This window comes from Malaclemys terrapin, chromosome 4 (genome assembly GCF_027887155.1).
Source record: "Malaclemys terrapin pileata isolate rMalTer1 chromosome 4, rMalTer1.hap1, whole genome shotgun sequence".
Classification (NCBI taxonomy): Eukaryota; Metazoa; Chordata; order Testudines; family Emydidae; genus Malaclemys; species Malaclemys terrapin.
Genome location: NC_071508.1, coordinates 110,639,699 through 110,892,001, shown reverse-complemented (window position 1 = coordinate 110,892,001; position 252,303 = coordinate 110,639,699). Strand labels below are relative to the sequence as shown.

At 50.4% G+C, this 252,303-nt stretch overlaps 5 protein-coding genes across 13 annotated transcripts; 3 read left to right on the top strand and 2 right to left on the bottom strand.

Annotated features, from left to right (window-relative positions):
• Positions 1-4,830: 4,830 nt before the first annotated feature.
• FCF1 (FCF1 rRNA-processing protein) lies at positions 4,831-12,935 on the bottom strand. The gene is made up of 8 exons (XM_054025018.1): positions 12,883-12,935; positions 12,534-12,601; positions 11,992-12,063; positions 11,437-11,585; positions 10,780-10,852; positions 8,222-8,309; positions 7,380-7,474; positions 4,831-5,901 (listed from the first exon to the last, which is right to left on the bottom strand). Exons 1-8 carry the CDS (start codon positions 12,883-12,885, stop codon positions 5,853-5,855), a joined length of 597 nt encoding a protein of 198 aa, XP_053880993.1. The 5' UTR covers positions 12,886-12,935; the 3' UTR covers positions 4,831-5,852.
• Positions 12,936-12,964: 29 nt separating this feature from the next.
• On the top strand, positions 12,965-40,017 carry AREL1 (apoptosis resistant E3 ubiquitin protein ligase 1). 7 transcript variants are annotated; one of them, XM_054025013.1, is made up of 21 exons: positions 14,497-15,492; positions 15,606-15,766; positions 19,666-19,924; positions 21,027-21,086; positions 21,742-21,968; positions 22,671-22,908; positions 23,951-24,120; positions 24,204-24,384; positions 25,217-25,464; positions 27,879-27,956; positions 28,480-28,621; positions 29,070-29,191; positions 31,185-31,260; positions 32,093-32,202; positions 32,862-33,041; positions 33,208-33,333; positions 33,560-33,689; positions 33,770-33,828; positions 34,800-34,889; positions 36,299-36,474; positions 36,787-40,017. In XM_054025013.1, the coding sequence occupies exons 4-21, from the start codon at positions 21,071-21,073 to the stop codon at positions 36,887-36,889; spliced, it is 2,472 nt and encodes an 823-aa protein (XP_053880988.1). In that variant the 5' UTR covers positions 14,497-15,492; positions 15,606-15,766; positions 19,666-19,924; positions 21,027-21,070; the 3' UTR covers positions 36,890-40,017. The 7 variants fall into 7 exon arrangements, with proteins under 7 accessions (XP_053880991.1, XP_053880985.1, XP_053880990.1 ...); XM_054025016.1 differs by lacking the exons at positions 14,497-15,492; positions 15,606-15,766 and adding an exon at positions 12,965-13,069 and having other exon boundaries at positions 21,742-21,938; XM_054025010.1 differs by lacking the exons at positions 14,497-15,492; positions 15,606-15,766 and adding an exon at positions 12,965-13,069.
• A 35,001-nt stretch (positions 40,018-75,018) lies between these two features.
• Positions 75,019-192,866, top strand: LTBP2 (latent transforming growth factor beta binding protein 2). Of its 2 annotated transcripts, XM_054024876.1 has the most exons (36): positions 75,019-75,977; positions 89,757-89,827; positions 99,817-100,060; positions 126,121-126,299; positions 127,825-127,995; positions 129,945-130,145; positions 131,459-131,724; positions 133,458-133,560; positions 150,130-150,204; positions 156,285-156,407; positions 157,343-157,507; positions 158,631-158,825; positions 159,541-159,560; positions 161,017-161,056; positions 161,745-161,834; positions 163,377-163,502; positions 163,992-164,120; positions 164,982-165,101; positions 165,798-165,917; positions 166,197-166,319; positions 166,621-166,746; positions 167,383-167,508; positions 173,815-173,937; positions 174,256-174,381; positions 174,688-174,810; positions 175,203-175,334; positions 176,989-177,114; positions 177,869-178,012; positions 178,529-178,720; positions 178,851-178,934; positions 184,870-184,998; positions 186,406-186,546; positions 187,008-187,175; positions 187,976-188,263; positions 188,529-188,678; positions 191,782-192,866. In XM_054024876.1, the coding sequence occupies exons 1-36, from the start codon at positions 75,454-75,456 to the stop codon at positions 191,952-191,954; spliced, it is 5,436 nt and encodes a 1,811-aa protein (XP_053880851.1). In that variant the 5' UTR covers positions 75,019-75,453; the 3' UTR covers positions 191,955-192,866. The 2 variants fall into 2 exon arrangements, with proteins under 2 accessions (XP_053880851.1, XP_053880853.1); XM_054024878.1 differs by lacking the exon at positions 164,982-165,101.
• A 483-nt stretch (positions 192,867-193,349) lies between these two features.
• On the bottom strand, positions 193,350-205,333 carry NPC2 (NPC intracellular cholesterol transporter 2). Its single transcript, XM_054024881.1, has 4 exons — positions 205,167-205,333; positions 195,429-195,536; positions 194,923-195,095; positions 193,350-194,172 (listed from the first exon to the last, which is right to left on the bottom strand). Exons 1-4 carry the CDS (start codon positions 205,243-205,245, stop codon positions 194,086-194,088), a joined length of 447 nt encoding a protein of 148 aa, XP_053880856.1. The 5' UTR covers positions 205,246-205,333; the 3' UTR covers positions 193,350-194,085.
• An 8,994-nt stretch (positions 205,334-214,327) lies between these two features.
• On the top strand, positions 214,328-216,955 carry ISCA2 (iron-sulfur cluster assembly 2). 2 transcript variants are annotated; one of them, XM_054024880.1, is made up of 4 exons: positions 214,328-214,478; positions 215,374-215,542; positions 216,052-216,167; positions 216,397-216,955. In XM_054024880.1, exons 1-4 carry the CDS (start codon positions 214,417-214,419, stop codon positions 216,569-216,571), a joined length of 522 nt encoding a protein of 173 aa, XP_053880855.1. In that variant the 5' UTR covers positions 214,328-214,416; the 3' UTR covers positions 216,572-216,955. The 2 variants fall into 2 exon arrangements, with proteins under 2 accessions (XP_053880855.1, XP_053880854.1); XM_054024879.1 differs by having other exon boundaries at positions 215,371-215,542.
• The last annotated feature ends 35,348 nt before the right edge of the window (positions 216,956-252,303 follow it).

Sequence of the window (252,303 nt, the reverse complement as noted above, 5' to 3'; positions counted from 1 at the left end):
GCAGACGGGCGTGGGGCAGGGCTAGCTGGAGGCAGGAGGTGCGGGGGTGGCTGGAGACGGGGGTGTGGGGCTGGCTGAAGGCAGGGCAGGGGCTGACTCAAGCTTCTGAAAACCAGGAAATTAAGATTTAAGATACACGCCCATGCAACCTTACCTCTGGCCCATCCCTGGAGCTGGCACCTCATATCACAGTCACAGCTCTCCCAAGCTGCTCTAAGGGCACATCTTCACTACCAACATTAGAGCACTGCCATGGCAGTGCTTTAACATGGCTTGTGTAGTCGCAGCATAGCACTGGGAGAGCTCTCTCCCAGCGGTATAAAAAACCGACCTCCACAAGGGGAATAGCTCCCAGCACTGGTGCACTGTCTACATTGGCACTTTACAGCACTGAAATTTGCAGCGCTCAGGGGTGTGTTTTTTCACACCCCTGAGCGAGAAAGTTGCAGCGCTGTAAAGTGCCAGTGTAGACAAGCCCTAACTAAAGGCATGGCTACACTTGCGAGTTAGAGTGCATTAAAGCAGCCCCAGGTGCCCTAACTCCTGACGTGTCCACACTGGCAGGGCACATAGAGTGCTCGGACTCTGCGGCTGGAGCGCTCCTGGTAATCCACCTCTACGAGAAGCATAACACTTGCTGCGCCCTGGCTGGAGCGCTGCGGCGCCAGTGTGGATACCCTGGTCTATTAATGCGCTCTGATCGGCCTCCAGAAGTGTCCCACAATGCCTGTTCTAGCCACTCTGGTCATCACTTTGAACTCTACTGCCCTGCCCTCAGGTGACCAACCGTCAGACCCGTCCTTTAAATTCTCTGGGAATTTTGAAATTCCCCTTCCTGTTTGCTCAGCAAGGCGTGGAGTGCTTGGGGAAGAACAAACAGCAGAGGAGGTACCCGGTAAGTGGCTTTTATTTTGGGAAGGAAGTTGTTCGGTGCAGGTTCTTGGGGCGAGGAGGGTTAGGGTTGCATGCATGCCTAGATGCGGAATAGGGCGTTGATGTGCTCTCACATTGCGGTAATTGGCCTCAGTGATCTCTTCAAAGGTCTCATGCAGAAGCTGGGCAATTCATTTGCACAGGTTCCTTGGCAGAACTACTGTGCACCTTGTCCCAGTAAGGCTAACATGTCCGCACCAATGTATCATGACAGGCGGGGGGACCATTGCTGCACATAGGCAAGCTGCATATGGGCCAGGGTGGAAGCCGCATTGTAGTAGAAGACCCTCCCTTGCTTCCCAGGTCATCCTCAGCAGCGCGATATCTTCCAGGACGAACTCATCCTGTAGAAAATGTGGGGATAGCGTTCAATATAGGGGCCTCCTGCAGCTGTTGGTTCTCCCCAAGGCACAGAACCCCAGAGGACAGTACGGCCGTGAAACAATCAGTCCCCCTTGCCCCTGTGCTTGCTTACCATTTTGGGGCTCCTGTGGGTTATGTGCGCTTGCTTTGGGATGAACAATTTCTGCTATTGTGTACACTGTACTTGTCTTTAAATATGGCTGAATCATTGCTCTATCTAGTGTGAACAATGCTGCCTCTGTTAAGTGTTGCATTTGGGCTTTACAAATGCAACCTTGAGATCCCAGCTGTCCTTGTTATCAATGGCCGAAAGACTCCAAAGAATCAGGAAGCGTCCGTGAAGAAGCAAAGAGGACATGCTGCATGAAGTCATGCAACAGTCCCTTAATGAAAATCAAAAAGTGCACGAGTGGGAGAGTGAAAGGTGGGAGAGTGAAAGGAGGGTCCGCCAGCAGAATTCGGATCTCTGGCACCAAAGCACGGAGTGGCTGCTAAACATCATGGAGCGCCAAGCGGACTCGATACAGGAGCTTGTAGCAATGCAGGTGGACCACTTCCATGCTCGCCCCCCCTCCCCCGCAGCCCTTGTCCCAAAACTCTTTCCCTTGTGCCCCTATGTCACTGCCAATGCACTTTCCCCAACATCCAGGTTCTTAATGCCACCAGCTGCCTCCAACACCTGTAGCTTCACCACCCCAGCCCTGCAAACTACAACCCTTACCCATTGCACTCAATCCCCATCACCATGCATTTTAGCCAGCCTGAAGTGCAGCACTCATTGCATGGCACTCCAGACAGGAAGGCTCAGCATGATAACAGGACATACGCAAATCTGTGATTGTCCCATTCCCCACCCCCTTCCCACACAGCACAGATGTGTCATGCTCTTTCTGTTTCCCAAGCAGTGGTGTTTCTTTTCAATAAAATAATTTTTTGGCTTTGAAAACATTCTTTATTATTGCATTAAGTAAAAGATACCGTAGCCCAGGAAAGCAACGGGCACTGCAAGTCACTGCATCATATGTAGCAAACACAGATTCCTACTAACATTGGAACCACTGTGTAGATAAATCTCTGATAATTTTCATGACTTTACATTGTGCCTCTTCATATAACCTTGTAGTGGGTCTACCCATGTGATACCTCTGTTTGATGAGCCTTGGTATATGGAAACTTTGTATCAAAACCTCATGTAGAAACTTTGCATTGCCCTTGGTATAATGTTATAGCCCCTAAGGATAGAATAAGAGAGAAGAAAAATGTCTTTTTGCTAGCAGTAGAACAAGATCTCCCCCCCCCCCCCTTAATCAATTGCCCTGTTGAATGAATGAGGTGTGGATAAGCAAGGCATGGAAGGCAGCACCTCCAGACAGCCTCAACCCTTGGAGAGGGGCTGGGAGCCAGACCCAAGGACAATAAAACATGTCAAGTGGGCTCATTAGAGACAAGCAGACATACTGACGGCCTCGGGGGTTAGAAGCAAGCACCTTCTTTTTGGAAACAACCTCTTTGCAGCATTGGGACAACACCCAGAAGAAAGCAGCACAAAGGATCAATGGACACAGACACAGATTTTGAATCTGGTTCAGATTTGCATGAAAGGGAAGCTACTATAAATGTGAGGTGTCTTGCAGAGGACCCCGGGTCTCGTCTTGTCAACATGGGAGCATCGATCTGGATCCGCAGAAGCCCGGCTCCACCCCTCCCCCATCTAACTCACCTGGCCAGTGAAGTTGATGGGAGCAACTAATTCGTAACAACAAGACGAAGTGTGTTTGTGTGTATGTATGTGAGTGCATGAGTGTAATATAAATCATATGCATATGATAGTGTTAATGAATACAGGTATTACTAATAAATGTAGCATTTTGCCTTATTCCCCCTGAAAAGATCCTGTGCAGTACTTTAAGTACAACAACTGCACTTCACTACCGTGCAGGGCACCAAACATTACTAGTGGCTTTCAGCCTCTGTCATAACTATAAAGGGAAGGGTAACAGCTGTCCTATGTACAGTACTATAAAATCCCTCCTGGCCAGAGACTCCAAAATCCTTTTCCCTGTAAAGGGTTAAGAAGCTCAGGTAACCTGGCTGGCATCTGACTCAAAGGACCAATAAGGGGACAAGATACTTTCAAATCTGGGGGGGGGGGGGTGTGTGTGTTTGTGAAGGCTTTTGTTTGTGCTCTTTGTTTGGGAGTTCGTTCGCTCTTGGGACTGAGAGGGACCAGACATCAATCCAGGTTCTCCCCATCTTTCTAAACAAGTCTCATATTTCAAACTTGTAAGTAAAAAGCCAGGCAAGGCGTCTTAGTTTTACTTTGTTTTTCTCAACTTGTAAATGTACCTTTTACTAGAGTGTTTCTTTGTTTGCTGTACTTTGAACCTAAAACTAGAGGGGAGTCCTCTGAGCTCTTTAAGTTTGATTACCCTGTAAAGTTATTTTCCATACTGATTTTACAGAGATGATTTTTACCTTTTTCTTTAATTAAAAGCCTTCTTTTTAAGAACCTGATTGATTTTTCCTTGTTTTTAGATCCAAGGGGTTTGGATCTGTATTCACCAGGGAATTGGTGAAAGGTTTCTCAAGGCTACCCAGGGAAGGGAATTAGTTTTTGAGAATGGTGGCAGCGGACCAGAACTAAGCTGGTAGTTAAGCTTAGAAGTCTTCATGCAGGCCCCCCCACTTGTACCCTAAAGTTCAAAGTGGGGATACAGCCTTGACATGGTGGCATAGCGGTGGGATTAATTTTAAACCCAAAAGCCAGTAAGGTTTTTTTTTCCTTCTAGCTACTTGGAAAGAAGAGCTGAAGGTAGATGCATATCTTATCTCTCCTGGTCCGAAGGCAGAGGTGTTAAGTTTTTTTAACAAGAGCCTTTGTTAAGAGAAGGGTTCAATTAATGAGCAAACGACTGGTAAAAGGAACTTACAAGCTGAATTGTTTTTTTTTCTTTTTACATCCTCGGGAGTAGCTAGTTAGAAAGTCTCTGTTAACTCAGCAGCAGCCTGAGCTAAGTGCATCCCAGTTTCAGTCAACTGCAGAGGGGTGTGACCCAGCACAAGAAAACAGGAAAATGACTACCAAAGAAGTAGCTAACAAAATAGAACTAGCCAGACTAGAAGCAGAAGAATCTTTCAACCTTCCCTTCACAAATGTTATGGAGCAGGGGTCTCAAAAGTCCTGGCCCACAGGCCATCTGCAGCCCGAGAACCTCCCCACTGCTGCCTGCAGAGGAAAGACGCATGCAGACATGCTGCCAGCAATGTCTGCTTCCTGCGCTGCCCCCCTCAGCTCCCATTGGGTGGGGGAGAGGGACAGAGATACCATCACTAGTTGCCAGGTAGAGTCAGCCATGGAAGCAGCATCATTAGTTGCTGGGCAGAGTCAGCATCACTTTTTTCCACAATGAATATAAACAAGTAAAAATACCTAGAAGAGGTGCCTTGTGACCAGCTAAGAATATGTTGTGAAATAGTGCCTGCATCAAGCAGGAAGTGGGCAGACACACATGAAGACATGCAGAGTTTCAGGAATGCATGTAAGACACTATCATGTTTAATTCATTATGCTGACAATATAATAATTGAAGAAAAGCCAACTAATTCCAAATAAGGACTGAACACCTTTATTATTGCCCGTTTAGTAGAGATACTGAAGTTTGCCTACGGTGCTCTCATCAACCGTCATGCTTGCCAGTTTTTCTTTCAGCAAGGACCACAGGAAGTTGATTGCAAGTGAGTTTTTTAAGTTAGTTTATCCTCATGCTTGACAGTCACATCTAAACAAAGCATCTTCTTCATTTGAAGCTTGATGGGAGATTTGGCCTCAGTAACATTGGCCCCCATGTTCTCATGTGGAGGAGAGAGAACTTTGTCAGTTTTGTTCAGACCTAGAACACAAAGAATCTACTTAGTCAGGGATTTGGAAGGCGGGATGGTGGTGTTCTATATAGGTCCCCACAACCCAGCTTCGTATGTTGATTTTTTTCAGAGCCTCTATGGCCACATGAGGTATATCCACTGCCATGGCCTCATAATTTTGCTGATTCTCCACCATTCAGATAATGAAATTCAAAGTGTGGGGCAGACTTCAGCTGTGCCAGAGAAATGCATGTCCTGCTGCAGGCAACAGTTTTTCAAACTGATCTGCAACTCCAGTTTCTAGGAACTTGTATTTCCATTCTGTTCCATTGCTGGATCCTTCCTTGACACTTTCTCTAAATACCCAACCTGCAGAATGAGGAGGAAGCTAGGCAGATGCACTCCTTGGGTCCTAGTACTCCCTCCCACGCATGCTGATTTAACCAATGGGTTTAGGCAGAGCAAGGGTGAATAAAGGTAGACAGATCCAAAACGGCTTTTCATTAGAAGACCAAAGCTGCAAAGCCAAGGCCTCAGAAATCAGTCCAGTGTCATCGGCAACCTTGGGAGCAACCCCAGCAGAGGGAGGGAAGTGTGTGTGTGTGTGTTGGAATAGAAACAGAGGAGCACTCTAACTGGGTTTAGAATCCTGATGCTTGGTAGTGGTATGTGCTGGGAACATCTGTAGCAGGGGGTTAGAATCGAGGGGCTCCATAATCATCTGGCATCCTCTCAATGTTATACCTGAAGGCAACAAAGAAAAAATCGTGAGTATAGAACATCCTGCTTGGAAAGCAGTCTCCTCCAGTAACTGCCCTGCCACCTTCCCCTTCAGCAGGCAGCAAATGTGGAGAGGAGCCTAATCCATTCAGGACCACAACAAGCAGCTCCATGGCATTTTGACCTGCAGCTTGAATACCCAGGGAGGGCAAAGATTGGCAGTAGTGGAATTGCAAAGAGCCTTGGAGATGTCCCCACCAGTGTTCCAGCATTACAAAGCTCTTCAAGACCTATCTATTGGGGCACAGGCACCCCAGAAAACTTATCACTGCCGTGGGAGGAAAACAGCTTCAGACCAAGTTCTTACATAATAAGTAACGTTAATCCTTTCAGCCCTGTGACAGAGCAGCATGGAGAGCAGAGCACTTCAAAGAGCTGCTATATTAGTCACCCAAGCTGCATTCAAGGACACAAAAGTATGACAGCAGGAGACGCTTTGTGAGAGAAATATACAAAGCTACATTCCAGTTATGGATCAATTAAGACTCTTTGTGAAATCGCCTCAGCCAACCTTGACATACTACTCCCCTCTCACATATCACCAGACTCCTCCTCTCTTCGCATAATCTCACCACTATTAGTACAAAAACTTTCTCTCTGCTTCCCTTAGCATCTGGAATAGCCTCTCCCTCCCTCCCCACCATTTCAAATCCGACCTTGTTTTCTCTCCCCCCTCTATTTAACAGCTGGTAGGAAAGATACAACTGTTGTATTTCATGCAGAAGATAATATTAAAATATTGAAGGTGCCCTACAAAGGTAAATAAAGGACTCTTTCTTTAGGTTCTTATAAACACTTTAGGAAGGCTGGGATTGTTGCAAATCCTTGCAAATTTAGATTATGTTAAAGCAGATTACAGCTCCTGCAAAGTTTAAAGTAACTTTAGATTAAGCAAGCAGCCCCAAACACCAAATGCTTGGAAAAATTCACTATTTCAAAGTCACTAAATGAATTTCTTTCAAAGTTGTCTTGTTTTACATCAGAAACTAGGTTAGCCACTTATTTGCGTACACTAAATTTGTGACTGGGACATGAAAAAACCCTACTCCTCAAGAAACTTCTGAGTGCATTTTGCTGATACTTCAGAATTAAAAAATAAATAAATAAATAAAACAAACAAACCACTTCTCGGCTGAGATCAGACAATGAAAACTGACCCCAAGGAAATTATTTTTCCAAATTATGAGCAACTGATTGAAATTGTTTGTAATGGAAATGGCATTCCAAACTTAGACTACTAGGTACTCCTGTTACAACTGTGTACGGTCTTTTCTTCACATAAGCGGACATACCACTTCCATTTATAAAGACTCAAAGACAGTTACAGGCACTATAGAAAACCCCAAGTTAGATAGAAAGACCAAACATGTTTGGGAATAAACTGCTAACAGACAGCAATTCTGTCAAAGTCAGTGTTGTGTCCTGCTAGAGAGGTCTCCCACCTGTGGTTGGAAATGTACATGATAGGGACTCCAGGAATCTTCCGGATTCTCCGCTTAAGGTCTCTGTCCACCGTAGCCACTATGTAACACTTATGCTGCAAGAAACAGAGACATGTCAGACTCTAACAACGACCCAGCCCAGTGGAGAAAAGGCCAAACAAATGCTTCTGTTCGCTTAGTCATAACACTGTGGGGCACCAATTCTAAAAGAATTGGACATTACTAGGATAAGATGCTATACTTATTCATACAGAGCCCTACTACAGATTAGCTGTGCTCTTCTGTTCATCATAGTGTCCAGGTGACTTACAGGTGGGAGGCAGTGTTGCCTAGTGGATAGAGTGCTGGACTGGAACTCAAGTACCTGAGTTCTATTTCTGGCTCTGATCAGGCCTGCTGGGTGACCTTGGGCAAGACCCTTTACCTCTCTGTCCTTTAGTTTCCCCATCTGTAAAATGGGGACAGTGATATTGACCTCCTTTGTAAAATGCTTTGAGATCTACTGAAAAAAACCACTATCCAGGAGATCGGTATTATCATCTTTATTGCTACTAAAGCTACTGGCCTGCCAGCTGGAGTATTCAGGAAGGAATTTCCCATCCCATACGTATTCCTTCAGATAGAATTGCACAATGAGGTGCATAATGGGGATGTTAGATCTTCCTTTGAAGCAAGTAATTAACATTGATACATTGGAGATTGGATACTGGACTAGAGGAACTTTGACTGGCTCCCACAGTTTCTCAGCAGGTCTCAGATTTTATAGGTCATTAGTGCCTACAGGAGTTCAGCAAGTTTTCATGCCAACAGTGCAGAAAAGGAACCCTTGGAATGGGAGGTACCTGAGTGACCCTCTGCACCAAGCAGTCATCTGCATAGGTCCCTTTGTGTGTGCAAGGCAGGCGTTCAAATCGTGGGTCTTTGGCTATCCTGTAGGGTCATAAAAGATGTCATTAGGAAGAGTACCGAGGACACCTGACCTATAGAGGCATCTTCAGACAATTCCAGAGTGAGGAAGTAGAAACAGCCCCTCTTCTATTCTGGGCAATTTCCAAATCTCAAGACCTCAGACTGGGGGTTAAAATCTCTTCAGGCCAAATTCAAATGAGGAGCAAAGAAGGTCAAAAAGCACAAGTTGGATTAACAAATATTGTGGCTAATTATCGTTTATGTATTACTTAGTATTTATTGCAGTAGCACCCAGAGACCACAATCAAGATCAGGGTTCTGTGCAAAACAGAAAACAGTAATTTGGACAATTCCCCTACAGAACCTCAATATCATGTCCAGGTGGCAAGAACAAGCCTCAAACATAGCCAATGCCTTCTTGTGACAGAAACAACAGTCCAGCCTCCTGGTTTTGACCTTACAAGCCATCTTTGGGTAAAGCTCAAATCAATTTAGATGTGCTGCTAGTGACTATAACTGGGGTCTTTGCGACTCCCCCTTTTACCACTGTGGTCAGTTAGAAGATGTAGGCCACATATTTGCAGGTTGCATCCATGGCAAGGACTGCCTGGTTCTATCATGGACTTGCATAATGCCCTTCCCTCAGCTACTGAATGATTAAGACATTTAGACTAACGCGCCTGACTTGATTGTCTATGTAGATGGAATCGCTGCATAGATATCGGGGGCAGGGATCGTATTTCCCTTTAGTACCTTATCTCAAAGTGCTTTACAAGCTATATGCAGAAATAACTTCACCCACCATTAAAACAGAGCCCTCTTGGGGGTGGAACATTGCAGCTCTTTACTAGCTGCAGTGCAATACTATACAATAGGTCAAGAATGGAAGTGAATAATTATGGCTGATTGACAAAGCAGAGGAAAATTAGTTATCGGACTTGAACTAATGTTCTATAGACAATGGAACTATGAATCTAATTGCAGGCCAGTACTCTGACTCTAGGATTACCAGTTCACGTTATAATGCTGCTATAGGACTGAGATAGAACTCAGCTGATAAATCCCTGAAAACATGAACTAATCTTGAGGACAAAAAAACCAGCCAACCAACCAAACAAACAAACAAAAAAACTACCCCTCCTCCTTTGGAGGAAGGTTTCTCTCCTACTTATTCTCGGTTGCAGAGAAATGTTCTTTTGGAAGTTTGCTGCAATTTAAAAGTATAAAAAAATATGTGTCACAAGATAAGAGATTTGGAGATTGAGTGAATTCTGTTAAGATTTCTTTTTCAAAACTTGTTCCAGACCCAGACCTTAATGCAGGCAGGTGCTTTTGATATGGTGGAAGAAATATTAATTAGTTATAAGAACTGGAATGTTTTCAAAATCCAGTGCAGTATGGATGTTGTAGTGGAAAGTCACCAACATTTCTTTTTTGCTGTGCTGATGTACAAAGCTCTGGAAACATATCACTCTGGAGAAGTTTCTCAATGATCATGCTAGCAAATACTACAAGTTTACAGAAGTATGAAAATGGATTTTTTAACATAAAATGCAAGAAGTATGAATGAATGCCTCATTGTGAGTGTGATCATTTAAATTGACATAAGTCAGGGAATTCAGAATTACAGTTGGAACATCAAGGATCCAGCTGGTGCAGGCTGAGGCCAGAGTCCTCTTTTCTCCTGTCAGGATGAAGACCAGTTTCTTTGTATCACCTCCTGATATTAAAAGGGATCAAGTTGATTTAAGAGCTCTCACTGAAGAACACAGTGCAGCCTGCAAGACTGCTATGGGTGATCTCACAAGACTTTATAAACAACTTTTGTCCTCAGTGTAGGGACTCCTAAATACTCTCTTCTCAACAGGTTACCCACTGCAGAAAGAACAAGCACAAAGGAAGAACAGAATGCCAGTGGCAGAGATCTCTTTATAAACATGGCTGATTTGGATAAAGATTTTTTTTTAAATATGGCTTGCAATCGTGGTAAAGGAGATTTTATCATCCTCCTCCAGAATATCCATGTGGTCTTGAGCAGCAGAACTGTCCAGGATGATGGACAAATTGGTGTATACAGAGTCAAATGTTTTTCTCATGGTGGATTCCTCCAATTTCATTCAAACTGAATTGCTGCCTCCATCGTGCAGACCTTCTGTGAATGATCTATGTTAATGACTTTGCTGAGTGTTTTGGCCAGTCTTGCTCACAATGACTGTAGATAAACTGGAGCTATGACTTGCACTATAATGACTACACATTTTTTAAATAAAATACATTGTGCAGGAATTGATAGGCCAAGAAGATAAGCTCTTGCAAGACTTTCCACCCTAGCCCAAGCTTTGGGAACAGAACTTTCTACTTCCCAATGCCTATTTAAAATTCAACCATACTGGTTGTGATTGTGTATATCACTTAATCTAGTCAGCGAAGTGTCTGAAGCAGCCAAGTAGACAGATGGACTAAGAAATAGAGTTGAGTGTCCTGCACCTACCTTAGTGCCACACGGTACTTCTGCCCTAGCTTCTCAATTTCAGCCATCACGCAATCTGTGATACAGGGGATACCTGCATGAACAGAATATTATTAATATTATTTATTACCTCTATAGTGTCAAAAGTGTATTAGTTCTTACCTTACAGTACTTAGCTATGACAATATGCTCTACAGAAAATACTAAGATAAACTATCAAGATCTCTACCCTGAATTGCTTACAGTTTAATTAAACATACAAAAAACTCATGGGGGGGAGGGAGGAATGAAATGCAAAGCAACCGAGCAGCTAGCTGGCCATCTCTTGTTAAGTCTGTGGATCTTTTGGATGAATTTGGGGTTTAAAATTTTTGTTTTTAATTTTTTTATTTTGTCAAGATTAGTATTTAAGACTCATCTGATTATTAATTGCAAAGAGTTCTAAGGTTAATGCAGATCAAGAATCCCAGGCTCACTGTTCAATATTAAGCTAATTTGGCCCCTGTACTCAGCCAGCAGCATAAATCCTTTTAACTGGTCTTTTGTTGCTGTAAGTTAGTGCTATGTGGCCTGCAAAGTGTTTGTGGCAGAGTGAGGGATTGTTGCAGGCAAGAGCAGACCTCACCGCACCAGGGCACCATGCTGTTTCAGGAAAAACTAACAGGAACAGACACTCACACTTGGCATAGAGACAGTCCATCATTGACTGCACCAGGTCCAGCTTGGCTTTAATGGAGAAGTTGATGAAGTTTGTATCAACCAGAATATAATAGGGTGGGCCCAACTGTGTGTTATACTGGAAGAACAAACAGGAAGGGTGCTGAGGGCTGTCAGGAAAGAAACAATTCAAATCAGTTACTTTAAACTGACACCACCAATGTATCAAATCCTATGACCTGGACAGATCTGCTAGGAAACATGCCCAGTCAGGAGCAGTTCTGAGATAATGCCTGGAGAGAAAGATGGTGGCAATTACCAAACAGCCCACCTCCACCTCTCTTCCTTCTGAGAGTCCAATCCCCACTTCCCACAGTATACACATCAAGAAATTCAGGCCAAGGAGGAACAAGTTCCTACAATCTTTAGAAGACTCCTCTAAGTGAAAGAGACAGGGAAAATATTCTTGCAACTGCCCAGTGCTGCATCTCCTCTACTCCCCCAAGTGCAAGGCAAGGCAGAGGGCATCTCCACTCTCCCAGATGTAAGGCAGAGTGCAGCTCCTTTGGTACTTACACCTCTCTTTCCTTGATTGCACTGGGATCATCCTTCTTTTTCACATTGGATTTTGCACGCTCCGTCTGTTTGCTAAAGCAACAAAAAATAAATTATGTTTTTGTGTGACACTCACAAGTATGTTAGTATGGAGTGGGGGGGGGGGGACGATGACGGACGGACGGGGACAACAACGGATATAATACTAGAAGAAAAATGTCTTAATGGTGTAAAAATCAAGGGGAAAAAGGAACAGCTAAGAATGATACAAGGGAGTAAAATTAGGAAGTTTGGACTGAAATTATGAAAATTTAGATTAGCTCCCAGGAAGACTCCTTGACAGTGAAATGGATAAAGGTGGGAAAACATCTTCTAAAGCAGGAAGGGAAAGCAATCGCTGGGGATCCTGAAAATGGGACAAGACACTGGAGAACAGTCAACCCAGACTCATCCCGCATTGGCCTTCAAAGATTGACTGGGGGAACCTAAGTTTCTCTGAAGCTAAATCTCCAGTACTATGAATTGGTCCCTGACCCCCCACACCCCATCGCTGGGAGGCTCACATGCGCTGGTCTCGGAGGTTGATCATGCGCTTCACGGTGGCGTATTTCCTGGCTTTCTTTTGTTTCCCCTGGAAGGAAACATTGTTAGAGGCGAGGAGGAAAAACAGACACCCCCCAAACCTGCCTCCCCGGCATTCGCTCCCCAAACCCATCTCCCCCCAGCGCCCCCCCGGCAGCGCATCCTCTCCACATAGCCACCCCCGCAGCATTCCCCTACCGCGCCGCTCACGTACAGAAACCCTGTGACTCGGAAAATCAGGCGCGGGCCACCCCCACGCGGAGGCAGCCAAGCCCCACAGCCCCCATCCGCGTGCTCGGGAGCAGCGCGCCGCCGCCGATCGCTACTCACCATCCTGCTCCTCGCCCGGCTCCGACTCAGGCCCCCACTTCCGGCGCTCGCCTCGCTCGTCACCTCTGACCTGCCCGTGAGGAACTATCACTTCCGGCCACCGGCTCGGAGGCGGGGGCAGCGGGAGCCCGCGCTGGCCTCGGGCACGCCCAGGCCCTAGACCCGGAATCGCTGCCTATAGGCTCCGGTAACTGTCTCTCTTCAGGCCTGTGAGCCGGGGGCTGAGCCCGCGTCCGAGGAGCCCCTGGGGGGAGGGGGCTCGTCCTTGGGAACCTCCCCGACCCGCCTGTACGGGGAGAGACCGGCCCCGGGCCTCGAGTCAGGGCGGCTTAGGCGGGCCTGGGGCCTGCGAGACGCAGCGGGCCTCGGAGGGGGTGGGGTTCTGCGCGCGCCTGGAGAGGCAGTGCCCGGGAGCCCAGTTACAGAGCCGTGGCAGCGGACAGGGAAGGGAGCCACGGCCAGTGGGCCTCGCTCCCGGGGAGCCCCGGTACGGGGCAGCAGAGGAGTCCGGCCAGAGCGGCATGGTGGGCTTGACAGCGGGTGCCGAAGTGCGAGGACATGGAGTCCTGCACCCGCTGAGGGATGGGGATACAGCAAGTATCTACCCAGCATATTTACAGTCTGATTCCCCAATACGTGAAGCCTCTGTCCAGGAAGGGGTTTCCCACCGTGGCTGAGACTTGATCCCCTGCCTATTTCCTTTTAGTGTTTGTTCCTGACTCCCTAGCGGGTTTGCGGGTCTGCTATCCCGCAGGTGGGGTTATTGGGTCAGGTGTTTAGCATTATGCACAGATACTCCCCTCCGTCTTTGGATTAGAAGTCATTTCTGATCATTCGAGGAAGTGTGTCTACAGTGGAGCAGGAAATAATTTGGATCTATTCTGTATTACATGGGAAACTTGGTTCTTCCCTTGTGTTTCTTTGGTTCCTTATTACTAAGGCTACGTTTATGTCATTGAAGTCAGGGAATCATCTAGAGACCTCAGTGACATTCGCTGTTTCAGCCCCAGGGGCTGTGGGACTGGAGCTGGCAGCCAGTGGGGCCCTCTCAGGGTTCCAGCAACAGGCAACAGCCTCGCGCAGGACACCTTGGCTGAGTGGCTGGGGGTGCCCTGTTTTCTCTTTGGGAAATATGGGCACCCTGCAGCTTCCAGCTGCTGTGGGCAGAGGGGAAACCCTGCAGCTACCAGCCACCATGGTGGCGGGGGAAGGCATGGAGCTGCAGCAGCAAAAGTCATAGTCAGGTCACGGCTTCCATGAATTTTTGTTTATTGTCCATGACCTGTCTGTGACTTTTACTAAAAATAACCATGACAAAAGCTTAGCCTTACTTATTACCTCTCGCTTCTGGTTTCCCTTCTGTGGTCTCTGATTTTACATTTGAAGAAGTCTGTATGCATTTTGCTCACCTCATTGTGGTGAAGTATTTGTTGGTGAGAAGGTTCGGTGTATCTGTCCTTAGTGATTGCTATACTGTAAAGTTTTTTTTTAAGTGATTTACATTATTATTTGGGCTTAGGTGAAATTGATTATTTAATTGTTCTGGAGGTTAGATCTTTTGTTGAGATTTGGCTGTGCTGCTGTACCTGCAGTCATTGTCAGGTTTCTGTTTTTTCTTCTCTAGTGCTTTGTAGTGGGCAAAAATTTTGTGGCCTTGGTTGAGGTGTACCCAGAACTTGTCTTTATTGTGTGTTGATTAACAAAAGGTATCTCTAGTTCTGTCCTTCAGCTGTCTGTTCCTGTGGATGCATAATATTTATTTGCAGAACTGTAAGGTTTCTGTTGTGGTTTTGTCCTCTTCAATGAAAGTTGCAGATACAGATGGGCCCCGGAATTCACTTCTCTATAGTAAAATGTTTTGGATTATGTTATCAAATACTTTTAACAAGACTCTAAGTGTATGTATGTGTGGGTGGGTGGGTATTCTATAGCTTGCAGTCTCTATCAAAATTTGCTAGCGGTTTTGAAAGGGAAGCACACTCCCATTTCCCTTCTCCCTTTCTCTTTCCTCCCACCTCATTGCAAAATGGAGAGTGGTTATATATCCCCTCTCATATGGAGCTGTTTTGTTTGGCTGTCTCTTGTAGGTAAAGTTCTAGGGTCTGAAGAACTCGTTTAGTGTTGATTCTGCAGGATCCTGACTCTGGTCCAGTCCCTCATATAAGAGAATACCATACTTCCTGATCGTGGCCATTGCCTGACAAATGCATGGAACTTCACTGGGGCTGCCTGCAGAGAGTGATGACTAGTGGGTTGGCACATTCCCTTTTCTGGCCATAGGTCTTTTCCGAAACTTCTTAGTGCCAGGCCACAAACTGGCTCATATGTCCCTGATGCCTTGTGAAAGGAACAGGGAATTAAGGCTTGCTGTGGTGTCTCTTCTTCATGCACATCCTGGGATTGCTGTGAGCTTGGAGGCGGAGCTAATGGTGCCTTTCAGATGCAACCTAATTCTACCTGATTTGATCGTGAAGCATGATGAAGACAAGCATCAGCACAGGCAGAATTACAGCTGAGCCACTTCCCCCCCAAAGTACTTTCCTCAGCAGAAGTGTAATTGAGGGCTAGTGGTGTGGAAGAGAATCAAAGACTGGAAGGATATTGGGCTTGGTAAGGAAACGGGGGAAGAGGTAGTTGAGAGAGGTCAACATGTGAGCAATTTTACCAAAATTAATTGTTGGATGAAGAGATGCATTCTCTAGTGCTTTGCTTGTGCTGTTTAGATGGTCTGAGTGACGCTGCTTTGGGAAGAGCTGGAGGGGTGAACACGAGTGGTGAGTGGCTGTTCCCTATGAGCAGTGGCGGAGGCTTATTTTTATTTGGAAAGTGAATTTTGTGTTATACAGTGAATGAAGAAGGCTGACCTGCTGTATCTGTGGAGGAGGTGAGGAGCAAATGTGTACTGACATTGATTTAAGATCTACTTGGGAATAGAAAAAATGGGGAATCTTAGATTTTTGGTATTGATCTGGGATCTCTTGTGTGTGTTTTCTTTTTTGCAAAGCCAGCATTTCACCTGGACTTTGTTTAAACTTTCCGAGGGCATGGTCCAATCCTGGAGAGAGAGTGACAGATCTGTTTGTGTTGATCTTGACCATCAATGTGGCTTTCTGTCCTTGCTGCTTGATATTGGAACCTGCCCATTGCCCTTGAGCTGACTCTTCTGACTTTCAGCATCATATTTTAAAATTAAGTGCATATGTGCAATTGCACTGATACCCTTGCGCGCATTTGATTTACGTGAGAAAATACTGGATATTCTCACTCTAAGGAGAATCATTTTCTTGTGCATGATCGGAGAAGTACTGATCATTGTCAGTGGGTATTTGTCTATGTGGCTAGATATGCCACGTAAGGTGTTCGGTTTACAAAGTTGCTGAGGTGTTCTCTCAGCTTGGTTTTTATAATTTGTGGCAATACTCTCGTGCAGAAATTATTTGTAATCCATATTTCCTGAAAGCTGTTGGAATTTGGGGGGGGATGAGGAAACCAATATAAATATCTATCAGTGTAGCAACAAAATATCAAAAGGAGGAAAAGCTGATGTGCTCTAGGGCCTCACCAAGTCTGTTTTATATAGAGTGACCAGATGCCCCGATTTTATAGGGACAGTCCCGATATTTGGGGCTTTTTCTTATATAGGCACCTATTACCCCCCCACCCCCATCCCGATTTTTCACACTTTCTATCTAGTCACTCTAGTTTTATATAACGTGTGCCCTCTAATGGCTCTGCAACTTCAGTTACATTAATGTACCAGTGCTGGCTAGTATTTCCCTTATAGCCGCAATTACACTTGTGCACAGCTTTCAGAGCTTTGCTGCATACTCTGCTGTCTCCACCGCAGTTCTCTCTGTGGTGCCATGCACTCTATCCTGGCTCTGCAGGTAGTTTGGGAGGCAAATCTGGATTGAGTCTTCCAAATTCAAATTCTTCCTGCAAGTGGCAGGAGGCCATCACTTGCTGTGTCCTTGGATCAAGCACGTAAGGCCTGTAGGACAGCTGGGTATTTTCTCTGCCCAGTAATGAGCTTGACTCTGTACTGGTATATTTCACAAAAAAGTTAGTTCCCCACCTTGTTAGCTGGTAGCTTTTGGCACTGCTCGATGTTCATCTAAAATAACTTGTTCCACTTGTGAATAAATTACATATCTGGGTATTAGCTAACCGTGGCAAGAAGCTTACCCCACAGTACCCTGGCTGAGTAAGTATCTTTGGGGTTGGTTCTAATGTACATGCTAGAGGGAAGCTGGCTGTGAATGTGGCAGCTCCTTTTGTCTCTGCTGGCCACCTGACCTGGCGCCTTGCCTACCATTTCATGTAGCGGTAATGAAATAAGGAACTTGCTGGGCTGATTAAGGGAGACAGCTTGTCAGACAAAGGGAATTAATTATGAAATTCTGTAACCAAGACCAAATGGCCCATTTTCATATTGGCATCAAGCTCCTTGCTCATTCTGGAGGTTTCAGGCACCAAACTTAGAACAGAGAGTAACTTTCAGCATGACTTGGGGAAGGGAAGGAGTTATGGGCTGAAACTGGGGTAGCTTGTGCATATGGGCCCAGAATGTCAGTTTTGTACTGGTTTCAGAGTGGTAGCCGTGTTAGTCTGTATCAGCAAAAACAACAAGGAGTCCTTGTGGCACCTTAAAGACTAACACATTTATTTGGGCATAAGCTTTCGTGAGCTAAAGCCCACTTCATCGGATGCATGCAGTGGAAAATACAGTAGGAAGATTTTATATATATATATATAGAGAGAGAGAGAGAGAGAGAGAGAGAGAGATCCTCAATATATGTTCCACTCTGTATGCATCCGAAGAAGTGGGCAGTAGCCCACGAAAGCTTATGCTCTAATAAATTTGTTAGTCTCTAAGGTGCCACAAGGACTCCTGTTCTTTTTCCCTTTGATACAGTTTCAAAACCATTTATGCTGGTGGGTGGGCAAAACCTTGTAACAAACTAGCACAATTGGAGCAGAGTTTGAAGCCAGGCATGGAGGCCAAATGAATGAGCATCAAGGAGTCCAGGTTTGGAGTGATGTCACTAGTACATACGTGAAAGGTTTGGGGTCAGAGCCATGAGTCAGTTGCCCAGCCCATATCACAGGGCATTAGCTAGATTAACAGCTCCTGCCTTGCTGTATTAAGAATAGAGAATTCAAAGGCCTGAAGCTGTGTAGGGAAGAAATTGACAACTCTTGGCCTTAAGGACTACAACTCTGTTCTGTCAGCCAGAGAGGGAAGGATAAAATAGCAGAGTGGGTGGGATTTTCCCTGAGATGACACAGCAAGAGACTGGGGTTTTCTCCAGCACATGTAAAGAACTCTGTACAGATTTGCCCATCTGTTTGCATATGTAGGTGAAGAGCTTTGTGCCCTGAAGGCAGCAGGCTCTGTACTGTGGAGTTGTGGGTAAGAGGTCATGGAGAGGCAGCAGGCACCCTGAAATAGATGGTTTGGAAGGGATGGGTTAAAGGTGGTAGGCACCCTGAAGTGGAGGGTGGGTAAGTGGGGTGTGAAGAGGAGCAGGTATCTTAGCATGGAAGGTAAGGAGAACACCACTATCAGACAGCTCGCTGATGTGATCTGTTTTGGGAGAACTGCTGTAGTGTGCTGTCATTCCTAATTTATTCTGGTCTCCTTTTTGCACTCTGCATTTTGAAAGAACAGGTCTGAGCTAGGGAGGTGCATGGCCCCCTGGGACATTTCCCATTCTCTGTGTCAGGAATCCCCAAACTGTGGATGGAGCACATCACCCAGAGGGTGTTGAGGGGGCGGGGAGGGAGTGCCACTCAGCCCTGCTCCGCTCACAGCTCTGCTCCGGCCCCGCCCCCTGCTGCGGACCTGGCTCCCAGCCCCAACCTCGGCCCTGCCCCCAGCTTCAGCCCCTTCCCCCGCTCCCGCCCAAGATGCAGCCCTGTCCCTGGCTGAGGCCCTGGGCCCCAGACCCACCCCCAACCCCTTTATTACCCCAGTCTGCATCCCCTCCCCCCACCAGCCACAACCCCACTCCCAACCCCAGTTCTAGGGTGGAGGTGGAGGTGAGGTAAGGAGGGGAGTGAAGCTGAAAAGTTTGGGGACCACTGCTCTATGGGTTACACAGATCCTATCTGTTATGGGGTTTGTCTCCAGACTGAGATATTTGCTGCTTTGCAACTCAAAGAGTTTTAGCAGGGTGGACAGTGCTTAAAATGAATTGTCTTGTGAGGCCATCTGCTGTTCAGATCTGGGACACCTGTAATGTGGCAGCAGCAGAGACATTTTCCCCATCTGTTTTGGGGCTCAGATTCCTTGTAAGACATATTGCTATTGTCTAAAAATGTCCCTGCAGCTGAATAGCCTTCACCTGGGATTCGTGCAGTCATATTTTGCTGGACATAATGCTTTTATTAGCTTTATCCCCACTCCACTTTCTCTGAGAGGCTCAAGTGGTGTTCAGTCCATAAAATTTACCTGGCTGCCCTGCTGAACCCCTCAGCCTGTTGAAATCTGTCTGGGCTGGCAAAGTTTTGTTCCATCTTGGACCTGCAGGGTTTCAGGGGCGTTGGTGTTGACTGAATGGCCCTGGATATCTAGGCTGCAAAGTGATATGAGACCAGGGTACACTCAGAGTACTGGGACATGGAGAATCCTAGCACTTCACTCATGTGGTGGTGGTGGTTTACAGCAGCTATGCTTGTGGCAATGACATGGAGTCAGGTTTTTTTTAAATCCCCTTCTAGGATGCTCTTTTCATCTATGGATAGGTGTAACTGATTTTTCTTCTTCTTGTCCCTTCCCAGGCAGGGAGGCTAGCAAGCAACTGGCGGCTGCAGAGTGCAGATATCCTCTTCCCAGAGTTGGGGGATAAGTTGCTGTACTTGAGTCCCTTTCCTCCAGTTGTGAATCTAAGATGTGAGTTCCAGGATCCTCTTTTTCCACAATGCTCTGCTGCTTGGTCCCTTCCTGCTGACCCTTGCCCCACCTGTGGTGCCAAGAGGAAGGATGTGGAGGAATGAGTGCCCCCCTGTTGGCTTTTAGAACATGGGCACTTTTGTAAAGGTATGTGACTGCCATTGGCTGGAGAGTTGGGAGGATTCACAGGGCTGGAAGGTGATAGCCATCAGATAGGGAAATGTCTGGCCTAAGCTTTCTACATGTTGGTGACTTTTGCTGGTGCTGTTGTGAAACTGATAAGTAACTTCACCTCATGCATAGACTAGCTGAATGCACATTGTAATTCCTCACCTAATGGCTGGCAAGCTACATTATATGCACTAGTGTGTGTGAAACTGTTATTTTCACCCCCAGCTGTTAGGCTAAGTACTAGCTTCTGGAGCACAGTGGTTCCTGCTCTGCTGCATGATGTGTCAGCCTCAGGGTCCCCGAGCCACCGGCAATCTCCTTGCAATAATTGAGAGTGCATGGTGTTTCCACTTTGCTGAAGTGAGAAGGAAGATATAGGTGCACTTCCCTATCCCATTGTCCCCCTGTGTTCAGCCTCAGAAGGGCCAAATGTATTTCAACCCTATGCTAGAGGGCTCGTTTGGGGGTGGGGGGGTGGCAGAGGGAAAGAGGTTTATGCTCCATGACCCATTTATGCCGTAGTTTTTCTGCTGAGGCTGCCAACCTGAGGGCTAGTTGCTACCAGCTATGGTGGTGGTTTTGTGTTGTGCCCACATAACCTCTGGGAATGGAACTCAGATCCATGCAAACTCACTTCACAGAGCCATCAGACTGATAGGTACTACTGTCAGTCATTAGTGTTGGAATTGGTGACCCCAAGGTGAGTGTCCCTATTGCCCAGTCCCCGAAGCCCACTTGCCACTCCCAACACAGTCTCTGAAGCTCATACTGCATTTTCTTTATTTCAGATATATCAGGTTCAGAACAGGAATCTGTGATGTAATCGTTCTTTACAGTAAACTGGGTTGATTGGATGTTCCATAGCCTTTTTGGTATCATGCATTAGCGATCTCTTTAAGAAGACTGATTTTTCTCAGTTCCCACAGAAGCATATAATGTGTGTGGGGGGAGGAAGAGATGGGGAGTCCTGCTGGCCCCTCAGAATTATGGGGCACTGGGTATTTGTTGATGGGAGCTGTAAGCTGTGTGGATTTGAGAAGGAGTCACTGAACTAAACGTGGTGTGCTTTGTCTTCTAGATGCAGCTGTGATCCTCAGCTGTGTGTCTCACCGAAGGGACCCGATGTTTTACATTATTGGTAAGTGGAGAGGCAGCCCTAATGTCTGTGTATCTTGCTGTAGGAACCTGAGGGTTTCCCTAAGTCTTCTACTGTCTTGAATGCTTTCACATTGGTTTAGGGTCTATCTAACAAACAGGAATTTTTCTTGCCACGTTGCCCTCCTCTTCAACCCCAAGCAGACTCATCCCATTGACCTCATTCCTGGCTCATCCCTCCCCTTTACCTTTATGGACTAGTGTGGGTTTGTTTCCTCCATGATGTATGCTTGTCCAGTTTTAAATACTACAAGTGGTAGTTGTCCCATTGTTTCCTTTGATGGAATCTCAGTAGTTTTATGTAGGCATTTATAGAAAACCCCTTGCAAATGTATCTAGATTCTCCTGTGCCATACTTCAGACTCTGGACAGCTACAACCATCTCCACTCAATAGTCCACTCCACTTCATAGTCATACATAGAGTCTAAAACCTAGCAACCTTTATGGTAATCTAGTGTGACCTTCTGAATAACACAGGCCACAGAAATTCCCACAGTAATTTCTGCATCCAGCCCATAACTTCTGGTTGAATTAGAGCATATCCTGTAGAAAGACATCCAATCTCAGTGGAGGTGGGATCTCAGTGCCTTGCTGGGCCATGCTGCCATAACCATCCTGTATTCTTTCCCTGCTGCAGGTGGGATCACAGTATCTGTTGTAGCCTTCTTCTTCACCATTAAGTTCCTCTTTGAGCTTGCCGCACGTGTAGTCAGCTTCCTCCAGCATGAGGACCGGGAGCGCCGAGGGGAGCGAACTATTTATGACTACGTGCGAGGCAACTATTTGGACCCGCGCTCCTGCAAAGTCTCCTGGGATTGGAAGGACCCCTATGAGGTGGGCCACAGCATGGCCTTCCGAGTGCATGTAAGGGAATGTTTCTGTCTCCACACAGATTGGGGGTTAGGAGCAGAGTTTTATCTCTAGGAGAAGAAGGCGAAATTTCTTCACTGTTTGGAGGGTGTGGGACAGGGTGAGGTCCTCTCCTGTTTGTCTATTAGGCCATTTTCATGGTTGAGCTGAATACAGTGTTTGTGTCTAACAAACTCCTTTCATGCGGTTGCGTGTCATTGGCACAGACTAGGTCAACTGCTGGGGTGAGTGTCTCCTATGCACCTTCCTTTATGGTGAATTGGTGGGGGGCACTACATAGTTCTCTCTGGGGACATGTGGACAAGACCTAGTGGCCTTCCTGTAAGGATGTGGCTTTCCCTGCTCTACTTGTGGGCTTGGATTCTGTTGATCCTGCTCTAGATGCACACTAACAATTCAGGGATCAATTGCCCAGAAACTTGTTCTTCTCAAGTCACCTTTTTGAACCCCAGTACAATAAGGAACAAGGGAAGTGGGGGTGGAGTCCAGAGCTCAGAGGTACTCACTGTCCCCTCTCTCTCTAGGAGAACGGTGCCCATACCATGGGTCTGTGGGGCCTTGTCCTACATTTGCTGTCCCCTCACTCCCTTGCTGAGGCATGGCTCCATCCTGCCCCTCTGTTGCAAGGTGGCTGGTTTCTCTCTGTCCCTGCACCCCATATCTCTGCTGACCTGGGCTTCTCCATTCCCCATGCAGTTATTCTATAAGAATGGGCAGCCCTTCCCCGCTCATCGGCCTGTGGGGCTGCGAGTTCAAATCTGCCATGTGGAGCTAGCAATGGATATTCCTGTGACCCAGGAAGTCCTTCAGGAGCCCAATTCCAATGTGGTGAAAGTGGCCTTCACTGTGCGCAGGGCTGGGCGATATGAGATTACCATAAAGCTCGGCGGCTTGAATGTGGCCTACAGCCCCTACTACAAAGTGTTTCAGCCAGGTAAGGTCTAGGTGAATCGGTAGTGAGCCTGAGTGGATATAGAGGTGTCCGAGACACCAAGGTATACATGTTGGTAGCTGAGAGAGATATGTGGGGAGGGTTTACCCCCTCTGCATTCTGTTCTTCACACATGCCACCCCAAGTAGTAGAGACTCTTGCAAGCTTATGAGCAGCAAACATAGGAAAATAGAAGCTGGAGTAGGCTGCTAGTGCCTCTCAGCCTACATAGCCATTCGCACCATACCATCCCTTGTGGGTAACTTCATCCTGGCCTAGCTAAATTGTCAGAGAATGCCTTTATGCACAAAGATTGAGAATTATAATTTATATCTTAGGTAATGTCACTACAAGTGCTATTTTGATTTGACTCTAATCCTCTTAGATCTTAACTTTGCTTCATTGATTTCCTGCAGCAATGAATTCCACATATTAATTATACATTACTTGAAAAAGCTTCCTTTTTCCTTATAATTAATTTTTTTCTGTTTGATTCCAATCAGCATATTTGGTACCCTCTGTGCACGTACAATAAAAAATACATCCGTTAAATAATTTTACAAATAGACACGATACCAGTTAAGTTGCCCCCTTTATTGCCTCCAAAAAAAGAGGATGCCCAAAACTTACTCAATACCCTTCTGGCTAAAGCTTGCATTACTAGCTGAGTCTTACAGATCAACTGATTTGTACTTTATTGGACCAGCTGTGGGAATGAGTTCCAGAGTTGAGGGCTAAAGTGCTAGCATGATTGGAGTGGAGGACACACTTTTAAATAAAAACAACAAGGAGTCCGGTGGCACCTTAAAGACTAACAGATTTGAGAGTTAACCCTGTTCAGCGTATTGGGCCTCTATCCCCTGGCAAGCTCTTTCCTCCCCATTCCATGCATTTCAGTGCTTAGTGGCTTGGTTCTCTAGCTGCAGAGGTGGGGAATATATTAAGAATTCATCCATTCTTTACAGGGCATTGTGCTCCTATCTTGTTAGCTCTCTGCTGCTGTACTCAGGGCTGTCTCTGATTCTAAATTCTCTCTTTGTTTCAGGGATGGTGGTTCCCTCCAAGACCAAAATTGTCTGTCACTTCTCCACTCTGGTGCTGACGTGCAGGCAGCAGCACACCTTGCAGATTGTCCCCAGAGATGAGTATGATAATCCCACCAGCAATTCTGTATCCCTGATAGATGAGCACAACTACAGCCTTTCCATCCATGAGGTGAGTTGGACTCCATCCCTCTCTCTCTCGTACTGAGCTAGAGAGTGTTGTCCTCTCCACCAATGTTCTCTCTCTCTGTCTAGCTGGGTCCCCAAGAGGAAGAGATCTCTGGCGTTTTGTTTGAGAAGTCAGTGGTGTCCAATCGGCAGACTTGCCAAGTGTTCTTGCGACTCACCCTGCACCGTAGAGGCTGTTTCCATGCTTGCATCTCCTACCAAACCCAGCCTATTAGCAATGGCGATTTTGACATTATTGTCCTAAGTGGTGAGTTAAAAGATGCTAGGTGATCCCAGACCAATTGCACCTCCTACTGGATGCCATATGTTCTAGTCAAGTAGAGCTGTTTTTTTATTTAAATGTGGCTTCCTTCCATGCCAGCCATACTCAGTTGCACTGGTAATGTCCATTAATTTAAAATAGGTGAATTTGGTGCTGGCAAAGAAAGCTAGATGGAGAAAATACTAGAGGCAGACATTCCCTATCCCCACAACAGGTATAAACCAGGAGCTGCCTCCTTCCCTGCCTCAGAGGGGAATTTTTTAGAGATTGAGCAGCTGACCGTGGCCTACTCATTCCTTTGCATCTCACAGGTTAACAGTAGGGGGCCAATTTTGGAGGTGCTTTGAGATCTACAGCTGAAGAGTACTATATAAAAGATAGGTGGTATTCCTAATTGTTTTGTGATGTGGTTCTCTGTCCCACAAGGAGTGAAGCTACCAATTTATTTCACACAAGCTACTGAATCACTGTCATATGCTTATGGCTTTTGGTCACTACAGGCAGGAGTCAGGTTAGAACTGGTGCCCTAGAAGTGAAAGGTTCTGTATTCCTTCTCTCTCTCTCTTTCTCCCCTCCTCCAAGCCAGCCTGTCTCCCAGGCCTATGGACAGGCCCAACATACTGATGCCCTGGAGATGAAAAGCTTCATATCCCATTCTTGAGCCTCTTTCATTATTGACTCACTTTACCAGGTTCCCTCTTAGCGGGTTAGACTTTTTGCTTAGTGCTGTTCTGTGGACTCTGAGCTTCATGTGAGATGCTGAACTTTGTTTCTTGGCTGTATCAAGCTTTACATGTGTTCCATCTGTGTCCTTTAGAAAATGAAATGAACATTGTAGAGCGCAATGTGTCCACATCAGGGGTCAGTATCTACTTTGAGGCCTATCTTTACAACTCTACTAGCTATGCCAACACACAGTGGCACCTCCCGCCCACGCATCTGACCTCCTCCCAGCGCCGTCCTTCTACTGCAACTGAGGATGAGGATGAAGACTCTCCATCTGACAGCCAGACTCCTGAGAAAGTGAAGAAACCTAAAAAAGTGTATTGCTACGTGTCACCCAAGGTAAAGCCCACATGGTTGCTGCTCTTTAGTTTTGATTCAAATGTTCTGGCATTTCAGAGATTGCCTTGCCAATCACTTTGGGCTCTGCTTCTAGACACGTCAGACTTGGCTGGTAAAGTTTGTCTAAACTAAGTGTTTGTTTAAACTTATTTCAGTTTCCTTTCCTCTGGTTTTTTCCTCCCTCCCCTAAAGGATTCCAAGATGTTAAATTTAAAGCCAGGGAACAAATGTAGTGGGAGCCTGATAGAGTGAAGATGTCTGCCACAGAACAGATGGAGACCTGTTAGGTGTGCTCGCCAAGGCAGACAATCTTTTCATTAAAGATGGGAAACAGGAGTATAAGCTACATGTTAATGACATTCATAGCTGAAACCAAATTGGGAGGAGCTGCAAACACTAGTCTAGTGAGGGCAGAGAGATACAAAGGGACCTAGAAAGGTTAGGAACATGGTGGGGAAATATAATAAGGTTCAGCTTTGGAAAATGCAGCTGCAACATCTGGGGAAAATGATCCCCAACCTAGCTAATCAATGGGAGCGAGAAACCTGGAAAGCAGGAACAGCTGAGGGAGACTAAGAGAGGGAGTGGGCAGAAAATTTAGAGTTTACAATTCAGTGTCAGTTAAAAAGACTGCTGCACTTTTAGCATTGCATATGTAGAAGCATCATATCACAGAGAAGGGGCATGTAACAGTCTCTCTCTGTCTGATCCAAAACCCACTGAAGTCAATGGGAGTCTTTTCTTTGACGTCAGTGGGCTTTGAATTAGCTCCCATATGGGTCTGGTGAGATCAAGTGTCTTCAGTGTCGAGTACTTATAGATCATGATCAGGAGGAGGAAAATCAGATTAAAAACAATAAAACTGATCAGGGGGCTAGGAAGACTGACTTAGAAAAAAGATTAGAAAAGTACAATCTGTTTAATAACAACTAAACTGAAGGGATTAAAATTTAAAAACCTAGAACAGAGAATGGTTATTTAGTGTGATACCTTGGGGTATAACTAGGAGAAATGGCAGGAAATTAAGAAAGGGACAATGTAGATTTTGCCATTGTAACCAGATCAATATTTACAGCAACCATTGAGCCTCCACTCCCCACCAAAACCCCTTTCCTAAGGAAAGTGCCTAGGGAAGCCAGAAGAGCAGAAAATTCCATTAGAGACCTCACTTTGCAAATCCATTAACTTAAGAGAGGTTCAAGTAATACAGTAATAGGTACCCATGTAAAACCCTAACCTAGGAAAAATCTTCCTGACACAGAGAGAGAGAGAGATGAGGCTGTGAAACAGTCACCAAACAGAAGAGGGGACGCTACATTGCTTGGTATATTTAAACCTAGATTGGATGCAGTATTAGAAAATGTAGAACTGGGAATGATGTCTGAGGGGGAGGGGGAATGACCCAGTAGTCTTCTTACTCTGATTCAGGGAGATAATTTTGGACTTTCATCAAGCTTCACTGTTAAATTTCCTGATATTGGAGATCGTTCTGAATGCCTTCTGTTGTAGCTACTGCTTGGGTTGGAAGAGAGACCCCTTGGGCACCTGTCTAATCTATGCATTTCTTATGCACCCATAACTGTAGTGTTTGGGAACCATATACATAAATGTAGAGCATCATTCCTGTCCAACAGACCCATGCTGTCCAGCCCAGCAGTTCCTTACATAGGGCTGTTCTGACTTGCTCAACTCCAGGAAAATTGCTGCTGACCATTCCCCAGCCATCCTTGCTGAAGGAGGCCTGTGCAGAAGGGAGTCTTGTATTGTGCCCTAAAGGAGCTAAAATTGGGGCTTAGCCTGCTCTCCAGTGAGAGGGAGTTCCGCAGCTGAGATCTTCTGCCAGAAATGCTCTGCATGGTGAAGAGAGCAAACTGGCCTGGTCAGCCCCAGATTAAACAATTGCAAGATTATTTTTATTTGTTTGAACTTGATGTTCGTGAAATTGAAGGAGTAACTGCAATAATTTGGCCAGTCCAGGATAACTTTCCTCAAGACTTCCCAGCTCTGTCAATGCATTGCAGTACTGTCCTGTAGCATCCCTTGCTATTTGAATCCTGGCTTCCACCCTAAATTCCCGTACACCAACTATCTTTTTAAAAGCTAAGGTGTGTGCCATTGGCCTGTTAATGCATGCCCTGGTTTACTGCTATATTTATGTCACATCCGTGTGTCCTGGGCACTTCAGGCAAGTGTAACAATTAAGTCCTTTTGCCAAGTTGCTTACAATCATTCTTCTCTCCCATGTCACTGCATAGCGGAGGTTTGAAGGGCATGCATATTGTCACAGGAGAGGTTTCGGAAGGAGACTTTCCCTGTGGGTTTGTTAATCCTGTGTCTTGAGTCTAGAATACTTCAGAAAAGAGCTTTAGTAGAAATGTGGCTGCTAATGATTTCTCTCCCCTATGGCTCCCCAGCAATTCTCAGTGAAGGAATTCTACTTGAAGATCATTCCTTGGCGCCTCTTCACCTTCAGAGTGTGTCCTGGCACCAAGGTGGGTGTGTCTCCATCCAGTTATTGTTGCCGTTCCCACCCTATCACCCCTTGTTGCTGAATAATGATCTGCCTGTTAGATCTGCTGTTGGGTTAGTGGGGTTATTTCCACTGAACAGCAGCTAGATACATGAAATCCAGGAACTCTCAAAACATCTTTCCTACCAGAGTACTGGAAATGTGTGCAAGCAGGGCCAGCCATGTCTCTTCTCCTCACCCTAACATCAGGATCCTAGAGATCATTCTCAATCCTCTACCACACTTCTCCTAATTGCTTTACTGGAGGAGGAAGAAGGCATCTAGTTTTGGTCCCCATGAAGCCCATACTGTTTGAAGTGGGCTTTTAAAAGCAAAATTCCAGCTGGAATCCAGACGCTAGAGGCAGTGTGCCTGTTAATTGGTTCTGTGTGGGTGTGCAGATGGGAAGATGTGTGTGCAGAAAGTGCTCTTAGTATGTGTACCACATACGCTGTGCCCTCTGCTGCACAGTGGTTTGACCCCGTCCTGCGTCTCTTTGCTGCTAGTTTTCTTACCATGGGCCTGATCCTGTGCACAAGCTGCTGACACTGGTGGTAGATGATGGGATCCAGCCCCCTGTGGAGCTCAGCTGCAAGGAGAGGAACATCTTGGCAGCCACTTTCATTCGTTCTCTGCATAAAAACATAGGTAAAAGAGGCTGGTGGGATAGATACTATGATTGGGGGATTCAGGTTGCTGCATCCCCAGGTTGCATGCATCACTGGGTGGCAGGCAGGGAGTTAGCACTTGAGGTCATTTAGTCCACTCTACTTAGAGTTATATAACTCTTCTAGGCATTGTAGAGTAGTCCTCTGTCTCCCCTTCTGCTTCCGATAACACTTCCAGTGAATGGATTTCATTGTCCCTGGCTTCTCATGCTCAGCAGGCTTTTCTGTCATTCCTCTGAAGGCATTTCTATGAGTGGCTGAATGTCTGAGACTAAACCACATACTGTTCCCTGGGAGTTCTGCTGTCCCTGCCTTCCATGGCAGATCACTCTGACTATAGAGCAGTCCTATGCAAATAGGGATGGGGACCCCATCCTGACACATGAGGTGTTGGCAGCTCAGATGCAATCATAAGATCACTGTTTCAGGAGGCTCAGAGACCTTTCAGGACAAAGTGAACTTCTTCCAACGGGAGCTGCGTCAAGTGCATATGAAGAGACCTCACTCGAAGGTTACACTGAAGGTCAGCCGCCACGGCCTGCTGGAATCTGTGAGTGAGCTCGTGACAGTTCGCATCTGGGTGGACAATAGGCTGTTCCCACTTGTGCCCAGGACCCATCCCTGCGCCAGTTACTATCTAGTGAAATCCAAGTTGACACCAACTGGGGGAACAATCACAACATTTGAGCTTCTAGCTCCAGGGCATAAACGGATCACCAGCTTTGGGAAGGGAAGCAACATTTTTTTTCTCATTTGATAGTATTACATAATTAGATATATGTTGAAAGCCTTGCACCTTCTTCTTAAGCCTCTGGCATCAGTCACTGATAGTTGCTAGGACTTAGGGGCAGTTGATCTCTCCTGGTATGGCAGTAGCAATGTCTAGGCTAAAGGGGCAGTTGATTTGTGTGTGGTAGAAAGAGCCCTGACTACTGTCAAGACAAGCTGTATTGTGACAAGCACTGCCTTCGTCCAGTGTGCTTTGTTCGGGTTTGGTAACTGTTCCTGCTTGTGGAAAGCTGTGTACCTGCCCCTTAAACTGTAAGAGCCAGTGATGCTCTGAGCCGGGAGGAGGCCCTGGCCTGGCACTGTTATTCCCTTGCACAGTTCTTTAGAAAAATATAAGAAAATCCTGACAGTTGTCCTATATCAGATGCTTACTATTCCTTGAAAAATGGGAACCCACCCTAGATATTCTGAGAATTACTGTCATGTCAGTTAGGGTAGACCAAGCCGAAGAATGCGGAACTATGGCAATAACAGCTCCAGAGCACTGACTCACTCTGTTTGCAAAGTGTTCTGCAGAGCATTAGCAGTGAGACTTGACTCAGATTGACCTGTTGTAGTCCTTAAATGACCTTCTAAATTAGATGCAATCAGTTGCCATGACTTGTTATGCCATGTGTGTTTTGGGACAGAATTGTGACAGAAATGGAAAAGACCAGGTGTGGGAGAGGGAGGACTAGTTGAGAGTCTCTTTGATATGGTTGAAAGCGACAGAGTCCTGTGGCACCTTATAGACTAACAGACATATTGGAGCATAAGCTTTCATGGGTGAATACCCACTTCGTCAGATGAATTGGATATGGTTGGTAAATTTAGATTTGGGAATATTTTCTGCAGATAGGACAGGCTGTACATCATATGCACTGAGGCTTCGGGTATTGGTTCATTATCCAAACCATTTTTAAATCCTACAAGCATTTTCAGAGACTCCCTCTGTATACTGTTATCTTGGAAATTGCTGCAGAGCCATTAGCTGTAGCATTGCAGGCAGATAAGACCAAAGAAATTCAATGTGGGGGTGAGAAATGTAAACATTTGATGTATGAGGACAACACACATGGCAAATGCAACCAGAGAGATAAGCACTAATCAGGGGCTAGCATGATGCTCCAATTTATTTAATGATCAACTAAGTCTGTGCTCACACGGTTGCATTCAGGGCTCTCTAGGGTACAGGTTTTGCTTTAATTGGGATCAGGAATATGGGCCTACATATTTCCAGTCACTAGAAAGATTTTGTTAAAGTAAGTCATGCTGTAACAGGTAAATGTAAACCAGCGACTTTTCCTTGGGCTTCTTTCTTCTACATGCTCTCTGAGGGGCTATTTTCTAAACTGGACAGATGGGCCAGAGAGAACTGAGACTTCTTTACAAATGTTGCTCCTAGCTACAGACACTTTAATAAACTCTATTGAGTTGCTGCCTCTGGGTAGGGAGGGGAGGGGGCAGTTTTGGGGGAAGTGCTGTGAATGGGCAGTGCTTAGGCTGTTGCTATTGAGCAAACTTTGTCTTGGTCTTGAGACCAGGAGCTGTCAGATGTGGGGAACTTTTCTCTTAAATTCTGTAATGGAGAACACACCTATGGTTGAGGCTGAAGGGAAAGTGACCCCCCCAAGATTAGTTCCTGGCTCCCCACCCTGTATTCAGATTACTAGACTGGGCCCCTCCCATTCTGCTTTATTTAAGTCCTCCATGCATGGATGCTGAGCCCTGGGCAGTGGCCGCCGCTGCTAATGCTTTTCCTTTCATTCTCTCAGTCTCTGAAAGCAACACGGAATTTTTCCATTTCCGACTGGAGCAAAAACTTTGAAGTAATTTTCCAGGATGAGGAAGGTAAGTGAACTTGCTCCAGCAGAAACTTTTATGGGCTTTAGGAGAATGTGCCAGGAGCATACCGGGAGTCACTTATTGGTGTGGAATTCTGGCTGCCTTGCAACATATCCATCTGTGTCTAGATCCTTTTATAGCCTCTGTGGTCTAGATCCTTCTGTGGCCTCCATCCCTGTAGTTCTGAACAAACATTAATGAATTTAGCCTCCCAACCCTCTGTGAGGTAGGGAATTATTCTAATCCACATTTTACAGATGGAGATATGAGGCACAGAGATTAAGTGACTTACCCAAGGCCACACATTTGAGTGTGTGGCAGAGTTGGTAACAGAACACATTATTCTTGAGTCCCTGTTCAGTGCCTTCATTACAAGATCATCCCTTAGAGTTTGTAGCTGGGCTTCCCATTGTGTCACTTGTAAATAGTGGCTGGTTTGATATTGGCCACCTGTGTGGAGAAAGGGATGTGAACGTGGTGGATCAAGAGGTTTCACTAGTCATTTGTGTATTAAAATGTGTGAAAATTAATCTCCTGCATTTCATGCTCACTTCATGGATGTGAAACCACAGGTCTGAGTGAATGGAAAATCATTCAGCAACAGGAGTCTGATATGAGCAGTTATAGGAAAATTAAGTGAACAGCCATCTCTGTACTTCTTTTCCTGTGATCCCATTCCCAGAGGCAATGCTCTGCCCATCACAGTGACTTAGAGATAAAGATGCTCTAGCCAGAGAGATTATTTTGTTTTCCTGGCAGCTCTGGGTGGGAAGAAGAAATGGAAGAGAGTTGGATGTGGCCCAGAGCTGACCGGTTTTGGACTTGTTTTATCTTGTAGCTCTGGACTGGGGAGGGCCCCGCAGAGAGTGGTTTGAGCTGATCTGTAAGGCTTTATTTGACACCACCAATCAACTCTTTACCCGCTTCAGTGACAACAACCAGGCACTGGTGAGTCCTTACCTTCCTACTTCGGTGGACAGAACTTGACATGTAAGCATACCGTCAGCTAAACAGCAAACATATCAAAACAGCCTCCTTGCCTGCCTGCTTTCCCCGGCTGCTGGCATGCCTGCCCCAAAATCCTCCTAAATTCTCTCCAAATTCTTGCTTGGATGTCCCAACATGTTGCAGAGTTAAGAGCATTGGCTCATAAGCCAGCAAGTTACACCACTAACAGGGAGCTCTAGTCTTCCAGGAACCGGGGTTGGCACTACCTAAGAAGGCCTTATTGGTCACAGGATGCAGTCTGTCTGCCTATTAGAATCCCTTCCTCTTGTCATGGATGTGGCATGCATGTGGCTCATGTTGTGTCCCTGCTGGTTTTTAATCTCTGTTGCTGTGCTCTCCGAGGGTCACTCCTGAGACCCACAAGTGCTTTACCTTAAGCACTGGGCCAAATGAAGGAGGTCAGTCTAGAAATATGATCGTAATGGTCCCTTCTGGCCTTAAAAGCTATGAATCTATGTTCAGATTTAGGGTGCAGTTTAAAGGCTGTGAGGGCATCTTCCTGGATGCAGTGTGCAATGTGAATGCCAGGTGGGGTCATTGCTATCACTTGTGTTAACCGTGGCTGGTACTGTAGTAATTCTGATCCCTCTCGTTTGCAGGTGCATCCCAACCCTGGCCGGCCCCCACATTTACGGCTGAAGGTGTATGAGTTTGCAGGCCGCCTGGTAGGGAAGTGTCTCTATGAGTCATCTCTGGGAGGAGCTTACAAGCAGCTGGTGCGAGCTCGTTTCACCAGATCCTTTCTGGCTCAGATCATAGGACTGCGAATGCATTACAAGGTAAGGCCACACTGCCCTCTGTGCTGAGACCAGGCTGAAGTGAAACTGAACGTGATCTTGCTCCCAGCAGACCCAGAATTCCTGCTCAACCATGTATGTTAAATCCCTCCCCCCTCTCTCTTTCTCCATCTCCACCCCCTGTACCTCATCTACCTTTCTTCCTCAGTATTTTGAAACAGATGACCCAGAATTCTATAAATCCAAGGTTTGTTTCATATTGAACAATGATGTGAGTGAGATGGAGCTCGTCTTCGCTGAGGAGAAATACAACAAATTGGGGCAGCTGGAGAAGGTGAGAAGTGATGGGTGAGGGTGGGACAGTCTCCACTCCTTTCATCTGTAGTGGGAGAGGTTGGGAATTGTGTGGGATGTCCCTGCAGCAGTGGCCACAGAAGCAGAGTATCAGTAAAGTAGGAGTAGGGAGAGTTTCTTCAGGCAGGGGTTCATGCTAAAGGGATGATACTGCTCATCCTCACACATTCTTTACGCTGACATCCTCGTGTGGCTTCTTGTTTCAGGTGGTTGAGCTGGTAACTGGAGGGGCTCAGGTCCTAGTAACCAATGAAAATAAAATCTTCTACCTGAATCTGCTTGCCCAATACAGACTGGCCAATCAGGTTAGAGAAGAGGTGGATCACTTCCTGAAAGGTGAGGTACTGTGTGCTCCCTGCTTGGCTCTAACTCCCTGTTCTGGAGGCACTGCCACTTACTCTCTTCTCATCTTTCAGGTCTCAATGAGCTGGTTCCTGAAAACCTCCTAGCTATTTTTGATGAGAATGAGCTTGAGGTAGGTCCTGCTGATCCTGATCCTGCCTGCCCACTCACCCTCCTTTTCAGATGAAAGTAGAGCTGGCTGGGGATGGAAAGACTCAACACTTGCAAAGTGTGTCTTCCCAAAACCTTTCCCCCTTCCCTCCATTGTGAGCATGTGTATCTGAGGGAGAAGGCACTGAGTGTCGTTTGGGGGAATCCTCCTTCTCTCACGTATGTGCTGGCTTCAGGGATAATAATGTATCATTATTGTTTATAGTCCTAATCAATGGGTATTTGAGTCATGGGTTCAGATGCTCTTAATGTCCCCTGGGGTAGTAGGAAGGCTAGCCAGACTGAATGCCGCTTAGGGCAGGTGAGATGATCTTTAGAGGACAGGGCCAGTTCCTTTAGGCCACCCTTCTACCATAATATTGAGCCCAGGGCAAGACAAAGAGGCACTGATCAATTTCTCTGCTCTCCATTTAACATCTACGCCTAGATTCCTTGGTGCACACATCCAAGTTCCAGCTCTGAGACTCACCGCTCTGCATAATCTGTCTAATACTTCGCTTTGTACAGTGGTCATTTGGGAATCCAAACATGAGATCTTGTTTTGTGGGAAGCTGTTACCCTAGTCAATTTAGGGTACTACAAGGGGGCGCTCTCAGTAGGTGACAAGATTTTAGAATAGCAATGGGGTGCATAGGACTCTTAGTCCCCTCCTCTCAGTGTTTCCCCTATTTCCTGGTTTTGCAGCTGTTTTTTTCCCTTCCCTTAGCCTATCTTACATCCAACGGGAGAAGTTGGTACTTCATGAGATACCATCCTATCTCTTGATTGAGATCATGAGGTCTTATTAGATTTGCTTATGTCCTGAGCCCAGGACTCTGAGCATCCTGCATGCCTCTTAAGGGCACAAAGCTGACTATTGTAACCGGAATAATGGCTGGCTTCATGGGTACTTTGTGCTACTGCTTTTGTAACTGCAGGTCTTTTTCCTTTCAGCTGCTGATGTGTGGTACTGGAGACATCAGTGTCTGTGATTTTAAGGCTCATGCTGTGCTGGTGGGAGGATCCTGGCACTTCCGAGAAAAGGCAAGTGGGAAGCTTTCTTCCTCCTCCACTGAAATAGGTTGACTGTCTTCTGTGTCACTTGGGCTTCATATGGAGACTACCTGCTGAAAGCAGGAGAAGCTTCCAGAAAGAAAAACTGGAAAGAACTTGGAGAAGAGCAGAGTAGAAAAGCAAGACCTGGGCCTGGTGATATAGACACAGGAGAGCAGACTTTGCATTTGGAAAGGGAGATTACAAAGAGGACAGAAGCCACTGAGGGCAGAATAGGGATGACTGGACTGCAGCTGCAGCAGGGGAAAGTTCAGTATTTGTACTGAGAAAAGAAAAGGCAACAGTAAGAGCATTTCAGCATTGGGCCAAGGCAAGTGTTGGGAATCTCATCAGTGAAGATGTTCAGGATGATATGCCTATTTATCAGGGATGATTTGAGGATTTTTCAGTCCATGTCATTGTGAGATAGAAGGTTGGCAGCCAGTAGAGATTCCTGAGCAAGTGACCCTGGACTTATTCCAGGAGCATATCCCACCCTGATGAGGGGGGCACATGAGACAGTCTAGAGAAGTGATTGGAACTGCCAAAGTGTCCAAGGGCTGGTCCACACTAACCCCCCAGTTCGAATTAAGATACGCAACTTCAGCTATGTGAATAACGTAGCTGAAGTCGAAGTATCTTAGTTCGAACTACAAGGTACTTACCGCGGGTCCACACATGGCAGGCAGGCTCCCCCGTCAACTCCACCTACTCCTCTCGCGGAGCAGGGGTACTGGTGTCGACAGCAAGCACTTCCGGGATCGATTTATCGCGTCTAGACAAGACGCGATAAATCGATCCCAGAAGATCGGTTGCTTACCGCTGAACCCGGAGGTAAGTATAGACGTATAGAGGGAAACAAATTACATGAGTGACAGACGCTAGAACTGTTCCCCCTTCCAACCTGCCAAGGCACCAGAGGATGTGGGAGAGGAAAATATTAGCCTAATGCAGGAAGCAGATACGGATTTTTATCTTAAACCTTAATTAGCTTTCCCATTCAGCATTTCCAATCAGGGCTTTGGAGCTGTGCTCCGGCTCCGCTCCAGGCAAAAACCTGCAGCTCCACTGCTCTGGAGCTGCTCCGCGCTCCAGCTCCAGGCTCTGCTCCAAAGCCCTGTTTCCAATAGAGAGGAGCACCTGTGCTGTGGGAGATGGATGAGACATTCCTAGTGTAATAGAGGTGGGTGGTGGCAACAAGGGGTAAAGGTGGCTGGTGAGAATTGACTATGCAATTGTTCCTTTTCTGGTTTGCCCTCATAATAGGGGTGGCTGTGGCAGTTGGTAGAGCTACTTTCTTGCAAGACATTTTGCCTGCTCTTCTTTTTCTGATAACCTGCCATTGTACTTGTGTGACCCTGCTTCCCTGACCTGGCTCTGCCATTACTGGTCCCTCTCAGGTCATGAGGTGGTTTTGGACCGTGGTTTCCAGTTTCACGCAGGAGGAACTGGCCCGGCTGTTGCAGTTCACAACTGGTTCCTCTCAGCTGCCTCCGGGAGGGTTTGCTGCACTCTGTCCATCTTTCCAGATCATCGCAGCTCCAACCCATAGTACTTTGCCGACAGCCCACACCTGGTGAGTGCCTTGGCCATTGAACTCCCTGCAGCATGCATGTGGGATTAGACTATGTGCTTCTGGGTGGTGAGTACTTCATCTAGTGGCATGCCTTGTGGTGAGCTGCCAACACTGCATGCCAGGTGTGTGGGCCCCTCTGAACTGTGAGCTGCTGGTAGTAAGCATGTGGTTGGCAACCTGTATATAATGGGTGACAGCATGTGGTGGACACCATGTCATCCCACCCGAGGGCAGTGAGCAGCTGGAGGTGTCTGTGGTGGACATTCCCCCACTGCACGAGTGGTGCGTATTAATTAATTTTTTTTTTTTCAGTTTTAACCAGCTGTGCCTCCCTACTTATGACTCCTATGAAGAAGTGCACAAGATGCTGCAGCTGGCCATCAGCGAAGGATGTGAGGGCTTTGGCATGCTGTGATTCCCTTCCCCATCCCAGCTTCCTGGCTCTTCAGGGCAAGGCGTAGCTCCAGTCCACTGCTCATTCTTCCCTTCACAGAGCAATGGAGATAGAGCACAGACTCTGTGCAAAGAGGAATGTCGTGGTCTTTCCGTGTCAAGAGTACATCACCAAGAGCATGCCTCATGCCATCCTCTCACTCCCATCTCAGTTCAGAGTGGTACGGCAAAAGAACTGTGGTACTTTTGTCAGGGTAGTATGGCACTGGGATTTCCCAGGACTCGGTGCATCTGTCCCTCTGGGAGGAGAGAGAGCCTGTGAGCAGGAGTTGGTGTGGCACAGGAGGAGGTCTATGTAGCAGCCAGTACTGTAGCTGTTTTGGGCAAGGACCAGCTTGAAGCTCTGTTGGAGATCTGGCATGTGGGAAGCCGTAACACCTTTCCATGCTTTGGCCCAAGTCCTTCTGCTGATGCTCCCCTATAGCTTATGTAACTCCCCCTGTATTGCATGTCTCTGAAGGGCACAGGCTTGTTTTCCCATTCAGTACCTGACCCATTAGGGCTTCCAGTTCTCTTCCTTTCACTTGCACTGGAAGCTGCCGTTTCTTGCCCTTGCTGGAGAGGAGGGAGAGCAGCATCTGCTAGAGAGAGCAACCCAAAGGAACACACTCTTGTTAGAGCACAAGGACCGGCCCTGGCAGTGACACTGTACTACTTCCGCCAAGGGCTGGCAGAAGGAGCGTCCTTCTGTACTGACAGTGGCTGGTACAGGCCTCTGCTACTAAGCTGGAAGAGGAGATTCTCCTCCAGTGAATGTTTCTGATAGTGGTCCTAAAGTTGCACAGGAAGCTGTCCCACACCCCTTGCCTTCCTTTCCCTTCCTCAGGAGAGGGGATGGGTATGAGTGTGTGAGCCCTCAACGCTGAGCACAAATGCCTCTCCAACATTCACCTTCATGGCATGTATGTAGTAAGTGATAGGCCAGCAGGCAGCTACTACAGTGTGCATTGGGCTTCTGTTTGTACAGAATTACAGTTGGGGTGATGGTATTGGACAGAACCCAGTACCTCAGCCCCTGACATTCCACAGGGTCTTGGCTTCTACCTCTATCACATGGCAGCAGGAGGTACTGCCTGAAGTATGCTGGAAGAAGAGGAGAGTGTTTCCCAAAGGGGTGTTGGTGCTTGGAGAGCAGCTGGCCTTCTCTCTTCCCAATCCTCTGCTGTTCTCTTCCTGAAAACTGTTCCTTGCTGTTTCTTCTAGTGTTGCAGGCTTTCCAGTACACAGGGTACTAAACTGGATCATCTCCCAAACAGACACTGAGTAGCCCACGAGGTGGCATGTTGCACTAACCATTGTCCAGATTACAGTTTGGAAGACAGTATGAGCAGCAAATTTATAACTACCAGGTTCTGTTACCTCTGACTGTCTGCTCAGCTCCTCCCATCCCAGCGAAGTAAAGGGGTGAGGAGTCAAGGATCCAAGCTGGCAAACTTTCCAGTTTCAACAGTGAGGCCAAAATCTGAACAGATCATTGCACTCCCAATTTGCCCCTAAAGTGCATCTCTTCAGATCAAGAGTGGACACACATTGGTGAGTGGTTGGTGTGTGAGAAGAACCTGTGCTGAATGCAGTCACTGGAACGAGGAAGATTCAGGATCCTGGGTTGGGATTTCAATCTAGCATCTCTCCTAAGAGCTAATTTTAGAAAAATAGATAAAATAAAAAATGGTGCCATCACCCTCAGTCCCTTCATTCTGCTGTAGCTGCCCTGAACTGGGCAGGACTTGTGAGGTATGGCTTTTAAGATGGCTCTTCACTTTTCCAATACAACTTACTAAATAAATTAGGAATCTTGGGAAACATTATAGAAAAATGTCTTTTTTTTATCAAAGCAGTGTCTTAATCGTTCTTAGGGAGAGTTTGCATCACATCTCTACAGAAATATAAGCCATTGTGATGCCCAAACCAGCTGGAACACCAAGCATTGTCATGGCTCATCGGGATTTCTCAGTCTTGTGGATTAATTCCCTCTTGGGCACTGAAGTGCTGGGAGACAGCCTGCTAAATAGCTGGTGCAGCTCCTCCCTGACTGATCACTTTAGCAGTGGCTACTTTGTCCCTTTTTTAAAACAGGCTCCCTTTTTGTAAGGTTCTGACCCCCTCTGGGGTTCCAACTTATTTGCACTCGGGATGGCTTCTATGGTCAGTGCAGTTGGGGCTCTTGTATGTTCACCCATTCACTGCTGTCCCTAGGGACCAAAAGAAGGTGGCAGTGTTGCTCCGCCCAACTCCTGTTGGTTGGGGAGGTGCAGCGTGGTGCTGTTCCCTCATTGCAGTCTTATGTCTTGTTCTTTGGCCTGGCAAGGGCCTTTCGAACCTTGTGGTTATAGGCTGATTCTGCCGATGACATCTTCCTCAGGAATCCTCTCCCTCCTTCTCTAGAGCTGGACTGTTTCCACATTGAGGAACTGAGTGGCTGAACACCGAGTAGCTTCATCTGCTTGAAACAGCTCCCTAATCCTCACTGCGGTACAGCCAGCGCCCCTCGCCTCTCTGCAGTTATACAGATGCCAAGGATTTTCTTTCAACACAAGTGCAGTCAGAACTGTGGTGGATGCTGTTAGTTCTTATTTGATAACCTTTCTTTATTGTTTCCATAAGCTGTTACCTGGTCCCATTTCCCCTAGGGCTCCACCACTTCAGTGGTAGAGCATCTTTGTCCTTAAATCTCTTCCTTCCTCTTCCCAACACACCCACCTTATATGCTGCCCTTACAATAACTCCAGTCTGGGGGCAAGGTACGGAATGCACTGTGGTCACCTGTACTGTATTTTTTTCTGCTGCAGAGGCTCCTTATTTTAGTTGGTCCCTTAAATATTCCCACCTAATTGAGGCGCTTCAGTAGAAAGTTTTTGGTGCATGGTACTATCTCAGACAGATTCCTCACTCTGGAGCTGCCGTGGACCTCACAGGGCCTGGCCTCTGCCTGTATCTGAGAGTCATGTTGCATGTTTTAGAAACCAGGGACTAAGAGAGAGAGGCCAGGCCCCAGTTCTAGCTGGCAAGTTCCAAGTGGAGTTCAGCAGGTTCTGGAAGCCCATGGATTTTGTAAATAGTTTGTATAATAAATAAAATATTTTAAAAATGCGGTCGTCTTGGTTTGGAGTTGTTCCTGAGAGCACAGATGTGACCTAAACTGATTAGCTTTAATGGTAAAGAGTCCTCTTCAGATCTTCTAGTTTCTCACCAAGTCTGTTCCCAGGATTGGGCAGGGCTTCTCACCCATCCCACTGGTTTCTGGTAGGACTGACTAAATCAAGGACCTGGAAATTGAACTAAATTCTGCAGCAAGACTAGCTGGCTTCTGTGGTGCTTCAGGGCAGCAGGCTGGAAATTCTGCAGCAACTTCTGGTAAATCCAGAAATGAGATTTTTAGTAAACTTACTATACAAATGAATAATAGGGTCAGTTTCTGAGTTAATTTTTATATAAATGCCTTTCATTATATTCTGTGCTGCTGGTATTTACATTGAATTTGCTTAGCTGCATTGTAGAAGTTGTCAGGGGAGAAGCTGGAGGTTTTGGTTGGAAGGGTGGACAGTTGGAGTTTATGGCACCTGGGAAGTTGTGGTAGTTTTGGAATGTGGGCTATACACTTGGCATCTGGAGGTTTCTTCTAAATGATCAACTAAATAGTTAACAGTAGACAAAATGTTTACTATTAGGCCTCAGGGTCAACATTCCTTTACCATGAATCTAAGAGTTGTTTTCAGGCTGTCTGCAGGCTAAGATTAACAGCACTATATTTGTCATTATGTTCGTGTTTGGAAGATTTTTCTTGTCAACTATAAGATCTAGAAACATAACTTTAAAAATGAAAAGATTATGGAGGGAATGGATTCTGTGGCAACTGCCTTGTTAGCTTCTGACATCAGTATTGCTGGATGTAATGCTGTCAAAGTGTATTTTGGAATTAGCCCAAAGGCTTTGGTTGAGTTCTTCCCCCTTCTCTTGTAGGTATAGTTCTTATGGTTTGTATATGTCCCACTATGTGCTGGCAGGTATCCTAATGTGTAATGAAATCGGCATTCCCTTCTCTGACTTTGGCCAATATTTGCCTTTTAAGCTGTGAGTGAGTGCTGGCTGCTGGATAGAGTGTGAGCAGAAGGTGTGGATCCCAGAGTCCCAGCTGTAGTATTGCACTACAGAGTTCCATCTGGCAGCCTTCAACAGGAGCAAGCTCTCATTTTGTCTGGTGAAGAGAAGTCTGAGCTCAGTTACTACAGTGATGGGTGCCATGAAGAACCTAGAGAGACTGAGAGTCATAGTATCCACTTAAAGTGGATGAATCTGGGCTCATGGTTTTCGATCAGGGCTCTCAAAGGTGGTGGGTAAAAAGCTCAGATACCCCCTGTGGAATGATCAAAATTATTTCCAGCTGTGACTTATTCCTGTTCCAGACAAGCACATCAGCAAGCCACATGCACCATAACTAGTGTGACTATGGGAAAGGATCAAGGTGGAGGCAAGAGCTTTTTGAAAAACTACCTGTTTGGCTGGACATGAAGGAAAGGGAGCAGCAGTCTGAATTAGTTTAGCATGAAGTAGGTTCTAAAGTTTCTGCCCCTCTTTGCAGCAGGTGGGGTGATGTCATCTGGCCATCTCCATTGTCTTGTTCACCAATTCCTTCTGATGTCATGGAGATGGAATGGTGCCAGTGACCTATAGCCAGGTCTGCAATCTCAGTTCATCCCAGCATCTGTGAGTTTGCCTTGACCTGGGACGGGGCCAGGAGAAGTTCTAGCTATGCATGCATCTCACAAGTTCTGCATGCACTAGCCTGAGGCACAAAGAACACAGGCAGCTGCACAAAGGGAAATACTGCAGGCTCCCTGACTGTCCACACACACAGCCCCTTGGCCTGGTATACTAAAGGGTGAATGTGCTGCTTGGGAACTGCATTGTCTGCAGCATTCTCTCCCCTTCTAAGTTTTGTGTGCAGCGCTACAAACACAAAGCACTCACGAGGCATCAGGAGTTTTTTTCAGCAGTACTAAGGGAGGTGCTGTTTTCGGGGATTCTCACTACATAAAAGGTTGTTACAAGGAGGAGGTCGAAAAATTATTCTCCTTAATTTCTGAGGATAGGACAAGAAGCAATGGGCTTAAATTGCAGCAAGGGCGGTTTAGGTTGGACATTAGGAAAAATTTCCTAACTGTTAGGGTGGTTAAGCACTGGAATAAATTACCCAGGGAGGTTGTGGAATCTCCATTGAAGATTTTTAAAAGCAGGTTAGACAAACACCTGTGAGCAGACATGCCAAACCTGCGGAAAAAATGCAGAAATTGGGCTTCTTTTTGGCTTAATTGGCTTGAGTTGCTGGTTGGCTAGTTTTTGGCTTGTAGCTTTTTTTTTTTTTTTATAAATCGGCTTCTGGGGGGGGCGGTCAAGCAAGGGCAAGGGGGGGAAAGAGGGGTGCACAGCAGGCCCACCACAGTCCCAGACTGCACGCTGGGGTGATCTAGTCACATAGAGTGTTGGGGTTCTTCAGGATTGGCTTGTTTTGGCCTTGTTTTAAAATGGGATTAGCTTGATTTTTAGCTTATTGTGAAAGTCGGGGTGCTTATTTACCACGTGAAAGTTGGCAGCTGTGCCCGTCAGGGATGGTCTAGATCAGGGATCCGCAACCTTTGGCACGCGGCTCGCCAGGGTAAGCACCCTGGTGGGCCGGTTTGTTTACCTGCCGCATCCGCAGGTTCGGCCGATCACGGCTCCCACTGGCCACGGTTCGCCGTCCCAGGCCAATGGGGGCTGCTGGAAGCAGCGCGAGCTGAGGGATGCGCTGGCCGCCGCTTCCCGCCACCCCCATTGGCCTGGGACGGTGAACTGTGGCCAGTGGGAGCCGCGATCGGCCGAACCTGCGGATGCAGCAGGTAAACAAATTGGCCCGGCCCGCCAGAGTGCTTACCCTGGTGAGCCACGTGCCAAAGGTTGCCGATCCCTGGCTTAGATAATACTTAGTCCCGCCATGAGTGCAGGGGACTGGACTAGATGACTTCTCGAGGTCCCTTCCAGTCCTACAATTCTATTATTTTCTAATTTTTATAATATATTAAGACAAGTTTCAATCAATCTGGCAGGCAGCAGTCCCACCTCCAAATGATGCTGTTTGTATCTTCTCTGCTTTACTTCCATCTCACTTCTCTGTGACATTGTGCCAGAAAGAAAGGGGAGAGCCTCTGCTCTTACGTTTCCTGAGTATGTGATTATGGGGTCTGTAGAAGGAAACCCCCTAGACTAGAAAGCAGAGTCTGCTCAATTTGCCATGGAATCCACCCTTTGCTGCAGAATTCTGTGCCAGAATCTGAGTTTTCGATTAGGAACTTTTAATTTTTTTAATGTATCTCCTTCCCCTCTTCCATAGGTTCTGGGCCCTAATGTGCTGTGCAGTTACATGGGAAGCCATTAACTCTGCTCTGAAGAGTTTACAATCTTATTGTAAGCGGGAGGGGTCACCATACTGATTGTGTTACTCATTTTAGACCTAACTGATTACAAATCTCCATTTAAAAAAATGTCGCTGAAACTGGTCTTGGAATTTTCCAGGTGCTGGACCCTCTAGGAACTTTGCTATACAGTATGCCATTGCCTGAGTCTTGGGGTACAGCACACCAGATCCAAACTCAAGGGAGAAAGCTTTGGCAGCCTTTTGCTTCTTTTGTAAGGTGTCAAACAATCTGAACAAAGAAATCTGAGTCCTTGAACTCAATGAGAGATTGAGAAGCTAAAATTGGCCTAATGTTGCTCAGGAGAGTTTTCTCAGATGTGAATGGAGGCCAGGGCGAGATGAAGGCAGTTCTTTGAAGGAGAATCTCTGACTGTATTTTTGGTGGCCACCACCTGACTTCTCTCTCCCTCCCCACTCTGGAGACAACTCTTCAAATAATGGTGCAGCAGTTCACTGAATTTCAGGTTCTGTCATACTAACATTTTTTATTTTTCGAGACCTCAAAACTTATTTATTTATTTATTTATTTTGACTGGTCTTAAAGATCTTGTGGACCAAATAGCTGCCGGTGGGGTCACCCTGTGCTCCCCTGACTGAATTGTGATGCTGCGGCAGTGGGTCATGCTATTTGTCACAATGATGGAAAAATACACAGAAGAGCTATAGAAACTCCTACAGTCACTTTGAGGAAATGCTACTCCTGGGGGAATTTTGCTCCACTGCGTGTGCGCAGACTTAATTGGTTCTCCACAGAAAAAGGACTTTCTGACAGGGAAGCAAAGGGAAGCTGCAAGAGCAGTCATGTACTACTCCCTAGCTGCGCAGGTACATTGTTTCAGGCAGCTGGTGGAGAGAGAAATCACCACAGGGCTGGGGACACCCCAGCCAGTGGCTCCTACCCTGAGCCGAGATCAGCTGCTAGTCCTGGCTGGGCTGGAGGCAGGAGAGGACGGGACTTCCTCTTCCCCTGCAAGGAGTGGCTGGGGCTGTCTCAAACCCACCCCCAGAAACCTCCCACAGCTGCAGGAAGCTCAGTATCCTCCCACCATCCCCCCACAGCTGAGGGGGGGAGGTCACTGTAGGGGGAGCTGCTCCCCCATCCGCCCAAACCCCATGCAGCTGGACCTCCCATACCCAGACATCCCCGCCAAGCCTCACCCCGTACATCCAGGACCACCCTAGCCCTCCATACCCAAACCCCACCCCACTGAACCTCAACCCCTGCATCTGGAGCCCCCCTATACCCAGACCCCCTACCTCAAGACCTCCACCCCTGCACTCAGACCACCCCTCACTGAGCTCCCTGTACTCAAACCCCCACTCTGATGAGCCCAATCCCCTGCACCACCCTGAGCCTCCACATCCAGACCCCCATATCACTGACCCCCATCTAGCTGCACCCAGACGCCCACCCTACCAAGCCCCACTCTCCCAGAACCCAGATCCCCCTGCTGGCAGATTAGCCACCGGGCCAATGGGGCCCATGCCCACGCGCCCCTGGAAAAATGGGTGCCCTGGTGCCCCAACCCGCTCCGCCTGTCCATCCAGTGCTCCTGCTGGGGAGCAGGGTCAGGGTGCGGAGGCTTCCCACGCACGCTCAAATTCCTGCTGGGGAACAGGGTCGAGGCATGGGGGCTTCCCCCGCTCCCCAGCAGGAGCGCTGGGTGGGCAGAGCCAGGCAAGCGCCCTGATCCCATTCCTCGGCAGAAGTGACTGCAGGCGGAAGGGACAGGGAGCCCTCTCTTGCTCAGGCCCAGGACCCCACAAATCCCTAATCCGCCTCTGGTACCCATCTGTAGCTTGCTTTAGTCTTAAGAGTGTAAGCACTTTGGGAGCAGGGACCATCTTCTTATTCTGTTTGTAGAGCGTCTAGCCCAATGGGGTCCCGGTCCATGACTAGGTCTCAGAGGCTTTATTGTCTGTTGGAGAGATAAGGTGTAATACAAACCTCAGTTAAGCAAACTTTGGAAAATCTGGCAAATCCTTGCCATTAGACTTTGAATTTTTATTCTCTCGGCTCTCTGTCCTATCTTTTCTAAAAAACAAAACAAACAAACAAAAAAACCTTGATGCCTGGGTAAGTCTTGAATAGTAGTACACCTCTACCCCGATATAACGCGACCCGATATAAGGCGTGTTCGCATACAAGGCGGTAAAGCTCTGACACGCTGTTTTGAGCAGCGTGTTAAGGGTGCCGGGCCAGGCCGGAGCCGAGGGGTTGGATAAGGGGCAGAGGGTCTCCGGGGTGGTCAGGGGCTCCATCCCAGGGTCTGGGAGGCAGGAGCTGTGGGGGGGCACTTTTGGGGGGCCCGCAATCCCATAGTGGGCCCTGGGGATTAGTGGGGGGCCGCAAGCAGTCCACTCTGCTTCCCTCACCCCGGCCCCAGCCATGTCGCTCAAGGGAGGGGGCTTGACGGAAGGGATCCCCCCCGCACTCATCTGCAGCTGGAAGCAGAGTGACGCAGCCCCAGCCCGCTCCACTGCCAGCTCCCAGTTGCGATGCTCCGCTTCCCGCCGCAGGTGAGTGCGGGGAGGTTGGGGAAAGGATGGCCCCCCGTACTCGCCAGCTGCGGGAAGCGGAGCAGCCCGACCCCAGCCAGCTCCCAGCCGCCGTGTTCCGCTTCCCTACGCAGGTGAGTGCAGGACCTTTCCCCAGCCTGCTCCTCCCTCCCCCCCCCCCCCCCCCCCAGCAACATGGCTAGGCCAGGGTAAAGAAAGTGGAGCAGGCTGGGGCTGCGTCGCTCCACTTCCTGCCGCAGGTGAGTGCGGGAGGGGGAGGGGGATCCTTTCCCCAATCTTCCCGCACTCGCCGGCGGCGGGAAGTGGAGCGCTGCGGCAGGGAGGTGGTGGAGTGGAGCGCGCTGGGGCCGGGCTGCTCTGCTTCCCGCCGCTGCTGGTGAGTGCCTGTCAGGGGGTGGGGGGGTGTGGATAGGGGTCGGAGCAGACAGGGAGCAGGGGGGTTGGGTAGGGGTGGGGTCCTGGGGGTGATTAGGGATGGGGGTCTCTGGAGGGGGCAGTCAGGGAACAAGCAACAGGGAGGGTCAAAGCAAGTTTGATATAACGCGGTCTCACCTATAACACGGTGAGATTTTTTGTCTCCCGAGGACCGCGTTATATTTGGGTAGAGGTGTAATTCATAATTTTGGGGCTATTAGTTACTACAGGTCATAATATTATTAATATGCAAGAGCTGAGTTGAAGATGATTTTAAAGCTTAGAGGACAGGGACAATGAGGGATTCTCCTACTAATGATTCAGCCTCTTCTAAAGTGACGGCATGTCCCTCTCTGGCTCCTACGCATAGGGGTAGTCGGGGCTCCGCATCACATGCTGCCCCTGCCGCAAGCACCGCCCCCACAGTTCCCGTTGGCCAGGAACCGCAGCCAATGGGAGCTGCAGGGGTGGCATCTGTGGATGGGGCAGCATGCAGCAGAGCCGCCTGGCTGTGCCTCCACGTAGGAGCTGGAGTGGGGACATGCCACTGCTTCTGGGAGCCACTTGAGGTAAGTGCTGCCCGAAGCCTGCACCCCTGATCCCCCCTCCCCTGCCCCAGTCCTGATCCCCACCTCTGAACCCCTCGGTCCCAGCCCGGAGCATCATCCTACACCCTAAACCCCGCATCCCCAGCCCCACCCCCAGATGGAGCCCCCCTCCCTGCCCCAGCCCGGAGCCACCTCTTGCACCCTGAACTCTTCATTTCTGGTCCCACCCCGGAGCCTGCACCCACAACCAGAGCCCTCACCCCCTCCGGAGCCCCAACCCAAATTTCTGTGAGCATTCATGGCCTGCCATACAGTTTCCATACCCAGATGTGGCCCTCTGGCCAAAAAGTTTGCTCACCCCTGCCCTAAAGGATCATAGCATGTCATTTCGCATCTCAAGGAGACATGCCCATTGCAGCAGCTTGACCACCAGGGGGCCACCTGTGCTTGACTTCAGCTGGTGTAGTTCATTCATTTGGAACAAGAAGGATTGGATATTGGCTGTTTCCCTTTTAATTGAGTTCTTGATTTGGCAGACAGTCATGCTCCGTTTCTTACGCCCAACCTAGAGAAGCGTGACTCTAGCAGAAGTATACTCTGTTCCAGCACAGTCCCCTTTTACGTAAACCCCTCCGTTTCTAGCTGAACAAATTTAAAATGCATCAAAAGGAAATTATCTTTGCACAATCTACAGTTAACCTGTGGAACGTTTTGCCCCATTTTGTTGAGGGAAAATAGCTTTAGTAATGATTTAAAAAAATGTACAATGTTATGTAAATAAATAGTATCCACAGTCATTCTAACCAGATTAAAACGATCCCTCATGCTTCAAGGCACAAGCTGGGCACTAGTTTGGGGAGGAAGAAGGAGGAATTTAGGGATAATGGTAGGATGACAAATAGGAATGAGGATATGGAGGTAGATATTACCACATCCGAGGTAGAAGCCAAGCTTGAACAGCTTAATGGGAAGAAATCAGGGGGCCCAGATCATCATCCAAGAATATTAAAGGAACTGGTACATGAAATTGCAAGCCCATTAGCAAGAATTTTTAATGAATCTGTAAACTCAGGGGTTGTACCGTATGACTGGAGAATTGCTAACATAGTTCCTATCTTTAAGAAAGGAAAAAAAAGTGATCCGGGCAACTACAGACCTGTCAGTTTGACATCTGTAGTATGCAAGGTCTTGGAAAAAATTTTGAAGGAAAAAGTAGTCAAGGATATTGAGGTCAATGGTAATTGGGACAAAATACAACATGGTTTTACACAAGGAAGATCATGCCAAACCAACCTGATCTCCTTTGAAAAGGTAACAGATTTTTTTAGACAAAGGAAATGCAGTGGATCTAATTTACCTCGATTTCAGTAAGGCATTTGATACGGTTCCACATGGGGAATTATTAGCTAAATTGGAAAAGATGGGGATCAATATGAAAATTGAAAGGTGGATAAGGAACTGGTTAAAGGGGAGACTACAACGGTTCATACTGAAAGGTGAATTGACAGGCTGGAGGGAGGTTACTAGTGGAGTTCCTTAGGGATCAGTTTTGGGACCAATCTTATTTAATCTTTTTATTACTGATCTTGGCACAAAAAGTGGGAATGTACTAATAAAGTTTGCAGATGAGACAAAGCTGGGAGGTATTGCCAATGCAGAGAAGGACCGGGATATCATACAGGAAGATCTGGATGACCTTGTAAACTGGAGTAATAGAAATAGGATGAAATTTAATAGTAAAAAGTGCAAGGTCATGCATTTAGGGATTAATAACAAGAACTATTGTTATAAGCTGAGGAGGCATCAGTTGGAAGTAACAGAGGAGGAGAAGGACCTCGGAGTATTGGTTGATCACAGGATGATTATGGGCCACCAATGTGATATGGCAGTGAAAAAAGCTAATGCGGTCTTGGGATGCATCAGGCAAGGTATTTCCAGTAGAGATAAGGAGGTGTTAATACCGTTATACAAGGCACTGGTGAGACCTCATCTGGAATACTGTGTGAAGTTCTGGTCTCCCATGTTTAAGAAGGATGAATTCAAACTGGAACAGGTTCAGAGAAGGGCTACTAGGATGATCCGAGGAATGGAAAACCTGTCTTATGAAAGGAGACTCAAAGAGCTTGGCTTGTTTAGCCTCACCAAAAGAAGGCTGAGGGGAGATAAGATTGCTCTCTCTAAATATATCAGAGGAATAAATACCAGGGAGGGAGAGGAAATATTTAAGTTCAGTACCAATGTGGACACAAGAACAAATGGATATAAACTGGCTATCAGGAAGTTTAGACTTGAAATTAGACGAAGGTTTCTAATCAAAGGAGTGAAGTTCTGGAACAGCTTTCCAAGGGGAGTAGTGGGGGCAAAAGACATATCTGGCTTCAAGACTAAGCTTGATAAGTTTATGGAGGGGATGGTATAATGGGATAGCCTAATTTTGGCAATTAATTCGTCTTTGACTACTAGTGGTAAATATGCCCAATGGCCTGTGAGGGGATGTTAGATGGGGTGGGATCTGAGTTACTACAGAGAATTCTTTCCTGGGTGTCTGGCTGGTGAGTCTTGCCCACATGCTGATCGCCGTATTTGGGTCGGGAAGGAATTTTCCTCCAGGGCAGATTGGCAGAAGCCCTGGGGGGTTTTCGCCTTCCTCTGCAGTGTGGGGCACGGGTCACTTGCTGGAAGATTCTCTGCACCTTGAAGTCTTTAAACCATGATTTGAGGACTTCAATGGCTCAGACACAGGTTTGTTACAGGAGTGGGTGGGTGAGATTCTGTGGCCTGCATTGTGCAGGAGGTCAGACTAGATGACCATAATGGTCCCTTCTGACCTTAAAGTCTATGATTCTATGATTTCATCCAATCAGCCAGGAAAGCTCAACTGTTCAGGTGCATAGGAGGTGAAATATTCCACCAACAGGAAACCGTGTCAGCCTTTTAGAAGACAATAAGGACTGAAGGCATTTGGTTTTGGAGCCACAGCAGAGGCCATTTGAGCAATGCAGGTCAAGGAATTGGAGGGAGCCAAGCATAGGCAGCTGGGGACCAGAGGATGCCTCCTCACCATAGTCAAAGTTGGACCTGATCCCATTCTGCCCTGCTGCCAACCAGAGAGCTGTTGTTCTGAAGCAGCTAGTATACCAACTCTATCGGTGTCTAACCCTTCCTGCCCTCGTATGCTATGGCTTCCTCAAATACAAAAGGTGTGACCTATCTGATCCAGCACATTTACTGTAGGTAACTTCAGTGTTCCCAAGCTTTGGAAAAAGATAGTGCCCCGGCTTCCAAAGTATGTGTGTCTGCGTTGGCCTCAATATTCCTGAGCCCTTTCTATTTGTCCTCTTCCTGGGCTGAGACGGAACAGTTGTGATTTAAGTGAGAAGTGACAGATTTTCAGTGGAGCTGCATACCAGGAATATTAGTGAGGTGTAAATCACTTGGTGCTGTCACAGGCCCAGGACTCTGACCTTGATAGATCTAGTCTTAGACAATCTAAAGAACAGAGGGAGAGACACCAGCTCAGACAGCTAACACCAGCAAGTGGGAGGTGACAGGTTAGAGTGGGAACAGTAATTTTGGACCCAGGATCTCCTCATAGAACCAGGGGGCAACAGTGTGCAGGCAGGAAGGAGTTTGGTTGTTCGATTTTCAGTTGTGTGTTTCTCTTATTATCGCCCTTGCTGAGACTCTGTGGTGCATTCTCAACTCTGGTCATTTTATAAGGATTATAGCAAACATGGGGGCTTCTAAAATGGGTAACAAGAACAGGTAGGGGCCTGGAAAGATTTTCATCTGAGATGAGGTTGTCTCTTCTCTAAATAGCAACAAAGAGGCAGGGTTAGGATAGAAGTATGCAAAATAGTGAACAGTACAAAGAAGGTAAATCTGTCTGTGATACAAGATCAAGGGCACAATAAATGAGACAGGCAGCAAGTTTAAACTTGATCCAAGGAAAATACCCTTTTCCACAATGAGCCTGTAGCAATGAGTTCCACAGTCTAACAGCACTGTGGCCAAGAGCTTAGCAGGATTAAAAAGTTGTGACGTTTACATGGATAATGGCAACAGCTACAGTTACATTAAATAGGATTCAACACAAACCCCAACAAAACAAAACAAAAAAAGCCCTCCTGCTTCACAGCATAGGCCAGCCTTTCTGATGGATGGATGAAACTTCCTCTGCCATTTTCTTTCACCTTCTACTGAAATACCTTAGACTAAAGTCATAGGGCTCAACAGAGGTGTGTCCGGGTGAAATGTAATGAATGGCCTATGCTATACAGGAGGTTAGATCTGATAATCTAATGGTCCCTTCTGGCCTTAAAATCTCTGAAGCATCTGATACTGGCTACTGTCAGATAGAGGATATTAGGCTAGAGGACTATTGGGCTGGTCTGGTATAGGAATTCCAGTGTTCTTAGGTAGAAAGAAGAAAGCCAAATCTGACCACCTTATGCTTTGGTCCCATCAGATCTCTCATGCTAATCAGGGTTGGACCAGTTTAACACTGTGTTAAGAAACAACTAGGTGCTTCAGGAAGTGGTCCTGGTGACTCAGTAAGGGGCACTCTCCTCTCTGAGAAAGTAATGACCCCAATACCCCAGTGCTATGGTAAGGGGAGCTGTGCTGAAAGATGTGTGGGCAACACAATAGCAGGCACTCTCCCCTCTGACCTAGTGTCCCAGGATGGTGCCCAGTGTGCTGCTGGAGGCGCTGGCTTTTGAATGAGTGACTAAATGTAGATCCTGACTGTGGTCATTCAGGAATCCTTGGCACATTTCCAAAGTGTCTAGGTATCAAGCTCAGAGTCTTGGCCAAATTTGGGCAGTTTCATTCTGTCCCCCCTGCAGTTTCTACTGGACATAGTGTTTGCCTTCACAACCTGCCTTTTGTGCAGTGTTGCTATGTGCTGCGAAACAGCTGCCACACCGCACCCCAGAAGAGGCTGTATTTCAGTGGTGAGTGAATAATCCCTGTATGTATGGTTTGTAAAGTGCTTTGCAATCCTTTGGGATGAAAGGCACATGGAAGGGTAAGAGTTTATCATTCTAAAAGTGCCTTGCCATCTGTGTCCCACTCTGGGGAGGGGTTGCTGCAGTTAGGGTCGGCAGACATCCTCCCCCATTGAGCTGCAGGATATGCAGTATAGAAATGTCTCAGGCTTGGAAAGGTAAGGAGACTCCCTCTCTAAATTTCCTCCTTGATATACCCCATGGGGAGCCCCTCATCATTTTCTTCTGTTTCTTCACCATTTTCACTTTCTTTGTTGTCTGTGTCCCATACTCCACAGTGATTTTCCAAGGGGGCCCCTGGAGCACGGGTTCACAGCTCACTGGTTACTGCTGCCCAAAACACCTGCTCCCTCTCCTTTCTTCTCCCACACTATTCATCTGCATCCTTCTCCCCTCAACTAGTGTTCCTCACTTTTCCTTCACCCTTCTCTCTCTCCTGCCAGTGTGGCTGCACAGAGGGCAGAATTTTTTACCTTAGGCTGTGGTGGGGATGGAGCTGGGTCTGGCATGGCAGAGTGCAAAGTGCTAACTGTGGCTGCTCGGAGGTTGTCTATTGCTTGGCTTTCTCTGTTCTCCAGGGTGCTGGACAGAGTGTGCTCCTTCTCCAGCTCTTCCTGGCTGCCTTTCCCCTTTCCAATCAGTCATGGTAATTCACCCTGGCACTGTTTGGCAGGGACTCTGTCTTGGCATCATGAACAGCCAGGGTCAGCTGTCAGCCTCGGAGCCATGAGTCTAATTCAATACAACAGATGTAGGTATTTTTTCCAAATTCCCTCTGGGCCACAGGATTAAAGTCTCTGTTCTCAGCCGGGGTCCCTAGTGCAGTCACTTCCCTCGGTGTTACACAACACCCCATTAGGGAGGAACAGCACAAACAGATCCGTAGGGGCCCCTCCCCCAACCTGGGAAAGCCAGGGGGCCAGATTTCCAAAGGCTGAGGAACAGATTGTGTTAGTCCCAGGGGCTCTGGAATGGTTCTGCCTCATCCTTCCCCCCCCCATGAAAGGTCTCTGCAGCACCCTACTGCCTCCATTCTAGCCAGGGAGGAGGCAGGATGTGGATGACGAGGTGTGTGAAAATACTGGAGCCGTATTTCCCATGACCTGTCTAGCTGTGCATAAACCTGAACCTCACACAGTTGGTGTGTGAGTGGCCAAGGTCCAGTGTGCCCACCTGATCGCATCCCTGGGCCAGGGCACCCACCTGCCTGCATGCTCATTGATCAGGAGGCTTCTGTATGTTTGTGTACAGCGAGTGATACTTGTGATATCTCAGTAGGAGCCCCAGTCAGGGAAGGAGTGGGGTGTAGCAAGCAGCACTGAAAGGTGGATTGATTTCCAGAAGCCTCCAGTGCAAACAGGAGGGAGATTGGGTATTGAAATAATCCATCACACAAACAAAATAACATGCTTGATAGAGATCAGAGGGGACATGCCCTAACAAGCTGTTCCCCAGAGCTGGGCTGCAGGACTGAGGAGACTTTGGTCTCTTTCTGCTGGCTGGGAGGATGAAGCTGGAGCTTGCTGAAAGCTGTGGAGGCTGCATCCTAGGACATGTCTTTGTCCAGCTGCAGGCTGAGTGCGAAGTGAGTTGCTGCTTCATCTGATTCTGAAACTGTTGGGAGCAGGAGTAAGCGCACAGCTTGTCTGAACATGAGACACTAGCCTCACTGATGGACACAGGGAAGTATTCAGTGCATTTCCATGTGCACACCGGGAATAAAGATTTAGGAGGATCGATGTCCACTCAGTCCTGTCCCATGCCTGAGGTGCTGCTGTGTTCAGCTCTGTGAGAGCCCTCCCCACCAGCTGAAGCTCCTTGCACTGATTATAGTACTTGCTTTAATGACAGAAGACCATAAATGAAGAGGCAGCTAAGTAAGTACCCAGCATGCCAATTTGGAGGTCTACAGGGCTGAAAAGGCTGGAGCTGGTTCAGGTGAGCTGAGGAAGGAGCAGATTTTTGGCTATGTGACAGGCAAAGGAGCTGATGGTCCTTCATGTTGGGAAGTTCCTTGAGGAACTGTCCTCAGACCAGAAGGACCAGGCCCCATGAGGGGAGAGATTTACCCCTGGCTGCCTCTGTTTGTTCAGAACCTGGATGGAGGGCTTAAACAGCATGTTAATTCACTATCTTGTCCAGCTGCAGAGCGTTAGTCACTCAGAGTGAACCTCCAGGCCAGTGCAGATAGTCAGGGGCCAGCCCCAGCTACCTCTGTGCTCTCTGGGTGTCCTGCACAGTTCAGAAAGGAGTCGCACGGTCTGGAGACCCTCCTGATTTAGGCAGAGCCTAACAGGACAGGCACAGTTTCCTTTCCCATTTCCATTAAAGTGGTTTATGGCAGGTTCTCTCCATCTGCCTTGGCCTGAGGGAGATTTGCAGCCCCCTCACTGTGGCAATCGCCCCAGCTGTGGGTGGGGAAGGCTGATGGGAAGGCTGTTTGAGAAAGAAGTGCTTGAACTTGTAATAAAGAGAGATCCTGACCCAGTGGTGCCTCTGGCTCCGATGCCTACAGAAGGGGGGTCCTTGTGGTACCATCTGTCCACTATGTCTTGGCCTGTGGGGGGTCTCATCCCCACTCATCCCTTCCTCCCCCTCTCCAAGGACTATTTATTCCTCTCTCCTGAGCTTGGGCTGAGACTGTGGAAGGGATCCAGCTGGTGGAGAGCCTGCCCCAGCTATGCAGCCTAAGTAAGAAAAGGGCACCAGAACTACAAGGAGGCCCCCCAATGAAGAGAGGAGCCACAGCACTTGTGTTCCCAGTGACAGCAAAAGGGCCAACAGGGCCCTGTAGCCTAAGAACCTGGGGCAGGTGCTCTCCACCACCACAGGAAAGGTCCTAACAGGCTCATTGAAAGACAGCTGCTGGGTTTGGCCCCCATCAGGTGCCATGCTCAGAATGGTTGTCTCTGGGAAGCGGCGTCATCTCCTTACTTATGATATTTATGATCTGAAGCAATTTTGGAGTCTGGGGGGAGACAGGAGTTTGGCCCACTGGTGAAGAAGTTTCAGCTCAGTGAGGATGTTTGGGGTGAGGGGGGCAGGTTGGACAGCTGGGCTGTGTATCACCCGCCAGGCCCCGCCAGCTGCTTTGGAATCAGAACTCAAACCACGAGGAGACTGGGTTAGAATTCCAGACTTTTCCTTCACCTAATTTGTTAGCGGTTTCAGATATGGATGTTGTGGCTGGGACACAAAGACCTGGCTAGCATGCAAGGTGCTGATCCAGTTGACCTTGTTCAAACCTCCTCCTCTGCAGGCCTGTCTGGATGTGAGCAGTGAGAAGGCCTCTAAGAGGGAACTCTGGATATTCAGGATATGCCAGTCATAATGGACTCAATTTATCACCATGTAAGGGCAGTGGTATGATTTAGATGTGTGAGATGGATATGTCCCTGCATGCTGGTGCAACACAATGATGTAACACAGCAGCAGCTTGGCCCCAACTCAGATCAGGGCCTCCTTGAGCTAGGTGCTATACAAATGTGTAGCAAGAGACACTCCCTGCCCCAAAGAGCTTACCGTCTAAATATACTTTCTTACCTTCCCTGTTTGTTTCATCCCCATTTTACAGATGGGGAGGTGAGGCACAGTGAGATTAAGTGATTTATCCAAGGTCACAGCCAGTCTGTAGCAGAGCCAGGAACAGAGCTCTAGGGTGCTAGAACTTCCTGATACAAGTAATTGGGGTCTTAGTCCTTTAGTTGGATGGTAGTGTGCAGATAAGGAAAGACTGTCATACAAGCATGTCCAATGGCCACTTCAGAGCAGAGTCCCTAGATGTTAAATGCTGCCTGTGGTTCAGACCTCTAGTATCATGTAGTGAGTTGGCCCAGCCTTTGAAGGACTTTGTCTCATTTGCCTGGCTTGGAGGTAGGGGAAGCAGTTGTTGTGATGTTCTGAGTATGAATGTAATTGTTGTGTCTTAATCCCCCCAGGAAGGTGTTTGCATTCAGGTGTGAGTGTGTGTGTTTGTAAGTGAAGTGTGTTTCATGCCCAAGGTATCCTGGATTTACAAGCAGTGACAGTGAATGATAAGCATGAGGTGCTATTCAAACCCCACACCCAGCACATTTTTTAGCCAGTTTCTAGAGAGAGCAGGACTGAAGCAGGGTAACCCAGGAGCATTGTTGTCTTGCAGCAACATGAGTAAACCCCACCTCTGCTAATACATGCCACTAAGCTTGAGCTAGGATGCTGGGTTTGTGAAGCCCTTTTTGCTCGCTGGGTGGAATGGGCTAGTGACCATTAGGGTTCTTGTTAGTGTTTCCTGTCAGCATCTGGCCCTGGACCCGTCCTTTATTGCTATTTGTATTATCATAGTGCCTAAAAGCCTTAGTCAAGGTCCAGAACCCTATTGTGCTAGGCACTGTGGCAGGTTCAGGTTAGTGGGGAAAGTTCTGCCTTTGAAAGGAGCTGCAGTGATTAATGACCAGGAAATAATGCCACCAGCAATGGAGATGCCCTGCAAATGCTCCCACATCTGGGAGGAGGGACAGTGGCCCTGGCTGTTGTGAGTGTCCTGCTTGCTTGGGATCCTCATGGGTTTTCACAAGCTCGAGGGAATGGGGCATCCCAGGTTTTCAGCCTGACAGAGGTGAGAGACAAATGCAGGCGCTTAGCACATCCATGGCTGCATCTCATAAATCAGATTTAAAATGCCAGAACCTGATCTGGGAAGGACTCGGCAGGGAGATGATATGTCTGTGTCATCGGCTCTTCAGAGATAATTAGAACCAGAGAAACATCAGGAAGTGAAATGGCACAGAGAAACTGTGGGCCTGCCTGGGAGAGTGCAATGTCTCTGAGCTGCCACTGGGGACAGTGGGGGTCCACAGTGTTCATGGGAGACTGCGGTGTTTGGTTTTTGAGGGGACTGGGAGGATTGCTTCTGTTGAATCTCCGAGGCAACTGAGCCTAAAGGAATAATGTCCTTATGCCCAGTGAAGGCCCCTCCCTCCACATGGACCTTTGGCTCCTTCCAGCAGGAAACAATAAAAACACTAAGGGCTCAGTTGCTCCATTCCTATGCTCAGCCAAGCAGGTGTGGGAAACTCCCCCTATTCTGGACTTGCCCTCTGACCTCAGTCATCTGCATAAGTAAAGCAACATACCTGGGCATTAGTGATAGCATTCACTGGAGACGCGACTGAGGTGTTTTAGTTGAGCATGGGTAGGGGTACTCAGGCCTGGAGTAACTGGCGTGTGGGTAAGACTAAGGTGAGTTAGCAGGTCTGTGTGTGCAGGCCTAGAATAGGCCAGGGTGTGGCAGGTCAGGATTGAGGGGCACTGGACTGGTAGGGCTGTGTGGGGTAGCGTGCACAGATCCTGTCAGCAATCCAGCAGTGCAGTTAGTCCCTGAGCCTCAAGACCGGCAAACTCCTTTTCTCCCTCCATCTCTTCCTCTGCCTCTGTGTGTTTAGTGTTCCCAGCTTTCCATGCTCTACAGGGGAGTCCCAGTAAAAGCCCTGATGTGGCTGGAGTGAGCCTGGAATGCAAAGAGTTAAATTCCTAAATGTGGCTCCAGTTCCTTGCAGACCAGAATGTCTGCCTGAGGGTTCCTGACTGAGTGGCTTGAGATGTTGGCTTCCCAGGTTGCTGCTACTTGTTGTTAGGGTCAAGTTATGGTGTGTGTGCACGTGAAAGGGAGCTTTGGTGCGTGCACATTGTGCTGGACTCTATTGTACTGAACATGGCCTCCCCTTTCTCAGCTGCAGCATGAGACAGGGCCTCGCTGGGAGAAGAGCTGCTCCCAGGGCCACCCAGAGAAGTGCGTGTAGAAAAGAAACCTCACAAAAGCTCCCAGCCTGGGAGCCCTGCATTCCTCTGCCAGCCTCTCAGAGGTGGATTGTTTCCAGCAATCTCCCTGGCAGGCAGGCAGCTTCCCAATACAATGAGTTTCCAAGAGGTTAAAGCTGCTCTGTCCTCAGAGAAGGGACCTGTCCCCCTGCTCCTTCCATTGTCTTGTCAGTGCTCCCCCTCCACTTTTGTATTCCTCTCCATGGCTCAAGGACAGAATGCCCTGAGGCCCCTCCTCCCAGGGAACAGGACTGCAAAAATGTGGAAATGGGCATTTTTAGCTCAAACAGCAACAGTTTGGTGGAAGAACCAATGCTGCATGTAAATCAAGGCAATGAGATGGACAAGACCATTTAGGTCGTTACTCCATACCTAGGGGACAGGGCAAAATGGTGCCCTGCAATATATATACTAGTGCTTTTAAATGGCTCAAGGGAGGAGATGATTCCAAAATCTAATAGCTCTCATCAGCAGAGTTTTCTGGTATTTGCCTTTTCTTCATTTGCTGTTGGATCCAATCACACCCCTTCCCTCTGGGTGTTCACACCTTCCATGGGTTAGCAGGCTCCTACCTGAGGCATTGCTTAATGAGGACATACTGAGAGCATTCTTCAACCATTCTCCTAAATAAATCTAGCCCATCTGCTAATTGTTTTGCTGACCTTTCTGGGTGCCCAGAATTGTGCGTTAGGTCATGTCTCACCACTGGGTCATGGAGTTGCCCTCTGCATAGCTGAGGGACCACCTTGACAGTCTGTTTATCTGTATGTTTCCCAGCAGATGCCTGAATAGTTAAAGTCCCTCTTGTCTGTAATATCCTTGCACTCCTCTATAGATGGTGCAGAAATTGCTCTCTCTCTCCCCCTGTAGTGCTGGGGCTTTACCCACTGCCTTTATTATTTGTTCTTTATCTTGTAGTTCACTGCTACCCTTCTCAGTAGTAGTGTATGGGATTCATATAGTATGTTCCCTTGGACCAAATGTAGGCCTGGTGAAAATGCAACTTCACTGACTGAAGCTAGAGTGGGCACTGAGGGGAGCCACAGTGAGGCACTGTCATCCCAAAATTCTACAAGCACAAGGGGCAAGAGTCATGCTGGCCACCTCCTGGGGAAGGCAGAGGCTGGAGCCAGTGGGAAGCACTTTCTTTATTTACAAAATCTAAATGGTGGCATCACTTCCCTCAGTGGTTCCCCCAATCCTGTAATGATACTCATTGGACACCAGCCCCATCTTGCTGTTGTCCCTTGGTCTTATGAAGTGTGATGTCACCATGCTGTCATTCCAGCCAGGTCACTAATGGCACCAGAGGCACTCTCAGCACTTAGCTCAGATCTCCTAGGTCAAATTGAACCAGATCAGTCCCAACATAAGGGCCACAACCCTCAATGAAGTCCAGTACAGATGCATCCATTTACAGCAGGGCTGAGCTTGGCCAGTAAGGATTCTCTGGCCTATATTTTTCTCCTTGGAAAGGAGTTAATTCTGGAGTCATAATAGGGACAGAGTCTCTAGCGTCTTCCTTCGGAGGCTCTCAAAACACTTTCAACCATTACTGCATTCAGCTCCCTGCCTGCTCTCAGGTCCATTGGGGTGCAGGAGCCTGTTACAGTGGGGGCTTGCCCCCCTTTCTTCCTGAAGTCTGTGAGTGGGGGTAGCCTGCTCCATGAACATTAAGCAATTTGTAAGGTATCAGAAATCTCTGGCAGAGGGTAGTCGCGTGGGAATGAAACCTGTCTGACTTGGAAGGACACTGACAGCTGTATCCCAGCCTTCCTGGCTGCAGGCTCACCAGGCTTTGTTCGAGCAGCTTGTCCTCTGACACTGGCCCCAGGAGAGGACAATAGGTGATGGAATGACCTCCTCTTCAGCTTCAGCTGCAGGGACTGCCCTGCCCTTTGGCCTTGACTCTAGAAGGAGAGAGGTATGAAAGGAACTGGAGTGTCTGGCACCAACTCCCTGGAGCTCACTGTCCAGCCACTGCCCTCCCTGCTCCCCATCCTGCAGCTGGGACAATTCCAGGCTGCTGCAGATGGCCTCAGACACAGAGGGAGCTAATGAAAGTCAAAGGATCACTTGGAGGGGGGCTGGCAGCTGGAGCAGGGGTCTCCGGGGGTGAGTCCCAGCTCTGCACAAAAGGGTTTGGTGAGTGTGGACAGCTTCATGAATGGAATGTGACCAGGGGAGGGTGGAGAGAGAATATCTCTGCACAGTCCCCACTGCCTGGCATGGTCTGATGCCTGCAGTCTGGTCGGAGCATAGGATCAAGGCAAAGCCTGGGTGCAAGGGAGACTGCTAGGGGAGCATACGGGTGTGATAGCTTTGCATTGGTTGTGCCCTCTCCACCACTGTGGAGAAAGGCCAGTGGAACTGTGCATTCAGGGATGCACCAGCATGGCAGGATGAGCGCTATGCTTCAGGGGTCAGAGGGCATATCCATGCCTGCAAAGGATTCTGGCCTCCTCCCAGGGAGCTGCATGGGTTTCCAGGCAGGCAGGACCCTCTGTGCTGTGGGCATTGGTCGGGGTAACATTTTCTCCTTCAAAGAGCAGCCACATTCCAGCCCTGGCCCAGGGATGTGTCTAGTAAAGTTAGCTGCATGACGCCTCGGGAAAATATTGCTATTGACAGTGGGTAACTTATTGCTAATTTTGCATCTGATCTGTGTTCCCAGGGATTGTCTGAGTGGAATTGTTAGCTCTTTGGGACCAGGACTGGGTCTCTGCCTGCATTCTGGGGACTTCTACATTGGCTGATTATTACTAATTGCAGTATATAAATATTGAAGTAGTGGCCAATGTGCTGGAGGGCTGTACAGACACTTAGGAAAAAATGCTCCTCGCCCCCAGAAAAATTAGTCTTAGGCCTCAATCCTGCAAACCAGCACATGTCTAATTTGGAGCCTCTGAGTTCCATTGAAGTCAATGATTTGAGGACCCTTTGAAGACACCCCCTGGGAGCCCTCCTCCCTATCCTGGTAAGAACACTGTTCTCAGAGACCCTGAGCATTTTGCTCCCGAAGTTGGTGCCCCAGTGGCCATGATGACAGGTGGCTTCATGAGATATGTGGGGGCATTTTGTCATGGGGGCATCCGCTTTGTGGTCTAACTAATGCATCTCACCTGGCTTGGGTTGGAAGGATAAAAGGGGGTGTCATGAAATGAGTCTGATAGGATGGCTGGCAGAGACTTCCTAATCGCATGCTCCCCATGTGAGCATCTCTCATTCGATGGCCAGAGCTGATGCTGGTGGAGCTCTGCGGAGTGTGAGAGTGTTGGAGTGCTGTTCTAAGCCAGCTGGAGCACTGCGTTAATCAGACCTGCTCAAAAGACGTCTTAAAGCTACAGTGCTGCAAATAGCCTTAATGGAGTTAGGCCCTTAGGTAACGTGGTGGTGGAGCTGAATTGGTTGGTTTTAGACAATAACCCTAGTTTAGGTGTTTTTGTTTTTGGGTTTTGGGTTTTTTTTTTTAGTTTTTTTATTGTGGCCGTCTCCACAGCTGGAACCCTACAACCTGGTGGTGGGGAGAGATGTTTCACTGTCTAATCATTCTCACCTTTGGAAGGGTTTTCCTTCACTCTTGCCTTGCCCCATGCTTCAGGGTAAGGCTAACGCAGTCTGCTTCTTCTGCCCCTCCCCCCTATTCCTCTTCTGTAGCCGCTGGTGGCAGCTCTCCTATCTCTCTAATGCCTTTCCTGCATTCCCAGCCCCAGGAGAGGCTCAGAAATCTCCGCCCGGTTAAGTGGTACAGTGCGAGAGTCCTCAGCTTTGGGAAGGACACACTTGACCTTTCTCCCCTCCGAGATATGCTTTCCCTGGGGAGGAAGTTTTGATTCAGCCCTTGAACAAAGCCCTGCCTGTAGGGAGCAGGGGGCCTGACCCTGCCTCGGAGAATGATGGATGGGAGGGTGGGGGGATCAGCTTCACCCTCAGTGAGAGTGAAGAGACAAAAGGCCCAGTGACCAGTAAGCACAGAGGATCCAGCTCAATTTATCAAGTAGCACAAAGCCACCTCCCCTCCCCCATTGGCAAGAATAAGCCGCCTAGGATCAGTCAGATTGTGCCTCTGCCCAAGGGAGAAGCGAACTTGCTGGATAGGAGCAGATCAGAATGATGCCCTGAAGTTCCCTTCTTTTCTTTGTATCTGAAACCCAGTTCCCTTTTTTTAGGGTTATCTCCTGTTCCACCCACGCCGTCTGAACCAATATTAACTTCTCCCCAGATTCTCCAGGCCCCATGGAAGATCCTGTGCTATGTCTAGTCCAGTTCACTGCACCTGTAGCAAACTTGGCCCAACCATATCCATTAAGCAAACACATACCTGCCCAGTGTAACGTGAGCTCAACATCTTAATTTCTCCTAAGCAACTAGCAGGAAGGCAAGTGGGACCCATGTGCACACTAGCACAATTGTTCTCCTCTGTAACACACCTCTCCTTTACTATAGGTTGTGTTATGGTAGTGCCTAGAGGTGCCAGTGCAGACACCGGGGAGGAGAAAAGAAGTGCTGTTATTGCCATCCTGTAAATGGGGACCTGAGGCACAGAGGGGAGGTGTTTGAACCCAGGTGTCCAGTGCCTTACCAGGAGGCCACCCTCCATCACCATGGGATCTAGGTGCCAGAGGTGCTATTTAGAAAGTAGCAGCTCAGCTTGGCCCAGGCTCTCTGTTGCACCTCTGACTTTGGCATTCCCTTACATGGAACTGCTCTTGCTCATTGGTTTCCGCAGGGAAGCTCCTCCACAGGCCATTCTGTGCTTATTTGTGTAGTGCTGACAGTGCTTAGTGCTACGCAGTGTACATAATGCAGAAGCCGGTTCCTGCCTTGAAGCTGTCTGAACCTAAAGGAGAGACCTAGAAGACAGGACCTGCTGGGAGACCTACAGCGTGGAGTGACTCAGGCTTATTTTTCATTATTTGTTTCATTAAAGTGTAAAGCTCTTTTCCTGTAGGAATGATGGCAGAAGTGGGTTTCTGGTAAGGGTTTGCATGAGAGAGAAGGTGCACCTTTTTCTATTGCTGCAGGTTGCTGAGTTCTGGGCTTGTTGAAGCTTTTTTATGGCCCAGGACCTTTAGGTCTCAGCTACTCCAACACCTTCCTTCAGAGGATCTCAAAGCACCTTACAAACAAGTTAATCCTCCCAACTCTCCAGTGAGGTAGTTTGGAATTATTGGTAAGCTGAAGCCCAGAGGTGGTAGTGATGTACTTAGTATTGCACAGTGCCGATGGCAGAGCTGGAGCTAGAACCCAGATCTCCACAAGATGCACTTAAAAACAAGGCTAAATATGCATCTCTGGAGCATCTCAAAGTAAATATAGTGGGACCCATTTATAGTCAGCTGGGTTATAGAGAAATGGGGAGGCAATTCCAGATAATTTAATAAGGATAAGGCTAATCCCCTGGTATGGCAGCCTGGTGTGTACAGTGCTGCAGTCTACAGGCATTATCTTCACTTCCTGACTGAGCAGAAAAGGGAGAGGATGAGGAGAAATCAGGATGAGGTGGGGTGGGGTGGGGGATGGATAGGGAGTGACTTCTGATGTGTGCAGTAACTGCTGCTGGCAGGGAGTAGACAGGAGCCAGGCTGGCATTGCTATAGCTGGGAATGAAGAGCTGTATCATCACTGCACTTGCCATGTTCTCAGATCTGGTATGAAGGGCATGTGTGCCCTGTTACAGTGCCACTCTGCTTATAGTAACCCCGTGTATGGGGAGGGTGAACAAGTATGTTACTGGTGCACACATTGGGTCTAGCCAAAGGCACTAGGGGAAGGGCACAAATCAGTAGCCTGTAGATACGCAGCATGTTGTGGGTCCTGGCTATATTTTACTCCAGCAACTAGTGGGTCTTTGAGTTTTTCATGTATATGGTAATTAAAACATCAGCTATCAGCTGTGTTTCTATAGCTAGAAATGCCTGGGAAGAGAGGAAATCCAGTAGTGTTACAACTAGTGTTCTAGCTTGCACCTGTGTCTGATTAGCATGGGTGTGACTGCACATGTTGTGACTTCTGAGATGCTACTGAAAGGGGAGAGGCTGTGCTGCTGGAGAGGGCTTCAGGATGCCATACTGTGTCTTGCTCTCAAATCTCATGAGACGTTTCAACACTGAATTAAAGTTTCGTGTTTGAGAAGGAAACGGACAGGTGCCTTGCAATCCTGCAATAACGAGGATAAGTAGATGCAATTCCTAGCAGAGCCAACAGCCCTTAGCTCCAGCTTGACACTGTCTCTGGTAATAGGTTACTGGGAGCCAGAGCCTAGACCATGGCTCTTTGGAGGTTGAGCGCTGCATGTAAATGATCAGGCAGACCGGGCCCATCTCCCTAGACACACCCCGCACAGCTGATTTGTTTACAATCCTCACCCATTTCGTTTCCCACAGTTGTTTTGCTACGAGTGCTGCTGCTGAATCAGCTCTTCTGGAAGTGGCTTCTCCTATCAGTGACTGCTGCTGGAGCTGGGGGACCCCACTTCGCTGAAAGAGGCTCATTGACGGGCTGTAGCGGGATTGGTGTCAGGAAGTGACTTGGACAGGCCATCTTGGCTCTGGGGGTTCCCTGAGTGTGAAGCCTAGCCCAGCCTGCTGTGGCGTGTAAGAAGGGCACTGACCATCCTTCCAGCCCTGCTGCTTCTTCCACTACAGAACTGAGACTAATTAGCTGCCATGTCCAGACTGTTTGAAAACATTGTGATAAATTTCCAAACATCTGTTTTACAAACCAGATGTGCGAGCCCTGTCTGTAAATTCTCTTCTGAAGAACAGGTGTGCAGTAATAACTTTAGCAGGAGCCCCAAAGCCAGCAGGGTCATCAAACTGCATATGAGTTTGGGCTGGTGCCTTCCCAATCATGCAGCATAGGAAAGATTTGCTGGGAGTGTTAAGCATGTTAGGTGTTTGCATGCCAATAACAGTTAAGATCAACACAGATTTGGTTTGTAGGAAGGTTGAGGATCAGAATGAGCAGGACAGAAAAATCCACAGCCCCAAAGCACCCTGCTCTAATTTGGGGTCAGAGCACCTCCTGAAGGCTCTTTGTCCTGATTGCTAGGGCAGCACAGTGATGTCCATAGGTGCTTTTGGTTGGGAGGGCCCTATCACTCTCATGGATGGAGCACAGAGCTAGATTTGGCCAGCATCCTCGGTGGTAAGTGGTATTCTATATGGGCGTGATTCTGACACCTCCAGTGGCTGTGAGGTTTGGGAAGAGATCCCATGTCTCAGATCTGCTCCCTGTTGTTTCTCGCCAGCTCTGAATCGCCATCAACTCCAACTCTGCTGCTGCAAGAAGATGTATGCTAAAGTGAGTCAATTTATTCCCATGTCCCCAACCCCTGGCAGGCCCTGTCCTGGAAATCTGGGAACTGGGATGTGGAGGAGGAAAATGCCTGAGCTTATGTCTTCTGTGGGGAACTGTACCTTTAAGAGGCATGGGCAAGGGCTAGTTGGAACCCGTTTTATTATTATGCACAGTCTCATGTTACACAATGCTGATCAGTTGGAACTCAGACACTGAATGAAGTGGACCTCCATCAGATTCCTTGCCTTGGCATGCTCTCCTGCTGGGGCTGGATCCCCAAGGTCTGCACTGTTCTGGGGAGGAGCAGAGTCCAGCCCCAGGGAGAGAGTGAGATGTAGAATATGGATTGGCAGATGAGCTCCTGGGAAGGCAATGCAACACAATGGTGTATGTGTGTATAAGTACTAGTGCCCACTGTTGACAGGATTGACAGCCATGCTCCAGTGTCATCAAGTGACAGGTGGGAAGTGCTTGTGTTGCTAACCAGCTCCTGTTTGACACACACGAGCTCGGATGCAAGGAACAAAACAAGGGAGACCTAACTGTAGACCAAAACTGCAGCCCCAGGGTACCGGAGAGGAGAAAGCATGCTTCCCAGACCATCTCCCACAATGCCCCCAGATCCTGCACTTTTGGGTGGATTTAAACTCCTGATACCCATTGGGTGACAAATGTAGCCAGCCAGGCACTGGCAGTGATGCTTCTACATTCCACAGCCACTTCCGTAACCAGAAAGGAGAGAGCTGAGCTAGTGGTGGGAGGCGAGGACTGACTGAGAATAATAGGGCGGTTTGCAACCATGCCCCTGGAGCCCTTACATGCTGCATGGTAAGTCTTGAAGCGTGCACTACACCATTATCATTTAGGAAAGCAGATGTGGAGGAATTAAGAAATGTAGGGTCATTTCAATTGCCTCTAGTCCTCCCCACGGAGGAGATGAAAGGAACATTAAATTGGGGCTGGGGAGGGACTGAGCCAAAGTGACAATACTGTACCCCCACCCACTGGAAGCCCCTAGATGTGACCTCCACACAGTTGGGGCTTTGCTGTGCTGCTCTCGTTCCTTCTGATCAACCCAAGACAAACTGCCTTTTGGTGCCATTACATGGAGTCAGTGCTTTGATCTCCCTAGGCTGTGTCCCTGGCTTCTGCGAGTGCCCTTCCCCCAGGCTGAGACAGGACAGAAGCTGCCCCACTCATTCAAGTGTAGCAATAGCTATCTGGGGATTAACCTAGTTCAGGCTGCATTGGAGTCCAGTGCTTTGGCTTTGCACTGATGTGCATTAGCAGGGATATCCCCAGTTGTGTCGTGATAGCTCCCCGCACCTCCCTGTGCTCTGCTATCTCTGGGGTTTGCCCCACTACGCAATCCATGGCCTTAGAGTAGGGTACGTTGCGGGGCGGGGGGTTACAAGAAAGGTGGGGAGGGAATGTCCCCTATCCTCACAGCAAGTGCTGCCCTCTTGACTGTTAGCCCTAGTTCTGGCACCACTCCCTACTGTGCTGGGCTCGCCAGTCTCTCGGGAATTCACACAGTCACCTGGGCTATTAGCATTGCTTGTGTGCACTTGGCTGTGGAAAGCTGCCTAGTCAGCTGGACAGAAAAAGAGTGGGAAGAGGGAGGAAGAAAGGAAAGAAAACTGTGAAAGGGATGGACTGTGAGTGTCCGAGCCCAGGACAGGGCCGGGGTAATGACCAGAAAACATTCTAGGCCACTAGGTGCAATTCAGAGCTGTGGTATGAATATCCCTGATTCCACCTCATATCCCTATTGTCAGGTTATTCAGTCATCTGAACCAGGGTGAGGGGTGGGGAGGCGGCTCTCATCTACATGGGAAATGAGTGCTGCCTCTCTGCAGCTTCTAGCCCTTCACAGCATCTGGTGACCAGACCCTGTTCAGAAGTGCAAAGTGGCTTTGCACCTCACATAGCAGCTGCCCAGGTTTGCCATGTAACCTGCCATTTCTAGGTCCTTCATGCTAAGTCTAGAGTTAACTGTGCATGAAGATTAATCCATGGATAAACCATAACAGTCACTGGACCTTGTTTCAGGCCCTGCAGGAGTGTGATACGCACACAAGTATATAAAAGGGCAACAGCAGAACCCCTTCGCTGCTAGCAAGAGAGTCCTTTTGCATTACTGTGATATCGCTGGGGAGCTGGATCTGCAGCCTGTGAAGTCACAGCTGGGAAACTGGAAACCCAGCCTGGTGCCTCCACCTTTTATCCTATGGGACTGTAATATGCAAATGAACTACAAACTCCCTAGTTGCATGGTGACTCACTTCCTTACCTCTGATGTCACAAATCCACCAGCCAATAGCAATGTTGTTTGCTCATCCCCAGTATTAATTTATTAACGAGCTCTTAGTGGTGACTCAAAATCACTCTGCCATTAATTGTCAGCTGAGATACTGGTCTGACCTTTCATGCTGCTGGTTCAGCTCCCAAATTGGCAGGAGATCAGCTAGGATTCTGTAGTGGGGGTGACTGATACTCCCAGGCTGGCGGAGTGTACAAACAAACTAAAACACCTGGTTAGAATCAACCTGCTGAAAATCCACATTGTCAACATCCAGCTTCTCTTTTAACCTGAACTGCCACGGTGGTGACTTAAGCGATTCCCAATCTAAACCAAAATTGGTGGACAGCCAGGCTAAGTGTTTTACTTTAAGGGAACTGGAAAGCTGTCACTCCTTGTTTGGTAGAAGAGAAAAGGAATGAAACAGCTTTAATCTGAAGCTTGAGTCCAAAAAGTGGTGAATGGTGGTTTTGTTCTTGTTTTTAATAAAACTTAAGATGGTACTGAAGAAATTCAGTGGGTTTTTTAGAAAAGTTTAATATAGTGGAACAGAAGAAGACTTTCCACCTGGGCCCTGACATTCCTCCTGTTTCTTCTCTGTCACTGATACTTGTCCATCTTGCTTGAAGTCCTTGAGTCTGTTCTCTTCTGGGTGTTCTTGTTGCCTTGGAGAGCTGTGCCTCAAAAAACAGATGGGGAAGATCAAAGGGGCCAGGCTTCCACTAATACAAGCTGTCTGGGTTGCAGTATATCCTAAAGTTGGTTTCCTGTTCTCAGGCCTCTTGAGAGTTAAGGCTCATTTCCCCCTCCCTTCCCTCCACCCGTGCAATGAATATTGATGCTTCAAATGTCCTCTTGAGGCAGCCATCAGAATTAACACCCTACTGAGATGCAGGAAAAACAAACTCTTTCTGTCCTTTTCATGGTCCTCCTACAGGCAGCACAGAGACAGAGATGTGCTGCTGTTTGTTCTTCGTCATTTCTATATACATACCCTGCTAGAAAATGGGGAGCACACCCCTCTCTTGGAGCTATTGTTTCAGGCATCTTCTCTCTATACTGCATTGGTTACATTTGAGTCACATTCCAGCTGCTGGTGGGAATAGTCAGTGATGGAGAAAAGAGGCTTGAAATAACCATCAGTGTGATCATTAAACAGGGAACCTGCTGGATTTCAAATGGCAGGCTCACCAGCGACTTTCACTAGCCATATCACATGGCAAACTCCTATCTGACTTGCTCTCCACTCTTGTCCCTAGAGGTCTCTCATCTGCTCCTGCTGCCCAGGTTTCTCCCTCTATTATATAGATATGTTTATGTATATTTCCTTGTGTTCTAACCTCCTTCACTGTGTGTGGCCTGAGCCAATGTTAATGTGAACACACATGTTTAGACAACAGTATCCCCAAAGTGCCTGGCCATGGGACACCCAAATGGTTGGCCTATGCCTCCTTCCTTCCTCCCTCTTGGAGCTGGTCCTGTTTAAGTGAAAGCAGAAGGAAGGCTGAAGCCAACAAACCCAGCTCATGACTAGGAGCTGCTGGACAGCTTTTCTCCTCTGTTTCCTGACAGCAGCCCATCACTGACGCATATGGCTAGTCTGCCTGCTGAGCCCTTCCCCAGGCTGGAGTGTGCTCTGGGGCTCCCAGAGAGCTGGCTAGCTCTCTTTGTGTGGAGCTATTCCCCTATTGCTTAGTAGTTGCCCACCTGCCCAGTGGGAATGTCGTGTTTCTAGTGGAACAGTATCCCAGAACACGCTGAGCTGTGTGTTTCATGGCAAAATCAAGGGGCTGGAGTTCTATCCTTGGAGGCTTTTCTGGATGCTTTATTGAGTCCTGAAGCTGTTTCTGCTGCTTGGTGATGTCCTCTCTGCAGGGTCCTGTCCAAATGACTCTTGGGCTTTCTTCATTTTGTACTTTTGTCTGCTTGCCGTGGCCCTGGCCGACTCCCCTGAGGTTGCATCTCCTGTCTCTGTGTGAGACATCTCTTCTCTGAATGGGCCCATAACATTTTGAATGTCTCTAATGGTGTATGATACCTACCGCACACTAAAGAAAGCTGAGGGTGAAGGTCTGAGTGTCTCCATTTTCAGAGGGATAAAACCTCATGAGATGTGTCATAAGGTTGATTCCACTCCCCACCAACAGTGCCAGCGTGGGGTGGGGTTCCACCAGAGGAAGTGCAGGTTGTGACTCAAGGCCCCCGTAGGCTTTCTCCGGCCCTGTACATAGTAAAACATTCCCTTTTTCCTCTCAGCAGCCAGCTCCCGAATCTGTGGAATGCATTCCATCTGCAGCGTGTTACGGATGTGCTCAGCAGTGGAGTAACAAGCACATGTGGGTTCTGAACCTTTCTGCAGAGAATGAAAAGGAGCTAATTAATCTAAGGAACATCGTGCCAGGAGCCACATCTGGGGGCCAACTGTCCCTGGGAGTGTGAATCCCAGGTGCTGTATAGCTTTAGAGTCAAAATACAGGGGTGATGCAGTCACAAAGGGCAAGAATGCAGTGACACTGAAATACATAAACCCTGTATGTCTGAGTCCAGGGCCAAAGGGACCCTGGCCTCCATCATCTCTGCCTTGAAGAGCCTCTCTTCCCATTGGTCTGAGGGCTAAAAGGGAATTGATTGTTCATGCTAATCCCTCCAGGGAAAATTGAAGTTCAGGATTGGACCTTGCCCTCCTCAGCTGGGAGGTGAATCCAGCCTCCATGTTCTTCCTGTCTTGAGTTCCCTAACACTTCATGCACCCACATCACTCTATTCTAGCAATGGGCTTAACTTTGCCCCTTGAGCAACCCCCTCTCCTGTGGGAAAAGGAGAACTGCAGCACCAGCACAACTACACTCTGCTTCATCTGTCCCCTATGCTGGTCTGAAGAACGCACTTATCCAGTGGTGTCTCCATGGTCAGTCTCATCCTCTGCTTCTTGGCAGCACATCAGCTGGGACTTGGAAAGCATGTGATTTGGTGGAGTGACCACCTAGGTCAGCCTCTGAGCTTGTTCTTTCTTTAGACATGGTCCCTCTGGGTCTAGGAGCTTTTGATTTCTGCAGCTAAGCTGAACTGATGCCAAGCACTACTACCTAAGTGTTTGTCTACATGGGAAATTAAGACAAATAACTAAAGGTGTGAATTTAAAGTGCAAAAGTGAATTAAACTGAAATGAACTAAGGCTGCTTTACATCTGTATGAGAGCATCCACACAGGGGTTTAATGTGTTTTATCTAACACACAAAATTCAGATCTTTAGTTAATTGGGCTTAGCTTCCTAGAAAAGCCCTCTGTTCCCAGCAGCAAATGGCCCAGTCGCCAGAGATCAACTGTCAAATTCAGGGTTGTTGGCTTGCTTTCTCATCATCGCTCCACTGCTAATCTCGGCAAGGGTGTGATCTTGTGGGTGCATCACCCTGAACTGTCCAAGCTCTGCTGTCTGGGGAGTTCCTGAGAACTGAGCTCTTTCGTGTTTGTCTGTGAGCAGTGCTTTGAAATCCAACTCCTGTTGCAATTCCCCACTGACTCTGTACTTCCCCATTTCTAACAGACAGGATGAGTATGAAATGAGTCACTGCAGCCAGAGAAGTGCCAATGCCTAGAGGGCAGCACATGGAGCCCTGCGCTGAATGTTAGCCTGCAGCATGGGCTGAAACAACACTGCCTTTCGACCTGCACCTACCAACTGGCGCGGCTCTAATCAAAGCTTCCAGTGTTTGCATAGCACCTGTGCTGGAGATTTGTAGAGAGGAAGAGCTTGCCTAAGCAAAATGGCAATAACAGGCCAGGGGGCCCAGCCTCATGCTCCCAAGTACCCCCACCACTAGCCCAGGGTGCCCACAAGCAACCCTGCAGTAACACACAGCTTTGTGTCCCACGCTCATGAACAACTCTAAATCAGAAATGGGGGTGCATGGTTCCAGAGCATCCCTACAATAACAAGCTAGTGTTTGCCTGTTTAACGATGGAAAGAGTTTAATGTCCAAGTGCTGAGGGGTTATTGTAAACAGGGAGTAAAAATGATTTTAAAAGTTATGCAAGCTCCCTGGGCCTGGCTCCACAGGAGCCTGAGGTGGAGGTAGAGGCGGAGCAGCCTGTGTGAGGTGTTGGAGGGATGGGACCATTAATTGCTTTGGTTGTTTTATACTTCTCTCTTTTACCTTGTCAGAAAGGAAACCGATCCCCTCACCCTCCTTAACTCTCCCTGACCCATTGGTGGCTCTGGGCTGGTGCTGGCACCCAAAGAGGTTTAATCAGATGGATAAAGAGCAAATTTATTCTGTGATCCAAATAGGAGCAGCAGCAGCAGCACCTCCTGTGCTCATGCCCGAACATGGCAGGAGCTAGAAGAATGTCTGCAGTTGTTTCAGCAGAACCTCGTTTTCAGCAAAGCCTTGGGCTCTGGCTCCTTGTTTTCCAAGCCTTGTTTATGGCACTGATAATTCTTTAGTGTCAGGTTTAGACACTAAGCATTTTTTCCACTGCTGCATAAGAAAGTAATTAGGTGAAGATGGAGAGGACGTTCTCCCTTAGAACAAAGAAACCAGCAATGGCTTTTATCAGGCTGTGCTCTCTGGATCCAATAGCTACATACAGGCTATCACAAACTGCTTCCTGGACAGAGACTCGGCCTCAGCTACAGAGAGGGAAGGGTTGATTGCGCATTGGAAAATCCCAAAGCACCCCTTGGATTTTCTCAACAAACGGCTTAATTGATAAACCAGCAACCGCCACCAGGGTCAAATGCCAGTCCAGCCAGGTCCCTTCAGTCCTCTCAGACTTGGGTAGACACAGGTAAGTGCTGTAACTTCAGCTGCAACAGTATATCTCTTAGTCTCTCTCCCTGATAGTTTGGGCCAAAAAGAAAAGAGAAGCTCCTATGGACTCCAGCTTAGCCCATGTGTTTCCACTGCCAGCTCAATAACCCTATAGTGGCTGGATGACAATCTAACATCCTGCACAGAGCACTCTGGTTTTCTCTGGCCTAGCTTTAAGATGAGATTTGAAGAGAGGATGTGACTCAAGGGCCTGTAGGGAGGGGGTAGGTGGGTAGAGAGAGAGCTGGTTTTCCTCCCTTCTTTGCCTGGTCCATCCTCCCTTGCCCACACCATAGAGAGCAGCAGGGAAGGGGCAGGAAGGAGACTAAGTGCAGGAAAGTGGTGGCAGCAGAACAGGTGGCTAGGAAGGCAGTGTGGGAGTCTGAGAGCAGAAAGGTAAAGTGGAGTCAGGAGAGTTCTGAAAACGAGGAGCAGGCATTAGAATTGGCTGTAGAGCTGGGTGGGCAGCGAGGGTGGGTGATGGAGGGTCTGCAGGGGCTGTGTGTGGGGGTAACCTGGCCCCACTTCCTGGCCTGAGGGAGCTAGTAATTAGCTTTTCCGGCATAGGAGGAGATGGATGTTCAAGGACTAGGATGACTTTGAAGCTTCTGGGCATAGGCACAAAGTTCTGGCCCTGACCGGCGCTCAGAGAGAGCAAAGAGAGGGGGAGGGCAGTGCTTAAAGTGTGGGGGGGGGGTGTATGTGTGGGGGGTGTCCATTATTCTCTACAGCAATGAAAGTGACATACCATCTGCCTTCTCCAGCCCCCGCCCCATCAATTTTGCCCCCACATCTGTTTCCCCCAGCACCACCTCTGCTCCTGGTGCAGCTCCAGCGGTTCGTCATACCCCTTTCCCCTGCCAGCGAGGGCTGCAGCAGAGTTGGGTTCTGTAGGAGGGAGAGGGGAGAAGCAGAGGATCCGTCCCTGTTGCTCACTCTAGGGGAGTAGGGAGCACGGCTGCCCTGAGCTATGGGCACTTGGGCAGCGCTGGAATGTGGCCCTGCAGAGACCAGGCTCAGCTGTAGAAATGTCACTTGTTGGGTTTGCTACCTCTTCAGACTTGGCTCACCTAAGCCTGCAGTGGCCCTTAGTGCCGGGGTTGAGACAACCACTGGCAGGGAGAACAGAGCGCTTACATTGAAACCAGGGAAGGAGACAGCTGGGACCTCTGCTTCCATCAGGAGGTGCCCAGGAGAGTAACTGGTCGTACTGAGAGCTGCCCCAATGTCCTGGAAGGTGCGGGCAGCACGAGAAGCAGGTGGGAGAAGTTCCCTCCTCACCTGTACAGAGCAGAGCCCCTGCTGCCAGTCTGTCCGGAAGCAGTTGGAGCTGGGTGAGGTGAGAGGCAGCCCCCTGCTGCTGAGACACTGAGGGAAGGAGGGTGCAGAGAGGACAGGAGTGGGCGAATGAAAGGAGCCAGTTGAGGTGAGCTGTTGTAGGGGGAGAGGGCCTTGCATTGGTAAGGCTGGTGATGGAAAGGGGAAGGGTTTGAATGCAGCTCCCCTGGATCTGCCAGTTGTGCAGAGGTCGCAGACCTGCCCAGGCCATCAGAAGAAGGTGGATGTTCAGGGCAGGGCGAGGCAGACTCTGGCATGAGCTGGCAGGAGCTAGTCCTGGGGTCCAGTGGGGTAGTTTTTCCCACTGGTGAGTCAGGTAGGAACAAAGTGGATATACAGGTGCTCAGGTGACCTGCTGGGATTTGTTCAGATACTGATCACCCTGGAGCTGCAGTGAGGTCTGCCCCAGATATTCTAACTGGCAAACACCCCCAGCAGGGCCCGCCCAGCGGCACATACCAAACAAGACCCCTCTCCTCATGGGCACATGCCACTCTCCTCCCTGCTCTCCTTGTGTGCTGAGATACGACGAGATCCCAGTATGCATTTAATAAGCTTGTGCTCGCAAGTGAGGAGAGAAGTCAGATCACCGCTAATACTGTGTGCTGCTGGAGCCTCTTCCACCACTGGATTGCCAGGTGAGGGAGTTCAGCTTCAGACCCTCCTGGGAGGAAAGTCTGTCCTTGTCTCAGTTGAGAGATGACCACAGTGAGCAGAGGAGCGGGGAGGTGACCTGGCGAGGACGCAGTCAGTTGGTAGAGCTGAGATCAGGACCCTTGGCTCTGTTTTCCTGCTAGATCAGTCCCATCTCTTGGGACTAGAGGTGGTCTTTTCAATCACTGCCTAATTGAAAACATCAGCTGCTCACGTTTGAGGCAGACAAGGAGGAGGCTAGTGCTGCTCTTCTCCATCCTGCTTGGTACTTTCCCTGGCCTTATCTCCTGGTAGAAAGGCTGGTCTCGTAGCTGAAGGACCTAGAGCTTTGGCTAGGCCTTTTCTGGCGTGGCACCACGGATGTGAAGAGATTAATACAATGAAGCACAGAGCTGGGACTTGGGGGATCTAGCTAAGAGGCTGGTCCACTGTCTGACCTCGAGCAAGGCAAACTTCCCCTCTCTGGGCTTCAGGTTCGCCCTCTGGGAAACAGGACTAACAGCCCTCCTGCCTTCCCCAAGTATGCGGGCTAAATGTGTTTGGGTTCAATCAGAAGATCCTAGTCCCTGTGGGATAGGGGTGAAGGGCCCTGGCCCGAGGGATATTCTGTCTCCGGGGATCCCCTATGTCCCCCTGCCTGCCACCTTCGCTGAACGCTTACAGCTGTTGTGAAATTCTAACACTTCTTGTGAGCTGGGGAAGCTGAGCCACAGGCTTGTTCAACAGCAGGGAGGCTGAACATAAGCTCTTTGAGCAGGCGGTGGAAGGGCCTCCCTCCCGGTCGCTCATGGGTTAATGTTTCTCTGTTGTAGTTTGTTTCCCTTTGCCAAAGTGGGTGTTGCTGGAATGTCTCCTCTGGTAAGGAGGGGGTCGAGCTGTGTCCTCTGCAGAGGGGCGATGTCAGCATCAAAAAGACACAAAAGGGGGAGGTTTCCAAAAATAAAACCCTCCATCCCCTCCAGACTCTGCCAGTGCCAGAGGCAGGCGAGAAGGTGCTTGGAGCTGTCTGCAGAGAGCGCAGGCTCTGACAGCCAGGGGAGAGGAGAGATTGGGAGTTCTCCTTTCAGGGGTAGGAGGGACGGCTGCAGCCGCTCTATGCAGCCCACGCTGTTGGGTTTGCTGTGTTACCTTCGCCCCAGGCTCTCCAGCTCCTGCAGGCAGCAGGTACTGATTAAGTGCCGCCCCCCCCCCCCCCCGTTCCCCCAGCACATGGCAAAGTGAAGGATTTGGAAGGCTATTTCAGGGGACTCGCTCAAGGAACTTTGCCTAGTCTCTTCCCACAAACTCCCGTTGGATACTTGGCTTCATGGGGCTGTCAGCCACACGCTGAGTGCTCTCTGCTCCCTTCAGGACTGGCCTTTCCTCTCGGGCAGGCAGCATGAGGGGCTCCTGGGGCAGTTTTCTCCCTCTCACTTTAGCTCTTTTCCTGGGGCTTGGGGATTCTCAGAGAGACTTTGCTGGAAGATTTGATCCGAGTTCTTCATTCCGAACCGAAGCTGGGAGCAGGGACACAACTCGGCTAAGGCTGCGGAACCAGGGCAATAACTTGGGACCCACGGGCAAGGTGTACAGCCTGTTCCGAGTGCACAGCCCTCCTTCTGCCTCGGAGCACCTCCCAGCAGCCTCTCATGTGGATCGCCCAGCCTGGATGAGGAGCTCGACAGGAGGGGACAACAGGGAGCAGCCGTCTATTCCTCCAGATCACAAACTACCTGCTCCCCAGAGTGCCCGAGGCCAAGCCAGCAACCTGAGGGCAGCTGCAGACTCTCCAGATGGGACCCTCCTTCAGACCCCTGTGCAGAGGCAGAGGACGGACTCCGCACGCCAGCAGCAAAGAAACGGGCTCAAAGCTCGGACAGTGCCCAGGGCAAAGGTGCAGAATGCCAGAGGCCGACTCACAGGGTAAGTGCAGCCAAAGGGGTCTCGCTGCAGGACCAGGTGCCTAACGTGACTCCTATTGCACCCACTAAGAGGTCTGAGCTGGGAGCAAAAGAGCCAGGTCCCCCATCTTCAGGGGACCTCAGTAAGTGGGGACTCCAGCCCCAAAGCTCCGGCCACAGGAGGGACCTCTGGTGTTGGTCCCATATCCACCCGCTCTTTGCTCATTAACCAACCATCTGTGCCAACTGGCACTGCACCTATGCCGTCCCTAGGAGGCAGAGCTCGATAGTCTCTCTCTCCATAGGTCACTTACCCACTTTCTGTCCCATGTGCAGTAATAAGGGCCAGTCTGTGCTCAGCTTCAGCTGTGCTGACCCTCACCTGCCCCTGGCACACAGCCCAGGGCCCAAAGCAGCTTAGGAGTCAGCTCAGTTACTTGCTGTAACTATGTGTGTATGTCCCCCACGTGCAGGAGGCACAGAGAGCGTGTGTGAGAGCACGCGCGTGATGTGTTGTCTGCAGCATTTCTCCTGGGTGTGTTGCCTTGGAACGTGCTGGTTGTGCTGCCCTTCTTGCGTGGGTTTGCGGCACGGCAGGGTTGCTTTGGGTCACACAACTATGTTGCATTGCAGGCTGTAGCTTTTGCTGCCCTGCTTGTACAGGGGTTTTGTGTGTAGCCGTGCAGGGAGTGCAGGAGGTGGGGAGTTGCTGTGCAGTGTGTGACTGTGGGGCAGTGCAGTGGGGTGAGCTGTTGTGGCCCCTGCTTGGCTTTGGGAAATGTAGTTGGGTTGGCATGGGCTCCGACTGCAGGTACTGGCCTCTTGGTGCATTGCACCTGGAATGGGCCCCTTGTAAGTTCTGTGTGCAGTAGCTTCCAGCTTCACACAACTCCTGCTGGCTAAGCTGGAGGAGGCTTCCTATGACTTGCCCGGCACACCTGCCTCCAGTTCCAGTCCCTGCCATGGTAATGTGGAGCTGGGGGGAGAGGGCATGTGGTGTGCCTAGAGACTCAGCAGAAGAGCCCTTGGCCCTGTGCTTCTTCCCTCTCCTGCCATTCCCCTCCCTGCTCACCTGCCCTGGGTGCACCTCTCAGCTCGCTCTGCTGGTGTAGTGGTGCTCATGAAGCCACCCTCCCTAATCAGTTAGGAACACCTGAATTGCCACTCCTGGCCACCCTCTCAGCATAGTCACAGGATAATGGCAGAGAGGGCTGGCTGGGGGCTGATTGCTCAAGTGCCTTCTGACATGTGAGCTTAGTGGAGACTTCCAGAAATGCTTTCTTCCAGCACTGAACAAGGAACTTTACTAGAGTAAGGAAAGCAGAACTATTCCTAAAGCTTCCCTCCCCCAGCCTCACTGCAGAGCTTCTGCCTAGAGCTTTCCTCTGCCCCATCCCACTGGCTTCCTACAACAGATTTAAAGTAGCAGCTCGCACAGCCTTACCTCTTTTCCCCTCCTGCCCTCCTCCCCCATTGCTCTATAAACATATTTAACAATAATTAATAGTTAAGAACAAACTATAGCTCTGGACAAGCCTCTGGCTTCCTCACTTCTCCAGCTCTGCTCACCTTTTGGCCCCGAGGAGGGGCTTGTCCAGTGGATTCACTTGGATTATCAAATCCCATTCAGTCAGTTCAGGACACTTAGCAGAATGATCACCCTCCACTAAGGTGTGGTGTAAGCATCATTGCTCTTGGGATCACATGGCAATTCATCTGGGCTTGGGGAATCAGCGGGAGATGCTGCCTGCTACCTCTGTAATGAGTACCCAGATCAGTCTCAGCCACGTTCTTGGGCTGCAGCTACTTAGGGACAAAAGCTGATGTCCAGTTTTATCAGGGGTGGGTGGCCTGGTTTAAGGTTGGGTGGGGGGTCAGGCTGCAGTCAGATGGCTAAAGAAGAAAACCTGAGACCTCTTAGAAGTAGCAGCTCTCATTCTTTAAACGGGATCACTTAGGATGAAGATTTACCTGTGAGGATGGCAGTGTTGACCCATAGGCAGCTGAGTTTAGTTTACTCTCATGACTGTTGTGGGGAAGCCATATAGCTCAGAAGAGCTAATAGGTAAACTTTAGTTGTAGCATTCTCTTAGCAATCTGAACTGCTCCCTCCACCAGTCTATTCACTCGTGGGTGATGAGGGCTGGAAGTAAAATCACACTGCATCCCAAAAGCTTGGAACATGGAGCTGGCATATCGTGGGTCATTGTCAGTGACTATTTATTTCGCCTGGATGCCAGGACAAGAAAAGTTGCCTTGTTAACTTTTCTCTGACCTGCTGACTTGGGGGGGTCTAGTGAGGTGGAGAATTTTTGCCTAACTGGAATAGTCAGTGGCTACCAACATGTTTGTTTTCCTAACACAAGCTTAGTGCTATTCTTTTCCAAAGCCTATTGGATATAACGTTCTGGATAGGAGTTGTGCCGTTGTGCCTTTCTTGTAATTCTACAAGACTTGTGATTCTATCTCATCTATCTGATTTTCACCTTTGCTATACTCGCTGTGTTTCAGCCCAGGAAACTCTGTCATTTGAAGAGGCTTTAACTTATGGTGTTTTCTTTTTCCTGCATGGGAATGTTTTCTACCTGCATCACACTTGCACCCCTTTCCTGCAGAGTGCCTTTCATTTTCACTCACTCAGATGACCAGGCAAGATGCACCAGCCATTCCACAGTAGCTCAGACACTAATTATAATTATTCTGAAAGTTCCTTTTTTAAAACCCCAGTTACTAGATAATGTCTTATTTGTTTTTTCTTACCGATTCCTAAGTTGCAGTGCTCTGATTCTCCATATCGGGCCCTAACACAGGCCCACCACACTTTGGCTCCAGTGGAGACATACCCTGAGGTTTAATTTCCAGCTTGGGTAGACATACCTGTGCTAGCTCTATCAGAGTTAACTATAGTAGTGTAGTTGCAGCAGTGTGAATGTCGGGAGGTTTCAGATGGGTGGAACCTGGGTTGGCTTGCCCATCCCGCTGCTTGCGCTGCCAGAGCTACACTGCTATATTTTGTTTGCTAGCTTGATCAGAGCTAGCATGGATACGTCTGCCCGAGCTGGGAATGACATCTCCAGCTCCAGTGTAGATGTGCCCTTGTGCTGTGCTCTGCACCCTTTGTCAGAAACACCCCATTCCTTTCTGCAATAAAATGCTCACCCTCCTACTTCCTAGGAAGGATGGCATAGCTGTCTCATCTTTCCTCTGGGACAGCGATGATCCAGACGTGTGTTTAGCTTCACTCCCTGTGGTAACAGTGAACGCGGTGCCATATCCTGGGGCCTAGGCCATGCTCTGTGTTCACTGTGGCTACAGTGTGGAAGCTGGGGAAGGGCTCCTTCCACACATGCCATTGAGCGAAGCCAACTGAAAGTCTTAGGGAGAGCTGAACTTTGGTATTGTGTTTTGCTGGCTTGGAATGAATCAACTTCTGACACCATGTCCAGCGTCAGTAGCAAAGAATCACAGAAGCTGCTTTTTTCTAACCCTGAACAAGGAGCTTTATTAGAATAAGGGAAACAGAATTATCCTTGAAGCTGCAGTCGCTCTGTGGAGCTTTGCTTAGAACCGACCCCTCCTGACTGGTATCCGTACACACGGCCTCCTACCATGGATCACAGTATTCCTGTCCACTGCCAGGAGCAGCCTATGTTCAGGTTGGGTGTGTTCAGTTTGATTTTAAAATGTTTGTACATCTTTTGATGTAGTCCTTGGGCTTTTGGCAGGTTCCCACCCTGGGCCTTGGTGTCCCAGAGTTGGGAGCCTCTGGGCCATTGAAATGTCTCAGATGCACCCAAGGTGTAAAGATGCCACAGAGCTGGGTGTATCGCTAGCAAGAGCTGGCCAGCTCCCAACTCAAGGCAGACGTGTTACAGTGTGGCTGGGTGCTTTCCCATTGCACAAGCTGCTGAGTGTCGTCTCTACAACTGCGGAGCCTGTGCTCCCCCCTCCCAACAGCCCGCTGGCTCCTGAGATCAGACCTAATCACACAGCTCCTATTATTAGTGCCCGCGGGGGGCTCAGTGCTTTCCAAATGGAGAAGAGCATCTTCATGAGCCTCCCCCGAGGCTGTTGTGCTGTGAGCCCCTTCTTCCCCCCCGCTCCTGGCAGCGGGAGCAGTAGGTCAGTGGAGATTGGTTAGGACATGAACAGTGGAAGTTAGCAATCCTGGCATACATGCATGCACAGGCATGAGACTGGCACATTGCATACATCCCTCATCAGTGCTTGGGAGACACACCCAGCTCCTGCCCTGACACATGTTGCTCCCGCCTCCCCTGTCAACACCACAGGACTCACACTGCACCAAGCTTTGGTTGATGCAGTTTATGCCCATCTCTCCCCTTCCCAACCCACCACCTCTAGCAAATGTGACATAGAAAAAATAAGAACAGAGACATGAAGGTTTGCAGGGCAAAGCTTTCAGGAGTTGGGAAACACCCCAGTTAGGCTTACACGGGCAGCCTTAACTCGGCCCTTAACATGGCTGCCTCATTCCAATACGATCTTCAGTCACATAGTCATGTGCCTTTTCTGGAATAATACAATACCACGTCATACAGAGCCCCTACAATCTTAGGGCACATCCAATATACAAGAAACTGCTGTTTAATCTTTTTTGTTCACACTAATGTCTTTGTTTTTCAGTCTACAGAATCTGTTTATTCAGACAGCATATATGGTGTGTTCTCTCTCCAGCATATGTTCCTTAGTAATGTAGTTAATATCTGAAAGCTGCTCAGGGGCAGAGGCAGTTAATGATGCTAACTCAGATGCATATTTTCAGAGGCTTGTCTACGCCAGCAGCTTTTCACTCTCACTCTGTGTTGTGTAAGAAGGTTTTACGGTGAACTTCTCATATAAAGTTGGATGAAATTCTTTGGCCTGTGCTATACAGGAGGTCAAACCCTGATAATTTAATGATTCCTTCTGGCTTTAAATCTATGAATGACTTTAATGGAGCCTGTGTATTAGTAACACATTGTGCAGTGCCCAGTACTACAGGATGATGCCTAGAAGGTTGTAAAAAAATGTACTGTATACTATTGTAATATTTGGGAAAGCATGTGATCACATAATGGCTGTGCACACCATTAACGTGTGCAACTCCGTGACCTTATCGCTGCTTCTCTTGTCCTCCTTCTCCCTAGTGTTTGTTACACTTGCTTGAATCTGGTTTCCAACAAGATTACAGAGTCTTCAAGGCTTGTGTCATCTTGTGTGTGTGGAGCACATGGTGCAGTGGGGCCCTGATCCTGACTGAGGCCGGTCCTGCAGTACAAATAATTAATAAGGAAGACTGTATTGTAATAAGCCAAGGGGGCGGAGTTAAGGTTGCACATTCAGCCGTGGCTGTGGCATTTCCTGACATGGGGGGCAGAGGGGGCTTTTCCATGCAGACTGTGCATTTTTGAAGGTCTGTTTTCACTGTGGACACGTAGGAAGTTACCCGCTAACTTTGGAGATGAGGTTGTGACAGGAACTCCAAAGAAACAAGCCAAGGGTTCTGTCTTTCTGTCTCCCAGCACTTGTGGACCAGGGAAATGGCACCTGGAGGAAAGACAATGACTAAGGCCCTGAGCCTGGAAAGAACCACATGGGTGGACCTCTCCCCCTGCACAGAACCCTAGAGATCTCTTGGCAAGATCAGGGCAGGAATGACTCTGTCACAAAAAAGGGAACCCTCTTCCCCCTTGTTGCCCCAGATGCTGCTTGTTTCTTAGAGCACCTGCCAACCCTATTGAGTGAGGGAGGGGCAGCTTCTCTTGTGCTCAATTTGAGTGCAAGTTGGGGCTGCTATCTCCAGACTGGGGTGTTTGGAGATTACAGAGCACATCTAGCACCTCAGGTGAGAGCTGCTAAATATGATCATTATCAGCGCTTGGCGTAGTCAGGGCACTGTACCCTAACAGACTCATCCCCACAGGTACGTAAGTATCGCAGCCCTGTGTTATTGGTGGGAAACAGAGACTGAAGTGAGGTGACTTAGCCAAGACCCCTTTGGCACTCAGTGGCAGAGCCAGGATTAGAGCATGGGCCCTCCTGAGGCCCAACCCCATGCGCATTTTTCCTGAATTTGTACAAGCACCTGCTGTGGCTGACCTGATAGGGCTCTTGGGCAGGGAGACCTGCTTGTGGAAATTTCTTCTTTTTACTCTGGGCCTTTTGGGCTGTGTTGAGCTTGGTACCACCTGGTGGTGATACTGGGAACTGCTGAGCACTCCTGCCACAGAATGGCCAGGCTGTGTACCTGCCATATGAGTTATAGTATTGGTGTGCCTCTCACCTCCGCTAGCCCTGCATGCAACAGAATGGGCACCAGTCACTGCCTCTCTCCAGGGCTTGATTCCCTCACTGCTGCTCAGTGCAGAGGGTGGGATTCCTGGTCTCTGCTTAATATGCTGCATTCAGCTGGAAATGCCATTCTAGTTTGCTTCCCTTCAGCAGGGCACAGGGAGCATGGATTACACGTGGCCAACCCACCGTGCCCATGCTGCCATAGTGGGCCGTACATGCATGGTGACTGGCAGCATGGGGGAGCCTTCCAACAGGGCTCTTGGGTTCAAAGCAAGGCACTGTGCCTAGGCTATCGGGTTCAGAGGGCTAGTGACACAGAGCTAGTCCCCATCCAGGCTCTGGGGATTGGCCGATGCATGGTGGCCCCCTGGCTGGGCACTCTTGCCTGTGCTCTCAGGTTTCTGGGTGGGAAGCACTGGACAGCCCCGGCAGGACACCATATTTGAGATGGCAGGGTGGATGGGTGCCTGTCATGCAGGCTGTGTGTTTAGCTCTGGCTGGTGTTATTCACAAAGCACTGGGGGCTCAGTGCTGCACAGAGCCTAGCAGGGACCCATGTTGCTCCACACAGCCACTTCTGATCTGCTGCCTTTGCCTCAGTCCAGAGGCCCCAGCCCCTGCGTAGTGGTTGACTTTTCACACATATAGAACTCCTCGTTGTGGGGCAGCCCTGCAGCTACCTAGCCTAGAGCGTTGCCCCCACAGCACCGAGCTGCGAGCTCCCAACTCGGGGCTGCGATGCTGGGGGTGAGGGAACCCCAGTTCCTGCTCCATGTGAGTCCCCTTGGCTGGAAAATACCAGAGGAGAAGGCAGCAACCAGAGGGCTCCTCTCTGAGTTGTGTGGTTGTTGGGTGGCATTGGCCATGGAGTGCGCAGTGAGCTGCACGCAGCTGGGGGCTGCTATTCTGCCAAGCTGCAGGAAGTCAGCCACTCCCTGGAGCACCATCCCTCTGAGCTGTAAACACGCCGTGCTCCTTAAACCTGCAGGGGTTTATTTTGAATTCCTCATAAGACAACAAAAACCACATGGCATTCAAGCCATGAAAATGTCAAGTAAATGCTTTAAATGTAACCAGATGCTCCCAGGGCTGGTTCCTGCTCAGTGAAAAACCAAGACCGCTTTGCCCAGCTCTATAGCCCCCAGTCATCTTCTCCCCCAGTCTCCCAAGGCTCCAGCACACCTGGCTGTCCATTAACACCGTCTCATCAGGAGGTGAGAGAAAAGTTTGCTCCATTCCCCATGTGGTCCCAGCAGTGCAGCCCACGCAGTCTGGAATAAGAATAACCCTTAGCACCTTGCTAGCATTTTACTGCTTCCAAGAGCTTCACAAATATTTAGCTAATCAACCCTCCCCACCCTAGAGTGGCACTGGGGCCTGGTGAGTTTGGCATCACTTTGGGAGTTTCCAAGCTCTGTCACTGACTCGCTATGTGATCTTTGGCAAGTCCCTTTCCTCTGTCCCAGCCTCAGTTTCCCCATCTGCAATGTAATGCTTATGATACTGACCTGCCTCTTGGGGTGTGGAGGATCTGAGTTAGTGTCTAGAAAGTGCTAAGGATTAGGATTGCCCATGAGCCTGGAGGACACAGCAAGGCTGTGACAGTGAGTCTGTCACTACAGGCAGCAGCAGGCAGGCCCTGCCAGGAGCAGTTAGAGGGCCCTCGGGGCAGGCACTGAAAAGATCATCAGCAACAGAATGAGCCCAGAGGGAGCTGAGCCTGGGGGAGTGACACAAAGCACCTAGTGATCATACCCTTTTGCATGCACTGCTTCACATGTGCTCCTCAGACGTGGTTCTGCTGCCAAGATAACCATGACTCCTAGCGAGTCAGCCCTGGCCTCTCACTCCTTTCCGTGCTTGTTCTTTGTGCTTCTGCTTCACCCGCACAGCCTCTGGCTGCTCCTGCAGGCCTGGCAGCAGCAGCCTTCCAAGGGAGAGTCAGACCAGTCCCCAGAGTGCTGGGGTGCAGCTGTCCCCCTGATAGCTCACAAGAAGTGGGCATGTTGATGTGGTGCCCTCAGAGAGTGGGAGAGCCTGCTAGGTACTGGGCCACCTGCTCTATTCCAGTCTTGCACTCTGGACCCCAGAACGTGTTGGCCACCCTACGGCCTGGGAAGAGATCAACTCTCACCAGCAGACACTGAGAGGCGTTCCCTCTGTGTGTGCGTGCGTGTGTGAGCGAGCAAGCGAGATCTAGACAAAGATTCCGGACTTCATTCCACGAGGAATTGTTGGTTTGATCTGAGGCCAAAGCAGCTTCTCTGGGGGCGGCGCCTGCTCCTGCCTGCAGAAACCACCTTCTGATTGTGCCAGTAATTTGAGGCAAGAACAGGAAATGTTTATGCTTCTTCACAAACCTGCTGAATGTGATTTGCAAAGTGCATCTAGGCCACCTCAGGGAGGAGGGGGGAGCTGTGGTGATGTCTCAGCTCACAAAGCAAGCGGGGTTGGGCCTGGTCAATAATCGGATGGGAGGCCTGCAACAATATAATGATTGGATGTTTTTAGACATCTAAACATATGGTGCAGCTAGGGTTGCCAGGTGTCTGGTTTTCGACCAGATTGCCCGGTCGAAAAGGGACCATTGCGGCTCGCTGGTAAATGTCTGGTTGGCGGGGCTGGCAGGCTCCCTACCTGGCTCTGCGTGGTTCCCTGGAAGCGGCAACATGTCCCTCGGCTCCTAGGCGAAGATGTGGCCAGGGGCGCTCTGCACGCTGCCCCTGCCCTGAGCACTGGCTCCGCACGGCCAATGGGAGCTGCGGGGACGGTGCCTGTGGGTGGAGGCAGAGTGGAACCGCCTGGCCATCCCTCCACCTAGGAGCTGAGGGATATGTCGCCACTTCCGGGGAGCCCCCCAAGATAAGTGCCACCTGGAGCGTGCATCCCTCACCCCCTCCTGCGCTCCAGCCCCTTGCCCCAGCCCTGAGCCCTCTCCCACACCCAAACTTCCTTCCTGGAGCCTGCACCCCACACCTCTTCCTGATTCCCCTCCTGTACCCCAAATCCCTCATCTCTGGCCCACCCCAGAGCTCGCACCCCTGCCTCAGCCCAGAGCCCACTCCTGCACCCTGAACCACTCATGTCTGGCCCCAGCCGGAGCTCTCACCCCCTCCCGCACCCCAACTCCCTGCCCCAGCCCAGTGAAAATGAGCGAGTGATTGAGAGTGGGAGAGATCGAGTGACAGAGGGAGGGGATATGGAGTGAGTGTGGGTGGGACCTCGGAGAAGGGATGGGGCCTAGAGGAAGAGGAGGGGCAAGGGTGTTTGGTTTTGTGCAATTAGAAAGTTTGCAACCCTAGGTGAAGCCTAAGCAGACTAGATATGGGTTTGATGCAGGAATTCCTTCTATGGCCTGTGTTATGCAGGAAGTTAGCTAAGATGACATAATCAATCCTGCTTGCCTTAAAATCTATGAATATTAATACGAGCTTGATCCTGAAGAATCGGTAAGTACTTTACAAGAAGTTACTCGGCTACAGAAATCATGCTGTCTGCCTCTACTCGCACACAGTGAAATGCAGCCCGTTCTGGGGTGAGCCATGTAGCTGTTTAATAGTGCAAAGCAACACTCCACAACAGTTTGAAGCAGGAAATGAAGAAAAATACTGTATTCATTTGAATACATAATTACCAATGCTGGATTAGACCCAATCCTGGAAAACGGTTCTGTGAGATCTTTAATGGCCCCCAATTGTCAGGACCTCAGATTACTCCGAAGAACATAAGAACGGCCTTACTGGGTCAGACCAAAGGTCCATCTAGCCCAGTATCCTGTCTTCCAACAGTGGCCAATGCCAGAGGGAATGAACAGAACAGGTAATCATCAAGTGATCCATCCCCTGTCACCCATTTCCAGCTTTTGGCAAACAGAGGCTAGAGACACCATCCCTGCCCATCCTGGCTAATAGCCATTGATGGACCTATCCTCCATGAATTTTTCTAGTTCTTTTTAAAACCATGTTATAATCTTGGCCTTCACAACATCCTCTGGCAAGGAGTTTCCCAGGTTGACTGTGCGTTGTGTGAAAAAACACTCCCTTTTGTTTGTTTTAAACCTGCTGCCTATTAATTTCATTGGGTGACCCCTAGTTCGTGTGTTATGAGAAGGAGTAAATAACACTTCCTTATTTACTTTCTCCACACCAGCCATGATTTTATAAACCTCTATCATATCCCCCCTTAGCTGTCTCTTTTCCAAGATGAAAAGTCTCATTAATCTCTCCTTATATGGCAGCCGTTCCATAACCCTAATAATTTTTGTTGCCCTTTTCTGAACCTTTTCCAAGTCCAATATATCTTTTTTGAGATTGAGCGATCACATCTGCATGCAGTATTCAAGGTGTGGGCGTACCATGGATTTATATAGAGACAATATGATATTTTCTGTCTTATTATCTATCCCTTTCTTAATGGTTCCCAACATTCTGTTCACTTTTTTGACTGCCACTGCACATTGAGTGGCTATTTTCAGAGAACTATCCACAATGACTCCAAGATCTCTTTCTTGAGTGGTCACAGCCAATTTAGACCCCATCATTTTACATGTATAGCTGGGATTATGTTTTCCAATGTGCATTACTTTGCATTTACCAACATACTCATGAGCAAAATGGCACCTCTGGCAGTGCAGCACCCCCTAGCAACCATGCTAGGGCATTGAGGTTAGCACTGATTCAGCAGGGAGCGCGTCCCCTACTGAGTCACCCTCACCACTCCCCGTAGCATAGGGGTGGGCAAACTACGGCCCGTGGGCCAGATCTGGCCCCTCAGGGCTTTGGATCCAGCCTGCGGGATTGCCCCCCATGACGCCGTGGGCCCCACGCCGCTCTCAGAAGCAGCTGGCACCATGTCCCTGCGGCCTCCAGGCACCACCCCCTGCAGCTCCCATTAGCCGGGAATGGGGAACCATGGCCAATGGGAGCTTCAGAGGAGGTACCTGGAGGTGTGGCAAGGGCAGCGCATGTGAAGCCCTCCGCTCCCCCCCCCCCCCAGGGGCCGCAGCGCATCCTGGAGCGGCGCGGGGCTGGGGACAGGGCAGGCATGCAGGGAGCCTGCCCTGGCCCCAGTGTGCACCGCTGTTACCCTGGAGACTGATCCCCTCCTGCACCCCGCCCCCCAACTCCCTGCCTTTAGCCCCCTCCCGCAGTCCACACCCCTCCTGCACTCCACACCCTCCTGCACCCCAAACCCCTTCCCTGAGCCCTCTCATGCACCCCGCACCCCTCCTCTGCCCCAATCCCTTGCCCTGAGCCCCTTCCTGCACACCGAACCCCCTCCCACACCCTGCACTCCCTCCTGCACCCCAATCCCCTGCCCCAGCCCTGCATACAGTTTCCCCACCCAGATGTGGCCCTTGGCCCAAAAAGTTTGCCTACCTCTGCCGTAGCACCTGGATGTTCCTTTCTAGGGGGTTTCCCCTCCAAGCAGTGGTGAGCTGGAGCCGGTTCACAAGAACCGGTTGTTAAATTTAGAAGCTGGTGTAGAACCGGTTGTAAAGTGGCCGGCGGGTGGGCAAACTCCTGTCCGTGGGCCACATCCGGCCCGCGGGACTGTCCTGTCCGGCCCGCCTGAGCTCCCAGCTGGGGAGGCTCCCCTGGACCCTACCCCGCTGTGACGGGTTGGATCACAGAAACCCCCTTGGGAGCTGCCACCCGATGTGCAAAGACTACCCCTGCTTCTGTTTTCCCTGCCAGCTCAGGACTCCAGCACCCTGTCTTGCTGAGCCAGACACTCCCGTCTGGCTCCAGACACAGATCCAGGGTCTGAATCTCCTGTCCCAAAGCTGCAAGTTTACCTGAAAACAGCTCACAGTAGTGTGCTTGTCTTTAGCACTCAGATGCCCAACTCCCAATGGGGTCTAAACCCAGATAAATCCGTTTTACCCTGCATAAAGCTTATGCAGGGCAAACTCATAAATTGTTCGCCCTCTATAACACTGATAGAGAGGTATGCACAGTTGTTTGCTCCCCCAGGTATTAATACATACTCTGAGTAAATTACTAAATAAAAAGTGATTTTATTAAATACAGACAGTAGGATTTAAGTGGTTCAAAGTAGTAACAGACAGAACAAAATAAGTCACCAAGCAAAATAAAATAAAATGCGCAAATCTATGCCTAATCAAACTGAATACAGATAATCTCACCCTCAGAGATGCTTCAGTAAGTTTTTTCTCAGACTGGACACCTTCCAGGCCTGGGCACAATTCTTTCCCCTGGTACAGCTCTTGTTGCAGCTCAGGTGGTAGCTAGGGGATTCTTCATGATGGCTCCTCTCCCTCTCTGTTCTCTTCCCCCCTTTATATATCTTTTGCATAAGGCGGGAACCCTTTGTCTCTCTGGGTTTCCACCCCCCTCACTGGAAAAGCACCAGGTTAAAGATGGATTCCAGTTCAGGTGACATGATCACATGTCACTGCAAGACTTCATTACTCACTTGCCAGCACACACATATACAGGAAGACTCACAGGTAAATACAGCCATCTGCAGACAATGGGAGTCATCAAGATTCCAAACCATCATTAATGGTCCACACTTTACACAATTACAATAGGCCCTCAGAGTTACATTTTATATTTCTAGTTTTAGATACAAGAGTGGTACATTTATACAAATCAGATGATCATACTCAGTAGATTATAAGCTTTGTAATGATACCTTACAAGAGACCTTTTGCATGAAGCATATCCCAGTTACGTTACATTCACTTATTACCGTATTTTCTCTAAAACTATCTGTTACATTATACTGACTTATTATCAAGTTTTTGTAAAACCATATAGACTGCACAACGTCACACCCGCTTCCCTGCCCCTCTCGCAGAGCCCCAGCACGCTGTGCCGCCATCGCCAGCGCTCTGGGCAGCTCTGCAGCTCCTGCCGCTTTAAGCAGCATGGTAAGGGTGCCGGGGCTGGGAGGAGGGGTTGGATAAGGGGCAGGAAGCGGTTGGAGGGGGTGGGGTTCTGGGGGGCAGTTAGGGTGGGGGGTCTCGGGAGGGGGTGGTCAGGGGACAAGGAGCAGGGGAGTTGATGGGTTGCGGGTTCTGAGGGGGACAGTGGGGGGCAGGAAGTGGGTTGGGGTCGGATGGGTGTGTGTGTGGGGGGGAGATAGGCATATAGGGCTTGTACTCACCGTGCGGCTCCCTACCGGCACTTCGGTGGCGGGAGGGGGTGTCTTCACTTGCTCCAGGTGAAGGACCCGCCCCCGAAATGCTGCTGAAAACCCAGAGCGAGTGAAGCCCCCCCCACCCTCCCGCCACTGCCTAAGTGCTGCCAAGGACCCGGTAGGGAACCGGTTATTAGGATTTTGGGAGCTCATCACTGCCTCCAAGCATTTAAAAAGCCCAGCCTGGGTTGGCTTGAGAGCTCAGGCTGCAGTGGTCTGGGTGCAAGGAAAGCTCAGATGCTGTAGGAAGTGGTTCTGTTGGTGTCTCCGGAGGTGCTGGCTATGAGGAGGCCTCACCATCTCTCTTTTCCTAATCCTGCCATTTGTGACTGCTTAGGCCAAACGTCTGCGGGGGACAATGCTGCTCAGGGTGGACAACTGCTCCTGGCACAAACCGATGCATCAAACGTGAGTACGAAAGAACCATTGATTAGAGACGTCAGTCATGGCACTTAATGCATCGCTGGCAGGCACTCAGCTATCCCGGTGATGGGTGTGGCAGGTGGGCCAGAGAATGCCCCTTCCCAGTCCTTTGACCCTGAAGCCCCCTTAGTCGTTACACTGATGTCTTTGAATTTCTCCACTATTTGGTTGAGACATAAACAAGGAGAGAATTCCCTTCTCTGCCTGATTCACCCCAGCCCCTGTTATGATGTGCTTCCCACGGCAGAGAGAATGGAGCACCCTCTATGGCTGCTGTTACATATATAGTTCCCAGAGCTGGGCTGCATATCCCCTGTTAGTGCTGCAGCACTTCTGGCCAGGTCAGTGGTCCATGCTAACATTGGCTGCATCAGAGACTAGCCCCCTTCCCCTTGTTAATTTGTTATTAATCAGGATCGGGGCCCCACTAGGCTGGGTACTGCACATATACATTCAGAAACATGGGCCTGCTCCTAAGAGCTGATAAATTTGAAACAAGACCCAAGTGATTGTGATAAATTGCAGGAGGGAGAGTGGTGGGGGAGGGTAGTGTAGGTACGATCACATGGCAGCTGGTGCCCCCCAGACTGATGGTTCCAAATGATCTGAACGTTTTTTACAAAAGTAACTAACTAGGTTGGCTAAGGGGCTGCCCTGGGAAGGGCTGGGGTGTGGGAGCCTGCTTTAAGGGGGGTGTGCGCACTAGGGAGACAACAGAAAATGGCTTGAACACTCACTCAATCCCTGACCACCTCATTACTGGGGAGCTGCTCTCCCAAGGAGGCTATGTCCCTTTATGCCTTCCCAAGGTAGGAATTACTGGAGCAGTGTGAGTACAAACACCTGCACCCCCATCCCTCAGTTCTGATACAGGCTCTCTGTTTAGGGAACTCTCTTCCTCTCCCTGGCTGTTACTTCAGAACTCCTCTCTTGCCTGTAAATGCAGGGCCCTCTGGGCTGGGGCCTCCTGCAGGGCAGCTCTGCTCAACACATTCATAGGACTAAAACAGAGTGGAGTGATTTACAGGGAAATAATCCCATGGAGGGGGCTCTGGTGACTTCATTAACCACATGAGCTGGAACCCCAGCGATGCAATTAATTACATTGTAAATCAGGGCAGCTCACTGGTTGCTGGTTAGTTTTCTTAACCTGTGGATCCAGCACGGCTTGTAAGTTTCCAAACACATAAATCCTCTAAAACCGCAGAATGAATGAAGAGAGGGGTTTATCCTGCAGATGCCTCAGCTCCACCATTTGCTGCTGCCATGCTTTGTGGACCACCCGCAGAAATCTGCCTGTTCCCCTCTGACCTGCTGCCCAAATAATCCCAGAGACACTCTGTGCAGAGAACATGCGTAAATCCAAGCAATAGTCTCTCTCCTTTCCATGCCTGTCTTCAGTGGGCCTGACTTCTGGAGTTGGCCACCTGGGAATTCTGCTTCACCCATCTGTGATGTTGTAATGGAGCAGGGTCTGCATCTGGGGTTTATAAAGTGGAGTAGATTGCAGCTGCTCTTCTAGTGAGCCCTGGAAATCAAACCTCGGTCACAAGCAAATAAGAAGAGCAATAGTAAGAGTGAGGAAAGTCTGGAGGAGACTGGACTCTTGAGCAATAAGCAGCATTACAGAGAAAGCAGAGGAGTGGCTAGTTGTCCTTGTCTCCCCTGCCCAGGCACTCAGGGTCAGCACTGTGTCTGCAAACTTGTCTGGTTTCCTCACAGCCCCGTATAAACACAACAGGACAGTCTGGTGCACACAAGCCATGAGTGATCGCTGTAGGCCCACACTGGCCAAGATCTGCAGTGAGAGAGATTAGTGCAAAGTGTTATACTGGAGTGTCATGAGGGGTAACGGCAAAAGACTGAGCAAAAGGAAGCGTAGGCAAAATATCAGGAAGACACTGACTGATGGTGAGATGGGTCAGGCTGTGGAACCTTCTCCCAAGGGAAGGGGTGGGAGCCCCGTTTAACAGTAGACTGACTGAGAGGACAGCAGGGGAACAGAGAGCTAGATGGAGAATTTAGATCTCATCCTTCTCTGGATTCTGAGAATGGGGTGCCTTTGTGCCCCTGGAAAGGAACAGGGTTTGATTTGGTCTTACTCTGGGTGGGCTCCCCACTAGTGCCACAGATCTTGGGGGGAGGGTGCTGTGTGGGCAGTGGTAGGAGCTGTAACAAAGTGGGGATCGGGCAGAAGTGGGAGCTAGTTTGAGGCCTGTGGAAGGTGCAGGTGGGGGATGGGGTGGAGGAGATCAGAAACTCCTCAGCGCAGCCAATGGTATTACTAATATGCCCATCCCTGAATATCCAGGCCTCCTGTTTCCAGCTCCTTTGTTCCTGCCTGGCTCCAGTTCTAGTGACCCCCCTCCTCATAGTTCAGAGTGAAAGTATTTGCTGCTGCCAGAGTGGGGTGTGCAGGGCACAAAATGATGTGTGGGTTGCAATGGACCCTGAGTCCAGGATCTGTCTGTGCCCTTGCTGCGTGAGGCTGTTGTAGTAGGTGGGCCTGAAGCCAGTGTGCACCAGAGTTCCCAGAAAACTATCCCTCTGGGTTGGCACCATCTGACTCCACGTTCCAAAGCCACCTCCAGCTAAGTGGAGTTCTCTTTCCATTGTAAACACATGTACGTTCCTTTCTTTAGCATAAAAATGCAGGAGTCTTGAGTTCTTTCCTGTTCGGGGTTGAGTTTCCCTGGGCAAACCTGGCCTCTGAAATCTCTCCTCCTTCCTCTCATGGCGAAGTGCGATTCTTCCTCTCCTCGTCTTTTTATAGCCCTCTTGCTGTGCTGTCACTTCCCAGCTTGGAGTTCCCATCGTGCTGGCTTATTAAAGCCTTCCGCTCGTGAAGTGTTCCTGCTGTTGCGCCGAATCTGCCAGGACTTGTGATGGAGACGGAGACTGCCTCTGCTCTGCAAAAGCCATTTGCAGGAGTCAGAGCAATGGCCCAGGAGAGTGGGTGCCACAACTGTGCCTGAATCTTCCTGATTGGAAGGAATTGGAGATGGGGGCTGTACTAGGCAGCTCTGGGACATGCCCAGGGGAATTGGGAAGGAATCTGTGCTGCTTGGTCATGTTTGCGTAGCTGTTTAGATTTATGGATGAGCAGGTTAATGTATCTGTTTTAGAACATTTCAGGCTCCCAGAAGCATTCGACTAGAAGTTAGAATTCATGAATGTGCCAACAGCAAACAGACCAGAGGAGCTGAAACATCATCTCTGGCCCCAAGAGGTTTCAGATAAGACAGCCCAGTAACCAGCATTCTGTGCTATCTGTGAGGCTTTCCCCATCCATCCCAGGCACCGCCTCCTCACCTGTTCTGTCCATCTGGCTATAAGAGTGCACCTGCCCCAATGTTTTTATCCTGGTCTCAAGTGGGGTTCACTCTACTGCAGCTCAGTGTCCAGGGGCGGTCAGAACAAACTTGGACACCAGGGGAAACGTAAATAAAAGTTCAGCCTATGGAATCTGCCCAGAGTATCCGAGAGCCCCAGTGACTTCACCTGGGTAACAGGATCTGCCCAGCTCGTCAGTGAGAGAATGAGGCCCCACTTTGTTCACTGCAGGATCTTGTGATTGTTAATGTAATTATTCCAGAGAAGCCAAATAATTTCTGTTCTGGAGCAAGGGGCCAAAGACTGACTCACCTCTCTTCCCCACCCCACCAGCAGACAAACAGTAGAGAGCACGTTGGGCTGCCAGACGATGTCTGTAAACAAAGTGCAGGGCCGGCATCTTTCTCTCATTAGCGACTTTTCGGTGAGCAGCACAAATGCTATTTGGGAGCTGGGCTCCTGCCCATGTGGGCTGCCCATGATTGCTCAAGTGCCAGGCCGTTGTCAGCAAAGATTAATTAAAAGGACCCTGTCAACATGGGGAGGCCTGACAATGTCCCTCCCTGGCAGGGGATGGTAAATCTCAGACAGGCCTTAGAGCAAAACCTTTCTCTCCTTGAAGCTAAACTAATGGTTCGGCTGAGTAAACATTGCTTGGTCCCCAGCAGCCTCCCTCCCCAGGCTGTTCTGCTGGAGTTTGGGTTGCTGGGGACACTCAGGCTGATATTTTAAAAGCTGCCTAGGGGACCTTGGCATCCTGTTCCCATTAATTTCCCAGCCATAATGTGTTTTTGTTTAATTTTTGATCTCCTGATCTTGTACATGGAGCAAATCGGGGGATCGATCCAGATGCAAATGCAACCAGAGACAATGTGTCTGTGTGAGAAAGGAGGGGAGGAGCTTCTATTTAGGTCTAAAGGCCATAGGTTGGGTCTCAGCATTGAGACAGGAGATAGAGTATGGCCAGAATGTTGCCCCTGTTTTTGAGGATCTAATGCCTGTAACATACCAAGCACAGTGATTTTCTCCCTTCTCCAGCTCACAGTTTTCCAGGGATTTTCATTCATCATTATCTGTGTGTATGACTGAATCCAGATCTTGGGCAAAATTCTCTGGCCATGTGGCTTTTTCCAGTCTTGGGGGTTGAAATCCAATGGGGAAAAAAGGGAATTTCCTGAGACTCAAAGGCTGGGAAGATGCAGAAACATGCAAGTATCTAATTCTGGGACACTTGGACACTTCCTGCTAAACTGAGAATTGGGGAGAGTGGGTGAGTGAGTTTTAATTTACTGAACAAAGTTTGCAACCACTTGGAATGTTCCTTTGTTCCTACCCAGACAGATCAGCAAACCAAGCTGTCTGCCCCTACGCATAGGAGCCAGAGCGGGGACATGCCACTGCTTCTGGGAGCCACGTGGAGTGGGGCAAGCTCCTGACCCTGCTCTCCAGCTGGAGCGCCAGAGCGGGGCAAGCCCCAGACCCAACTCCCCGGAGGGCCAGATTAAAATGCCTGGAGGGCCAGATGTGGCCCCTGGGTCGTAGTTTGCCCACCCCTGTGCTAGATCTATTATTATTTTGATGTCAACTCTCATGATTTTATCATGAGTCGTGCAATATTTGTTGTTTTTCCTTAAAGCCCCAACTCCTGGAGACAAGTGATTACTGGAAAATCTCAGTTTTCATTTTAAGAGTATGTTTCTAGCCCCTAATGGTGCAGAGAAAAGCTTGAAACGTGACCTGGGTGTGATCTAAGAGCTGGAAGGCAAATAAAAAGAATCCAATATTTATAATTTCTTTTGAGAAGCTTGTGATTTTTCAGGGCCTGACTCATGATTTTTAAATGCTGGGGGTTGGCAATGCTGCTGCTGTCAGATGATCAGCCCTCTTTCCTCTGTTATGCATCTGGAGTGGGTGAAAAACAGTTTTCAGAGGGATTTCAAGTTCTTTTTTAAGCCTGCTGGAACAGCTTGGCAGGGGATAGATACAAGGGCTGGAATATTTCAGCTATGGCAGTTCCGCTACTGCCTGAAGAGAGAATGGGTCTGACCCCACTCTCCTTCTTCACTTGCTTTATCTCAGCAGCTCATGGATTCCTAGAATGGCTGGGCTCTTATGGCTGGGCTCCTGATAAATTACCAGAGTTTACCGCTGACGTGAATATACTGTATGTGGTGTAACTGTAGCTGTGTCCGTTCCAGGATATTAGAGGACAAGATGGGTGAGGTAACATCTTTTATTGGCCCAACTTCTGTTGATGAGAGAGACAAACTTTTGAGCCACAAAGAGCTCTTCTTCAGGTCTGGGAAAGGTAACCTGAGCATCACTGCTAAATACAAGGTGGAACAGATTGTTTAGCATAAGTAGTTAGCACACGTTCTAAGGGCACGTCTATACTTACCTCCGGGTTCGGCGGTAAGCAATCGATCTTCTGGGATCGATTTATCGCGTCTTGTCTAGACGCGATAAATCGATTCCGGAAGTGCTCGCCGTACTCCTGCTCCGCGAGAAGAGTACGTGGAGTTGACGGGGGAGCCTGCCTGCCGCGTGTGGACCCGCGGTAAGTACCTTGTAGTTCGAACTAAGGTACTTCGACTTCAGCTACGTTATTCACGTAGGGTTACCATTCGTCCGGATTTACCCGGACATGTCCTCCTTTTCGCGCTAAAAATAGCGTCCGGGGGGAATTTGTAAAGCACTCACAATGTCCGGGATTTCCCCCTCCCCCGGCACAGCAGAGCGAGCGGCTGGGAGGGCTGCAGAAAAATCCCGGGCTGGACTCCTGAGCAGCTGTAGAGGAGCCGGAGCCGCCCTGCATTCTGAGTTGGCCTCTCCTGCAACCCGGTCCGGCAGCACTGTGCAGGGCCAGGGACCGGGTTTTGTTGTGCAGGGCCAGGGACCGGGTTTTGTTGTGCTGGGGAGCTCAGCCAGGTGTCCGGCTCGGCTCGCACAGAGCCCAACACCCTGTTCTGAGCAGCAGGGTAAGGGGGGGCAGGAGAAGGGACAGGGAGGTTCTGGAGGGGGCAGTCAAGAAACGGGGGGGGGGCTTTTGGGGGGGGTGGAGAAAGTTTTGGGCAGCCAGGGTACAGGTAGGGGGTAGGGTCCTGGGGGGCAGTTGGGGGGGGTCTTAGGAGGGGGCAGTTAGGGGACAAGGAACAGGGAGGCTTAGGGGTGGGGTTCTGGAGGGCAGTTAGGAGCAGGGGTCCCAGGAAGGGGCAGTCAGGGGACAAGGAGCAGGGGGGTGGGGAGCTGGGAGTTCTGGGGGGGGCTGTCAGGGGGCAGGAGTGGGGAGAGGGATCGGAGCAGTCAGGGGACAGGGAGCAGAGAGGTTTAGATGGGTTGCGAGTTCTGGGGGGGGCTGTCAGGGGGCAGGAGTGGGGAGAGGGATCGGAGCAGTCAGGGGACAGGGAGCAGAGGGGTTTAGATGGGTCGGGAGTTCTGGGGGGGGCTGTCAGGGGGCAGGGGTGGGGAGAGGGATCGGAGCAGTCGGGACAGGGAGCAGAGGGGTTTAGATGGGTCGGGAGTTCTGGGGGGGGCTGTCAGGGGGCAGGGGTGGGGAGAGGGATCAGATCAGTCAGGGGACAGGGAGCAGAGAGGTTTAGATGGGTTGCGAGTTCTGGGGGGGGCTGTCAGGGGGCAGGAGTGGGGAGAGGGATCGGAGCAGTCAGGGGACAGGGAGCAGAGAGGTTTAGATGGGTTGGGAGTTCTGGGGGGGGCTGTCAAGGGGTGGGGAGTGGTTGGATGGGGCGTGGGAGTCCCAGGGGTCTGTCTGGGGGTGGGGGTGTGGATAAGGGTTGGGGCAGTCAGGGGACAAGAGGCAGGGAGGCTTAGATAGGGAGTGGAGTCCTGGGGGGCAGTTAGGGGCAGGGGTCCCAGGAGGGGGCAGTCAGGGGACAAGGAACGGGGGGAGGGTTGGGGGTTCTGGGGGGGGCGGGAAGTGGGAGGGGCAGGGGCGGGGCTAGGGCGGGGCTCCTCCCGTCCTCTTTTTTGCTTGCTGAAATATGGTAACCCTAATTCACGTAGCTGAAGTTGCATATCTTAGTTCAAACTGGGGGATTAGCGTGGACCAGCCCTAAGAGACATAGGACAAAAAGAGAGGGTTAGTGGGTTACAGATTGTTGTAATAAGCCATAAATCCAGTGTGTCATTCAGTCCACGCACTAACAACCCCTTTTTGTACTATGACTGCAGAGATATTAACGGGCCACTCTATCTTGAGTGGTCCCTTAGAATGTGTGCTAACTACTTATGCTAAACAATCTGTTCCACCTTGTATTTAGCGATGATGCTCGGAGTAAGAAGAGCTCTGTTTGGCTCGAAAGCTTGTGGCCAGGTCTGCCATACGAAATTATGTTGACCTAAATTACGTGAGCATACAGCTGTTGCAGTTATTCCATCGCTACGCTCCTTGTGTTGGCAGTGCGCATCCTCACCAGAAGTGCTTGTATCGATGCAGAGTGCAGTGCGCTGTGGGTAGGTATCCCACCGTGCAACTCATCACCATCCAGCACAGGGTGTTTTGGGATGTTTTTGCAATGCCTATTGGGGCCAAAACAAGTCATGCAGGGGTGACTGGGAGCATGGGGTCAACTTCCCATAATGCAGTGTTCTGAATCCCATTATATTTCACGCCTTCTTTTCAAAATCCCCGCAAACTCGCACATCCTTCCTCTATCCACCCTCTCTGACAGAAGCATGGAGCCTGCACAGCTCTGCACTCTTGTCGTGAACATTGCAAGCACCGGGTGCCTGATCCTCTGATTCTAAATGACATCAAACCTCGTAGTGTCAGACTACACTGACATGGTGGAATTTTTGCCTGTCTGGGACCCTGGTTGTGCTCTGGGATCTGCACTGATGGCCGATTCACTTCACGGAGGGATGTAATTCCAGTTGTTGGCTTTAGCCTATACACCCCTAAGTGGTTTGGGTTCTGCCCATCTCTGAGACCTGCCTCTCTCCCGGTACAGTAACACAGCAGTCAAGGTCAACTTAGTAACCAAGCCAACATGCCTGTGATCGCACTGAGCAGGGGCTGGTGGCAGGCCATTTTCAGACAGGACCCATCCCCACTGGTCTTATAGGGCGGCAAGGCCTTTCTGTTCTGGATTCTGGGGGAGGAGGTATTTGGGAGTGAGTCAAACTGGGTGAGGAGGTGGCATGTGTGGTCAGGTTTGTAAATGTTTTCTTTGTCCATGTGCCTTGAGTGATGAACTGGCGCTTGGATACCAGTGATGGGTGTTGTATGGGAACCCAAACACAAGGGAGGTGCATTAAAAGTTTACATTGCTATATGAGAACATGGATGGTATGTCAGGCTGCCTTAGACACCAGTCCCTTCTGCTTGGCTCATGGGGGAACCACGCAATCTAAAATAACTGTGATAGAAACGTTCACTGCACATTTCAGCTCCCACAGAAAGGGTCCGTTTGGGCACAGGTTGAGCTGCACGTGAAGGTTGAATTGTTCTTGCTTTATCCAAACAGGTTCCCATAGACCTAAAATCCAAACCCTCCGGAGGGGCTTTTGTTGGTTGGGGCTTCCCTTCCGTTAAGGGGGATGCTGTCCATTTGGTCTCCTTTAGCCATGAGCCATGTAGCTGTTGCCCAGTGGAGAATGACTAACTTGGTCCCACTGAAGTGAACTGTGATTTCCTGACTATTACTGACTGGATTATAAGCCCAATTTGGCTCCTGTTAACTTGGGAAGCATTAGGGCCCAGCATGTAATTAATGGCACTTTCCTCCCAGAGTCAGAGCTGAAGCTGATGTGCTGTAATTAGGAACACACACAGGCTGTGAGGATGATTTGGGCATGAAGTTAATGAACTGTAAGTCCCTGTAACTGCTGAGGAATTTGAGCATGGTGACTTCAGAATTAGCTGGCAGGGGAAGGGTAGAAATGTTCCAGAGAGGACAAGAGAGCTCAGAGGGATCAGGGAGGGGATCCATACAATATAATCATGAAATAGAATAATAAAGCAATATCATAAAATGAAACCTAATAAAACAACTCCCAAGGGATCCCAGAGCCATATTGTCCTCCGCCTCATGCTTCCCTTCTCCAATCCCTCACTGTGCTAGTGCAGCTCCTGTTCTCAGCTTGATTGAGACCTTCTTCTTGCAATGAGCTCCATGTGGGGATCAGGGCACTGGATTGTAAGCTCTTCTGAGCCCATTTCTGCTTTCACTTGTATTGAAGTAATTCAGGAGTAGCCCCTTTGAGTTCAATGGAGGGATGAGTAGCAGCTCTCAGATCTCTCTCTCTCGTAGATCATATTAGTGATCCATGGTAATCATAGTACCGAGACTTTCACCTCCAGGGTGCCAGCTCCAGTCTAACCCAGAGCAGTAGCAACCCAAAGATGTGACCTGTGTGAAATGTCAGTCTGATCTTCTTCTGCACCCGAGTCTGAGCAGTTCACCTGCCCTTAGGAGTTGACTGAGGGAGGGGAAGGGTCGCTCCTGAGGCTGGGATTTAGCCAAGGGGTGGTGGGGAAGGGAAGCCTCCTTTAAGTTTCGGTGTCGGGGTGGGACAGGTTGCGTTATCCCACTCCTTAAACTGCAACTGTATGGAGAGGGCAACATGGGCCTGTTGCACTGGGAGCCATGTATCTCTGTTCACTCCTTTCCATATCCCTCCAGCCGTCTGTGACCCTCCATGCCAGAACAAGGGATCCTGCAGCCGACCCCAGCTCTGCATCTGCCGCTCGGGTTTCCAGGGCGCCCAATGTGAAGATGTCGTTCCAGAACGAGTGTACCATCCTCCTGGCTCTGTGGCAGCCCTCCAGCCCCCAGCAGGCTCCCTTCCGAAGAGGGCTGGCAGTGCAGAGAGAGAAGGCTCACCCAGAGGGGCCCAGACACCTATCCTGCAGCAACCACTAGCTGGGTAAGTCGCTCCAGTTACCAACAGGAACCAGATTCCCTTGACAAATGAAAATTAACCCCAGGGTTTGTGCTGTGCTGGGACAGCCCCCAAGCTCTCATCCCCAGGCCCAGCCAGTGCCCTAGGGAATAGTGCTCTGCTTTGCCATGCAGAAGATCTAGGTTCCATCCAAGTCACAGGCTCTTCCTTGGGGCTATTAGAGCTGCAGAGTACTGGTGCAGGGGCAATTGCCCTGAATCCACTCTAAAACAGAACTAGGTTTGTCCCCATCACTATCTCCTGGTTCCTTGGAACAAGTGCGACTGTGGGAAAGAGCCTGTGGTGGAGTGTTCACCCCACACTGGCCTAGGAAGGGTTAATGAGACTGAGAAGGCACCAGATAGGCCACCTAGTTCCTCTCAGGTGTGGCCTAAGTAGCCACAGACTGAGGAAGGAGCCCAGTGAGAAGGAACAGGCGGGGCTAGTATAAAGCCAGGAAATTGGCAGCAGAAAAAGGGCTGCAGTGAGGGAGCCTCCAGCCACTCTGGTTGTTAATGAGGGAGGGAAGGAAAGCCAGGGGGAGAGCAGAAACCTGGGGAGATTGAGGCCCTGAAAAAGGGTTATCCAGAAGGGTGATGGAGTGAAAGCCTGAGGGAGGTGGAGTAGGAAAAGACTCAGGGAAGTGGTAGCAAGGTGGGACATTGCAGACCTTGGCTGCTGATTAGAGGGTCCCTGAGCTGGAAGCTGGGCCCAGGTTCCCCTACCAGCCACTAGGGAAGTGGCACAGTCAGGACAGTGGATTTGCAGCCTGCCTGGGACTGTTCATCCTGTGGGACTTTGATACGCTCATAAGGGGAAAGCACAAGTGACCTGGCCAGATGGCCAAGCCATGAAGAGAGAGCACCCTGAGTCACAGAGAGAGAATGAGGTGGAAGGGTGCATGAGCGAGTGACAGAAGGGGGCGTCAGACCTGGAAGGAACTAATCTTCAGGGCAGCCAGAAGGAGGCGCTTTAGTGGTGAATGTATCCCAGGACAGAGCCTCCCCAAGTTTTAATAGTGTTGTCCTTTGTCCAGTTCAGTAGCATCTTTAATGGTCTCAGCCAGGAGGACTGGCTGGTGGGTTTTTGTGTGTCCAAGCAGCACCCCTAGGTAAGAATATTGGTTAGAGTTGTGCTATTATTATATGCAGAGAAGAGCACAGGTACTTGGGATAGTATATAAATGTACACAGGTGTTTCCAAGGTGCCTATCATCATAGATCTTAGGAGCAAAGGGTTCATGTAACTGTTACACACTTATATTACACTACTATATATAGTTCTTATATGTAGTAGTGTAATCTAGTAGGTGCGTGGGTATCTGGTGCAGGATTGTTATGCTTAGGTAACTCTGCAGCTTTTGTTTATTTGGTACTGTGCCTAAGAGAGACTAACCCCTTCTACATTGAGTACTGTGTGGTAGGAGCTCGAGGTGGTTGTTGTTTCTTTGTTTTTGTGTGTTAAAAGTAGCTCATTGGCTACAGCCCAGCTCCCTCTAAGCCAAGCTATAATCTGTCCCATATCTCGTATTTTGTAAGTCCCACTGTGTAGGCTTTTTCTCTTGTAAGCCTTAGGGTGGTGATACACTTCCCAGCTACTACTGGGAATATTAAAAAAAAAAGTATCTCTTTGTTGTTTTGTACATTTGCAGAGTGGGGGTATCTCCTAGAGTAACCTAGGTGGGGGTTTTGCAGGATCCATATCAATGTTCTTCTGGAACTGTTTATGGATGTCTGAGCAAAGTGCTTGGCTTTGTGTCCAGCTCCAGAAGGCATGCCTGCATCCTACCTGTGTCTTCTCCAGCGGGTGAGCTGGCTAAATTCATTTTGTTGGAGACTACTAGAACTGTGCTGTGTAGAAGCTATAAATGTGATGTCTGTGGGGTTTCTCTCTGTGATGGAGAAGAAGAGGTGATGACCCTTTTGGGGAGGCCTGCCCAGAAGCCATCTTCTCTGGCACCCTGAGATTCTGTTCCCTTTTCTCTTTGATGTGCTGTGATTTTCTGTTTCAGTGCTACTCAGAGCTATGTAGGGAATGGCAATTTGTCCTTTAGATCTGCCTACTTTCCTGAGTCTGTGCAGTTTATCATCAAAACTGGCAATAAACTGCTGCGTGCCTGCCCATTCTGGAGCATAGGGAAAGTCCGAGCTGGAGACATTTCTAAACATCTAATCTTGGAAGGCTGTATTTTGGGGTGAGTTCAAATTATTTAAAGCTTGAAATGTTAAGGGAATTGTTCATGAGTCAGTTGAAGACTGCGTTTTCCATCTATCCTACTGCCTGTGTGAAATAAGCACATGGATGAAGTGTGTCTGGTGAAAGTCGAATCCAGGCAAGACAGAGATGATGCTGTAAGGAAGAGGGAGGAACACTAGTTAGGCCCCTATCATCACCCATCGCAACAGAGGGTGTTCCTGTGCACAGGTCAGGACATGGCACAGCTGTAGTATCCTCCTGGATTCCTCCTCTCTGATCCTGGATACCCAGAATGCTTTCTTTCAACTGCAGCAAGGCAGAAGACTGACAGATATGGAACCCGCCACAGTGTTTCTTCCAGGTTGGATTACTCTGGCAGTGATACACAAGTCCTGACAAAACTCCAGTGGGAGTAGAGTGAAGGAGCCAGCTTACTGAGCCACAAGTACATCACCCCAGTGCTCCACTTGACATTATTATCCATTGAACTCTGAATCAAATCTTTGAACAGAGCTACCTGAGACATCACGTCTCCCTCGACGAGTAGGACCTTCCATGACAAGAACAGTGGAGCTGTTCACATTGAATAAGACTTGTGAAAGCCGCAGACAAAGGTGGTTGTCAAACTGCCTTCTTGGAAGGAGTGGGATGATCAGGACCCTGGCGGCTTTCAGATCTGAATGCCAGACACATCTCCATGCATGGGTTTTCTCTCTTCAGTGAACCCCTTCTCTCTCCCCCCACCCCCAATCACTCATCACTCTGACTGGTACCTGCAGCTGGTTCTTCCTCCAGGGTGAGGCTCCCACCATTTCGCTGGGAGATTATTCCACCATCTAATGCATCTTCTTGTTAGACAATATTAATTGGTACTGGTAGCAGTGTTCTGCCTACTGCAGGCTAGCTACAGCCAGGCATGTGGTCCTTGCATGTGCCATAGTCTGTACTGATGTTCAGACCTTGAACCTGGGGTCTTTCACAGAAGTCTAGTAAATGACTGATTTCAGGTGACTGTAAAGTTCGTTATGGTGATGCAGCTTCCCAAGGCTGTAAAACTGACTCTAATACTGTGTGGAACTTCCCAGGGTGGGCCTGTAACCCCAGAGAAGCTGAAACAAATAAATCAACTGTTGTTTATTTAGCAAAGACAAGTTCTGCTTGTAGGGTGTTGATCATCATCCCTCAGCAACTGGCTTGCCAGCACCCTTGGTTCAGAGAGAAGATACGGAAGAACATCTTAGGAGGGTCAGGAGCGAGGGGCCACTGCTGGTTCCATGTCATAGATATTGTGAGGTGGCTCTGAGATTCAAAACACACTGTCAGCCCCAAAACTTCCAGCACAAGCTTATTGATAAGGGGAGCTCAAGCAAGAGCAGGGGTTTGTAAACTTTGAAGTCCCATCCTCACTACAGGAAATGCCAGAACACGAAACCAATCTTCAGACTGATTCTCACTGCAGGGTTTCCACTACTCCAAGGTGGATTATTTGTATTTAGTAGTTGTATTACCGTAGTGCCTTGGAACCCCAGTCATGGACCAGGACCCCAGTGTGTTAGGTGCTGTACAAACACAGAACAGAAAGCTGATCCCTTCACCAAAGAGTTTGTGATCTAAAGAGGGATGTGGTAAGCTTTGGTTGCAAGGGTTTTTGAAGTGGTTCTTGACACCTAGGCAGTGAGCCTCTTCTAATGTTCAAAAACTATCTGCACCAAATATGCCCGTTCTCACAGGAGGATGGACTGGTTTCAGACCGTTTTCTGACCTCTCCCGCCACTAGCTGGCTGGGTTGCTGCTGCACCAACATGCAGGCTGTCAATGTAGGTCTGTAAGGAAAGAATTTTCGGTTTCAGTCTGGTGCTGCCTTGTTAGCAGTGTCCACAGTGTTCAGTGTGTTGTCTCCTCCTTCTGTGTGGTGAATCCTGCCCCTCTGCTGTGGCATACAGGAAGGGCTTTGTGAGGAGAGGTCTCTGCTTACAGGGTAGATTCCCTCACAGACCCCAGTAGGTGATTATAAATTCTGACTGGCTGTGTTACAGAGCTGAGTAGTGAGTGCCCTGCTATGTCTCTGGGCTGCACTGAGTGGGATTCCAGCTGTCATCCTAAAACAACTGGCTGGTGTTGAAATGAGGAGAGAAACCTCACTCACCACCAAGCCCATGGAGCTGGCGCTCGCAGCTTTTCCCACAGTCTCACTGCTGGTGCTGCCCGTTTCCTTTGCTGGTTACTTCAGCTTGACCTTGGATGTGCTTTAATTGTCTGCTCTGTACTGTTATCCTAGCCTCAGCTACTCTGCCATGGGAACGGCTCCATCAAGGTTCCCTTCAGGACAAGCTTCAAATAGGTACAGAGCTTGATAAGGAGAGATGGCAAATTCCTTTTCACCAGGCCCTTTGGTGAAAGTTAGAGCCCAGTTGCCCCCAAAGGGTGGTTCTAGACCTGTCTGAGATGAATGGTGCTGACTGCAATCTAACTACGGGGATTAACCTCACTTGCACATTCGGTCTCAGGTTAATGAGCCTGGGGGAGTTGTTGGAGGAGGCCATGTAGCCACGGTCCTGACCCCCCAGTTTGTGTGGGCTCCTGTTTCTGTGGTTTACTGCAGTGACTGATGCTAACAGCTGTCCTGGCAAAGAGCAAGGATGGAGTGGTGGAAACACTGTTTTCTGGGGATGGAAACCTGCCCTTCAGCTGCCTGTCCTCATGGACAAGCTCCTAGTGAATGTGCCCAGACTGCTGGTCACCTCACACCTCAAGGTCCTAGCATGGGAAACAGGTGCAGTGATTTCTGGGGACCAGGCCTTAGCATGTGTCCCTATTGAGTGCTCCCTGAGAGAGGCTGGCAAACATGACCCCAACAGTTCTGAGAATATATTATTTATATGTATTACCATAGACCCTAGGTGCCCTAGTTGTGGACCAGGATCCCACTGTGCTAGGTGCTGTACAAACACAGAACAAAAAGACAGCCTGCCCCAGAGAGCTCACACGCTAAATATAAGATGAGAAATGGATACAGACTGAGGAGGTAGAACACTGTCTCATTGTTTCCTTGTTGGTCAGCATGAGAGGCTGTGTACTCTCGCAGTTATACCCCCAGCCTCAGTAAGAGTTAACTGTCCTGAACTGAGGGGATTAGAAACCCTTTGACATGCAGAGAAAGGGTTTGGTAAGTCAGGTGTGTTCTGAGGTGGGGTTTCCATCAGCTACTGGCAACTGTTGGAGATGGGGTGCTGGACTAAATGGACCAATGGGTTGGCCTAATATGGTACTTCTCTGAGTGAGGTGAGGGTCCCAGGGAGATTGGGGTCCCAGTGATTGAGGGCAGTGGTATGTCAATGGTAATCCAAGGAGTGACTCCTGGTGATAGCCAAATGCAACCTAGATTGGAGCCTGATTAACGAGGTAAAGCTGGTCATGAGCTGGGCAAAGGCTCCAATGATGTCATGAAGGCTGAGCCCTTGTTCCCAAAAGCCCCCTGTTGTGAACTGGAGACAGCAATGCTCTCTAGGATAAAGGCTTTTCCCCTCTTCACTCTCACTGGCATCAAGTGTGTTTGGAGTTAAGTTGTAAAATCATCTCCTTACTCCCATCCCTGGGACAAAATTGTGTCCACATCAGGGGTAATCACATTTGCCCACATCTGCTGCAGAGGGGAAGTTGCATATTGGCCTCAACCTTGCGTGTCCTCCTGTACTCCCTAGTGGAACCCATTCCTGCCCTGTCAGGACAATCTTCCACGTCTTTCACTGAATCCTTGGCTTCCCCAACTGCTTATTACTGTACTCCCTTCCCCTGGAGGCTAGGGGAGAGTCCATGCTCCATGTTTCTGCATGTCTGGTGTTCCCATACTTGAAGACACATGCTTCTGGGAGAAAGAGGTGGGTTTTGAATTCCTATGCTGTCTTCAGGATTGGTGGGACCAGAGCCTCCATTCCAAAATTCAGACTGGGAAAGAGTTGGCACTTTCCATGCCCCTTTATTACACGCCACATTTGGCAGAGGTTCAAAGCTGGTAGTGGGCTGGAGGCAGCCACAGGAAGCTCGTCCTGTGCAGCGTGAGAGCTGGGAGGCATGGGGGTGGCACTCTTTGGCATGGCGAGTGCTAGAGAGGAGTGTTCTGGGCTTGTCAGTGGCTGGGAAGTGTTGCCCTTCTGGCCTGGCCTAGCTGCAGATCCTCTGCTGGCGCCACACTAGCCTGAATCCCTGCCCAGAGAGAAAGAAGGCCCTGACAGTCCATTGGGCAGGCGGAGCTGCACCTTGGCCCAGAAGTCAAACTAAATGGAAACAGTTCAGTTTTCCTACGTTTGAAGTAAACAAACAGGAATCCTTTGGATAGGAAGGAGCTGCAGGGAATATAACCCCGGTCCCTTCCGCAGGAATGGCCTGCTGCCCTGCAACCACCTGCATGTTAATTCCAGTACAGTGTGTGAAGAGGAGACCCCTGTTGCTGGGACCTCAGGAAGTTGCTTCTGTGGGAACGCAGTGCATAAATCTGTATCCAGAATCTATCTGGTGGGCTTCTGCTGCCCAGATGACACATGTGCTGGACTGTGGCTGTACAGCAAGCAAGGAAGGGCTACTGGGACCTGCAGAGCAGTTTCCCAGCAGCCCAGGCCTGGGAAGAGGAAAGAGCTTTGTTTTAAGGTGCTTACACACTGTATGGATATCTTGCTGGTGCTGAACTGTGGAGACTAGAGAGCTGCCTCTGGGAGGACTTTGTTTCGACAAGGTGGTTGTTAGGAGCATGCTTGGTATTTCAGACTTAGAGGTGAGGAGAAGGACTTACTCACAACACTCTCACTTCAGTTGCACCTCTTCTTGGCACTGCCTTCTCTGGAGCACTCACATGATGCCTGAGGAGAAAGAGTGAAGGTTCTGCCACTACCTGTGCTCTCTGTGTTGGGGTTAGGAATACCAGCTGCAGGGAGCAAAATTTGTGGTAGGATCTTGAATGAGGGGAGAAAGGCGAGGGCAGCTGGGGTTGGTGGTTGGGGAATGTGTATTTTTCTCCCTCTAACAATTAATCAAAATAATCTGTGATTGTTAGGAAATTTTACCATAAGAACACAACAAAGAGATGGGTTCCAATTCTGAAGGCAAACAAAGGGCTAGAACACTTATTTGAAAAGAAAACTTAGATTAGGTGGAGGGGAGCTTGCAACAATCTTCAGATTTCTCATGAAAATTACAGACTGTGGCTCAAGGGCAGCCTGTAATAACCAGAAATTTAGAATCCCACATTGGTAAAAAGCATCAACTGGGCCAGTTCTCATTGAGGACTAGCAGATAAGATGGCTGTCAAGTTTTGAGACCTAGCTGGGTTTAGAAGATGCCATTCCAAGAGAAAATTAGACCTTCTGGAAAGGTAAAATCCTCATTTTTTCAAAGTAACGTTTCTAAAAACTTTTGTCCAGTTAATCCTGAATTTACATATTCAGGATTAGAATGGATGCTTTCTTACAACCTTAACTACGGTGTTGCCACTGCTGAGTGTCCATAACTATTTGTTAAATAATACAGCACACACAGTGCCAACTGGAATTTCTTATTTAGCCGTACAGATGGTGTACATATTGTACATGCCTCATGCTGTTCTGTTCACTCAAGGCTGTCACTCAGTTTAAGTTAATAAAAAATACTGTTTAGTAACACCAAACTAGCTTCTAAAAATGGGACCTTAACTTGGCCAAAAAGCCACTATATGCAAATGCTTTTCACGTGCATGTTCTACTGAAGGTTTCACGCTCTGCTGGGTTCAAAACCAAAGCAGGATATTCACAACACCACACATACCCTTGAATTTGATCCTCAATTTACTGGTGTAAGTCAAATGAGTCCAGGCCCCACTTTGTATCTCTGTGGCATGCTTACGCACAGGGCTTACACAACGCCAATGTAGCTACAGTGGACATTTCCTTAATGCAGACAGCCCCTTCCTTATTCACAACTTTCTAGGGCACTTTCCTTTGGCAACAATTGTCCCGAGGCAGCTAAGCATTTAAGTTTCTTGATCCAGAGCCATCTGCAAGGGGATATTTGAAACCTTGTTAAAACCATGAAACTAAAAAGCCAATGCCAGTCTAAATGGAATTATGTGAAAAAAGCAGTTCTACTTGGAGCAAAGAGAACTCTGAGTCTCAGATCTCAGCCCCTCTCTGGTTTTGACACAGTTGAAAGCCTTTGGCAAGCAGGCTGGGAATCCTATAGGAAAAACTAGAGCTGTCCAAGAGACGTTTAAAAATACTGTTTTAAAATCACATGGCATGTAGTCCCATCTCGGCACTATAGACAATCACTTGGCTTTCTAACATTTTAAAGCTGTCAGTACTTGTGAATTAAACTAAACTGAATTAAGACCACTTTAATTCTGATTAACAGCATCCACACAGGGATTGAATGGGATTTAACTAATCCACTTCACATTCATGCCCTTTAATTAATTTGGATTAACTTTCCTGGATGTCCCTGTGTAGACAAGCCCTAATCCACTTTTTCATTCTCATTTTTCTATCTGAAAGAAAAGCTGTCATATTGTCATTTTAGACTCTGTATTTCAGAGCAGGGTGACATTGGAAATACAGCATGGGTATGCTATGTGAGGCTGTATTAACAAATCCAGTTCGCAGCATATTTTATATATAAAATAATTGACACATTATCTATAACAACACAGTTTCTATAGTAATTACAGACAAAAAAACCTATATTAAAAGAACATTAAGGCCACAAGGTCAAGCAGTGAAAAGTTAGGAAATGTGGAAATGAAGGTTGTCTGTGCTATCTTAATTCGGCCTTCCTGTGTGTATGGCTCATAAACCCCTTTGAGTAAGCTTTGATAAGGAACAGTCAAAGCAGAGGGGAAGAGAAGGGACTGGGAAGTGGTAAGCAGAGGTAGAGTAGAGAGGGGAAGTAGAAGAAGGGAAGAAAAACTGGATTCATTCACAGTTCATTCTGAGAGACAATATTTCACATACAATTTCTTTTCAGATTTTCCCCCAAAATTCCAATTTTCCCCTACTTTTTGGTTAAAAACTTGATTAATAAAAAAAGCTGCTTAAGCCAAATCAAAATGGGAGACTTTTGTTATTCCAAAAGGAGAGTTTCCATACACAGACTTGCACTGAAATAACAGTGTGAATTAAAACCAATTTAGTTATTTCAGTGCAAGCTTGTGTGTAGAGCGTGCATGAGGGACCTGGAGGGATTAGAAACGTAGGCAGGAAATAAGAGAATGTGATTCAACCTGGAAAAGTGTTATCTATTATGTCTGGAGGAAAAAAAATTCCCATAGCCTGAGTCTCAGTGGGAGAGAGAAACCTGGGAAGGAGGAAGGCCTGAGAGAGATGGAGAGCAGACAGGCAATGACAGTGTCATGTGACAGTATGAAACATCAAACATCTTTGAGCTTTGTAGGCAGAGGCATAGTGTCCTAGAGCCCCTCTGTCTGTGCACATGGAATATTGTGTTCAGTTTGGGACACCTCCTTACCAGAAAGATACTGACAAATTGGGAGGAATTCAGAGAGCATTAAAATGAGCAAGGGGCTGGAGGGAGTTATGGTGAAAGATCAATAGCGCAAAATCTGTGTAGCTGACTTAAGGGATGGTCGTAGGGCATGCGGGGGAGGCGGGGACGAACATACTAAGCATTTGTAAATAGCTGAGGGGAGTAACCACTGAGCACTAGGTTGCCCCTAGCCCTGGCAAGGGTGCATACTTATTGTCCAATTGCTAAGGGGCATTTACAACTCTTCCTTGTGGCTCTGAGCAGGGTTTGAAGGCATTGTGATGAAAACACCTGAGCCCTATCTACCCTGGAGCTAGCACTGCTGGAGCTGCACTGCAGGGAAATTACAGGCCCAACTTTTGCAAGCACAGATGCAATCCTAGTGCTAGGTTCAGCTCCCTTCACCCTGGGTGATGCTGTTCCCAGCCCTGCGCTCCCTGCTGGTCCCTAAGATAAATATTGAGGGCCCACTGGCAGGGAAAGGAGCAAGTGCAACTTTGTGATGCGGGAATCCTCTCCTTGGAGAAACTACCCATTCCTTCAGCCAAGGGGCTATCAGGTAGAATGCAAACAGACACGGATGTGTTCTTGGCCCAAACTCTGGCTCTAATCCCCCCGCTAATGAGTGACTGGAAGGATGGAACTGGTGTTGATAACAGAGCAGAATCCCCAGGAGGCTTGTTCCCAGAATCCCAGCAATGCCGAGACTTGGAAACCTGAGAAAAACATAGTGTGATTCCCCAGCACGGCAGTAATGGCCCATAAACTAAGGTTGGGGCAACAGCACATCAGGGGGAGTAAGAGGAAACCTAATTAAAGCAGAGCTCATGGATCCAAAGGCCAGGTTCCCTCTGAGCTTCAAACTGCAAATGAAACTCTATTGGGGAATGTCATTTTAAATTAAAACACCCAAAATCCTCTTCAATCTGCAGCATTTTTAGGAAGATCAGGAGATTTCCCAGCATTTCTACTTTACTTTCCTAGATTCAGGGCAGAAGAGAAGCCACTCCCTCTCTCCCGCACTCTCTCCCCCCCCCCCCAACATGTTTGTGGAGCAGCAGCCTCTCTCTGCCCCTCCTGCAGTTTGCAAATGGAGAGACCCTCTCGAGGATGTTACTTATTTCCCTGCCTCCCAAGGGGGTGTGTGGGTGTGAAGATGAATCGGCTGATCTGTTTGTTCAGTGCTTTGAAGCTGGGGAGCCCAATGGAGGGGATGGGTGTTGCTAGTGAACAAGATGCAAATGTGACTAAATGTGCTTGTTTTGTCTCTGTGTGACATGGAGATGAGTGACCCTCTCCCGTGAACCCAACAGGAGCATTTCCTCTGGTTAAGGCCTCGCCTATGCAGTATGTTTTCAACAGGGCGGGATTGGGTCCCCAGCCCACTGTCATCGGATCGCACTCTGGCAGCCGGGGTCTCTGGAATGGGATGGTCAGCCTGCTGTGTTTGTCTGCAGAAGGCCTGTGTGCATTGGGTTCATGCGGTCTTTGCTTCCGTCATGTCTTTGTACTCAATCTGTTTCCTTTCTCCAGTGCCTGCCAGGTTGGGCCCCTCTTGCATGCTGCGCTGTGAAGTTTCTCATTAGGGCATGTGCTTGCTCAGAAGTGTAGTCAGGAGCCATGCCTACGCTTGGGGAGTTTAAAGTGCTGGCTTCACTAGAAGCCCACATTTGGCTTAGGCCTAGTGTTCTTTGTCCATCCAAGAGCTGCACTGGCATTGTAGCATAAACCAAGGGCCACTCTTAGACCTGGTTTACACAGTTTTTGTACCAGAATAACGATTTCAGATGGGGTGATTTATTTTTATCAAAGTAGTTATATGGGCACAACCCCTTGTGTGGACGCTGTTATATTGGTATAAAGGTACCTTATGCCAGTATAAATTATTCCCATTCCCCTGTGGGGATAGCTATACTGGTATAAAACACCTTTGTATCAGTATAACTGTGTCCACACTAGGCGGCTGTACTGCTTTAACTATGCCAGTGTCGCTAAAGCAGTACAGCTTGTGTGTGTAGACAAGCTCATAATATGCATTAAATGAAGCCAACTGGAGCAACTCATTATTAATGAATTCTGCAGCCTATGGGGACAACAGGTTCCAGCATGCAATGCCCCATCTGTAACTGAACAGCCTGGCCTGGTGTCTCTACCAGCTCTGTACTGGAGCTGAGGATGGCTGAGGACTGTGTTGTGAACCCCATTGGCAGCATTTGGACTGCACTTTGCCTGTTGGGTCAAGCAGATTTCAGATGTCCTTGTGTTTTGTCTTCAGAGGGGTCACAGTTCTGCCTGTGGATCAGCCCCAATATCCAGTAGAACCAGTTAGAAACAAAGGCAAATCCTTCCTCCTGGCAGTAACAGCTGTGTGCCATGTTCTTGAATCCCCTTCCTGTGCCACCTTCATGCCACGCAAGTGTTGCTCCCCTACTGAGGAAGCTGGGTTTCTGCTATGGGATCAGCTCCTTTGCTCACTAGTGGAGCAGCCAGCCAGAGAACAAAGGAAACTTAGTCACAGGTTCTCTTTCTTCCTTTTCAGCCTGTGGGAGAAATATGTAGATTAGCAGGTTTTTGTTTGCGTGTTTATGTTTAGGCTGGACAGAATTTGATTTTTTTAAACATAATTTCAATAGATAATATCGATTTTTATTTCTAATTTTTTTTTCTATTTTATCTATTTAAATGTTCACAGTTGCAGAAAATTATGGGGTGGGGCTCAGACAACAGAGCAGGTCACTCAATAATTATTTAATGATGGTAGATATTGATTTCAAAAAGTAAAAGCTTTGTAACCATTAAAACAAAATATCAACATCACATGTCAAAATATACAAAATAAATAGCCTTCCAGCAAACCCAATACGTTCTCACGCAGGATTTCTCTCACTTTGTCATGGGTCTGCAGCTGTGGGAGGGAGGCCATTTTATTTAGGGAGACATTTGTTGTTGTCTTTTTTGGTGCTTTTAGAGTGAGTGAGTGAGCTGGTGCCATTGTCAGCCACGGACAGGTCCCAGCAGGCATGGAACATAACGGTACAGCTATGCTGAGGTGTTTAATGTCTATTTTGCTTCAGTCTTCACTAAAAAGGTTAATGGTGACCAGATACTAAATGCAATTAATATTAACAACAAGGGGAAAGGAATGCAAACCAAAATCAGGGAGGAACACATTAAAGACGATTTAGATAAGTTAGACGTATTCAAATCAGCAAGGCCTGATTAAATTCATATGAAGCTGTTTAAAGAACTAGCTGAAGCAATCTCGAAACCATTAGCAACTATCTCTTAGGGTTACCATACGTCCTCTTTTTCCCGGACATGTCCGGCTTTTCGGCACTCAAACCCCCATCCGGGGGGAATTGACAAAAAGCCGAACATGTCCGGGAAAATGGCGGCTCTGCTCCTCCCCTGACTCTTTGGCTCTGTTTAAGAGCCGAGCTGCCCGAGCGCTATGGGCTTCGGGCAGCCCCCTTGCCTCCGGACCCCAGCCGCCGGCCGGGCACTTCCCCTCCCGGGCTCCGGCGGCGCAAGGTCTGGAGGCATGGGGGCTGCCCGAAGCTGGTAGCGCTGGGGCTGCTCGGCTCTTAAACAGAGCTGAAGAGTCAGGGGAGGAGCAGAGCCTCCGGCCACGGAGGCTCTGCTCCTCCCCGACTCTTTGGCTCTGTTTAAGAGCCGGGCTGCCCGAGCGCTACCAGCTTCGGGCAGCCCCCATGCCTCCGGACCCTGCACCGCCGGAGCCCAGGAGGGGAAGTGCCCGGCTGGGGCCGCAGGGTCCGGAGGCAAGGGGGCTGCCCGAAGCCCAAGCGCTATCGGCTTCACGGTTTGCTGGGCAGCCTCCAGACCCTGCGCCCCCGGCTGGGCACTTCCCCTCCCGGGCTCCAGCTGCGCTGGGGAAGCGCCAGCCGGGGGCGCAGGGTCTGGGGGCTGCCCGGCAAACCATGAAGCCGATAGCGCTTGGGCAGCCCTTTCCGCGTGGCTGGAGTGGGAGGGAGGAGGGGGCGGAGTTAGGGCAGGAAAGGGGCGGAGTTGGGGCGGGGTTGGGGGTGGGGAAATGGGCGGGGGCAGGGCCCGTGGAGGGTCCTCTTTTTTTATTTATTAGATATGGTAACCCTATATCTCTGAGAACTCCTGGAGGATAGGTGGGTCCCAGAAGACTGGAGAAGGGGAAACATAGTACCTATCTTTAAAAAGAGGAACAGAGAGGACCTGGGGAATTATAGACCAGTCAGCCTAACTTTGATACCTGGAAAGATACTGGAACAAATTATTAAACAATCAAGTTGTAAGCACCTGGAGGATAACAAGGTGATAAGCAATAGCCAGCATGGATTTGTCACAAACAAATCATGCCAAACCAACCTAATTTACTTCTTTGTCAGGGTTCCTAACTTAGTGGATGGGAGTGAAGCAGTAGTTGTGATATATCTTGATTTCAGTAAGACTTTTGACATGGTCCCGCATGACATTCTCATAAGCAAACTAGGAAATTGTGGTGCAGATGAACTTACTATAAGGTGGGCGCATAACTGGTTGAAAGACTGTACTCAAAGAGTAGTTATCAATGGTTTGCTGTCAGACTTGGGGGGGCGTATCTGGTGGAGTCCTGCAGAGATCAGTACTGGGTCTATTCAATATATTAATGATTTGGATGATGGAGTGGAGAGTGTGCTTATGAAATTTGCAGAATGACACTAAGCTGAAAGGGGTTGCAAGCACTTTAGAGGACAGGATTAGAATTCAAAATGATCTTGACAAATTGGAGAATTGGTCTGAATTCAACAAGATTAAATTAAATAAAGACAAGTGCAAAGTACTTCAGTTAGGAAGGAAAAATCAAATGCACAGCTACAAAATGGGGAATAACTAGCTAGGTGGTCATATGGTCATACTGCTTAAAGGGATCTGGGGGTTACAGTGGATCACAAATTGAATATGAGTCAACAATATGATACAGTTGTGAAAAAGATGAATATCATTCTGGGGTGCATTAACAGGAGTGTTGTATGTGGAAGGTAATTGTCCTGCTCTCCTTGGCACTGGTGAGGCCTCAGCTAGAGTACGGTGTCCAGTTCTGGGTGCCACAAATAGGAGAGAGTCCAGAGGAGAGCAATAAAAATAAGAGATTTAGAAACTTGACCTATGAGGGAAGTTTAAAAAAATCTGGGTATGTTTAGTTTTGAGAAAAGAAGACTGATGAAGGGACCTGATAAGTCTTCAAATATGTTAAGGGCTGTTATAAAGAGGATGGTGATCCATTGTTCTCCATGTCTACTGGTGGTAGGACAAGACATAATGGACTTAAACTGTAACAAGGGACATTTAGGTTAGATATTAGGAAAAAACGTTCTATTTATAAGTGTAGTTAAACTCTGGAATAGACTTCCAAGGGAGGTTGTGGAATCCAGTGATGGGGATTCAGAGGTTTTTGAAAACAGGCTGAACAAACCCCTACCAGGGACAGTCTAGGATTAGTTAGTCCTGCCACAGTGCAGGGGGCTGGTTTTGATGACTTCTTGAGGTCCCTTTCAGCCCTACATTTCTATGAGTCTATCTACAGGAGCAGTATGCCTGCGCTTAAGAGTCTCAAAATTGGACCAGAAGAGAAGGGAGGCTTAAGTGGTATTGAAGGAATGTGCAGATGAACGCTTGTGTCCTGTAAAGTCAGTAAAAGTTTTACTAGAGCTCTGGGACCAGCAGCTGGATCCACTGTTCATACATGGTAATGGCAGCTTCTTAACAAGGTACCAGTTTGCCCCAGTACTGAGAAAAAACATACACTACGGTTTCCAGAGGTAAAAGACATGGGATTTTGGTAATGAGCCTTGAGCCAATGGGAAAGGATGAGACCTTGTAGGCCGAGGTCCCTACCCACCTTTCTGCATCCTCAGAGCCAGCTGAGTCCTGGGGGGAGGCTGAGGAGAGCCTACCCCGAGTGTCTGGCTTCATTTTGTTGCTGCATCCAGATCGATTCAGAGTCTGAGAAAGGGGAAGTTTCTGGTCTGTGAGCAGCTTGAGGCTTCCCAAGCCTAGCAGCTCCTTTCAGTCCCTGTAGACGTGGATGTTGCTGTGATGGAGCTGTCTGTACTGCTCTGGTGCTTTAGTGGAAAATCAGAGGCTGCGAAGCATTACAGAGAGGGAAGTGATTCCCTGGCTCACCCCCTGCAGCGTGGAGCTGGGAGTGTGTCTGGCCGAAGGGCTGAGCAGATGGACAGGGCTGATACCGCGGAGGATGTTGGTGTTATAAGACAGAGGTGAATCTGCCTGTTGTTCTGGCAGATTGTCAGGAGCTGAGTGTGACTCAGCCACTGTCCTGGCTCAGGGTTGCTCTCTTGGAGCTGTTTGCACAGACTCTGGCCTGAAGAAGCCAGGATGAAATTACCAGTACCTTAGTGGGGTGTCTCTTTAGAAGGTCCTTACTCTGTGGCCCTGTATGGGGAAGGCCACATGGCCCATCAACAGGCAGTGATTTTGTGTGGGGGTCTGTGGTCCTTGGCCTTGACAGATCTATCTGAACTGAAGGAGCCAGTTGAGTGTTCACTGTCATACTGACTGCAGAGTGCTGGTCCCATGTGTGGTTAATACTTTCTCCCCATGCTGTCCAGTAACCACTCTCGCCACTCAGTACCTCCTGCTGGTTCCGCTTGCTGCTCTTGTTTAGGTGTTGATTAGGCAGATGGTGAGGCAACATGGACTAAAATGCCAGCAATACCCATGTGGTACTTGGCTCTACAAACCTTCACACGAGCTCTCCAAAGGCCTGGCCTAGATCATCAAGTGAATGAAGAGCTGGATGGAAGCTGAATCCATAAAAGACAGAGGTGATTGTGATACTTTGACCCACAGTGCCTGGTGTGAGTCACTGCCACTTGCTTACAGTGTGAGAGAGCCTTGCCTGTGCCCCCAGGGGAAGCCCTCCCCACTTACTGGCTGCTGGCAACACAAGTGCTCTCCTCTGGGCTCCATAAGTCTGCTCTTTTCCAATGCAAGCTAGCAAATTACACACCCTACTTTTTTACACTCGAGTGCCCAATCACTTATCTTCTGGAAACCTCCAATGGTCACTGTTCTGCTGCCTCCAGGGAAGCAGTGAGCCCCAGTTCCCTCTTTTCACCTTAGTTCAACACTCTTTACCTCAAGGCACTTAGAGGTGTCTATAGTAAAACTAAATGGATGTTTACTTAACAGGGCTTGAGACAGGGATTCAAACAAAAACAAGAATGAGGGTTTAGAAACACAAGGTTACAAGTAAAAGAAAAACAAAATGCAATCTGTAGCCTATGCTTGTTAACAAGTTACTTCCCTATCTGATAAGGTATTTCTCTCCGAGTGGTTAGTTCTTACAGCGCTTGTCCAGTTTGGAAAGCTGGGGTCCACCTTTTATGAGGCTCCCCCCGGCAGAGTCTCACTTCTGTAGTGGCTAATAACTTGTGCTCTTTCTTCATCTTTTACATAGTTACAGACTATTGTCTCTTACCTCTGGGGGTGCCCTATTTCAGAGATTTTTCTTGGGGTTCTTTTGTCTCTGTAAATCCTCAAGCCTCCACCAGGCTCAGACTGTAAACAAAGTGTTGTCTCCACAGATGTTCACCGCTCTCAATGTAGATTGAATTAGCCCTGAGACCTGTCTCACTCAGGAGACAAGTTTTGCTTCAACAGTTTTGAACCCCAATATCCCACATGTTATGTAACTCTACAGTTATTTCCTGTGCAAACATCTCGCAATACCCATGACAATCAGCTAGTTCTTAGCTTTCAGCAGAGGCCCCTGCCGGTGAAATATTGAAGAAGCTGGTTGGACACTTGTGTATGCCTGTGTCACACTGATGTGGTGGGGAGAGGGGAAGCACTTGGAGGAATTTTCCACCTCTATAACATTGCCCCACTGAGGGCATCTACCCTCAGACTATTAAGATAGGCCACAGCCTCGGATTCCTCACAGCTTCTGGATACCCAAATAACTGTGGTCATGAAAAATGCTCCCTTCTATCTCCAGCTGTTGAGAAGACTAAACCACCTTCTGTCAGATGCAGACTTAGTTTTGGTGGTCCAGGCTTGGTCTTGTAATTCCCTATATCTCGTGATAAAATTGCTGACCTTTAAAAGAGCTGTAATTAGTTCAGAAAGTAGCAGCCTGACTGCTCAGCAACACCAGCCTCCAGGAGCCTATCAGCGCAGTACTCCGCTCTCTGTGCTGGCTTGCCGCAGAATGGAGGGTCAGATTCAGGGGTTCAGTCCTCAACCTTAAAACTTTTCATGGGATGGATCCAAGTTGCCTTGTCTATGCAGGAGACAGAGCTTTCTCAGGGGCTGGTCCAAGACTGGAACAAATGCCCCAGGAACCAAGGACCTTCACAAACCTCACTCTTTCCTCTCCAAGTGTAAGGCACACTTCTTTGACCTGCCTTCTCTAATATAAGCACAGAGCAGCATGTACCTAAGGGGAGGGAAATGACCACCAGCACAACCCTACCAAAACAAAACACTACTTCATACACAATTCTCCTCTTGGGAGAGGGCGAGAGAGTGAACCAGTATAGATGTTAGCCACCTCACTTAATGCAGTATATCCAGGAAGGTGCTCAGAGGCTACAGTGACAAGATGGAATAAGAACCTCTATAGAATACCCGAGAGACCAGTTCTCCCTGTGTTTTTATTTCCTGCAGTGACAACCACGTTCCACTGGTGCGGTGAAGCCATCACCCTTAGGAGTGAAACTCCTGTGTACAGGAAACTTAGGCTAGGTCTACACTACGGGGGGCATGGGGGGGTCGACCTAAGATATGCAACTTCAGCTACGTGAATAGCATAGCTGAAGTTGCGTATTTTAGGTTGACTTACCTAGATGTGAGGACGGCGGCGAGTCGACCGCTGCCGCTCCGCCGTCGACTCCGCTTCCGCCTCTTGCCGCGGTGGATTTCCGGAGTCGACGGCAGAGCGATCAGGGATCGATTTTATCGCGTCTTCACTAGACGTGATAAGTCGATCCCCAATAGATCGATTGCTACCCGCAGATCCGGCGGGTAGTGAAGACGTGCCCTTAGCTTTGTCAGCAACTGGCCATTGGATCTGGATCCCAGGAGAGATCAGGATGAGCACAAATATCAGCACCTTCAGAGCAGAATGCCATTGCCACTTTGACCCTGCCTTCCCATAATAACACTGCAAACATTAGCCAGGTGCTCAGATATCACTGTGATGGGTTCCCTAAAACAACTCAGAAGGAGGGAGGCTGTCCCCGGAGGCTGCGTGCTGTTTCTGTCACACATGCTGGGCCTGAATGGAGAGTGCTGTCAGCAGCCCTGACAGATGAAGAACAGGGAAACCAGCTGCTTGGCAGCCAGTCCCATTTTGTAAAGGAAGAGACCATTGCCTCTAGGCAGAGGCTCCAAGCTGCAAAGAGCTGTGCTGGCCATGTGCCTGGCTGGAAGTGTGGAAATGAATAACACAGTGCTGAGGGATTCTGAAGGATTGCATGAGGCTAAGGCCCTGGGGCTTTCACTGTCTCACTGCATAATCCCGGGGGTTGTCCCATCCTCCTAAGCTTCCAGGCCTGTCCCTTGAACAGGTGTGGGCATGGACAGTGGTTGCACAAGCTCCGCAATTGCCTCTCAACCCCTACTCTGGCCCAATGCAGCCCCAGCTAGCAGCGAGAGGGTATGTCACTATTTTCAGCCATTAGTCTCACTGCTGGGACATTCAGCAAGGGGGGGCGGGGAGGGGGGAATGTGGTTTTTGTGATTCGGACCACTGGGAACTGGACTGAGACTCAACTCCTGTCACGTATCCAGGGACACCAAGTGGCTGCGAGAGGGTGATGATTTCTAGCCACTACAGACTCAGGCTGCATTTAAACAGATGAACTCCAGATGAAAGGTTCTATTCCTCAACCTCTCTGAGCCAGTCAGCCCCCTGGCTTGGGGCTAGATTGTAGCTGGAGCTCTAAAGGTGAAAAGCTCTTTCCTGTTCCCCGACCTTGAACCTGAACCAGCCAGTGAGCCTGACAGGGGGCTGGATTGGAACTGGCAAACAGAGCTGGAAAAAGACTCCTTGCTGATTGCTTTTTGTGACTCCCGCAGCGGACGGACGTGTTACCTAGCTTAATGTACAAATCCTGGAATGCATCTGCCTATAATGGAACCAAATAAACAAGTTAATTCAAAGCAAATCAACATCCCCCCTGCCATGCACAGACACAGATCCTTCTCTGTAAACAGGATCCTAGCTGGCTGCCTTTTCCCCATCACTTTTCATGCAGGCCGTCTTGTTCCATTTTTATTTGCCTTTTGCAGGATAGGTGCTGCCCCCATGTGATGAGCACATCTAACCAACTTTTATTCCTAATAGCAACGTTCATCTCTTTTTTCGAAAAGCCCATTTATATGGGTGTTTTTAACTACACAAATTGATGTTTCTGAAAATCCCTGGAGTTGTCCCTCAAAACAAGAGGTCAGATGCCGGACAGAGGAAAGAGCATGGGCACCCCCTACTTGTGGCACATGTGCTTCCTCCCTCAAGGATGATAGGTGCTCAGGATGTTTTGAAGTACAGGTGCTGTGGTTTCTGTTAGCTCATGTCACTGGCCTTCTCCTCGGTGCTGCTACCCAGAGAGCCCCTGCTGCCCAGGGCTGAAATTGTTCTACGACGAACCTATTACCAAGGCAGTGGGTGTTGTCATGCTTGCTTCATGAGACCTCAGAGCGTCCCTTCTTTTGGATGCTTCCATATATACAGCAGAAGCTTTTAGAGTTCTTGCCATTGTGTGTGAGGCTCCCAGGAAGTTATATCCGTCACATGGCCTCCAGCTCTTCCCTTGTCAGCAAGCTGGCCTTAATGGAAACACATGGCCTCATCTCAATGACACTTTTGAGAGCTGTGGGAACATTGGATGGTCTTTTCCAAAAAGGGCTGTGTTAGCAAATTGGGGGTATTCATAGCTGTGTGCAGAACGTCTGAGATCTGCAGGCTAGTCATGCCATGGCTTCTGTGGGAGGTCAGGGCTGGGTAGGACTGTATGAATTTCTCATGGGAGATGCTGGGAGAGACTGATGGGGAGCACTAAAAGAATGGCGAAAATGCATATTTGTGCAGATGTGTCAAAAAAAAACAGCTGAGGGAAAGATTGCAAAAACAAACTGCTTGGAAGGGCCAGCGTGTTGGTGTCTTGATATAGACTCAGTCCTGGCTGGTCTTCTACTGTCTGTATGCCACTGGCTGCTCCTCACCATGGGAGAGTCTAGTTGGCCGCAGCTTTCTTGAGCGCTGTACTCACATAGGGCTCCCAACTTCACTGTTGCTCTCTGTATGAAATGAGATGGAGGCAAGAAGCCGAGCCTAGATTGGATGTTAAGGGAAGTGCTGGCTGTGCCATTGGATGTGGGGACTGGATGTTGCGGGACCCCAACTTGGCTTCATATTTCATCACCCAGTGCTCATGGAAAGAACAAATTGTATTTGTTTATGTAAATTTATGAAAACCAGATCCTAGCAGTGCTCAGCCCGAGTGCTGGGAGCCCCTCGTGGATCTGGAAACTCACAATCTTTAAAAAATCACATTAAGCTACTTAAAGGGAAATAAAATCTGGATGTGGGCCTTTGTGCTGCTTCAAGAAAAAGGCCTAAAATTTGTTGTTAAAAGATTTTTTTTTTTATTTTTACCATAGAAATTCATTAGAGGTTTTGTCTGTCCTGAAAGATGCAATGGCCTTGTCTCTTTCTAGTCTTTTTCCCTAAAATTTCCCATTATTGACGCTTCTGGTGAGTTGCACCAGTGGTAGCAATGTTGGCAGCTGTAGCGTAGACAAGACTCTCAGGGCTGTTGGCATTTTACCACTGTGTCAACTATGTTGTGCTTTTAAAACACTGAGGCTCTCAAAATTACTAACACCAGGGGAGGGGAACCTAGTAGACAAGGCTTTGGTCATCTGTTTCCCCCAGGGGTTTGGGCTGAAATGGAGACACCCAGTTAGGTATTTCCTCATACTGTGAATGCTGTCACCCATGTCTCCTCCTGAACCCTCCTAGTGGCCTCTTGCACACAAACAAGAGAGCATTTGCTCCTAATCAAGCTCTGGGTCCTTCTGAAATGAAACCACTTCAAAGCAAGTCCATCTATTCTTGCTAAGGACCACAGCCTTGGTAACAACACCTCATTGTCAACCACAGCCACAGGCTTCATAGCATCAGCACAGATGTGCTGCCTTCATCCATAGCCAGGAGGAGATCACTGACCAACACTACTAGTTCAGTTTCTGTCCCTTACCCAGGTCTAAGCCTAGATAGATCATCTCAGGGCAATCTGAAGATTGCAGATATTGCCACAAGAATCCTCAAGAATCTTTCTTCAGAGATTAGATACCTGTCAATAGCAGGCAAGATTATTAGCATCAAGAGTTGGTTTCTTGCGTTAAGGTCTCACCAGAGCCTCCTGGAGGTCACCTGGCACTGACATTCTCTGTGAACAAAGGGCCCACTGTCTCCCTGCTGGCCTTTACCAGCCCAGAGGGAGCTGGTTCCATTACACAGGTAGTGACCTGAAGCACCCCAGTGCCTTTTTGACCACAGCTACACTTTGAGCAGAGGTTTTCATTGGCTTGGCTATAGTGATGCCCTGGTCTCCTTCCTGAATGGTTACAGTTAACTCAGAACCCAGCAATGTGTGTGAGTAATTAAAATGACTACTTCTGATCTGCATTAATTTGCATTACTCAACACTGAACCCCATCTGCCCTGGTGCTGCCCATTCATCTACCTTTGTGAGGTCTCTGAGGAGTTTCTCACCATCCTCTGTAGTCTTGAATAACCTAAGTAATTCTGAGTTATCTACAAATGCTGCTGCCTCTTTGTTCATTTCCTTTCCCAGATCACTGATAAATATATTTAAACAACAGTCCCAGCATAGAACCTTGGGGCACCCCACTGTTAAGCCTTTGCCATGCTGAAAATTGACCAATTATTCTGACTCTGTTCTCTGTCAGCCAGTTTCTGGTCTGTGACAGAATCTTAACCTCTCACTTTGTGACTAGTCAGTTTAATGGCCTCTTGTGAGGAACTTTGTCAAAGTCTTTATGAAAGTCCAGATAAACTGTGTTAACCAGCTCTCTGTTAGCCACTCTTTTGCTTACATGCTCATGGAATTCTAGCAGCTTAGAGAGGCATGCCTTTTCTTTACAGAGGCCCTGCCGTTTTTCCCTATCATGTCCACCTCTGCAATTTACAAATCTATTTTTAATTACCGACTCAGCCAGTTTACAAGGTACTGATGTAAAGCTCACTGGTTTGTAATTCATTGGATCACCCCTAGTGGGTTTTTTTTAAAGATCAGTATAGCATTTGCTACACTTGTCTTCAGCCCTCCCAGTATAGAAGCTGATTTTAACGAAAGAATGCATATTTTCATTAGCAACTCAGTCACTTCATTCTCCAGTTCCTGCAAAAAACCCTCCTGGGCGAACGCCATCTGGGCCTGCAGACTTCTGGCTTTATAATAAATCTGTTTCTTCATAGATTCATAGAGTTTAAGTCCAGAATGGACCATTAGATCATCTAGTCTGACATCTTGTACACCACAGGCCATCAAATTTCACCAAGTTACTCCTATATTGAGCCAAATAAATTGTGTTTGACTAAAACATATCTTCCAGAAAGGCATTCGGTCTTGATTTGAAGACACAGAATATGCAGAATGTGTCACTTCCTTGGTAGTTTCTTTACAACAGTTTGATCACTGTTTAAAATGTTGTGCCTTATTATTCCTAACTTTGTCTGGCTTCAGCTTCCAGCCATTGGTTCTTGTTATGCCTTTCTCCAATAAATGTAAGTACCCTTTGGTACCTGGCATCTTCTCCCCATGAAGGTACTTATATACTGTAATCAAGTCATATGCTGACAACGGCAGCATGTTCCTGGTCGGTTGGTGCTGTTGGTCACCAGAGGGGAGCCAGGAGCCAGCATGACAGCATAGGGTTGTGACAGGAGCGGTGGGAGATGTTAACCCAAGAGCTGCTGAACGCAAGAAGCTCTGTGCTGGGGACCAGAATGCCTCTGCGATGGGCAGTAAGGAGCATGGCCTTGGAAGTTGGGAACAGCTTTGTACTCTCCTTGCTTGGCTTCTGCAAAATGCCAAAACCCATGAAGAAAGTTTCCTCCAAAGCTGTAAATGCACTAATAAATAAATAAAGATATCCCATCTCCTAGAACTGGAAGGGACCTTGAAAGGTCATCAAGTCCAGCCCCCTGCCTTCATGAGCAGGACCAAGTACTGATTTTGCCCCAGATCCCTAAGTGGCCCCCTCAAGGATTGAACTCACAACCCTGGGTTTAGCAGGCCAATGCTCAAACCACTGAGCTATCCCTCCCCCCCTAGTGGGAGTTTGTTCCCTGTAAAGTTTCCCTCATTCATGACTTTTATGGGCTCTGTGTTTTGTTTATTTCCTTGGCCCAGCTTCTCTCCTGGCTGAGTCTCTGGTCTCGTCAGTGCCCAGGACTCAGATAGGGTTGAGGACTCATTCCCCAAGGAAGCTCCCATAATGAGAGGAACTTACATAGAGCCACTTGTGTCTGGAGTGAGAAGGGTAGATAAGAGGAACTATAGAACTTTCTTCCATCAGCATGGTCTCATCTGATATAGGCACTCCCCACTGTAGTGATGGAGCTGGTTCCCAGAGGCTCAGGGCTTTCCTTGTGCTAGGAGAGAATTGCTTTATTTCATGAATGATTTATCAGAGGGTGAGAGATTCGTACTGGCATAACCCAGCCAGGCTGCACAAATGGTATGTATGACTGCAAACCCCCTCCTGGGATCAGGCTGCAGATGCCCCAGGATGCCACCTCACCTGACTCCGTACCATTCATCAAACGGATGCAGGCGTTTGTATATTAGTCCCAACTTGGATTCCTTATTGGAATGGTTCCCTTTTTTACAAGACAGAAGAGAGATCAGGCTGGCCTAAGCAGCAGACTGACCAGCTCTAGAGGCAGCTCCATTCTTCCTAGCAGATTTTGGGCTGCTCTTCTGCATAGCTATCTCCAGAGCAATTAATTTAAAACAGGCGCAAGCTAGAACATCAGTTGTAACAATGTGCCATTTTTTGTCTGTTTGCAGGAGCTGGCATGTGCAAGTGTGACTGACTCAAAGATCACTAACCCCTGGGCTGCTGGATTAAACTCTAGTACAACTCATATTATCCCACAGGACTGAATCTGTTCCCTGCAACAGTCCTACTGAGGCAGGGTTGCTTATTTGCTCTGCTACTGTGAGTGAGCCGTATAGTGCTATGTGTGCCTCTGCACAGACGCTCCAGCACACAGGTCTTAGGTCCAGAGAACTGTTTATCTGGAGCACATGGGATGAGAGGAACTGGGTCTCATGTCTGGTGCCCATCTGGTTGCTGTGGTATGGTCTTCCATTCCTCTGCTGGGCATTGGACAGACAGGCAGGCAGGCAGACAGAAGGACCTGCATAGGGCTGGCACTGCAGGCAGAGAGGAAAGTGAATAAGAGGCTGGGAGCAGCTGTTGCCTCTCCTTGCACGTTTCCCAGACTGGCTTTCTTAATTACTCTGAGCAGGTTCATCACCTGGCTGTATGGTATTGGGGCATGGTGAATGGTTCCAGCATCATCTCTACTTCAGGTGTCCCCTATGTTCATGGCATTCAAGCTGAGTGCACCAGGAAAGGAAGGGGGTCATCTCTGAGCATGGCCATGTGGGCAACAGGCTTTGTGTGACTGCCCGGGTGCTTGTGTGCCCAGGAAGGGGATTTCTTTGACTGTTGCAGCCCATCAGGTTCAGTTCAGTCTGCAACCTCAGCACTACTACAATCCATGCTGCAGCCTTCCTCATGCCGCTGCAGTTTGCTCATCTCCTGGGGCCATGCTACCCCTGCCCAGGGCCTGCAGGGACTCTGCAGCCCCCTGGTACTCACAGCAGCTGCATGCGAAGTGGGGAAAGAAGCCATTGTGCCCCCTGGGTTTGGTGCCTTTATACTGAGATGTTTCCCAGGGAAGGTGAGTGCAGCCTGCCTAATTAGCATCCAAACATTTGTTTAGTGACAGAACCAGACTCTGTATTATCCTGGAGGGTGACGGGCTGATATGACATGCTGAGTTCTGAGCCAGGAAGCCCTGTGGAAGATGCATCAGGAGAGGCACCGGGAGGTCGCTAACATTGTGGTGAAATGGCAGGGTGGGCAGTGGTCTGGAGGGGGTGAAGAGCAGGCGTTGCTCACCCTGACTGGCAGACAGGAGGCTGGGGTTTCGAGCATAGCAGTGCGGGTTCATATAGAACACACAGGGTGCAGCTGCAGGAGCATGGCATGGTCATTGTAGCAAATATTCTTTTCCATAGGACTCAAGGAAGAATCGGCTCCCCCGTCTCCCAGCACACTGGGTCTTCACGCACTGTCCGGCGCTACCCAGCTGGTAATACTCAGCTAACGTCCAATGCTCTACCCAATGGGAATGGGCATGAACAGACCAGCTCTGGACCACACGCAGCCTATCAAGAGCATACGCTGTCTCTCTGGGGTAAGACCTACTGGGCTGCCAGTATCTCTCAAGGGCCTCCTTGGGAGGGGCTGCATTTGCTGATGACACCAAAATGATAATCAGAGGGGTAAAAAATACACAGGAGGCTCAGACCATCTGCCTAGCACCTCGCAGAGTGGAGGGGCTGCAGGCAATACACTGGGATTCAGCTCTAGAGAGTGAGTGGAAAGTCCAACCCCAAAGAGAGGGAAGTAAGCAGCACGGAGAGAAACCTAGGGGTGGAGGAGGAGTCTGCGGTGAACAGCAAGTGCAGGAGATGGTTTGGGTGACAGGATATCAGCAAATGGAGCCTATACTCCTAAGGGCACAAAAACCAATAACGGGTGCATGCATGTGTGTGAACCGAGAGGGGGCATAATGCTGCTCACACTGCTCTGGAGCCAGCAGTAACCTGGGATGGTGTTGCAGCTCTAAAGAGAGAGAGAAAGCAAGTACGAATGCTGCAGGGATTGGCAAAGCCCCATTGCAAAAGGATGGACTGAGGAAGCAAAGTGCAGACGGTAAGGAAGAGAGAAGGTTTGGGGGAATATGATAAATGCTCCCAGAGATAGTAACTTGGGATGAGAATTTCACACTCCGGACATTGGCTGAGTCAATTCTCTCTCAGTATAATCGGAGAGCAGGGATGCAGCAATTCTCTGCCCCCTGATTTGGCTGTGGATGTCTGATTTGTATAACCTACATGTGGTTTTCTCTTGGCTGGCCCCCATAGGCCTTGTAAGGTGCAGAGAGGCAAGGCTGCTAGAGACAGCTTGTATGAGATTGCCAGGAGAGAACCCCACCCTGACGCACCTAGGGAGGGTTCAGAGTGCCCTTTGCAGCTCCTAAATGGGGGCTCTCCTGTGGGCCTCCTGAGATGTGGGGTACAGACTGTTCAGGTGGCATCTAGCCAAATAGCTTCGGATTGTGGGCTGGCTGTTGCCCATTTGTTGCCAGCCGGCAGAGCATGCCAGGCCTGGAGAGAGAGCCTGCTCCTTTTTCTGGTTTGAATAGTTTAACTATTTTTTTTCTATCTTTAAAAACAAACACCTAGGAAATTCTTCACAGAAAACGCTGTTAAGAAAACGAGAAGAGTGCACGGTGAAATGTCTGGAAGTCAGCAAATGCCACAGTTAGGGCTTGACTACATGGGGAGATTTACCGGTATAATTATACCTGTACATTTGTACTGTATGACCCCCTGTGGGGATGCTCTTATTCCATTATGAGTGGCCTTTTCCCAGTTTAGTTTATACTGCTTCTAAAGTGACATTAGCTAAATCCGAAAAAGGCCAAGAAACAATGGCCAGAATCGCAGAACAATTTAGACGCCTGGGCAGAGAATGACTCCCTCTCCCCACAGTTATAGCAGAGCAATGGTCCAATCAGAGAGAGTGTGCAGCAGTGCACTGCCACAGCTGCCCTGGTGCCTGGCCTGCCATGTGCAAGTCCTGCAGTTAGGGTGCAGATGCTCCTGGGGCTTGGCTGTGCTGCTTCCATTCTGCATTGGCCTTTTCCTTCACAGGGGCCAACCTGACAGAGAAAATCCGAAAGATAAAGATTGTCTTCACCCCCACAATCTGCAAACAGACATGCCGGAGCGGCCGCTGCTACAACAGCTGTGAGAAAGGGGACACCACCACCCTGTACAGCCAGGGGGGCCAGACCCATGACCCCAAGTCTGGCTTCCGCATCTGTGAGTATCCCAGGGCTCCAGCCTCCTCCCTGCCTGGGCTCCTCCTCCTGTCTCAACAGGCCCTACAGACTCGGGCCATGGCTTCTCCCTGTGCTCAGAAGAATGTCTCACTCTCCTAATCCAGAGCTATTTCATCTTCTCTGGGGGCTGACCTCACACACACACCCCCATTCCCTCCCCTGGGAGGGGGAACCTCATCTCCACCCTACTCCTCCCATTCTGGGGTGGGGGAGAACGGATTTCAGTCAGAGCCGCAGACAGGCCTCACAGTCTCGCTCCCAGTCAGGGCCAGCTTGCTGCTTTCATTGGCATCCAGGCTTGGGGCTGCCTTTCATCACCTAATTTCATCCCACTCTCTCCTTTCACTCATGCGGCAGCCAGGAGAGCTGGCTTCAGGTTGTGAGTTGTTTCAGTGACCGGGGCTGCTGAAATCTTTCCTCTCGTTTCCTGGATGGTGGGATTGCCTGGGAATTTTCTGTGCCATCTAGTGAGTTGGGCAGGCTGTCTGCCCCTCACACCAGGGATCCACTCAGGCACTGGCTCCCTGGGTGGTGGGATAGGGCTTTTCATTTGCTAGCCTCGGGGATCCCATGGGGTGAGATGAGCTGTTTCAGAAGCACTAGAGTCGCTCCAAAACCAGGGGAGTTTGAGAGAAGCCCTGGCAGAGGTGGGGACTGAGCCAAGCGGGTGGTTTGTGTGAATTGCCCCAACACAGCTGGGTGTCTCCTCCCAAAGACTGATTGAGTGGTCCCAAAATCTCCTGACTAGTGACTGATCTCTTAGTGGGGTTCTTGGAGAATGGTGGGTGCCCATCTGCAGGGCTGGCTCCAGCTTTTTTGCCCCCCCAAGTGGCGAAGAGAAAAAAAAAAAAAAAAGAAGCCGCGATCGGCAGCACTTTGGCGGCTGCTCTACCGCGTCACTTCATTCTTCGGCGGCAATTCAGCAGCCGGACTGAGGGACCCACTGCCGAATTGCCGCCGAAGACCCAGACGTGCCGCCCCTTTTCATTGGCTGCCCCAAGCACCTGCTTCATGCGCTGGTGCCTGGAGCCGGCCCGGCCCATCTGCCAGGCACACAGATTCACCCCAAGTCTAACAGGTCACCAGGGGACCTGAGGCAGGAGAGAGGTTGATTTGTTCGGAAACCTCAGGCACCTAACTCTTATTAGGATAGGCCCTGGGTCATCTGCTTCAATCCTGCCCTGTGATGAGGACTGAAAGGAGTCACTTGGGGTGTCATTTGCAGATGCTTTCCTGAAGCTGTGCAGGCAAATGACTCTTGATTCCCTTCTGATTCCTCCATTCCATCCCAGTACTGTATCAGCTTCTGCAGACACGGGACAGGCCCAGAGAGAGGCTTCAAACTCAGAGTCCTCTGCCTGTTCCATGTCCATTGAGCTCCCCTGCCCCTTGGTTTGTGAAGAGTAACCCCCGCCCAACCAGGTTTCTTGGAAACTCTGATGCTGAGGGCAGGGATGCTGAGGGCATGCTAACACCTCACTGACTCCACTGTGTGCTGTTACATTAGCTGCCAACCACCTCTAAGAGATCCTGCTGGTGCCAGCAGTATCACCCTGGCTCTATGGGGCTTTGCAGCAGAGTGTGTGTGTGTCTCTCACCAGCCACAGTGACAAAGCCCAAGGGAGAGCAGATCTTCCTCAGCATCTGACTGAAAGAGACTCACTTCATTCTGAGCTAAGCTAGGGTCTGTGGTTTCTCCTCTTGCTCTCTGCTGGTTAGAGTGACCCTCAGTGCGAATCCTAGGCTGCCACCAGGCTGCTTTTAAGAAATGAGGTGCCTGCTGCTGAGCTGGGCCTGCTGCTTGGTTATTGCAAGGCTGCTGCCAGGCCAAGCCGCTCGTCTGGGATCCCAGGGCTGATGCTGGGCCGCTCCCCAGCCAGAGGGAGTAGCTAGGCTCCTCTGTTAAGCTGGTCTCTCTTTGCCTTACAGATTTCTGCCAGATCCCCTGCATGAACGGAGGACGCTGCATAGGCAGGGATGAGTGCTGGTGCCCGTCTAACTCCACAGGGAAGTTTTGCCACCTCCCAGTTCCAAAGCTGGAAAAAAAACAAGTGGGAAGAGTCCCAAAGACCCTGGCCAGCGGCTCCATGAAGCAGTCCATGTACACGCTGCCTCTGTCCAACCAGCTCGGTGAGCGCGGGCCTGGGCCACCCACCCTTTCGGGCTGCCTGCATGTGTGGTTTAGAGAGCAGCCCTGGCTGGATATCTGGGCCCAACTACCCTCCAGAGGATGGGCTTGCAAAGCTAGTGCCAGGCTGCTTGTGCCCTGGAGACTAGAACATTTCTGGACAGGGGTGTGTGGAATTCATGGGGCAGGGGAGGGAGGGCTCTGGTCTGGGAGATAATAGGGGGAAGAAGCAGTGGGGCTAGCTCTGGGGTCAGTGGAAGAAGGAGGTAAGGGGTTGGTCCCTGTGACAGTGGATCCCTTAACCCTGACACACACTCTGCACTTTGGACAGCCCCCTCCCTTGCACTCACCCCACATTCCACACGTGAAGTAGGGGATAGAGTGATTGTTATTAGATTAAAATATTGTGCCTGTCCTTCCCCCAAGCCTGGTGCCAGTTTCCTCCCAGGAAGCCCATGACCTCCCCACCTTGCTGCAAAACCCTCCAGGTCTCTCTCATGCCCATGAGTGAGAACACACCTCTGAGCAGGTCTAGGTATCTTGGTGTTCCAGCGCCCTCACCCTCTCCTCTCCGGACCAGTCAGTTATTAGATCATGGGCTCTCTGGGAGGGTCTGGGAAGGGGTGCAGGCGCCCAAATGTGCGTGTGGGAGCTTGTTGCGAGCACATGGTGACAAGGCCGTATGAGTGCGCGTGCAGATGAGCAAGTCCTGAGTGTGCAAGGCCTCAGCCACCCAGAGGCAGCAGGATCTGAGTGCTGTGCCTTTTTTACGCTGTGAGAAGCACCTACAGGAATGAAACCCTACTGCTCTGTTGAGGCAATGCTCGGGGTAGGAATTTCAATGCTTGGCTGTCAGGGAATCCCAGAGTTCAGGTGCCCACAGTGCCATGGGCGCAGCCACAAGGCTGAAGTCAGTGGGAGCTGGGCATGTGCCTCTAAGTATAGTCTGTGCGAAGGCTGCCATGGGAACACTGGACCCTCCTGGCTCGTGCATATAACCCCTACCCCCACCGTAGCATGGCATTAACCCAGAGTGTTGCACTTAAGCACTGTCCTGTGGGTTCTTGACGAGCTTGTCTCAGGTTGCACAGGAAGGCTCTTCGGGGTTTGCCCAGCTGGGAGACTAGGCAGACATTTTCCTTCATGACACAGGTTTTCTCTGGATTTCCCAGTGCAGTCGTCCCAGAGTGGCCTCAGCAGTCAGTGTCCCCTCCACAGTGACTCACTGGCAAACGAGGAGCTGCTCCCAGTGCCAAGTAGGTCACCTGGGCAAGCGTAGCTGAATTGTCAGTGTTGGTCTAAACTCATCTTCCAGCTTCCTTAAATCCTTCCCTGGTGAACGTCCACATCAAGCACCCTCCAGAGGCCACTGTGCAGATCCACCAGGTGGCCAGGGTGAGGGGAGACTCGGGCCAATCGGAGGAGAACAGTGTGGAGGCTGTACTCCAGTCTCAGCTACCCACTGGGCCACAGTACAGCTACAGCAATGGGAACAGCAACAGCATCACCACAGAGAGTGGCCAGCAGCAGCGGCCCCCGGAGCTTATGGGGAGATGTTTCCGGGAGACACTGCATGGACAGGTAAGGGCTGCACCTGCCCTGCTTTGGGGGAGGTGGTGAGTGGAGCAGTGAGTGTGTGTGAACATGACTGCAGTCCGTGTGGCGCAGTGCGTATGAGGCATGCTGGTATGCAGGCTGTGCATACAGAGTGCAGCGCACTTGAGTGGTTCACATGCTGCATCCGTGTGCTATGTGTGCAGCTGCAGTGATGTAGTGCCTGCATGTGACCCAAAGTCGGAAAAAGAGGGCATGCCAGTGGGACCTGGGGTCGCTGCCTGGACCCCGTCGTACCCTGTGCCTGTGTTGCTCAGCCCTGACACCTCTCACATACAGCCTCCTTTGAATAGGTGCCCTACTTATAGAAACATTTACAACAAGACTGTCTGATTACTGGGTAGGAAACGTAGGAAAGTTCCCCTCAATCTCACACAGTAAGTGAAAGTCTGATTTTCATGGTCTATTGCCTTCCTGTGCATCTTGGTCAGAACTAGGGAAGCAAATGCCCCTGGCGAGTTGTCTAGCCCTTCCCCTGCACTGACTGGATTTTATTATTTTGCTTTTCCCCATTGGAGATTTCTGGCCCCCAGTCTAACACCTGTGAATTCCCAGGGGCGAGCTCTGAGTGAGACCTATAGTCTGATGGACCAGGACTCTTCCTTCTCCCCCAGCACCATGAATACAGCCCTTGCTCTCAGTCTATTCCTGGTACCTTTCCCGTCATTTGCTCTTTTCCATCCAAGACATTTTTAGCTGGATTTAATTCTCAGCAATTTCCTAAAGCAAAAATAAATGAGATCAGGCCCCAAACATTTGACATGTGAATGCGGGGCTGGAAAAGCCCCATTCAGCTGTGTGAAGATGGAGAGCTCTCTAAACCCAACCTCAGTCCCAGGGGGCTCTCCCTCTGAGCGGCCAAGTTAAAGGAGGCCCCGTTAGAGATACGATGGTGCTCTCCTGGGACCCATAAATCTACGGAGGGGAACTCTGCAGTGGGAAGAGGGGCCGCGCTTGCTGGGAACATGCCTTGTGTAACTGGAGCTGTGGCCGAGCAGCCTGGGTGACGGCGAGGAGTCCAGGCAGGAAGTATTTGTCTCTTCTGTCTGTGTCTGAAGCAGAGGTGATTGGAATGTGAGCACTGGGCATGTGGCCATGTGTCAGATGGATGGGGGCCAGATTTGGCCTGTGGGCTGCGACATCTCAACTCTAGTGGGGAAGCCTGTAATCCAGAGGGGGAAAGAGACTCGTTAAGCAAACAAAAGCATCTTATCACAAGCTCCCCATGTGGGCTGGAACTGTGCACCCATCTCGCTGGGTAATCCCTGGGTGGCTCAGAGCAGGCACTGGCCTTATCCCGGGCTTTGCTGGGTGATCATCTCTGGGTCATGCTCTGCTCTGTCTAGCACCCTCAGCCCCTCCAAGGGGGCAGTCACAGGGAGGCTCGTGTTTTTCTGTCTGCTAGACTGTTTACTGTCTTAAACTGTGTCCCTGGCCCTGCTCTATTCCTGCAGGGAGCTTTGCTGTGACGGCTGTGTTAGTGTCTAGCACGAGGCAGTCATCCCCTGTGCTGGCTCTGCTCCCCTCCTCTGCAGTGAGCCATGGCTTTATTCCTCCTCATTGCCCCTCTCATCCTACACCACCTCCCACGCTGCCCTCCCTTGGATACTCTTGCCCTGGAAAGGTGGAGGGGCTGGGAATGGTGCATGGCATAGTCCCACTCTGAGAATCCTGATGCCTCCTCTTCTCCTCCATTTCAGTGTGCTAACCCACTGGCGGGCCTGGCCAAGTTTGAGGATTGCTGTGGCAGTGTGGGGCTCTTCTGGGGGTTGAACCGGTGCATCCCATGTCCCCCGAGACCAGGTAAGTGCTGCTCCAAGGAAAACTTTAAAGGGGACAGTCCATGGCTTCTCAGTACCAGAGCTGAGCTTTCTCCACACACACTACAGAAGGCAGGGGATCCAGAGAGAACAGAGGGCTGCTCCGATCAGCTGAGGAAGCACAAGGCCCCTCTCATTTCAGGCCTCTTGGAATGTAGGTGTCCTTTGCTGAAGGTCTCTGGGAAGGAGGTGTCTTGGGTGATGCTTGCCCTCTCCAGCCTCAGCCCACGCGCCGGGAGGAGCGGTTTGGTTTGGGCGCTGGCTTGGAGCCCAGCACTTTCCCCACAAACCGCCTCTGTAAAAGTTCAATGCAGCCAGTGGCTCGCTCCGTGCCAGATACATTAGGAGGGAGAAACAGAAAAACAACGGCCGAGGTTTTAGGAGGTGCAGCCCTAGATTAGCCGAGGAGGCTGCAGACTCAGCTGATAGAGTTACGGGCCTGCTCTAGGCCCAGCGCGGGCTTGGCAGGGGCTCTGGAAATAACACTACATCAAACAATTGGCAGGAGTGTGCTTGGAGTCCGTTCCAGGGACACAAGAATCCAGCTCAGGTTTTTTTTTCTCCCAAGAGCTGAGCAGACTTATGCAGTACAGTTATAGAGGAATCCTCAGCATAGGCGAGGACCTTGGGCCCTCACTGTGGAGCTCATTCCTTGGGGTGCTGTGGTTTCTGGAAGGGCCCCCAACCCGGGGGAAGGAAGTGGGAGTTTCCCATGGACGGGTGACTCCTGCACTGTTCAGGACTGCTGCCCTCTCTCTGCGGAAACACGGAGTTACCAGCAGGTAGTCTTGGCAGCTTGGTGAGATGGGCTTAGTGTTGTGCCCCCATGCTGCTTGTGGGATGGTGGATGGGGCTTGGTGCTTGCCCCCCGCCCCCATCCTCAGTGGGACAGGGCCTGGGGCTTGCCTCTCCCCTTTTGTCATGATGGGGCCCAGTGCTCCAGGACAGGGGCTGGTGTCATCCCCCCTGCTTGGCAGATTCAGGGCCAGTAAGATGGTCCTGGCACTCCCTGAGTGGAGGTCAGGTTTCAGTCCCATAGTGGGGTGAGTGTGTGAAGCCGGCGTGCAGTCTTGGGAGGGGATTATTGCATTGGAAAGGAGAGTCTCATGTGACCAAATAGCTGCTGCCAGTAACCACTCAAACCTGTGCGCAGCCAGCCAGGTCTGCCCCTGCCTCCCAGGCTCCTTCCATCCCAGCTGTGGTTAAGCAGCTAGAGAGTTTGCCAGGGGAGATCGTCCGGGGCTGCTGAGGTCTCTACAGCCCTCTCCACCTATTCCCTGCCTGAGCCTTGCTGGATGGCAGGGACACCCTCTCTCCAGGCTCAGTGAAGTGCCATGCCAGCATTGGAGTCACAGGTGCTAAGTCCCTGCTCTTAGCATGTCTGTGTCAGGCTGCAGCCCTCCCCACAGACCCAGTGTGGCTTTACGAGAGCAGGGAGCCTGTGCCCTAAGATTCCTTATTAGGATTAGACCAGCCTCTGTTCAGAGCCCCCATAAGAGACCCCTGCCGCTTCTGGGCAGGACAGGCTTCGTTCCCCCTATCACGGTGATCTCGCAGCAGGCAGTGCGCTGGCCCCGGAGCAGGGCCGGGTCCAGGCACCAGCTTCTCAAGCAGGTGCTTTGGGCGGCCGCTCCGGAGAGGGTATTCGGTCCAGGTATTTGGCGGCAATTCGACGGACGGTCCCTCACTCCGCCTGGGAGCGAAGGACCTCCCGCGGAATTGCCGCCGCAGATCGCGATCGCGGCTTTTGTTTTGTTTTGTTTTGGCTGCTTGGGGCGGCCAAAACCCTGGCGCTGGCCCTGCCCCGGAGGCACCGTCAGCCCGATAGATAGAGCAAGGAATGGAAGCCTGGTGGTGGAGCTGGCCAGGCCAGCGTGGTGTGAGCGGTCCTGAGTGCTGTGGAACTGAGGTCAGAGGGGGTGGGCTTATTTGCAGGGCTGAAGCCAGACTAGAATGGCCCTGGGGTACCTAGTGTGGGGAGCTGGGAGAAGAGGATATTCTCTGGTATTTGGTGAGAAAGGCGAGCTGGCTGTGGGTTAGTCCTTTGAGTGCAGTGAGTGCTGTCCTGTGCCAGCTGTGCTGTGGAGTGCAGTAGGCACAGCGCTGCTGAGTTCATGCCTACTCGCCTCAGCCAGACATGGGGCTCGCGCCTGCCTCCCCTCCCTTCACCTCGTCTGTCCATGCTCGGCACTGTAGTATCAGAGCACCACCTCCTCCCTACTGCTTCCCTCCCCCCCTCCATGGGGACTAGCAGAAATAGACCCCTGAGAGCTGGACAACGGGAGTAAAGGGGAACAGTTACATGGAACAGGATTGTTGGCACCTTCAGGCAGTGCCTTGAGTCAGGCCCACCTCCTGCTTGCATGCATTTACTTAGTAATTTAGATCTTTCTGTCTTCCCTGTGCCGCCTGTTGCTGGGATGATATTTGTCTGAGACGCTTGACTGGTTTCTCCTCAGTCACGGGCCATGCTAGCTGGAGCCGTGTTCCCTGAAACATGGACTAGGGCCTCAGCATCTTGGCACCAACGTTAAACTGAGGTGCTCTGAATTGCTGTGACCCCCTTGCCCTGTGGGACTCTGCTGTGGCCCCGCTTCTTGCTGCCTGTTTCTCTCTCCTGGCCCCGATCTGCTCCAAGGGACGAGCATGAGCATGTGCGCTATGCGAAGGATCACATGGTTGATGGGTTCAGTACAAACAAGGAAATGTACCATAAAGGCATTCTACGCACACACTTTCTCCCCCCCTGAATCCCCGTATTTGGTTTCTAGTGATCCTCCATAAACTCCAGCTCCATAACGACTGTCTTCACACCCTTCCCATCCCCATGTTCTCTGTGCACATCCTCCATTTCCCCTTTCTCTCTGCTCCCTTTATTCAGAGCAGGGCTGTACATGGCATCTTCATTGGGCTACCAATGGCTGTAAGAACTTTCCACCTCCCTGCCCCTCGCCAGGCGCTGGTATCCCATACCAGTGAATTCTACAAGTGTGCAGCCCAGCAGCTGTCGTCCCCTCCCCCCTGACTTAGACCCCTGGAACTCAGAGAACCGCATGGAGTAGGGGGACACAAATTCCATAGACTTTCAAGGGGCTGGATAGGGTGCCGCACTTCAACTGTGCATGGCAGGTGGATGTCAGTGAGAGAATCCCAGGTTACTAATGTGTGTTGAGTTTATCACTCAGGAGGGCACAGAGTGCCCCAATCCCTGCGTGGGAAGTCTTGGCCATCAATGGCAGTAGGGACCAGACAGACATCCCATAGGAAGCAGGCTTCACTGCTGCAAACACGAAATCTCCACCCGTGCTCTTAGCAGATAGCTGGGGAGGGCGCTAGCTTGTTATAAATAACCATTAACTCCCAGTGGCTCCCAATTCCATGGCTTGCCGCACTATGTCCCTGCAGCAGCTGGGGCTCAGGGGAGCGTGACGCTGGTTCAGATGGCTGTTTGTCTGTTGATTGAGCTCAGACGGATGGATGCCTGTCTGGCTTTCATCAGATTAATTCCATGTGGACGTGAAAGTCGACAGCAAAGAATGCATCCCCCATCTTCTTCCTTCCCATGCCACCAGGAAATCCCGGCCTCAGTCCCTGGCTTTGGGCTACAGTCTCCCCTTGGGAGGCCATGAGGCCCTTGTGTACATTGGCAGAAATTCAGGTTAGCTGGAGAGGCCCAGAGCTTCCATTTTGCTCTCTCATTCTGTGCAAGTCTCTGTCTCTGTTGAATCCGTCCTTGCTTTGCTGCTCCTTAAATGGCCCTACATGGTGGAGACCACATGGTGTGAGAACAGCCAGACAGCTGCCACGTGCTGGGGCTGGTGCAGGGGGAAGGCTGCACTGCTCCGAATGAGGACAGTACCACTGAATTGCTGATGTGCTTTTCCCTGGAATGTGCTCTCAGCATCTGATGCCAGAGCTCAGACAGAAATGAGTCTGGGGCACAGGTTCCTCTTCCACATTCTCATCTCTCTCCTGGAGGCACCAAGTCCCAGAACCTCTCTTCACCCCCAGCTTTGCTCCATATCTCCTCTCCTCAGGGCTCTCAGCATCTATGGATGCTCCTTTCTCCACCCAAGGTGCTGGTATAAAGAGGCCTTCAACCAGCAGAGACTCCACATCCCATGTTCAGAGCCCAGCTGTTTCTTTCAGACTCAGACCTGGGCCCTGCACATTGTTCATATTGTCGGGCTGTAGCTCATTGACCTGGTCAGCCACATGCATAGCAATGGTGCGTCCTGCTCACATACCGCTTTCTTCTGGCACTGGGGATTTCCAAGAAAGCTCCCCTCTGTGCCCTCCTGTCCTGGGGAGCTGTGCACCAGAACCCAGTCTCGACAGCTCTTGGAATTTCAAGCATTCCAGCAACCAGAGACGGAAATGGCAGAAATTAGCTCAGCGTAAACACTTACAAATGTACGGCAGGGCAGCCAGGCGAGAGCTAGACAAATGAAGAACTTGTTTGGATTGACTTGCTGCCTGAGACACTGGATTATTAGTTGAGTCTGGAGACAGCCGGACGTCTCTGCTGACTTGCCGCTTTTATATTAGGTACACATTAGTGTGTGGGAAACATCAGAGAATCGGATGGAACCAAGGCCGACAGCTCTCTGAACTCGCCTGCCATGCCCATCCTGCCCTGACCAGCCCCTGCTGCTGTTCTTCATTCACCTAGCACCAGCAGCGGTATGGGCACTTCATACACCACATCTATGTCCAGTAGAGGCTGGGGCTGGGATGTGCCCAGGTGGGGTGCATTTTACTCCAGCGGGGGAGCAGGCCCACAGCTTTCATTTGCATGTGTGATTTTCAGTTTGTCCACACTCTGTTGTGGGGGGACACGGATTTCCAGGCCTCCTGGAAGAGGTGTGTTTGAGAAGGAACCTGGAAGAGGAGGGCTGAGGTGTGGCAGAGGCACAGGGAGTGGCTTTTGCCCACGTTAAGTTGATGGTAAGACATCCAGGAAGAGAAGTCGGAGACAGGCTGAGACATGGGATTGGGTCTGGGGATATGTCAGGAGTGGTGAGGTAGATCTGTGAGTAACTGGTATACTGAGGGTAATTAAAGCTGTGTGAGTGGATGAGATGATCCAGAGAAAGGGTGTGAAGGGATCAGAGGATGGGGCCAAGCATGGAGCCCAGTGGGAGCCACTTGCAAAGTGGGAGGTGGGAAGGAGGATCCCCTGGAACAGATGCTGAAGGAATGACCAGAGAGGCTGGAGAGAACTGAGGCACGAAAGCCAAGGGAGGGCAAGACTGTAGGAAAGAGGATGTGTGATTGGCAGAGTCAGAAGTAGCAGAGAGGCTGAGGAGGAGGATGTTAGAGTGGAGGCCCTGGGATTTGGCTGGGAAGAGGCCTGTGGGGAAAGCAGTATCAGAGGAGTACGGAGGGTGAAAGCCAGGCTGATGTTTGTGTCGTGTTGGAGAAGAAGCTGAGTTACAGGGATGTAGTCAGTGTCCAGGCATGAGGTCAAGAGGCCTGCGACAGGACGTGGAGTGTTAGGACCATTCACAGCAATTGACTCACCAGCGTACCTGAGTCCTGGTTAGCTTCCAGCTTGGGGTTGGAGTGCCTCTGTGAGGCACGAGGGCCAGGGAGTGCAAAGGGGAGAAAGCGAGGCAAAGGAGATGGCTTTAGCTGAGGTTTATGTCTTACTCTTAAGTTACCAACAGAGGCAAACCCCAGGCAGGGCATGAGTTTGGTCACTAGCCCACTGTGGCCTCAGTGCAGTGTCCCTTGCCCACCACAGAAGCCGTGGGATAAAGGAGGACAGAAATTGAGAGATTTTCCCTGCAACTAAGATGTTTGTTATACCATATGACCCAGCAAAAACTAACGCAGAGGCTAGTTCCCCAAAATGCTCGGTGATAGAAACCCCAAGAGAACAGAAATTAAAGTCCCGAAAGCTTCTCCAAGCAGATGGACCCCCCACACACACCTCTTTTCTCAGCCCTACTGTATTTCTTGTGGGTTTTGCCTCCCAGGGCCATTCTCAGTCCAGCAGAAACCCTGCCCTAATGCCCTTGGTGCTGCCTTTTTCAGGCATTGTCCCACCAGCATAGGTGTGCGCATGGGGTGTGCCGGGTGTGCCCAGGCACACCCTAATGCAGGGGTGGGCAAATGGCTCCACTCCCCGGTGCGACAAGCCGCGGGGTCCGCACTCCCGGGCCGGAGCGCCCGGCCGAGCACAGCAAGCTGCTGGCCCCTCCCCCGCCTTCCCCCCTTCCCTGGAGCCCTGCTGCCATGCGCAGCGCTCTGGGGGCCGGGTCTCCGCGGGGAGTCAGACATGCTTCCCCCTCCCCATGAGCCATGCCGCTGCGTGCGCAGTGCTCTGGGGGCCGGGGCTGCGTGCTCCCACGGGGCAGTGTTTGGCTCCGCGGTGAGGCTAGGAGCCTCATCTCATGGTAAGGGGTCCAGGGCCAGGGGGGTTGGATAAGGGGTGGGGGCAGTCAGGGGACAGGTAGGGGGTAGGGTCCTAGCGGGGTAGTCAGAGGACAAGGAGCAGGGAGGCTTAGGTAGGGGGTGGAGTCCTGGGGGGCAGTTAGGGGCTGGGGTCCCAGGAGGGGGTAGTCGGGGGGGACAAGGAGCAGGGGGAGGTTGGGGGTTCTGAGGGGGGAAATCAGGGGGCGGGAAGTAGGAGAGAGTGGATGGGGGCTGGACTAGGGCAGGGCAGGGGCGGGGCTAGGGTAGGGCTCCCTGGGTGCACACCCTAATGAAATGGGCTGCACACGTCTATGCCCACCAGCAGAGGCTCAGAGCACTGCTTCACCTTCTTTAGGCTGGACCCACAGAGTGGGAAGCTTAACAAGATAGAAATAGCACCCATCCCTTTTCCGCAGAGCTTGGTTAGCTCTGTGGGAGTGAGATCCCTGCGAGGATGGGGTGCTGCTGGATTTGTCCAGGTGTTGTGTACTGTCTTTTGCACTGACTAAACAGCTGGGAGAAACCACTTCCCTTCTGCCCCTGCCACATAAGCTTCAAGAGTTTCTGGCTGGAGCAGTAAACTAGTAAAGCCACCCCTTTCAGACTCTGCCCCTTCCCTTCTCCCACAGGATAGCCAGGGGTCAGCCTAGCCATGGGCCCAGATCTGGCAGTCCTGCAAACTCCCTGCCCAGTAGGCTTCACTCCTGCTGCTCTCTTTCTCCCCCCCCCCCCCGCCCCAACCGCCCATGCGGGTGGAGGTTTTAACTTCATTAAGATCCCGTGCTTTGAAGGCCATTTTATTTGTATTTCGCCCACATTTTTCAAGGTTTTGTCCTAGAGAAGAATCGGAATGTACTGGAAAGTTGGATCCTGTAGTGTCTGGCTTGGCATCTGCAATGTTCCCCACACGGACCTCCCACCGTGTTAGGCATAGCTGGCAATGGCTGGCTGCTCTCCCAGCTGGAGCCACAGTCATTAGATATATGGAATGGTATTGCAAGCCACATGCCATTCTCCCTGCTGCACCCTTAGGCATTGTAAAAGCAATTGGAACCTCTTGGAAATCAAACCCTGGCTGGCCTCACCACAGTCAGATTGGGGATGATGCAGAGGAAAGAGATTTAAAAGATTTGATGATGACCTAGTTCTACTGGAGTGGCACAGTCTGCCATGGACGCTGGTCTCACTGTGGCAATGCACATGGGCATGGCTGGAAGTGGGAAGGAGCTGAGGCTTACACATGATTACACTTTCATAGTGCTTCTTGGCCAGAGGGATCCCAACAGGCTTGAGACACATTCCTGACTTGTTCTCTGAAGGTCTCCCTTTGCCCATCACTCAGTTGTGGCTGAGTGGGCTGCAGCAGCTGGTTCACAGTGCACAGCAACACAAAACAACAGGTTAGCACATTAAACGCAGAAGAATCTTGTATCCAGTTGGAACAGCTGGTAAGGTAGAATGGAGTTACCCGAGCTGAAAGTTACCCCAGCCACCAAGGCTAACAATCCAAGGTGGGATCTTAGCTGACTGCATGTGGGCAGGATCTTGGTTTCACAGCTCGCCTCGCTGACAGCACCTCCAGCAACACAGTGCCCCTCGCTGGGGTCTTGGGGAATGTTGTGACTCATGGGGAAGCTGTCTGCCACAGATCATCTGGAGGCAACATATCTGGACAGCAAGACTCTTTAGCCCAACGCCCTTTGGGCAGCTTTAGAGATCCCTGTTCTTGTCCACTGGCTCCAAGAAATGGACTCATTCCCTCACCCCGTACCTAGCAGTCTGCCTGCTCCTAGGGATGCAATCGCTTGTGTGCTTTCCCTCTGGAGTCCATTGCTAAGGCTGAGCTGTCTGCTTTTCTGCTGGCAGTGGCTTCAGCAGCTGGGTCAGAGCTTTCTCCACTTAGGGAGCAGGTCTTTTCTGCTGTGTGTTAAATCAGGTTGAGGTTTCAGTGGCAGGCTTGGAGCCTTTGCTCAGTCCAAGGAGAGAGGATTTTGCAGTCTGTTTTTGATTAACCACGCACACTTCAGCCTGCTTCTCCCTGGCTGTCTCCATCCCTGGGATGTTTACTGAGGGCCTGTTGACTAAAACCAATGCTAGAGATAGGGTCTCTTGGAGGCAGAACTCTGGGCTCCCACCAGTAGCGTAGCTAGGGGGGTTCAGGGGAAGCAGCCGCTTCCCCTCAGTACATTTTTCAAAAGCGGCGCCTGCCAGGCCGCCGCTGGGGTCCTGCAGGCAAGTGGGGGTGCAGCACGGCCGGACTCCGGAGGAGCCATTGCGGGGAGGGCAGCAGGCGCGGCCAGAGGAGTGAAGGGGCCGGCTCCTCGGCCATCGCGCCCCATGCTCAGCGCGGCCCCAACATCGCCGCCGCAGCTGCCTCCAGCGGCGGCTCAGGGCTCGGCGGCTGAGTGTTCCGCAGCTGGCGGGCAGATCCCCTCTCCCCAGCAGCTTCCTACTTCTGGGCTGAGGGAAGCAGGAAGCTGCCGGGGAGAGGGGATCTGCCCACCAGCGGCCGCCGAGCCCTGAGCCGCCGCAGGAGGCGGCCGCGCTGAGCGTGGGGTGTGATGGCTGAGGAGCCCGGCCGCTTCGCTCCTCTGGCCGTGCTGCCCGCCCCCCCCTTGCCTGCAGGACCCCAGCGGCGGCCTGGCAGGCTCTTGCTTTTGAAAAAAATGCTGGGCTGCCCGGGAGAGGGAACCAGGAAGCTGCCGGGGAGAGGGGATCTGCCCACCAGCTGCTGCCCGCCCCACTGCTCTGCTCCTCCCAGCCCCCGGGAGAAGTGAGCAGCACCCGTCCACCACCCCTTCTCCTGCGCCCCCCCCCCAAGCCCCTCCGAGGGGGAGCACAGCGTGGCTGGAGGAGCCAAGGGGGTGGGGCGCGGAGCAGCCGGAGGAGGAGCCAAGGAGGAGCGCCTTTTTTATGGTTGCTCCCCCTGCACTGAGAAGCTGGCTACGCCACTGGCTCCCACTAGCCATCGACTGCCTGCCACACTGATGCCATCCCTCGCTTTCTCATTGCACAGCCTTGGTTCCTTGCCTGTCTCTGCTCCAGCTGATGCCCCTCTCAGAGCTATACTCTCCTCCTGTTGGAACCTGCCTCCTTTTCTCTCAGGAGGCCTCCTGTTTGCTGCATCCTTGGTTCACTGTGTGCTGACTGTTCTACCTGGCTCAGCTCCATCACCTCATAATCAGCAATGCCTCATTTAACCCCCCACCCCCTTCCCCGTGGCTCTCCCTGCCCCTACAGAGCTTCCTAACAATCTCTGTTAAACACCCTCCACCTTCCCCCATCCAGTGCCTGCACCAAATCAGTGTGTCCAGCCATTCATCGCTCCCAGGCTCTTCTGGCTTCTGTAAACCCTTGGGCCTAACTCATTCCCCTTCCACACACAGCTGCCATCGCTATCTTGGAAGGTGCCTAGAGCACTAGAGAAGAGATGTAACCTAAAAATACATTCATCAAAGTGTGCAGAGACCTGGCCAGGGTTCTCACGAGGCAATGCTGCTTCCATCCAGTGCAGTGTCTCCAGAAGGGTTGGCATTAAGTAGCTTTGTGTCCGGAACGTGGCCAAGGAATCCAGCTCATTTTTGATTCACCGCCAGTCTGACCTTCTCCATCCTGCCTGGGGCAGCATTGCCCACGTGCTGTGTCAGTACCCCAGGGGCAGTGTGGTATAATGTATCTGGCACTGGGTTGGGAACAGCTCTATCACTAACCTGATGTACAGGGCGGCAGGAGCCCAGGGCCACACACTGGGGAGGGGGGCAGTGAAAGCTGGGGTCCTGTGCTAGATTCTCCTCTCCTGGGATGGTTGTAATTGGGTGGCAGATGAGAGAAAATAGCATCTTGAGTCTTTCTGGCTGCTTAAAGGTCAACTTGGACTGAAAATCCCCTGTGACTGATCTTCTCGCTGCCGGTTTCCTTTTTCATGCTGACAAGCTTGACTATTTTAAAGCCGAGGAGATAAGCGCCTGCGTGAGCCCTGGGAATCCAAGGCTGTCAGGGCACGCGCTCGCTTCCCTCTGTCTCAGGCTGTGAGCTAATGGCACCTGGCCTCCCAATGAGATCACTGAGAAAGTACGTACCCCTTTGCCCATGTGGAAGGCAGGCCTTGCTTGGGACGCTGCTGCATTGGCAGATATAACAGAGACTAGGCTTGCTCAGAGTCATGAGCCTGGTTGACAGTGGGGTGGCGAAGGGCTCTTTGGAAAGGGCTACTTTCTGTCCTGTCTGGGAGGAGTCCTGTTGCACAGCCACCTGGAGAGCACTCGCCCCTTAAATGCAGAGCCTGCTGCCTGCAGAACTGGCAAGGCTCGGCAGACACAGCATTTTAATATGGAGCCAGACCTCAGTGTCTTCAAACAAGCCTGAAAGCTCCCTGCCCACAGGTGCTGCTCAGCTGCTCCCTCTGTCTCCAGTCTAAGGGCAGGTCTTCACTACGGGGGGGGGGGGGGGGTGTCGATTTAAGATACGCAAATTCAGCTACGCGAATAGTGTAGCTGAATTTGACGTATCGGAGACAACTTACCCCACTGTGAGGACGGCGGCAAAATCGACCTCTGTGGCTCCCCGTCGACGGCGCTTACTCCCACCTCCGCTGGTGGAGTAAGCGCGTCGATTCGGGGATCGATTGTCGCGTCCCGACGAGACGCGATAATTCGATCCCCGAGAGATCGATTTCTACCCGCCGATTCAGGCGGGTAGTGTAGACCTAGCCTAAGAGTATGTCTACACTACGGGCACTATAGTGGCACAGCTGCAGCACAGCCATGTAGACACTTCCTGCATCGATGGAAGGGGTTCTTCTGTCAGTGGAGGCAATCCACCTTCCTGAGCAGCAGGAACTAGATTGAAGGAAGGATGCTTCTGTCTACACTGGGGGGGGGGGGGCTAGGTAGCTTAACTTCCGTGCTCAGAGGTGTGAATTTTTCACAGCGCTGAGCATCCTAGCTACATCAGTGTAAATTGTAAGCATAGACCAGGGCTAAGCCTCATTCTAACCGTCTGGAAAAGAAGCAGACACAGACACAGAGGAGCCCAGGATCTTCTGGCAGCCTTTGCTGACACTAGCACTGCCTCTGTTCAATCTGAGCACCAGATCTATTTTCTCCAATCACTACCCGCCATTAAATTCCAGAACACGAACCTACCAGGCCTGTCTCCCATTGCCAAGAGCTGGGAGGTTTGGAGAGGATGGTTAAGTTCAGATGCAGTTCTCCTTCACAGGTTGGCCTTTCGTTGATTTCCTTGTCTTGGTTCTAGTTTGATGACCTCATATTTCAAGGAAGGAAATGATCCTCTGCTTGCGTAACCAAGTCCAAGCTGGCAGTTAGTTGACGTCCTCCTGCAGCCATAGGGTCTCATTGCTTTGCGACCGTACCCTGACAGAAAGAGAGCAACCTCCATACCCAATATTTCAGACATCGTGTCTTGGTTCCCCTTGGTGCAGAGAGATCTGTTCATGTTACACTACAGTTGCTCTTTCAATGAACATGGGTTACATTGCAAAATTAATCTGTCCGTCTACAGTCTGACCATTAACTCAGAGAGTGTTGGGTAGGGCCCAGGATGATCTTCTGCCCAAGCCCTGAATAGCACTTGCTGTTATGCTATTTTTTTACCCATGGTAGGGTCCTTTTATGGCCATTTTCACAGTCCACTACCTTGTCTCAGATTTGTCCCTGATTTATTCTTGGCATCCACAATGTGCTAGGTGCCTCCCAGGCCCTATGGACAGACACGTTCCCTGCCACGAAGAACTTGCAGACCTGATACTACAAGGGAGAGCTACAAGTGCTAGATGGGGGAATAGGAGGCTGGGCGGATGAAGGGTGTCAGGATACAGCCATATGGTTACTTAGTTGTTACGCACACGTTTTGTTCCAAAACATATTCCACAATATGTGGGGAAAAAATTCCTCACCCCACAAAAATCTCTTTCCAGGACAAAGTACCCCTTTAACCACTTCCCACCCCAGCCTGGCTCCCTCCTCAGCTCCTCCCACTCCCTGAAGTTCACTTTCATTCACTGCAAAACACAGTGCCTGAATTGGGCCTCTTTGGAATTTATTGGCTGGATTGTACTCGCCTATAAAAAGTTTGAGAGATTTAATTATGTAGGTTATGGACCATTTTTAAACCCACAAAACTATTTTAAGACACTATTTAAAATTCTGTGTAGTGAGAGTGAGTGAGTCAGGAAATCATGTGCAGCCAGAGCAGAGAGCACCTTGTAAAAAGGGGGAAAAGGTAATAAATGTCCCCTCAGCTGTTATTTCAGCATCTCGTCGGAGCCTATGTCATTCCTTCCATTTCCCTTGTCACGTGCAACTGGACAATCCAAGCAGGGAACCTGGGACATCACAGAGGTGGAGAGACGACTGATTGCAGGTGTTGTAACTGTGCTGCTTTGCTGGCACTTGTCAATGGCAGAAGCAACCAACTGGAAAATGTGGCAATTCATCTGCCCAGCCAGGCCATCATCCAGGTACTCTCTGCCTGGTCTGGATGCTCTTTGCCATTTTTCTGCCCTGAGAATCTTCAGACTTGTAGCGCAGGCAGTTTGGGGGCACCTTCTCAGGTCTGAGCTGCAGGCTCCTTAACTAGAGTTGTTGGTGAATCTAGGAGCTGCCTGTTAATTGTGCTACCCATTTGCTTGGGGGTACTGAGGCTGTTTTCAAAGTAAATTTCCCGATAAGGTGCAAGAGGCATATGCATGAGAATAGAAATGTGTGGGGAACCCTAGGCCTGATGGCCTGCCCACCCTCCTGTTTCCACTTAGGCCGTATACTTACATGATGAATTACTGGCTCCAGATTATGATTCATTGGGGGTGAATGAGGGTGGGACTGTAGCTTACTCACCCGCATTTGAGACCTTTGAGATCCAATAATAACTTATTTCACAAGATAAAAAACATTTGTTTGTCAGTGGGAGGTTGGCCAGCATTTTTGTGCCCAGGGCGGATGGAGTAATCCCTCATCATGCTGTATGAAATTCACACTGGGTGCACAAGTGCATCTACTGCTCCTTCGGGTGACCAGATGTCCGGACTTTATAGGGGCAGTCCCGATTTTGAGGTCTTTTTCTTATATAGGCACCTATTACCGCGCACCCCAGTCCCGATTTTTCACACTTGCTGTCTGGTCACCCTACTGCTCCTATACATTAAAAGGCCAGCTTGGTATGGAGACCAACTCTGCAGGAGATGGCACATATAGGGCTGAGCCTGTTGCATGAATGCTCCTAGGGTTGAAGTGGGTTCTTTGCATGTCTCCTGAGTCTGACTGTTCTAAGCCCCTCGCTAATTTCTGGCATGGTCTGTGTCGTGCCTCTCTTTACATTTCTTACTCTGCAAGGTCCAGGGAAGACACTAGATGCTGTGGGTGACTTTTCCCTCCTGGGGTCTTGCATCCTGAACCTTATAACAACAGTGATACTTTGCAATCCAATAGTGCCTTCCATCAAAGGATGTCAAAGGTCTTGACAGTATAGCTTTACTGGTATCTCCATGTTACTGATGCGGAAACTGAATCAGAGAGGGAGAGTAAGGTTTGCAAGGTCACACAGTGAGTCAGGGACACAGCTAGGAACAGAAGTGGACTCCTGATGCCCAGTCCCCACTGCTCTACCCAGATGACAACGTTTCCCAATGTGTAGGAGCCTTCCTTCTGCTGACCCTAACCCCCAGTGGCATGATGGGAGAATGATCATTGAGTTGTATGCACTCTGTTAATTTTCTTAGCCAGTCTAATCTCTGACTTGTAGATTTCATTCACCTATGGTTGCCCAACATGAGTGACATTGTTGACATATTTTACTGGGAGGTGTTGTCAACAGGCCCAGGTTCATAGCTCTGGTTTGTGCCCCCTCTGGATGAGCCTGGCATGTACGACTCTTCATGCAGGATCCTGTGCCTCTCTGAAGGTGTTAGGGGAGCAGCAGGAGTTAGAGCCTTGCATGTGACATTAGTGAAGACCAGGTCCTTCTTCAGGGAAGAGATCTTGATGGGGGTGTTTGTTTGTGGGTGGTAACACTGCTGCAGAGAGGTGACCGTGTGAAGAGATTGGGCTCTTCCCTTTGGGACTCAGCATCAAACTACCCTTCATGCTCCCCACAAAGGGGATCTCAAAGCACCAGCACATGCCTGCAAGTTGGAGCCAATTTGCACCCTGATACCCTTATGGTTGCTTGGGTTTGGAAACCAATTGATAGAAGTCTGGGGGAGAGCCAGATAGGCTGAGACCAAGGTCACAGAGGGTACCCAGACACCATGGAGGTAGGTAGGGGCTGCTTCAGACCACCCAAAACTCATGTCACATTGGGGGCGTAGGTCAGAACTAAGGCTGGTTGGTTGTTGTGGCAAGAAAAGGGCAACGTCCTTATGTTAGGGTTTCTTTTGAAAAGGAAAGGCATGGCCCAGAATATGTGAATTACTGTTAAAGCTGTTTGTCATGGGGACAGTATGAGAAACGTCAACCGACTGCCCTTTATTTTACAATAAAGATTGTTCAAACCCTTCTGATAATAGTTCATCATCATTTAAAACCTTGTAAAAATCCATCCATCCAGACTCCAGCATGCTGCACCTAGCGCCTGGTTTGGGAAAGTTCCGGGAGGAGTCTGGATTCTCAGCAGACCAGCTGGGGTGACGAAGACCAGGGAAATATTTTCAAAAGCACCTAAGTCCCATTTTCAAAAGGCAGTTGGCATTGAGGAACCTATGTCCCATTGAAAGTCAATGGGATTTGGGCTCCTAAGCCACTTGGGCACTTTTGAAAATGTTACCTGTGGGCTTGTTGTGAAACCCCCTTCAAAGCCATGACTTTTGTCACCGTCAGCCTTACCCCTAACCCTGCCCATGGCCTGTAGGTGTTAAAGGTGAATCATTTAACCACTCAGCATGGCTAGCAGTTAGAGGACAAACCTATGAAGGGATCAACTAACGCTTGGAAACGCTACATGGTGAAGTTGGGTCTCTGAAACAGCTGCTCTTGGGCCACTTCCATTCTCCATCCTGTTCCCCATCCTGCCCCAGGAGGTCGGCTGGGGTGGGTTAGTGTGGTACAACCCAACTTGATCTTGTGCGGTATGTTTTATGGACTCTTTGAGCTACGCTTTCGGAAGTGTGCAGTATCCATTTAGGCCAAAAATAAGTCACCAGATCTTTAAAAGAGCCCAGTATGTTGGGTGTTGAATTCTTTGGAAAATCTAACCACAAATCTCACAATAGGAGGTGCTGAGAAGTTCTGAAAAATCTTGTCCTTCTTTAGGCACCTAAATGGGAGCTGAGCTCTTATGAAAATCTGTCCCTAATTGTGGGTGCTGAGCAGTGGGCAGTCCAGCCATGAGGTCTTTTGAAAATCTGTCCTGATCTGGGTGATGTATTTCTGATGCATTGATCACCATGAGCCGTAGGTGCCTTTAATATAGACTGTGTAGCCTAGACTACTTTATAGATTTAACACCAAGCACTATACCATCAATGACAGAAAATAAGGGCATTGGGCACCATTCTATAGGCCCTTCACTTGCAGAACTGCTTTTGAAGTCATTGGCAGTACATGCTCAGAGCGCTTGCAGGATACAGTCCATCGTATAGTGAATAAATTGAAACATCTGGTTGCGAAGCAAGTAATGGTGAGGGAGGGGAAAATAAAGTAGTAAGCAAGGGATAGAAACATCTGAAAGGGAGATTTGAAAAAGGGTGGAGTTGATGGTGCAAGAGGCAGTTCCAGATGGCAGCGGCTGCAGAGGAGAAGGCTCTCATACCAGCAGCAGAGAGACTGATTGCAGGGATGGAGAGAAGGCCAGTGGAGTAGCAGAGGGTGCGGAAGAGGGGGCTCTGAGGTGTGTCAGGAGCATCTCCTGCTCCACTGTGGGACCACCGCTGAGCAATTCAGCAGCATGAGTGAGAGCTGAGTTCCTGATGCGCATAGCTAGTGGTGTGGAGGTAGTGACAGGGGACTTATTGACAGAGGAGTTGGGAGAAGAAGAAAAGGCAGGGTCAGGAGTACACGAAGCTCACTGGCTGGTGGGCGTAAAGGAGAGACTGGAGTCAAGGAGAGAGAAAGAGAAGATGGGGTTGTGGAGTTTAGCCCTAGTCCCTAAGCTTCCAAACTGTTTGCTGTTGTCCTAGCTCATCCAGTGATTGAAAACAGACAGGTGGAGTGTCCCCAAGGATACAAGAGGCTGAATCGGAGCCACTGTCAAGGTAAGGATGCCACTTTGATCCCTTCACTCTGCCTGATAAGGAGTCTGAGAATAATCATTCCTGTGTGTAAAATGGGTTCACTTCCTGCCCGGGGACCGGCCTACTGGGGATGTTACAGTTAAAGAACCCTCAGCCTTAAAGTGTGAAAGTAACTAGCTACATTCCACTAACTGTACAGAAAAATTGCATGTCCCTGACAGCTCAGGGTGTTTCACAGCAATACCAATCAAATTCCCCAGATAACAGCCTTATCTCTGACCCACAAGATTCTCCCACCATGTGCCTGCACTAGTGATGTGCATCTCTAAGTTCAGCATGTACTTAGTGGTGTTAAAAACAAGTGATCAGTATATTTCCTGTAGCCTGAAGCAACTTTAACTGCAAGTTGCTAGTGATTTTTTGGAGGGGGAGGGGGAGAGTTTGTTTGGGTTTTTCGAGAGGAGTGGTGAAAGTGAGTTGGCTTGAAAATCTGTCTGCATCAAGTACATAAACTTTATACTCTGCCAGGCTCCTCAGAGTCTGCCTTGCTCCAGGGCGGGGCCTGTCTATGCACCTTTCAACCCCAGAGTGTCCTCTGCCCCACATCAGGGGGCGGCTGTGTCTGGGCCATTCATCCTAGGGGTCCCCTCTGCCCCACATTGGGAGTAGAGGGTAATAATAATAATTAATGGAAATATCCCATTTCCTAGAACTGGAAGGGACCTTGAAAGGTCATCGAGTCCAGCCCCCTGCCTTCACTAGTAGGACCAAGTACTGATTTTGGCCCAGATCCCCAAGTGGCCCCCTCAAGGATTGAACTCACAACCCTGGGTTTAGCAGGCCAATGCTCAAACCACTGAGCTATCCCTCTCCCCAGATACATCTGGGCCATTCATCCCAGGGGTCCCCTCTGTCCCCATCGGGGAGTATCTTATGTGGGCTATTCACCCTGGAGTTTCTTCTGCCCCACATTGAGGGGTGTCTATGTGTGGGCCAATCACCCCAGGAGTCCCCTTTGCCCCACATGGGGCTGGGGGGTGGATGCATTTGTCTGTCCCATTCATCTGCTCCACCTGAGGAGGGCGGCTTTTCCCTTGTTCCTCATTAGGGGAATATCTGACATTTTTCCAACCGTAAAGTCCATGTTTTCTGTGCAGTGATTGGGAGCTGGAATTTCTTAGTCAAATTGTCATGATTCCTGATAAGCCATGAGATGTCCCTTAGAGGATGGTGTCTGGGCCTGCCTGGACAAGCTCATGGCATGCAGTCCAGTGACTCATCTCCTCTAGCAGGGACTTTCCATCTCAGTGAGTTAAGTAATGAGTCACCTGAGAGCTTCCCCACGGTGTCCTAGAGGAGAATGGTCACCAGCACAGTGGCCTCAATTCCCTGTGACAATCAGTGTAGGGCTAGTGTCAGGGCGCTGTATTGGCCCTCTGTGTGGCTCCTGGCATGGGGACATGTTGGGAGAGAAAGAGATGTGGCCATGAGTGCTCTGCCTCCCCAGGGACCTTTCTGAGCCTGGCAGGAGACGCACTGTCCTGCAGATGCCTTGGTGCCTTGAAGTGCTATACACTTACATTCCCATGTCCTTGCTGTGGCCATGGGACGTGTGTCTGGGAGCCCAGTGCTAATCCAGGACCTGAATTCAAAGGCAAAAAGAGCAATTTGGCTAATAGAACGTTGGAGAAGGATCACATGGGTGACATGGGGTCCTTCCCAGCAGAGATGGAAGAGGAAGTGGGATGATGGATGAGAGCTGCTGGATGTTCTCAAGGCCTTTGTCTATAGGATGGAGCCCAGCTGAGAGGGAGCCAACAGGCTGAGTGATCCACTGAGCTTTGGGTTTTGTTAAAGCATCGATGAGAGATGGCAGCAGGGCCCAAGCAGGAGTTGAGGGGGCCTCAGGGAGCCCTCCTGCCACTGCTCTGTATGGCTGGCCAGGAGGACAGCCTGGGTTACTCCTGTGTCCCCACTGCAGAGAAGCAAACCGCCTGGCATCCCTTTGCCAGGATGCCTCCTTGTCTTTGCTTACTAAATACCAGAGAACAGCCTTGCGGCATCAGCACTGTTACAGAGGCCAGATAGAGAGTGGCTGGAAGTTCAAGCACCAATTGGCTTGAACTCCAGCAATCCAGCTGATCCCTGGAAATGCTGTCCCTCTGGAACTGAGTTTGGCTGTGCAGCACAAATCCTCCAGAGCTAATAGCTAATCTCCAGTGGAATTGCTGATTGCCATTGATTAATGACAACCCAGGGGCCTCAGCTCCACTTCTGTTAATGAGAACAGCACAGGTCCTGGAGAGGCCACCTCCTGATGCTCCCGGCACCCAGCTATTCAACAACAGGGACAGTGGCACCTAGCTGCTGAGCACAGGGCAGAGATTGTCATGGAAACTGGTGACTGGTGCTGGGTAGGGGAAGAAGATGGGGATCCCTCCCCTAGCTGGGCTGCATCCTGTGGCTGCTAACTGGAAATGCACAGGGCAACTGGGCAACATGTAATCACTAGGCCCCGGAAACCCCAAGCAGTCTGGTGAAGGTGTGAGGGCCAAAGTCAGGACCTTGCTTCAGAATACACTGAGGACAATGTGTGTGACATGTAGGGTGACCAGACAGCAAGTGTGAAAAATTGGGTGTGTGTGTGTGTGTGTGTGTGTGTGGGGGGGGTAATAGGGTCCTATATAAGACAGAGCCCCTAGTATTGGGATGTCTGGTCACCCTACTAACATGCATGAGTCATGGAACACAGCATCTCCAACTCGGGTCTGGTTTCTTCTTCAGACACTGACCGTGTTGGCCCCTCGGTAAACTCACTAGGGCCTTTGTACTATGTGCTCCCCCTTCCCTGTGCACCTGAGGTTATTACTGAGACGCACCAACAGGCATAAGAACCAGCTATGTGCAGAATGGAAGAAACGGCTGGGCTGCTTGTGGTTCTGGGTTTGTGGGCTCCCCTTCCCTCAAGGCACTGTGTCATGGCTCCAGCCACATCCCTGACTGGGGATGGGCAAGGATGGGTAGCGTACAGCTGGCAATGCTGCTTCTGTGTCACTTGGGGATTCCCATACGGTGGGAGTTCTCAGCGGCCCACTTCGGGCAGCTTTACTGCACTGACAGAAACGCGAGGGGGCTGGAGCAGGGGATGGAATCTAGCCCTCTGGTTTAAATTAGATGCACAAAGCTTAGTCCCCACTGCCAGTAAGAACATAAGAAGGGCCATACTGGGTCAGACCAAAGGTCCATCTCGCCCAGTATCCTGTCTACCGACAGTGGCCAATGCCAGGTGCCCCAGAGGGAATGAACAGAGCAGCTAATCCTGGGCTCTGCTTCAGTGTGCCATGCTCGAAGGGTGAAAAGCACCGGCTGGCATCTTCCACGCTGTGAAGAGGATGCTGGGTCTGTCTGAAGCCTGCAGCGGGGACTCTCGGCAGCAGGGGAATCTGCTCTTGTCTGCTGTGGGCCATGTGACCGGTTGGGAGGTTACTCAGTTATTAGGTCCCTATTGGATGGGAACTGTGGGAACAGCAAGGAAATGATGCTTGTCCGTCCTGCTGCACAGGTGGTGGTGATAACAAGTACTTAGCAAGCATTCCTGAGAGCTTCCAGCCCCCTTACGGATGGCCCAGAGGGGACAGGGAATTTGCTTCAGGTCACACACTGCATCAGTGGCAGAGCCATGGCTCGGACTTGGGAGCTGCTAGCTCTCCCGCGTGTATCCCCAGAACCAGCTGCACCAGTGACAAGCTGGAGACATGCCTTCCACTCCTCCGACTGATGCAGAGCTGTCAGTGCAAGGGCAGGTTCCCCCAGTCCTGGCTGTGCACCCGCACTCTTTGATTCCTGACGATGCATCCTTTGCAGACAGTGCCCCAGTCTGGCCACGCAGGGCATTTGGCTGAAAGGAAGGAGGAGACTTGCTCATGAGTCAAGTCCTGCCAAACCTCAGTCTGACAGCTTTAAAAATGACTTTGCCAGAATAGCCCTGTGAGATGCAACATCTGGTGTCCACGAGGATCCCAGAGTAGAGCAATCATTCGAGCCATCTATGCAGCTGCACCTAACAGGCCATGCACAGCGGATGTGGGATTGCAGTCATCACAAAGGTTCCTGTGAAGCCGTTTGCAATACAAGTGTCCTATGGGACACTGGACTAGCTGAGACCAGTGTGCTGATGCTGTACAGCAAAGGTGCGGTATGGGACTTGAGGGACTTAGAGGCTCGACCCAATAGAGCAAGTAAGATGCCAGACTAACAGTACCAGTTGCCTGATCTGATAGAGCAGGAAGGGGGGGCCAGTAACTTTCCCAGTCATTTCTTTCCATTCGCTTATTTTGGAGATTTTGGCTAAAGAGCAATTGAATCTGAAGGCAGCTGCAGGGAGGAACAAAGGGGATGTAGCCGGGGCAGGAGGCAGGAAGCAGACTGCAGGTGAACTTGGCTAGGAGACAGGCAAGGCAGGACTCTGGGACAAAGGGGAGGAGATTTTCAAAAAGTCTGGAATCTCCTGGCACATTATTGTACCCACCTGGGGCTCAGCTAGCAAAGGCAGACTCCCAAATTCCTCCCTAACCCATGGCATGCTGTACAGCTTCCACATCTGGATGGTTCACGGTGACTGGACCCAGCTGGATGAATCTGGAGCATCAGCAGCAGGGAAGGAGAGAGGCGAGGCTATGAGACGTTCTGGGTTGGCCGTTTGCTCTTGACACGCCTTTTGCAGGTTAACATGGCCCATGGGACAAGGTGTACTTAACCCTGCCTCAGTGTGGGAGGGGGACTAGATGGCCTGCTGAGGTCCCGGCCAGCCAGTTCAGGCCCCTAAAGAGAGCATCAGCTTGAGAGAGCAGCACTTTGCGGAGTCAGGTGACCTTGCGATACAGGACACTGCCACTGTCCCTACCAACAACCTATCTGGGCATCAGTGTCAGCAATGGCAGGTATGAGCCCCTCAGGGCCTGGAGCTGACTGTCCCAGGCTGTGTCCCGGGCTGTGACTGCAGAAAGAGCTAGGCCAGAGTGAGACTGTTTCATACTGTTTCAGAAATAGAACAATGGGAAATCTCAGAGGGCACAATCCATACAGTTGGTGCCTTGAGGGACCCTGCCAGGCCCTGGCCTCGCACTGATGTGGGGTCCCCTCCCCTAAAAGCCTAGTGCTCGTTGATGGGAAAGTATGAGAGAGAGCCCTGCAGGATTCTGCTGGGCCTGGAGTGGAATCCTGTGCCCAGGGACTATGGGGACATTCTTAGCTGACAGCATCCAGGAGGGGACGTAGTGTCTCAGGAATTTCTGGAGGGGGCCAGGTAGTACAACAGTGCCCTGCCCTCACCCCTTCCGTCTGAGGCTCCTGAAGGCTGAGCACCCATTATCAGTGGGACAGAAATGTTAGGTGAGAACATGGGAAGCCAAATGCTACCTGCAAAATTCCCCTCCCCTGTCTAGCTACAGAGAATGACTCCCCAGCTCTCCCATGCTGCTAGGTGTTGGGGCCTTTGCTAATTCTCATTTTCTACCAGTGTGGGAGTCAGCAGATCTCTGGCCAGGGCACTCCAGGCAGACCCTGATCTCAGTCACTCTGGGCTCCTGGTGCAACCCACCCCCAGCAGCTCCTCACGTTAGACCTTCCCCAGCCCTGTATGTGGGGAAACCCCATGGGAATTTACTCTGGTGACTCCTGCTGTCACTTCTCAACTGGCTCAGTCCTGGAGAGACCAACTGTGTTGTTGCAGGAAGGTAAAGACTTCTGCTGTTTGCTGGTTGCATGAGGGTCAGTATCAGCCCATGAAGTGGGGTGGGGCGCTGGGAAGGGCCTCAGACAGGAGGTGCTGCTTGTGGGGCTGTTGGACATGGTTTGATCTGTCAATTTGCTGTTCGATTTGCTGTTTTCTCTTCGCTTATACCAACCGGGTTATGGGAAGGGAGCACCGGCGATTTGGCTACATAGCAATAGGGGACATTACAGGTCCCTGCCCTGTTGAATTTCAGCCCCTTCCCTTTCCTGCTGCAGTTCCCCCTGCCATGTGCTGCTGTCGCTGACTCCAGTTAATGGGCATGCCCAGAGCACTGTGACTGATTCTGTTCTCTGCTTCCACTCTGTAGATATCAACGAGTGCCTGATGCTTGGCCTGTGTAAAGATGCCGAATGTGTGAACACCCGCGGCAGTTTCCTCTGCACCTGCAAACCCGGGACCATGCTGGACCCGTCCCGCAGTCGCTGTGTCTGTAAGTGCTCTGGAGACCAAGCCCTGCATGGCTGCCTGGAAGCAGCTACCCAGGGTCCCCAGTGACGTCCCCCAAAGCTTCCCCAGAACTGTGAGCAGGAACCAGCAGATCATGAGCCAGATGGAAACAAGATATCACGTGTCAGTGTGCCCCTGTGTGTGCCAGTGTGTCCCTATGCCCTGAGAGTGTGCGTGGGTGGGCGGTGTGAGATCCTGAGTGCGTGCATTCATGCCCTTGCATGATGTGTGTGCATGAATGTGTACCCATGTGTCCCAGCACTCTCCTCGTACAGGGCCGCGGGGTTCAGCTCCTATGGGATTCTCACTCACTTCCCTCCCTTGTTCACATCGGGTTGTTGAGTCGACATGACAGTAGTGCTATGGCAGAGCATGCAGGAGATAGACAGCCTGCACCCAGCTTCTCCAGAGACTGCCGTGAAAGCAGTGACCTCTCCCCAGGGGTGCAGTTGTGGGGAAGGGGGTGGAGAGCACCTGCACTGGAGTATCTGGAGTCAAAATAGAAGCCCATCTCTTCCATGCCGCTTCTGTTGGATCTGCCCACTCCACTGAGGTCCTAGGGCTGAATGCCCAAGCAGGTGTAGGCTGGGGAGAGACATACTATGGAAACCGCAGCTTCCGGGAGAGGGGCCTGCAGCTCTTCACCAAAGTCCTTATCAGCCAGTGGCAAAGGCTGCGTGGCGTGAGTGCCAACGTGTAGGGACAGCGTGGAGACCGTTGGGGCAGAAGCAGATCAGTGGGGTGATGGTGCTGTATCACAGCAGAGGAGGGATGCGATAAGGCCCTGGGACTGGTGACAGAGAGGCAGAGCTGGGAAGGACCTTGAAGGCAATGACAGGCAGCACTTTTCCTTGACACTCTGTGCCTGGCAGAGGTGACGGCTTGGCCTCCAACACTAACTCTGGGCTTGTGTTTCAGCGGATAAGGCCGTGTCCATGGAGCAGGGGCTGTGCTATCGCTCAGCAGCAGGAGGCGTCTGTGCCCTACCACTCGCCCAGAGCATCACCAAACAGATCTGCTGCTGCAGCCGTGTTGGCAAAGGATGGGGGAGGAATTGTGAGAAGTGTCCTATGCTTGGGTCAGGTGAGAGCTGTGTTTGCTGCCCAGCTGTGCCCAGTGTTCTAAGCCTGGAGCCTGGCCTTCACCTTACACCTTCTCCCGACTCCTCGGCCCAGAACCAATGCAGGCTCCTTGCCACGCGCTGATGTGTTGGGAAGTGGGTGTGAACAGTCTATAGGGGACTGAGTGCAAGGGGACAGGCCAGCCTGGAGACTGTGGTCTGTGTGGTTGCTTGCTAGGAGGCAGAGTGCACTAGCTGAGAGCGGCCTGCTGCTCTGGAGGCTGGAGTGGAGCAGAGCAGATTCCAAACCTGGAGGGTCTGCAGCACAAGTGAGTGCATCTGAGCTTGGAGGTGGGGAAGTTCCTCGCCAGGCAGCCATCATGCAGCACTGCCCCAGAGGGAGACCACAGCCTTCCCCATGCCTGGGTTAGCCTGACAGAACCTTAGGGGAGGCAGAGTGAGATGAAAGGGAAAGTTTCATCCTCTCCTGAAGTGTCAGCCTTCAAGTGCCCCAACACACCAAGCAAGGATGGGTTTGGCTTTTACTGGTGTGTTAAGTACCAGAGAGACAAGCACAGAACCCCACAGGGCTAGGAATTCCTACACACACCCCTGGACTGGGTGGAAGGCATCTTTGGACATGTGCATCAAAGGGCCAAAGTACTAGAAGGTCCCCAGTGCCATGTGTAGCCCCCTCTGCCCATTATATGGCTGTATCCTGTTGATGAAGTGATAGCTGTCTTCAAAGGTGGGGGAGTGTTTCCTTGGTGCTCCCCCTGGTAGCTCTGAGCCAACAGAGAGATTCAGTCTCCAGTAGCTGTGAATGCTAATGTGTCCATTACAGACACACCCAGCTCTGGGAGCAGATTCTCTCTGCTGGAAACATCCACCCTTCACACCATGCTCTAATATACGGTGGCTCAAACATGTTCTAACTATGGGACAGACCCATATTTTAACTCTGGTAGGCTGATGGATGGAGGGTGTGTACACACACAAACACACACCTGGCCGTTCTCACTTGCATAGCAGAAGACAGCATCTTCAGTTCCTCCATTGGATCTTGCCAGAGGACAGCCTCATGTGCTCGCAACTGGTTTCTACCCCTTTCCCCCACGTCAGCCTTGGCCTGTGTCTCCCTTGCAGAAGCCTTTAAGGAGATTTGCCCAGCGGGACATGGTTACACCTACTCCAGCTCCGATATCCGTCTGTCCATGAGAAAGGCGGAGGCAGAAGAGCTGCCATTCAGCTCAGAGGAGCATGGGGAGAGCAGCAACTGGACGTCCAACAGGGCAGCAAAAAGGCCGCAGCTGCAGGAAGCCCTGAGTGGTGGAGTCACAGGTACACTCCCCCGTGCTGGAACCACAGCAGCGGAAGGTAGATTGGGATGTGATGCAACATTAGTAGCGGCTATGCACACAGGTGCCCTGGATGAATTCCCTCTTTCACCCTCAGGCTGTGCCTATCCCAGGGACTGTGGTTCCAGCTGAAGTGGACTCGGGTCAGCTCCAGAGCTATGCAAGGCTCTCTTGCCCCTGTATCCCAGTGGCATAGGGCATGGCCTTTTCAGAGTTCCCTGGCCCTCCTGGGCCTTGAGACGGGGGCAACCTTTGAGTTCCAGCCTCAGATCCTCATGTGCTAACAGGTGCTGCTGCTGCCAGATGGCCAAAATGCCTCCACACTTGGAAGCTGTAGTCTGATTCAGATGTGCCCTGCTGAGTGGGGCTCTGTGAATCCTGGCCTGAGTGTCCCTGGGTGGTTATCCCAATGCACTCAGGCTGGGAATGCAAATCCAGAGAGGGGAGTGGCAGTTGTCACTGGAACCAGGGTCTGTTAGAATGTGAATTCCCGAGGACGCTGGGGGGGAGCCAGGACTGGGGCAACTCAGTGTGCTAGGTTTGGAAGGACAAGTTCCCATCTTGTGCTGGGAGAAATGGGGGGCTCCTAGTCAGCGTCAGGGAAGCAAGTGAGGTTAGTGCAGCCTGAGCTCTCTGAGGTATGTGGGGTGCTGATGTTTCTTGTTCTGAAATTCACCATGTGGTGTTTCATTTTCCAGGTCATTCTCCAGATAGTGAGGTGAGTCAAGCCCATGCTGCTGGCAGATGATGGGGTGGGGATATGTTTGTGATGAACTTCACTGGTGGGAAAAGGATCATTTAAAAAAGTAACCAGCGGGAAACACCGAATGTGTTGGAGTTGGAGTAATGAAGGGAAGTAGCTATTGATCAAGAAGGTGGCGGGTTTGCTGAGATGCAGGAGGAGGTTAGAAAACACCCGGACAGCCAGGCATTTTCACTTACTGCAGATCAGCTGCAACATTCAAGTCCCAGCTGATGCTTTGGGCTTGGGAGCAGCTGACACCCCATTGATGAGGGTTGGGAGAGAATGGTGTGTCCCCCGTCCCCGTCCCCACGATAGGATTTTGGGGTTTGCCTCCTTGTGCCCTAAACATTTAGGAATAAAGCTTAAAGGTAATCTGTGAAGGGAAAAACGGGGCTTGGGACTTCGTTGTGTTGGCTTCTTTGGGATGGTTTGGTTTGGTTATTTCAGTTTGACAGCAGACGTTCATGTCCAGTCTGTCTCCCCTGTGTGCTCCTATGGCCTGCGTTGCCATAATATCTGAGCACCTCACAATCTTTAATGTATTCAGTCTCTCAACCCCGTGGGGGGATAGGGAACAGCTGTTAATCCCATTATACTGGTTTTTCACCAATGGAGAGATGAAGTGACACAGCCGAGGTCATGCATCTGGGGCAGTGCTGGGACTTGAACTCAGGTCTCCCCAATTGTGAGCTAGCCCCTTGCCCCCAGTCATCCTTCCTCTCTAGTCAGGCTGGGAAGAGTCTCTAATGACTGGAGAATTAGTGAAATGATGACAGTCCAAAAGAGTGAAAGCCGAGCTACTGAGGGGGAAGGAGTTTAGCCAGACTATAGGAAACTGCTTTGGTTTGTGTTTAATGCGTGGTTAATGCCAATGACTAATTAACATCCTGAATAAGGGAGTCTTTTGCCAAAGGGTCAGTACTCTTGCCCCTTGAGTTGAGGATTCAGAGCTCACAATAGGCATCCCCAGGACTTCCCAGAGGTCCTCCAGAAAAACCAGGAGAAACCACACTGACACTCTGAAGATCGTCCCTGGGAAAATCTCTGCCAAAGGATTGCCTGCCCAGTGCAGGTTCTGGAGCTCCTCACAAGATTAGCCAGGCTCCCACCTGGGGCACTAGGTAATGCAGATACCTGGCCCTGAGGTTTGTAGCTATGCAGTTGGCCTGTGAAGGAGACTTGGAGGGAACTGAATGCAGAAATCTAAAAGGCTCCTGGGTAGGCATAATGCTTTGTATAGGGTCCAGCACACTGAGGCTCCAGCCATTCCACACGGTAGCAGCCTCACCTGCCATTACAGTACCCTTAGTGTGAACCAGCAGTCAGGATGGGGCAAGAGGAAGCTCATCTCTCTCTTACCCCTTGGCTAAATACATCCCTGGGCGGTCTAGGCAGAGCCAAACTTTGTGTTTGTATTTCTCACCCACAGGGCACTGCTGATGCCACCCAAGAACCTGCCACACACCCAGGTGCGTAAGTGCCCAATTGGCTTGTGAATAAGCTGCAAATAGAGAAGAGAAAGGGGGACAGGGTTGGCCCAGCTGGCAGCTTCAGGCTGTCTGATAACCTTAGGGCCAGGGAAAGGCAGTTTTATTTCATAGGCACCTCCTAATCGCCTTCTGTGTCGCTCCAAATGGGCTGTGCTGCACAGAACCCGCAGGCACTGCAGGAACGGGGCAGCCCCATGAGATGCAGGGCAGGGAGGGCCACACTCCATTTCATGTATTGGAAGAGCAGTTTCTCCAGCCTGGGGATGGGGCTCTGTTATTGTCTGCCCACGTTCATGGTCTCTGCATGCTGGGCTCTGTAATGGGCACTACGGGTCATGGTGGGGGGTGTCAGGTTGCAGGGGTCTGCTCCCCCAACATGCAGCGGCAAGTTTGGTGGCTGTGAAATTTCTCTGCCGTAACACGAATGAGGCTGGATCACGTGACAACTGGTCTTATGATGTCATGTAGTATAACATATGCAGCAACCTAGATGCTGGGCTCCATGCTGGGGCTTGGCACCCATGCCTGCTGGTCTGCAGCCGATCCCTTGGTATTGTGAGGTGCTGGGACCTAGAGGTTGGGAGGTCATGGGCAGGACTTAGGCTGACACTTGCTGCTGTGTCCGACTGTGATCCCAGGCTGGTGCTCACATCTCTTTCGTCTGCAGGGGATGTAGTGGAGGAGACATTCCCTCGCCCTCCCTCCCAGCCAGGCCCAGAGGCTGCAGGGGAGGGCACTGCTGCAGCACAGATCACAGGTTCGTCAGCAGCTCTAAATGGGGTTTACCTGCCTCACCTGGCAGGCCCTAAAGAGAAATGTGACCCAGTCAAAACATAGAGCCCTCCCCACGCAAGGATCCCTGGTATGCCAAACCCCGGTGGATCCCACCAGGCCTGGGTGTGTGCTGAGGGATCCAGGCAGATCCCAGTGGGTACAAGAGCATATGCTTTGGCTTTCAGCGCCCTTCTCTGTGTAATTTGTATAACACGTGCCTTGTCTGGATCACATGGAAGGGAAGCTTAGGGTTCATGCCATAAATGAGCACATCCCTTCATTGCTGTCCAGCCAGGCGCAGAGACCTGTCACCCAAGAGAGCCCTCTCTTTGATTCATGTGTTTAGCATAGGTCAGTGTAATTTCCCTGACCTACAGCTCCTCCTGGTGCGCACTGTGCCTGCCCAGGGCTACAGGGACCGTGGGGCTAGCTGGATCGCTGCACTGTGAACAGCAGGGTCTCTGGGCAGAAGGGAGAGGGAAGGGCTCCCCGGGGAAGTGAAATCACAGAGGGGGTGGCGGTGACTCCAAAGGAAAGGGACTGGCAGGGTCTCGCTGGTGGCTTTGGCCCAATCCCTGCTGCAGTCAGAGTTGAGTCATCTGGAAGTTGTGGTGGAGCGGGAAGTGTGTGGCTCCCAGGGGAGGCTTGTTTACTGCATGAATAATAGCAGCTCTGTTGTTCTAGGGTTGTCTAAGTGTCTGGGAGCGCTGCCCCTGCTCGGGGCCAAAAGCACCCTCAGAAGAAACCCTGGCATAGGCACCTTGCTGTGGAATGCGCCTCCCACAATAGCCTTTTGTTTGTGTGTGTTGGTTTGGTGATGGGATTGTTTCACTGTTGGGGCGTGTGTGGGTCTCTGCTGGCCTCTCCTTGCCCTTCCTGCATTCACTGCCGCTGAGCTGCTTCCTCTGGCTGCCCTGGGATTAGTGAGACCGGGCCTGAGGCAACAGGAAGGGAAGCAGCATGTGAATGGCCCACACTGAGCTGGCACTAAAGCCCCTGTGACTGTGCCTGCCCTGCCTCCCTGCTCACTGTGGCCCGTTCCAGGGCTGCACTGGCTCCTGGGGAGCCGCTTGCTTGCCCAGGCCAGATAGAGCCTGTTTGCTGTTTCCTTCCTAGCTCTCCATGGGCTTTCCCTGCTTTCCAGCGCTGTGTCCCAGTCTCCTGCTCTCGCTCAGCCCAGCTAGGAACAAGTGCCTAGCTGCAGGGCTCTGGAGCCCCAGGAAGCCATGTCTGCCCGGCTAGGCGCACTGACCCAGGCCAACCCACAGGTGCTGGCCATTAGTGCTCCCTCTCCATTCTTGGACACTGGGGGTCCATCCCTGTCCTTGTGGCTGGAGGCTGCTGAGGCCCAGCCCTGCCAGCTGTCTGAGGTGCAGGGGCCTCAGAGCTGTCTCCCATTCTGTCTGTGATGTGGGGGTGGTGCGAGTAACTGGGCTGGGGGCTGTGGAATAGGGAAAGCTCTGTACTATGTGCTGGGGGACTGGGGAGCAGGGGCCTGTGACTTCACCCTGTCTGTCTCCCTCAGAAATCGATAGATGCTCCTCTGTACCTGACCCGTGTGGCCCAGGCACTTGTGTGAACCTGCCCGGCAGATACAGCTGCATGTGTGGCCCTGGCTATCGGCTGCATCCTGGCCTCCCCCGATGCATTGGTATGTCACTAGCTCTGCTGTTTCTAAAGGGGACACTGGGGAGACAATGGCTATCAGAAATCCCACATCAGGAAACAGAGCATGTGGAGAGAGGCTGGCTCCTGAGCACAAAGCCTGGCTGAGCCAGGCCCCTTGCAGGGCACCAGCCCCGCTGCCTTCCTGAGCAGAACAACCCTGTGGCCTGGGATCATTCTCTGTCCTGCTTCCCCAGTTTTAGTAGCCAGGGGAAGTCTGAAGGGCAGAATCATCCCTCTCCCTCCATGTGTGGCAATGCTGCCCTCCAGTGGTGGATGGCAGACAAACAGGGGCTTGTCCTGTCCCTGCAGGGCCCTCATGTGTCATCAAGCAGGCTCTCTGAGGAGGGAAATGCTGAGTGCGGGAGGTGGGTCCCTTCAGGCCCTTGCTCATCCCATCTCCAGCATTGTCTGTAGGAAATGGGAGGGCTAATGGTATTGCCCGGATGACCTTGTTCCTCTGCTCTGGACCCAGATGATGATGAGTGTATGAGAGATCCCTGCGCTGGGAAGGGTCACTGCATCAACAGTGTGGGCTCCTACTCCTGCCTCTGCTACCTGGGGTACACCCTGCTTGCCTCCCAGGATGCACAGACCTGTCAGGGTAAGTGACACTCCAGCCGGCACACGCCCACAGCCTCAGGGAGAGCCTTGCTTGCAAGGTTCCTGTGACCTCCCTCGGCTACATGTTTCCTGGGTAATGGGGGTTCCAGCCTCCTCCTTCATATAGGCTTCCCGCCCCCCTCCCCCAACTACTGCCCAAGCCTGCCCTAGGAGGACCCCTCGTGACGGGGCAGATGAAGTTGCATTCTCCTTGCTCGTTCCCCCAGCCTCTCGCCGGGGTGGGGCAGTGAGCAGTGCAGGCTGTGGAAGACTGCAGAAAAGAGTCAGTCAGCAAAGGCTTTTCCTCCAGAAAACCCCTCAGCTTGGGGCTTGTCTGACCCAGAGGCCAGTGGCGTGGAGCCCAACTAGCCCTGCATCCCCTGCCCTGTGTCCCAAGCACTGTCTCCGAGCATCTGGAGAGGGCTGGAGGCAGCTCGGCAGAATGTCAGCCATTGGCAGCTGGCAAGCAGCCCTGCTTCTTGCTCCACTGCTGGTCTGGGCTCGTTATTAGCTGGCAAACAGGAAGCCCTGGCGCTGGCCCAAACTGCCTCCAGCCTGCTTTGGCATGTGGGGGTGACCAGCAGCAGCAAGAAGGGACTGGGGCATGGCAGAGTGGAGGTGTGAGTGACACAGGCCTGTGGGGACTCTGGCCGTGAGTACAGCCTGGCGCTGCCATTCCTCCTCATTGGCATGAGGGCAGAGGTTGGCTCTCAGGAGGGATTTGAATGAGGGGCGGGCAGTGGCCATTCAGAGTGGGTTTGGGGCAAAGGGACAGGGAGGGCTCTGCACACAGGCAGAGCCACCTCTCTCACCCTTAGCTGAGCCCAGTTCCCTGACAGGACCTATCCTTGGGTGCTAATAGATCTGAATGAGTGTGAGCAGCCCAACATGTGCCAGGGGGGGCAGTGCACCAACACACCTGGATCATATCACTGTGAGTGTGCCAGGGGCTACATCATGGGCCGCACAGGACAGTGCGAAGGTGAGTTTGCTAACCTCCCCTAAGTGAAGGGCTCCAGCCCCGTTGTGCAAACCTCAGCTCTCCGTGCCCCCCTCCCTCCAGATCTGCACTGAGGTACCTGCGTCTTCTCATTTTGTCATTTCAGTCCCCTGACACAAGTCTGCCCCCACTTGCCTGGGGGACTCCCCACCCCGCTGCGGGAGAGGGGAGCTCTCTCCCCAAGCTCATTCCCCTTCAGACTCTCACTCCCCCCTCAGGCCCAGTGGGACCCATCCTGAGCCCCTTCTTCTGGACTGGAAAGGGAATGTGTTTTGTTCTTGGGCTGGTGCTAGTCTGGAGGTTTGGCGTCTGTCATTGCTTGCCCCTGTTTGAGCCCTGGGCTGGCAAGTACATTGAAGATATGATGTCTGCAGCCAGCTGCATGTACACAGCATGTCACAGTGATTGAAAATCAAAATGGGCATCCTACCAGGTGTGGGAACAGGCCACAGAGACAATGAATGACAAGTGGGACTCGTGAGAATCTCCCTCTGAGCCCCAAACTCAATGCACCATAAAGCCCGTCTGCTTGGAGTCACAGTCACTCTTACTTTGGCCAGAGCTGGCTGAGAAGGTTAGATGCAGGTGACAGTGGTTCCAGCTGCGAGGATGTTCTGGATAGGACTCGATCTGTCTCTCTCTTTTCCTGGAGTCTGAAAGCAGGGAGTCTCTTTGCAGACATTGATGAGTGTGCTGACCCCAGCACCTGCCCCAGAGGGAGATGTGTCAATGTGCTGGGCTCCTATGAGTGTCTCAGCTGTGCAACCGGTTACCAGCCGATGAATGGAAGATGCGTTGGTAAGGAGGCGAGAGCTGTTCCCCCCAAGACCCCTCCCTACCTTGTGGAAACTCCCTCTTGCATGGCAGCAATTCCAGCCCTAGCCAAGCACTCCTGGGGCTGTAATGTGCCACACAAGCCTTGTGGGCAGGCGTTGGCTGTGGGAAATGGCAGGCGGGAGAGGCTAGTGTGTGTACCCTGAGTACCACGCCCTGCAGGATTGGGCTGTGGGGAGATCCCTGGGGATTTCAGAGCACCCCTGTTCCTGGATTGATGGGCCCCTTTGCTGTGTCTTGCAGATGATGATGAGTGCTTCACCGTGGGAACCTGTGCTCATGGACTGTGCATCAACCTGGCTGGCTCCTTCAGGTGTTCCTGCTACCATGGCTTTGAGGTGACAGCAGATGAGAAGAGCTGCCAAGGTATCCTATCCTCTACCAGATGCTTTTGGACCCAGTCCAACTCCTAGTGAAGTGTGAGGCATTGTTTCCATTGAGCCTGGGGCATTCCTGAGTGCATGGCCTGGCTGCCTGTACCTCCCTGCCCCAACCAGGGTAGCTAGGTCCTGAGATCCTGTGGGGATACCCTCTCTCCCTCCTTATCTATTATTGATCTATTCCCCTCAATGCACTTGGCTCTGAGAGGAAGCCCCGCCCCTTCCTGTGCTCAGATTTGGCCCCTCCTCCCTGTCCAGCTCTCACTCTGGTTTGTGGGTTTATTTAGATATCGATGAGTGTGCGACCCACAACCCCTGCCGCATGGGACTCTGTATGAACACCGAGGGCTCCTTCTCCTGTGCAGCCTGTGGTGCTGGATACACCGTGTCCAGAGATGGCAGCATGTGTGAAGGTATCTCCTGTGGAGGGGTGAGACGTGTGGGTGCCAGGGAGACTGGATTCCTTGGGAGGACGTGCTTGCAGTTAGGAGCAGGCCATCGGTGGTGTCCGGGGCTGGATCTCCAGCTGTGGCTGCAGACTCTCGCAATGTTGCATGTCACGCGGGTCACTGGGCCTCCCCCAGCCCAGCTGAGGCAAAGCTGCCAGCTTGTGGCACAACATTTTCAGGCAGCAGTTGTAATCAGTGCCCCTAAGGCTGAGTCTCTGGCCTGGGTCTGCATCACTGGTGGCCTGAGCTGAGCCACTCTTCCTACAGCAGCTCCAGCTGAGCTCCCTGCACTGCACTCGGGAGAGCTTCTGGGGAACAGCCCCCTGAATCCCAGCGAGACCCACTTGGAGAGCAAAGGGCCTGCTTCAGCGGTTTAGCTTTTGCAGAGCAATAGAGAGCTGGGGGGGGGTTCGAGGGGAGGTCACTGGGGGCCTGCAGGTGTTCAGAGAGGGACCGCTGCAGCTTCAGAAAGGAGTCTGTGAGAGTCAGAGCTAATCCCCCAGCTGGCTGTGAGTACCTGGCGGTCAGGGGAGCGGGGGAGCAGAGTAGGCGCGCCCTGTCCTTCATCCCAGCTGAAGTTCCAGTCTCTGCTCTCCCCAGATATCGATGAGTGCAGCTCACCAACTGCCTGCCCCTTGGGAATCTGTACCAACACGGACGGCTCCTTTGCCTGCCAAGCCTGCGATGCTGGCTACATGCTCTCCTCCAACAGACTCACCTGTGAAAGTAAATCGCCCAGACTGCTCTCTGCCTCTGCTGGGAGCTGTAGCTGCAAGTGAGGCAGTAATAAGTGTGTCCGTAGTGTCAGACTTGGAAGCCAGTGGTCCTGCTCCCGATTGGGTCACGCCCCCGGTTGGGTCACGCCCCTGGTCAGGTCAGCTTAGCCCTGCACGTTGGCAGCACGTCGTGTTTGGAGGGGCAGGGGGTATCTGAAAGGAAATGATCAGATCTGGGAAGGGGTACAAGTACCCAGCTCATTAATGAGATTCTCAGCTGATACTAATTTAGGGGGAGCTGCAAGCCCCACTGAGGACAGCGTAATACAAAGCGGCCTAGAGAGACCAGAAACACAGGCAGGGAATAGTAGAATGGGATTCTGTTCAGAACAACATGACTAATATGTCTGGAGAAAACAACCCCGAGCCTAGGTAGTCAGTGGGAGGGGGAAGGCTTGGAATCCGGAATGGCTGAGAAAGGCATGGGGCCGTAAATTAGGAATTTCTGACGCAATGTGGAAGCAAACAGGGCCCCTTTGGGCTGCAGGCACAGAGCTATCGTGTCTCTGCCAAGGGGGAATAGCCAGGTCCTACTTAGTGCAGCGCTGGTGCATTTATTGTGGGCACCTTTTTATCAGAAAGATATTGGCAAATCAGAGGGAGTTCAGAGAAGACCAACCAAGGTGATCAGGGGGCTGAGCTATAGGTAAGGGTACGATTATGTCACAGAGATCGTGGAAGTCACGGAATCTGTGACTTCCAGAGACCTCCGTGACATTGGGGCACTGTAGCAGCCTAGACACCGCTGGCAGCGGGGGGCCCTCCTGCAGCAGCCAGCTCAGCTCTCTGCCCCCGTGGGTGGTGGGGCCCCCTCTCAGCTCCCAGCCCTGCAGGTCCCTGGGGGATCCCCCCAGCTCCCAGCCACTGGGCAGGGATGGGGGGGCCACAGCTCCCAGCCACTGCAGCAGGACAGGGTGCTGGACCCTCCTCCCTCCCCATTTTGTCAGGGATACTTTTAGTAAAAGTCAGGGACAGGTCATGGCTTCCGTGAATTTTTGTTTTTTGCCCATGACCTGTCCATGACTTTTACTAAAAATATCCATGACAAAATGATAGCCTTAACTGTAGGGAAGTGCGAAATGAGTAAAACCTGTCTAGTTTGGCTAAACCTCAACTCCAGGGACAGGGGGACCTGGGAGGAGTTTATAAATGTCTGCCGGGTATAAACTGCAAGGCAGAGAGGAATTATCTAGGCCTGTGGTGCAAGGGTTAAAAACAAAACAAAAACAGGCAGAGGGTTAACAAGACACGGGCAAGCCAATGAAAGAGGGAAAGCTGGCAAAAGGGTAATGAAGTAATAAAGGCCCCAATTCAACGAAGCATTGAAGCACAGACTTATCTTCAAGCATGCGAGTGGTGGTATTGAAGTCACCAGGACCGCTCTCTGTCTTAGGGTACTTCCACACTGCAAGCGCTACAGCAGCACGGGTGGGTTTCTATTGTTGTAGTAGCTGGGTGGTAGCAGTAGGCCCTGAGCAGCATTACTGGGTCTACTTAAGTTTTAGGTGCAGGCCCTGAGAGCGCTTTGCTAAATAGGGATCTGGTTACTCGAGTGCTTAATGGTAAGCATGTGGATAAGTGTTTGCAGCGTTATTGGCAATAATAATAATAACCACCAATAAAAGTAATAAGGGCGTTAGACTAGATGACCCTTGTGGTCCCTTCTAACCCTATGGTTCTATGAATCAGGAGGACTGGGATGAAATTGTGGAAGGGAAAGCGAACGCTGGGCCTCAGCAGAAACTCCCGGACAGTGAGATCTGTCAGACTGCAGCAGACCTTGTGGAACAGAACTTGAGACTTCCCAAGTAACTGCTAAACCTGTGGTTGTTAATTGTTCCGTTCCCTAGGCCCTGTTGTAACTTGTGTGCGGGTTTTTTTTCTGGTGTAGCTCTAAGGCTGTGCTCTGTCGTGGGTACGTGAAATTGTGGTGTAGGACATGAGTTTATGTTGCTAAGTTACCCAGGAGTGGCAGAGCCACAGGTGAGGTGTGCAGAGACTCCTGCCAACCGGTCCTCTATACTCAGCTGCACCAGCGTAGGTTCTGGATCAGCCACATATTCTGCAGGAAAACTGCCTTAGGAGTGTGACTGAGATAATTTAAGGTTATTTGTTTCTCCCATTCACCTAGCTGTATAGGCCTTGGAGGAGAAGAAAAAATAGAACTAATATTGTTTAGATCCCCCTATGAAAATGACCTAAAATGGAATTTCTGTATCTCCTAATGCCTGATACCCTGCATTGGGGATACCTTCCCCCAGCACCTTTCTGCTGGTATCAGGGTCACCTTTCGGACCCAAGATATTGGACCTTAAATCTGTCTCTGGCCCAGTGCCTGTCATGGGTCTTCAGCAGGGATATTTTTGGAGAGAAATCCCACATTTGAGGGCAAAGAAGGAAACATTTTTGTGGTTTTGTTGTTTGTTATGAGAAGCAGTTCAGATGTCTGGAATGGTGGAGAAGGGCCCTTCAGAGATGGATCAGCAGGTAGAGTGCAGATGTAGTCCAAGGTGCTTGATAAAGACCCCCTGGTGATGAGCATGGCATGAAAAGCTAGTGAGGGAGAATAGTAGCTTCTCTCATGGCTAGGCAGTGGAGCACCTGGGAACCACCAGCATACAGATGGTAAATAAACCCACTAACAGGGGGTCTTCCCAGCTGTTTGGGGTAAAACTCATGGGCAGAGGCAGACTGCACCTGGTGGTTCCTCCTGGAGAGGGAGAAGGCGGCTTGGCCACTTTTCTTCTTCCTCTAGGTTTACAGCTGGGCCTGAGGCACACACAGGAAAATGAGGTAAAGTTTCCATGCTCCTGATGGGATGGAAGGATTGCACATTTTGTTCCGTTTGTGGGCTAGTCATGTGACTCCCTCCTTAGATGGGTCTTTCCCAGCATGTCACTTCCCCATGCTCGCTGCTAGAGCAGCTGGAGGAGAGAGCATTGAGGGAATGTTATCAAGTGTTTGGTGACTGACCCCAGGAGAAACTGTTCCAGTCTTCCCCTGCTGGATTGGTGACCATGGCTGTAGATTTTGGGTTTTGTGTGTGAAGAACAATAAGAGTTTTGGGATGGCTTATAACAAATGAATTAGGGCATGGATCGTCTGCCAGGGAACTGATGGAAGCTAGGGATGTTTTAGAACTGAGTGTGGTAGGAGCAGAGGTGAAAGTAAGCTGGTCCGGTCCGGCGTACCGGAAAGAGCCAGTACACTGTGCCGGACAGGACTGGCTTCCGCGGCGGTGATTTAAACGGCCCAGTGCTCCAGCCGCTGCGGGGAGCCCCGGGCCCTTTAAATCACTGCCAGAGCTCCGGCAGCTGGGCTCAGGTGGGAATTTAAAGGGCCCGGTGCTCTGGCCGCTGTGGGGAGCCCTGGGCCCTTTAAATCCCTGCTGGAGCTCTGGCAGCCGGGCTCCCGCGGTGATTTAAAGGGCCTGGAGCTCTGCAGCATCTGGAGCCCTGGGCCCTTTAATTCGCCTCTGAGCCCCGGGGCTCACAGCCGCCTCTTCAGCTGGTAGCTCTCGGGTGATTTAAAGGCCCTGGGGCTCCCAGCCATAGCCGGAGCCCCAGGGTCTTTAAATCTTGAAAGGCCCCGCCTCTTCTGGTTGAGGCCACGCCTCTTCTGGTTGAGGCCATGCCCCTGCTCAGGGCTCCAGCGTACCGGTAAATCCTTTAAGTTACTTTCACCCCCGGGTAGGAGTAATCTTGCCCTAAGGCATAAATGAATGGTGCTCTGTTGCGTACACCGTGCGCTTGGCACTTAGCAGAGGCACGGTCCCTGCTCTGCCCTGAGGAGCTTTCAGGCTCAATGTTTCCACCTCTAACTTCTGTGATGGGAACAGGCAGAGCAAGGGAGGTGGGGAATGTTGTTGGTGCCCTCTGCAGCCCGCAGGCTGGTACTGACGGGGAATCAGTCCTCTTAGATTCATGTACTTTCTCACAGTCAGAAAAGCTGCACTCAGGACCTGGCAGGCTTGGGGGACTGAAAATGTAGCAGAAATGTTGTTTCCTTCTGAGGGCCTGGAGCGTCACACCTCCCCTGGATGGAGCAGTGGAAGGGTGGGAGTAAGGAGCTTTTGCTGCCCTGTGGGAGGGTGGAGAGCTGCCTCCCGCGTGCATTAGCTGAGCTGAATTGTGTTCCAAAAGAGGCAGGTGAATGGGACAGTCCAGGATGACAGAGCCAGGTGAGGCCGAGGCTACATCTGTCTCTCTACGGTGGACATGGTCATGCTGGGAGTTGGAAGCCCATTTCCCTTAGTGTTACCTGCACACTCTAGGGCACCCCCACCCCACCTTTACTCTTCCATGGACTCCAGGCGTAACCCAGTTAATTTAGGCACCCCCACCCTTACCCAGCTCCTAGGACTCAGGGTGTAATTTTCTGTGGGTTTGCGGCACCATTTACCAGTGAAAGAGCCTTTCACAGTAATATTCTTAACCTCTGTTTATTAACAGTTCTCAAAACAGAATACACACGCTAAGCATATGATGCTCCCAATAAGGACGACAAACTTTTCCTGGTGGCCAGTCAGGATCAGGTTGCCCGGGGCTCCTCCAGCTTCTGCACGGTGTGATTGGCAGGGTGTTGAGGTCTGGTAGCTCTGATCTTGGGCTGTGTCCTGGAGTTGGGTCCAAAGAACTTCCTTTTGGACCCCAGTTTATATAGTTAAACTTGAGTCCTGCTTAACTGTACCTTAACCCAGTGGTTCTCAACCTTTCCAGGCTACTGTACCCCTTTCAGGAGTCTGATTTGTCTTGCGTACCCCTTACTTAAAAACTACTTGCTTACAAAATCAGACATAAAAATACAAAAATGTCTCAGCACACTTACTGAAAAATTGCTGACTTTCTCATTTTGACCATATAATTATAAAATAAATCAATTGGAATATAAATATTGTACGTACATTTCAGTGTGATACTTGAGCCTGTTTTTCACTTGTGAGCCTTGTCTGAAGCCCGAGCTCTGCCGCCCAGGGCTGAAGCATGTAACTTAGCTTTGCGGGGGGCCCTGTGGCATGGGCCCTGGGCAAATGCCCTGCTTGCCACCCCCTAATGCTGGCCCTGCACTTGCAACCCCCCTAAGCCCGTCCCATGACTCCCCTGGGGGCTACAACCCCCAGATTGAGAAACACTGATCTAGATGAGTTGAGTACCCCCTGGAAGACCTCTGAGTATGCCATTTGGTACATGTACCCCTGGGCAAGAACCACTGTCTTAAACAATAATTTTAAACTAAAGTACTACAAAATAATTCTTTGACCAATCCTAACATATTGTGAAACAATTCTTTAACCAATCATACCCCACCACCTTAGTTGATTTAAATCTTGCAAAATTAGTTATGGCCCAGACAGAAACAATCAAAGAACCAGACAGAAACCATGCAGATGAACAATAGAGAAGTAGGGACCATAAAAGCAAAACAATAAAGTAGATTTCACAGTCACAAAAATGATTCCTTGCCAGATAGAATGCTATCGAACAAAGTTTTCTTTAAACATCTTAAGATCTGTTTCTTTATCTGGTGGTGGTGGGTACTACTGGAACAGAATGGCCTTAAAGCACTGATGACGGCTGGGGGAGGGACAGGAGATTTTAAGGGATGGCTGGGAAGGATGAGGGTGGGGTGTTTCCATAGCCAGGAGAGAATGAGGGGCGATGGCGGGGAAGGGTTAGGCACCAGGAGAGTGGGGTCAGATGGGGTGTTTGAGGGTGTTGGGGCACTTCACTGACATACACTCTTGTGCCGTTAGCATGATCCTTGTCATGGCTCTTCTCTGGTTTTCCTCCAGTTTGTGGCACTGAGGTGCCCAGTACTGAACTAACTTGGGGACAGGCCCAGGAGACTGGGGCCTGGGTTTGGTTTAGCAAAACCTCCTTGGTTGGTCCTGGTTTGCCAAGGCAGGACTAGCTCCGATCTGGGATCCATGGGTAAAAAGGCACCAGAGTTTGAGGGAGCGTTGGAAAAGGTGCTGCTGTAGCTCCTCTAATCGCAGCATTCGAGAGCTGTATTGAGCCTCTCCCCTTGGCATCCCCTGACGGGATCCTTCCATGTAGGCAGCCCCAGGATCGCACTGTGGGCTGACATCCAGGGGCTCTGCACTCAGCAGGCAGGAAGGTCTCTGAACACTAACCTGCCTGCGGCTGTCAGAGACCTGAATTGCTGCTGCCCTTGGCCTCTGTTTGTTTGTGGCAGTTGCTCATTGCGCACGTGCACTGATCCTGACTCTTAATTCTGTGCCTCTCGGCCTGGGCAGATATTGATGAGTGTGAAGACCCCACCGTTAGCTGCCTCGGAGGAGAGTGCCTGAACACACCGGGCTCCTACGTCTGCCACTGCCACCCTGGATTTGAGCTGCTCAACGGCACTGTGTGTGAAGGTACGAGCCCCGCCAGGGCCTGTCCATTCCGTTCCCCTTTGGACCCCACCATGGAGTCTGGGGCATCTGCTGGGAATTCCCATTTCTACCCATGTAGGGGGATTGCAGTGCAGCCTGGGACGACCAGCCTTTGGAGCGCTGCCCCAGAGCATTAACCAAACATGAGGTCACCACTGACGCACTCCCTGTACCTGCGATGAGAGGGCTGGATGGGACCCTAAACCCTCCCGGGGCCTGCCCTGTGTGGGCTGGGTGCGGGGCCCTCCTGCCATCTGCCCCCAGCCAATTGTGTGGAGCTAACTCATGTTTCTCCTGCAGACATGAATGAGTGCCTGGGCAGTGAGATCTGCAGCCCCAATGGCGAGTGTCTGAACAGCCATGGATCCTATTTCTGTATTTGTGCTCTTGGCTTCTCAAATGCGGCTGGGGGAGTCAGCTGTCAAGGTGAGGGACTGGGAGAAATGTCAGCAGCTAAATGTGCCTTGGACCCTGGCTATTGCCCTGGGCTCTTCCTTGCCCCTGACCACCTCCTGTCTCTCCCCCTGGGCTTTCCCCTGCCCAACTGTGCCCCGTGGCTATTCCCCTGGGCTCTCCCCTGCCCCTGACTATGCTCTCTCCTTTCCCTGGCTGTGGTCCCTTGTCCCCTCTGCCATGGTCTCTGCCCACTGTGGATAGTATTTATTGTGCAGGGACCAGTGTACACCCGTCGGACAGCCTCTGTGCTGATCTTCATCATGTCGTCTCTTCCAGACGTGGATGAATGTGCAGACAAATCCCGGTGTTTGCGAGGCCAGTGTTTCAATACGGAGGGCTCCTACAGATGTTTGTGTGAAAATGGCTTCATGCACTCACAGGAGACTGATGACTGTGTAGGTAAGCGCTGGTCTCGGGGGAACACAGGGCTCTCCCCAGATCGCTGGCGTACGTATGAGGCTCTCCTTCCTCACGCAGAGGGAACGCCTCTACTTCAAGTACCACTGACACTCGTCACTTCACTCCTGCTCCAGAGCCACGAGGCCTCTGCCCCTTCATTGGTTCTCCCACTAGCTGTGCCATGACAGGGGGCCCCAGGGCCCACATTGGGTTTGTGGGTCGGGGGGCCTAGTATCAGGTCATTAGTGGATTTGTGGGGGCAGTTGCCACAGGCCCCCAGTGTGGTTGAGGTCTGGTCACACCAAGGCTCTCCAGTGGGGTTGTGGGGTCCCCAGTTGACTGTCCCATCTCTTTGCCCTTCTCCTTCTGTGTCCGTTGTCACCGGGTGACAGATGTGGACGAGTGTGCGGATTTCGGGGACACTGTGTGCGGCACATGGAGGTGCCTGAACACCCTGGGTTCATACCGCTGCGTTATGGGCTGCCAGCCTGGCTTCCACCGGACACCGCTGGGTGACTGCATTGGTGGGTACCGCTGTGTGCTCTCTTGCTGTGATCTGTGCTCTCTCCTGGTGGGCGGGGCGGGGTGGGGGGCTGGCTGGCTCAGTTGGCATCCTGAGGATAAAGCTTGCTGCTCAAGCCAGAAGCAGGGAGGCGCCTGTGGTCGTGTCCCCGGTTAGCGATGGGGAGGAGGAAGTGCTTGGCCAGCGTAGACGTAGATAATGCTGAGTGCTTGTTTTCCTGGCTGTTTGTGTCTAGACTTCTCTCTTCTTGGCACTTGGTAACAGATGCTGCATTGTGCAGCTTTTCCTCTCGAGGAGATTCCTGGGGAGGTTACAGTCCATTCCAGGGCCAGGATTGTATTGCAGCGCAGAGTTCCCCAAAAGGCAGCAGCCTGCTGGGGTTCCTGGCTGTGCCTAGCTGCTTCCCTGGGGCTGCTGGGTGAGCTGTGCTCTGACAGAGGCTGGTCGCTTGTCTCTGGGGTTGGTGCATGGAGATCCCCCCCTGCAGAGCCCCGGGGTTGGATTTAGGGCTCCCAGCCAAGGGCAGCATTGAAAGGTGACACTACAAAGGAATTATTGTGGCATTAAAGAATCCCCCAAACTCTCATAAGATTGTGCGAGGGGGAGGCGTCACCAGCCGGGGCCCAGCACTGCTGCTAATGCCATAGGTTAATGCCATCCGAGCTCAGCTTCCACTCCTCAACGTCCAGACAATGCCAAGCTGCAAACATGCAGCTTCCTCAGCTGCTGTGAGGAGATCTCACGCCCCAGGCAGCAGTGGGAGGGGTATCAGGGTGCACTGTGCACCTGCAAGGTCACCCCTCTGCCAGGCAAACCAGCCCCTGCAGCCCTGACTCCTCCCAGCTTTGGGGAGGTCTACGGGTGTAGTTATGGGCAGGTGGGGGTCCCAGCAGGCCCCTGATTGTGCCCAAGAGTCATAAAGCCAGGGTTTGGGTGCTTGTGGGGTCTATGTGTGCGGGGAGCAGGCTCTGCACAGCTGCAGGCAGAGCTCTCCATGGGTCAGGGTGTGGAACTGAGGAAGGAGAAAAAGTGCAAGTCTGCCACTGATCAGCAAGGAGGTCAGGAGCAGGAGAGCACAGTCCCTATCTGTGTTCATGGCCCCCATATACTCCCACATTCTCCCATAGGACCCTATATACCAGCCTGTAACACCTCATATTCAGCTTATTCTATCCCGTATTAACCCAAACTCCCCTATCCTTGTCAATAATCTCCATATTCTCTATACCTGCCCATGGCCCCATACCCATTTGCACTCCTCCTGTCTCGTATACTTTCCCATATTCATCCCATATACCTCCCTATATCCATCTATATCGCCTGTCCCCCTAATTCCCCAGCTCTGCCCGTGTCCCCTGTATACTTTCTCATCCCATCTCTACCCAGTTGGAGCACTGAATTGTATTGGAGGTTGTCCTTATGGTGACTCTTCCCCCATGCTAAGTTGTTCCCCTTCCTTCTTGCAAATTAGGGAGGGGAGTTGGGCAGGCCTGGCCCTGTGATCCTGCGGCAGCAGGGGTTGAGAGCTTTTGCTCTGGGTATTGCCTACCCCTGATCCCCGGGGCTGACCCAGGTGGGAGGGCTCTGGGAGTGTGATGGGGATGGTCTGGGGAAGGAAGGTTCTGCACTGACCCAGGCCCTCCTCTCTCCTGCAGACATAGATGAATGTGCCAACGAGACGCTGTGTGGGAGCCACGCCTTCTGTGACAACACGGATGGCTCATTCCGCTGCCTCTGCGACAATGGCTATGAGAACTTGCCCCCAGGCCAGGACTGCGTGGGTAAGAGTCACTCAGTGCTTCTGGCCTGACGTCTTCACGCTGCCTCAGTGCCTGTGCCTGACTCGCCAGCGCATGGGGCCCTGCACCCTTTGTGCTGCACAGATCAGTCTGTCCACATCTCAGTGGGGATGTCCCTTCCCGGCGGGGGATGGGAAAAATCCTTTCCCTGTGGCTCCCTCAGGATCCCTAGTAATGAGAGGTGTGCACGGGTGAGTGGGGCTATGAGCAGGGGCAGGAGGGGCAAGTGGCCACCAGGTGAGTCTCCAGGACATAGGCCCTTTTCAAGTAGATGGACACAGGGCCCCCTGGAGGTCAGAGAAGCTCACTTGGGGGATCAAAAATGGGCGAGGCCAACACCTTCTACCAGGGAGGGAGCTGCAGGTGAATGGTGAAGGGTTAATTATTGGGTGTTTACAGTGGAGTGTGCCTGAATCGCAGCAGTTGGAGGAGGAAATGCCCTGTCAGACCCCACCTAGTCCATTCCGGGGGGCCAGGGCAGGATCTATTCCCAGCACTCTGTCCAGGTGAGGTTTAAATGCTCCTGGTGAAGGGGCTTCCTGCATTTCATGGATAGGGAGTCCTCTTGGTGTTCAACACTGTGTAGTCTGTCCACGGGCTCGTTCCCTCCCACCACGGACACACACTGAGACATAGCCCCTCTGGGGCGAAGAGCATCCGTGACTCTGAGGACTCAGGTGGATGCACTGTCCCATTGCGGGAGCCCTCAAGTCATTTCCTTTGCCTTGTGTCATAGACGTGAATGAATGTGAGCTGATGGTAGCCGTGTGTGGGACCGCGCTCTGTGAGAACGTGGAGGGATCATTCCTGTGCCTGTGCCTCAGTGACCATGAGGAGTACGACACGGAGGCAGGAGAGTGCCGGCCACGAGCTGGCATGGGTGAGATCTCGCTGGGGCGGGAGCTGGGTGCTAACGGGGCAGTGCCAGCCAGGAGCTGGCATGGGTGAGATCTCGCTGGGGCGGGAGCTGGGTGCTAACGGGGCAGTGCCAGCCAGGAACTGGCATGGGTGAGATCTCGCTGGGGCGGGAGCTGGGTGCTAACGGGGCAGTGCCAGCCAGGAGCTGGCATGGGTGAGATCTCGCTGGGGCGGGAGCTGGGTGCTAATGGGGCAGTGCCAGCCAGGAGCTGGCATGGGTGAGATCTCGCTGAGGCAGGAGCCAGGTACTGCCTGGGCATTGTTGACCATGAATGGGTGTGGGTGAGATCTCACCTGTGGGGATCTGTTCTGAAGGCTGAACAGTCGTGCGAGGGAGGCCACATTGCCAGCCCTGTTTTCATCATAGGAGATTCTGGATGTGGGGTGACCTTCCCTAGGGCTCCAGAGCTCAGGCTGGGAGCTTGGCATGTCATTGAGGCCTTCTGTGGCACATCTCTTGTGTTCTGTTGTCTCTCAGGGGATCCTGAGCGGCCCATAGCACCACGTCCCGCTGGCTCAGAGCGGAAGGAGTGTTACTATCACATCAGTGACGTCCAGCTGTGTGACAGCGTCCTGGCCAAAAACACCACCAAGGAGGAGTGCTGCTGCACCGAGGGGGCTGCTTGGGGGGACAACTGTGAGACCCATCCCTGCCCTATCCTGGGCACAGGTAGGGCACCGTCCCCAGCATTCCCCTCTCCTCACGCAGATCAGAGCAAATAGCGTGCTCACTGTGTCCCAACCTAATCATACCTATTCCTGGGTTTTTTCTCTCTGCCCGCTTCCCTTCCTGTCTGCAGTGGAATACAGTGAGATCTGCCCGAGTGGGAAGGGCTATATCCCTGTGGAAGGGACTCTGCTCTTTGGACAGACGTCATACACAGGTACCAGCACCTTTTCTTCTCTTCTCTCTGCGGGGCCTGAGCTACTGGAACAGTCGTCTGTACCCACACAGGCTCTGAATGGGTACATGTGCGCCTGAGAGGCCAAGTATGTTAACTGGCTGCACCTGGAGGGTAGGCCGGGCTCACTTAAAGAGGAGTCCCAGCTAGGAGAAGCTGTCGGTGGTTGCTATAAAGGCAGGAAATCTGACACAGAAGGGAGCTGGGCTGGAGGGAGGGAGGATTTTCTGACATCAAATGAAGTCCCTCTGGAAATTGAAGAAGAGTCTATTAGAGAGAATGGACACAAAGTGTGGGGGGGGGGGAAGAATAGAAGCAGAAGCAGGTGATAATATCAACAAAAAAGTAAAGCTGAGGAAGGAAATAAACTAAAATGCTACAATTGTAAGATCACTAGTCTAAGAACAAGATTAGGGGATGTTAAGCCTTTGAAAGTAGCTGACTGGATTAAAAAAAAGCATAGGGGATATTGTAAGCGCCAAGAGGCTGTGAGATGGGGATCTTTTAGTTGAATGTAAAAACAAAGAACAAGTGGATATAAAAAGTAAAATGCTAGGGAAAGTTAAAATAAGTTACCAGGGGGTAACGTATGGCAGGCCATTAGAGCTGACCAGTGATGAGAAGACCAAAAGCACAGGAGAAGATAAAATGTTAGTAAATAAGCAACTAATTAGTAAACCAGGAGGAGAAAGCAAAGCCATCAACAGCTGTAGTGTTGAGGGATGGCTCTACCTGAGAAAGTAACGCTAGGGTTTCAGATATTCAGAACCAAGCCATATAGCCCTCTCCCCTAAGGTGTTATACGTGCCAATGGCATGGGCATGTCGCAAATGTTTGTCACAGTAACTGTGGAGGAGAGCATTCCTATGAAAACTGTATAAGAGGGACAGAGGCCAAATGTAGTAACTGCGGTGGTAATCACAATCCAGCATATAGAGGATGTATTGCAGCAAGACAAGCTACTGAGATACAAAAGACAAAAATTGTTAATAACATGCCTTATGTAGCAGCAGTAAGGGGACTCTCAAAGCATTAGGAGGAGAAGGAAGAGACAATCAGCCCAGGAAAAGAGGAATTGCAGACACAGCCTTATTCGATAAAGACTATGATAAACACTGCAGAAGGAATAGGTGACAATATACTCGTAGTGAGAAAAAAAAGATGAATTGTGCATCACAAACAAGGGGGAAAATCAGAAAAAAATGAATATTGTAGCAAGGGCAGCAGAAAAATACTTATAAGTTAGCAATTTGTCAATGGACCGTATTCATGCAATTTTGAATGAGGTTAATGGTGAAACGTGACTAGTATGGAGATCTCAGTCTTTTGCTGGAATGTGCACAGTCTGATCGTACATGGTCAAGAACTAAATGAAAATATCCTGGAAATGAAAACTAAACCAGATTTCATATGTATCCAGGGAACATGGTTGCTTGGAAAGTTTGCTTTTAAAATTCCTTTAGGCAAGACTGAAAACTAGGAAGAGGACAAGGTGTTTGTACTTTCATAAGGGAAAGATTAAGCTACATAGCAGTAGAGAATGAGGAAGTAAGCCTGGAATATAATGTTGTTGAGATCCCCATGCAGAAGAGAAATATTTCTGTAAGGATTTATAAAGTCTACAACCCTTATGGGCAATTAGAAAGTTTGGAGCTACAAGAAATAGTGAAGAATGCTAAATGACCATGTATTATATGTGGTGACCTAAATAGTGATAAAAATTGTGGGGAAGTAAAGCCAGCTGATAAAAATGGTGCATATTTAGAAAAGTTCATGGATGAAAACAATCTAATGGTTTTAAACAATGACACCCCAAATAGATTTAATGCAGCAGATGGTAGTTTTTCCTATTTAGATGTGGGAATTATAACAGCAGATATTGCAATTAAATGCAACTGGGAAATATATAAGGAAGAAGGAATGGGGAGCGATCATTTCCCTATACTTATTATTTTCAAGGGCAAGGTAAGGTTAAAATAATGGAAAATTACCCACCTGGAATCTTAAGAAAGCTAATTGGGAGCTGTTTACAAGTAAATGGATGGAATTTGTGAATACTCATTGTGTGAGTGATGACAGAGAATGTCAATGATAATGTAATAATGGAATTAATAGCAGCAGCTACTGTAGCCATCTCTCGAATATTGAAGTACCCCCCAAACCCAAAACTCAGTTGTATGGTAGAATGAGAAGTGCAAAATGGCGGGTAAAGAAAGGAATAAAGCCTATAAAAACGTGAAAACCACAGTGACTAGTGAAGATTGAATAAAATATAAAAGATTTAAGACAATAGCACAAGGAATTTTAAAAAATAAAATCAAAGAAAGAGTTGAAGGAAGTCCTGTGGGTGGATAAAGAAAGATACCACGACATCAGAAATTCACAGGCAAATTAGAAGAATGAATGGAATTCAGACTAAAGCCCTGCCTACACTAGTACTTTTGTCATCAAAACTTTTGTCAGCCAGAGGTGTGAAAAAACACACCCCTGACCGACATAAATTTCACAGACAAAAGAGCCGGTATGCCCAGCGCTATGTTGGTGGGAGACTGTCTCTTGCTGACATAGCTACTGCTGCTTCTTGGGGGTGGTTTAATTATGCCGGCGGGAGAGTGCTCTCTTGCCGGCATAAAGCGGCTACACAGAAGACCTTGCAGCTGTGCTGCTGTAAGGTCCGTAGTGTAGACACAGCCTAAGAGTAGCCACATTCCAGGTCTCATTCAGACTGACAAGATGATCAAGTTCTGATAATGAGAAAGCAGAAGTTTTAGCAGAAACTTTCCAAGGGATGAGTAATGATGGAAATTAACGTTAAATTTTCCACCAGATTAAAAGACAATTCATTGAAGAGAGCCATGTTCTATTATGTAGTTGAGGTAAACATGAAGGTACTAGACTGAATCAATGGTTTTGAATGGGAACCTGAGGAAGCTATTGATATCAGCAAGAATACCTCCCTGGGTAAAGATAATATATTTAACATAATGTTTAAATATCTCCCTGAATTTATGGGTTCTCTGGGAATTATATAACACTAAATGGGAAAAAGGAGTTATTCTGGTAGAGTGGAAACATGAAGTAGTAATTCCAGTACGAAAACCAGGCAAACTATTCACAAAAGTGGATGTCTAGAGACCGATTGCCTTTACATCCTGTCTGGATAAAATTATGGGGAGAATGGTGAATGAAAGATTGGTTTCCTTTTTGGAAAACAATGGCATCATAGGTAAGGTGCAAAGTAGTTTTAGGAGAGGAAGATGGACTATTGATCACATTGTTAAATTAGGAACTGAAATACAAAAATATCCGAAGGACAAAGGTTTTATGATAGCTGTCTTTCTAGATATTGAGAAGTCATATGACATGCTGTGGAGGGACAGCTAGTTGTACAAAGTAGGTGCACTAGGGAAAAGGGGAAAAATGTATGGATGGATTAGAGAATTTTTGAGTAAAAGGACCATGTAAGTCAGAGTGGGAAAGTTATATCTAATATATACAACATTAAAAATGGCACACCCCAGGGAAGTGTTATTTGTTAAATAAGATTGGATTGATAAGTGCCGAGGTAGGCATCGGTCTGTATTCGCAGATGACTGTGCTCAGTGGGTTAGAAGCAGGAATATTGAGGTGGCAGAAAAGGGAATCAGCAAAGAGTTACGAGAGATCTCTGACTAGGGAAATGCATTTCATGGGCTTTCATGCTTTCCATTGATCTTTACGAAAAGGAAAGTTACAAAGGAATGTAAACTGTATATGTAGGAAGAACAAATACATAGAATTAAAAGGCTCAAATTCTTAGCGGTAACATTTGATACTAAATTACTTTGGAAAGATCTCATAAATCAGCAGTTCTCAAATGATAATGGGTCAACAGGCTGCTGAGACCTCTACCAAAAACTAATAGGGTTAGGAAATTTCACTTCTATTGGGGGGGAGGGATAGCTCAGTGGTTTGAGCATTGGCCTGCTAAACCCAGGGTTGTGAGTTCAATCCTTGAGGGGGCCACTTGGGGATCTGGGGCAAAATCAGTACTTGGTCCTGCTAGTGAAGGCAGGGGGCTGGACTTGATGACCTTTCAAGGTCCCTTCCAGTTCTAGGAGATGGGATAGGGTGGGTCTCCCAAGAGAGGCACAGAAATGTGTCAAGGGAGGCTCAAGCTGTTATTTTTTAAAGAGCTCCGGCTGTCAGCCCCGGATGGCTGGGGCTCGTGCAGAAGGGCCATGCACACCTGGGAGGCAGGGATAAAGGGAACAGCCAGAGCCCACTGCTTGGCTGCCCCGCCCACCCCCCATCCCTCACTGGGAGGCAGCCCGGGTTCAGGATCTTCTCACCCCTCCCAATCCCTCACCGGGAGGCAGCGGGGCTCCGGCTGTCAGCCCTGGGGTGGCAGCAGCAGCACAGAAGGGTGGCAGTGGGGCACTAAGTCTGCTGTGAAAAGTGATATTGACAAATACCACTTTTCACATTGCCACCCTTACTTCTGTGCTGCTGGCACAGTGCTGCCTTCAGAGCTGGGCGCCCAGCCAGCAGCTGCTACTCTCCGCTCTGCCTTCAGAGCTGGATTGTGGTATATGTACTTGGGGCTGGGGGAGGTGTAAACGACTACAGACACAAAGAAGGGGGGGCCGATCAAATACGTTTGTGAAACAGTGTTATAAACTGTATTAAAGGAAGAATTAATCTGCTTAAAAGTCTTGCTGGGACTAACTGCGGGGCAGATAAGAAAATGCTCCTGATGGTATACAGAGCCTTAATCAGAACAGTTATAGACTATGGCTGCCAAGTTTTCGGTCAGCATCAAAATCAGAACCTAAAAAATATGATTTAATACAAGCCCAGGCTCTACAAATTACGTACATTGCATTCATTACAGTACCTATAAGCATGCTACAGATCGCTTCTAGTGAAATGCCATTTACACTACGAATGAAACTACTGGACTGTCATTTGTGGGATTTCCTTGCCCAGGAAGGAGTGGACTGAAACCAATACCTGGCTGGAGGGCCAGGAAGTTACAGGAAGAGATATCACCCCAGGGCCGGAACAGCTGTCAGCAGGGGGGGGCCTGATGGGGAAGGAGCTTGCTATGCCACCCCTACCCATGAGGAAGTGCTCTAGAAGTGAGTGCACTCCTCTACAGCATTGCACTGAGAAGCAAATCCCCAGGACACCTTTGGGATGGCTCTCTCTGGCCCTAAATCCAGCAGCGTCGGTGGTGGGAGGTTCTGAGACAATATTGACAAATGTGGCTTTTTTGACTGTTCAATATAGCAGGAGTGTGAAAAACTCCTAGTATTAAGACTGAAATCCCCTTTCCATGAGAAGCCCCCTCTTCCCATTGCCAGTAACTCTGGCAAACTAATTCTTTCTGGGCCGATACTTCTCAGGTTTGATTGCAGCCAAGAGGCAAAGCTTTTTGGGAAGTTTCAGCAGAATCCATGCAGCCGTTTTTGAGTTCTACATGTTTGTAAACCAGACTTCCAGTCTGTAAAGATTTAGCTCTTTCTCCTCCTGGTTGCCGAGCTGGATTCCAAGCTTGTGGGTTTGGAGTGTGGACTTGGCTCAGGCTCTGGCCCTTTAGCTTCACAGGCTGGATTTTCAAACCAGTTAAAAATATAACTGTGGAATTTGTTTGTCTGCACGACTCAGGGAATTGCATGTGCAGTGTCCGTAATGAACCCTGGGCCCACGACTTCCCCCTATTCCCACTTTGCCCAGGGTGATTCCCTGCCCCTGCTGTACCTACAGGCGATTCCCCCTCTGCCTGAGGTCAGGACCTAACTGCTGAGCTGGTTTTCCCCAGGCTTGGCTCATGTCGACCTCTGGGATGGAAGGAGCAGGTTCTCTTCCTGCTGCTGGCCGCAAGGCACATGGCCTACGTGACTGACGCAGCCTCCCCCGCCCCCTCTCTTGGCAGATGCAGATGAGTGTGAGATGTTCGGCCCCGAGATTTGTCGGAATGGGCATTGTGTGAACACGGTGCCAGGGTACAAGTGCTTCTGCCGCTCTGGCTATCTCTACGACTCTAGCCGGCTCGAGTGTGTGGGTGAGATGGCCCTTCCCCTCTGGACGGCTCCTCCCTCCCTCTGTCTGGGCCTCCGCTCCTCACTGCAGGAGGCAGGCCCATTCTGTCCTTATGTGGCACCAGGGCCCTTGCTGTGTGGGTGGTGGCAGTGCTAGTGCCCATGTTATGTGAGGTTAGCAGTGTTATGGAGCAGTGTCCTCTGGGTTCTCGTATGGGTAGGGGTTGGCAGAAGCGTTCCCCAGGGCCTTTACACAGTGTGTGTGTGTGGGGCAGGCATTGGGGGTGGCAGAGGTGCTGCCTGGGGCCCTTGCACAGTGTGTGTGCAAGGTGTGGGTAGGGTGACCAGGTGTCCGGTTTTCAATCGGAAAGTCCAGTCGAAAAGAGGACCTGACAATGTCAGGTCAGTAGGGTAGCCAACTTCCTATTTGCAGAAAACCGAACGCCCTTGCCCTGCCCCTGCCCTGCCCCTTCTCCGAGGCCTGGCCCCGCTCACTCCATTCCCCCTCCCTCCATTGCTCGCTCACTCGCTCATTTTCACCATGCTGGGGCAGAGGGTTGTGATGTTGGGGGGCTCAGGGCTGGGGCAAGGGGTTGGGGCGTGGGAGGGCATGAGGAGTGTGGGCTCTGGTTGGCGCTTACCTCAAGCGGCTCCCGGAAGCTACTGGCATCTCCCTCCGGCTCGTAGGCGGAGGCATGGCCAAGCGGCTCTGCATGCTGCACCTGCTTGCAGGCTCTGCCTCTGTAGCTCCCATTGGCCATGGTTCCTGGAGCTGGAGGGAGATGCCAGCAGCTTCCTGGGAGCTGGGCAGAGCTGGACAGGAACCCTGCCTGCCCTGCTGCAGGCGGCCAACCAGACTTTTAACGGCCCAGTTAACGGTGTTGACCGAAGCCAACAGGATCCCTTTTCGACTGGGCGTTCTGGTCAAAAACTGGACGCCTGGCAACCAAACCAGTCAGATCTACTGAGCGAACACCCAAAGTCCAGTTACTGTGGACGGGGGAGGGGCCGAGTCATCACTTGCGCCTGCCCCTACTCAGCTGGGGTGGCCCCCTACCTGCCTCAAGTGGCTGCAGCTCTCAACCCCGGCTCCTCAGGCGAGTCCCTCCTGACCCACGCAGGGAGGGGGGAGACGTGGGAAAGCAGTGAACGACAGAGGGAGGGGGAAAGAAGAACGAACGGGGGATGGGGCCTCAGGGGGAAGGGGCAGGGCAGAAGCGGGGCCTCAAGAGAAGAGGCTGGGCAAGGGTGGGCCCTCAGGGGGAAGGAGAGGTTCCGGTACTCCTGCTGGAGTGTCCGGTTTTAAGATATTACAAAGTTGGCAACCCTAGGTGGGGGACGAGGGTGGCAGAGGCACTCCCTGGGACATGGGTTGGGGTGATGCCCTCATTTGCCAGTCTAAGGGTATCTCTGCCTTCCTGTGGCTGCAGATCAAGACGAGTGTGAGAATGAAATGTCCTGCGTGAATGGTGAGTGTCTGAACACAGCCGGCTCCTTCCACTGCTTCTGCAGCCTCCCCCTGGTGCTGGATGTGACCCGCAACCGCTGCATCAACGTCTCCAACAGGGCTGGTGAGTGGGGTTGGCCAGCAGGCTGGGTGTTGCTGCAGGGTCTCAGGGGAGATGGGTTTGCACGCATGATCTGCACCATCCTGGCTGGTCCTGCAGTGCAGGCTTCACCCCAGGACCTCCATGTATGCCTCTTCGGAGAGGGAAGCATAGACATAAGGTGCAGAGTGGTGGAGTAGCCCATAGGCAAGGTGGTGCTGCACACGGGGGAGCAGGGGCTGTGGGGTACAGTGCCAGACTCAAGGGGGAATGTTGCATGCAGGGATCTGTGCAGAACCTGAGGATCGCTGTATATGAGGCATGTTGTGGGAGGGGCAGTGTGCTGGCTGGGTCTGAAATTCAGTGCACGGGGTGTGAGTGCGGGACACAGTCTGGGAGCAAAACACTGGGCATGGCACCTCCTAAGGGATCCCAGGAGACCTAGTGGATGTCCCCATGGCATTCTTTGTTCATCTCACGAACAGAAGACCTGGATGAACATGAAATCCACCTGGACATCTGTTGGCAGAGAGTCTCCAACTACATCTGCAACCAGCCACTGCGGGGGCGACGGACCACGTACACCGAGTGCTGCTGCCGCTATGGCGAGGCCTGGAGCCAGGACTGTGCACTCTGCCCCCATAGGGCCTCTGGTGAGAATGCACAGTCACAGGAATGAGGGGACAGGCTTGCTCAGGGACTGTGGAGCCTTTGGCCTCTAGCCTCCTGCTAGTCAAACCCTGCAACGGTCAGCAGTGAGTGAAAGTTGTTGTGGGCTGTGGATGAATGGAGAGGGGGCTCTCCCAGCAGACCTCAGTGAGCAGGTGTCCACATCCCAGAAACCAGTCACACAATGTGTCATCAAATGCCCCCTTATTAGCAGCCAAGGACTGAATGTGCCGCAGGGAATGAATTCTCCTGTAGCTCCTGGGGAGTTCCCTCTGGCTCAGGGATGAGGTGGCATGTGAGTCCTTTGCTTGAATGTATCTGAATGATGGCACTTAGTGTCACAGCACCCCTAGTACTGCGCTGAGGCGTTGGAGTTAGTATTGACTCCAAGGGGAGTCTCCACTACTCAGTCACCCTCACTGCTCCCTCCCTGCAGTAGCTAGGTGTTCCAGAGCAGGAGGGGTTCCCCTCCAAGAGTGTACAAGGCCAAATCCTGCTTAGGTTGTAAGATCTGACAGAGTCCCAGCCCAGGGGGCTCTTTGTGGCAGGTATCCAACCCCCTTGGTCATGGCTTGGAGTGTGGGTTCCACATACCTTGCAAATCCCATAAGGACCCTGGGACCCTTGCCTGGCCTTTGCTCTTCCTGGGCTTGGCCTTTCTCTGCCCAGCCTGAGTCCATCCCTGATGCAACCCCCCCACTTAGCTCATACCTGGACAGTCAGGGGCTTACCCTTCTTCGTGCCATGGTGCTAAGCTGCCCCTTCCCTCTCTCTCCACCTCCAGAGGAATTTGCTCACCTGTGTAACGTGGCCAGGGGAGAGACTGAGAGGGAGGCTGGACTACAAGAAAGGCCCGGATACGAGTATGGACCAGGCCTAGAAGACTCTCATTATGGACTCTATAGCCCAGACTTAGGGCCCTATTACAATTACCTGAGTCCTGAGTATGGAGCCCCTGATGCCAGCTTCCCCCAGAGAGAACTGAGCAGTGAGGTTGGTGGCAGCACATTCCTACGCACTCCTCAGCTCCATCCAGCGCAGTCCCAGCCCCGCTACCTGCCCAGCCAAACTGGTGAGTACTGAAGAAGACCAAGAGGTGTCCTGGTGGCTTCCTCTAGGTTCAGGCTGTGCCCAGAAAGTAACCCTTTCATTCTCCTAAAGCCAGCCTGGACAGGGCCCCATCTGTGTTATCCAGACCAATATTCATATCTGCTGCCCCTGGCCCCTCTACGTCACCCACCTGCCAGGCTGATGGTTTTCTGTTCCCCTGTGGGCATAAAGCCTTCTCCGTCCCCCAGCGTGTTCCCTGTAGGCTGATGGACCCTCTGTATCTACAGGGCATTTTGACAGCTTTGAGGGACTCCAGGCAGAGGAGTGCGGCATTCTGAATGGCTGCGAAAACGGGCGCTGCGTGCGCGTGCAGGAGGGCTACACCTGCGACTGCTTTGACGGCTTCCAGCTGGACATGACCCACATGGCCTGTGTAGGTGAGTGGCCCCAAATGGTGAGAGAAATGGCCCTACAGAGGGTAGGGGGTGAGCTAGCTGCCTGCCCTCCACCCCCACAGCTAAAATACTGGTTTTGAGGAGTGCTGGCTGAGCTCTGCAGCTCCCAGTCACTTCTGCTGTGGAGCTCAGCGCATGCAGCCCTCAGCCATTCCTTACTTCCTGCTACCCCCTAGCGTCACTGCCTGGGAATGGCAGTTGTCACTGGAGCGCCATAGGACCAGGGCTTGTGAAACCGCACCCAGAGGGTCTCCCCACCCCCACTCCGACTGTGTTCCCATCACAGAACTGCAGGGAAGAGAACCAGGGTCCGGGCAGGAGGAACCCTTTCCTCAGCACCCAGGGCTGTCACTCTAATCAGGGCATCAGCCACATTCCTGGCACATGTGGCTGGGTCATACAGCCTGACTGAGGCGAGATTCACACAAGGCCTGGATCTGTCATGGGAAGGGGGACCCCCACTCACTCAGTATGGGGGGGGGCTGTGGGCAATGAGGGGGAACCCTGTCTGCTCAGTCCTGGAAGTGGGGGTGCTGTGGAGAATGAGGGGGAACCCTGCTCGCTCTGTGTGTGGGGGAGCTGTGGGGAGAAACAAAGGAAAATTAAAAGTTCAGGGAAATGAAAAGTGGAGAAGAAGAAGGGATCTAGGAAACTAAGTGAGGGCAGAACGGATTGGAGCTGTGTGTGCTCTAGTCAGTCGGGGCAGCGTCCCTGTGGTGCTAGCACACCATGAGCACTGGTGCAGACTGGGTACAGGTGCTTTGGCCACCTGTCACGTAGCAGTGCTCTCAGCAGATCTAACCAACATGGTATTTAAAAGCCGGTGGCTCTTGGGCCTGCACTGCACTAGCACTCATGCCCCAGAAAAGCTGTTCTAGACAAAAGGCCTCCATCAGCACTCTGGAACAGCTGTAAAGTTAATAAAACACTCATTTGTTTGCTCAGTGCAAGGTTCGTTGCCTGTATTTTGGTCCCTGAGGTGATAATCAGCCCCTTTCAGGGCCACCCCAGAGGTGCCCTCGTCTCTGTTTCCCAGCAACCTTGTCAAATCAGCAAGAGGAATTTTGCAAAACCAAAATCACCCTTTCCTCCAAATCTTGTTTAGCACATCTCATTCTTAAGAGGGGGAGCACAAAGCATTCTTCTTGTGGTGATCTGGATGGGGGGCAGTTTATATCATGGGGGTGCTGAGTGTGGGGGAGCCCTATGTAGGGTGAGGTTGCTGGGCATGAGGGAGCACTGCAGCATGGGGTCACGGGGTTGCTTTACAATGTGGGGGTGCTGAGTTTGGGGCAGCGATGTGTGGCTTGGGGGCAGAGCTGTAACTAGGTATTTTTGCGCCCGAGGCAAGAATATAAAATTGCGCCCTCCCCCAGGGCCGGCAATTCGGCGGCGGGTCCCTCAGTCCCTCTCGGAGGGAAGGGCCTGCCACCGAAGAATGAATGAAGCGGCGGCGGTAGAGCCTGTGATTTTGGGGGGTCTAACTCATGATTTTTGACTGCTTGGGCTGGTCATGTTGCTTCCAAGATGATCTTTGGTTCCAGTCCAGTTCCAATCCAGCGGGGGACTCACAGGTTAAGAGAGGAGGGAGGTGCTGGATATCAGCAGTGGCCACTAGGGATCAGCATGTGTCCGGAGAATGCTGGGAGTTCAGGTTTGCAGGGCAGAATCAGGGGTGGCGGGTTTGTAGAAATTTTGGTGGTGCCCAAAACCCCGCCCCCCTCCCCCGTCCAAGGTTCTGGGAGGGAGTTTGGGTGAGGGAGGTCGTCTGGGGTGCAGGCCCTAGACTGGGGCAGGGGATTGGGGTGCAGAGGGAGGGGATGCAGGTTCTGGGAGGGAGTTTGGGGATGGGAGAGGTGCAGAGGGATGGGGTTCAGGAGTGAGGGCTGTGGATTGCGGCTGCAGATGAGGGGTTTGGAGTGTGGGAGGGGCTCAGGGCAAGAGTAGGGGTGAGGGCTCTTGGGCTGGGAATGGGAGGTTTGGGGTGTGGGAGGGGCTCAGGGCGAGATTAGGAGTGTGGGGGTGAGGGCTCTGGCTGGGACTGGGGATAAGGTGTTTGGGGTGCTGGAGGGGCTCGGGCAGAGGGTTGAGGGTGCGGTGGGAGGGTGAAAGCTCTGACTGGGGGTGTGGGCTCTGGGGTGGGGCAGGGCTGGGGATGAGTTTGGGGTGCAGGCAGGCTGCTCCGGGACAGGGGCCAGAGAGGAGGATTCCCCCCAGCCCTTTCTTTGCTGGCAGCAGCAAGTTCTGGGGGAGGAGTCCCCCTTTCCTGCCCCCCCAGCAGCACACTCACCCCCACCACTGTCAGTGCATGTGCTCCTAGGGCCCCTCTCAGGTCCAGGAATCTCCCTCGTCTCCCCTGTGGTGGGTGCCGGGGGGCGCTGCATGCGCCTCCTTCCCTGCTGTTGCCCCTGACTGTAGCTTCACGGGGGGTGAGGGATGGGGTTGCCTCGTTGCCCAGTATGGGGCAGGAGCGGTGACTGTGGGTAGAGCGGGGTGGGGGGTGACAGACTGTGCTGTTGGAGGGTCCCATTGGAAAATAAAAGGGTCTGAGGGGGAAGGGCAGGCTCAGTCAGTCTGCCCTGGCATTGGAGATGGGGGGCACTAGGACCCTGCGGGAGCAGTTGCTGCAGGGGAAAGACAGGGACTCTCTGCTCCAGGGCTGGGGAAGGTTGGGGGGGAAGCAAGTCGGGGCCGGGAGACACTCCGGGGAGGCATGGAGGGGGGGGAGAGATCACCTGGGTTATAAATACCTCCGTGCCGGCAGCTTTTTTTTTTTCTCTCCACCACTTTCTGCACCCCTCACCCCCGACTTTGTGTGCCCGAGGCAAGTGCCTCCCTCGCCTCGCCCTTGTTACGGCACTGCTTGGGGGCTGCTGGGTGTGGGAGGTTTGGTGAGCCCTACGCAGCATGGAGATACTGGGTGTGAGGGGTTGGAGGGCTCCTTGCAGTGGGGGTGTTAGGTGTGGGGGAGCTCTGTCTGGTGTGGGGCCATGGAGGTGTTGGGTTTGGAGGTGTACTGTTGCAGTGTGGGTGCTGTGCTGCAGAACACAGCTTTCAGTCTTTTTTCCCTTTCCTCTCCTTTCAGACATTAACGAGTGTGAGGAGGTGAGCAGCCCTGAGCCCCTGTGTGAGGGCGGCACCTGTGAAAATACAGAGGGCTCTTACCGCTGCAACTGCTCACCTGGCTTTGTGGTGCAGGCTGAGCCCCACCGCTGTGCTCCTGCACCCGCCCAGAGCCCAGAGGCAGCACAGCTTTAGGGGAGTGATGGGGCAAGGGTGGCCCCCCTCAGACACTCTGCTGGTACCTGGATCCATCGGCTGGAGAGAGGCCCCCTGGGACTGCAGTAGCTTTGATGCCCTTTGTTCGTCCCCCAAAGCGCACAACCTTCTTGCCACACCTCGCCTGGCTGGGCCCATAGGGACATAGTCCAGGGTAGAGAGCTCCAAGCATCTGCAGCCACCTCCCTGCCTGGTCTGCTCACCACCAACCTCCTGCTTCTGCCACAACATGGACCCACAGGGCCCCCCACTCCCCTCCCCCACCAACCTGCAGGGCCCCCCTCCTCTGCACAGACCTGTGAGGCTCACCATTATTGAAATTGCTAAACAGGCCTTAAACTAAGGAACTCTAGCAGCTGAAGCTGCAGAAGGGCAGCACCTTCCCCCAGCTCCTCAGTAACTGGTGTGAATAGCGGAGAGAAGCCTTAGCCCTTCCCCAGTACCTGGCAGAGGGGTTGATAGCAAATCATGCTGTCCTGTTTGAGGGCTCACAGGACCCTTCACCCCACTCCCACCCATAGTCTGGAGCCTTCATAGTTGCCAGTGTTACCCCTCATTGCTTTAGCTGGTGTCTTTGCCCTGGCCCAAAGCACAGCCTGGTGCATGAACCCCAGGCCTGGGAGCTTGAGTGTGAGGAGGGCCAGCTCCAGCTTTGTACAGCTGCCACCTGTCCTCTGGAGGTGGCTTGGACTTGGAGCCCAGCAGGTTTGAAAGGCCTGGGGACCCTGCTCTCCCTGGGCACAAGACTTTCACCCCTGCACTTTGTACGATTGCCTTGCAGTGGAATGGGGTTCCAGCTTTGTAAAGCTGTTGGTGGCTTTTCCTAATGGAATCTGCTAGGGAACATCTGTTGTTGTTAAATAAAATGTTTATTCGGGGCCCTATGGCTCAGACCCTGGGGTTGGTCAGGACAATCCCTGCCTCATCTCTGCCTAGCCTGACAGCTCAGACCCTGGGAGGAGTCCATACAAGATGATGATGCACACAATGCAGCAGCAGCACCTTCCTTTAATTCCCCAGTGGAGGACCACTGTCTTCTAGCAAGGTTTGCCCAGACTCTCTCTTTCAGGGGAGGTGGCCCTTTTAAATTTAAGGTACACAGCCCTGAAGGGACATTTTACTACTAGCTAGTGAGTAGCCTTAACTCCTGTTATGTTTTTCCTTTCATATAACTGAGGGGAGATCATATTGCCAGAGCCCATGTGCCAGGCTGGATTCAAGCTGCCTCCTCCTAACAGCACGTTGCAGGGGCTGGCTACATCCCCAGCTGGGCTGTCATCCACTCCTCTTGCATGATAGTGGCATCTCTGACCCCAGCTTGAAGATACCTCCTTACGCTGGCCACCCCATCACACAATGCAGAACAGGAAGATGGCAGTTTTTAATTGAGCCTTTATTAAAAGGAAAGTTATAAAAAGAGGTTAGGGGTGAAGAGTCCCCAGCAGCAGCTCCATGTAAGTTAGCAGACAGTGCAAATCACTGGTTAGTCAGAGTCAGCCCTGCAGAGATGCTGTGTGTGGTTTGGGTTTGCGCCTGCACACAGGAAGCCTTCTCCCAGCTGTAGAGTTGCTGGCCACTGCTGGGCCAAGGAGACCCCAGTGCGCATGGAAGACAAGTGGCAGTGCCAGTTCCCCTCTCTTCCCCCTCCATTGGCTCTGGATGGCAGATGCAGGTCACAGGAATACTCTGGTCATGACTGAGCAGGAGAAAAGCAGAGGGACGCAGTAGCATTCTATCCGGGCAGGCACTCAAGGGTTAATAGCAGCTGACACCAGCCCCCGTGCATATGAGAGAGAGAGAGAGAGATCTCTGTGATGCTCATTTCAAGCAGACAAAAACCTCCACAGAGCTCCAGCAGGGTGCTGCTCAGCCACTGCCACCACAGGCTGCCAGACTCTGCTCCCACTCAAGCTGTAGGGAGTTGAGCCCTCTGCCTATTGATGCCCCTGCAGTGACTGCACCTCAGCTTTGGGAGAACACCGTGTTGGCTGCTTGGAGGCTGCAGAATTTTGAAGCAGATGCCAGGAAATGCCCATTATACAAGAAGAGTCTGACCCAGGTTTTCCCCTCTACCCTCCCCCAAAGCCACCCACAGGGCAAGCAGGGCTCCTTAGCTGGTGATCTGGACAGGTATCTTCCAGCAGAATAGCATCTGGCCTTGGTCATCAATCAGCTCCCACCGGACAATCAGTTTAATCTGGAAGAGACAAAGAAAGTGAGAGTGTGCAGGGAGTTGCTGGTTCTCAGGCATGGGGGCAGTCTGAGTTTCTTCGTGGGGTGGGGAAGGAGAGAACCCACCCCTCTGTCCCCAATTATGGAAGGAACTGCACCTCTGGAAGCAGACTGAGAGCCAAGTGAGTTGCAGCAGGCCAATTCCAGTTATGCTGTACCCCCAGAACATCTTGCACTCTAAGCAGGGTTGGCTGGGAGACCTCCAAGGACTAGCACTCCACCCTCCAAGTCAATACTGACCCTACTGTGATGATAGAGGGCCTTGCACTGTGTCTCAGTTAAGAAAAGTCCTGGCCCTTTGAGCTGAAATTTTCATTAAGCTCCCCACCACCATGAGGCACTAGGGAGGAGCTGGTGCAGGGCCATGACTGAGTCACAGGCTCTGGAAGGAGGTTATATAGAAGCAGTATCCAGAAAGGGGCCTGCAAACACTGTATGCACCTTCCCCAACCTCTGCAGTCACAACCAAGCTGCTCCCCCTGACAGGTCTGGCCTGGGGTCAGGAATTAGAGACTGGTTTTGGAGAGAATGGTGCTTGACGCAGAGGTGATTCCTGACAGGTGACCTCAACCACTCACTTTTCCTGAGCCCCCACCCATGCACCCCCTATTCCCAAGGGTAAAAGGGCCTCCTTGCTCAAGGGCATGATGTGGGGCTGAGAACCTGACCAGGCTGGGTAGCTCTAAGACCTGGAGCTGGCTGGTGGGTCACTTACATTGGGGTACTCGCTTTTCACAGGGAGCTTGTTCAGGTAGCTGTAGGAATGGCCTTGCTCAATGGGGCACTGGATCCCACTCTTGCATCCATCAGGCTCAGGGATAGGAAAGGGTACGTCCACATGGAGTATCTCCCCATACACTTTCGCTTTGCTGCCCTGGCTCTTGATCTCTGCAGAACAGGGAAAGGGATGAGAGGGAGACAAGCAGCTGCCCACAGCTCCAGAGCTATTCGGGCAGGGCACTATTTCCACCCCGTGCAGCGTCCCCTGCAGCTCATGGGGATGCAGTGTAGGATGAGATCACCAATAGATGCTCTTCATTTCTCTCCTACCATGAGAACACTTCCCAACCATCCTTCCTCACATCTCCAACTGCTGCAGGCAAGTCCCAGGGATGAAGAGTAGTTACCTCCCCTTCTGCCCTCCCATCTCCACCCACTGCTGCAGAGAAGCCACCACCCCCATAGAAGCTTAACCCCTAAAGTAGCATATTCTGGTCTTACTGCTGGAGAAGGTGACATTGACGCTGTAGGACGTCCCTTTCTGGAGCTGGCAGGGCTGTGTAGGGCAGGGGCTCACGTTCACTTCTGTGATGCTCCCATCTTTGGAGCCTGCAAGAACAAACAAGAACTTGGTTATTTTAGGGCCCTGTTACCCATAGTCAGAGGCCTCCAAGCAGCATAACACCCAGTCCTAGTGTACATGACACGCACACACCAGCAATGCCAGACATGGCATAAAACACCCCCCTCCCCCCTCAAAGGAAAGAGTCTTGGAGACTAGTGAGGCTCCAGCTAGAGCTACTTTGTAAACAAACTGGAGAGAGTCCAGAGGAGCTCAATAAAAATGAGATGTTCAGAAAACATGACCAATGGCCAGTTCTTTTAACCCTTCCTCCTGTTTACTTTAAAGAGGAGAAGGCAGAGCGGGGACCTAATAAATCTTCAAATATGTGAAAGGTTATTATAAAAGGACAGTGATCAATTGTCTCCATGGCCACTGAGTGTAGGACAAGAAGTCATCAGCCTAGTCTGCAGCAAGGGAGATCTAGATTAGACACAAGCTTGTTAATGAGGAGTAAGGCTACGATTTAGTCTCAGAAGTCACAGAATCCAAGACTTCAGCCTGCGGCAGTCAGGATCTGCAGAGTCCCCCACCTCCCGCAGGGGCAGGGAGCTGCAGGGTACCCCCGCTACCTCTGGCGGTCCCCTGGAGCTCCAAGCCACTGCAGGCACTGGAGGTATCCCACAGCGCCTGGCCACCACAGGCCCCAGAGCTGCAGGCAACGGAGGTACCCTTGAGCTCCCGGCCACCGCAGGTGGTGGGGGGACCCCGCAGCCCCCCAGCTGCTGCAGACAGTAGGCCTCCACAGCTCCTAGCCATGGGCAGCAGGGGACTCCAACATCCAACCCACGGTGGGGGCCCCTAGAGCTCCTAGCCCCGCTGCAGGCCGTATAGGGACCTGCAGATCCCCATTTTGTCTGATATTTTTAGTAAAAATCAGGGACAGGTCACCGCTTCCATATACTTTTCTTTATTGCCCGTGACCTGTCCCCGACTGTTACTAAAAATATCTGTAACAAAATCTTAGCCTTAATGATGAGGATAGCTAAACAAAGGAAGAGGTTAACTAGGGAGACCGTGGAATCCTCATCTGTGGAGGGTTAAGACAGGTTGGAGAAAACTCCCTGCTATGGATGCTCTAGGTTTACTTGGCCCTGCCTCAGCAGAAAGAGGGGGGATGGGGATGATGATGATGATGGACTAAATGACCTCTCTGATGTACACGTCCCAGAGGCGTTGGGAGCTTTGTACAGCGAGGAGACTCACCCCCTCTGCACAAAGAAGGTGCTTTGTGATTAGGTTGAAGTAGGACAAATTGGGGGGTGGAGAGGAAGGAGGAGGCAGAGATGTGGATTGCTTAGGTTTGAAAGTTTCCCTAGTGACAGAGTGGGAACCCTATTAGGTGGGACAACTAAAGATCTTGCCAGGGCAAGGTCCACACTGGCAAATTGGGTGTTAGCAGCTCTAACTCTCCAGGGGCACCAAGTCAAACTTTTGAGAAGGGGGAGGGGGCAAGTAAATTCCAGTCCCTACCTCTCTTCCGTCAGGGACCCCCTTCTACTCCCCACACTACACACTCACACAGAGCCCTCAGGGACCCTCTCTCTCAACCAGGGAGTCTCCCCTGTCTCTTTTTCATAGATACCAACCCAGAAGGGACTATCGGGATCATCTAGTCCAGGGGTTCTCAAACTGGGGGTCAGGAGGTTATTACATGAGGGGTCACGAGCTGTCAGCCTCCACCCCAAACCCTGCTTTGCCAGCATTTATAATGGCATTAAATACATTAAAAAGTGTTTTTAATTTATAAGGGGGGGGGGGGTCGCACTCAGAAGCTTGCTATGTGAAAGGGGTCACCAGTACAGAAGTTTGAGAACCACTGATCTAGTCTGACCTTTTGTGTCACACAGGCCATAGACCTTCCCCAAAATAATTCCTGGAGCATATATTTTAGAAATTGCCAGAGAGCGAGAACCCACCACAGCCCTTGGTAAGTTGTTCCAATGGTTAATTACTCACACTTAAAAATTTAGAGCGTCAAGGTGGATGAGGTAATATTTACGTTTTATTTCTGGTCTGAATGTGTCTAGCTTCAAGTTCCAGCCACTAGATCGTGTTATACTTTCTTTCCTAGACTGAAGAGCCCATTATCAAATGTTGGTTCCCCATGTAGGTACTTTTAGACCGTAGTCAAGTCACCATTGCGTGAGTCGATGCTATCAGGAAGTGAGTTCTTCACAGACTCCCCTGTGTTCTGTCGTACAGAAAGACTCTCTGTGCACCAGGTTGCAAAACCATTTGGCCTGGCAGCCCCCCCATCTGGACAGAGAAATGTCTGGGCCAAGGTTGAGTAGCATTGTAACTCTGCATCAGGTCACAACGCCACTCACTGAAATTTGGCCCAGCTGTGTCGCCGTCTGAACAGAGGGATGGCTGGGTCAAATTTCAGAGGCATTGCAATGCTCTGGACCGCTCCTGCAGCAGAGTACTGATTTAGTACGAGACCACCGCTTAAGGATGTGCAAAAACTGGGGGGAGGAGACATGTTCCTCCCCCTCCCATTGGCACCACAGTTTGTACTGGGCTATAAAAGATGCTTTTCAACGGGCCATAGAGAAAAGCAAAACCCTGCTCTGGAACACAGGGAATCTGAGTGGGCGTGTAACACCGACAGACCCCGGGTGTCGGCGCACGGGATCGAACCTGGGACCTCTGGAGCTTAGTGCATGAGCTAAAAGCCATATGGCCATTAGCTAAGGCTGTAGAGCAAACTCAATCTCTAAGAGGTCTCAGTGCCACTAGATGGGACAGAACACGACACCGTGGTGGTGTGTGGGTTACAAGTGCAGGGCAGCATGAAGTAACCAGGTCAGCAGAATGACCTGCTGGGGTGTAACAGGTTGGGTTTCAGGAGATGGCAGCACAATGTACCTCTCCAAGCCTTTTCTCTAACTATATTTATGGGGAGACAGTGCCAGCCACGGGGGCAGCATGGGCCCGGTGAAGGAGATCAACTAACACTTTGGACTGGAAGACAGACTATTAGGGACTATTTAATCCAGCTCCCTGATGCTTGCACAGGATTGTTCCCCACCTCTTCTAGTGCTATGGCCTCCAGCAATGGACCTGAGGACAAGGCAGGGGGCAGAAGAAAATACTGGGTGAGTTGCAGGGACTGCAGGGGAAGGTGGAAATACCAGCTTCTGTAAGTAAACAGGGCTAGAGACAAGAAGGGGAAGCTTGGACTTAGTGCAGGAGTCTCAAATTCCCAGCCCGCAGGCCATCTGCGGCCCATGAGCCTCCCCAATGTGGCTGTGGGGCTCCAGTAGTTTTGCAGCCAGATCTCTCCCTTGGCCCCACCTGCCACCCCCAGCCACTCCCCCCTCAAGGGCCCCACCATCGCAGCGGTGCTCAGCGGCATCTACCTGCTCGCTCCAGTGGCTGCCAACCCCTCCCTGTGGCCCAGGGGTGGGGCAGGGCTATGCCGCTACACGTTGCCCCCGCCCCAAGTGCCCCTGCGGCCAATGGGACACTGCAGGGGCGGTGCCTGGGGCAGAAGCACACGGAGGCCCCAGGCCCACCCCACTTAGAGCCCAGGTAAGCACCACACCCCCAACCCCCTCCCAGAGCCTGCACCCACACTCCCTCCCCACACACCCCCTCCCAACCCGCAAACTCCATCCCAGAGCCTGCACCCCAGACCTCCTCCCCAACCCAAACTCCATCCCAGAGCCTTAAGCAGGTGGAGGGTGGAGTTTTTTGGGGAGCAGGTTCTGGGCAGCATGAGTGACATTGGCTCGCTGGGAGGATTTGAGGACTGGCACTGGCCCTAAGGTAAATTGAGATTGAGACCCCTGGTTTAGTGGGAAAGTCAGTGCAGAGATTCAAGGAGGGGGAACATGGTAAGAACAGCCAGAAAGGAAGATCATGGGGGATGAAATGGAGGGGAGAAGGAAGAATCTGCAACTGTCACGGCAGGAAAACAGAGGATGAACTAGCGCAGTGGTCTCCAAAGTGGGGTGCGTGGCAAGAGGAGCGGTTTTTTTTTTGGTTGTTCTTTTTTGCTTCAGCAAAAATGGTAGAGCCGGCACGGCAGGGGGTGCATGCTCAAAATTTTTTTTACTGATATGGGTGCGTGATCAAAAAAGTTTGGAGGCCACTGCCCTAGCAGATGAGCAGTAGGGAGATGAAAGGACACCAGTAGCAGAGAAGGGAGTTATAAGTCAACACTGGCCTTGGTGGGACAGAAAGGAGGCCAGGCTCTGCTTGGTGACAGACATGACAATCATGTCCACAGAGGAAGAAGGGGGACTAGTTAAGTGGCCAAGTGTCCTCACTCTCCAGTCTAATGACTATGAAGGGTCTGTACCAGTGTGTGCCCTGAAATACACGTCCTTCAGGGGAGGGAACAGACTACGTACTGGGCTTCACTCTCTGCAGCCACTTCAGATTATACGCAGACAGACTCTACTGCTGTTTGTCAAGACTGAATGGGATAAGGCAAGTTTAGTAATATTTTTAAAGTAGTGTTTCACCTGGGAGCACTGGAGTGCAACACAAGATCAACTAAACTTCCTCATCAGCAAGGTAGTGCTGTCAGTGGGTGGGCATGCACTCTGCAAGCCCTAAAGACAGGCGGTGGCAGACAAAGGCAGCATTGAGTATTTATCAATACCAGGGAACTCCTACTCTCTTGCAGAGTACAATGCTTATGATAAAGCTTTAGAGTTCTCTTGCTTCACTGCATTGGGGGAGAAATTTAGCTTTAACTCAATTACTGAGATATCAGTTAAGGAAGTTTGTTACTAAACTCGATGTGACCAACACAAAGCAACCTTGGAGAGATCTTTCTAATTAGCCAAAAAAGCCCGGTTTCCAGTCTTTTCTCAGCCTTTGAGAAAGAGCAATCTGTCATTTTATAACACCGTATCTTGTTTATGGAGGCCAGAGGTGAGTTAGATTGGAGGGAGGGAAGGTCACTTCATCTCTTTACTCCCCATATCACCTTTGTCTTTATTTTAACAAAAACACTGGGTCAATGTGACCTCCCCATAGAAGCTAGATATTGAGCCGTGGTTCATACAAAAGCCAATACATAATGTTTGTGTTGGCTTATCAACAGGTCTGCCATCATTCATTAGGATTCCTATGTCTTTCTCAGCATGACTGGTCACTGGTTTCTCCCTGCTCCACCCTGGGAGAGGCGGGGGAGGGGGAGAAGTCATTAGGAAACTATCTGAATCTTTAGGCATCTAAATACCTTTAAAAACCAGTCCCTTCCTGCCTTTATTCTCCATAGGCCTCTGTGTTATTTCTCTGCCCCAACTGGTCTCTGAACGCTACCCAATGTAGTGTTATTGCTCAACTTTGCTGATATGCTCTTTATACACCTTTCAGATCAGTGCGATTGTTTCACAAGATGGACATGCCTGGATCAATGTAGCTTACAGAATCCCACTGGATACCATCCCCTAACTTGTTATCTTGCCATTTACCATTATCCATTGTTCAGAGACGGTTATCACCACAGAACCCAGCAGTCTCTCTATCAGAAGCAGGGCCATAGAGTACAAAGTGCAGTACAAACAAGACTAGCTCCTTAGGTGCCTAACTGGCCCTTTAGACCCAACATTTAAGTGCCAGTGACACTAACAGAACCCTGCTCAGCTGCTGCCTAACTCTATAGGAACCTATGGGGATTTAGACTCCTATAAAGGAGGAGGGCTATAGGAGGGATAGCTCAGTGGTTTGAGCATTGGCCTGCTAAACCCAGGGTTGTGAGCTCAATCCTTGAGGGGGCCACTTGGGGATCTGGGGCAAAATCAGTACTTGGTCCTGCTAGTGAAGGCAGGGGGCTGGACTCGATGACCTTTCAAGGTCCCTTCCAGTTCTAGGAGATAATAATTAATGGAGATATCCTATTATTATATTTCTGCCAGTGGGCACGTATAAAATGATCTCAGTCCTGATGCCATCCCACAGCTAATAAGCTGCTTAGAGTCCTTGCTCACACCTAAGCCCCAGTGGGATTCTCTTCTCCCTCTTATGGGTGCCAATCCATTAGGCAGGCTCACAGTACACTTAACTCACACAAAGGACAGCTGGAGGGCCACAGGCATGGGTCCCAGAATCCCCACTAGCCCAGTGGTTACAGTACTCAGCTGGGATGTGAGATAGCTGGGATGGAATCCCCATGCTGCCTAATTTGGAGCTGGGACTTGAATCTGATTCTCCCACAGCCCAGCTGAGCACCCTGACCACCAGGCTATAGAGTCAGTCTCCCTCTCTGGCCTAATGAATATTTATACAAAGCAGAACCGCTTCCCACGTAGCCTGGTAGTTAGGACACTCCTCTGGAATGTGGGACACCTGGGTTCAAGTTCTTGCTCCAAGTCAGGCAGAGCAGGGACTTGAAATCAGGCTTCCCACGTCCCCAGTGACGGCCCCAAGCACTGGGCTATTAGCTGTGATGGGGTGGGGCATACTCTGGGATGACCTGGTTTAGGGCACCTAATATCAGGAGAAGGTTCATAGCTGAGAATCCCAAGCAGAAACAGGCCTCTGGCCTGTCAGTCAGGTGCTTAGGGCTCAGACCAATGGGGGTTAGTTGCTTAAGTATCTTTATGGATCTGGGCCTTAATCCCCACCCCTTTCCCTTGCATTTCACTCCTGGCTAGCTTAGGTAGCTCTCCCCACTCAGCTTGCTGGCTTTTGAGAATCCCTTACATAGGCACCTAAATCTCCCCTAAGGTGAGGCTGCAAATTATTCCACTGGGTGGCAGGGCACCTAAGCATTGCAATGCCCAACTCCTCAATCCACTTTGTGAATCTAGCCCAGGGTCCCTAATCGGAAGAGCTTACAGTTCTAGGATGGCAGCCAGAGAGTTGCTTATATATATATATTTATATATATATATATATATATTTTGAAATATACTTTGGTACGTCCATCAGTGGTAAGTGTAGATTTTCCTGAACTGCCTCCTTCAGCCTACTTCGGTGAGTGTTTGATTTCTTGTAAGTGTCAGTCCCGTGACAGTGGGAGCTCCAAACCACGTTTAAGTTAATGTTTCAGGAACAGGGGCGGCTCTAGGCACCAGCAAAGCAAGCACGTGCTTGGGGCAGCCCATTTGCAGGGGCAGCAGGGATCCAGCATGGGAGCTGAGAACCAACAGGGGGGCCTGGGAGCTGTAGTTCCTTGGTTAGCTCCCTGCCTATAGAGCCAGCCCTCGAGCAGGGAAAGAACTACATTTCCCAGCATTCCCTTGGCCACTACCAACAGGAAAGAGGGGGAGGGAGGGAGGTAGCTGAGACCTCATGCTGCAGTGAATGGAAAGCTGCACTGTGAAGGTAGGGATATCATATTTTAACATTAAAAAAAAAAATAGGACACTCCACGGGGAGGGAGGGTAGCCCACCTTGCTCCTATCCACTCCCTCTGACTGCCCCCCACAGAAACCCCAACCCATCCAACCCTTCCTGCTCCCTGTCCCCTGATCACCCCCTCCCGGGACCCCTGCCCCTAACTGCCCCCCAGGATCCCACCCCCTATCTAAGCCTCCCTTCTCCTTATCCCCAACTGCCCCCTCCTGAGACTTCCCCCCTAGGACCCCACCCCCTACCTGTCCCCTGACAAGCCCCCGGGACTCCCACACCTATCCAACCACTGCCTGTCCCCTGACTGCCCCCCAACCCCTGACCCATCTAACCCTCCCTTCTCCCTGCCCCTGACTGCCCCCCCCCCCAACCTCCGCCCCATCCAACTCCCCAACCCCCTTACCGTGCCACTCAGACCAGCGTGTCTGGCTCCACACAGCGCCAGACACACTGCTGCATACATGCTGCCATGCTCCCCTGCAGAGCCACAGCCCCCTCTCCCCCTCCGTGCACCTGCCTTCCAGATTTGAACACCTCAAAATTCAAGGTGCTCAAGCTCAGTTTGGGCAGCTGTTACTTCATTTCTCCCAAATCAAATATACTGATCCACTGTAACTTGCTGTAGAAAAAGTAGAATAAATTGAGCAAGAAATGCTTCCCAGTGGTTATTAGGACTGGAATTGCTATTTTCAACAGCCATTGCCTTTTTTTGTTTGTTTGTTTAAAAGGAAGACAGTGATATTGCATTGGCAAATTCCCCATAGAAAGAAAGAGTGGAAGAAAAGAATAATAAAGGTACCTCAACTTTTCTTCATTTATGTAGGACAGTCTTATAATATGCATCCAGATATCCTCCAGTCACACAAGCTGAAAATTGTTCCACTTTACTGCAGTTCTGTAACCATATGGGAACCAATCCTGTCTGTGTTCTGTGCACATCTAAAATTCCTGCTGAATGACCTGCCGTGGGAGCGAGTTACCCATGACCCAGGGCTGCGACGGCAGGAGGGTGCCGGTGAGGGGGGAGAGAGCCCAGGGCTGGGGTAGCAGGGGGGTCCGGTGAGGAGCCCAGGGCTGGGATGGGGGGCAGCCAACATTTTTTTGCTTGGGGCGGCAAGAAACCTAGAGCCGGCCCTGCTGATTCAAGAAGATTGGAAAACACTGTCGAATGCAGACAGACAGACAGAGATATAATCTCCGGCCTCTGTCAGGCTATTCATTTTGAAATTCTAACAAAAGCTGGCTAGATGGGGAGAGAGTTGGATGCGCACATGAGGCTGAAGAAGAGAGGATTTCCCATTGCTCTCAAAGGGGCACTGGGAAACTGAGCTGGAAACTCCAGGAGTTACTTATTCAATGGTAAAAAGCAACAGAGGGTCCTGTGGCACCTTTAAGACTAACAGAAGTATTGGGAGCATAAGCTTTCATGGGTCAGAACCTCACTTCTTCAGATGCAAGATTATTCAATGGGACATGCATGAATTTTCCATGGCTGCTCTCCACAGAAAGAGAGAGTCAGCGACTGCTATCTGCATTTACTGCAAGCCTAGCAGAGACGAGACTGGCTCTATATGACACCTGGCACACATCTGGACACTCACTGAATGCTATTTAAACAATTAACATCGAATAAAATGATTTGGAGAGCTGGTGAAGTTTGAAGTAAGAAATGCAGGTACTTTATGGATCTCCTCGCTGTAGTATCCCAGTCCCTAAATTCACCCTTAGCTCAACAAGCACAGAACCGCTGTTAGGGAGTCTCTCCTTGGTTTCTCAACAGACCAGAGACATACCAGCCACCACAGTCTGTAGCCTAGGACCTAGAAGAGGAACAGGGAGGGAGTGTGCAGCGTCCTTCAAGTGCTGTCAATCAGGAAGCAACAAGGTTAACCTGCGTAGCTAAGGACTCCGCTAGGTACCGGAGAAGGGGGTCACAAACACATTAAGTGCTCCCTATGGAGGCCAGGGGATGCTTAGTAAGGGAAAGCTGGAAAAGCCTTGACAGCAACTCCCAGGCGGGCGGGGAGGGCGCTAGGAAACCCTCCAGGGTCGGAGCCAGCCGGCCCAGAGAGGAAAATAGCCTCTCCAAGACTTCCCTGCACCTTTCACCCCCTCCCCAACCCTCCCAGGGGTTCGTGGGACGGGTTTGCTCCAGCCCGAGCCGCCCCAGCCCGGCGCGGGGAGGTGTGCAGCACCCGACCCAGCTCGCACACGGCCCGGGGCTGCAGGAGCGTGGCATGGCCGGGCGGCGCCAGGCTAGAGCTCGCAGCGCCCCGCGGAGCCGGGCAGCAGCCACTCACCGCAGTCCACGAACTTGAGGGGCTCGGCCCGCGCCACGGAGCCGAGGGCCAGGAGCAGAGCCACGGTCAGGGCGAGCATGGTCCAGCCGGCACTAGAGCGGGGAGAGGAGGATCCAGGAAGTGCGGCGCAGCCTGAGTCACCCGCAGGTCACTCGAGAGCCAGCGGCCCTAGACCCGCCCCTGTGCTCAGCTGACTGCGAGGGAGCCGCCCACCGTAGGCGGGGCCGGGCCAGGCGCGGGCAGTGGGGCGCTGGGGGGAGGGCCGGCTCCAGGCACCAGCCCACCAAGCTTGTGCTTGGGGCGGCACCTGGAGGGGGACGGCGCGGCACTCCGGCCCCCGGGGAGAGCGGGGCCACGGCCGGGCTCGCCGCCCTCCTCCCAGGGCTCCGGCCGCCCTTCCCCCCGGCGCTCTCCCCCCGCCGGGGCTCACCGCCCTCCTCCCAGGGCTCCGGCCGCCCTTCCCCCCGGCGCTCTCCCCCCGCCGGGGCTCACCGCCCTCCTCCCAGGGCTCCGGCCCCCCTCCCCCCGGCCGCCGGGGGAAGAGCGGAGGCCCCGCTGGGGCTTGCCGCCCTCCCCCCGGGGCTCCGGCCGCCCTCCCCCCACCTGCGGGGGGGCGGCCGGCGGCTTTTTTGCCTGGGGCGGCAAAAAAGCCAGAGCCGGCCCTGGCTGGGGGTGCCGCTCTGGACTCCTGGCTCTGGGCGCCCGGGCCCAGCCATATCACAGACAAGAAGCCTTTAGCGTGACCCGGCCGGACCGCCACGGGCCAGTAGGGCCAGAGATCCCGGGCCCGGCCGAGCTGCACAGAGGGTTCAAACACCCCACAGAGACCTGAGAATGGATTTCTTTACATACATCCGGGAGTGTTTAGTCCCTTTCTGGTTTGGGGCTGCAGGGGCGCTTGGCTCAGGCTCTCAGTCTTCCCCCCACAAAGCCAAGGGCCAGAAGCCTCTTTCCCCCGCCCTGTCCCTGGTTACAAAACGGGAAGCGGAGGTTCTTGTGTGCGCTCCTGCTATAAGGCACGGAGCTTAGGAAAGACACTATCACAAGATTCATGATTTTAAAAGTCACAAGAGCCAGTAGCACCGCTGGTCTCTGCTGCTGGACCAACCTATCCCCCCTAGAAGATATGCCAGAGCTTGTGACTAACATGTCTGAAAAGCACTGACTCAGGAGCTATCTCTCACTGAAATCTAACCCCAGAGCAGAAGTGGCAAGGAACAGCTGGGGTGTAAAGCAGCCAGCAATTTTGCATGCTCACTCTAGTTCAGGGATTCTCAAACGTCATTGCACCATGACCTCCTGGGGTCATGTAGTAATTTTTGTTGTCAGAAGGAGGGGGGACCAAAATCTGAACCCGCTGAGCCCCACTGGCCTGGGCGAGAAGGCCAAAACCCAAGCCCATGGGCTTCAGCCCTGGGCAGGGGGGCCTGTAACCTGAGCCATGCCACCCAGGGCCAAAGCGTGCTGCCCAGAGCCAAAGCTGGTCTAGTTTATGGATAGAACCCACAGCCCTGCCTACCCAATCCCCAAGACTCCTCAAATGGTTCCTGTGTACCCTACACAATCACCCTGCCCAGCACACTCAGGAAGCCAGTTTAAACCGGGTGATCAGGGACACCCCCTTCCTGTAACTGACCAGCATCAGGCCACATGTGGGATTCATTCCTGCCACACATATAATGGGGCTGGCAAGCGGCACCCTCGCAGTCTCCTCCATGTTGGAGCTTTTCTCAGTGACTGTCAGGGATACAAGGTAGGGGATTCAGTCTGAGCCCCAAACTCCTCCCATCTCTCTTCCCCACATAGGGTGCACATGGAGCCATCCTTTTCCACCTGCATCAGGGAAGAGGCTCCTGGCCCTTCCACCCACGCTCAAGGAGAGGAGAGAGATTGGCATGTGCCTTCCCCTTCTACCTACACCTGCTCCCCGTATGGTATTCTTATGTACAGCTTCTTATTGTACTGCCACACCCTTTACTCTTCCCATAGCACCCCTTTTAATGTTACCCCATCCCCTCTGCAGTCTCATTTGGAATGGAAACTCTTCAGGGCAGGCACCTGATTGCCTTTTTGTCTGGCTAGTGGTGTGTTGGGTGCCAGAGTAAGGTTACAGAACCTTCGTTGTTCACTGGGATGCATTGTTTTAAACTGTATTTAGCAAACTTGAATAGGAGGTAATTAGTTTGGTATTTGGGAATAAACACTCCTGGTTAAATGCTGACTACGGAGAGAAGAAGCTATGCAATTGTAATAATATTGAAAAGGTGTAAACAGAAAAATTGGAGCAGTTACTGAAGATGATCCAGTGATGGATCCATAGGACTAATGAGATTAAATTAAGGAAAGAAAAATGCAGGCTGGATATCCCAACAGCAAACTGGATTAGGCTGCAGAGTGGTCTCCCATAAGAAGTGGTGGTAACCCCATCCCCCGGGACATTTAAACTAGACTGCCCTGGACTGGAGAGAGGGTCCAAAGGAGAAATGATTGATAGTCCTTTTCCATCTCTCACATCCAATTTGAGCCTATGTGGAAGACAAGCAGGCAAAGAAGAGGAAGGGAGTGGCTTGGGTGGAGTGCAGGAGGAATGAGATCAGGTGAAGGTGTGAGCAAGGTTGCACCCTAGAGGAGAGAAAGTCTAAGATCAACAAGGAAAGAGCTGGTTTGAGAGGGAGAGAAGCTGTGACCTGCACAGCATGTCTTGTAGGAGCAGAACCATAGAGAGAGAACCAGGACAATTATATGGTAGCTTCCCCTCCTAGGCCCTCTCTCCAAAGCCTCTACTGGAAATCTACCCATTCCTAAATTCTTTATTGGTAAATTCAGTTTCTAAGGGAGTGGAGGGGAATCAGGAACAGCTGATGAGGGCATTCACATGCAAAAGATGATTAGCAGCCCAAGTGGGCAGATCCCAGCTAGAGTAATAGAAGGAATTCCTACAAAAGCAAGTGGAAATGTTCTTCCTTCAAGCAACAGCGAGTGAGCAATGTCAGCAGGCTGACCTGTAGCCTCATTCATTAGTCAGACTTTGTAAAAGGGATTTCAGCAAGTGTTATTTCAAGAAGGCAGTTGCACTCTTTGACCTGCAGCAGCTATAGTATGAGTCAACTCTGCTTCATAATCCCCCAGTAACACTAAATGATGGGCTCCAAATTTACTCCATGGATACTGGAAACAGGTGACAAAAAAAAAACAAAAAAAAAAAAACACACCACCACCACTACTGCTTTCTAATTATGTTTAAAAGGATGTTTGACTCAATCTGGCACCCTAAAATAGATTTAAAGCCACTCTGCACTAATTCGGTGCTGTAGGAAATACTTGGCTCTTGTTAGGTTTCAGAGTAGCAGCCGTGTTAGTCTGTATCCACAAAAAGAACAGGAGTACTTTTGGCACCTTAGAGACTAACAAATTTATTAGAGCATATTGGCTCTTGTTAGATCATTGACATTTGTAGATCAAAGACACCAACACTCACATGCTTTGATGCAGGAATGTGGCATGAGACAGGGATGAGGCAGCCTTTTCAGGCCTCTATCACAGTTATCTCCACTCAGCTTCAAATTGATCAAATGTAAAGCCCCTGCTTAGTCAGATCATCTGACTATCTGTCCTCCAGACAAGATTCTCTATATGAAGAGACTACAAGAGAATTAGTGCAACTGTGGAAGACTGTCTCCAGCAGCCACCATTTTTCCCCTCAAAAGTTTGTTTCCTGGAGTGATCAATGTTTTTCTTTTAGATTGTCAGGGGAATTTTCCTGGAAGGTTCATAAGTGGTTCACTCTACAGAGTCTCAAGTAAACAAAGATCCCTTAGTGCCTACTACAAGTAAATGCTTAGGGAGTGGTTTGTCCTCTGAAAGCACATGTCCAGAGACTTTAACCCACCTGAGTATCTCTTTTGGTCCAGCTGCTTGCAAAGTGCTTTGATTTGTGTATCTTGCTTTCTGAGGGCCTTGAGGAAAGAACTCATTTCCTTCTCTCCATCTCCAGTCTTTGTGCTCCAGATGCAAAGCCTGCCTATACAGGAGTTTTGAGCAGAGTTACTCAACTGAAATAGCATAATCCGCAAAGTATTCTGTAGCATTCTCAATAAAGCAAGATAATAGGTCACCCTCAGCAACATATTCCATGAGAGTTAAATGGGACTCCTCCCTGACGAGCTACCCACCAACCATGTCTTTACTTCAACAGATGTTCAAACATAGTAATAATAATAAAGGCACATGGTCTCTTGTTTTATTTCATAGGCTTTGAGACAAAAGATTTGTTTAATCTGGTACCGGATCTTAGAAATGGTACAAAATAGAATTGTTATCAAGGCATCAAGTGCAGAATAAGATTTCAAAAAATAATTCATGCTTTCTGACAGTTACTGCAACAGAAGGGCCTACTGGTCAACTCAGAAAAAGCACTTCAGAAAGACATTTCAGAGAGCCCCAAGATCACACAAACAGACTAATGTTGTAATGCACACATGAAGATTGAACACCCCCTAGTTTATGCATACCCACATGGTCTCATCATAAACACAGACAGGAACAGAAGACTGTTTACAAAAACACAATGAGACCTGTGGAATGAGAAAGTCACTAGGTAGACACACTATCCATCAATAAGACTACTGCTAGAGCTGATCAGTAGTATAATCCAATCAATTGAGAGTAAAATCCAGGACTCTAGTTTAACAGCCAGTTACACCTAGTGAAACAACATCCCTATAGCAACCTTACATTTGCAGTCCAACAAACAAACGCTTTATGTACACAGCAACAGTCCACCACAGAGCAGAACTGGATGACTTCCCTCATCCTAATCACCATCCAGAAAAGAACAGTTAAGGTCTCATGCTACATCAACCAGGACAGCAAATAAATGCTTCCTCCACCACAAAGCACTAGACAATCAAAACTCAACTCCCAATGAAAGTTTGTTTGAGACTCTCATTATATAGCTATTCACTCCTTACACCTTATTACCACCAGCTTCCAAATCATTAGAGCAAACCCCACCCAAAACTGAAGTGTGCTCAAGGTGATTTATTAACCAATTCAAACAGCTAGACTACCACAAATCTCCCCACAGCTCATACTAGCAGATTACCTCACAGCGGCAAACTGAGCAGAGCTAAAGCACATGTTCACCCAATAAGGAACCAGCAACCAGACTAGGGAAGGAAACACAAAGCACAGGCCAAACCCAGAAAATAGAATTAAGCAAGCAATCAAGGTGATAAAGACAAGTTTAGGGGACAGAGACACACTCTGCTCCAGTGTCTGAAATACAAGGGAGTGTACAAAAGAGATATCATTACCAGGAATCATAAAAGACTTTTAAAAAATAAAAATTAAAATAAAAGCTATGAGGGGGAAAATCCTGTGCATGACCCTAGATGAGAGACACAGCAGTACACTGCTTAATGATTATCTTAGGAATGGCTACTAATAAACTAGGGGACCCATATACAGCATGAACCCTTCCCTGGTCAGACTTACTTCTAGCAGATATCTGAGGGGTCTATTTCTTATACATTGACAACACCTTCTTATGTTTTATGGTGAAGCACACTTACCTACTGAGTCTATAACTGCCACTTCCCATATTCCTTGTACATTCATGTTACTACACTCTCTTATGCTGCTCAATATCCTTAAAACACACAGTAGAGATTTTTTAATGTTACCCTACTTTCCTGAGGTTCTCACTAAACCCTCACAGTATATTCTGTCTCTTGAAAACATACATTTTTCATGAAGAGGCTCTCTTTCCTGGGGAATGCTCCCTGCAGTCCCGTATCAGGTGATCAACTGTTTATTTAATCTTACATATGTTACATAACCCATCTTTATGTCTATTCAATAAATAGACATAATTATTCAAACCACAGTGACCAGTTAATGTACTAACTTTGAGTACTTCACCTTACATACCTTTGGAGTACAGTAGCACATTATCCTCTATTTTGGGGTATATGTCATAGAATCATCTTCCTCTTTTCTCCTTGGGCCACAATTCTTGGCATGCCTTTTAAAATCCCTTTTAACTAAATTTTTAAATTCCTTCTTACTCAAAGGACTCTTTATAGCAATTGCTGCATTTTTAAAGCATTTTTTGCTTCCTTCTCTACCATTTCACTGCCAGGCATGCCAACATGTGCTGGAATCCATGCTAGTACTATGTTCACACTCAAATGACATCTGTTTAGCTTGTCTAGCTAATAAAGTATTAATGAAATTAGTTGAAAATGAGCCCAGCTGGCTCACCCTTGCTTCTCTCTAGGCCTTATCCTCTGTTTGCAAGGGGATCTACAATCTGGGCAACATCTAGAAAGAGAAGTCATGTTGTCACATTTTTTACCACTACTGTTACTAAAAACACCAACACTAAAAGAGATTGGATTTTTTTCCTGTTTTTATTCCCTCTGTGAATCAGTTTCACAGTTTCCTCTATATCAGCAATCAGGCCCCAATCCTGCAAGTTGTCCTGCAGAAATGAAGCTTGCCAAACACCTACATATGTGACATGCTATCATTGCAGCAGGATAATCCAGTACACAGAGGTGAATCCAATACACACTGTCAGCAAGAGAGAACTGAAAGTGGTACAGTGGTTAAAGGGAAGACAGGATTCCCAACCCCATCTCTGGCTGCAGTCCACAGAAGCAATCCATCTGCTCATAGGTACCAACTCTGTGGCTGCTCTAAAGTTGGAGCACCCATGGGGCATGGGGGTGTGGGAAATAATGGATGCTCAGTGCCCACCAGCCACAGCTGTTCTGCAGCACCCCCGATCAGCTGTTTGGCAGCATCATAATCAGCTAATTGGGAGTGCTGTCAAACAGCTGATTGAGGACATTGCCAAACAGCTGTTGGGCAACTTGGAGAGTGGCTTGGGGGAGGGTGGAAAGTGGAGGGCAGGGGCCGTATTGGGGACAGGAAGAGGCAAAGTGTAGGTGGGGCCTTGGGGGAAGGGATGGAGTAGGGGTAGGGCCTCTGGGTGGAGCAGGGGTGCAGCACCCCCAGGGAAAAGAAAACATTGGTGCTACTTCTCCAAGAGTCTGCCTTTAGAGATGTTGATTAAATAATAGCAACAGAAGTAAAAAGAAACACTTTTATTTAATTAAGATTTACATTATCCCTGGTTTGGGGATTCATAAATATGCTGCAAATAACTAGATTAGCATCCTGATTTCCTGTGAGCTTGTATGTGATACTTTAATAATTCCACAGTAATTATTATAGTTAATCCAAGGACAAAAAAGGTAAATTGCATAGACAGGTCTATATCACCAGGTTTGAGATGGTATAAATAAACCAAGAGCCAGGTTTACTGCTTGGCCAACTGGAACAACCCTTGTAGAGCCCAACACAGCATTAGGCAACTGTAGACCTCCATCTTTCAATTAGTTATCCATGTGCTCAACTTCATGCCTGTGATTAGCTCCTTTTAAATCAGTGGGAGAGGAGTAGGCCTGTGTGTGTGAGATTGGGGATTGGCTGCGTCCAATTGTGAGCTCCATTTTGGTTTGTGACCCTCTCTTTGGATCTTAACCTTCGTGTTGGATTAAAACACCCAGTCTGTGCAGTGCTGTGTTATGGCCGCTGTCCTGTGGGTGCCGGGGCGGGACACCTGGGAGAGGATTGATAATGAAAGCAGTTCAAGGGCCATCAGTACTGGCTGACTCCCCTGCTGGCATAGTGCGCTTCCCACCAGAAGGGCCATGGCCTCTGATGACTCTGCAGGCCAGGCCCAGGAACTCTGCCGCTGAAGCAGCACCTGAACAAATGGGACAGAGGATTTAACCGGGGGGGGATGCGTCTCTGAGACAGGGCCCAGGCCAATGCCACGCGCAGGAGAAGGAAGGGCCAAATGGTCCTGACTAGCCGCAGGACTCGGTGGGGAAGGGGGTACGATCAGAGTCAAGGGCCCTACACTGGGGGAAGGAGTCAGTGACTTTCCCTCAGAGCCCAGCCAATGACCAGAGCTGCCCCGGCCGCAACATTGGTTCTGGGGCTGTTGCTTGTAGGGTGACCAGGTGTCTGGTTTTTGACCAGAATACCCGGTCGAAAAGGGATCCTGGCAGCTCCAGTCAGCACTGCTGACCGGAGTTAAGGCAAGCTAGTCCCTCTCTATCCTGGCTCTGTGCTGCACCCCAGAAGCAGCCAGAAGGTCCGGCTCCTAGGCAGGGGGGCCTCAGGGCTCCGGGTGCTGCTCCTGCCCCAAGCACTGGCTCTGCACTCCCATTGGCCGTGGGAGCTATGGGGAGGTGCCTCGGGGCAAGAGCAGCGCGCAGAGCTGTCTGCCATGCCTCCGCCACGGACCTCCGCCTGTTGTCTGCTTCCAGGCGCAGCGCAGAGTCGGGATAGGCAGGAAGCTTTCCTTAACCCCCCCTGCTGCGCTGCTGACTGGGAGCCGCCCAAAGTAAGCCTGTGCCCCAACCCCAAATCTGAGCCCCCCCCCCAAACCTGGCACCTCTTACTGCACCCTAAACCCCTCATCCCCACCCCAGAGCCTGTAGTGTACCCCCAGACAGAGCCCTCGCCCTGCCCCACCCCCCTGCCCCAGCCCAGTTCCCCCTCCCATAGCCTGAACCCCTCTGCCCCACCCCCACAGCCTGGAGCGTCTTCCTGCACCCCAAACCCCTCATCCCCAGCCCCACCCGAGAGCCCACACCCCCAGATGGAGCACTCACCCCTCCTCCACCCCAACACTCTGTTCCAGTCCGGAGCCCCCTCCCACACTCTGAACCCCTCATTTCTGGCTCCATCCCACAGCCCGCAAGCTACTTTTCTGCAACCCAACCTCCTGCCCCAGCCCAGTGAAAATAAGTGAGGGAGGGGGAATGTAGTGAGCAGTGGGGGGGGCTCGGCGCAAGGGGGGGGGGCTCAGGGAAGGGGCGGAGCTAAGGTGTTGGGTTTTGTGTAATTAGAAAGGTGGCAACCCTAGTTGTCTGGGGGTCAGCGGACCCCAGAGAGCCAGGCAAAGTGGGAAACTGGAGCCGGGGAGGCTCTGGCCAGGGTGAGCCAACCCCATCAGCCAGTCTGTTGCTTAGGAACCAAACTCAAGACGCTAGGTTCCTAAACCGCTTTGCTACCGCGCCCGCGCACCTCCACCCTGGCATTTCCGCCTCGGTAGCTGTCATGGCAGGCCTTACGTCATCCGGCCGCAGGAAGAGGCGGGGCTCCACGGGCTCTGCGCCAATAGCGGCGTGGCAGGTGGGCGGGGCACTCTAAGAGCCACTGGTGCAAGATGGCGGCGCTGGGGGTGTTGCTGAGCTGTCTGAGGAGGTTGCGTCCCGGCGGTCGGTGCAGGTAGCGCTGCGGCCCTTTCGCCGGGCTCGGGTGGAGCCTGGACAGTAGCCCGGGGTCTCAGCTCCGTCCCTGGCGCGTGTGGGGGGCGCCGCACGGCAGGGGTGGCATCGCCATCCCCGCGCCGCCCGCCTGTTGAGCGCCTGCAGCTCCCTCTCCTGGAGCCTCGCCCCGAGCACCCGGCCCCTGCCGTGCAGCGAGCGTGCGGCTGCGCCAAGCCCCGCTGCGGCGCCTGACCCGGCCGTTCCCCGGCGGGTGGCGCCCCTGGAGAGGGCACGGACCACCTCGGGCCGAGGGCGCGGTTAGCTCTGCCGCGCAGTGTGACCCTGCCAGAGGAAACCACTTTAGAATAATGCGCAGGTGCTCCAGGGACTCGCTAGTGCCCGGTGCCGGGCCAAGAGTTGGCAGCAGGTAGCAAAATATTCTCGCCTGTAGCTAAGGTACCTATAATAGACAGGGTGTCAGACAGGTGATGGACACGGACACTCCAGGTTCAGGGCACAAGCCATCTCCTCAGGGACTCCCTCTGAGCGCAAGGTCGCCCAGCACGGTGGGCTCGGGTGTTCTTTGCTCCTGCCTCCAAAGCATCTGGTAGTGGCTGCTGTCATATTCCCGATACCAGACTAATCTGATCATTGCTGTGAACCAGCCTGATTCTATAATCTCTCTGTGCTGTCACTAGCTATATGTATATTGAAGCAGTGTAGATTAGGCTTTTCTCCTCTTCCTTGCCACTCCCCATCCATCTTAGGTTGTTTCTACCCTTTCACTGAGAATTCCCCTCCACCCCCCACACACCTGCTTTCTTAAAAATCTCCTTTCTGGAGCTCTGCTCTAGTAACCTTTGTGCTTTTCACCTGCCTTGCTGACTATTTCCATCCCCATCTTTTCACAACAGCCTTTCTCCTACTTTGCTGCGCCTAGTGAGAACACCACCCTGTTCTTCTCAGAATGGAGCCTATGTACCAAGCATCTGGGTGCAGTGGGCATCATCCTCTTCTAAGCCAGGGCAACCAGTATCTGACTCTAGCGAGGGACAGATCTACCTCACCAACAGCTGTGTGAAGGTACAATTCTCTAGAAAGCACTCATGGTGTGTTGATGTGTCTGTGTGTCATTGAGAAGATTGTTGCAGTGCCTGGCATTCCATACTATTGAAGTGCCTGTAACATCATGCTACTTGTAGCTACTTGACCTAAAGGTTCCCAGAGGATTTTATAATAATCTGTGCGGTTCACTGATGACCCTCCCTCCCCTTTCAGACACCCCTTAGAAGCAACTGCAGACTTCATGATAGCTGAGTCTTGGGAAATCAGTGATTTCCCCCTCATCTCTCAGATGAGCTGCATGAGGTCTTCCCCACACATGGCTGTGGTGGACAGGGGTATGCTGCAGACCTGGCTGCTTATGAGTTACCTCCCCAAGGTCATACAGGTGCCCCTTCCATATTGCTCTGATTCTGGCCCTTATCCCGTTGAGGCATCTTGCAGGCTTGATATGGGATTGGAAGTAGATGCTGTCTGCTTGCATGTGAATATTGCAGATCTTTTAATGCTCCTCCCTTTCTGCTTTGCAGAGGCTGCAGGAGATTATAGAAGGGTCTGAGTTTCTCAGGCTGCAGGTGGAGGGAGGTGGCTGCTCTGGATTCCAATACAAGTTTTCCTTGGACACAGTTATCAATCCTGATGACAGGCAAGGACAGAGGATAAAGGGGTGTTGGGTGTATGATGGGGGGAGACTTCTGTGGACTAAGGTGGTGAGAAGGGTATGTGTGATAATGTATGTTGAAGGGAGGAGGTGGGTGATCACAGCACAGTAAGGGGAGGGAAGTGATCACATTGTATTCCTTTATACTCTGGAAGTGTGCTTTTCCCTTTTATGTCTGCAGGATTATAACAAGCCACATATTCTTCTTTCCTAGGGTGTTTGAACAAGGTGGTGCTCGTGTTGTTGTGGACGTGGACAGCCTGGCCTTTGTGAAAGGTGCAATGGTGGATTTCAGCCAGGAGCTGATCCGCAACTCATTCCAGGTGGTGAGCAATCCACAGGCCGAGCAGGGCTGCTCGTGTGGAACATCCTTCTCTGTCAGACTCTGAGTGGACTCCTCCTTGGGTGTTGCTTGGGTGGACATTGAGCCAGAGACAGTCCTCAGCATCGTCTCCAAGGGTTTCTCATTTTGCTATTTCCTCAGCTTCCCCAATCCTCCTCCTCAATCTGCTACAGTTACTGCAAATATCCCCATTTGCCTGTCTGAACTGAGTCTGCAGCCAAGACCTATAGGGCTCTCCCTCCAAGGGTTTGAAATAGGCTTTAAATCCCACACAAAAGCATCTTCTGTCCTCTATGAAGCTCCAGGAACTGCTGAATATAATGAGCCCCCCTGATCTCCCTGAACCACCCAGCACATGGAACTGCCTTTCAGGAGCTGCCTGTACATGTGTATTTGACATTGTTGATTTTTAAAAAACAAACAAACTCAATTTCCATTGTTTATTCATATTTTTCATGCTTTTCAAAGTGTGGTTAGAATGCATCTCTAGGGAGATGGCTGTTTCCCCCTTGCCCTTAAATTGACTGTGGGACTCCTGAGGTGCCTGCCCTTTCCAGCTGGCTGTGGGTTTTCCCAATTTGTTCTACTAATCTCCTTATTCTTGACGACCTACCTGCCTACAGGGAGCAGCCAGCAGCTGAGGGAAGACTGCTCTACCTGGTGCATATAGGTGAAGCAGAGAGGTGGGTGTAGGGGGGAAGATTAAAGCTTTAGGGTTGGGGCTTAAAAAAAAAAAAAAAAAAGGCAATTTGGTTTGTTTCCCTCCTGACTCAATTTAAAAAATGGTACGAATCAGCAAATGGCTTTTCAAACTCTCTCTACTTTTGCCGGCAGGGTATAAGTTGCATGGTGGTTGGAGAACCTGTGGTCACATCTAGGAGACCTTGTACCCTGTCCTGCACATCACTTCGATTTAATAATCTAAAGTATTTTCCTAATTTTGCTTCATAATCTAATCTCTCTTCAGCCTTGTTTCTGTTTTTAGGAGAGAAACAAATCTCTCATTCCCTTTGTAGGGCAGTGCCCAGACACAACTGTGCTGTAGGAAGGGTGGTCTAGGAATTTCAGTGTAACTTCATTTTCAATTACTCATCACTTTGTGGAACTCCCGCCTCTTAGCTGAAGTTTTCCATGCTTAGTCTCTGCCTGAAGGTGAATGAAGGTGCCACAGGACCCTCTGTTACTTTGAGCCAAAATGGTTCATCTATTTTCAGGTGACAGGAGGGATAGGGAACTTATGTGCTTTTCCCATTATTACAAACAAACCTACTTTAATAGTCTCACAGCCAAATCATGGGATTTAAAAGTGTCAGTTTCCCATGGAATGGGGAGCATCCCAAGGAATCAGTTTGCGATTTGGGCAGATTTTAATCCTTTGAAAATTGAATACCAAGCAGTAGGGTTTTTTTTTTATTAAGCGTGTTAAATGCTTATCTAAAAAGGGTTTGGGTGTGTGTGCACTGCTGAGTTACTTGTGTACTGATCTGTCGTGGTTGCTCCTAACCAGCTGTGATTTCACCCCCACCCCACCCCAAATATTTTGAATCTGGATCTGCTGCTACTTTGGCTTAGGGGAACGTGTAGAAGGTTGGGAGTCAGGAGGTCCTGAGTTCTGCTCCTACCTCTTCCCTGACTGGCTTTAATCATTTTCTGAAATTGACAAGCCTTGTTTCGTTATGTCTCTTATTTGCCCTTCCTTAGTGTCGGGCTAACATTTTGTAGATGGGGTCGCTGAAGGCACAGAGTTGCCTAAACTCCTATGGTTAAGCTTGCAACACAGCTGGGAAGAGCATGTTTATCTCTGTGCTAGACCCATGTTTTAACTACCAAACCATAGTGCCTCTCAGACAAAGTGTTTCTAATCTTATGCACTTAAAATGTGAGCTCTAAAGCCTTGTGTAGATGATGAGCATTATTAACCCTGATTTTTAGATAGGGTAACTAAGCCACAGAGGTGGCTGGAAGGCATTGTTCTCTGATCCAAGAAACAAGTTCTAGTACTATTTGAACTTGGGTAATTCCCTTTCTGTGCCTCATTTAACCTATACGGAAAAATAGGTATGAGTGATTGTAAGATGACAAAAATGGCAGGGGGCTCTGAGACAGTGTAGAGCCTGACATTACTTAACCTTTTTTCTAAATGGTCTTGATTTTAAGTTGTTCCTTTAACCATACAACTTTAACATTCTGTCAATAAGTTTGTTGTATGGAATTTAAACTGAATGTACCTGTTCTGTTCCAGTCCTTCTCACAATCTGTGTCTTTGCTCATTTTCTGTTCAGTGCTGTCGCTTAAGGAAACACTCCCTATATGCAGACTGCTTTTCCCTGTTGCAGAAACTGCCTCGTGAGCAACTTAAAGAACACTTTAAGTACCACCTGTAGTCACTTCTGCACAATCCTGGGGAAAACCCACATATGCAGCTTTCTCCACCTGTAATGTTGGCAATATCTCAGTAACTTCGCTAGATGGCCCCCTTACTCTTTGGGAGTAGTATTGTTGAACAACAGCATACAGAGACTTTGGGCTTGAATTTTGGTTCTGGCTGAGCTGTACTTGTCTCAGGTCCCAGGAAAGGGGCAAAAGTGGCTTTGCAGCTTCCCAGTTCCAGGGATGACTGGGGACCAGTTCAGCTCCCAGTGTAAGTTAGAACAGTCTGGTTGTCTGTGGCGCATCGAAGCTGTTCTGGAGTTCAGAGATGATTCAGCCACAGTCTGTGCTGGAAGCTGCAAGGGAGAGGGACATAGAGCTTTTACCATAGCTTTAACCCACCAAAGAGAAATTCCCCGTGCTGGCCAAATCTGTTGGCTTTGCACCAATGGTTTGTTGCAAAAAGGCCATATGGAAATGGAGAATCAGGCCCCTCTGGAATCATCGTCCTTCTGCAAAGAAGACTAAATGCACCAGAGATTTGACTTGGTCTAATGCATTAGTGCTTTTAAAGAGCACACTTTAAGAACTTCCTAGCTCTTGATCTTATGGAGAGGAGGAAAGAGGAGAAGAGAGGAAAGTTGGGCACTTGGGGCCTGACTTTGTGAAGTGCTGAGGACCTGCAGCTCCCATTGACTCCAGCACTCTAAATATCAGGCCAATGAACTTCCGTGGAGCCCATCACCTAAATAACTAAACTGGCGGTTCTCAAACTGTGGTACGTGAGCAGTCATTGGGTGGTACACTGGTTAGTTTAAAGTATTGTATTAGAATAAGAACCCGTTATGACACTGATTCATATAATATTATGAAGGTAGTATGCTAAGTACTTTGGAGTCTTAGATGTGTATGCCAGGTCTTACAGTCAGAATGCCTGAATGAAACTGTAGCTGTTAGGGGCTGGGTGCCACAATGTGAGGAAGGACCAGGATAGAGAGTGAGGTGGCATTGGTGGTGAGTGGTGGGGGTGTGGAAGAAAATGTACAAATGCTGCTTGGAGAAGGGGATGGGGTCTGAAGTGAGCACCAGTGGCATAATGGAAAGAGCAGGGTTGAGTGTGTAAGTGGATAAGTAGGAAGGGAGAGAGAGAGTTGTGAAGTGCCTTCAGGGTTATGGCATCAAGTTTTAACTCCATCTGGTGAAAAAGGGGGAGCTGGTGACGGGGTTTTAAAGATTGAGGGTGACACAATGAGGACAGGCCAGGAAAATGTTCCTAGCAACTGTTGTTTGAATGGACAGGAAATGGATGATATGGGTGTCTGGAAAGTCAGATAGGAGGAAGTTGCATTAATGGAAATGAGATGAGGATGGACTGGGTGAGTCTTGGGTGTATAGACAGAAAAGGCTTGGTCTTAGAGCCTCTGGAGCAAGAAGTGGCAAGGTTTGGACACTGTCTGAATTTTTGGGGCAAAGGTGACACCCGGGCTGCAGGCCCAGGGGACAGGTCAGATGATTCAGTTCACAGTTATGGAGAATGGTGAGAGTGGAAAGGCTAGTTCAGGAGTTCAGTTTTGTCCGTGTTGCATTTGTTAACATAATATATCCAGGAGAAGGTTGGATGGAGTGAGACAGGTCAGGAATGGGAAAGCAGATCGGAGTCATTGGCATAAAGATGATGATTGAAGCACTGAGCTAAGATCACATAATGAAAGGGTATAGAGGGAAAAGAGGGACCAGGACAGACCTGCATGGGGGGGCTCATGGAGAATGAGTGATTGGAGGAAGAACATGTTTATTTGCCTCACGCACCTAGGAGGAACACCTTACTCCATCCACTCCCTCAAGAGACAAAGAAGGAATGACCAGAGAGGCAGGAGAACCAAAAAACGGTAATTATGGAAGCCAAGCTGAGATAAAATTTCAAGAAAGGGCAAATTTAATGGACATGGTAGATTAATCCTATGCCTGTGTCTCTGCTATTATTCTATTTAAGACCATCAATCCAGAGCCACGTGTCACTGCCACTATGCTAGATCTCTCTGGCAGGGCTCAGATCAGGGAATGGTACAGGGATGACATTTGTTGCTCTGGTGAAGGCATTTTCCCTTCCCATAGATGAGGGAAGTGCATCACACCATCCTGCTGGACCTCTCTGCAGTGTTTGATGCTACTGATCGCCAAGTACTCCTCTCCCACTTCCAAGGAGCGGCAGCAGTGAATGGACGTGCCCTGAAATGGCTCAGGTCCTTCCTCTGAGATCCAACCCAGTGAGTCATCATGAGCAATTGTCCCTCCGCTTCCAAAACCTTTACCATGGAGTCCTACAAGGCTCAGTCCTCTCCAGTCCTACATGCAGCCTTTGGACAGCTGCTGAGATAAGGTGGGCCGAAGTGCCAGCAGGATGCAGACAATACCAGCTCGCGTGCTCTCTCTCTCTCTCTCTCACCCTCACCTTTCTATCAAACGCAAGCAGCACCATCTCCCAGCTCTCTCTCGCTTCCTGAAACCAACAGCTGGATGAAGCTGGCTAAAGCTGAGCCCAAGCAAAACTGCGGTGATGCTGGTAAGAGGGGAATGCTTCAGTGAACTTGCCTCCTGTATCACATCACCCACTATCAAGAGCATCTGCTTTCAGATGAAGTCAGCCTTGTGGTGTGTTGAGTGTCCAGTAGTAGCAATGACTCCAAAACAGCCATAGTGGCAAAAGATGCTCACTTTTATCAGTGAGTGGCCAGAAGATGCAGACCTGGCCATAGTGAGCCATGCATTCTTGATCTTCAGGCATATCTAGGAATAAAGCCATGCACTCTGAGAAGGCTCAATTGGCAAAACAGAGCAGCCAGTCTGTGTGGCAACACAGGTTATGTGAACACATCTGTTCAATGCTCTGCTCTCTTCTCTTGCTGTTTTTTATGTACAATGTCAATATAAGGTCCTGTGTCCTGATATTCCACTCAGTCTGTGAAATTGGCCTTAGAGCAGATCTCTCAAGCAGCTATCTGCAACCATAAACTCCCATTACACTGGATCAATGTAACTGTCAGCCAACAAGTGGAGACTCATGAGTCCAGAAGTCAGAACTTTCATAGCAGCAGACTGTGGAACTCATCTCTGCAGGAAGTAAGTGACCATGGACCTAACCTCTTTAGCGCTAAATGGAAAACTCCTTTATTTGACCTAAGTCTCCCTCTGTTTTTTCCTCACACAAAACATGCTAATACAAAAAGGGGAGTCTAGTTTGATTTGAGGACCTGGGTCTCAGTCCAAGGTATTTAGGTGCCTAACTCCTGTTTAAGTTAATGGGAGTTAGGTGCCTAAATCTGGGCCTGAGTCACTGGATGTAGTATCAGATGTAGGATTGAGTTTTGGCCTGAAGTGGAGGCATCTACTTTGGTTGGTGTTTGGGATTAGGATTAGACCAAGTCTGGGTTTGTGACAAATTGAGGATAAGAGAGTGGTGTGGAGCTCTGTTTGGAGATCACGTCTGAGCAGATGATAGACTTGAGCTCAGGTTTGCATTTGGTTTGGGATCGTAGATGTAAATGAAGTCTATTAGAAATGGTTCACAGCTGGTGTGAGTATCCCAGTGGGAGATGTGCAGCCATGGAGGAAAGTGCTATGTTAAGGTAGCTTCCCCAAGCCCATCTGGGAGTAGGCACAGCAGCCTTCTGGATCACTGTGTGATGCTGTTACTCCTCAGTCAAGGGAGGCAATCTGTGTGCAGTGCCTCCAGCCTCAGGCCTTCACACGCATGAATTATCTGGGGTTTTTGTTTGTTTTTAATATTTCCTTCTGGAGTGATAAAGAGTTTCTGGCTTCGGTCTTTCTGCCCTTGTTTTTAATCAGTGCTCATTTACCTTTGGCATCCTTCAGAGGAACAGAATGGTATATCTTTCAGTTGCCATGGAAACAGAGAGACTAAATGCATATTACCATAGCAACCTGCCATGATCTTCAGCTTTATCTGTGGGTCTAATTTCCTGAACCTGGGGGTGGGGTGCTGATATTGATCTTCCACTGTTTTAAAAAATGAATCCTCTGCTACCCGTGTTGGTTCAGTGCTTGAGAAGTGCAGTCGACAAGAGACCTGTGACCGCTGCTACCACCACCCCTTTGGCCAGACTTGCAACCACAGGATCGTCTCCAACTCCTTTCTCCTCCTTCTCCCCACTTCTAAAAATACAGACATGTTCAGAATGAGCTGATGTTGGCATTGACACTTTCCAAACTTCTCCTCTCCACCACCTCAAGCCACTCCCCCAGGTCAGTAAATTCAGGCTCTTTTGGACCATGGGCAGAGGTCAGAGACAGAAGAGTAAATTTCAGAGTCTATGGCACTCCCTGAGAATCCATTCCCTCTGGTTGAACGAAGATGGGACTGTACACTTGAGCATCCCAATTAACCTCAACAGCCAGGTACAACATTATGAGAGAGGCAGGCCTCTAAGGTCAATGGAGTTCATACCCTTTGAAGCTGTGTAGGTCCAAAACCATGCTTTGAACTACGCACAGAAATTAATAGGAAGCCAGTGCTGATCACAGAACAGGTGTGTAACGTGCTTTCTGTGGAAGAGAAGTTCCTACCTCCTAACCATGACTCAATTGTGAGGGGAGGGGAGCAGGGGGCGGGATGCATTCTTAGCCGCTGCTAATGTGTCTGCCTTCAGCAGCAGCCCAAGTTCCAAAAAACTTTCCAGTTTATGAGCCTGAGTAACAAAAAGCCCAAGGAAGCTGCTCTACCCTTAGATTCCCTCCTGTTGTTCCCTTAGTGTATGCATATTGTTGCGCTTATCTAGCTTGAGCTTCAGCCAATTCCTTCTCATCCAAAGCCTGATCTTGGTTATTCAGGGATAAATCCTATGTCTTGCGCTGTCCTAGTCTGATGCAATAAAGAGACAGAGCTGAGAGTCACTCCTCTCCCCTCATGGTCTTGCACACATATTGAACAGCAGGGTGACAACAGAACTGTTGTACCACACAGTTGCCCCGTTATCTTCTGGGTCCTGTCAGAGAGAAGAGGACGAATCCACTAAAATGCAGCTCTCTGTCCTTAGCAGGGTCTGCATAGATGCCAGTGACACTTCTAGGACAATGGTTTCAAAATCAGTGTGGACATGTTACATGCACCAGGAAGAGTACACATACCATCAAGTCCAGTGCACTTTTGAGCTAACTTTGCAGTAGAATAAAAATTGCTGCCCATCCAGGCTCCCAGATGTACTGCAATGAGACTTGGCAAGTCTCCAAGTTTCAGTAGGGTAACCGTCTAATTGGGGTGTAGGTGCACAGTGGCTGAGGTGGATTGTGCTCTGTTGCTGCGTGTGGTGGGTTACATTCACCTCTGTGAGTGCCCCTGGTGTCTGGGTGTGGTGCTGCTGCTCTCTTCTGTGCCCAGCACCCTCTGCAGGTCTTTTGTGGCTCAGGCCTCCAGGTGGGTATCACAGTCCAAACCCCTTCTATTTTGACTTTGTTGTACCCTGCAAGAAGTTTCTTGCCCTTCAGGACCAAGTGTAAATCAAATGGTTCATTACCCTTCTGGGGCTTAAATCCCTCTCCAGAATTAAATTTGCAGGGTTCCTCCTGAACTTCTGTCACCTGTTGTGGCCAGCAATCTGTGCTGGCCCAACCAGGTTCCTTTGGCTGTGGGCTAGGGAGCATCCTGCTTCACTCCACAGGCTCCAGCCAGGAATTCTCTTGCCAAGAGCTAGCAGCTAGCAGCTCCCTTTTTCAGCCTCTTAAGTCTTGACTGGCTTTTGCTGATTCCCAGCCCTTTTAGGTGCTGGAGGACCAGATCTCAGTGGTTCCCAAAATCGCTCCTTCCTGGATGTTTCTCTAGGCAAGCCTGCAGGGGTAATACTCACTGCTCTTTTCCTCTTGGAGAATTGTTTCCTGAGGCAGGGTGCAGCAGAGCAATGGGGCCTCCAGCAAGGGGCCACAAAGGCCTGGTACACCCTGTAAGATTCTTAGAAAGGTCTTTGCTACACATCTGGGGAAAGATTGTGCACAGCCTTATGTGGGTGAGAAGGTGGTGTGAGGAGCCGCCTCCTCTTTGACTCTGAGGTCAGACACACTGACTATCCTCACTATCTTGTCTAGATAAGGTGTGTTTGTTGGGGGCTGGTTTGGCTACTGCTGCAGGCTGGAGCGGACTTGAGGACTGTCCTGATTTGTACTCTGCGGTAGCCTTTTAGACCATTGCAGGGGAGCAGAATTGTTGGGGCACAGGACAACCCTGGAAACTACCCGCATGCCCCCACTGTTCTCCTGTTCTGTCCAGAGCAGTTCTTGCACCAGGGCCAGGGCCGGCTCTAGGATTTTTGCCGCCCCAAGCAAAAACAATTTTGGCCGCTCCCCCCACCCCCATTTTTTTTCTTACCTCACCCCCGGCCCCGCCTCAACTCCGCCCCTTCCCCAAATCCCCAGCCCTGCCTCCTCCCCCCAGGCTCTTAAGCCTAGGAGGGAGAGGGAGAAGCAGCGCGTGCGCCGCGGCCACTCGGGGTTTCCCCCTCCCTCCCAGGCTCTCAAACCCGGGAGGGAGGGGGAGATCCCGAGCGGCCGCGGCGCGCGAATCAGCTGTTTTGCGGGTTGCAGCCGCTCGGGATCTCCCCCTCCCTCCCGGGTTTGAGAGCCTGGGAGGGAGGGCGAGCAGCGGAGGTGAGTTAGGGCGGCCAGGGCACATTTTTAGGGGCGGCATAGCCCATGCCAGAATGCCGCCCCTAAAAATGTGCTGCCCCAAGCACCAGCTTGTTTTGCTGGTGCCTAGAGCCGGCCCTGACCAGGGCCCCTGTGTGCGTGGGTTATATAGCTAGCTCCTGTAGAGGGCTTCTTAGGTCGGGGCCTTTGAGCCAGTGCAGGGGTGAATTGCCCTTACTGCCTTCCAGTGCTGTAGCTGGGGGTGTGTGGCTCTGCTCTTCTTGCTCTTTTAAGACTTCTTGTATACTTCCCTCCCTCCTGATATGCACACACACTTGCTGAAAATGCCAAACCTGCAGATTAATGTTCAGTGTAGAAAGTTCCCATTGAAAAGTGAGGAAGAGATAATAGTATTTGGAAAAGAAAATTCTGTAGCTGTCTGGTGACAAACGGAGAAATAACAAGGAGACCTTGTTAGTAGGGCTGTCAAGCAATTAAAAAAAGTGATCATCACATACCATTTATTTAAATATTTTTGGATGTTTTCTACATTTTCAAATATATTGATTTCAATTACAACACAGAATATGAAGTGTACAATGCTCACTTTATTTATTTTTTGATTGCAAATATTTGCACTGTAAAAAGCAAAAGAAATTGTATTTTTCAATTCACCTAATAGGAGTACTGTAGTCCAATCTCTTTACCATGAAAGTTGAACTTACAAATGTAGAATTATGTGCAATAAAAACTGCACTCAAAAACAAAACAATGTAAAACTTGATAGTCTACAAGTCCACTCAGTCCTACTTCTTGTTCAGCCAATCGCTCAGACAAACAAGTTTGTTTACGTTTCCAGGAGATAATGCTGCCCGCTTCTTGTTTACAACGTCACCTGAAAGTGAGAACAGGCATTTGCATGACATTGTTGTAGTTGGCGTCATAAGATATTTACATGCCAGATGCGCTAAAGATTCAAATGCCTCTTTATGCTTCGGCCATTGTTCCAGAGGATGTGTGTCCATGCTGAATGACGGGTTCTGCTCGATAACGATCCAAAGCAGTGCGGACCAACGCATGTTCATTTTCATTATCATGAGTCAGATGCCACCAGCAGAAGGTTGATTTTTTTTCTTTTTTCTTTTTTGGTGGTTTGGGTTCTGTAGTTTCCACATCAGTGTGTTGCTCTTTATAGACTTCTGAAAGCGTGCTCCACATCTTATCCCTCTCAGATTTTGGAAGGCATTTCAGATTCTTAAATCTTGGGTCCAGTGCTGTAGCTATCTTTAGAAAATTCACATTGGTATCTTCTTTGCATTTTGACAAATTTGCAGTGAAAATGTTTTTAAAACGAACAACATGCCGGGTCATCATCCGAGACTTCTATAACATGAAATATATGGCAGAATGTGGGTAAAACAGAGCAGGAGACCTACAATTCTCCCCCAAGGAGTTCATTCACAAATTTAATTAACACATTATTTTTTTTTAACAAGTGTCATCAGCATGGAAGCATGTCCTCTGGAACAATGGCTAAAGCATGAAGAGGCATATGAATCTTTAGCGCATCTGGCATGTAAATATCTTATGATGCCTAATACAACAATGCCATGCAAAAACGCCTGTTCTCACTTTCAGATGACATTGTAAACAAGAAGCAGGCAGCATTACATTTCCAGAAGAGAAACAAACTTGTTTGTCTGAGCGATTGGCTGAACAAGAAGTAGACTGAGTGGACTTGTAGACTATAAAGTTTTACATTGTTTTGTTTTTGAGTGATGTTATGTAACCAAAAAAATGACATTTGTAAGTCGCGCTTTCATGATAGAGATTGCACTATAGTACTTGTATGAGGTGAACTGAAAAATACTATTTATTTGTTTACAAATATTTGCACTATAAAAATGATTATAAAAAATAATACAAAGTGAGCACTGTATACTTTGTGTTCTGTGTTGTAATTGAAATTGATTATAGTTGAAAATGTAGAAAAACATCCAAAATATTTAATTAATTTTCAATTGGTATTCTGTTGTTTAACAGTGCAATTAATCGCGATTCATTTTTTAAATCAATTATTTTTTTGAGTTAATCATGTGAGTTAACTGTGATTAATGAATAGCCTTAATTATTAGTAGAACTTTTATCTGCTTGCACCTGTGAGAACATGGTAGGGAGACAGGAAGCAATGGGGCCACATAGCAGATCCTTCTGCCTGTTAACGAAACTCTGCCTCCACTGCCATTGTCCTATATTCCCAGATAACAGGCAGAGGCCAGAAATAGGACTGATACCGTGAAAGAAGTTTCTTAATCCTCTCCAAATTGAGCAGAAACGTATCAGTGAAAAGCCAATTCTCAGGGCAGAGAAGAATTACATGAGAGAAAATTGGATCTACAAATCGAAGGGAGCTCCTCCGTTGCTGGGAAATGAAGAGAAATAAGGGCTGGATAGGGGAAGAAAAGTGACTGGTTCCAGAGAACCATGTTGGTTTGAAAGGAGACCTGGCTGGCCTCTGATGACTTACAATGAGAATGTAGGAGCTGCAGAGTCAGAAGACCCAAAGTGACTAAGATATGGTATAAACCAGTCAGATGGATGCTTCCCAGGGCACTGGGGGACCTTAGGGAACATGGAATGGTCTAGAGCAGCATTTCGCAAATTGGGGTCTGAGGATCCCTGGGGGTCCACGAGGGTACTCCAGGGGTCTATCGGCCCCACTGATCAACTCCTCCCTCTCCCTGCCAGTGCCTCCTGCACGCCGGGGAACAGCTTTTCAGCAGCGTGCAGGAGGAGCTGGGAGGGAGGGACAGTGGGTGAGAGAGGTGGGGCAGGGGTGGAGTGGGGGCAGGGCTTGGGGTCTGCGATAAAGAATAAATCAAAATGGGGGTCCTCCGGTTGCTAAAGTTTGAGAACCGCTCGTCTAGAGAGGTTCTACCGAAGGAAAAAGAGACGGTCTGAACTTCAGTAAGTGTTCAGTGTGTGGGTTACCAGTCAGGGATATAAACCCCCAAAAGCAAGAAAATCCCAGAGGTGTAAGGGACAGAGGATCTAGGAGGGAGTGTGCTGAGCCCCTCCTACCCTGCAGCTTCACTCTTCGTAGTAGTTAGAGACAGTAATGCATGGACAGATACAAATGTTGTTAAGCATCTCTGCCTGTAACCTCAGGTACCCTGGAGATGAATGGTATAAATGCCTAGATAGATGTGACACCTGGAATAAGCAGGAATCCTTATGAGGAAAGACTAGATTCAATAAAGACAAGCCAAGTGATTCACTTAAGAAGAAATAATCAAATAGAAGATCGTGGCTGGGCAACTAGACCCCAGAGGAGACTCGAGGTGAGAGAATGGAGGGTAAATCGAATGAGCCAACATTACAATGCTGTCACAAATGCCATATTGAGATCTAGTAATAGGAACGTCAGCTAGGAAACACGTGAGGTAAGCAGCTTGCTTTTCTTTGTCTTGGATGCGGATGGTCTGCAGGGATGAGCTCCTAGTTTACAGAAAAACAAAGGGGGAAGTTCAGAGGAGAGCAAAATGTCTGGAAAATAACCTTCCTTAGGGCTTAGAGGTAGGCCTGCGGAGCTGGAGGAAAGAGCGAGGAGAGCTAGGAGAAAGGGCAGCAGCTCTAGAAAGAAAGATTGACCCCTGTCCTCCTGGTAATCTATACTATTACTTGTATAGCAGCATAAGTGGACATGGCAGTTTCCAGAACATGTAAAAAGACCAGCAGCCTGTTTGGAGCCTACAATACTCAGGAGCTCAGGTCTGGTGTGAGGAGAGGCCACTTTTACAGTACACAGGGCATGGTAGAATAGCCCGGGGAAGGATTAACTTTCCTTGATTGCTTTAACATGACACTGATCTCCTTCCACAAGGAGAATAACATGATTGAACTGTCTCAGTTCAGCTGCAGTTGTGAGAGATGCTGGTGGGAGGTCTAGGGCACCTGACACAACTTGTAACATCACCAGGACCTGATTGAGACCTGACTCTTGGTGGGATGCAAGGCATGTTAGACTCATGCTAGTGGGAATGATCTATACGGAACATGACAATTTTCTAGTGCAGACCAGGCCAGTGAGAAGTCAATCTGGGGAGACTCGAAGAAGGAGAAGGGAGCATGCTGGGCTCCTGGGAATGGGAGACTATTCCAAGTAGAAAGGGCTGGCGGGAAGGAAGGTGTGAATTATTCTGACTAATGGCCGCTGAGAAAATAAGATGAGAGTATAATAGCAGCAGGGAGTAGGCTTGTTAAATGGGAGGAAAGCTCCCAGTGGGACATTCTGCCAAGGGGGACCTGCATGGTAAGACTAGGCACTGTCTGGATAATTTAGGTATATTGAAGTACATCCTGCCTTGGTGCAGGGCAAGGACTAGCCACCCTAATAGAGCACCTGACCCAATGCACAGGACACAAGGCTATATTAAATATCATACCACGCTAACAGTCCCTTCCCTCCCTGAGAAATCTGTAGGGCTCCTTGGGCAGAGAGGTGAAGGCTGAAGTGGGATGATCCCCAGGCCTGGTGGATTTTCCCTGATTTCCTTGGAGCCTGCACTCTTCCTGCCCCTCCTTTTTCAGATGCATTTGATTAATGCATATACATTCCTGTTTCCCACATGAATGGGTTTCAGAGTGTGTCAGCTGTGTGAGGAAAAATTGATAGAGCAGGCTGCAAAGCAGCTGGAATCTCTCCTAGCAGAGCTGGAGTTGTTAATTATAGGAGACTAGCTAAATCGTGGTTGAGCCATCAGCCCAAGAGGTGCTTTCGAACCCTTTCCCCATTCTCATTCTTTTCTGTTCAGGTTCTAAGATTTGTGGCTATCACCATGGTATGATCCTAAGAGTCAAAAGTACATCTGCCTTACATACATGCACGCACACATGCATCACACGTGTTTAAACCTCTCCTCCTTACCTCCCCCCCCCCGGCCAGTAAATTGTGCCCTTTCTGGCTCCTTCCTGCTTTCTCCCCCAAGCTGGACTAACCTGGGCCAGGCCTCTCTTCTAGCAAAGGCCAGACGCAGTGCTTGTGCCCATCCATCTCTGCCTCTGACGGCGCAGACAGAGCGGCGGTTCAGCACTCTTGCCTCAGCCATTGCAATCCTAGCGTTTCAGGTTGTATCTGAGCTAGCAATGATTGAGCACGTTTTTTTTTCTCTTTCCTCTCCGGGATCAAATCTTAGCAGGACTTATCAGCTGTTTCTGCATTGCTCAGAGAGCCTGTTTTCCTGTCCATTTCTTAATAGAGTGATCTCCGAGCCAGGGTTCAGTCCCAAGCGATTCAACACCAGTTCTCAGGGTAGGGATAACATTCCCAGAGTGTCTTCTCTTCTCTGCATGGATCTATCCCAAGTGGAAAGGGGACTAAAAGAGTAGAGGAATTTGTTTACTCATTAGTTCATCCCCATCCTACTTCTCAGCCTGGGACTCACAAGACCTGGGTTCGCTTCCCTGCTCTGCCACAGACTTCCTGTGTTATATTGGGCAAGTCACTTAGTCTTTCCAGGCCTGTGATCCCCACCTGTAAAATAAACTGAGATAATAGTGTTTCCCCACCTCACAGGGGTGCTGTGAGGAAAAATACATTAAAGATTGTGAGGTGCTCAGACACTACGGTGGTGGGGACCACATAAGTTCCTAAGATAGAGCTGGTATTTGGCATCTCTAGGATTTGTTGCCTTTGCTATTGAAAGGTTGATACATTCTCTCCAGGCTTCTTGGAGTTGCAGGGAGGAGCGTGTGCAGAAGGAAGGTCTGTGCTATCATCACTAACTGGATTCAGTGCCTGGAATGGAGGAGGCCCCTGCCTTCTGCCAAGGCTCCTCAGGGACTTGGCAGCCAGAGACAGAGAGAGGGCACCAGGTCTCCAATTAAGGGAGAGTCCTTTGATTTCCACTGCTGTTACAGGGAGAGGCAGACTCAGGGACTGAGGAGAACCCCTCACCCATGTTTGGGACCAGCTTTAAAGCTGCTAGACACAAAATCTGCAGGAGCCTTTGATAATTCTGAGACAAGAAAGTGACATAGAAAAGCCTTTGAGCTGCCGTCTCCGAGATGCTTGCACAAGAGAAACTGATGCACATCACAAAGTGGGGAAAGAGATGGAGGATCTAAAATTGGCAGCAGGCAATTCTCTGAAGGGGCTTGGCTCACAGGAAGAGGAAGCACTTTTGCTTCCCAAAGTCCCTGTCACAGGCAACTTAGACAGGAGGAAAAGGACCTGGGACACTTCTAGCCAGTAATTGGTACCAAGCTCTCAGCCTGCGAGCATTCACCCCCAGTGCCTCAAACTCTGCTCAGGATAGGGCAGGTAGAGACAGACAAATTACATCTTCCTTATTTCTGGTTCACCACATGGAATTTGCCAGAAGACTCCAGTTCTACTACTCTGCCTTCTCCACCTGTGGGACGTGCTCCTGCTGCACATGCCTACCAGGTATGCTAACTACACTGTATGCACAATTGTCATAAATAGCCCCTGATGGAGGCTAGAATGTGAGTGCAGAAAAAGCCCACCTCTTACCCTGGGATGAAAAACGAAGGAGAAATGACCATGAGTATCATCAACAGAACCCTGGGCACTGGAGGAGAGAGAATGAGAAATTGAAAGGTCTTTGCTCAGGGTGCTTACATCCTGAATACCATCCCCTGACCTCCTGATACCATTGGAGGATGGAAAGCATCACCAATACGATTCCTAACTTCTGTAGGGAATGCTTTGATCATCAAAAAGGAGAAAAGCTTGCCTCGGTGCTATATGGGAGGGCTCCCGTGGCACAGGTGAGCATGCACTGGTGTGGTGTGAACAATGTCCGCAGCACACTGTGAGTGGTACCCACAGTGGTTTGGCACAGGGAAGTGTGTCTGGCTGTGAGCAGTACGCAGAGTGGCTCTGTGGCGCAGGGCAGAGTGACTGGCTGGGAGCGGTACCCAGGTGGCTCTGGCACAGAGTGTGTGTCTGGCTGTGAGCAGTGTCCAGATGGCTCTGTGGCCCAGGGCAGCCTGGCTGGCTGGCTGTGAGCGGTATCCAGAGTGGCTCTGGCACAGGGGAGTGTGGCTGGCTGGTTGTGAGCGGTGCCCAGAGTGGCTCTGTGGCCCAGGGCAGTGTGGCTGGCTGGAAGCAGTACCCAGGTGGCAATCTGGTTGCGCCCAGTGTCTTGGTTGATTTCAAAATTTGTCCCTTGAAAAATATGCCAATTTTAGTTGAAGAGATGATATACCTGAGCTTCGAGGGGGTGTGTATCAGAAAGGTTGGGAAGGCCAGGGAGTAGCTTGTCTTTTCAGCACACCCTAGCGGCTCCCTCAGTTAGAATGGGACAACGATGCAAACGGTTTGCAGAGAGGCTTTTATTTTACTGTGTCTTTAAAAGGCCCTGGCCAGTAGAACTCCCCTAAACCCATCAGAGCATTAGGAGGTTCAAAGTCCCACTTTGCTGAGACCACAGGAGACTTAGACCCTCCCCCACACAAGAAAAACACTTACTGGGTTACACACCAACCCCCACTCTCCAGCTCAGTCCCTGCCTCCTCGTCGGAAAATCCAAGTCTTGGGATGATAGGCAGTGCCCAGCTGGGCAGGACCTTGCACTGGTACTGGTGGCTTCTGGATTAGTTGGGCCCAAACAAGTCTTTGGCATCTCTGACTCCACATTTCCTCCAGGTTTCCCTGGCAAGGAGTTGGCTGCCTGTTGATCCTGTCCAGTAGCTGTCAGGGCTGTTTAAAGCTTCACAAGAGACACTTGGCATTTCAGCTAATAAGGGGCAAGATGAGGATAAATCACTTAATGCCTGGAGTGCAGCTGTCCCCAGGGAGCCAATCGCAGGCACAGGAACACTCGCTCCCCAGCCTCATGAAGAGGTGAGCTCTTCACAGCGCCTCCACTTCAGTCTGCACATGCATCCGGCAGGAGGGACTTGCTAATAGGAAGCCTGGCCTCTTGAGTGCCCACTCCCCCCTCGTGTCAGCTGGGTTCCCTCATCAGAGAGGTGAATTAGTAAGTCCTGACTGCTGGAGCCGACTGTGTGCAGGGAACCCCCTCCCCACAGCACCACGCTGGGTAAACATCTCTCCTGTTCCCAACCAAAGGGGAGCAGGTGCGCTTCACCCCACACTGAAAAGGCAGCCAAGGTGCCTGAACAATTCAGGGGATGGAATAGGGCAGCAGAGCTAGAGGATGTTGAAACAGGCCAATCTCCTCTTCCCCCCTCAAAGGCTAAAGTACCAGTGACCTTCCTTCAGCCAGGTGGTAGTGTAGAAGGGGGAGCCCTTTGCTCTCAGACAAGCAGAGGCAGCAGCATAGGGCCTCTTTCTCCCTCTGAGGAGTGGCATCTTCCCCTTGATAATAGCAGGGGCCACCTCTCTCCATCCAAAGAGGCAGGGGTGCTAGCTGGGGGCCTACCAGGTCTCAGCAGCCGCCAGAGTGCATCTGCTTGGGTGGGCGTGGGCCAGGCTTGGTTATTTTCTTCACAACCACAAAGGCTACTAGAAACTTCCTTTTTTGAATGAAAGCTGAAAGCCTGACATTGTCACGTGATTCCAGGAGCTGGGAGTCTGTGCCTTCATCCATCCCTGCCTTCAGCTGAGGCAGGCTGTGGTTGGCTCTCTACACAGCCTGTCAACACCACCACTCCTTCAGCTTGCCAGAGGGGACACACCAGAGAACAATGCGGTGCATTTCCCTCTCGCAGGGAGGGAGAGGGTGTATTACAGAGAGGTCCAGGGCTGAGTGTGCTGACTGCAGGCTTTCCAGGCAGTGAGGGAAGAATAGTCCCAATTTTAAATTCTGCTCCCCATCCCTTAGTTGGGGTCCTGCCTCTTCTCTTCCCCTACTGCATCCCCTGTCCCCTTCTGGTGATTCTGGGGAGGTAGATTGCAGAAGAGGGATGGCCGGGACCTGACCTTTCTGTTTCAGGAGAATATCACAACAAACAGTGGGTTTCCAGAAGGAGCCTACTATAGTGCTGAATAGTGTGAGGAGTGTAGCTTCCCCAATACAGAAAGGGTCAGTCTCCAAAGTAGACTTTTGTTGGTACCACCAACCAGTGAAAGGAGGAACTGAAAGGAGTATCTGGTTTGCGCAGACAGCAGCTGCTGCAGGATTGCTATTTCTAATGAAAATGTCTGTCTACAGATTTCAGTGTCTCACCGGGTGACCTCAGAGCCCTTCCACAGCCCCAGAATCAGGCTGGTTTGCGCTGCTCCCCCCTTACCAAAGATGACTGGCTTGTAGTTCCATATTGGCTCTGGCTTGTAGTTCCATATTGGCTCAGGCTTGTGTGTGCCTCAAGGGGAACGTTTATCTCCCAGCATCTGCGGGAGAGGTGATTGAACACTAGGCTTTGCATCCAAGCAGGGAGGCACTACCAGTCCCTGCAGCCCTCTCTGCTTCTCTAACCTTTGTGAGATGTAAGCGCAAGGAAGAGCAAAGAACAGCAAATCTGGGGGATTTTGCTGGGCAGGCCCACTGCAGCCCCTCCGACCTGCTTCTGTCACGCTCCTCAGACACACAGAGGCAGCTCCCTTCGGAGACTTTGGCAGTGATTATAGGGATTGAGTCTCAGCAGGGACCGGCAGAGGAGGAAGAAAATGTTCTTTGCCTTAATCCCTGCCTCTATCCTGCCTGCGTTGCCCTGAGAAGCTGTTGTTTAACCAAAGTCAAACAATGTAAATGGCTCAGCCCTAGGTGCTTACATTGGGGCTGCTCAGATCTTTTCAGCTCATCTCTGCTTTCTGCTTCTTTGGGCTGCTAGTCACTATGGGGCCACACTCGCCAACAGAACCCAAAAAGAGCCAGCTGGGGACTGGCTTCTCCCTTCCCCATGTTCGGGGATTGGGGAGGGGGAGGAAAAAGGCGTTGGGGAGAGTGTTTGTATTGAAAACTGTGTTAAAATGACTAGCTAGCACTTGAAATGTAGGAGGTTTCCTGGTCCTGCTTGCAGACTAAGGGGCTCTGCAGGGAAATGTGCAATCTGAACTGGGTCCTGTGGAGTGAGTCTGCAAAAAGCCAGCTTAGAGTAAGGTGGAGTGGGTGGTGCTGCTTGTTTTTTTTAGGAGCAGCCTGCTTTGTCTCTCTCTGTTTTGGAGTTCTTGCATGTTATTGTTCTGAAGTCTAAGATATAAGGTAGTGTTACATTGCAAACTTCCAGCAAGAGTATTTTTTGGCTTTATCTACTCTGTCTGTATGCTGTGAACACATCAGAGAGATATGGGGATTTCCTCCCCAGAAAAAGCTTTAGGAAGACCTGCCAGTTGGTGCATTTCAAATGCAAAGTAATTTGCTCCCCAAAAGGATCTAGTATATGGCAGCAATAAAATCATCCCAGCAGAGAGGGGGTGAGCCTTTGGGGGTATATCTACACTGCAATTAAATACCCGCAGCTGGCCCATGTCAGCTGACTCAGGCTCGAGTGGCTCACAGTGTGGGACTATTTAACTGCAGCGTAGCTGTTTGGGCTCACTCTGGAGCCTGGGCTCTGGGACTCCATGAGTGGGAAGGGCCCCAAAGCCCAGTCTGAACATCTACACTGCAATTAAACAGCCCCATAGCTTGAGCCTTGTGAGCCCAAGTCAGCTGACAAGGGCCAGTTGTGAGTGTTTAATTGCAGTGTAGCCATTCCCTGAGAAGCAGGAAGATGCCACCCTGCTTTCACCTTCTTTTAACTGCTGCCAGTGAAAAGGCCTCAAAGATGCTTTATGGCCAAGTTAGTGTCCACAGACAAAGGGAAAATGGAATCAATAAAACAGAAAGGTCCAAGTTGGAGTGAAATGTCTCCGCCTCCAGCCTGTTGCCAGAAAATCTTGAACCTCCACTTCAGAGGGCAGCCTGGGATGAGCTGGGATCAATTCCAATCTGCTTCAGACTTCAGCCAGACCACCTTGGACTCTGATCTTGTCAGGTCTCATCAGATAAACTGGTTTGGATGGAAGGAGCCCCCAGTTTGTTGCAGGAAGTGCTATTGGTGAGTCAGTAGGTGATGCTCTTCCCTTTGGGTCAATATTAAATCCATACCACAGTGTGGTACGATGGGGCACTGGTCTGCTGGATGTGAAGAAAACTGAGGCCCTGACCATTTGTATCCATGAAAGTTCTCACGGTCCTTTGTGCAAAGCAGGGGTTGGATTGAACATTCCCTTTAATGTGTGCAGCCATGTCGGTCCCAGTGTATTAGAGACAAGATGGGTGAGGTAGTATCTTTTGTTGGACCAATGTCTGTTGGTGAGAGAGGGGAAAATGGAATCAATAAAACAGAAAGGTCCAAGTTCTCTCTCACCAACAGAGGCTGGTCCAATAAACGATATTACGTCACCCACCATTCCCTTTAATGGCAGATGAAGTGCGCAGAAACAGAGACAGTGAGATTTTAGGCACATTCTGCCTCTATGAGTGAGTGATTTCCTGACAGGAGAGAAATGAGTGGGCACAGGATACTGTATCCTAGTCTAATGTATTGACAAGTGCATATACTCTTTGGTGGGGCAATTAGATGGTAAGAGGAAATTGCAGTTTGTAACTGATGTACCATAGCCCCTTTCAGAACTGCAACAAACACCCCTGGATTCCAGTTCCAGCCACCCTATTGCTCTATCTGTAGCTTCTCCACAGTCATAGCGTCTGCTTCCTGCTATGTGTCTGTCTCAACTCCCCCATGTCCAAACGCATTAAAACCCTTTGTTAAAGGCACATGCCTGGTCTCAAGTCACTATGCCCAGCTGCATATCAGTCAGTGTCACCCAGCCAAGTCAGTGCAAGCCTGTCTGGGCGTGTTGGCTTGACAAAAGAGACATTTGCACCTTGTACCTTTTGAGACGAGGTTTGGTAGACACTATATTAGATGGTAGCCATTGTGTCATTACCACTAGGCCATTAAGACAGCCTGTTAGTGCACTGGGGAGGCCTGCAATGACACGGTGGGTGAGGTAATATATTTTATAAAGGGGGAGGGGGTCTCCTCGCTGATCTGTTTCAATGAAATCATTATATTCATATCTTCACCACTTTTATTCCCTGCAGTTTAGTAGAGGGGAGGAGAAAGCGGGCAGGGGAATTGTCCGGACAACATATCTGAAGTGGCAAGAGTTAAAAAGCACCCAGGAGAGGTGAATCCAGCTGTCTGTAAAGCCCTCGAGGTGCCTATCCCCTACTGATTTCAGTAGGAGTTACATACCTAAATACCTTTGAGGATCTGGACCTATGGTCTTGTCTGCACTGGGAGAATTTACCCAATGTTTAAGCTGGTTCTAACACCCATTCAGGTGAGGCAGGGTTAGCACCAGTGGAAGCTGCCGTGAGACAAGACTGCTGCAGCTGGAAGTTATCTTCAGCTCTCACGTGCTGAAAGGCTTTTCTAGGTCAGAGGGAAGAACCATCATGTATGTGCCCATGGAGAAGAGGTGCATGGCAGGGTGCTGGTTTACAAAGACTTAACGTTCTGCATCCTCTGCAGGTGAAGGGGGCTGAGCTAATCCAGCAGGGCTAAGGGTCAGTCAGTGCTTAGAGTCAAACTCTATAACGATAACTCTGTGGGCACTTCTAGAGCTGGAGTCCCTAACAAGACAAGGTATTGTGCCTAGGCCTCTTCCTTTTCTGTGGGCTCTAAACCTTTAGGAGAAAACATGCTGGGGAGCTGGACTTGCAATGGGCTGCGTCAGCAGCTTCAAGGGACTCCAAGCTTGGAAGAGAGCAAAGTAAGAAGGACTAGGTAGAGGGGATGGGGCAAAAGGTGCTTTACAGTTTGACTAAACAGCCCTTCCCGCAACTGAGCTGTGTGAAGTTCTGGGCGTTCCAACCACCCAACTTGAGAGGTGAACAGACAGGAGCAGTGCCGGGAGTGCCGCCTGCTCGTCTCCTAGCACTGGCAGCTGTAAAGGCTTTCAGAAGAAATGATGTTTGTTTTGACATTTAGAATAGATTAAAAATCAGTACAGGCTTTTCTGGGACATTTCAGAAGGTGAAGCTATTGATTTAAAAACTCAGCATCAGTTTTGTGAGGCAAACTCTCCTCAGTTTCTTCCCATGAACACTAGCTCCAAACATCTCCTTGCCTGGCAGGAAGATGTTAATCTCTGCGTTGTTCTGTGTCCAGGGTTCAGCAGCCCTAGAAGTGAAGCTGTGGACTGGTGACAAAACACTGTGGCTGGGAGGTGTGAGGTGAGTGCTTAACAGCTGCTTCCAAAACTTTCTAATAGGTGAATAAGAACAACTTATTCCAGGTGCATTTCTCAATGTGCTGGTGGCAGGAAGCAGCATCCGCAGCCCCCACCACTCAGAAAGCCAAGACTCATAACTCAATAAAAAAATACATGTGGTGTTCTCATCATTTACCTTCAGATGTGAATCCTCTCAAAGCTACCACCCTCACCTTTCACAGCTGTCCTGTGGCTTGCCTTTTTGGTGATGCCAAACTCCAACCCCTGTGGAACATCGGAATCCCCGTGATGAGGGCCTTAGATGTAACTACCATTCCACTGAGGCACCGACTGCTGATGATAATTAACTATAATAATTTCTGGTCCTGGTCTCAGTCCCACAGGGGACACTAAAGGTTGAAAAGTTCTTGTCTCCTACTTTGTGGCTGCTTCTCCACCTATCTGCACCTCTGTTTTGCATTTTAGCCACAGCGTTGGAGAGTTGGATTGATTTTCTACCTACAATGAGCTGGTGGGTTTGGAGTGCCACCTAATTAGCTGTGGCGAATGTTTAGCTCCCTCTTTTAGAACGCCCCCTCCCCCCCCACTACCACCACTGCCTGTGTAAGGGGGTGGGTTTTTGCTGCTCTGCTCTGCCCCAAAGAGTGTGCCCAGCCAGGCCATGGAGGCCAAAGTTGGGGAAATCACTAGTTCAGTCTGTCGGATATTTATATTGCACTCATTGTGGTGACATCACAGAGTAGCCATCATAGGAATGAAATGCCCCCTGAGCATTGACTCCTGAAGACTGGCCTCTATGTATGTGCTGGTGGAGCATGAATGACAAGGATGACACGAGGGGGCTGTTATACAGCTAGGCAGGTACTGGCTCTGCCAAGGGAAGAACACCCTGACAGGAGGGTCTTCTCTATCAGAACACTCTGCCCTCCCTTGCAAGTCTCCCTCCAGTGCCTTCCCAATCACAGCCCATCCAGGGAACATAGGCATGGGAACTAGGAGTGCAGGGGGTGCTGCAGAACCCCCAGGCTCTTGGCTGCCACCCCCATCCAGGGACTCCACTGCTAGCCCGGGGTCCTGGCTGCTACCCCACGCCCTAGGATTCTGTTGCTGGCCCCGTGCCCAGGGCTCTGCTGCTGCCGGTCCCGCCCTGGGGCTCCACTGCCGGACACGTGCCCGGTGTCTCGGCTGTTGGCTCTGTGTCCCGGCTGCAAGCCCCTCCCCTGGGGTCCTGGCTGCTGCCGCTCGCTTGGCTCTGCTGCCACCCCGCACCCAGGGCTTTGCTCCTGGCCTCAGCTTGGGGGAGGGGGGTGGACGGGGTAAGGGGACTGGCTTTCACTATTAAAAGTGTTCCATCGCCACTGCAGAGGAAGGCAGTGGAAGAGCCTGTGGGACTCCCTCACTGTGGGAGGAAAGAGCCCATGGAACAGGGTATTAAAGCAGCAGCTCTTGCAGCTGTGCTCAGCCCGCCAGCTTTTTCCACATATCAGCAGAAGTGAAATGAAATTGTGTCCGCTGCTGGCTATGGAGAACTTGTATCTCTCAGCCTCTAATCGAGGCAGATATGGCATTTCTTATCTGTTATATAAAATGGTGCTGCGCTTCAATCCATCCAATTATTTTTTCCAATAAGTGTAAGTGAAGGGGGAGGGGAAGCTGACAGAGCGGGGCCAGGAGAACTTATTAGACCCAGCAATGAGCTGGCAGCACAGGGACAAGCTGCACCTGGCCAGGCAGCTGCCTTTGCTCTGTACACAGCAGCCTATTAGATAGATGATAACAGAACCAACTAGGGGTGTGGGGGCCCATCACAGAATGGAGATCTCCTGGATAAGGAGTCAGGTGGAGACCCCTAGTCAGCAAGGAGGTCAAGGGTGACGGGTTGACAAGGTCAATGGCGTCTCTGCAAAGACCCCTCCTGCCCCCCCCATAGTGGGACAGTCAATGTGCCCCACCCAAACACTCCCCATAAGAAAAACAGTGTCCAGGGAAACACATGGGGCTGTTTCCCTCCTGTGCTCCCACTGTCCAGGGCTAGCGTGGGGGGACAGTGAAGTCTATGTGTAAGGGGACTGCTGACTCCTTACTGAAACTTAGTGGGATTTTTTGGTTGGCCATCTCCCAGTACCAAAAGAAAGAGGAAGGGATGATGAGAAATCAGGAGCCTGAGACTGACAGTCCCCAGGGCCAATGGGGAGAGGCCAATGCTTCAGATCAGCTTGATTGACAGTGCAGGCAGGCCCATGAGGGAGTTGGGAGGCTGGGGTCTCATGCTCAGTGTGAGCTAGGCCAGAACCGAGCTAAGGAGCCTGAGCTGAGGTCGGGAGCAGAGTTGCGCCAGCCAGAGCCAGAGCGAACCAGCCTGAGTTGAGCAGAGCCGGAGCAGCCCAGGGAGTTGTGCTGGAGGCAGAGCAGCAACGCTGGGGCTGGAGCTGGAGCAGTCTGGAGCTAAGTGCGGTGAGCAGCTGGGGAGAGCGAGGGGGACCCTGGGCAAAGGGCCCAGTGCAGGGAGACGCCCCCAGCCAAGAGGTCTTGCAGGCTGGACTTGGAGGGGGATCGTAACCCTGATGGGAGGGCCAATGCTGGGAAGAAGGGTCCTGCCACCTAGAGCCTGTAGGTGTGTGGCCATCGCTAGAGCAAGTGTCCAACCCGCTGCATCCCTGCAGCACTGCCAGGGCCTAGGGTGGGGGCCTGGGACGTATGAGGGACAGACTGTGAACTTCCTTTACATTCCTGCAATGACTGTTTGGGTTTCCCTGTGCCCCCAGGGTGGGGTTATATGTTTTCTTTTAACCTTTCCCATTTTTTCCTTATTTTTTTTTAATTGATTGCTGTTTCATAGAATCATGGAATATTAGGGATGGAAGAGACCTCAGGAGATCATCTAGTCCAATCCCCTGCTCAAAGCAGGACCAACCCCAACAAAGCACCATCAACACTTTGTCAAGGTGGACCTTAAAAACCTCTAAGGATGGAGATTCTACCACCTCCCTAGGTAACTCATTCCAGTGCTTCACCACTCTCCTATGAAATAGTGTTTCCTAATATCCAATCTAGACCTCCCCCACTGCAACTTGAGACCATTGCTTCTTGTTCTGTCATCTGCCACCACTGAGAACAGCCTAGCTCCATCCTCTTTGGAACCCCACTTCAGGTAGTTGAAGGCTGCTATCAAATCCCCCCTCACCCTTCTCTTCTGCAGACTAAATAAGCCCAGTTCCCTCAGCCTCTCCTCGTAAGTCATGTGCTCCAGGCCCCTACTCATTTTCGCTGCCCTCCTCTGGACTCTCTCCAATTTGTCCACATCCCTTCTGTAGTGTGGGGACCAAAACTTGACGCAATACTCCAGGTGTGGCCTCACCAGTGTCGAATAGAGGGGAATAATCACTTCCCTCGATCTGCTGGCAATGCTCCTACTAATACAGCCCAATATGCCATTGGACTTCTTGGCGACAAGGGCACACTGCTGACTCATATCCAGCTTCTCGTCCACTGTAATCCCTAGGTCCTTTTCTGCAGAACTGCTGCTTAGTCAGTCGGTCCCAGGCCTGTAGTGGAGCATGGGATTCTTCCTTCCTAAGTGGAGGACTCTGCACTTGTCCTTATTGAACCTCATCAGATTTCTTTTGGCCCAATCCTCCAATTTGTCTAGGTCGCTCTAGATCAAATAAATTGTATTTGCTTGGAACTATATTCACAGATCAGTGGGTCAGGGAAGGGTCCAGAGCGGAGAGAGCACCCAGAGTTGGGACACTCTAGCCCCTGTCCTAAGTGATCATGACAAAATTGGGGGTCAAGTCCTCCAGAAATCCTGGGCTGGACTCTGTCACACAGGAGAGTGGAAGGGGAGCCCTCGAGGTCAGGCAGGCCACTGGGTAAAGGGAGTGGGAGCAAGGACTCGTCCTTTTGCTAGCCAATTCCACCGGGGTAGTGTATAAACCAGGAAAGTTCCCCACAATAGTGGGACCATTCCCCCACTTACATATGGCCAGGCATTGCCCAAGCTGTTGGATGGGAGGGGACTCTGCAGCAGTTTAGCACTGTGGAGTTGCTCTCTGGGGTTCCATCAATGGTACAAGGACTGCTGTGAAGGACTTCTAGCAGCAGCCTGGAGCTCAGCAGTCTTCTGAGCTGCCAGCATAGGCTTTCACCACAAGAGCTAGCAGCACGGGCACACACAGGTGCAGCGGCATTCATGGAGAGGGGAGGAAGAGTTTGGGGTTCACTGAAGGGTTATATCAAGGCCAGCAGAACTATTCCCGAATTAGCCATCTACGAAAGCCAGAGTGTTCGCACCAGCCCCAGAGCTTGGGGCCACCTGCTGTGAAGAGCTCAGCTGACTTCACTGGAAAACCCAGCGTAGTACAAGATAGCAAAAGCAGAACTGTGGGAACAGCCTGCTGTCCCATGATCGGGATCCAGCCCAGTCAAACAGAGCCCCTGAAAGCACTTTGGCTGTCTGGGCCACTCCCCATGCCCAACAAGAGCTACCCCGCTTCGTTGTTCCCTACATCTCCTGTAAGTCACACTTATACTTGAGGGAGGAGCAGAGAAGAGGGACTGTCAGCAGACAGCATTGGCTGTTGTACTGGTCACCTCAGTACTACAGTGATGTGGGCACAGAACAAATAGAGGGGAAACTTCAGGCAGAGGCAGGGGAGGAAAAAATATGGGACTGGAAGAGAGAGTGGGACACAGGGAGGGATCAAGCAAAAAAGAGAACAGCACGGTCAGCAAGTGACATGGAGATGGAGAGAACATGTCAAAGATGGGAGGAGAGAGAAGAATACGATACACGAAAAAATCCCCATTTTCGATTAGTGACTGTAATTCATTCTGCTCCGCTCTTTACTTGCCCTTCCTTGGTAGATTCCTGTATCTCCATACATTTGAGGAATGGAGTGGAGAGGATGACTATTTGGAGCACTTACCCCAGGTTATATTAATATTGGTGGCTACTCTTGATTTGGGTGGTAACTAATTAGGCTAAGTGACAGAAAACTAGGTAAACTTCACCATAGAGCCCGTTTCCCCTGCCCATGCCCCAGTTCTCTTGCTACAGGATCCCTAGAAACCCCAGCACACAGAGAGACTTGGCCAGTGAAAAAGTGTTCAAATGCTGGCAACCAACGCACAGACCCTAATGCAAGCAACTGGGCTCAACTTCTGCTACAGGGACAGAGGAGGCATCTGGCAGGGCAGAGAATCTCCCTAACCGCTTTGATTTAAAATAAGCCAGGAGAAGCCCCCTGAGGTTAATCTTGCAGGGTACCCCCAAAATTCACATGGTGACTTGGCAGGGAGCAAGGGCAGGTCCACTCTCGTTTGGACAGGTGACCTGATTTGCAGACCAAAGGGGTCTGACTGTAGCTCTGTGAGAGGCCGGTGCTATCCCTACTGCTCATCTCCCAGTTCTGAATTCCAGCAGCGTTCATCCTCTCTCAGCCTCATTCAAATACACAGCAGAAAAGCTAAAGATAGAATTGGGGACAGTGCTATTAGTCACCAGAGAATTCAGAGCTCATTAGTGTTCAAAGCAGCCCAAATCAGGCCTCGTTTCCTTTTCCCTCACACCTTATTGCTAACCCTCTGCACTATTCACCCTGACCCTGAGTCACCAGGGTGCTGACTCTGTACTGTGACAGAACATTCCTGGAAGAAAGAACAGCAGGGATTCGACTAGCTTTTCTGTCCTTTCATGTCCCTCATTATTTGTGTAACTCTGGCAACATGGAATCATCACGTGATGGGAGTAGGAGAGCCATTTCCACAAATCCCTCTGTATCACTGAAATGACTTTGTCAATCTTATCTTCTACACTTCATCCTGGGCTCCCTCCATGTTACTCCTCCTGCTGCTCCTGCCAGGTGGCCTGGCTTCTTAGTTTCACCTTTTAGACTATAAGCCCTTTGGAGCAGTGACTGTCTCCTTCTGTATCATGTACAGTGTCCAGCATGTTGTTGGCACTTACCCAATAACAATAATTCTTCTCTGAGGAGTTTGATGGAACCTGTCCAGCTTCTTACGGGAGCCATGAAACTGCCCCAAAGGAGATCAAAATCCAACTATCCCAGAGCTCTTTGTCTTCCTGGTAGTGAGAGCAAGCTGCAGAAATGCCTAGCCCTTTGTCCAGGTCAGGAAGATATTCATGGACTCCCAAATGGTGCTGTGACATAGGAGTCTGAGCACTGGGCTGGGAGCTAGGAACTTCTGAGTGCTAACACCAGCTCTGACACTGATTTCTCTATAGCAAGTTTCTTCTGTTAAAGTTCAAATATTGACACTTATTGTCAAAAAAGAAAGTACAAATGGAACAGTGGAGAGTCCCTTTCACTAGCACTGTAACCAGCTATCAGACATTAGATTGTCTATCTATTTATCTGAGTAGCCCATCACCAGGGTATCTGAGCACCCTCCAGGAAAAGTAAACACCAAAGTTCCACGTGTAATGTAAAAAAGACTAAGAATACGGAAAAGCAATCAGTGGCATCACAGCGAAACAGTTATTCCACTATTAAATTTGTCAACCCCTCACTGCTTGTTAAAATAGTACCAATTAAAAAACTCTCTAAATCAAAAGAACTTAATGTAATTTAAAGATTAACATTCATGGATTCACCAGTTAATTTGGAAAGAGTTTTCAGCGAAGAATTCTCCAGCTTCTCAATTTTACCAATGGAAAAATAAAAGCTTGTTAATCCAGGTCATAACATTAAAAATGCTGCTCTTTATTATTTAATTGGTAGGCAGTGGTATGTGATTTTTCTCTCATCCTTTAAACGCTTGACTTCAGGACTGAAAACTGGAACCATTTCTCTCTGATCGACGGTAGTTGAATTAGCATTGGGGAAAGCCAACACCTTTCCTCCGTGAAATAAAGTATCCGCCTATAAATCCCGATCCTGAACCACTGGATTCAATGGGAGCATTGCCGTTGACTTTAATGGGAGCAGGATCAAGTTCTTGGCAAGCAAGTGTTTAATATCTGATCGTGCTCAGAGGCAACAATAAACAGCACAAAAAGAGCACTCTGAAATGTAGTACTGTTCTGTACTCTGTAAGGGTGTCTACCCTGCCACTGTACCCAGAGATAGCCAACAAGGAGAAATACACAAAGATTTCCATATATGTGATTCTGATTGCTCATCTGTTTCCAAAATGTCTTTTTGAATAAGGCTTAAATTAATTAAAAGTGGGTTTATTTTAGAATCTTCTGACTGAACAACAGGGAAATTAACAAAACCGAAGTGTAAATATCAGACCGAGTTCCCAGTGACCTCTCAGCTCTTCACTAATGACAGGCTTTGGATTTGAATGGGGGTTACCATATTAGATTAGCTGGTTTCATTTTCCATTAAAGAGGCAGGATTTTGCTGACCCCCAGCCCGCCTACAGAAGCACTCAGAAAGTCAGGCTTTCTCTCTGGTCTGACTAATGCTACTGACACTGACTCAAAGAGAACACCAGGCTGAACAAAATCGCATTTTTGAGATTCATCAGTTCCTGATTTCTGGGATGAAATTTCATCTGAAGGGTGGATACAGATGGACAGTCATACATTATCCTGGGTCCCTTTAATACCTCTGGGCACTTCACCAAGAGGCCTGGTGGGGAAGAAAGATTTTTTGAGAGGAGAGAGTGAAATGCTAAGAATTGTGGCCTTTAATACCTGGCCATGGTAGCTATTTGAGTCACTAGATGGACTCGAGCAGTTCCTCTCTCCCTCGCTTATTTCCTTGTGACATATTGTTAGAGTGAACAGAGCTATTTAATACCAAAGCACCCTCGGCCAGATCTAATGATGGAAATGTTCATAGGATGGCAAGGGAAAATATCCTCTATGTGCTGGGTTAAATTCCAGTGGAATTTAGCAAAACAACAGTAAGCAGGCTTGTCCCACAGAAGATGGACCTGAAGGAAGGAGGACTGACCATCACTGAAAGGAGATTATCATCGGCGATCTCGATTCAAGGATGATCTCTACCACAGATTTACATATGGGTCCTGAGCCTGAGATGACTCAGGAGTCCGATCCTGGAACCACCGAAGCCTGCATGTGATTTCTTTTAAGGTGAGGATCATGACAAGGTGGAAATTTGGGGCCCAGTGGCAGAGTAAGTCTGAGACAACTGAAGAGCTCCAACTTGCTGCAGCCTTCATCCACTTTCACAGCCATTGAGATCCAAAGACCCTCTTCCCGCCTGATCCACCGCCGGGGACTTGATCTAAAGGAGAGAATCCCCAACAAGAGACAAGAAAGTTTTTTTTTAAAAAAGATTTTATGTATTGATATAATTTACGTGTGAAGGTCCCTCCTACCTGACATCTTAAACAATTGCTTTCTGAAACAGCCCTTTCTAGAGCACACAAAGGGAGTTGCTATTCTAAGTCCTATTCTAAGTCTATTAGTCCTAAATGACTTACATACAAGAATTGGTTCAAGAAGTAACTTTAGCTGAGTCACTAAGTAACAGTGACCACAGTTCAATGACATTCAGTGTCCTCAGGAGAGGGATTGTGCCAAAAACTGTGGCACTAAATTTTAGAAAGGGAGATTTAAAAAAGAAAATGAGTAAGCTAGTCAAAGAGAAGTTGATTCTGTGATTCTGATTGCTCATCTGTTTCCAAAATGTCTCATGTTAAAAGTGAGGTAATTAAAATCCTTACATTCTGCATGAAGGTTACTTAATCAACCATAACAGCATCGGAGAATGCACAAGACGGGGACTGCTTACCTTGCAGAAGAGCCAACAAGAGGGGACATGATAAAAGTTTACAAAATAATGAATGTTATAGAGAAGGCGGATCGTGAACTTCTATTCTCTCTTTCTGATAATAAAAGAACAAGGGGACAGTCAAGGGAATTGAAAGGTAACAAATATAAAATGGATACAAGCAAATACTTTTTCATGCAACAGATAATGAACCTAAGGGACTCACTGCCACATGATATCACTGAGTCCAGGAGCTTGGCAGGATTCAAAAAAGGGTTGGATTTATCTGGTTAACAAGAATATCCAGAGTTATAATGGTAATTTTTTTCTTTTTTTTTTTAATTGGAAGGCATATAAACCCCCAGACTTCAGTTCATAAGCCAGCCTCTAACTATTGGGGTTATGAAGAAAACAGCCCATACCAGTTATTCCATAACTGCCAACTGCAGAGTTCTTGCACATCCTTTGAAGCATTTGGTACGAGTTACTTTCAGAGACAGGGCCTGGGCCAGATGGAGTACTGCTCTGATGTGATACGACCATTGCTCTCCTCTTGTGTTTCTAAGGGGAGGAGCCTCTTCATGCTAGCAGGGCTCCAGCTAGCACACTAGCAATAGCAGTGTGGATATTGCAGCTCGGGCTGGAGCTCAGGCTCTCCAGCCTCGGAGTCAGGTGGGCTTGAGAGCCCAAGCTCTAGCCCGGGCAGCAACATCCATGCTGCTACTTTTAGCATGCTAGCTCCAGCCCTTGCTCATTCAAGTCTATACCAGGCTGGGACACTCGCTCCCAGCTGCAGTGTAGGTCTAACCTAAGAGGCTGTTTGAGCCAATCAGATACCCTTAGTGAAACCAATAGCAAGACTTCCTCAGAGCTTTATCCCCAGGATGCCTGTTTCATCTTGAACAAGAATCCAGTTCCACACCCTATCTTTACTGCTCGTTACCCTGGTGGCTTCACATCTGTCATTAGAGTGTAAGCTCTTTGGGGGCAGGGCTTCCTTCAACCTGTAGAAATAAATAAAAATAATAATAATGAATATTAAAAGTGTATTTTCCTCCTCAAAGCACCAGTGTCACATAGCTGGGGCAGGGGCACTCTCCCCGAGGAGGGAAAGAGAGTCCCGCAGTTTCTGCCTGACTTGAGCTGCATTCCTCCTGCTGCTTACAGGCTAACAGGAGTTTGGAGAACTGTTTACTGCTGGTTTGTCAGCTTGACAGCAATGTTTTCTTGATGGCCTGTCAGCTGCTGATAACAGTAACATCCTCACGCTTTGGAGCACAAGCCCTAGCATAATAAATCCCAAGCTGTTGTCTAAGGTTGAGCGGCAAGGAGAGATGAAATCAGGATCTTGCTGTTGTGGATTTACGGACAAACTGGGAGAAGCGGTCAGCAGAAAACTGCTGGTTTGTGACGTCTCTAATCCCACTGCTGAGAGCAGCCTAGCAAATTGATCATTGCATTTATGGGCTTCTGAGACTAGGGAGTGAGGTATGTGAACCTTCTGACTGAGAAAGAAAGGAGGAAACAAAGAACTTAGACTCTCTCAGAAGAGGATATAGCAGCTGTGTAGCGGGGTGGTTACCCTGCTCCTGAAATAAGAGGAGTGAGAACAGCTGTGGGAAGCTGACTGAATAGCTGACGACAGGTGTGACCAGCTCAATCAGGGCCCAGCTGGCTCTGATAAGAGGGGTGGAGGCTAGGCACTACAGACTCTCTTTCTCTAGCTGTGGAGAGAGAAAGACCTGAGTGCCTGGGATCTCAGAGTACTGGGAGCAGAGCAGTGCTGGGGAAAGGCAAAAGAAGCTGGGGAGCTCTAGCCTGGTAAACCCCTAGGCTGCAGGCCTTGTTAAAGGCCAAGCCAGGTACTGAGGTTGCAGAGGTGCAGCCTGGGGTTAGGTAGAGGCCGCTGGTCCAAACCCCCTCGCTAATGATGAGTGGCCATTACAGTGCAGTCTGCCCCAGTGAATGGGGGCTAGATGATGACTGGCAGTAGCTACTGAGGCAAGGTGGGGATAGAGGGTTGGGGGGTTCCCCTGGGAGGGGAGATCCAGAGTGTGGGGTTACTGTGGGGGCAGAACCCCAAGGTAAAGGGCACTGGGGTCCAGGAGGGACATGGGGCCTGAGGCAGGCAAGACATGGGCCAGCAGGAGATGCTCTGAGTGCTGAAAGAGCTAATTCCCAGGATGATCACCAGGTGGCGCTGCAATGGTGAGTCATTGCTTTGTTACAAGCTGCCATTGCTAGGGTTACCATATTTAGTACCTCCGAAAGGAGGACACTTTAAAGGGGCCCCAGCCCCGCCCCCGCTCCCGCCCCCTCCCCAAAGTCTCCGCCCCCTCCCCTGCTTCCCGCGAACATTTGAGTCGCGGGAAGCCTGAAGCAGGTAAGGGGGGGTGTGTGGGGGGAGGAGGCGCGGCCCACCCCCGGCACCGCAGGTCCCCAGCCTGTCCCCCGAGCCCCCGACCCGGCACCCGAGTCCCCGGCCGGGCCCCCCGAGTCCCCGGCCCGGCCTGGCACCGGGCCCCCCCGAGCACCGCCGGCCGAGCCCCCGGCCCGGCACCCGAGCCCCCGGTCCAGCACCCGGCCCCCCCGAGCACCGCCGGCACCCGGCACCCGAGCCCCCGGCCCAGCACCCGGCCCCCCCGAGCACCGCCGGCCGAGCCGCCGGCCGAGCCCCCGACCCGGCACCCGAGCCGCCGGCCGAGCCCCCCGGCCCAGCACCCGAGCCGCCGGCCGAGCCCCCCGGCCCGGCCCCAAGCACCGCCGGCTGAGCCCCCGGCCCGGCACCGCCGGCCAGGCCCCCCGAGCCGCCGGCCCGGCACCGGGCCCCCCGAGCACCGCCGGCTGAGCCCCCGAGCCCCCGGCCCGGCACCCGAGCCGCCGACCGCATGTCCGATTTTCCCGGACATGTCCGGCTTTTTGGGATTTCCCCCCGGACGGGGATTTGGAGCCCAAAAAGCCGGACATGTCCGGGAAAATCCGGACGTATGGTAACCCTAGCCATTGCAAATGTTACACAGGTGGCCAGACGAGTCCTTCAGAAGCAACATGTTGAAGTAAAGCTCTGGTGTGCCAAAAGAGTGGTTTTTTTTTTAAAAAAAGAGACCCACTCAGTGCTCCTGCAAACAGAAGGGAATGGCTGTAGGACTTGAACATGTGGGTGGAGAGACAGGGAAACAGCCAATGAGGCATGTCAAGAAAATGGGCCCATGTTCCCTGCCACAGAGGTAGGAAGAAGATAGATGAAGAAATGGCCTTACCTACGCTCAGGGGCGGATTAACAAATTTGCCACCCCTAGGCCATTGAAAAATTGCCGCCGCCACCAGCTCCCCTCCGCTCCCCTGCGGTAAGCCAGGGAGGGGGTAGAAGGGGAGTTGTGGCGCGCTTGGGGGATGGCGGTGAAGCAGAGGTGAGCTGGGGTGGCCCGGGGAGCGATTCCTGGCCCCCCGTTACTTCCTGCGCCTGTGGGCCCTAGCTCACCTCTGGTCCACCTCCCCCGAGCGTGCTGCCACTTGCTTTTCCTTCCCTCCCAGCAAGGCAAGCCTGGGAGGGAGGTGGAAGGAGGGAAGCGCGGCACACCTTGGGGAGGAGGCGGGCCGGGGATTTGTGGATGGGGCAAGAACAAATTTGCCGGCCTAGGCGATAATATGCCGCAGCCTATGCTCCTTGTCTCAGGATCTTCTCAAGGATTCTGGATGAGGATAACTGCTTTAAAGGGAAGTGGATATGGGAGGCATGGTATCACTTGCATCAGATGTCAAATCTTACCAAACAGCATCGCCTTCCTCTGCTAAAGCTGTGTGGCAGATAGGTATGGGGTGATCAGTGGACACGCGGGTGTCCATGGACAAATGGTTAGATGGCTACTTTTCTGGGGAAGGGTGACTATCCATCCCTGCTGGGTCAATTGTGGCTTGAAAAGATCTGGCAGAAATAACCAGAAAAACACAAACAAGCCTAACTGATCACATGCTCTTGTTAGGTAGAGCAGCTGTTCTCAACTGTGGAAGCCAGCAGCAGCGCAGTATGGGGCAGAAGCTGGAAGCTCTGGCGCCTTTCTCCTCCTCCCCCTTGCTGAAGCTCTGAGTGGTAGGGCTGAAGCCAGGGGGGGAGAGGACGCCTTCCCTCCCTGCCTGACGCTGGCAGCGGCACGGAGCAGAAGCCAGGGGCGGCATGGGGCTAAAGCTGGGAGCCCTGGTAGGGTGACCAGACAGCAAGCCTGAAAAAGGGACAGGGGGTGGTGGGGTAATAGGAGCCTATATAAGAAAAAGACCCAAAAATCGGGACTGTCCCTATGAAATCAGAACATCTGGTCACCCTAAGCCCTGGTGCCCCCCCACCTGCACCCCCACTCCCAGGCTGAAGCCAGGAGGAGCCAGGGACCTGTCTGAAGCCAGCAGCAGCGTGGGGCAGAAGCCGGCAGCTTCGGTGCCCCTCCCCCCAGTCTGAAGCTGGGAGTGGCACAGGACTGAAGGCGGTAGCCCTGGCACTCCCACCTCCCACTGAAGCTGGGAGCAGTGGGGCATCCCTGGTGTGCTGCTCCCCGGTCACCAGGGCACCTCCCAGGCTGATGCTGGGAGCAGCGGGGTTGCCTGCACACAGCCCTTAGATACGTGCTCCCTGCACCCTGGGTGGTTTTCAAACTTTTTGAACCGAGTCTCCCCTTTTGAGTTATATTTTTGGTTGCATCCTCACACACCCCAGACAGGCTGGGTGGCCTGCTAAGGTGAGTCAGGGGGTGGAGGTGGCGCTACCTTGCTGACCCCCGCTGTGCAGAGCTGGCCTGAGCCCAGCTGGCCCTGGTCTCCCCCCCCCCCCCCAAAAAAAAAAAAATAGAAGTCAAACTATGCCTATGCCCAAGGCCCTGCCCTCCCCCCCCAACCCAGAGGCCTGAGTCCCTCCCT

Coding starts and splice junctions, on each gene's coding strand:
- FCF1 (XM_054025018.1), bottom strand. Junction 12,064..12,533: donor AACCTCCGAGACCAGCGCAT/GTGAGCCTCCCA, acceptor TTGTTGCTTTAG/CAAACAGACGGAGCGTGCAA. Junction 7,475..8,221: donor TGGTGCAGAGGGTCACTCAG/GTACCTCCCATT, acceptor TGTTTCTTGCAG/CATAAGTGTTACATAGTGGC.
- AREL1 (XM_054025010.1), top strand. Junction 33,042..33,207: donor GACTGCGAATGCATTACAAG/GTAAGGCCACAC, acceptor TTTCTTCCTCAG/TATTTTGAAACAGATGACCC. Junction 33,334..33,559: donor AATTGGGGCAGCTGGAGAAG/GTGAGAAGTGAT, acceptor TTCTTGTTTCAG/GTGGTTGAGCTGGTAACTGG.
- LTBP2 (XM_054024876.1), top strand. CDS start 75,454: ATGAGGGGCTCCTGGGGCAGTTTTCTCCCTCTCACTTTAGCTCTTTTC. Junction 186,547..187,007: donor CAACGTCTCCAACAGGGCTG/GTGAGTGGGGTT, acceptor TCTCACGAACAG/AAGACCTGGATGAACATGAA. Junction 187,176..187,975: donor CTGCCCCCATAGGGCCTCTG/GTGAGAATGCAC, acceptor CTCCACCTCCAG/AGGAATTTGCTCACCTGTGT.
- NPC2 (XM_054024881.1), bottom strand. CDS start 205,245: ATGCTCGCCCTGACCGTGGCTCTGCTCCTGGCCCTCGGCTCCGTGGCG. Junction 195,537..205,166: donor CCTCAAGTTCGTGGACTGCG/GTGAGTGGCTGC, acceptor TTGTTCTTGCAG/GCTCCAAAGATGGGAGCATC. Junction 194,173..194,922: donor TGAAAAGCGAGTACCCCAAT/GTAAGTGACCCA, acceptor TGTCTCTTCCAG/ATTAAACTGATTGTCCGGTG.
- ISCA2 (XM_054024879.1), top strand. CDS start 214,417: ATGGCGGCGCTGGGGGTGTTGCTGAGCTGTCTGAGGAGGTTGCGTCCC. Junction 215,543..216,051: donor TCACCAACAGCTGTGTGAAG/GTACAATTCTCT, acceptor TCTGCTTTGCAG/AGGCTGCAGGAGATTATAGA. Junction 216,168..216,396: donor GTTATCAATCCTGATGACAG/GCAAGGACAGAG, acceptor CTTCTTTCCTAG/GGTGTTTGAACAAGGTGGTG.